This window comes from Melospiza georgiana, chromosome 11 (assembly GCF_028018845.1).
Source record: "Melospiza georgiana isolate bMelGeo1 chromosome 11, bMelGeo1.pri, whole genome shotgun sequence".
In the NCBI taxonomy this organism is placed as follows: domain Eukaryota; kingdom Metazoa; phylum Chordata; class Aves; order Passeriformes; family Passerellidae; genus Melospiza; species Melospiza georgiana.
Genome location: NC_080440.1, coordinates 2,165,128 through 2,453,485, shown reverse-complemented (window position 1 = coordinate 2,453,485; position 288,358 = coordinate 2,165,128). Strand labels below are relative to the sequence as shown.

At 42.5% G+C, this 288,358-nt stretch overlaps 1 protein-coding gene across 3 annotated transcripts; it reads left to right on the top strand.

Annotated features, from left to right (window-relative positions):
* Positions 1-62,800: 62,800 nt before the first annotated feature.
* Positions 62,801-191,053, top strand: CNTN6 (contactin 6). Of its 3 annotated transcripts, none has more exons than XM_058031963.1 (23): positions 62,801-63,289; positions 87,070-87,207; positions 108,200-108,326; positions 113,566-113,690; positions 130,526-130,621; positions 138,758-138,961; positions 141,033-141,135; positions 149,447-149,631; positions 152,239-152,375; positions 156,115-156,244; positions 157,203-157,353; positions 172,538-172,665; positions 174,703-174,878; positions 175,224-175,341; positions 176,149-176,307; positions 176,400-176,549; positions 180,547-180,617; positions 182,761-182,995; positions 183,497-183,612; positions 184,917-185,103; positions 188,828-188,940; positions 189,655-189,823; positions 190,501-191,053. In XM_058031963.1, exons 2-23 carry the CDS (start codon positions 87,153-87,155, stop codon positions 190,632-190,634), a joined length of 3,069 nt encoding a protein of 1,022 aa, XP_057887946.1. In that variant the 5' UTR covers positions 62,801-63,289; positions 87,070-87,152; the 3' UTR covers positions 190,635-191,053. The 3 variants fall into 3 exon arrangements, with proteins under 3 accessions (XP_057887946.1, XP_057887944.1, XP_057887945.1); XM_058031961.1 differs by having other exon boundaries at positions 62,802-63,289; positions 113,515-113,690; XM_058031962.1 differs by lacking the exon at positions 62,801-63,289 and adding an exon at positions 63,674-63,753 and having other exon boundaries at positions 113,515-113,690.
* The last annotated feature ends 97,305 nt before the right edge of the window (positions 191,054-288,358 follow it).

Here is a 288,358-nt window from a genome sequence, read left to right as displayed (position 1 = left end):
GCAGCAGGCTTGGGCTGTGATGCTGCTGAGGAGCAAGAGAGCTAAAAAAGGTTGTAATAGGAATTACTGGGATTTTTGATCAAGGTCTGCCAGGCCGGCTGGCTCTTGTGAAGCCTCACGTGGTGGCCCCACGCCAGGACACTAGAGCAGGGCAGGGACGGCAGCAGCTCAGAGAACAAAGCAGGTCAAGTGCTGTGCCTCCACTAAAACCAGCGCTTCAGAGAGACACGACCTCAGCAGGGCTTGTTCTCCTCATCTGACACTGCAAACAGCAGCCTGCAAAGGCTTTGAGAGCCACAGGGACAAAGCTGAAGGGTCATTTGGAGTCTTCTCTGTGGGAAGTGCCAAAGGGGTGATTGAACCCAGTAACTGGCTGAGCTCTGATGGAAAACAGAGCTTTTGATGAGGAGTGTTTGCTGTTGGTTCCCTGAAAAAAACCTGCACATCCCTCATTGTCCACTGAAAGTCACTGACAGGAAAATCCAGTTTTATGTTTCCTATATTCACAACCAAACCTTTTTATTTTTTTTTCCCATCACAATTTGATGAGAATTTTAAGGAATATTGCAACATAAAGAGCAACTTGGCTGGGTTTTCTTCCTCAACATTGACCACAAGTGATCCATTTCTTATTTTTTGGAGTAATCTACAAGTGAGTTAGAATCTACAAGGCTTCTTACAGCAAGAATCTGTTTGCAAAATGAATAATAGAGAATCTTTGCCTTCAGCTTCACCAGTTCACCACGTCACCAGGGTCCTACACCTCAGACCTGAGAGTTCAGAGGATACAGAGGTAAAAGCACTTTTCCCCTACAGCTGTGGATATACAGCTGGCCTGATGTATCCCAGAGAATTTTAAATCAGTGTCAAAACCAGGGAGTTGTGTTTAACCAAACCCAACCGTAGAAATGCACAAGCTTGGCTGTGAGGCCTAAGAAACATCCCAAAAGTGGGAGATTTTTGGAGGAGGAAGGTTGCCTCTGTGAGGGAGACAGCTGAAGGAGCTCAGATTAACTGTGTGATGACAAGTAAATCACTGGAACTAAGTTTTGAAAGATGGCTCTGAGTACGCACCCTGTATTTTACATGTTCCCAGCCTCACGTCTGAGGTCGTATTTCAGAAGAACAGAGCAGCTGAAGCACACTAAAATTATTCCCACAGCCCTGGGAAATGCTAAATACTCCAAGAACAATCATTCCACGGTGGCAGTTGGAATTAGAGCGTTTTTTTGGCATCAATGTCAAAATTCTGTGCCTCAGTTTCTGAGTCAGCACCCACTGCACCTTTCCCCAGCAAGGCTGGCATTTGTGCTGCCCCAAAACTGCTGCCCAGCAGTCAGAAAGGTGATGAAAAAGAAACCATTTCACACTTGGGTTTTGGTCACAACCTCCACTGGTCTGGAGGCAGAGATTAGAGTAGGGATGTGTTAATTTTATGGGCTCTGTCCCTCGGTGCAGTGAGGGGAGCAGGAGCCCAGGGTGAAATATGGCCCAGGCACAGGGTGCTGTGTGTGCAGTGCTGACAGTAATGCTGACAGAAACGAGTCCTGCAACTCTGCACGCTCCCAGGGCTTCTCTGAAGCAGTAAATTATTTTAATTTCAGTAATATATAATGTACCACCAGAAGTTTATCATCCTGAGAACTCCGGTGACTCCACGTTTTTGTTTCAGCAAGGATGGTGGTTTAAGTCAAACATAGCCAGTAATTTACTCAGTTTTTTTTTTTTTTATGTGAGAGAAGGTTGTTAAACCTTGCTTAATACTGACTGACTGAAAAGTATTAGCAGCTGACAGCTGAGGTGCAGGGCTATTAGAATTTGGGTATTTGTAGACTGCAACAGCTCAGGGGTTTATTATAAAACACTGAAAAAAGTTAGAAATTAAGTAGAAGATTGACAGGTTTATTTTTTCTTTATATAGATATATTTTTTTTTAACTGGGCACTGTATTAAGAAAATAATTTAAAAAAGAAAACCAAAGTTCTGGAAAGGTATGGCTTTCACCTGATTTATTCCTGAATTTACTGCAAGTTTTAGCCTGCTGATGGTATGTTTGTAAGTTAATTTTGCAGCTGTCAAACTGTGCTGAGCCCCTGGTGCTGGAGGCACTGGGCTGGGCAGTGTCACACCCCTGTGTCCCCTGTCCCAGCAGCTGCTGGCACAGAGTGACAAATCCCTGAATCACAGACTCTGTGTCACTAGAGGGTGTCACAGCCATGGGAAGCAGCACAAGGTTCTCACAAACCAGGCTCACACCAAGCTCAGTGAACAGCTGAAATGGTTTTTTCTTGCCAAGCACACACCCTTCAGACCCAGCCGTGGTGATTTTTCTCAACTGCACCTTTCCCTGTTCCACCAGGCACTGAAAGCTGCTCCTGATAATCCTATTAAGGGCTTCTGTGTTTATTACCTGTAATTAAGCGTTGCCATTTACAGTGCAAAGTATACAAGACAATAAAAGAGTTAGAAAGTGCTTAAATCCTCTCTTAAACCTCCAGCCTCTGACAAAAGAGAAAGCATTTGGGCTTTCCTCCCTTATATATTTCAGTCTGACGAACATAAGACTCTTAAATGGATTTAACAAAGCCTAACATAAAACCAGGTAGCAAAGCCCTGAGCTCCTGGCCAGACAGCGATTGAAGATGATTTTCTTTCTTGCTTCCTTTGACTTCACAGGGGACATCAAGATGGATCCAGACAACACAGGCAGACACCACATCTATCAGAGAGTTCTCAGTATTCATGAGCATTTGCCTCCCCCGTTCCAGTTTGTGGATTGCTTATTAGCTTTGCTGACATAAACACAGTGGTGGAGGGTGGAGGGGGGGTGTTTTTGCTGTTTGGTTAAGTGAATAGCCTGGGTGGAAAAACAACACTATAATTAAAACAAAACAGGACATGTATGTGTTGTAAACAAAAGGACTGGTGATCTTCTTCACACCAATCTTCACTGAGCTGCCATCTGTTCATTATAACGAGCTTATATTTCTCGAGTGCTCGCCGTCGTTTTAATTTCTGGTTGAGTCTGAACAAAGTGAAGGGAAACTAATTTCTGCTCACTCATGAAATTGTTTCCCCATGAGAGGGATATTCTTCTAACCCCATTCTGCCTGCCACAGCCACTCTGATGTTCATAAAACCACAGTAAGTTTGGGTTGGAGGGGCATTAAAGATCATCCAGTGCCATGGGCAGGGACAATTTCCACTGTCCCAGGTGCTCCCAGCCCTGTCCAGCCTGGCCTTGGGCACTGCCAGGGATCCAGGGGCAGCCACAGCTGCTCTGGGCACCTGTGCCAGGGCTGCCCACCCTCACAGGGAACAATTTTCTCCTAATATCCCTTCTAAACCTACACTTTTTCAATAGGCTTGTTCTGTTAGGAACAGTTACTGCCAAAGGTACCTTTAAAGTGATCTTCAAGGAATTCTCATTTTAATTATGCTGCTATTAGTAAATTCCTGATTTGCAGCCAAGCCTACTGTGCTCTGCTTGTAGAGATGAGTGGCAGGGCAGAGTGGGGAGGATGAGAAGTGTCTTGGTCTCTACTGTGGTGAAGGGCATGCCCTGGTTTCCCTGGAAAACACTGATTTTAAACCACCTGTACAGCTGGACCCACTGGAAATCCTGGAGTAAAATGAAATCCTGGAGTAAAGTGAAGGTGGTGTTGGTGCTCCTGCTTGAACCTCACCAAAAGGGTAATAGCCACGAAGAAAGAACACTGAATGTTGTACAGCAAAAGCATCGACAGCAAAAATCACTCTGCAAGTGCTGTTTGTCTCGTCACACCGAATTTAATTACAGTAAGAATTTAATTAGACTGTTTCTGTTATTCTACTATCTGTTTTTTCCACCTTTTTTTTTTCTCTTTTTCCACTTGACTGATCGTTTTTTTGTTTCGCTGCTGTTCTCTTTATACTCTGAACCTCAAACAGCTCCGTGCCCTGGGGATGACAAATACTTTTGGGCTTGATTACCTGTAATGATAGATGCCTGCATTGCAGGCAGGGATGGGCAGGGATCTCTGCCCTGCTCTGCCAGCCAGGTTTGCTGCCTGGCAGCCTCACCTGCCTGATCCTTGAGCACTGGGATGTGATTAATTAATGGCTTGTTTTCTGATGGTGACTTACACCATACATTTTGCACGCCACGGTGATCTGGCAGGAGAGGAATAACTATCATTTCAGGAGAGACCCGAGTGCCATCTGTTTTTCCTGGCACCGGCGTTCCTTGGGAAGTTACAAAAGGTGGAGGACCAAGTATTTTCTCCTCCACTTTTCTCTAAATCGTTGTCAAAGAAAAAATGATAAGTTTTGAAACACTCTGCCGCCTCCTTTCCCTCTGAGGTGACACACACAGAGGTTACACCTACTTTTCCACAACATGATCTTATGTATTTTTTTCCTGTTGTCTGACAAAATCCATATGTTCCCGGCTCAGACCATCTGTCACTCTCAATTCTTTTGCACAAAAGTTTTTGATGCAGTTCTCCCCCGATTGATTTCTTTCTATAATTGCAAGGGGGGGCATTTGACAGAAGGAATTTTCATCCCTCACCACCCCAAAGCAATCTTCAGGCACAGGTGTCCTCCGTGACCAAAGGCTCCAGGAGTAAAGAGCTTTCAGCTCCCAAGCAGAGCAGAGTTGAGTTTTTATAAGTTGGCTGGTTTTGTTTTTTTTTTTTTTATCTCCAAGAAATCAAAATACCCCTGGAAAACCAGCATAGCAGAGGAAGAGTTGTTTGCTCTTCCAGGAGCAGTTTCCTACAAAAGCCAAGTGCCCAAGAGTTCAGCAACTTCACTTATAACCACAACCATCAGGGTCTGAAAGCATCACATTCCTTAGTGAACTAATAATACTTATAAATTTTCATTATTTTCTCATTATTGCCTGTAGAAATGGAAGATCAGAATGTGCTTCAAACAGGAATTAAATCAGGTTTGTTTTGCTTTGTACTATGGCTGTTTGGAAATAACTTTTCCATATTCCCTGTGTTTTCTAGTTTTTCTTCGAAGCAGTTACTCATGTAATTGAAAAGAACTTTTTTTTCCCCCCAAACACTGTTTTTTCATTCATTACCTATAATCACATCATTGCTTTTTTAAAGACAAATTGTAACATAATTGTTCTTACTTTTGTTAACTTCAGTCCCTGTGAAACTAAGAGAAATTCTTGCCTTTGAAAGATGACCTCCAAAAAAGAATTCATTCTGTCCCTAAATCTTTGGGTTGGACCTTCTAGCTCTGATTTATGGCAATAAAGAGCCTGCAACACAAACAAGGCAGCCAAAAAAGAAACAACACGTGACTAATTAAGAACCACTGAAGATGATGTTAGCAACCTGTCAGAATTTACAGCCCATTAATTTCAGTTATACAGTAGAACTACGTATTGCCACACTAATAACGAATGAAATCCTCATAATTAACATGATTTCAATACAGGGGAACTTTAATATATCATACATGCTTCTGTGTCTGGTTAGTTCTGTGTGACATTAACAGTCCAGGGGATAATTTATGGTCTCCCCTACCAAAAGCAAAGCTGGGAATTGTTGAAAGTAAACTCATGACCTGAATTCGAAACAATCTGAATTATTTATTGGGAATAATGAAAGCAGGAATGAGAGGAGTTGATTGGTTCTTTACTATCAGGTGAATTTTCTTTAGTTTGTGTTCTCAAACTGAAGCTGACTCAGTCTCTGAATCTGTTTTACTCCTCTTGCTCCTGAATTACTCCAATTCCTGTTCATTTTCATGCAGGACAATGGTGAATCCTCTTAAATTTTTTAAAGGATGTTCTTGTACTGCTATAACCCACAATATTGGTATTTTTAAGAGATGCTTCACCTCTGTGAGAGCAGTGCTGTCCCTCTCCCCTTGGTTACTTCACATCCTCAGCTCTCTCACTCTCTAACACCAATTTCTGTTGAGGACAGACAAATAAAATCCTCATAATTAACACGATTTCCAGCTCTGCTTTATTTTCTTTTGTGTTCATGTGCATTAAAATGAGGGGAGAAAAGGAATTAACAATATCACCTTGGCTTTGGATGGGCCCTTTAGCCTTGCAGCTCTTGTTGGAGTTAATGGGATTTTAGTTCCTCTAAGGAGGGTCAAACAACAGCATCTACCCAGGCATTTTAAGCACATTAATTAGCAGAGTAAGAAGTATTGATTTTGGAAAGGTAAAGCTTTTTTCCTTTATCATTTGCCACATCTCAACATCTGCAGGTGTCCGCCAGCAGCGTGGAGGGAAGGTGGGAGGAGGAGGAGAATTAAGGGTTAAAGGGGTTTTGTTGGGGGCCCACAATCCTGACTGTCCTAAACCAGGCAAACCCCACCAGTCCTTTCCAAAGGGTAAAGCAGCTTTCAGCTGAAAGTTCTGAACTGCATCCATCAAAGCAGTGCTTGAGTTTCTGCCCCATTTGCATTCCCTTATCAGGAACAGGGCCCAAGAGATGACATTGATTTTGTTGTAGACAAAACGAGGAGTTTTGACTTGTTAGCAAACAGCAAATTCTGCTGTTTTGTTTCATTCTGCCCTGACACAAAGAGATAGAGACTTGATGGTTGTCCCAAAGATGGCAGTGATATCCTTGTTGCTGCATGAGAATGAAGATAATGAGATAAAGGGAGGCCAGTTTGTGTTTCAAACCCCACCCAGGACTCCCCAGAGGCTCCAGAAAGGTGACCTGCCCTGGGGCTGAGGGACAGAAACACCTGGGCTTGATCTTTGGGGAATTGCCAGTTGGGGAGAAAATTGTTTGAAAGGGGAGAATCGCCATGGTGGGAGACTGAAAGGAGAAGGACAGTGGCAGATTTTGCTCTCAGACGGTTCTGTTCTTGGCAATTACAGAATCATTGAGGGTGGAAAAGCCCCCTGAGATCCTCAAGTCCTGCTGTTCTCCCAGCTCTGCCAAACCCAACAATGACTCCAGTTCTCACCCAGGCTCAGAAAGGCAATGAACTCATCGTGCCCCTGGTGACTCTGATGCTGCCCAATATTAAGATAATGAAAATAAATAAATAAAACTCAGCACTGCAGCGCCATCACTGCCAATTAATGGCACAGCTACTCAATAATCAGGTCATGCCTTGGTTCAGTAGGGTTTGGGCACAAAGATCTTCCTGAAACAGGAAAAAGAAGACTAAGCTGAAGCACAGATTTTAATTATTTTAAACAAACATTTTAAGTCACATTTTAAGTACATTACTCAAACCAGAAGAAAATTAGGTTTTTCTGGCAGAATTTTCTAACACTTTAACAGAAGGATGGCCTGGAGCATCCCACAGATCCTGTCTGGGCAGAGGTAAGGCCCTGGAGTGAATTGTTAGAGCCAGGACGTTGTGTACTGTAATAGTCACACCAGTTCTTGCTAAATCCCTAAAGGAGGGGGAAACACTCTCCTGCTTTGTCCTACTGGGATTTGTTGGGCAGTTTTTGACATGAACCCTTGCCACAGCCTGAGCTTTTTTTAATATCTCTAGGAGCCCCTATGTAACAAAATCATGAGTCAGAAGCACCCTCAAAACCCTCTTAAACTCCCTAAAAAGACCTGACTGTAAAATTGCCTGGAAAACCTGAACAAAAAGAAGATCACATCTTTTAGACTCTGAATAAAAAGCAGCAGCAAAGTGAAGCAGATCTGGAGGCTGCTAATGAGAACTGAGAGACATCTTACAGACATGGAATGGAAATAAGGACCCCAGTCTGAGCCCCAGATTTCACCAAGCACAGAAACAGAAACAAGCACAGGAGAGCAGAGCATTAACCTGTTTTTCAGCAGTGAATTCTGTGGATTACAGCTGCTGCCCACCTCATTCTCATTGGACTTGTCCTTAGGCAGGGTGGAAGGAGGATCTGGTTTTTCCCTTTTAAAGAACAAAATGGAAAACTGCCCTCTCAGTTCTTTAAAGTCATTCTCTTTTGTTCAACCATGCCTTTACAGCCTTTTTATGTTGGGAATAACAATTATTGCTAAACTACACATTTAAAGAAACCCTTAGACTTCAGACAGACATGGTCATCAAAATTCAGAGTGAGCGGTCTTCTGAACTTCCAGCAAAAGTATTTTCTATTAAAGCAAATTGTGCTGTTGGTCCCTTTGAACTGCCATTTCTGTGTTCACCACATGCAGAGGCACTCGGGGCACATCAGAGGAAATGTGTGAAACTGCCCAAAGATGGTGTCTGATTTTCCCATTATTTTCACTCACTAACGTTTCTCTCATTGCTCCTGTGTGTTGCGGGCTGAGGGGTTTAAACACCTTGCAGAGGGTTTTATGGTGCTCAGTGAATGCAGCAGTTACTTATTTAAGCTCTTTTAATTCCCCTTTCTATAACTGGGACTGTGCAAATGAAAGGAGCTGCACTTCAGTGTAAATCCCTGAATATGCCTGGGATGCTGCTCCTTCCTTCCTTCCTTCCAGGCATTGATGCTCAGATTTCCCTCTGCTCCCATCAAGCTCCAGCCCAAACTCTAATCAAACCATCCAGTAGATATTAAATGAGATCATTCAGCTTTACAGCTTAGACCTAATTAGGCTGTTGGATCCTCAGAACATCCACATCGTGTTCTTTTCCTCCCTCAGAACTCCACAGAGGCTGAAGACCTGCAAGACTCCAAAGCTTTATTCACTTCCTATGAAAATTGCATGGAGAAACTGTACACTTGGTGGTTTTGCTCACTGCTGTCCTAAAGAAGAAGGTCACTCCTTATGAAGAAAATATATCAGAAATTGTTGTTAAGGACACCCTGAAATGTCCTCCCAAAGGAAGGGGATGGAAGGACAAGAAGAATTTTGCCACGAGATGACATTTTGGGAACATGGAGAATGATGGAATATAGCAAAAGCTTAAAAAAAAAAATCAATTTGTATACAGAGAGTCTGTGCTTCAAGTAACATTCCAGTAATAATCATTACATAATGGTTCAACCAGACCAGCAAAACATCTACAAGGTTTGAAACTGCAAGCTCAGGAGAAAAAGATTTTAACCTCAAAGCGTTCACATTTCTCCCTTTCCAAGTCAGCAGGAAGAACAAGAACTAATTTATGTTTACAATCACTCAGTTTGATTAGAAAGTCATACTTCAACAGCTCTGAAGATGCATTTTCTGAGCATCCTCTTTTCCATTCAATTAATTCCAAATGATATTTGCCCAGAAAATGTAGAGCATGTTTAACAGCAATGGAGATAATGCTAAAGCAAGCAATCCCTGCTTAAAACTCGGGCTCCCTCCTGTCAGCATCCTTGCAAGAACATTACACCTTGATTCCCTCATTAATATTGTTCTGCATTAGCCTAATGGAAGGCTCAGGGCTGTGTGAGGCAGCAGAACCCAGCACACAAACAGCATTTTCCATATGGCACATTTCCAGTGACCTTCTCCATTTTCCTCACCATAAAATCCCCGTTTTTCAGGGCTGCAGGTGAGCTTTTGCCATGTCCTTAAATGATGAGCATCCCTGTCCCCGAGTCTGAATCTTTTGGGGTAGGGACAGGGCTGGGATTTTGGGATTTAGGATGCTGATTCTATTTTTAGTTGTACCAAGTGGCTTTTTTTTGTGGGTAAATCACATCAAATGGGACGCGACTGACACAAATTGAGGAGTCACAGCTAATGCTGAGAGAACAGGTATAGATTCTGTTTGCATCTGCTTCCCAGGCTGCTAAAATAGAGCAAATTCCACTTTATTAGCTAAAAACAAAATACAGGAAAAAAAATGATGAAGTTCTAGATGGAGTTGCTGAGGCTTTGGCAATCACAGCAAGTACAGGAGTCAGCATCTGACTGTGTCAGATGGGTCACACACTAAAAATATTTATTCTCGGTCTCTCTGACACCGTGTCAAAAATTAATGAGGCTGGGAGGGACCTCACCAGGTGATTTTGGGGCCATTTTTTCATGTTTTCCTCTGGATATTTAGTTGATCACAAGCCAAAATCTTAGGGTTGTGCTGTTGAGAACGCTTGGGCTGGGCAGCATCTTCCAGGAGCACATCCCAGCTCAGCTTTCCCTGCTGGGGGGCCCTCAGGGACAGCCCTGCGAGAGGGAAAAGCTGAGAAAACCCTTCAGGAGGAGAACAGGGAGAGCAAGAGGCGCCCGAAGCTGCCGAGAACGGTTCTGGCAGCTCTCAGGACTCAGAAGCCAAGCAGACAGCTCAGCTCCTGGAGTGGCTCTTAACACCTCTTCATTCCAGTGCTTCCCCTCGGGAAGGATTCCTCTACGCCCTGCAGAGCTCTGCTGCCTTGCCAGCATCCCCAGAGTTTGGCTAAAAATAGAGCATTGTAAAAAAAAAAAAAAAAAAACAAACCCAAAACGCCGTGATTTTAACCAGAATATTCCCATTTTTCCCCGTTAAATGGGATTTACTGCCCACATGTGCAGCTTCCAAGTGTCCTGCAAGGCTGGGGTGAAAAAAAATCCCGGAATAATTAACCAGTGCAATTGAGCAGTGAACGCCACCCCCACAAAGTTTGCAAGCCATGAAAATTTATGGTTCCATCATGGAGCGTGGGTTTGGTTTAATGGGTAAAATGCAGCACTGCAAGGGAAGCAAGTGGAAATTTTCATGGCTAACAAACTTTGCAGGTGTGGTATTTCATGCTCAGCTGCCCCGTTTGATTATTTCTAGGTTGGTGGAGATCCCAGCAGAAGATGGTGAAAGCAACCATCTTTGAAAATTTGTTTATTTTGCTTTGAAATTGCAAATATGGCCAGCTGAAGTGGCCCTGTTGCAGGTAGGGTTGCGCTTCAGCTGTGTGAAAGAGAAATCCCAATAAATTAAAATATTTTGCTTTGAGGTTTTGGTGTGAATAGAAAATATGAATTTATGAGATTGAGAAAGAGGGGGAAAGGAAACTCAGATTTGATGTTCAGCCCATTTTATATGATTACAGAATATAAATCACTCTATCTACCTGCTTCATCTTGTTAAGCATTTCTGCCTCTTTAATGTTGGTGAAATCTCTCCTTTTGATGTAGATCATGGGGTTTTAGCTCTGGACAAACCTCAAACACAAACCCAATATGCCATAAAATGGGATATATGTGAAAAAAGTGATTGATTCAACAGCCACCAGAATTAACAGAAGCCTTTCCATTGCTCTGAATCCTTTTTTGGACCAGATCTTCTCATTTTTGGGAGCAGGACCTTTCATCCTCCTGCAGTGCAAGCGTTTATCAGAGCAATTTTTCATCTCTGTGCTCCAGCAGGGCCTGGTCTGGAGCCTGAACTTTGTCCCTGCTCTGCCAGCAGCACAAGCTGTGCCAACACCTTCAGTTTACAGATCCCTGTCAAGCTGTCAAACCAATCAGGAATTCAAAGCACCCCAGACCTTTTAAACGCTGCCAGGGTTCTGTCAGAAAATAAATTCAAATATGAGGGAGCTTTCGGAGTCAATGTCACATATTACAGTGGAAGGCCACGAGGAATTGTTAATTAGTGTATTCTATTATTTTTCATTTACTGAAATTATCAACCCAGCCATCTTTTAAATTGTGGATTCAGATTCCACTCAGACAGGAAGACTTTTATCAACGTGAGTTTCCAGATTTCAGATAACACTTGATAACAGGGCTGCTCCTTGTAGATTAAAAAGTTCACAAGCATTCTCCAGTGAGTCTTTAAATTAGAGGAGGGAATATTGGTATGTTACCAAAAATATATATATCTGAGGGTAAATGGGGTTGTGAGGAAATCCGTAAAGCTCAAGATCAAGGATCCTGCTAAAGCAACTTCTGAACTGGTGTAACCAGAGACTACCAAAGGCTCTCCAAGGGATTCAGAAACTTCTAAAAGTGGCCAAAAGCACCTGTTAACAGCAAAATTCCTTGTCCTTCTTCCTTCCTGAAGGACTGAAAGCTGTGCAGATGTGGCACTTGGGGATGTGGCTTGGCAGTGCTGGGGGAACAACTGAACTTATTCTTAGAGGGCTTTTCCAACCCAAACAATTCCATGGTTTCCTCTGTCACTGCCAGAGCCTCAGGAGTGTCTGTACCTCAATCCTACTGCAGCATTAAAAAATTAGCTTTAAAAAAATACAGGAAAAATTGTTAAGTTCTAGATGCAGTTGCTGAGGCTTTGGCAATCGTAGCAAATACAGGAGTCAGCATCTGACAGTGTCAGATGGGTCACACACTAAAAAAATATATTACAGACACTCAGGAGTGTCTGTAATGTATAATTAATTATATATATATTAATTAAATATATTTTACAGACACTCAGGAGTGTCTGTACTCAATCCTACTGCAGCATTTCCCCGTGTGGAATCCTCCAGCCCAGCAGAGCAGGGCTCAGGCACAGCCTTCCCAAATATTCCATTCCCTCCTGGAATGGCAGCTCCAGGGCAGACACCAGAGCCTCTCCCTGTTGTTCAAAGCTCACACAGAAACAAAACCACCAGAAAGAGCTTTCTAACAAAAAAGGACTGAAAAACTTTCTGGGATCTTGACAGAGAAGGGACCCACATTTGGGAGGAATTGGGGTTGGCCCTCACAGGACAATTTGAACACCTGATGGCGAGATACTTGTGCTCTTGTGCCCTATTTTATCCATCTGTGGTTCCCAGTACACCAATTTTTATAAAAATGAGATGAATGCTGAATTCTGGCACCAGTAAATAAGGACAACTTCTAGAACATAGTTCTAGGTGGGCAAGGAAGATTTGGATAATGTAAGCAAATTTTATTTAATACAAATATCTCGAGCCCAAAACTGAGGTCCTAACTTGAATTTTACTTTGAGCTGCTCTGCTCTTTCCCTGGTTAAAACCTTCTCTTACTTCCCTGGAGAACAATTCCACAGGGCCACGGTACAGGAAAGGAATTATTCTGTATTAGCATAAGGACAGACGTTGCTTTAAATCCATCAAAACACTCAATTCTCCACAACTGTGTGAGATAAAATAAAGCCTCCTATTTATTTTTATTCCTTGAATCACAGGCTGGAAGTTTTCTTTCAGTTAAAGAATCCATTACCTCCCCCCTGCCTGTTCCTCCTGCTGGGCTGTGTTGCTTCTCTCTTTCTGGGGGTTTTCTCCAGCATAAAAATAATGGCATTATTTACAAAAATGTAAACTTTTCCTGGGAAATGCATTATTTGTAAAGCAGATTTTGCCTCAGCCATCAAAGTAGCAGCAGGAGGAGTTCACTTGAGCTAGACACAATCATGTTTTCTTACTTGACAGAAACATTGTTTGAAAACGTGTTTGGGTTTTTTTGCTTGGTTTGGTGTTTATTTGTTTGCTTGGTTTTTTGCTACAGATTAGTGGGAGTACTTTTATTTAAATACTGAAGTCAATAAGGGGCAGCTCCTACTTTCTGGAAATATTTCTCTTTCCAAGTCTGCACTTCTCAGCTGTATTATTGCAATGAAAGGGTTGGGCACAATAATTTGAAAAAAGAAGCAGTAAACACTCAATGCAGTAATTAGAGAAGCAATTCTGTCCAAAATCTTTCCATTGGATTATTCCCTCTTTGTTGCTCAGCTTTATCCCATCCCTTCCTGCAAACACAGGCTACTCCTCTTCCTTTTAGACAGAACTTCAGAAAATTCAAGCTGCTCCGTTTTAATAAATGTTTAATAAATAAAGCAGCCCATCAGAGCTTTCCCAGGATCTCTTCCCAATGGGAATCAATCCTGGGCTCATCTGGGACTCCAGCCAGCCTGGGGAGTGTATCCTGAATAAAATGCCCTGTGGGATTCCCTATTCCCATTTTTGGGGGTGCCTTTTGTGCCCCTTATGGTCTGCAGACAAAAACCCAACCGAAACCAAATCCACTGGACTTGATTGGGCTCGAGATTAAAATGGCAAGTTGTGCTCCCTTTCTCATGTTTGCAAATATATTTCAGAGCAGCTGAGTAGAAGGATATGCAGGTGTGATATAATTTTAATTATTTCCTGTAATTATGGGGAGAGAGCACAAAAGAAGCTATTCAGCATCTTTTATTTAATGCCTTTGAAGACAAAGATTGTACTTCTGGTCCCTCTCTATTGCTACAGCATCTGTGCTTCAGAGGAGAAACCCTTAAAATAACTTATTGTCTAATGTTTTGTTTTTGTTTTTAATTTGGAGTGATCAAAGTCGTGATTTTTCTGTGTCCTTGATGCAAAACTATGTGTTTAAAGATATATTTATATATATATTCTTCAAATATGTACTCTATATATATTTATATACATATTCTATATATATATTCTATAATATATATATTTATATACGTGTGAATATATATATATATATATATATATATATATATATATATATATATATATATATATATATATATATATATATATATTCTATAAATCAACAGAACAGGAATGTCTCTGAGGTTGAGTCCCTTTGCCATCTCCACCAGCACAACATTTTGGGCTGCTGGAATGGGTTTTTCCTTGGCTGCTTTTCCAAATGAAGGAAGGAAATGCTGATTTAAATACTGCAACTTTCCCTCTGTTGTAAGATCTCATGTTATAAAATAATCACACAGTTGTCTGTAGTAAAACTTGTTCCATCTCAATGAGTTCCAGCCAAAACACTTGGTTGAAAAATACAAAAAATCCAAATTAAAAATTATTAATTTCCCCAACCTTCTCAACTTCTGCGAGGTTTTGGCAAGAGCATCTTTGCTTTAGGATTGCAGCAGTGACATCGGAGCTGGGGAGAAGGTGCAGATTCCCTTTTAGCGCGATTAAAACGAGGGTTATTTACTTTAGATTAGCGCTGTGACTCATTGTCCTTCTCAACGATTCAGGTTTGACTCTGCCGGGGTCACCCGAGGCGAATGAACCCCCCTGGTCCAGCCCCCCCCGCGTTATTTATGCAATAATTAATCTCACAGTGACAGCCCAGCCTAACAGGCTTATGCAGAGATGACGCTTTCATTTGCTAAAATATTTTTAAGCAGGATTTACGCAGGCAGCATTTCAATATTCAGCTAAAAATACCGAGAGAGAGGGGCTCAGGTGCCATCCCGGGTGGTGTGCAGCAGAATTTGGGATGTCAGAGAGGCCAGGGAAGCTCTGTCCCCATCCCTCCATTGCAGGTGAACCTTTCAGAGCCATTCACCCTAAAAGTGATGGGAACTTAAGCCTGAACTGAGAACTAAGTGCTGAATTAGGCGGGGTTTGCTGTCTCACCTGTACCTGTGCTGGAAATGGGATGGAATTTGGAGGGAAGGACATAATGTCGGGTTTGTCCCTGGTTCTGCCCCTCTCCAGGAGTGGTTTTAGGGACAACAACAACGATTTTCATCTATTAAAACCTTTTAGAGCATCCCTGTGGCAGCAAGCCCTGCACACACCGCGGTCATCACCAGCATCACGAAAATTATTCGGTCATCACAACACACCGAGAGCAACGTCAAAAATAAAGATAAAAAGGCACATGGTGCTATCTACTCTCATCTTTTCTAATTAAACCCCTCAGTTATCAGAACACTGAACTATTCTACAGATCACACTAAAACTCAGATTTTCCACCTCCTTTCCCCCAGCGTTTAACTCTGCTGTAATGCAGATTCTGCGTGGCTCTGGCTGTAAAACACCTTCCCCATCCCCAAAAGATTCGCACTTCATCAGCCACTTAAACACCCCCCCCATCGCAGGTGAAATGGAGCCAGAAAAGCAACCCAAAAACTCCCAGCCCGCTTCTCCAACGCATTTCCACACAAATAAACCCAGGGAGATCGGCACAAGCTCCTCCAGGTGATTTGGGAGCCTCGCCGCGTCTTTAAGTACATTTAAATACAAAATTCCTGCGAAACAAAACGCTGTTTGTTTTTAACCTCCGCAGCTGAATAGATTAGAGGGGGCAGATGCATTATTGATTTAATCACAGCCACGAGAATAAAAGCGCCTCGTATCTCGTTCCATTAGGGTTTTATATTGCAATATTCAGCTGCAGCTCCCCATCTCGGGATAAAAACGCGTTTGGCTCAAGCAAAGGTCACTTCCACCGAACCTGGCGGAGTAATTACAGCCTGCGGAATGCCAAATGCTCCTTGGGGACGCCTCACTTGAGGAAAAGCTGAATTAGCTGGGAAATCCCAGCAGCAAACCCGGGCTGACTCTTGGGGGCGATGCCCTTGAGCAGGGCGGGTCCAGGATGGGAAATGAGACAGCTCCAGCTGGAAACTTTGCTTTAAACCGAATTAAAAGTGCAGACCCAAATTCAATACATAGATGTATTTTTGAGCGGGTATTACCTTTTTTTCCACGCCCGGCTGCTCACGAGTTCCCACGCTGATCTTCTTTGTGTCATTTTTCTTTAAATAAAGTTCTCCAGCATAATTCCAGCGCTGCAACTTCCCGAGGAAAAGGAAATAGAAAAAACCCCAAAAAACCCCAAAGCCAAACCAAAACATAAACAAAAACCCCATAAAACAAGTAAACAAAGAAAAAAACTTGGAATATTTAAACTTCTCAATGGGAAAGGAACTGGAAGAGGAGCGCACCCATTATCGCATCATCAGGATGGGCTTTCCTAGGGGGAAATGAGGGAGGGGGAAAAAAAAAAAAAACCTCTTAAAGTTCCCTGGGCAGCTTTAGGCCAATCCTCTCACTTAATTATGGGAGTTTCAACCTAATGGCATTAATTAATGCTTGCCCCTTTTGTAATCGATATCTGAAATAAAACTGATAACGATGGCGAAAGTTTTCCGTGAGGGATTTTGTGATTTCTGATCATTGAAATCGGGGATGGGTTGGGGTTGTCAGCACTCCATGGGCATCCAGAACTCCTATAGCCGAGCCTTACATTGGGAATTTGGTTTTTCCGCACCGGGATGTGAGCAATTAATGAGAATTAAACTGTAATTGTGATTAGGGACAGAATTGCCCCGGAGTGAGGAGCTCAGCCCTGTCCTGCACAGGGAGCAGGCAGGGCCAGTGCCCACCCTGAGTGCAGGAGCAGCACGGGAGGGTGCTGGTCCCTCATTAAACCTTGCCGAGGATGGTTTGCAGGGAATGTTTGTTAAACAAACACCTCTCGAGTGCTGCCCTTCAGAGAGCCATCGCTGCAGGCTCTAATCCCTGCGCTGGGTGGGTGACACAGACACCGACCATGGAGCTGGCAGCAGAGATGGGCTTATCCAAGATCTCTGCAGGATTTGGTGCCCACAGTCAAACACTGAGCTGTCGGTATTTATTTTTTTATTATGAGTTATTATAATGGCCATTAATTCTATTAACAGATGAGCTTTTTTAATTCTCTGGGCCCCTAAAAAATAATTCAGTCGCTGAGTTTCAGTTATGATTCCTCCCAATGCTCAAACTGAATTTTTTATAGAATCGCAGAATGGTTTGGGTTGGGAGGGACCTTAAATCCCACCCAGAGCCACCCCTGCCATGGCAGGGACACCCACTGTCCCAGGTGCTCCAGCCCCAAAGTCCAACCTGGCCTTGGGCACTGCCAGGGATCCAGGGATCCACTGCCCACCCTCTGAGTAAAGATTTTCTGCCCAAAATATGATTTAAATCTTCCCTGTATCACTTTAAAACCGTTGCCCTTGTCCTTTCACTGTATTATTTTATAATATAATAAATATACCTATGTATAGGTATATGTATATTTATTATATTATTATTACCACATATGTAGTAGTAGTAGTCGTAGTAGTAATAATAATGATGATGATGATAATAATAATAATAAAGATCAATTTTAATTTATTCTATTAAAAATAGAATAATATCTCTCCTATATATGTAATGACAATTATAATAATATTTATGTGTCTGTATGTATGTGTGTAACAATAATATAACATTATTTTGTGTATATTTATTACATTATTATTATTATCTTTGTAATAATAATAATATAATAATATATAAACAAGACAGATCAAATTTTCATTTTATTAAATATAGAATAATATCTTTCCTATATATGTAATAGTAATTATAATAATATATGTATATGTATGTGATACTAATATAATACTATTATATATATTCATATATATATTATATATGTATTCATATATATATATTCATTTTAATATTCATTATATATATTCATTTTAATATTATATATGTAATAATAATAATAACAATTATGTAATATATGTGAAACAAGATAGATCAATTTTTAATTTAAAGAATTAGGACTCTGCAGCTGCTCATCCTCACGAAGTCTCCTGAGGCCAGATTGTCCCCTCCCAAATCCAAGTGGCTCTTTCACCTCTGCAGGCTCACCTGGAGGGCACAAATCCCGCCCGAGGGTGGTTTTATCTCCCTGGAGCAGGTGCTTCTCTTTATCTCTGTTTGTGCAGCATCCAGCAGCCAGGGACATTCCTGGGCAGGACCTTGAAATGCAGCAGAGATGTCCCAGCTGGAGGGCAGGGTGGGAAGAAGGAGAGCACACACTCCAACAGTGATTTTTTGGGGTTTTTAAGTGAAGGGATATGTGTGAAAAGCATTTGGTGTAAAGGAAAAGTGGAATTGTACAGCACAGAATTGTGCATTGCTTTGTATACATAAACATGTGCAATGGTACAAGTGCTTTGTATACATAAAAATAATGAACTCTAATAGCAAAAACTAGGAGTATAAAAATAATAAAAGTGTGAAACTCTGAAAATTTTGAGCTACGACTGTATAAAAACCTCATTTTTGTAGCACCAACGACATCAGGGCTCATTCCTACAAATTTTCAATTCCTACATTCATTCCTACAAATTATTTCCACAAGGGAAGGTTCAGTGATGCAGCCTCTCGCTGGCAGCCAGCAAACTGCAAAAGAAGCCTGACCTTGCTGCCACCAGCACCTCTGGAAAGGAGGAGCCTGACTTTCCTTCCAAAAGCTCCCTGCTCTCCACCTGATGCTCCATTAAGTGATCAGGCTCAGATAACATCCCAAAGTGCTTCATTTAGCAATCTCGTGGCATATTGATTAAGACTTGTGGTGAGTTTTTCCCCTTTGAAGAGCCTGAGTTGTGAGACAGATGAGTTAAATGTGTGAAACTCAAGTTTCCCTGAGCTTTTCCCTCCAGGCGTGCCCCCAAACCTTTGGTGAGAGCTTCTGCCCCTCTGATGGATCATCCTGGGGTGCCCAGGCTGCAGTGAGAGCTCCTGTGGGGTTCTGTGAGCCATGGGAATGCAGCTCCAGCTTTGGAAAGGGCTGCAGAGGAGTGGGGAGCCCGCTGCCCGTGGCAGGGCAATCACAGCCTTGGACAGAGCCAGAAATTCAGATTATCCAACTGCTCCCCAGCACTGGAGAGACACTGGGAATGGGCAGGAGGCTCTGAGCTGGCTCGGGAGCCAGCACCCAGATGGCTCCTGCTGCTCTGCTCAGCAAATCCCGGGTTTTTCTGCATTTCAGGGCTTGGCAAACCCAGCTCTGTGTGTATTCCACCCCCTGCACCACAGCACCAGGGGATGGGGGCTGGAAAGCACAACCAGCAGCATCACACAGCTCATTTTGGGGTTAATTTGGGTTTGGGGTTTGTTTGTTGTGGTTTTCTTTCTTGTCAAAGCTGGCTTGTCGAGCTGTACTACATGAATCATTTATGAGCACCACAAAGTAGGCAGGCAATGTGCAAATCTCTGAGTCTGCTGCAGATTTGGGCACCAGTGGAAGGCTGGGAATGGCTTGGCCAGGGCCTCTGGCTCTTGGAAACGCTCACAGCAACAGCTCAGTTTGGTTCTGAGAGTCCTCTCAATACTTCACTGGAGGAGGCAAAGCAGGGACGCGTAAAACAAATGGAGTCTTTACAAATTTGTTTCAGTTTGTGACTGAATTTTTGAGTTTCTCAGTCCCTGAGTGGTGAGTGAGAGAGGACAGGAGCAGCAAATCCTCCTGGATGTGCTCTGCTGTGTCTGGAGCTGCCGTTCCAGGAAGGGATGAGCAGATCAGGGAGCCCCAGATCTCAGTCAGAGTCTGCCTTGGCAGATCAGAAGTTGAAAACATCCCAAAGTGAGAATCTGCAGTTCAAGGAAAACATAAAAAATCCTGAATGAATGGGAACTCTGAACTCCATAGGTTAAAGGTGGTGGATTTGTGCGCAGGGAGTCAGAGCTCCAAGCCAAGCTGATACTTTGGAACAATTGCTAACAGAACCCTTGGTACAAAAGTCCCAGCTCCTCTGAGAGGAATCGTGCCAGCAAATTGTCCAAGGTACCGTTCCTATCCCAGGCACTGGGATTTTTGTACCAAGAACTCTGTTAGCAATGCTTCCAAGGTATCAGAGCTTACCCCTGCTCTGTTTGTACCTCTGTGTGCAAACCCTGCACCCATGGTGAGGGGATCCCAGGGTCCCATCCTGATTAATAACCTGATTAATTACCCCACACTGGAGAGGGCAGTGATGAGCTTTTGGGGAGCTGAGAGTTCATCCATTTCCTCGGTCCCAAGCACTTTTACCCAGCCTGGGACACGAGATTATTCTGCACAAACCATCCCCTCTTGTGGCCACAATTCCACCACCCTAAGGAAGAGAACGCTAATGGAAAGCTTTTAATCCTACAGCCTTTCCCCTCCTGAGGCCTCTCCCAGACAATTCCAGCCCTATTCTTATCAATCCTGATCCCTCTGCTGGGAAATGTCTTCATTTCCATATCAGCCCTGCCACAAGGAGTGATAGAATGTCAGGATTTTCCTCCTTCCCCTCCATGGGAGGAAGCTCTAAATAAGTGTGGCAAAGAATTCCCTTCTCTTGTTTTCTTCTTGTCCGCTTTATGGCCTCCATGAGAATTGCTGCCTGCCACATGGAAAAATGAAATAATTTACAAAAAAGAAAAAAAAAAGGCAGGATCCTCACTGTGTGTCTTTGTAGTTGTTCTTTGGAATGTGTTTCTCTGGAGTAAAATCAGGTTTTGAGCTCAGAGTAGTAGCAAGAGCATCTCTCTGTGGTGGACTGAGGTGCTGGATGCTGTTGTGACAAATAGGATCAGGTAAAATGAGACATTTGGGGTTACTTACAATCTCCCTTTTGGCCTCCAGAGCTGCAAATTAAAAATATTTTAATTTTGGAGTGGTGCAGTGAGTGCCCACACTCTGGGGATGTGGCTGAGCCTCTCCTGCCTCACAGTGACAGAATTAATTGAGTTCCCTAAATTGTCCCGATGGGTTCAGAGCAGAGCTGGGTTTGTCTCTGCCTTCTGCTCCCCAGCACTGCCTTTATGTCACCCACACTGTCCCCAGGGCAGATTTAGAGGGACACACACCCATTGCCAGCAGGGCTGAATACACTTGTCCCTGCAAGGTGATTTTAAATAAAACTGCTAAAAATACAGACTCATGGAATAAATAAATTAAAAAAAAAAAAGAAAAAAAAAAACCCCAGATTAATTCCTTAGCCAGGAATACTTAATGGGAAGGAAACAATAAGTCAAACAAATTATGTTTTTATGTAATTTTGAGGGAATTGGGGGATGTAAAAGGAAAGAAATACATAAAATTAATTGTAGACTCCTTGCAGAATATCCAGCAGCTCCTCTGTAGTGTCCCCTTGTTTTCACTGAAGGGTTAAAATGAAATGCAGTGTTTTTCTGATCCCTGGGTATGTGGTGATTGATCAGAACAATTCCTTGTGTATGAACAGAATCCTCTGGATAAACTCACTTCAGACACTGAGGGCTATGAATGTGCTACAGACCAAACATTCATGTTTCACTTGGATTATTCTAACTCATATTCACCAAGGTATAAAAGCACTCGTCTGAAAGCAAGGAAAGTGGTTAAAAATTAAATGCATTTCTGAGAGAGTCCTGTCTAGGTATGTTTTAGTGACAGGAGAACATTCCAATACACAATACATGAGAAATTGAGTAAAATAAGACAGGAAGAAAGTGATAAAGCACAAAAATGCCAGTGCACATCCATCCACAGGTGTGTTTGGATCCAAGGAATGTCTGGGCCATGCAGAAATCCAGGTGCTGCTCTGTGTTAATCGTGTTCTCTTCCCCAAAAGAGAGCAGTACTATGGAATTTCACCCATGGGCCATTCTCCCTCTGAGCATTTCAGGAGATCAGGCCGGGTCAGACCTGCCATCCCCAAATAATCATCATGTCACCAGTTGTACATGTATTTGTGTCTTCATTTAAAATGGATTCTCTGACCCTTCAGTGTTTTGCAGCTCTCAGCAGCTCTGGGCTGGGCAGGGCTGGAGTTCAGTCACAGCCAGGAGGATGGAGCTGAAACCTGCTCCAGGTGAGGAATTCTGCTCTCTTTAATCTGAATTGGCATCTGGACTCTCTTGAAATTGCCCAGCTCTTTATCCATATTGAAATTCACACTTATTGTATTTCATTATGATGATTTCCCTTTCTGAGGAGATTGGTCCAGCCTAGGGATGGAGAGAGTGGCAGGAGAGCTGTGTCAGCACAGGCAGAGGAGAAGCCATCTCAATTCCCAGCTGCTTTTAGCCAGAGGTTCCCCATCTTCCTTTCCTTCCCCAGATCCCCAATTAGCATATTCATTAATGTGAGGTGCTGACTGCAGTGCTCCCATGCTGGGCAAGAAATCAGGGAGCTGCAGCTCAGCTGAGCTTGGGTTAGACTGTAAATTAAAGCCTTGGGCCACTCTGGGAAAAATTCCTGGAGGTTCAGCTCTCTCTGAGCTGATTTGCTGCTATTTTGCGTTGTGGGTGTGCCTGAGATCCCATGGCCCAGGAGGTGATGTGCAGAACGTGAGATCTCTTTATTTCCAATAAACCTGCAGCCTGAACCCCAGCCTGGACATCCTGCTGGTCTCCTCAGGGGCAGAGCAGGGAGTGGAAGGTGATTTTGGGAGGATCAGGCTGGAAAATGGGATTCCCAAACCAGGGAGAGGCACAGCTGCTGGGCTCCAAGCAGAGCTCCTTCAGCTGGGCCTTCTGCTTTGCTTGCTCGTTTCTGGATGCATGAGGAGCTCTGTGTGATGGTGTTCACGGGGGTTTTCAGATGAGGGAAGAGACGGAGATCTGACTCCATGTTTCAGAAGGCTTGATTTATTATTTTATTATATATATTAAAACTATACTAAAGGAATAGAAGAAAAGGTTTCCTCAGAAGGCTGGCTAAGCTAAGAATAGAAAGGAAAGAATGCTAACAAAGGTTTGTGGCTCAGGCCCTGTGTCCAAGCCAGCTGACTGTGACTGGCCATTAATTACAAACATCCACATGAGACCAATTCCAGATGCACCTGTTGCATCCCACAGCAGCAGATAACCATTGTTTACATTTTGTTCCTGAGGCCTCTCAGCTTCTCAGGAGGAAAAATCCTAAGGAAAGAATTTTTCATGAAAAGATGTCTGCAACACTCCTGGAACTTTCGATCCTCATGGCACCAAAACACTGAAGAAGAGAACAGATTAATGGAGCAGAATAATCCCAGATCTCAGGGATCCCTCTGGCCTGGGATGGCATGAAGGGAATGGAATAATGTGACAGCCACTCTGAGCATGTCACCACTGGGATTATGCATTTCCTCTCAAAAATGGGAGAAGGGAGATGTGCTGGCTCAGAGCTGGGATAACTTTTCCCGGGGATATAAAATGAGGAGGATATAAAATCAGCAAAGCCCTCCCTGCTCCCTCCAGGCCGTTATCCCAACTGGAGACCAGCACAGCCCCCTGGAAGAGCTCCTAGATGAACCTTCATGCCAGCCTTGCCCTTGAGATGAGGGCTCAGCCTGCCTGCAGGACATGGCCTGGCAAAGTGAATGGAAGTGTTTGATGAGATGATTCATTTGCTGCTTTGTCGACAAACGAGCCCGGCCAAAGGCGGCGGCTTTGTGAGGAATCATAACCTAATTAATCCCATTTGAAAATAGCACAGAGCAATTTGAGAGCACACTCATTGCCTCTGTAAACACTGACCACAATTAACAGGGCATCCTTCACAGTTATGGATAAATGGGGAGACATCCAGGCAGTGGTGGTGCTCAGTAACTTCCATTTTCCAGTGATCCTGAATTAGTGCCCTTTGGAGAACCGCTGGAGAAATTCAAATTAGGAAATAATCAAGAGCCTCAGTAATGTGTACATATGGTAATATGGGATGTGTTACACAATTAAGTCAATGTTAGCTCAAGGAAAATCTTTGGAAATCATTCACTGCTCAGGCAGTGCCAGGCCGTGGGACCTCACAGCCCCACATCCAACCCTGGACCTCCATGGCACAACATTCATTTGGATTTACACAACTTCCTGCTGGATATGAAGGGGGAAACTTCATTTTTCTTCACCTAATTTTTAAAATATTTTTTTAACCCAAATCAGGTATAAATCCCATCTCTCAGCTGGATATCCACATAAAAGCTGGATACAGGTAGCACATGGAGGGGAAGCAGGACCCTGAGTGCAGCCCGTCAGTGTCCCTGGGTGGGGAGAGGTGGCAGAGGGACACCAGGGATGGGCTTTGCGTTTCTCAGGATTTCACCAGCCCTTCTGACAGCCTGGGAGTGGAAATTACAGATTTTGGGGCAGAAAAAGCCATTTTGCAGGAAGGATGACAACAAACTCCGAGTGAGACAGTGCCATACTGCAGTGATCTTCCCCTGGGCCACAGGCAAATGTTCTGTCTAATCTTCAAATTTTTCTGACTGATTTGAAAAATAAGTTTCATTCCAGAGCTGTGCTTTTTTTCTTTTTTTTTTTTTTCTTTTTTCCCCCTTCTCTTTCAGCTGCAGAGATTTTGTGATTTGTACTAACCTTGAAGATACAAAACAAAATATGTGCTAATGATATTCCTCTCTCCCAGCTGGTGCTGGCAACTCTTTTACTGCTCCACAGGACAAGTGCAAGTACAAATGCAAATACCAGAACCTTGTTGAGAGCAGAGTGTCCCACATTTCAGTGGGAACCATTGGAACTACAAGACATGTAATAAAACAGTTTCTGCTCTGAATGAATAATTGAGCTGCTTCTGTGGGGAGGCCTCTAAAGAGCCGTGTGGCAGGATGTTTTTTTGAGGCACTTATGAAAGCCATCCCACCTGGAAGCCATCCCACACACAGAGCCCACGTTGCTCTTCCTCTCAGCTTGCTTTAATTGCTCCTTCCATGGCTGCACCTCGGCTGAATGGGGAGCAAATTCAGCAGGAGACACCAAAAGCCGTAATTATTTTTAAGGTAGAGCAAGATTCCGAAATCAGAAAGCTCCATGGAAGTCGCTGGGCAGGATTTTTTGCGTTTGAGAATTCCATTCATAGAGCAAAATTCCTTCTGAGGAGATCAAAAAGAATCTCAGGACACTTTTATGCTTGGATGTGGAATTAAATGATGGAGCTCTTTAAAAGCTCACTGCCACACCCCTCACCTCACAGGTGCTGTGGGTGACACCCATCCCAAAATATTCCTCCTTAGGCAGGAAATATCCCTCAGCCATCTGCTCCAAGTCACAGAGACCAAAGAGATTTACATCCAGAAGACATTTTTAAATTAAAAAAAATAATAATTCAGTATTTCTCCTTGGGATGTAACAGAGAACAAACCCACCAGCAGCAAGCACAATTAATATTACGAATGCTAAATAATAATAATAATAATAATAATAATAATAATAATAATAATAATAATAATAATAATAATAATAATAATAATAATAATAATAATAATAATTTTTGAGAGTATTTATGACACATCTACACTTCCCAGTGTGAGAGGTTTGTCAAGAAAATCCAGCCAGCTGGAAGTTCAGCATCAGTCTCCTGGCAGGGGCTGAACACCTCTCAGAGGTGCAGCCTGACTAACGCAGGGTGTAATTCCCATTCCAGGGTGTAAACTGGGAGTAAGGACCAGCCTCCCTAACTCTGGGCATTATTTATGCCAAAGTTAGACTTAGAGGGAAGATATAAAAGCCTCCAAAGGTGTTCCTTCCTGAAATGCAGGCACTCAGGTGGGGAGGGATATTTCACTGTATCCTTGGAGGATCTCTTTGCTGCCAAAGGAAACCAGAGCAATGAAGGCAGGAGGACAAATCCCGCTATTTTTTCTGGATAATATTCCCTGGAATAAGTGCATGCAGTGCTACTTTTAATCCCAGCAAGGCAGAGGTTTGCTTTACCCGGGACAAAACGTTGTCAGTGCCAGATTCCTGTTCTCAGGGAGCTCCAGATGAGTGGACACCAAGTGCTTTGGATTCCCACATTTCCTCCAGTTCATTCCTTGCTTTATTACTCAATGCCTGATTAAAATCCTCATGCTTAATTGCCCTCTAGCTTGGATGACTTGTAAACTCTCTGGTTAACACCACATTTCCCTTCTCAGAGTAACACAAGGACATGATCTGACATCTGTGATTTACCTCATCATTATCTCTTTTTTGTTTGTGGAGAAAAGGCTGCAGAGACCAGACCTGAAATTTTCTTTTTTTCTTTTTACTAAGGCAAGCAGTGCAGAGCAGAGCATAAAGAAGAGGCAGGATATATAAAGAATCAGGATATAACATTGATGTGTTGCAGGGAATCTTCTTCTATTATGGCACACACAAAGTTTCAAGAGATTTCAGCACTGGAAACTGAAAAATATCAGTTTTAGGAAGTGAACAGTTGCATTCTGAGTGGCAAAAGTTTTGCAGCAGCTACTTGAAACAAAAAAAGGATTCTGTTAATGCACAGGAATTGAGCTTACCCATTAGAGATTTTCCTAAAGTTTACTGCTGATTTTTGGTGTTTTCTTTTTGGTTTGCTCTTTTGGAATGAGCAAAGCTTGAGGTCATTTGCAGCCAAGTGCACCTGGATTTTTTCCATCCGCCCAGACCTGTGTTACCCCTTTGGGTTTTCTGCAGCCTGTGCTGTGATTCCATTTATTGGGGAGCACCAGTTTCATTCCCAGCAGCAGAATTTGCAGGCAGATCCTCCAGTGAGGCCTCGTGCTGAGTGTGGTGCTGCTCAGTGTGAGCAGTGGCACCAGGATCTGGGCTGCCCTGGAACAGAAATCAGCCATTCTGCTCACCCTGGAGCAGCCTCATCATTCAATTACACCAGAGAAAAGCAGATGAGCAGCTGCAGAAACGTGTTCTGCAAAGTCTGCATTAAAAACAAACAACAAACAACTCAATAAAAATGGAAAAAACAACAACAAAAAAATAGAAACCGTTACACAGCAGCACAGGAGCAGCCTCTCCCTCTTAACAAGCATTTTGTGCAGGATACTTTCCTCCAGCACTGACACAAAAACAATAAAGATCTCATGGCTGGTTAATAGTTCTGCCTGCAGGGGAGTGCAAACAGAATCACCCAGACAAGAACAAACCTCATGGCAAATTCCTCTCAGGCTTATGGACTCCACAGACTGAAGTGGCTTTTGCCCTGAAATATTTCCTCAAGTATTTCCATAAAGGGTTGTCAGATCAGCCCTGTGCCCCATCTTTCAGAGGCAAACAGAGTCAACCAAACACTGCCCCAGCACCAAAGCTGTGCCCAGGATGCTCAGGGCCCTCTGCTCCTGCATCCTTCTTTATTTCCTCACATCCCCAGAAATTTGAGGGGCAAGTCTGCAGCACCTCTGTCCATGGATACTGCGCCTCTCTGTGTCTGAAGCTGGGGTCTGTGTTCTCATCAGAGCAGAATAAATATATTTAAAAATAGATTTATATATATATATATATATATATATATATATATATATATATATATATACATACATCCATATACATATATACTTTTATATACATATATATACATATACGTATATTTATATACATATATATACATATATATTTAATATATATACATATATATACACATATATACATACGCGCACACACACACACACACACACACACACATATATATATATATATATAAATTAAATATATTATTAAATAAATATCTCCCAAGCTGGCTGGAGAAAACCCAGCTTTTCCTGAGTGCCCACCTGATGATGCTCCCAGGTTTATCCTGCAAGCTGGATTTTGAGATCCCCCATTTCAGAGTTGCCAGCATGGATTCTTTTGGAGTTTAAGAGCCAAATCCACTCCCTTTTTATCTTCACAACCACTGGCTTAATGGAAGAACCCACATGTGAAACTTTGGATTTTATTTTGGAGAGAATTAAGGCCATGGAATTGTGGCAGTAAGGTAGAAAAATCACAAAGAAAGGCTTCATAAAATTGAGTCTTCTCTCCAGGAATCAGTGGCTGGCCTTGTCAAAGCCAGCACTTTGCAAGTTCCCATGTGAGCAATTCATTAGGATAACAATCTATTCCTGGGTGAAAAAACAAATTACACCTGTAAAAACTGGTTTTACATCGTTAGATAGAAAAATGAAAATTATCTCTCACAAACAACTGTCCCTGCACGTACATATAGAGAATTTGAGTGACCAATCAATACAGAATAACCAATAATGTAATTGGCAAAAAAAACCCTACTAACCAACTGGAGTCCCACATGAGGTTAAAATGGTACAAAAAGGAGTTATGTGAATAAAGAATGGCTTTTTCTCCATGAAGAAAATGAACTCCTGTGTGATTTATTCCCATATCAAGTCACTGAAGGGTTTGGGTGACTGACAAAGAGCCACAAGAGCAGGGCTGGAGTGAGGGAGAGCTTTGTGCAGCACTGGGTATTTATAACACCTGTGGAAATGATTCCTTTGTTTCTCTAATGTACAAATCTGTCACCAGGCCTGGCTGGAGAGGTTCTCCCAAAGCCTGCTGGCATCTCGGGGCAGCACAGCAAAGCTGCCCCCGCTATTTCCTCCCACAAAGAGCATCATAAAGATGCTGTCTGCTGAGGAGAAAGGTCAATTCCCACACCACATCCCCTGAGCACAGGACCGTGGGCATTAATGTGTGGTGTAAATGTGATTTATTCCCTGGCCACGTTGTCACCGGGGGCCTGCAAAGGCCTTTGGGAATTTACCTTTTCCCAGGTTTCCCTCTCGCTGACGTATTTCTGGGGAGCAATGTGATCAATTAATGGCAAAGCAAAATGCTTTGTTTTCATGTCATGAGGCACATAAAAAAAGAAGCCTTTGATCTTGCCCCTCTAGAGCAAATAAACTCCAAATTTGTGAAGCTCGCGGATAAAACTTGAAGTTTTCAGAGAAAACAGCAGAAATAGATGGCAGCATTTGTGCTTTTGCAGAAGCTGGTGTGATCTTGGGCAAAGGATGAAAGCACAGAGGAAAGTGGTTTTGGATGGTCGGGAAATGAGGAAAATGAAGGAGCAATTCCCTGCTCCGTGGGCTCCAGAGCCCCTGGGCAGACTTGTTTGTGCTGCTCTGTCCCCTGGTACATGCACAGTCCATAATATCCATTTAATGTGGTGCTGAGAAGGAAATGACAGATTTAGGAGGTGCTGAGATGTTTTGGTAACAGGACCACAGGAGCATCTATCTTACATAAAAGAGAAATACAACCTGTCCCTGCTGGCATTTTGCTTCTGCGTGGGTGGATATGAAGAGCAAAAACACATCCTGAAAAATACAAAAATACAAAAATCTCTGTCCTCACTGCTCGGAGCTGCTCCTTGGTCGTGCACGGCTCCTTGTTCTACCGAATGGTGGGGTGGGTCCAGCACCAGTCCCAAAATCTGCTGCCCCAAATCCTACAGGGAGGTCTCTCCCTCTCTGCAGCCCTAGATATCATTGTTGGAAAGTGTCCAAGTGTTTTCTAGAGCCTGGAGCCTGATTTCAGCAAGGAAATATTTTCCCCGTATGTTCAGCATTGGTGGGAAGAACTTTGGGTCTGTTACAGACACCCCTGAGGGTGAAATTCAAACTTCACCCCTGAAATCCCAGGTTGCAGGAGCCCTGGGAGCCCTGGGAATGGTTTCCCCTGTCCCAGGCTGCTCCAAACCCATCCAACCTGGCTTTGGGCACTGCCAGGGATCCAGGACAGCCACAGCTGCTCTGAGCAACCCAGCTCCTGCCTCGTGTGGCCAAACACTCATCCCTTATAGCTGATCTAAATCAACCCTTGTTTCGTTTAAAACCAGTGACCCTCAGCTTCCAGCCTTTAGGTTCTGCTAAAAAGTTTGTCCTCACGCCAACTGGTTCTTAAAGAAATCCCTGTTTCCAAAGAAATCCCCGTTTCCAAAGAAATCCCCATTTGGGATGGCAAAGACCTTTAAGGCCACCTTTAGGCACCTCTTTGCTGCAGCCCTGCAGGAGCTGTCTCAGAGCCTGGAGTTCAGGCTTTGCTGGTGCACTCAGATTTCTCAGTGCATCTGCTGAGCCCGGGTTTTTTTTGGGAGTTTTCCTGCTCTGCAGTCAGGTGCAGGATCATCCGAGCTGCACTTGTGTTATTCCTGCACTGAATCCCCAACCTTCAGGTGCTCTTTGCTTCTTGTACAGTAAGAATTCTGGGTTAATGACTGGACTTGATGATCTCACAGGGCTTTTCCAACCTTAAACATTCCATGATTCCAGGGAGAGCAGTGGTTCTGCTTCTTCTCCAGGGCAAAGAAGGGAGGAAAAAATCTGCCATTGAGCACCTGCATTTTGTACCTGTCTGGTCCTTTCTGTGTCCATTAGTCACCTGCCTCCCACCAAGTGTAACCAAAGTCCTTTTTCCTTTCCTTTCCTTTCCTTTCCTTTCCTTTCCTTTCCTTTCCTTTCCTTTCCTTTCCTTTCCTTTCCTTTCTTTCCTTTCCTTTCCTTTCCTTTCCTTTCCTTTCCTTTCCTTTCCTTTCCTTTCCTTTCCTTTCCTTTCCTTTCCTTTCCTTTCCTTTCCTTTCCTTTCCTTTCCTTTCCTTTCCTTTCCTTTCCTTTCCTTTCCTTTCCTTTCCTTTCCTTTCCTTTCCTTTCCTTTCCTTTCCTTTCCTTTCCTTTCCTTTCCTTTCCTTTCCTCTCCTTTCCTCTCCTTTCCTCTCCTTTCCTCTCCTTTCCTCTCCTTTCCTCCCCTTTCCTCCCCTTTCCCCTTTCCCTTTTCCTTTCCCCCACACTTCCGGCCTGTCTACTGCTAAAAAGGGTTTATTAAGAATCACTCATAAAAAAAAAATCTATATACAACCTACAAATAATTGCAATCCTATTTCCAACTTTCTGGATGGCATAAATGACCTGTCCTGCTCAGCAATCCCAACCACAGCCAGGAAAACTCCTGATCCTGATGGACAACAAGGAAGGGAGCACAAGTTCTTTTATATTTCCTTGGTCCAGTGGGAAATATCAGGAGATGACACCAGAAGCCTTTGCAGTATCAAATAAATGGGAATAAAGCATTGACAGATGGAAAAGTGGGAATGAAATTGAAATTGTTGGAAAGGAGACATTCTCTGGGATCTTGAGGTGTTCTCCAGTGAGATTTTTCTTTAAGAATCCAACCTAAGGCAGAAGTTTTAGAAGATTTAAAATATTTCTGTAGTTTCAGGTAAGGAGTTATCCATCTGAACTCTAACTGGGTCATAGTTCTTGCAAGGTAATGGAAGTTGCATCTTGGAAAATTATGTTTTCATTCCTTCTGGTTTTTTTTGTTCCATGAAGTGAATTGAGAATGAATTCTAAACCTGGATTTAAATGGTCCCTGAGATTGAGTACAATGTCTGTTTGCCAAGCCAGTGTGTCCCTGCTGAAAATCAGCCTTCCCAATTAATATGTATTTATTCATTGCCTTATTTATTTATTTATTGCAAGGACAACTTTCTGGAAGCTCCAGGAAAACGTTGCAGCAAACATTGCTTTACTCCTTACCTGGGCTGATGCAAAAAGAGAGACTGGAATGTAAATGCCATGCATTATTTATTATCCAAGGGTTAACTTAACAAAGAAAGAGATAAAGATATTTACATTTGCTAATTTGATACTGAAGCTGAGCTGATCACTGGGGTTCTAAAATTGCCCAAGCTCGTTTTTGTGTGTTTCCTTGGAGCTGTCAGTGACATTCCCTGATTTCCCTGCCCTCTGCAGAGATCTCTCAGGAAGATTTGTCAGGGCTGGATGAGATCCTGAGCAGGGAATTGTTCCAGCAGTGCCTGAAGGACAATTAGTGATTGTAGACACAAATTATTGGTACAGTTTGGGCTGGAGACCTTCCTTGTCCAGGATAAATTTGAGGGGTCTCTGTGGACCACCAAGGTCTCTTTGTGGGCTAAGAAGGGTGTGAAACCACTGGCCAGCATTATTCAGAATATTTAATGTTGTATAATAAAGCTTTTTGAAGATTTTTCTCCAGACTGAGGAAAGAATAGCACATCTTTTGTGCTGCCTGAACTATTTCGGTATAAATAAATTATCTGGAATATTGGGATGGTTTTTCCCTGTCCAGCACTCATTTATGCATCTACTGCTTTCTCTGAGCAGGGATTGCTTTTGCCTAAGTTCTCCATATTTCCACCTACAAATTGCTGTAGCTCAGATGAATTATGATGATTTGCTTTCTTAAGTGACATTTTCCATCCGACTCTCTCCAGAGCAGTTTCTGAAAATTTTAAACATTTCTACTCATGCAGAGCCTTGATCTGGCCCAAATTCTGATGTGGATTTCTCTAAATCATCTGCAATGATGACTTTAGGAAAGGGGAACACAGGAGACCTGGGTTGTCCCAGACAAAGGCACCCACCTGGGTGATGCTGCTCCAACCTTCATGAGATGTTCCACACTGTGGAGAGAGGAAAGGGTGCTGAGGAGGAGCCTCTGTTCTGCCACAAAAATCCCTCTGTTTTTACCTGAAAGATCTGGAAAACAGCTTTTCCCTGCCTTCTCCCAAACTGCAGGAAGTCCCCTGACCTGCAGAGTCTCTGAGTGTTAGATCTTTTGGGTATTTATTTAAGTTACTGCAGTAACTTTCGTCCTTTCTTGCTTGTCACAGTAAATCTAAGTTAAAAGAGGGAGATATTGCTATGGAAAAATGATAATCTTAAAAAATGATGTTTAATAATGTGCCCTGAATTGTGCTGATGGACCTGTTGGCTTTAGAACCAGGCAGTGAAAGGTGCCCTGGTCACCACCACGAGTGTGGGTGAAACCTCCACCCGCAGGGGATGTGCTGCACTCACCTTGAAATTCAAATCTGATGCATTTCTCAGATCACCTGGGAACCCTCTCAGACTCCCTGGCTACATCAAAGGCAAGGCAAACCTTTATCTTCAGTGCTGCTGAAAAAACCTCAGTGGGCAAACGTGCAAAATTATCCCTTTATGCTCTGGGCTTGTTTCAAAAGGGTTTAAATTTCTCCTTGCATCAGTGCATTTGTTTTCTGTTGTGGGTTAACTTTTCCCCAGTTAATTCACACGAATTGAAGTGGAAAGTGAAATCTCCCTGTCGCCTGATTTTGCAAACAGGTTCTGCTCAAACCAGTTCTCAGCCTGTGATCCCACACAAGGATGAAAAAGGGATGAGAATTAACTCTTCTCATACTGCACTTCATTTCCAACCACAAAGAAGAATTGGATGTACAGCCTGAGAAAAGGTGTTGTAGCTTATTTTCAATTTATTAAAAAAACACACCCCAAACTCCATCAACATGACATGAAAATTTGTCTGAGCTTTTGGCAGACTTAAAAATAATAATTAAGCTTTCTCTTGGAGTTGAACAGAATGTTCCTTTCAAATCCAAAATTAAACAACCTTTTCTACTTGAAAGCTTGCTTAAACATCTACAAATGAGAGGAAAATACATTTAGGAGGTAAACATTGCATTAAAAATTATGCTGATTTACATCAGGAAGTTTGGACATACCTGAGGTTTGGGGTTCACTCTTTGGGGGATATTTTTCCCCACAGTTTTTTTGACTGAATAAACCTGGCAAAAAATGAGCCATTCAATAAAAGTTTCAGATTCTAAGATTTTCTGCAATGGCCCACAAGAAAGGTTACGCTGGTCTTTGATGCGCAGGGTAGAGAAGTTAACACAAAATACTGATTTTTGAGAATGTTCTTAAAAATATAAACAGTCGGATAAAAAATTGTAGTTGTGGAATTGCACTGAGTTCTTCATCAGTGGCATCCCAAATTTCCAGTGAAATTGGGTCCTGTTCTACCTCTTGGGGCCAGAAATCCTAAACCCCCTGATCCCCACAAAATCCCCAGGAGCCTCTGGTCATTATCTGGTGGTGAAGTCACCAGAATTTCTGAGGCAGCAGCTGAACGTGGCCCAGGACTGGAAGGGAACATTGCAGCACTCGTGTTTTCATTGGAATTGAGGTGTTCAGAAGAGATCCTGGAGCCAGGGAAACCCCCAGGTGTGGGTGGCAGGTTTAGTGGCATTAGGAACAGGCAGTGCATCACGGTGGGATTACAAATGAAAGTGCAAACTGCACCAGCAAATCATTCTGAAATTTATAAAAAAAACCCCAAAAGAACTCAACCCGAACCTGTCCCTTCCCCAGGAGCTTGGAAAAGCCACTTTTGCCTGCAAGAAAATCCCTGCCAAGTGACAGCATTGATCGTGTGGATGCCGAGCTGCCTGATGCAGCTAAGCCCTGGGAATTTGAACAGTTAACAGCTGGACTAATTAGAGACCCCAGCATTATTGGGATAACTGATAACCAGGGCTAAGCAAGGTTATTTTGTGAGTAATAGATTTGACTTTGCAAAGAGCAGTGGATATTTGCAGAGCTAATGAAAACTGCGCTTCCCAAATTAAAGCTGGAGCAGGCAGGGAAGGAGCTGGAGTGCACCTAATTAAAAATGCATGCCAAGGCAGGGAGGCAGAGTCCAAGGGTAAACAAATGGCAGAAAGCAGATTTGTCTGCAATAAATGCAGAAGGAGGGATGAGGTGACTTGGGGTGCCCAGTCCCAGGATGGAACCCCCAATTGCCATTCCTGGTGATACCTCAGGATTTCAGCTTTTCTATTTTCAATCCATTTGTAACCCTGCAGTTCTTTAGTGTGTAACTCCAAACCCCACACTCAGTGTGTGCTGCTGCTTCCCCATTTGGGGCAGACACAACAATTCCTCTGCAGGCCTGGCAATCAAGGACACCTCACTGCCTCAGGCCCAGAGATGGGAACAAAAGGGAGTTGGGGGAGCAAACTTGGGGTCAATGACTTCATTACCTGGAGCTGGAATTGGCAGATTCACCCCAATGTGCAAATGGACCAAACTTATAAAAGTGTGCAAACCCATCATCCATTTTTGGGTGCAGCCCCTGGGGCTGCCCTAAATGTACCTGAAGGCCCCTCATTAAATAGAACAGCTTTTTATTCCTTAATTCTGTCTGGCCTCTGTTTTTAGGCAGCCCCAAAAGGCATCACTGGGAGCTCTCAAACCATGAGCAGATGTGGCCCTGCACAGCCTGGGGCAGTGGGAATGGGGGGATGTGGAGGAAAGTCAGGCTTGGTGATCTTGGAGGGCTTTTCCAACCTTGGTGGTTCCATGGTTTGGTGATTCCATGGTTTGGTGGTTCCATGATTTGGTGGTTCCATGATTTGGTGGTTCCATGGTTTGGTGGTTCCATGATTTGGCGGTTCCATGGTTTGGTGGTTCCGTGGTTTGGTGATTCCATGGTTTGGTGGTTCCATGATTCCATTTCTCCTCCCTGAGCAGAACCTTGGAGCTTCAGAGCTGGCTGACCCAGCACGGGGCATTGTACTCCTTACTGAGCTGCTCCCTAAAGACTCTGCCTTTTGACATGCAAATGAGCTTTGATTTAAACTCATTAGCATTTCCCTGTCTAAGCCCTAGGTTGAGTTATTCTTAGACTCCTTTCTCTTGGAGGAATTATGACGTATTTATCTGACAGAGTGACGACCATCTCCTGCCTCATCTTCGTCATCCAACACAACCTTCACAGTTCTCCTCAGCTTTTTAGGACAAGGAATGTGTCACATCACAGCTGTGTGGCATCTGCCTTTCCCAGCCTGGAGTCTGGATAAACTTCACTTTGCTTTGGTGCTCTGGGTTGGTGCAGCAGGATCCCAACTCTGGGAAAAACTCCCAAGGATTTGGCAGCTCCAGCTGCTCACACACAGGGTTGTGGTTGTGTTTCTGGTACTCTCTCATCAGAGTTCAAAGCAAAATTCTCCTTTAATCTGCCTGAGGTTTCATTATTATTATTATTAATTTTTATTGTCTTATCCCTCCCTGTCTTTCCAACAGGAAAAGGAAATCATATATGAGAAGGATATATAGGAAAAGGCGCTGCATGAATTTTCAATATGTCATAAGTTGGTCAGAAAACAAATCCAGCAACTGTGTGGAAAAAAGGTTTGCTGAGCACTTGCTGGTATTTCTGGTTTAGTTATGGAAACAACTTTGGCGTGATGATGGGAATTAGGAATTTGCAAAAGCAAAGCTGTTCACTTTGGATGCAGAAAAAGTAGGGGCATTATATCAAACAATGAATGGCTGAGAGAGGTTCTCAGCACCTCAGATCGTGCAAATGAGGGATCATTGAACATTATCCACTTTACCCCAAGTGGATAAAAAGGAGCTGTTTTCATGGAGTGCCTGATTAGTTAGAGAAGTTAATTGATGCAAAAAATGGAGATGGATTCTAAAAGCTGGTCATTGCTAGAAGCAGCCAGTCTCTAATGATACCATTTTATCTTTTTGTGCTTTAATATAAAGACATGCATCTATTTAGAGCATATTTAGCTCGAAATTTTAAAAGAGACATGAAGCTTCGTGCATCTGGGTTTAGAGGCACCTCACTAATGATTATGAATGAAGATGGAGTGCCTAACAGCCCAAATTGGCATGTTCCAGACATCTACTTCTTTCCAAAGCATCCTGTGCCAGCTCCTTGCCAAAGAGCAAACGTGGAAGTAAAAGCCTATGGATGTGAAGGGATTGAATTCCTGCATCTACACAGAGAGAAAGTTTGTCCCCAAATTCAGCAAATTCGTGGCCCATAACACAGGACATTTTTCAGGAGTGGAAAACACCAGCAGAAACTGCCTCTTAATATCTTGATATTATTGCACTGGCTCCTGGCGGTAAAAAGTTTCCACATTTCAAGGCAAACTCAGATCTGTTCTGTTCAAACCACAGGGGAAGCTGAGCTGAAGGTCAAGGGCTGTCCAGAGAGGCTCCAGCTCTGAGTTCCACCTTCCCATCCTCATCATCATCAGCTCCCATCCTGCTCCTTTCCTGACCAGGTCACTTTTTACTGAGTTTGGACCGAGACCCTTGATGCTGCTGCACTGAAACGGCTGTAAAATCATTGAGCATCTCTTGTTTTCCTTAACCTAAAGTCATTTAAATCACAAAGCTCCCAGAGAGTGTTGCTGGGACTGGAATTCCCAGATGTGATCGTGATTTAATGCAAGATGAAGTCTTATCATATTAAGCATAATTTTTATCGTATCAGTGACTTACTTAACAGATTAGTAAATGTTGTTTTTCTAAAATCACCAGACAGCTCCTGAGATGTAATTGGATTATGGCAGTTCATTTTCTCCATCAGCTTTGCAACACTGCAAAAAGGAAGGATTTGCCATTAGGGTATGGAAATCACTCAAATTTCTCTTGTAATTAGACTTAGCCTGTCTTTGCTGTTGGCACATAAATATTGGGTTGTGTCTTCGTGCAGAAATCCCTGTTCCCTTTTAGACATAGACAGAATAAAACCCATGTGAACTAAGGAAAGCTAAAAAGGGATGAATTTCTAAACTCTCTCACGGAAGAGTTCACAGTTCATTAAATATTTTCAGGAGCATTTCAAAATGGTTTCAGGGATTGTCTTTGTAGAGTGGAATTAGAAATGTTAAGATCTTTGGGATTGCTACTTCTTCAATTTTAATTGTTTTCCCCTTTCTTACTAAACTCAGTTAAATCTCACCAAGTTTCGATGTTTGGTGATTTCAGACCAATTTCTGCTGCTTTCCCTTTTCCAAGCCACTGGGCCATGAATTTGTTGGCCACTGGAAAGGTGACTGTGGTTCAGAGAGTGAAAATAAGGGCTGAAGATTATGTGCACTCTCAAGGTCAAGTCTGAAATAGTGTAAATCCACCTCTATAGAGCTGCTTTAAAGTTACATTAAAGTTGCAGCTGCTCCTCGTAGTGAAACTGCTTTTTCCATACCCTGATCTGGAGTTTTTAGGGTCATCCTTGCAAGGAGCTTTGCTGGTACTTAAAGACTGATCCAGTCCCATCAAATGAGGATGAAGACTTTTTCTCTCTCTCCCTACTCCAGCAGAACTCATAAAATTCACCCTTTATTGACCAAGTGGATGTTATGTGTCAGATCTGAGCACCTGGAATATGTGGGGTTTATTACTGCTCTGGTCTCAGCAAGAAGAATGTTATTCCTGCAAAATCTCCTGGATGGAATTACAGTTTATCCAGCAATATCCAGTATATGAATTCGTGTGCATGGAAATCTCTGAGAGCTACACTTGTACAGCACAAAATTTAGACATCTGAGCCACATTTTCATTTTCATATCATTTGCTCTCGCCTACTAATAGCAATATTTGGAATAATTAGTTACAATTCAGCCTGAAGGTCTCAATTTCCATTTAACTGGCAAACTTCTACAAGCAGCACACATTAGCAGTTTGAAATGTCACAGCAAAGTTTAATCAGGCAAGACAATGCATGAAAATGCTTTAAAAATATTTCTAATTGGCAATGCAATTATTTAACTTATTGTCTAAACTGTGGTGCCTTTGGACACTTTGTCCACAGCTTTCTATTGAGACTTTCCAAAATGAAAACTGGAAATCCAAGAAAACAGTAAATCCAAGAAAACGGAGTCCAAGAAAACTGTAAATCCAAAGCCAGGTTGAATGGGGTTTGGTGGGATGGTGGAAGATGGCCCTGTCTGAGGCTGGAATGAGAGGGTCTCTTAAAACTGAAAGTATTCTGGGATTCTGTAATCAGCCAGGCAACATCCTCAAGGCAACTCCTTCAGTATGGAGCAAATCCTTAAACCAGAACCAACCCCACTAGTGCAGATAATGAGGAGTGAAGGGCTGCACATGGGGGTGTTGCATCTTTTGGGATGAGTTTAAACTCAGGTTTAAATCTGCTTTGGCTAAGGGGAGCAGCTCCAAGTGCAGAACTCATCCCATTCCTTTGTGGATTGCTTGAGCCTTGGCAATTCCCACCTCAGCCAGACCACAGGACACCTTTCCCTAAGGCAACAGCCTTGGAGGAACAACCTCCCAAACCCATTTTCCCCAAATCTGTCCCCATTTCATGGGAGATGCCATCTCACTGCCTGCACTGGGACCATTCCCTGCCTCATGGGCAGCAGATCCTGCTGCAGATCTGCCTGCACCTCAGGAATTTCCTGTGCCATCTGGATGCAGAGCTAAATGAGGAAGCTGGGAATTCTCTCAGGTCCCCAGATGAGCTGTGTCTGCAGGTTTTTAAAGGCACCTCCCCAGGGAGCAGCAGCAGCTCTGTGTGTGTGTGTGTCCCTCTGCCTGCACTCGCCATCAGTGGAGGGAGCCAGGCCTCGCACTGAGGAGGATAATTAAGTGAAATAATCTTTCTTTACTGTGTCTTTCAATTCCCCACTCCCTGCTCTGGCTTTACTCTTCCCCAGAGAGCTGCTTTTTACTGCTAACACTACTTTGGCCAGAAGGCTCCATAAATCACCTGCTGAAGAACTCAGGGCTCACCTGTGGCTCTTCCAGTCATACCCTGTGCAACAGTTCCTTCACACATCCTTCCACAGGGATGGCTCAGGTACAAATTAGAGAGCTGGATTCAAACAATTAAAAGCAGTTTATAAGCTCATCCCATGGCCTGTTGAAAGCCAGGGTTAAAATTTAACCAGGGTTCAAGCAGAAGGGAAATATCTTTTCTGATGCTGCCTCTCTCAGGGAATATAAAGAACAGAAGAACAGCATGGCTGGTCAGGGTAAGGATGTATTTAGCAAGTGGCAGTGATGATTATGGAAGGATTTAATCACCTGACAGGTCTTGGAAATCATCCCTGGCAAATTTTGTCCATTTGGAGCTGTCATAAAGGAAGAATCCAGACTCTGACCCAGGAGAGTGGAGATGATTCGTGCTGCTCCCACCTTTTCCTCTGTTCTCCCTACACTCATTTCTGTGCCTCTGCCTGGAGAAGGGTGATAACAACACTTCCTATAACAACACTTCCTATATTCCATGTGGGTTTTTTTTACTTCCAAATCCTATTCTCAGCATACAGAACATGCACATGAACGGAGAGCACCTCACTCAGCTACCTGAGCATCATGGTGGGATGCTGTAGCAAACACGGTAAAATAACAGCAATAATAATAACAACAACAAAAAATTTAATAAGGATACCTCTTTAAAAAGAAAGAAAAAAAAAATCAATACAGATTTGAAAAACCTGCTTTTCCTCCCTTTTCATCACTATTCCCTCTCCCTTCCCCTGCTCCCTCATTCTTCTCCTCCCTGGCAGCCCTGCAGAACATGAAATGGATTTCCCCCCTCCAGCTGGGAGCCTCTGCCAGTGGATATTGCTGCTGTGGAATGCTCTTATTTCAAGGGGCTGGCAGGGACTGTAAGACAGAGTTGAGCGAGTGAGTGAATTCCAAACTCACAAAATTACATGCCTACAGCACATCATATGGTTAATAAAATGGAAAAATCGAAGCTGTGGTCCCACAAGTTCTCTCTTTTAAAGCTCAGACACCTTTAGTTTATGAATTAGTAAGCCTTTTTCATTTCATAGTCCAGAGGGGATTGCTGTTTGCTGCCCTGCTCCTCCCAGTCCTGCTGTGCTGTGCTCTCTTATAACTTCTATTTCAACCTTCTACTACTTTTAATTGCATTTGAGGAAGAATTCTGCCTGGGAAAATGCTCCCTTCCTCCCTGCCTGACAGCAGCTGGCTTTGGAATAGTCAGAAACATCATTAAAACTTGGAATGATTTTCAGTTCTCCCATTGATCATTTATAATGTTTCAACCTTACCTTGTGTAAATAGGGTGAAGGCAAATGCAGGGCTTCTCCTGCATTTCCATGGGAAATTCAGGAGGAAATTCTTCATGGAAAGGGGGAACTGGATTCTTCCAATTCTTCAGGAATTTGAGCTGCCCAGAGATGTTTGGTGTGCTCATCCCTGGAGGTGCCCAAGGAATTCCTGGAGGTGGCACTTGGTGCTCTGGGCTGGGGACAGCTTGGGCTTGATGGTCTTGGAGAACTTCTCCAACATCAATGAGCGTGGGACTCCTGAATGTCCCAAACGCAGCAGCCACACCTGGGGTTCCTCTGCATACACGAAACACATTTGGAATGTATTCATCAAAAAATGCTTGCAGACAAACCCTGTGGAACAGCAAATGCTTCCCTGAGAGCAGCACCAGTCCTGCTCCATCCCTCAATCCCATGGATAAGTTATGCCAGGAGAAGGAACATCTCTAATCGTTCTGATAAGAGGCTCTATCAATACTTCTGAAATGACTAATGGCATTTAACTCCCATATTCTATTTATTTATAAATGGACCCAACTTAACTCCTGGGATAGTTGAGTTTAGTAAGTGCTCGTGGAGCACAAACAGTTCTGAGCCTGGGATGAAATTGTTCTCCAAGGAATACTTAGGAATACTTGCAACAAGGAGTGCTTTGGCTAATGACAGCAAACATCCTTTTGTGAAGGCTTTATTTACACAGCCCTCTGATTTATTTTGGAGCTGGGAAAAGAGTTCTTCCCAAACAGACAAACCCTGGGGAATTGGGAATTGAACCTGCCTTTTTTGGGGCTGTTATTGAAGCACATTCCTGACTGGGAGTGTTTTGGAAACAAACCATACCCACAGCTCTTGGCTAAGCAAATGAGGCTTAATCTCTGTGCTCTGATCTGGCTGAGCCCAGGCAGGTAAAGGTGTTTAACATGTTCCCAGTGTCAGGGCTGGCTTCCCCTCCCTGCCTGACATTTGCTGCTTATCTCTGACAATTAGTTGTGCTGAAATCACCTTGTTTGCTCCATTATCAGGGAAGGAGGACAGCTCTGCACTCACTCACAGCTCTGCCTGCAATCTTGTTTTCTACAGCACCATGGAATTTATTAACCCTTCACTCCTGCAGGGCTTTTACTTTCAGAAATTTCTGCTCTTTAATGGAAAGGCAGGGATTTATTTTTTTCTAGGATGGCATCGGTGATACCCCAGGGATGTGTAATTTGTATACGATTCATTTCTGTATGCCTTGTAAAGTTGATGAATCTCCTGAGAATCTTTACAGAGACTACATAGATGGAAGATATATAATGTCTGTTATCACTACAGACTGGGGTATCCTGAAAATGGAGATTACTTAAGAGGGAATAAAAGGACCCACCTAAAAAGGTGCATAAAAATATAATATTTTGATCAAATTAGTGATAACAATTTCCCTAACAAACCCCGGTCATTTTTCATTTAGATTATAGTTTTTCTCTACCTTTCACACCTGCTTTTCATGATGAATTGTGGCTGTTGCTCTGCCTCCTCAAGCTCTGCTGGAGCCACGTGTATTTGGGATTTGCAGCGGTTCATTTTTAAAAGTGCGGTGTGAAAATGATCTTTATGTGTTTGGAGTCAAAATTAACCTTGAAAGAAAAGTCAAAACAACACAATGTACATTAACTCTGATAAGTCATAAATCATAGGAGCATAGAATGAGTTGGAAGGACCCTGAAGTTTATCCCATCCCACCCCATCCATGGCAGGGACACCTCCCACTGTCCCAGGTGTTCCCAGCCCCAATGTCCAACCTGGCCTTGGGCACTGCCAGGGATCCAGGGCAGCCACAGCTGCTCTGGAATTCCATTCCATTCCATTCCATTCCATTCCATTCCATTCCATCTCATTCCATTCCATCTCATTCCATTCCATTCCATTCCATCTCATTCCATTCCATCCCATTCCATTCCATTCCCTTCCATTCCATTCCATTCCATTCCATTCCATTCCATTCCATTCCATTCCATTCCATCCTGTTCCATTCCATTCCATTCCATTCCATTCCATTCCATTCCATTCCATTCCATTCCATCTCATCCCATCCCATCCCATTCCATTCCATTCCATTCCATTCCATTCCATTCCATTCCATCTCATCCCATCCCATCCCATCCCATTCCATTCCATTCCATTCCATTCCATTCCATTCCATTCCATTCCATTCCATTTCATCCCATCCCATTCCATTCCATTCCATCCCATTCCATTCCATTTCATCCCATTCCATTCCATTCCATTCCATTCCATTCCATTCCATTCCATTCCATTCCATCCCATTCCATTCCATCTCATCCCATCCCATCCCATTCCATTCCATTCCATTCCATTCCATTCCATTCCATTCCATTCCATTCCATTCCATTCCATTCCATTCCATTGTTCCCTCCCAGGGAACAATTCCCAATTCCCAATATCCCATCCATCCCCTGCCCTCTGGCAGTGTTAATCCATTCCCTCTGTCCTGTCCCTCCAGTCTCTCCCCATCTTCCCTGTTGGCTCCTTCAGATCCTCTTCTGCTTTCCCCTCACAAAAAGCCAATCCCTCAATTCATGAACAAATTCAGCACAATTATGACACCTTGATCCCTCCTGGTTTCTGCACTGTTTAAATCTGCCCACCTTTCTGTGCTGGGTTTATCCTTCCCCACACAGGCTGCAGTTCCACACACAGACAAAATTTTAGGTTTTTTACTCTGTTGAGGTGGGAAGATTTTATTTCTGCAGCAGCTCTTGAGAGAACAGATCAGGCTGGGGCTGTTGCTCATTAACACCTGCCCATTAAAGTGTAAATTTCAGACAGTAACACAGAGGCACCACAGAGCTCACTCTGAATGTCTTCTCTAAAACATTTTTTGGGGGTGAATTTCAAGGTTTGCTTACAGTCTTGTGCTTTCAGCTCCATTCTGCTGTCCTGTAATAAATGCAGCCCTGGAGGACTCCTCTGAAGAGAAACTTCATTCCTTCCCTCTTGACAAGAATATGATGAGTCCAGCACTGGGCCATAGTGATGCTACATGATTTTTAGCCATAATGTTATTTAAAAATATGTTTTCATTTACATTATCCAGAACTGCTAAACTTGATGGTCCTCATGCTGATGACCTTTACTTCTAATTTTGTAAAACTTGGCTGAAGGAGAGATGAAAATTCACCTGACACACTCAATGTATCACAGGCAGCAATGGTGGAAATCTGCTCTTCCTTCCACCCTTTCAGCTCCCATTGATTTTAAATGAGAATATTGTTAATATTGGTAGTAGAAAGGCTACAATAGCTTTCTTTTTGCTAATCAAACCCCTCCCAGTTAACATATCTCTCTTTAAGCCTCCTCTAGGGGGTAGGAGGGTTTCATGAGAAGAAGAAAACTGAGCAGAGGATGGAGGACAACTCACCCTGGCAGGTTGATGGGACAGGGAACAAGCACCAACATTTCCAGGAATGACTCTCACTCCTCTCCCTTCACATGGAGAGAAGCTCCTCTGAAACCAACAGACATTTTTTATTTTTCACCTGACACAATTTCTCCTAGTGCCTGACACCAGCTTTGGATCAGTGAAAAGGAGGAATCCAAAGGTAAATAATGCGTGCAAACAAATTCCTTGTGAGGTGACGTTAGATGAGAAGAGCCCAGAGACAGCAGCTCTGATCTGAGCCTTCCCAGAGCTCTTCAAACACAGCTCCTGCATCTCAGGGAACCTTCTGAGACAGCACCAGGCAGCAACAAAGTGATTGCCACAGCCCTGACATCGCTTTGAAAACGCTCAGCCCAATTCTCTCAAAATCTGACAATTAATTGAAATTTGGTTACTGGAATGAAAGCAAAAAGGGAAAAGTGTAACAAGGCAAAGCTGGTGATGAATTGCAAGTTTTAATTGCTCCAGAGCTGATGAGCTTTTGGTGGCACCTAGGAGTCAAATGTGCATGGAAATACAGAAATCCCCACCCCAAACCCCCAGGAATGGTGGTTCCAGCTGGCTGAGGCAGTAAGGGACCATCCCCAAAAGCTGAATAAAGATGGATAAAGGTGGATAAATCCCTCCCAACACCTCGTGCTGAATTTCCATGCCCTGATCACTGCAAAGGGAGGAAAATGTGATTTCCATAAAGGAGAGCCCGGATGGACGGATGGATGGATCCCAGGAGCAGGGAGAGGGATGGGGCTTTGCCGAGCACTGGTGCCACACCTGGGGGTGCAGAAGAGAGCTGGAGTTTTTGAAATGTAGAGAAGAAATAAATGTCTAGGAGATAAAAGTGTTTTAAATGACTTCTGAGGTTGAAGCTTTGCTCTCAGGGTCAAAAGGCCCCTGCACTTGCCTTGCAGAAGGATGGCAGAAATTTTAATTGCTGGCTAGGAAAATAAGACCTTGTGGGAAAAGAATTCCTTAGCTCTTTTAGATAAATCAGGGCAGATTCTGGAGAGCTGTGTGTGAATGCAGCCAGGGGAATTGAAATTAGAGACAATAAGGGAGGTTAAAGCTCCAAACCAAATCTCCAAATTGGAGGAGATGGTGGTGTCACTTGTCTGAGGCACACTGCAGTGCATGGGACAGCAGAGAATTTGAGCTTTGCCTCTCTGGGCTCAGCTTAGGAGCAGCCTACACACAGACCTGATGTGAAATCCTAGGGGAGCACCTGGCAATGGAATATCAGGTTAAAATCCTGCTGGCTGTGCCTTGTGCTGGGGGAGCTGGGGCAGCCCAGTTCAGGCTCCTCATCAGGCTCTAATGAGGGAAAGGCATTTGCAAAATTCCTGCTTTTTTCCTTAATAAATTGGACCATTAGCTGCTGAAATAAAACACAAGGCGTGGAAAAGAAAACATTACTCCCTGAACAAAGCAAACACGCTCTGATTAATTTACTTTCTTTCTGAGTTGACAGCAGAGGTCAGCAAGGAAGACAACAGAAAATCCCATTTTCTCAGCTTGGTTTCAGGTTGTTTAGGGAGGTCACTGTGAGCAATCACCCACCTGGGCACTGAAACGTTACCTCAAATTACCTGCAAGTCCTGGCCACTTTTTATCCAGCTGTTTGGTGTCACACCATGGAAACCATCAGCACGTTTTCACCTTTGGAAATCTTTCTCCTCAGACACTGGATTTCTTCTTTTTCTTTCTCCTCCACAAGTTTTCATTCTATTATAATTATAATAAATTATGTTGTGAAGCTGTGGTTTCCCCATTTCTGGAAGTGCCCAAGGCAAGCTGTCTTGCCCATGGAATAAGGTTGGAACAAGGTGAACTTTAAATCCCTTCCCACCCAAACCATTCGTTCTATGAAGTGGGAAAAAAACCAAAAAAATAAAATGCCATTTATTTTAAACAGCTTCTCTAATCCATTTGGTTTTCTTTGCACTCATTATTACATTTTTGTTTAAATATTGTTATCTTTTGAGGAACTCACCCCTACAACAACAATTAAAGTGAAACACTGGCTGACTCAGCATTATATTTGCTCTTCAGCCCTTATTTCTCACCTTTTCCTTCAAAGCTTCCTCTTCTCCACACTCCATAAACCCTGAACATTAGAAACAACATGCAGACCACAATTAGCTTTTCCCCGAAAAAATAACTTTAAGTGTAATATAAGGATGGGATCTTATCATTGTGGTTTTAATAGAGGCAATTTTGGTGGCACCTAGGAGTCAAATGTCCATGGAAACACAGAAATCCCCACCTCAAACCCCCAGGAATGGTGATTCCAGCTGGCTGAGGATCAAAAATATCTGAAAAAACACAATAAATTACCATTAATTTTATAATATCATTTGTGTCTGTATAGAAAGACTTATAAAGAATAAAGATGTTGCTGGTTAGATTTTCTCCAGAAAAGAGCTGCTTAATTTAGACATATTTAACATAACCTTTTTTTCTGATTTTTTTTGATAAGTCAATTAAAAAAAAAAAACAAGAAAAATATTTATTTCATCATTATAAACTATGGAACTGGGTGGATTATTTTTGTCACTTCTGCAGTGCAGCAGAGAGGTCTATTTGTAGAGAACCAGAGCCCTCCTTTGATGTGGGTGCTCTTAAACAGCCTAATTGCAAGGCAGATGGTAAGAAACAACATGAAAAAAACAAATCCACCCTGCTGAAACAAAACCCTGCATAAAGGTGGAAAATTGCTTGAGGAATGCTCTGGTCTCACAGGGAGAAATCTTTCTGTTTGTAGCTGCTAACTGCAAACTCCAAGGCTGTGATTAGGCTTTAATGCAGAAGAGGTAACACGATGTAGCTGATGAGAACATGCCAACACAGCGTGGGGGAAAGAACAAGGGGGCGACTTTTGCCTCAAAAAGAAAAAGTTTCAGATCTTCAAACACTCCCTGACTTCAGTAGCAACAATTGGGGGGAAGAAAAAGCTTCAGTACAAAACATCCAAAGCGTTCTATCAAATTTCTGCAGGCTTGTTAATGTTATGGGCTGCAGAAAACGTGGGATTTCTCCTCAGGTTCCCAGTTTTAGGTGCAATATGATGTCATGGGGGATTTGGCACAGAACCAAACACAACCTGAGCTCCAGGGGCATCTCTTCTGTGGAGAAAGGATGGGGAAAGTGGGGAAGGGAGGGTTCTGTGGAGACCTCATGGAAACCTGGCAGTGCCTGAAGGAAGCCAAAGAGGGACTCTGCACTGGAGAGGCACCATAAGGGGGAATGGGGTCAGACTGAACAAATGCAGGAAATTCTCCTCTGTGACAGTGATGAGGGGCTGGAATGGGATTCCCAAGGATGCTGGGGCTGCCCCTGGATCCCTGGAAATGCCCAAGGCCATGCTGGATGAGGCTTGGAGCAGCCTGGGACAGTGGGAGGTGTCCCTGCTATGGCTGGGGGTTGGATTAGATGATTTTTAATATCCTTTCCAACCCAATCTTTAATATCCTCTCTAACCCAATCTTTAATATCCTCTCCAACCCAAACTGGGATTCAGGATATTGGTGATGTTGTTGGTAGATCCCTCAAGGTGGAATATGTGGTGGCCTCATGGGGAACACTGAAAGTTGCCAAAAGAGCCTCAACTCCAGTTGTATTCTCTGCTTTAACCATATTAATTATAATTATATTACAGATATGGATATATTACTTTCCAATATCCTTTCCAAACCAAACTGGGATTCTGGGATATTGGTGATGGTGTTGGTGGATCCCTCAAGGTGGAATATTTGGTAGCCTCATGGAGAACACTAAAAATTGCCCAAAAGGGCCTCAACTCCAGCTGTATTCTCTGCTTTAACCATATTAATGATAATTATACTACAGATATGGATGCATTACTTCAAGCCAAATAATGCAATACAGAAGACACCAAAACTTGATGAGGAAAAGAAATGAGGAAAAGAAATATCATCCATTACAATTCCAAATCCAGGACTGAAATTCCAGCTGAAATAACAGCTCTCTACAGGCAACACAAACATTTAGAGAGGGAAAAATATAAATTATGCTCCATTGCAGTGGAGAACCACAGCCTTGATAGTCCCCAGGGGATTTCACCTCAGCCCAGGCAGGGCATTAGGAGTCAATTACCCATGGACTGAATTGGTAATCAATGGAAAAGACAAGGTATTTAGAGAATAGATTGTAATAATCATGGCAAGACAAGCAGCGGAGTTTTCTTGTTTCTGAGGAATGACTGTAAGAGTAAAAAAAAAGAAAAAATTTCTGGCCTAAAAGTGAAAATTCAAATGCAGGATCACAAATCCTTCTGGTGGCCTCAAAGTTTTAAAAATTTCTAAACTGTAGGTGTGAGGAAGGCAGATATCCTGTTTCTGAGGGGTCACAATTATCATTTAAGGACTGTTTTGTACCTTTGTTATTTCATAGACTCATGTGAAGGGTTGGAAGGAACTTGAAGCCCGTCTTATTCCAACTCCCTGCCATGGGCAGAGACAGTTTTCTCTCCACCACCAGACCATGGCTAAATCTAAGGGAAATTGTAAAAAAATAAAAATAAAAATAAAACAAATATAACTCTAGATAGGGGTTGTGTGATTAAAATGTTGTTGTTTCAGGAAAGGGAAATAATTTCACATTTTGGGGGTAAGGAATAAAGGCAAATATGGACTTGGATGCAAAACTGCTTAAATATCCTCAAATAAATACATTTACAGCATTATCAAGATTATCATGAGACAGATTTTGACCACTGGCAGTCGAATTAAGAGCCCTGTGTAGGGTTCTCCATCTGAATTTCACGACTGCCAGATCCCAATCTCGGGTCCGTGTCACGCCTTGTTTGCTCCACGCTGAGATGCTCCCATTAGCCACACTTCCCTCCCTCCTCCTCCTGAGATTCTCCCAGATATATTGCCCCTCTGAGATTAAAATCTGGACCTGAATCTCCAAAGCAATTACACAGACAAAAAGCAGCAATCTCCTCCTGCATGGGGAGCAGGGATGGTGGGGTGGGAAGGGATGGGGGATTCTCCACATCCTGCAGGGGGGATCAATACCTGCACAAATATCCCCACCTTGATCTCCCTGCCCGGGAAAGCTGCAGGAGTTTGTTGCAGGTTTTAATGGAAAGACAATTGGACAATATGGATTTTTCTTCCCCCTTGGGAAAGGGTGTGTTTAAAGAGCCAAAGCAAAACAAACGAGGGGTGGAAACAACAGCCTGCGTTTGTTTTCTGCCTTTGTTTGAAATAAAATGCTACTGATTTTTTTTGGTGTCTTTCAATACCTTTTTTTGGTGTCTTTGAATGCTTTTTCTGGTGTCTTTGTATGAATATTTTTTTTTTGTGTCTTTGAGTACTTTTTTCCAGTCTCTCTCAATACTTTCTTTTTGGCAGGTTTTCTGAATAAAAATGGATAAACAGAGAGAAAGAAGCTGCTTTTGAGGTCCTCAGGAATTGGATTTTTGGAGTGTATTTTGCCTGTTTATGTTCTAATGACTGAGAGTGACATAAAAATGAATTTATCTTTTTTTTTTTTTACAAATAAAGTTTTATAGTGAATCAATCCTAAATCACTTTATAGTGGCTTTGTTCCCACATGTACTTAAACAAGCTATGGTGCCTGGGATCACTACACTGGCATTTATTGCTTAATTTAAAAGGCAAGGTTTTTGAAACATTTCATGTCATTACCATCCCATAACCATTAATAAGTGAGGAGAGGTTTTTCCCCTCCACAAAAAGACAATTTCAAATTAAATATGCACAGCAAGAGATTTTGCCTACAGTGCACCAGAGCTGGGATTTCCCTGAGCACTGAATTTACCTCATTTTCCCAGGTGGGTGTTCAGGTGTCAGGGCAGAAATCAGCTTCTCCCAGGCCCAATTCATGCCTGAAGTTGTCCAATGAATTTGGGTATTTTTAAATCTTAGCTGCACATGGGAAGTGATGGGTGAGCTGTGGTCTACGCAAAGCCTTGCCTGAAATCCAACACAAACCAGGCTGGATCTTCACACATTCCAGTATTTCCAACATGAGTAGAATCAGAAACAGGAGTACCTGGGGGATTATGGATCAAAATCACTGTAATTTGCAGATTTTACTGCATTACAGAAGAAGAAATGGAGGAAACTTTTTTTTTGAGTGCAGTTACCAAAGATTACAGAAGACAAGAAGGTTGGAAAAGGATTAAAATAGAAGAATTTAGGAGTCTTATCATTAGCCATACTTCTTTTATGCTATTAAAAGCAAATCCACCGAGGTTAACACTAAAGAATGTTGTCTATGAAGTTTGCTTGATTTTAAATAGAAATAATTAAATACTGCTGTAGTTGTCTCAAGAAACAAATCCTTCTCAAGATCAAATATCTCCTTTAAGGTATAGAGGGGATTAAGTGCTATTGCAAGAATGTTCATGTAATTCTATTTCGAGCCATGAATTATGCAGGTGGGAAAAGACCTATAGCAGGAATAAAATAATAGTAAAAAAAGAAACAAATACAGGTGGCGTTTTTAATGTCAGATACAGGAGAATTCAGCCCTTGGTGCATCCCACAGATCTTGGTGACAAAGTTATATGATCCTGCAACACTAAAAAAGGAAATTTAGATTTGCAATAAAGGAATTGAAATGGGTTTTTGCCTACCAGGGCCCTCCAAACCAGCACTGTGCACCATTTGTATTAAGGAATGGTTATTCCATGAGGCAACAGATATTTGGATGTGCTGATTCCTTATTTGACATTATTGAGAGGGAAGTGATGCTTTGCTAGAGTAAAGACTGGATTTATCTAAATCAAATAATAGGATTTTGTTTACTGGTAATCTCCTTTAACTTCCACTGTGTGTTCTGGTCAATATTTTGGGGTATTTTAAGAATCTCCTGGTTTTTAGAGCAGGAGATAATCAGTGGGCTCAGAGCAGACACGTGAACTCCACGTTGTGATTGTGGCTCTGCCAAACCACCATGGGAAAACTTTCCATGAATGTTGGTGCTTCATTTGCCCAATTATTATTAATTGGTTTATTTGTTCCTTTGGGAAAAAATAAACCAACTCCAGATCCTGAGCCTTTCCCCTGGAAGGGCCAGGTTTTCCCTGTAAAATTGGAAGATTCCTGTTTCAAGGGTGTGTTGTGAAGATAAATAACACCTACAAGGTGTTTTGATGGATAAAGTCTGTGGATTGCTCTCAGTAATTTCATTGGGATTCAAACTGGAGCTTGATTTCCTTTCCTTAAATTTATATTTCTTGCAGTTCTTTTTAAGGCTTCCAGAGGGGAAAAAAGAATTGAAGACTGTAAACCAAGAAGAAAGAGTCCTAAATCCTTTGATTCTACTTTTGTTCTAATGGTGAGGACTATCACCTGAAAGGAAGGTTTTATGGCTAAAATATCATTAGCTGCTGTGACTGAGGTGCTTAGGACGTGCTATAAATTTCTCTTAACTGCTGCTGATCCTTAACTATAATCCACATCTAAACCTCACATCTAATCAGCCAACTAATCAACTTTTTAATCAACATTTCACAAGTAGTCCTGACCTCCCTAAGACCACAGCTTTATCCATGATCCCAAAAGGCACAGCTCTGAGACTGGGAAATCCTGGGCACTGCATGAGGCTCAGAGTTTGGATTTTTATTCAGTATTTTGACCTTGAAACCTCTGGATTCATCAGATTTGTCAGTGACAAAAGTGAGATCAAGCCCTGGGCGCAGGGGGATCCTGTGGCTGCCTTGTTAATCGTGGTGATAACAAGGGGCAGAGCTGGGAGATGATCCCAAGGGATGATCCCTGATAAACCAAGGGGTTTTCCAGGGCCGACAGCACCACCCAACACCCCTGGCAGGGCTGAGCCAGCTCTGTGAATCTGGCTCCACATCTGGATTACAGCACAGCTGCACCCAAAGGAAGCTGCTCCATTGTGGAGTGTTCTACCCTGGGGATGATGTGGAGAAAAGGGAAAAGCCATCCCTGTGAGTGCCCTGGCAGCCATCCCTCAGCTGCCTGAGCTGCAGCCAGACCAACTGGATGTCAAACAACAGCTTTGCATCGAGCACATTTGGGTTTTGTTCTTCTGTGGAACTGGGAGTGATAAAACCCATTCATGGCAAGCACTCGAGGGACAAAGTGGCTGCATGTGGGATTGGCCTCCTTGCGCAGCTGCAGCTGCAGGGCTGGCACACACAGCCCTCACAAAAGGCTCCATCTCCCATCCTTTGGGGGAGATTTCCTGGGATTTAGTCCTACCTGGTGCTGGTGGCTAACCTGGGCAGAGATCTGATGTTTAAACACATTTATTCCTCAGAAAGCAGTGGTGGATGATGAATTTAATTCCGTGAATACAGCAATGGCACAGCCACACATTTCCTCCCTCCTATCCCTTCATGTTCCAGGCTGGACTAATCTGGAATAATTCAAACTGGATTATTATATATATTATAAAATATAATATAATTGATATGATATGATATGATATTAATATATTGTATAAAATATATTCTATCATAATATATTATTTTATTATATTATATTATCTATTAATAGAATATATTATATAGATATATAATATATTATATTGTAAATAAACCGGATAACCCAAATTCTCCCATACCAGTATCACCAGTCCTAACTGCTCTCCAGCCCACCATTACTGTCAGCCAAACTGGGGTTTTAGCTTTGCCTTTATTCTACCCAACACAAAAAAGCAGAAACACCATTTCCCCCCCCCTCCAGCAGCACTGAGATCAACGGATTTAATTCCACTTTAAATATCTAATTCTAATTTTCTACAAGTGCAAGAGGAAGTTGGAGAAGCCAAGAGATGTTCTCCTTCCAGTGAATGAAAGGAATCTTTGGTCAAAGATTTTGATCAAAGGCTTTGGTCAAAATCTGGGGAAAATCTCTTGTATTTCTCAAGAAAATAGAGAGCCCAGTGATCAATATCAGCTAAAGGCTCCACACCAGGACAGCCACACTTTGTGGTGACAGTCATGACCTCCACAACAATGACCTTTTTCCAAACGAGGTTTCAACCACAGTCCAAATTACAGACATTTATTACAGGAGATAAAGGAGTAAATCCATTACTGGGGTAATATTGGACAGTTTATCTTTTATGCACATGAGATCTGTAAAGGAACCCAGAAAATCCTTCTCCAATGAATGCCAGGGGTGCTGGGGCAGGGCAGGACATGGGAAGCTGGATCAGGGAGTCACTGCTGGGTTCTGTGACCTCCAAGGGCTTTTCTTACCAAAACATTTGGAATTCTTTGGTTCTCCTCCCACTGCTGACCCTTCTTTGCCCTTCCCACACCACACCCCAAACCACACTGTTGGGCTCTGTGTTTAAAGAGTGTTTTGCTGCTGAAAGGTCTCAATAAAATCTCTCTTTCCCGAGATAATTCTACTCGTACGTTACTTGATTTCTCTCTAAGACATCACAAAGCGCAAATAAAGGGTTTAAGTAAGGGGTTGTACCCAATGAAAACCTGAGTGAGCATTCCCCCTGAGCTAATTACAGTCCTCTGGGGTGTTCTTAATGAGGGGTTTTGACACAGGGGATGGAAAGTGACTCCTCTCTTCTACCTCCACTTGGTGCCCCCATCCCTGGAAGTGTCCAAGGCCAGGCTGGACCTGGCTTGGAGCACCCTGGGACAGTGGAAGGTGTGGAACAAGATGGACTTCAAGGTCCTTTCCAACCCAAACCATTCCTGCAGTTCCAACGAGGGTGATATTAATAAATTAATAATTAGATGAATGCACAGGTCCTGAGGATTGAGCACCAGCTATTACCAGAGATACACAGAGGATAAAATATTCTGTTTACCAGCTGAAATAACAATCAGGCTGATTTAGGTTATCAGCTCCCTCATAGCACAAGACAGAATTAAAATGAGCTACTGTGGAGTTAATTTGAGATGTTTGTTTTTTCACCACACTTTATGCGCCAAGAGGAGAAAAATTGGTGGAACAATTTTCATGAGCAAGTTGAAATAACTGTTATCAATAGATAACAGGGAGATCTCTGTGTGGAAGAGGATCTGGTAAATCATTCCTGTCTTCTCTTGCAGAAGCAGGCTGAGGAGCTGGGAGATTTCATCCAGGATTAATGCACTGATAGAAGTTAAATCAATGTTTTTGGGATTTAAGTGTGGGTAATAATTCCTTGGTTTTTTAATGTAATAATTCCATTTCCCACTGATGAAATTTGGGTTGGAAGAGACCTTAAAGACTCCCCAGTTCCAACCCTCCCTGATGGGCAGGGATATCTTCCACTATCCCAGGGTGCTCCAAACCCCATCAAGGGCCTCTGCAACATTTCAGGTTGAAATTGCAAATTTTTTAATAGTCCAGGTGTAGGGCTGCCTTCACCAAAATGAAAAATTTCATTAAATCAGGCAGAAATGGGGGAACCAGCTTTTCACAACAGCAGTGGCAAAGGCTGAAGGCAGATTATTGGAGGACATGGATTCCTTTGGATTTCAGTGCTGGAAGCAAAAGGAAAGGTGTAGACTTGGTCTCAGGAATAAAAAATATCCTATAAAACATCTCTCATTTAATAGAACCATTAAGGTCTGAAAAGACCAAGATCATTAAGTCCAACCCCTCCTCGCACATTTTGCCCGAGAGCTGAAACTGCAAATTTATGGGAAAAGCCCCACAATTTCCAAGGGAATGTTTCACATAATTGTTTTATCCAGTACATTTCTGTACAGGAAAATGCACACCAGCCAAGCTTTTCTTTCATGCAGGAAACACAACCAAGCTCTGACCTCACTGACATTTAGGGGGTTTGATCACTGGCACTAAATGCTTAACAAGCAGAGATTTGATTGTGTGGAACAAAGCCTGCATAATTTATTTTTAATAGTCTGATAAAATCCCTTGCATGGGTGAAAGATGCACAAAGATTTGGATAGGGGAGAGGACTCTTCCTGGAAAGATTTATATGATGACTGTGTTATGGGAAGAGAGATGGGGTGTTAAACTGCTGGGAACTGTTGGAATAAGAGTGAAATAGAATGGGCTAAATACACTCATTTTAAGGAGGACATGAAAACCAGATTCTGAAATATTCTCTCTAAAAATCTAAAGCTGTGAAAAAGTACATTCTAAAAATAATCTTGTTGATATCGTTTAGTGGGGATGGTGCTGTTTGGTCAAAGGTTGGACTTGGTGATCTCAGAGATCTTTTCCAGCCTTAATGCTCCTGTGATTGTGTGAAAAAAATGAAAGTATCTGACTCCAGTAAAGCTGTTTTTGTCAGGTTTGTTATTTATCAATATCAGCCCCGTAAACATCTCCAAACAGGACAAGGAGGACCCAGAGCAAACCTCCTGTAGCTTTCCGCAACATTTTGGGAAGATTCTGAGCAAATAAAACCCTTCCTGAGCTGAGCTTTGCCTCTCACTGAGCCTCCCCCTTTGCAAGGTTTATCCTTGTAGGCTTTTATGCACCCCTGAAATATATTGGGTATTAAAAGACAAAGCCAGGCTCACTCTTGGGTAGATCCCCTCTTATTACAGTTCTACAAGACAACAGCAATACAAAATCATCCTGTGAGATGCACAAACTGACCTGCATTAGTTAATTTCCATTAGTTTTCATTCAACTTCATTAAAATCATAAGCAATGGTCTGTTTTAAGAGAGTGGAGTTTTAATTAAGCTGATCTTTGAGGAGGAAGTTGATGGGATTACATAAAGAGAGCTCTTTTTCAGCGTAATGAAAGTTGGTATAACTTTACCAAATTCAATTATTTCTTCCCAATGCAGCATGAAAAATATTTGGGAAACGACTGAAACAATTCTTAAAACAAATTATAGCCCTGTCAGAGAACAAGAAATCAGTGTGTCAAAACATGAGGATATTTCTGTGCAAAGCATCCAGCAAGTGACTTCATACAGACGATCCCTGTCTGCATATTATATTCCTCATTAAATCTATCTGCAGCTGCAAAGAGAAATATTTTCTGTTTGCCATTGGAAATTAAAAAAGAAAGTAATAATAACCTGAATGAAAAACGTCCTCAAACATAATCCAAAGAAGGATGCAGGAAAATGTTATGTTTTAATTCACCTAAGATCTCTTGGTGCTGTAAAATCCTAGGTGCAGCTTTACAGCTTTTGTGAGCCCCAGATAACTACATTTTCTGCAGTAAAACCAGATCTATAAAATTCCACTCACTCTTCCCAGGTATACATTTTTAATAAGTGGATTTTATATAGTGGTTCCCTAAAAGAAGGGCTGAAATTACAGCCACTGCTGGACCACAGTCACTGCTCTGTTCATGTTTTCAGTCAGGCCAGACTGTGATGAGGGCAGAGATGCTCCAAGATCACCCTGGTGAGCCCTGGGGAAAATGAGCTGGTGAAATTCCCTCTCCCACGGATCTGATCCCACTGACATCAACACCTGGTGAAGGGCTATTGTAGAATTTTCTAAAATCATTGTCACAAAATCCCAGCTAAGTGTGGGTTGGAAGGGACCTTAAATCCCATCCAGTGCCCATGGCAGGGACACCTCCCACTGTCCCAGGGTGTCCCAATGTCCAGCCTGGCCTTGGGCACTGCCAGGGATCCAACTTTTCTGGGAATTCCATTCCAGGGCCTCATCACCCTCATGGGGAACAATTCCTTCCCAATTTCCCATCTAAACCTACTCTCAGTTTGGAGCCATTCTCCTTGTCCTGTCCCTACAATTCCATATTTTCTTTTCCTTCTTTTAGATCAAGATGAATTTTTTTAAAGTTTACACCCAGCATTTTCTTGCAAGGCTGAAATGTACTGAGCAGTGAGACACAAGTCTTTAAGGGATGCAAAAACCATGGAGAAAATTGAACATATTTGCTGGTTTTAATCTACTTTTTATCCGTCTTGGTGAGAACTGTGCCTATGATGCAGCATTTATAGATTGCAATTCCTAATGCTTTATCATTAACTAGAATAGTTATTAATAGTACTATTTTTATTTTATATATTAATAGCTTATATATTGATATATTATATATAGTTTATATATTAATATATAGTCATATATTATTTGTATATTATATATTAATAGTATATTGATAGTACTATTAACAAGAATAGTAGACTTGGTCAAGTGTAGCTGCAGAATCCCAGGATTCTGAACTTGGAAAAGCCTTCCAGAATGGAATGATAACAAAAGATCATGAACTCTCAGAGAGTCAGAGCCAGCTGACTGTGATTGGCCATTAATTACAAACAACCACACGAGACCAATCCCAGATGCACCTGTTGCATCCCACAGCAGCAGATAATCAATGTTTACAATTAGTTCCTGAGGCCTCTCAGCTTCTCAGGAGGAAAAAATCCTAAGGAGAGAATTTTTCATGAAAAGATGTCCAGACAAGAGAAAGCCGCACTTGAAAGGGGTAACTTGGTTTGCAGCGACACCAATTTCTGTAAACAGAGAGGGTTTGTGCATTTTTCTGTTCCAGCCTGGCTTTCTGAGCCCTGCCTGTCACAGCTGAGTGGCTGCTGGCAGCTGACACCCATTAGGTGACATCTGGTGCCCTGGGCCTGCAGGCAGTGCTGCCTCTGTGCTCTCCTCCTCCGCAGGGCACAGATGGTGGACATTGATCCAGAGGCCATTCAGCGCAACTAGAGGGGGAGCAATGAAAGGACACTGCAATTCCCAGGCTCCCTGCTCCAAGTTTTCTCTCCCTTGAGGAAAATCAATGCAAAATGTGAGTCGCTTATCAGATATTTCACATCCAGGAAGGCACAAGCACGAACGCAGCCCTGGAAATGCACAGCTGGTGTTTTTCTCAGATGGATTTTTTTTTCTTTAAAAAATAAATTTTAAAAAACGGCAAAAGAAACACAGGTGAAAAAATAAAAGCAAAAAACCACGCCTCACACAAAACCCTGAAGAAACAAAGAGCTAAGCGTGCTCCTCACATTTTATGAGTAGAAGATCACGGCAGGATTAGCCACAAAGCCATTAGAAAGTCTCACTAAGGTCACAGTGATTGTCTGGAGAGCAAAGGTTGTTCAACAGTGATTGCACTTCAAAACACAAACCACGTCCAATAACACCACCAGCTGTAGCACAAATAACTCCAATAAAAGCCTCCATACTTCTTTTTGCTTATACTTTTAAAATTTCCTTGTCCAGTAATTTCCAGTTGGGGCTGTCCTGGTGTTAGAGGGATTCCAGTTCCATTACAGACAAACCCCCAGCTATTGATCAGAGCATTTCCTACCCCAGGAACCAGGACACAGAGCTGAAACCTGTTTTTCTGTGGCAGCAGAGGAGCTGCTCAGGCTCCTCTCAGAGCATCACTCCTGGCTCCAGAGGTCACCTTTGCTGGGGGGATCATTAATAAGCTGCACATTTTGCAAGGATTAACACCCACTAAACCTTGGCGTTTATTCCAGAGACGGAGATCAATGGGGCACTTTAGCGCAGGACTAACAACATCCCTGAGCTGCTTCTCTCCCTCTTTAATCATCTTTGGTGGGGCTACAGAGGCAGCAGTTCAGAGGGTTTGTTTTCTGGTTTATTCGTGGAGCTGGGAACTAATTAATCCCCTTGTTATCAAAGCAGAGCCTCTGATTGGGGTTGTCCATAACTCTAAAGTGGAGCCCTGAACAAACCACACGGAGAAAAAGTCTGAAGTTCAGGCAGAGGAAGGAGCTTTGTGGAATACAAACAAGGGATAAAGCAGCCTAATTCTGGTTCTTTGATGGATCTAGTGTGAAAAGGAAGACCAATACACTTTATACTTAGAATATTGTGTCTTTTTACACTCAGCAGAAAATCTGTTTGAACATTTATCTGCCAAACCTGCAGATCTCTTTTTTCAGTGTCATGTCCCATCGCGTGTGTGTGTCCCAAGTAAATAAAATCTACAAAATCTACAGAAGAAACAGCTATTGCATATGAAGGTGAATTTCCTATAATTGACATGATTTTTTCTGTATTAATATTCTTCAATATAATTCACAGTGCTAAAACACATGGAGAAGGCACTCAGTGCTCTCTGCAGTTGCAGGGAAAGAGCAAAATAAGGATTTAAAAATAATAATGATAAAAATTATTTACACAAAAAGGTAAAAATGGTGAACATTGATTCCATAGCAAATTCCTTTTCTTTTTTCTAGAAGGCTGCATTTTGGAAAAGGATCCAAAAGGAAGGAAGGATCCTTTCCCTGGAGCTTCATTGCTGGAGTGGTTGTGCCACCTCCCTCCCTCGTGGTGGTCACTTGCCCAGAAGTCTTCAAGAATTCAGGTTGGTATGGTTTAATTGGGTTTTCTGGTTTCTCTCCTCCAGCAGCAAACTTTCTGGGGAATTCAGAGTGCAAGAATCCATTTTTGTGGGATTTCAAGACCTCCTTTATGCAAGAGCAGACCATTCCCCGATGCCTGTGCTGTTCAACTACCCAGCCTGTCCAGCAGCTCAATTTACTTCCTAGTGCATTTTAATTCTTACAAATGCAAGCGAATTATGATGGATTTTTGCTCTCAGGTTTCCAATACCTGTCTCTGACAAGACCTCAAGGAATATTCACAAGACAAAGGTGGTGTAACTCCATGAATCTGAAATTACATCACCTCTGTATTGAAAAACAATTGCAAGGTTGAATTCATGAAAAAATTATGCTGGAATTTAGTTTAGAACGTGTCTAACAGGACTGAGGGGAAATGAAGCCAATATTTTGGGAAATTATTACTGATTGGCACTGTAAAATTAAGAAATTCAATCTTACTTGAGGTGTGCCATGGATTCATGAAGAGGAGCAATCTTGGGTGGGTGGAGGTGTCCCTGCCCATGGCAGGAGGTTGGAATGAGATGAACTTTTAGGTCCCTGCCAACCCAAACCATTCTGCAATTCTGTGATTTAGGATTTGAGGGTAACCAAAACATCTGCATGGGGTCAACACCAAGCAGCAATTCAGGTGGGTTCATGGGTGAATGTCAGAGCAAAGGGTGGCACTGACTGAGTAAAGCATCCCATGGGATGGGATCATATTCCTTTGTTTAAAAAACTCATCTCAGGCCTTAAATTTTGCCTTGTGGTCACAGGGATTTGCCCTTGAACAAGCTGCTGCTTGTGCACAGTGGAGAGTTTAGATCATGTTAGTCCTTGATCTAATTCAGTTAAAGAGTTGATAAAGACATCCTGGCTTTATCTGCTGCGTCTGAGGGAGAGACAGAAACGCTGACAGAGCCGCAGGGAGCTCCTGAAGGCGCGGTGACAAACCCCACGAGCATCATCCCAAGGCATCTCCAATTTCCAGCAGCAAACAGAGCACAAAGCGTCTCCCAGCCCGAGTTTGTGCAGGAGACGCCTTGGCTCAGCTCCTGATCCCTCCCTGTGCTCCTGATGCTCTCCTGTCTGCTTTACAGACCACATCCCATCGCCCAGGTATTTTTAGCCCGCACAAGGACATCCTGCACTTCATCCTGAGACAGGGAAATTTCTGTCACTCCAGAGGCACCTTCTGAGGTTGCCCCAGGAGTTCTCTGTGCTCTGACACTGTCAAAACTCCAAGAGGAGCAGCCCTTCCTTAAAGGTGGAAAAGTTTTATTTAAGGGGTTTCTGACAGCTGGAAACACCACAGAGTTTCAGTTGGTTTGATTTTTTTTTTTTTTGATCAACAATGTTTGTTTGGGTTTGTTTTTTAATTATTTTTTAAAATGTGATTGTCACAGACATATTTTCTGAAAAATCCTGTCGTTAGAATCTTTTCTCCTGAGAAACTGAGAAGCTTCAGCTTCTCCATGTTTTGCTGCTTTGGAATGTGATTTGGGGAATCGTTTACCCAGCATGTGAAATTGTTTTTACTTGATGACCAATGACAGCCACCTGTGTCAAGGCTCTGTCAAGGTCATTCACAAGATTTTATTATCATTCATTCCTTCTTTGTTAGCTTCCTGATGAAATAATTTTCTCTCTATTCTTTTAGTATAGTTTTAATATTCTTTTAATATAGTATACATAAAAAAATAATAAATCAGCCCTCTGAAACATGGACTCAAGATTCTCATCTCTTCCCTCATCTTGGGACCCTTGAAAACACCACCACACATTCTTTTCTTTTTTTCAGATAGAATACCACAATTCTTCAAAAGCAAAATCTTTGACAAAGAAATGCTGATCTCAATGAATTTTTGTTTTGACAGGGTACCAGGAAAAGCCAGAAAATTTGTGTAACGTGCAAATATTTTATCCTGACCTCTAGGAAAAGACTGGTTTGATACTCAAATTTATCACCACTTTCTCTGTCGTTTCTCAAATATATGGGCAGAATCTTTACTAGGGTACAAGATAGTTCAGAAAAATCTAAATCAGAACTTTACAAGTTCTAATAAAAAGAAAATTCAGCTGTTCAGAAGTTCAAAATTCAGCTGTAGAAGTGTTTCATCTTTGTTGAATGAAAAAACTGAGACCATGGAAAGGTTTGGGTTGGAAGGGACCTTTAATCTCACCCAGAGCCACCCCAGCCATGGCAGGGACCCCTTCCACTGTCTCAGGTGCTCCAATGTCCAACCTGGCCTTGGGCACTGCCAGGGATGCAGGGGCAGCCACAGCTGCTCTGGGAATTCTGGGAATAAGAAATGCATAAGGAAATTCTTTTCTTTTGACATAGAAGAGGCTAAATTTTTAATAAACTTTTAAAATTGGCTACAAGAAGCTTGGGCTAATCTGTTGCAAGCAACTTTTGGTCTATTTACTCTTGATACCACTTAGAAAAAGCCCCATAATTATTTAGAAGAAAATTTTAATGAGGAAATACCTAAAATTCCATTTTAAATTTTATTCGTAATTAAAAATGGAGCTGCTAATTATAATGCCTATCTCCTTTAGAAGGTGCTGCAAGGCTTAATTAATTGTCACTAAAGCTCATTTGAGAAGCTCACAGGAAGAAAAGTGCAAAATTGTTTATGTTAATCAGGGGGAGAGCTCTGAATGGGGCTGCTGGGCACCTGTGGGCACATTCCAGGGGCTCCACGTCCTGCTGTCCCCATTTCCTAGCCCAAGGGCAGAGCAGGACAGCTGAGGTGCTCCCAACGTCATCAGAGAAGGCTCCAGGAGAGCTGGAGAGGGGCTGGGGACAAGGGATGGAGGGGCAGGACACAGGGAATGGCTCCCAGTGCCAGAGGGCAGGGTTGGACGGGATATTGGGATGGAATTCCTGGCTGGGATGGAATTCCCAGAGCAGCTGGAAGTGCGTGGGATCTGGAATTCCAGAGCAGCTGTGGCTGCCTCTGGATCCCTGGCAGTGCCCCAGGCCAGGTTGGGCTTGGAGCACCCTGGGATGGAGGAAGGTGTCCCTGCCCATGCTCACTGGATGGGCTTTTATTTCCTTCCAACTCAAACCACTCTGGAACTCAGTGATACACTCAAGTAACTTTTCTCACTAAGGGAAGGACTCTCCCCTGCCTGGCTCTGCCTTTCCTCTGCTGAAGCAGTCCCAAGAGGAAAAATGGAAATCCAAGAAGGTTTGGAGTACAATCAGAATTTATGTCAGTGCTACTTTAGACAAGCAAGTCTCCCCTCCCTATTTAAATTTACATTTGTTCAATATGTGACATAGGAAGGGGCAGCTGAGTGTTTGCAGAGGTCACTCAGGGCTGGATGGGATTCAATGACAGCTCCCACCCCACAAACTGAGCCTGACAGGGCTGTGGGGACCAGGACCAAACAAAACTATTCCCACTCCTGCTCCAAACCGAAGCCCAGTGCAGTGACCCAGTTTTTGAGGAGAGAGGTTTGTGATTACCTGACAGGAGCTCATATTTGCACGAGAGGAACAGCAAGAGCACATTTAATCTTTCATGCTCCGCTCTGACAGCTGCGCTTTCGCTCGCTCAGCTTTCCTGAAGGATGAGCCAGGCAGAGCTGGTTTCTATACATCCCCAATTTCCAGACGGGGCTGTGCACAAACTGCAGGAGCTGTTTATCTGATTGAGGCACTAATTGTGCGGGTTCTGGCTGGAGCAGCGTGGGGAAGGCAGCGCGTTTCACGCTCAGCGCCGGCGAAGAGCCGCGCAACGCTCCGCGGATAAAGGGCTCGTGGTCCCAGCTGGGAAAACAGTTCCATTATCTCCCAGCTGCACAGACCTTCCACACGGCTCCGTTCTGCCTCGCTGGGAGCTCCCAACAGTCCTGCGGGAAATTGTGGAGACCCCAGACACGTCCCTGCTCTGTAAGTACAGACGCGTGCTGGCTGCTGCGTGAGGATGCTGCTGGGGAGCCGCGCTCGCTGGGCTGGCTTTTTATCCTTCCTCGCTGCTTTTCATTTGCATGAGGGGGAGAGAAGGGGGGAAAAGTGGCTGCTTTATTTCTCCTGCGTGCCTGGAAATGGCTGATGCTGCAAACGGGCGCGTTCTGGGCAGAAAAGGAGGTGTGGGATGGATTTGTATGCGAGTGAGGGCGAGGCAAGCAGAGGCCAGCCTGCGCTGGCCACAGGCACCACAGGTACATCACTGGGGCTATCTCAGCTCCCTGCTGCAGTGGAACGGGCACACAGAGCATGACAGTGCTAATTCTGGCACTTCCCAACGACTTTCTGCAGCGTGTGAAAAGCCGGAGTGGGTAATGAGAGCCTAACCTCATTTCTGCCAGCTGAAGGTGGAAAAGCAATAAATATAAATCTGCAGGGAAACGTAGGTAAGTCCTAAAAGGAAAGTTTTTCCCTGTTGCTCATTTGAATCATCAGAGGAAAATATAAAGCAGGTTCACAGCCTGTGCTGAACTTTGGGTCTGCGCCCAAGGACCTGCAGGAGTGTTAGTTTGGATATTGTTGTTTATTTACACTGCATGACACAGCTTTAAAGGATGGGATACTTTATCAAAAGTTTGGGAAGTCTGTGCTTCCAGAAGCAAGTGCCTGACTAGAACTTTCTGTTAAATCAGACGTTCCCATGGTGCTTTTGGGGTGAATCCTGGGATTCAGAGGGTTGTTGTATGTGGGAAGGGGCTCCTCCAGCAGGGTGCTCCAAGCTGACAATTTCCTGCAGCATTTATGGAGCTGAATGATCAAGCAAGATGCAAACACTCTGCAAGTAACAATTACTTGTCCTTTCATCAGCACTGCAACCCTTTGCAGATAAATATTGTGAGTTAAAATCCAAATATTTACTCCTTGAAGTAGCATTTCCACCTCCCTTTTTATTTTTCTTCCCCAAACAAAGGAGACTTGCGACTTCCACACAAAGTCCTGAAAGTTCAGAGAATTTTTCAGTGTGTGCCATTAAACCTTGCAGTGTTCGCAATTCCAGGCACCACAAATCCCCACAAATAACCCATCTCCATCGGCCAGCTTTGCCTGTGGTGCTCCAGAGGCACTGTGTCAGTGTTTCACATTCCACAAGTCTCTGCTTCGTGGGTTTTATGGCACTAAAAAGTCCCAAATCAGTACCTCCATGAAGTCAGCAACAACCATAGATCACACTTTATCGTGGAAAAAAAGGAAAATAAAACCCCCCAATGTTTGCAGCTGTGGGTTTCAGATGCTGGTGAGGTACTGCTGGCCATGGATTACAAGTTTTACCTTCCATGCTGAGGATAAAATTATAAATAATCCATAACAAACTAAGTGCTTTAAATCAAGCAGGAGCCATGTCTCTTTCCCTTTGCTTCCAGCTTTATGACCACTATTAAAAAGGTTTGTGGTGCATAATAAGCTACCCTAAAATGAATTTCTTGCCTTTGGAGCAAGTATTTCCCTCACAGAACAAGGTGCCGGTGTGCCCAAGGGGCCTTAAAACACAAAGCTGGGTGGCTCAAAGCACTGTTTGTGTTTGAGCTGAGAATTTTCATTAGAATATATGTTGTGAGTGTGTGGGGAGAGATCAGCTGTATGAAACAGCATCAAATTTGTATTTTCCTCCCCAAAACTGCATGTTGAAGTATTCCTTCTGTTAAAAACTGAGTTTATTGCAGAAGATTTGCCACAGATTGGCCTCTGCTCACCTTCCTCAGGGACAGAGAGACACAAAAACCATTTTAATGGTGCCCTGCTTGTCCCCAGCCTCTGTCTCTGGAGCAGGGGAGGCTCTTGCAGAGGAGGAAAACCAGCAAGTCTGGCCCAAAAAGTCATTTATTCCTTCTTCCCAAGGGCTGCATTCAGGCTGGCCATAACTCTGTGCTTGGGGAAATTTGTAACTTCGTCTGTCTCCAGGAGAAGTGGAGACACGAAGAAATCCAGGCTCAGTTTTACAGCTACAACTCCCTGCTTGGCAAAAACCATCCCTGGGACACACAAAAAGCCCCAGACACAGCAGAATTTAGGTGAGTGGGTGACCCTGTTTGCATCCAAAAACGATCAGGCTCCACAAGTCTCTTATTTACACAAAGGCGTTCCACAAGTGGAGAATATTCAAGGAAAAAAATAAACACATTAAAAAGAGAACAAAGCATATTCAAGTGCCCTAATCACAGCAAACAAGAACAACCCAAATTAAAATAGATCTGGGCACTGTACTTAACAATTCTTCATCTTTTGGAGTAAAAAACCACACACAAGTGTGAGACAGAGCATCAGAGCTATAGAAACCCTACCTGGAGCTAGGAAAGTGCTAAACACATCAGGTCAGCACAGAGCAACGAGCCAGCAAGGTATTTCTGCACTAAAATCCCTCATGGGGACTTGAACTGCTCAGTTTCAGAGGCTGGAGGAGAAGCAGTGAGGAAAAGCTGGAATTTCTCCATACCTTTGTGCTCTCAGCTCTGTCTCCTCTCCTCCAAGGAGCTCCTGGTGCAGAAGGTCCAGCTGGGGCTTTTCCTGCTGGATGAGGAAACTGCTCAGCACTTCCTGCTGCTTTTATTCTGGAGGGCAAAGGGGATTCTTCCCAAAATTTTTTGGGGAAAAATGATTGATCTGTCTTAATGCCCTTCCTGAAGGGGCTCCAGGAGAGCTGGAGAGGGACTGGGGACAAGGGATGGAGGGACAGGACACAGGGAATGGCTCCCACTGGGAAAAGAGTAGGTTTAGATGGGATATTGGGAATCAGGAATTGTTCCCTGTGAGGGTGGGAAGGGGCTGGGACGGAATTCCAGAGCAGCTGTGGCTGCCCCTGGATCCCTGGCAGTGCCTAAGGCCAGGCTGGACATTGGGGCTGATTTGGAGCAGCCTGGGACTGTGGGAGGTGTCCCTGCCTATGGGGGTGAGATGAGCTTTAAGGTCCCTTCCAACCCAAGAAATTTCATTATTTGATCTCATCTCTTTATTCATTTTTGGGGTTTTTGTGTTCTGGGTTTCCTCTAGGAGTTCCAACTCCAGAGCATGCAGTGCTGAGGGGAGCACTGAGAGAGGGATGGGAGGAAGGAGCTGGGGGGAAGAAGAATAATTTCCCTCACTTACACCCTCAGATGTATTTTTAGCCTGTGAAGACCAGAAGGAAAGGACCAAGTGAGTCAGAAAAGCAGTTTGTTTTATTAAAATTCCTGACAGCATCTGCTGTAATGCTCTTGTTAAAAGAGATGGAAAACATCAGAATGATGAGAGGAGCTGTGTTCTGTCCTTGCTCTTTGCACAACATAATAATATGGAAAGGAGTGGAATTGGTTTCCCAGGAACTGGTTTATTGGCTATATCCAAACATGAATGACCCAGGTACACAAAAACCCTCCTCAGGGTTCTGATCCAGCTCCCACTTGAGGCAGCTCAAACAAATAAAAACACTCTGCCTACTTTTCCTACTATAAATCCTTCCTTCTCTTCAGCACACCCTGATGTGATCACCAATAAGATCCATTTTTTAAATGAGATTCTTCAGAAAAAATACAAATGCTTTATATTTAGTAATGAATTCAGCTCTCCCATGGCTACAGTCAAAGCATGAGGATCCCATATCCCTCTTTGTGGGGACGGCTGCAAGGAATCTTGTATTAAAATTCTCTTATTAAACTTATCTCTTATTAAATGGGGCAAGACTGGCTGGAAAAATGAGGGTAAATACCAAGTGTGTACCTTTGAGCAGCACCTGATTTTAATTCCCATCCCTGTGATTCACACTGGGAATGTAGGACCTGGCTGGGATGAATTTTGTGTGATGGTGTTTACAGGGGTCTCAGGTTGAGGGAAGAGATGAGGATCTGACTCCATGTTTCAGAAGGCTGATTTAATATTTTATGATATATATTACATTAAAACTATACTAAAAGAATAGAGGAAAAGGTTTCATCAGAAGGCTGGCTAAGAATAGAAAAAGAAAGAATGAATAACAAAGGTTTTTGGCTCGGGCTCTGTGTCTGAGCCAGCTGACTGTGGTTGGCCATTAATTAGAAGCAACCACACGAGACCAATCCCAGATGCACCTGTTGCATTACACAGCAGCAGATAACCATTGTTTACATTTTGTTCCTGAGGCCTTTCAGCTTCTCAGGAGGAAAAATCCTAAGGAAAGGATTTTCCATAAAAGATGTCTGTGACAGTTCTGCACCAAGTTTCTCACTGAAATGAATGAGTTTTCAGACATTTAGTGATTATTTCTGCTTCAAACACACCTTTCCCACTGCCTGGTCTGTTGTGGGGTCAGGATATCAGGAATGGGCCTGTCTGGATCACAGAATGCTTGGCACTGTTCTGAAACCCTGGTGCTCTTCAGCCATTCAAATCCATTTCTCCCAGACGTTCCCTCAGCCAGTTTGGTGTGTGCAGAACACGAGCGGTGCCTTTGGTGAGAGAGATGGGGATTAAAAGCACAGAAGTTTCTGCAACTTCATCTCTTCCAGCAGTTTCTGATAATCCTACCATGAAATTACAAAAGCAGCGGGACCAGAGCAAACCTCCCTGGAAATTGTACTCCCTCCATTTGGAAAGGAAGCCAGATAAGGTGGAGATTCTTATCAGCTAAATGAGAGAGCTGTGTCACATGGCCTACCCAGAGTCCCACCCTCAGCTGAAAACCCTCAGTCAGGGCAGAATTTGGGCTGGTGAGCAGTGGATCTGTGAATCCCTGCCTTTCCCTGGGTGTTGCACCTTCCAAGGGATTTGTCCTGGAGCCAAGGAAAGGAAAACAAACCCAAAATTCTCCACAGAGTCTCGGGATATTTAGCTTATCAGAGAGACCATGAGAAAAGTTCAAAAGTCTCTTTTCCTTGCCCCATGGTTGAAGAAGGAGTCAGAGCTCTTCATTTCTCAGTCTCAAAGTTGTTTATTGTATCTTATCTATAAAATTCTTTCTCCTGTCCAGCCAAGGTCCATCCAGCAGGACAGTTCCAGGCACTCTCCCTGCCCCCAGGGTGGTGTTATCTTTTTATACTAAAAAATACCTGTACAATATTTACAATTACTTTCCAATACCTATCACCTATGTTAGACAGTGAGCTTCTACTCTAAACCAATCCAAAAGTGCCACCATCACAGCAGAAGATGGAGGTAGAGAAGAAGAAGGAGAAAGGCTGGACACGCCCAGTTCCCTCCATCTTGCTCCCTGAACCCCCATACCAAAAACCCCCAAATCTACTTTTCCACCCCATGATAACTTCACTAATATTCTATTTAAAATGTCATGGCTTGCTGATCTTCATCTAAGGGTAATTTATTCCATGGGTCATAATCAAACCCACAGGGGCATTCTGGGCTCTGTGCCAGGGTCTCTGAGCCCCCTGGCAGGGTCCTGGCACTCCAGGACAGCCAGAGGGATGTCCTGTGTTCCCACAACAGAGCCAGCACAGAGCCACACTGGGCACCCACAGCATGACCTTGTGCCTCAGTTTCCCTCCTCTGATCCATCAGCTGGTAGCCACTGTTCCACTGCTCCTGATGCTTTAGAAGGGTGTCACCCTGGTTTTTTAAGATTTTCTGAGCCTTCTGATGTTGACATTCTTGTAAGGAACTTTCTCACACACTTTCTGTAAATAACTCATTGTTTTGCATTCCTTTATGGAGGAGGAGAGAGTTGAGGGACTGTTGGGTTGACCAGTGCCATTGGAGAGGTGGCACTGTCACCCTCCAATCCACTGTCACTTTTGGAAAGCTATAAATGTTGCAGTCAGAAAATAAACTTCCCTTTTCCTTCACCTTGACAACAGTGGTTTTGCACTTGTGTTTTTTCACATCCTATAGTGACAGAGGGGGATAACCCTGGAGCTGTTTTACCCTGTTTTACCCATGGCACTGTCATTGTCCCTGACACTGCACCTCCAGACTCTCCTCACACTGATCCATTCCCGTCATTTCCCTTATTTCCCCACTGATGGGTTGGTTTTCCTTTGGATGGCAATAGCAGGGAAGCTCTGCAGGCCCCAGAGAGGGAATTTCTCTCCCAGAAATTGTTTTGGCTGCTGGTTTAGAGGGAGCACTTGGGCTGCTCAGCGGGTTAGAGGTTTTACCCCTGTTAAAGTCACTTAAACTGCCACCTTTCCCTCAGCACTGATATCATTAGTGGTGACACATTGCTGCAGCCTCTCCACAGAGGTCACCCAGCCCTTTCTGGAGCTATCACACAAAGCTAAAAGCCATAAATATTATCTTTAACCCTTTCCTCTCCTGTGTGACTGCACAGCCACTGGAGGTGCAGGTCTAATTTCTTTCCTGAACATGCTCAGGCTCCTCTATTCCACCAAATCCATCAGTTAGCTTTGTATTTTCAATTTTCCCACCCCAAAATCCAAATAGATACCAATATTTGGTATAAAACTCTAATGCCTGGGCAGCTGCATTCCCATCTGTCTGTGAGGGCAGAGCCACAGGGGAAAGGCTTGTCAGAGGGATCTTACAAGGAAAATCTGTATTTCCTGCATCATTGAAATAGGAACAGCTATTCATGAATTCCTTTGCAAAAACCTGGGCTAAAGGTGTCCCTGCCCATGGCAGGGAGTTGGGACAAGATTATTTTATGTTTTTTTTTTCCAATTCAAAGTGTTCTGTGATTCTCTGAAAAAATTTACATAAAAAGAAACAAACAGACTCCTTTTTTTTTAAAAAAAGGAGAGAATTCTTGTAGAGCTGAATGTGCTCCAAATATTTGTTGTTGCTGTTTAAGTACCAAGCGGATTTTGAGCAGGATGAAGTCAGGCTGAAGTCTGTGCAGAAATTGCCAGGAAAATCACCTGTGCCAGGCTGGAGGTGTGGTGAGGAAGGGTCAGGAGGTGGAACCCCCATCCCTGGAGGTGTTGCATGGAAGGGCTGCAGGTGACACTCAGAGCTCTGGGCTGGGGACAAGGTGGGCATTGGGCACAGGCTGGACTGGATGATCCTGGAGGGCTTTTCCAAGCTCAGAATCCCAGGATTCTGTGAAGTACCCCTTGCTCATGTGGGGCTCCCTGGAGCTCCTGCTCAGGTCTTACACAGCCCTTCCTGTTCCCTGTGTGCCAAACACAGAGCTGGGTGTTTAATGCTCCATTTGGCCACTTTTCCATCAATTTTTCCTGCCTGTTAATAGGATTATCCACCCCCTGAGCTGCTGCCATGCCCAGACATGGTGCCAGGGCTGCTCCATCCCCCTCTCCAGGTCTGACTCCATCACCTCAGCTCTCACTCAGCTGCCTGGAGCGAAGGAGAATCCTGGCTTATGAACCTGCCCACAGTTGCTGCAGTTCCAGCCAGGAATAAACTGTTCTTAACCTAAATACTCCTCTGAGGACACTGAGCTGGGGGGAAGGAGCATAACTGTGCTGAATCTGGTGCAGGCAGGGATGAGTGAGCCTGGACACGCTGGGTAAGTTGGGAAAGCAGCTGGAAAGAGAGGGGAGGGAAAGGGGAGCAGTGGTGAGCACAGCTGAACAATAATGACCACTTTAGGATGTAGTAAATGCAATGTTTCCAAATAAAACACAGCCTGTTGGAGCTACAAAGAATGGAAAGGCTGCCAAAGTGGGAGATTTGTCCAAAGGCAGCCCAAAAAATACATCAAGGGGAAGGGAAAGTCCAGGGTGTGAAAAACCCTTCCATGGTGAGAGTGAGGAGAGGCTGAGGTTGGGAGCAGCACCTATGGAATAATTGATATGGCAAACTAAAGAGTGATAAAAATGATAGAGCAAAGTGGGCAAAGCTCAGTGGAAGAAGAGTTGGTGTGGAACTGAATTTACAGGAAAAATATTTTTTTCACTTTAATGCAAAATGGCCACTAAGGTGAGCCAGGATCTACCACGAATCTCAGAGAAATGCTGATAACAAGAGACTTCAGAGGCATTTTGGGATGCTCTGAGGAAAGCTGTGGGGAGTGCTGTTTGGAATTCCTCTGTACTTGAGGTATTTCAGCATTAATTGCACAGCTTTACTCAGAGATTACTCATTTCAAGTTAGTCCTACTGAAGGTGTTGAATAATGGATGATATTAAACTTTGGGTTAGGGATTCAGGGGATTGATTTGGAAGACATAGGTGAGACAGCCCCAAAATCAAACTTCTGTCAAAAATTAGCAGAATGAAAGTTCCATTTGAACTGAAGAGCTGAGAAAGAAAAGCACCTTTCTCACTGATTCAGGCAAAACAAAAATGACTAAGCCTGTCACGATTTTACCTCTTTGTCTGGCTGACTTTCTCAGCAAGATTGATTCCAAATCCAGCTAAGCCCTGAAAGGAATTAGCAGGAAACTGCTTTGTTGGAGGATGCTGAGGGGGTGGGTTGAGCAGCCAGGGAAGCAGCAGCAGCAATACCCAAAAATAAAAGCCCAGCCCTGACTAACCAGGGGGCCCCGTTGGGCTCACTGGAGTGTGAGCAAACCATAAAACCTCTCACTGGAATCCACAGAGGCAAAAGCAACGCTTTGAGGGAACAAAAAGCAGGTGAGAAAGCGTTTGTGAGGATATTAAATGAGAGAGCACAGAGTGGGAGGGAATTAGGGACCATCCAGTGCCAGCCCTGCACAGCCAAAGGCGCAAGAGATGCTCCAGGAAGGTCTCACTGCATCAGTCAGCCCCAGAGCTTTGGGTTAAACTCCTGCTTTCCTCTAAAGCCCAGCCTAACTCTGCACTCCTGTCAGAGCCCAGGAATTTCCTCTGGCTGCCCCGGAGCACTCGAGACCCTGACAGGGGCACAGAGACCTTGGCACAGGGTTAAAAACACCTGTGCCTTCCATTTTAGCCCATGGAAAAAACAATTACCAACTTTATATTAGGACTCACAAGCCACAAAAGTTCAAGTAGAATGATAGTCAGTTTGTTATGAGATAGAAAAGTAGAATTTTGAGTTTTTAGAATGGGGGTTCAGAAGCCAAGATTGAGGGATTTGGGCATGCTTTGTCCTTCTTTCTTCTTCTTGGCCTCCATCTTCTGGGTGATGGTGGCACTTCTGGATTGGTTTGGAGTAGAAACTCATTGTCTAACATAGGCGATAGGTATTGGAAAATTATTGTAAATAATGTACACAATAAGTGATGGTGGCACTTTTGGATTGGTTTAGAGTAGAAATTCACTGTCTAACATAGGTGATAGGTATTGGAAAATTATTGAAAATAATGTACAGGTAGTTTTTAGTATAAAAAGATAACACCAGGCAGTCAGTGTGCCTGAACCCGACCTGCTGGAAAGACCTCGGTGAGTCAGAGAAAGAATTTTATAGAAAACAGCAAATAAACAACCCTGAAAAGCAGAACAGAGGAATCCTGACTCCTTCTTCAGCTGCCAGGCTGGGAAAAGAGACTCTGACACATCTTGGGGTCATCCTGACCACAGAGACTCCGAGACACCTCCAGCCCAGGCTGGGCTTGGAATGAGCAGGAAGAGCTGATCTCTTGTGAGCCACACTCAGGGCAGGAACAGGGCATCTCCAGGCTGTTCCCAGGAATTCACATTCCTCAGAGGTGTTTCACTGTTAAAAAAAAAAAAAACAAACCCTAATGGATGTTTCTGTTTTGCTGTTATTTCAGTGTTTTGGAGGAGCAGTAATGCTTTGGGTAAAATTCAAATCAATGCAAACCTCATAAGCCAATAAAATTTTATAGATGGTTATCCAATATGTAATTTGTTACACAATTTCTCTGTGGCTTCTGTTTATTGAGACATAAAGACTTTGCTTTTTTTAAGGGAGGTTTTATGTGAGGAGGGCATAAGAAGGAATAACCTTTCATACCTATTGTGCCATAAACTAAATTACTCTTAACCCAAACCATTAATCTTGTGGTGGCAGCCTAATGAGACCAAAGGAAACAGAAACAAACTGCCTGGAATCTTCTTGAAGGGGACAGCTTTTATTTCCATCAAGCCTGTGGCTGCCCAGCTTGGCCACATGGATGTCACAGTCGATAATATCAGAAAATATAATAAAAAGTAATCCAGGAAAATGATGAGGGCATAAAGCTTGGGACAGGGAATGAGTGTAGAAGAGATGTTCAGGTGTAGCTGCACACTCTGGTTATTTCCTGGCAGGAATTTCCTGCTGGATGTGAGTAATGGAGGGAAGGGAAGGAGCTCTGAGCAGCAGCCTGGGGGCTGCTCAAATAGAGATCAGCGTGGCTTTGGTGATTTGGATCAGGAGGGCTGGAAAATCTCTCAGAAAGAATGATCCCCACCCCAGTGAGGAAATGCACTGCAGTGCTGGTGCTTATGACTAAGATGTTCTTTCTCTAATACAACTTTTCTCTCTGCAATATCCTTTGGCCTGTACACAACATCATTTTTCCCGGTGTAATTTCAAAGCAAAGGAGCAAAACTCGGCAGCAAATGAGACCTTTCTTTTTATGTTTTATTTTTTGGAGCCAAGCACACAAACATAAAAGGAGCTTTTACTCAGTAGGTCCTGCTTGAAGTATGAGTGCACTGACCTGGAGATACACACAGAGTAAAAGCCAATTTGAGGCTGTCTCATAAGTTAAGTGAAGCTCCAATCTTGGGGAATCTGATCTAAATCTTGCTGAATTCAGTGGGATGTTTCCTTTCCCTGGGCTGGAGCAGCCCTTGCATGTTATTATCTCCATTAATTCCTGGGTGATTTCCCCACCACACAGAGCAGTTGTGGCTGTGGGATTTGCCTGGGCAAAGGAATTGAAGTACATGGTGGTGAACTTTTTTTGGTTTGTCTAAAAAAGAAAGAAAATCTAAAGACAGTGGTATTGTGATGAAGGGAGGAATGATGAATTTGACTCCATGTTCTCAGAAGGTTAGTTTATTACTTTATGATACTATATTATATTAAAAAATGCTATACTAAACTATACTAAAGAATACAGAAAGGATACTCACAGAAGGCTAAAAAGATAATAATGAAAACTTGTAACTCTCTCCAGAGTCCCAACACAGTTTGGCACCAATTGGCCAAAGAGTGAAAACAACTCACAGCAGAACCCAATGGAACAATCACCTGTGGGTAAACAATCCCCAAACACATTCCACATGAGCACAACACAGGAGAAGCAAATGAGACAATATTTGTTTTCATTTTTTCTCTGAGGCCTCTCAGCTTCCCCAGAGAAAAATCCTGGGTGAAGAGATTTTTCAGAAAATGCGAATGCCACAGAGTGGATCCCTTCAGACCCCAAGCTTGCTATTTCCCTTAAAGGATGACAGATTTTTGTGAGAGGAGCAGACCAAGAGAGGAATAGAAATAATCCCTGTGTTGCTCTCAGCACAGAACTGGTGAAAAAAATGGATTTGTGTCATTATGAGGCAACAACATTGTTTTATGTGTCAGGGGAAAAAGAGAAATAGTCCATTATTTAGATCAGCACCAGTAAATGGATGTTTTTAAGCCTGAAAAGCAGGGCCATCTCCTCCTTATCATCTCCATTCCATCTCCTAAACTCTTGCTGAACCTGTGAGAGAGCCTGGGCTGCGAGAGGGAGCGCGAGCCAAGGCTCAGAGTGACACGGAGTGACACCAGCAGGAGTTATTAGAGGAATTTATGAGCACAATCAGACATGAGCATGACAAGGAGTTGGGGAAGAGCTGCAGTATCCAGGAAACAATCTGCATTATTAAGAGCAGAACTCCAGGGAAGGTGTGATGAGCTTGACAAAGTGCAGACACTTCACTACGGGATCCTCCTCAAAGTCTCTCCCTCTAAACCAGAAGCACTTTAAAGCCCATTAGAGACCAAACTATTTTGGGGTTTTACCACTGCAGTTCCAAGGAAATGTGTAGAAACTCGATGATGGAGCAGCTTTGCAGGGATGTGAGCTGAAAATGAGGCTTTTACAGTGTTTTTTCTGCAGCTGTTGGGATGGGTTTGATAGTGCTGGGGGAGCAGCAGGTTGGGATTGGCCAAGGCTCCAAAGGTGGCTCTGAACTGGTGTCAGTGTTGGTGTGAAACTGGTCTGAACCTCCCTGAAATGGGGCATAACCAGCACAGCTTCCTGAGAGCTCAAAAAAAGATTTGGAAATGAAAGTTTATTGTTAAATATTTAGATCCTCGTCCCATGGAAAGAGTCCCCAGAGAGGAAGGAGAGTTGTAACCACGGCGTTTCACTGTTCAGGTTTACCAATCAAACTATAAATCAAAGGATTTATTTTTTCCTTTCAATATGTACCCAAATTCAACAAGACACCTAAATCCATCTTTTGCAGCTGATATGAGAGTGATCCTTCAGCAAAGAATGCACCTGAAAATTTGTTAATTAGCAATTTCTGCTATGGAACAGCCATTCCACAAAGCTGGCATTAGACAGACCCCGAAGCAGGGAGCTTAAATTCCAAAGACCCCTTAAATTCAGTGTTTTCCTTGAACAAATCCTTGCTTTTCTCTGGCATATTAGCAGTGTTAAATCACCAGCCTCCTGTTTTGAAGGCAATTTATCTTGGGCACTTTAAAAAAGGAAGGGGAAATTTGGGATGTTGAATTGTTTTGTTTTTATCCATGTGGAAAATGAAAGTGTGACTCCTTGATAATGCAGTCATGGATTTCTTGGGACAGAACATTGTTTTTATATGTTCTAAATGTGGTGGTTTTCTCTTAAAACAAAGGACAACCTTTGTAAGAAGTTTGGTGAAATCATGTGCTTTGGTAGAGCCTCCAAAAGGCAAAAAGTTGCTTTTGATAAGGGATGAAGGAATGATAAGAGAATGAGGAAAGATCCCCTTTGCTGTGGAAAGACAGATTTTGATATTCTTCAATTCTGCTGAATCAATAACTGTAAGAGTTTACAACAAACAGTTTGATGCAGGAATGAAACCAGAGAAATTTCACTACTTGTGCCACCAGAATGGCACAAAATGGATTAAGGGTGCAGGAACTGCTTGGGAAGCACACAGAAATAGGATGTAAAATTGGAAAGGAAAATACAGAGCAGGGGGGTGAAAAGGGAGGTAGAACCAGCTAAACATGGAATTTTCACAATATATGAAATATATTTCGCAATAACATCATTGAAACCCTCAGGATTTTTCCCTCTGGAGATTTCTCTGGTTAATTTTGAGTTTTCCCTGCACTTTTCCTGGGTGCTCAGGACCGTGGTGGTGAGGGAATAATTGGAATAATTCCCCAGCACCCTGTTGTAATTTGGGCACTTAAGCAGCAAAATCATTTGCATCAGGACTTTGCCAAGTGCTCCTCACGGCCTGGGGTGAGACAGCAGTGCTAAATTTACTTTTTCATTTCTGTGTTAAACCGGATCATTTGGCATTGTCTCCTCTCAATTATTCTCTGTGATTCCAACAACATATTTTGGTGCATAAAGAGAGTGGAAATGAAAGCACTGAATAGAAGGGGATAAAAGAGGCTCCTTGGAGAGCTGATGCTAAAAGGCAACAGGTGAAAATCCTGTTAGATTGCAGTGTCCGGTTTAATGGATGAGGAAACAAAGCAGAAATGAAAAGGAAGTTCTGCCTCTGGAAAAAAAAAATGCACTGCCAGGAGAAATAAATCTCTTGCTAAATATTTATATCCAGTCCTGGCCTTTCACAGCCCCTCACGTTTTTGAATTTTGGAATAGATTTATTTAAAATAACTGCATACATAAATAAGTGCATCCTAAATATACCTCTCTGTGTATTAGGAGACTCTAAGTAAAATTATTATTCTTATCATAAACCAGATAAATTTAAAGAGTTCTTCTGCCAAATAGATTTGGTCCTGGTTCCCAGCTGGTGCAAATTTGCATTTTTCCATGAAGGTCAAGGTTTTCCTGCTCTCACCCTGGAGTAGCCAACCCTGTTTACCTGCTAAAAACCCAGAACACCTCCAGAATAGCAAGTTCAAGTTCTTTAGTGTACCCAGGAATGGAAAACTTTCCTAAATCCTGATTACTATTCCAGCAAACATTTTGCTTTCCTAACCTGTTCTGGGTTTGTAGGAATTGTCTGCTGCATATCCAGCAGATGCAAATGCATCAATCCCTGCGTGTGTGACTTGTTTGGAGTGCAGGGCAATTATCCAGGAATAAAATCAATTTCTAACAAATCATCTGCCATGTGCAAAGCAGGCCTCTAATAGTAATTAAACTCATAAAATGGATTAATGTTTCTCTCTATCTCTTCCTTTTACCCACTGGTAAAAACAGCTCATACATGAGTTCTAGGAAAGAGCATGAACTGCAGAAGGAATTAATTAATAAGCAACAAATAATCACAAATAAATTCATTTTAGGCCCGGGATTACATCATGATTTTCAAGCAACCTGATACAGTTGATCATGTGAAATGACTTTGAAGTGACTTTGAGGGAATTTAAATGTTCATATGGAACTTGTAGCAAAAATAAAAACATATTTAATGCATAAAAAGGGAAAAAGAGATAATTTTGTTCTAAATGCGCCAAAACATTCTCTGTAATAAAATGAATCTGAAGTTGTACCTCTATTTAGCTCACATTGACATGTTCTTCTCCAATACACTCAAACACACAGCTCATAATCAAGCTTTCTTCTCAAACTGCCAATTTAAATACAAAAAAAAAGTCTATAAGTTATTCCCTGACTTGAAACACAGCCATCTTCTCAAAATCTAAACAGTGGTTAATGTTAAAGTTGTTAAAGAAGGACATGGCTATTTATATTTATTAAACCCTAATAACTCAATAATTTTAATGGAGAACAGTGGAATTAATAACTCAATAATTCTAATGGAGAACAGTGGAATTTCTGCTCACTCTGGGCAGAGAAGCTTTCCTGTTGGATTAAGCCTTTTTCTGACCCAGAGATGGGGCAACTGAGAGGTGTTTTAAAAACTTCTATTCCATTTTGAGTCTCATGAGAAGGGTGAGAAAATACAGATGTTAGAATTCATGCCATCAAAATAAGAAGCCAGCTATTTTTTAATTACAATACATTATAAGCATTTCTTGGCCTGTCAGCTTTAGCCACCCCACGCTGTAAATGCCTTAAAGCCAATCATCTAAAATCACCCCTTATGGTCTCATTCCAATGCATCTTTCACAGTTCTATTTCTCCAAAGTATCTAGAGTTATTTGCAAAGCTCTATGAATCCATTTCCAGCACATTCCCCATTTCCAGTCCTTGTCCTTCCTCCTGCCAGGCTTGGCTGGTGTGGAGCAGCCCCCTCAGGGCATCCCCTTCACCCACCCAGGGCTCAGGATCCCTCTTGGATCACCCAAACCCTTCTGGATTTTCCATGGGGGATCCTTTAGAAACTCCAGCTTGGTGTTGTTTAAAGGACTTCTTCGTCTTCCTCCTCTTCCTCCTCTCCTTTTGCATTCCACCAGCATCCAGCTCTGGAGCTCCAGCAGAAGACAGAAATCATTTGTATTCCTCATCCCATCTCCAGATCATCTTCAAACCTGTCTAGACATCAAAGCAATCTGTTTGCTGCTCTGATTATTCCACTTGGCTGTGTCCCCTATCTTAAAATACATAGATTATGCTAAATTAAGTCCAATTTCATCCAGAAACCAGCTGATTATTTTCTTCCTTTTCCTCATTATCCAAGAGATTCTAAATGATAGCAATAAACAGCAACGGCATCACAAGGAGGAAGGGGATGGGAAGGATCCTCATTTCACACTGAATCATTACTTGTTAAACAATAAGCCTTGAAATTAACTTTCCCTCCTGACACCCCTGCATGCACAAATGCAAATAAAATGATTACAGCCTTCATCTTGGGCAAAAATAATGGTCATGGATGGTTCAGCTAATCTTAAAGTCACCCTGGGATTGCAGCCCTGCTTGTTCCTATTTCTGTTGGTTAGAATTCCACCTAATCATGGTTTAAATCCATGGTCACCCAGGTCAGCCCAGATCTAGTCCTGGCCACTTTATTTATTGCTGCACTGCAGTATATGGCTATTAAAAAATCCAAATATTTCCTGACAGCTCTCGGGGGAAATCTACAGTTCATAATTTCCTTTCATGGTACTATTAATACTTCCTGACAGGCTGAAAGCCAGTTGTTAATAATCTGGAAGATTTCCAGGTTCTTGTCTAAAAGTAGCTTCAGTTTCACTTCTTTTTTTTTTTTTTTTTTTTTTTTTTTTTTTTTTTTTTTGGCAAATTTTAACCCTGATCCAGAAATTTCTGAGGCAGGAGTGGCAGGTGGATGCCCTGGTCCCTTCTGCAGGTGTTTGTCCTTGAACCTCCTGATTCAAAAGAACATTTCTCCAACTCCAGAACTCCAGGGATGTTTTGCTCAACTCCACATTCCCTTTGGGAAGAAAGTTTGGTGGATTGGAATGGAATTCTCTGTGTCCAGTGGGGAAAGAAATTGCCTTTATTTATTTTTTTTTTAAGGTGTTGTGAAGGCCACCAGCTGGAGGACCAGGTGTGTAAGAAGTGCAGCAGCAAAAATAATAAATACTAAAGATACTGTTTATTTGAAAGGAGAGCCCCATAAAGATATCACAATGCCTTTAATATGGATTTTAATAAAAAGATCTGGGATATTGAATGTGAAGAAGCAGAAGATTAAACTGCCAACACCTAATAAGAGACTTTAGGGTGGCACAAATGAAAGCGTTGCTGGGATATCAGGCTCAGAGAGAAACAACTGCTGCATGAGATCTTGAAAGAGATTAAGTCTTCAAAATATTATTGTAAAAGTTTATCAACAATTCCTTTATTAACCTCCATATCTTTGAAGAAACCTGCACACTGTCTTTTGATGATATTCTCATTTTGATCCTCTTTTTAGTGAAGAAATGGGAATTTTGCTGCTGACTTCAGTCAAAACAGAATCAATTTTTTTAATCATTATTACACTGATAATATTTGGAAGGAGGTTTTCTTAAGCTTTCACTCATAGATATGAAGTAGATATTAAACTTTTCACCTGGGAAGAACAATGTGTGCTCTTCATTCCAGTGCTTGGTGCCATCAAGATCTGCAGCTTTAGTGTTCGTGAAGAAGTTAAAAGAAAAGTAATAATTGGTTCAAAAGTGATATTATCAGATTTGGTAAATTTAACACTTTCAGATCTCTTCAAAAACTTTATTTCATAGTGTATTGCATTGAAAATTGATCCACACCTACATTTCAGCCAGGCGTTGGAAGCATTTTTATCAGACTTTTTCCATCTCAGTGTTTGCTCAGCAATTGCTGCAGTCTGTATTAAATGACTGTGAGAGAATCTTCTTGTTGTTGGAAATTATCTTGATGATGAAAACTTCCAAACTCTAATTCACATGGAAAATGTTCTCTCATTCTCTCCTGTAGTTCCCACAAATCTCTGAGGGCTGAACTGATGCTTTCATCCCACCAACACTTCCAGCACAGATTTCACACAGGTGTTGGAAGTTCATTCCCACTTATTTAGGGATTAAAATGAGAGCAGCATTGTTTTAACCAAAGAATGAGCAATCAGCCCTTTCAGGCTGATTACTGGCATTGCATAGTGTATAAACTTTAAAAAAGGGTGTCAAAATACAGCTTAAAATGGGGTTGTATGAGATAGCTACACCTGCATGAGGGCTAGGACTGGGTTATTCTCTGTAATATTCATTATCACTTAAGCACTTTGCTGTTGAAAGACATTTTAATGCTGATTTGTCAACAGCACAGCCCACTGGGGTTTCTACCTTTCAGCCTTTGTATTTGGGTTAAGTACAACAAACTCTCTCATTGGCTCTTGCCTGTGCAGCCAGGGTTATTTACAGCTGGGATGCCCACACAAGGTTTGGCACACAGCAAATAATCAAAATAATTTAAAAGATATTTAAATCCTTCCTTGTCTTGTACTTGGCTGTTAAAGAACGTGTGAATGCTGACAAGGATGTTTAGAATCATGGAATGGATTGAGTTGCAAGGGACCTTAAAGCCCATCCAGTGCCACGTGTGCCATGGGGAGGGACAGCTTCTGATGCCCTGAGCAGGCTGCCCTAGAGCAGAGGCTGGGCAGAGTCACAGAATAAAGCAGGGATTTATTCAAAGCATCTCCTCCATGGACCCACCTTGGGCAGCACCAGAGCCCAGCCAGGGCTGAACCCAAGATGAACCAAAATGGCCCCAAAATGCACGGCCGGGCACGGGCTCTGTCCCTGGGATCAGTTCTGCTCCATTTGCACCTTGCAGTTCATTGTCCCATTGCAGCTTTAGCCCAGGCAGTCCCACCCTGCTTGTTTTTCTCTCTCCAGCCCACGGGGTTTGTGCTCCTGGGCTGAGATTTGGGTCATTTGTCCTTGGTGCCCAGCTGGAGCAGGAATTGTTTTGTCTCCCTGCTCTGTGCACAGAGGTCACCATGCCCTGATGTGAAACTCAAAACTGCACAGCACTAAAGCAGCACAGAATCTGAAAAATATAAAAGTTAAACCTGAGGCATCATTTCCACCATCCCAGGCTGCTCCCAGCTCCATCCAACCTGGCCTTGGGCACTTCCAGGGTTGTGCATCCACAAATTCCCTGTGCCAGGACCATTTCAATGCTGGTGAGTCCGGGACAGTGAGTGAGGCCTCATCAGACGCCAGAGAAAGTCCATCCCATTCCTCCTCAAATGTCTTAATTTGGGGAGTTTAAGGCACCAAAAGCCACTGTAGTGTCCCACCATGTAGGTTCTCAATGTCACCTGCAACACAACGAGCTGTTTGCTCGGGGTTGGGAAAATGTTTTGAAAACACAAGATTTAAACCCTCCCCGAGGGCTCCATGCACTGAATCTGAATTGCAAACGAGCCACAATATTTCCAGTTTCCCTAGGAAAAGTAAGCAATAGCAGTCAGGAGTGAAAACCAAATGGAAATCCAAGTCCTTTTGTGAGAGAGGAAAAACAGGAATGATCAGTATCGGAAACCTTTGTTAAATAGCACGGGGTGCTTTTCTCCCTCAAAATATGGTTCAATAATTCTAAATAAGCACTGAGAACTCCAACAGCATACGTAAATCTTGCTGGAGCCTGGCAACCTGGTCGCTTCTGCTCCTGCCCTGGTAGCTGCGAGTGTTTGCTATTCACTCTGCTATGGATATCTGGAAAATATTTTGAGTGCAGAAAGCGCCTCAGGGATAAAAAGTTTGAAAAGAAAAATGTAGCTGTATATCATTGGCATTCATGAGAAAATTCACATTAGATGCCTTGGAATCAGGTGCTCAGGAGACAATAGAGAGATCAGGAGCAATGGTGTGCCAGGAATGCAAGCCTGGCTGGGACAGACTTATTTCCTGGCACATGAGGAATACAAAAGTGTGGAAGGCCAAACTCAGAAGATAATAGAGATGTGTGGAAGCTGGTGGGAGGGAAAGCTGAGGCTGCAGAATAAAAAGGCTGTGCATGCACTCTCTGGATTAAAGCCTTTCCCTCCACATTTCCATTTCTTTCTTCTGCCATACAGATCTCATTCCATAGATGGTCACACCAATAAACCAGGAGTGAAGCTCCCCCACCAGCACCACTGTGGAATTTGGCCCCAAATCCCTGTTGTTACACTTTTTAGGTTTTTTTTCTCCCACCAGGTCAAAAAGTTGCTCTTTCTGCAAGCACAGCTACATTTTGCCATGGGTAAAAATGTCAATTTGCTGGAATTTAGCTGAGAGCAAAATCTCATCATTCCCAGGGCCTGACAGGTTTTACCCCAGTTCAATGTCACATCACCACCTGAACCAACTTTTACTTGCAGAAAACTTTACAGAAAATTGTGGCAGAAGTGGGAAATGGGGCTTATTTTCATGAAAATTCAGATGACACCAGAAGAGCAGCTTTGTATTTTGTCATAGATTTGGTCCTGTAAATGTTTTGTTACTCAAAAAATAAATGGTTGAAGAAATTAAAGGTCTTGAAAACCAAAGCCTCGGCACCAGGTTGGGATAAGTGAAGAGCAAGACATTAGCAGTTAAATTAATATGTTAAATATATGTCAGATTATTTTAATTAATAAATGAATGCACAGCCTGTTCCCTTCTAAAGTCCAAGGAAAACAGCAGTACAACTGAAACCTTCAGCCCCACAACAAGAGAGCCTTTGCCTCCGTGTGCCAAGGGCCAAGTAAACACTCAAATCCTACTTTTAGACAGAATTTTTCAATATTCCAGATGTCCAGGAGGGAATGTTTGATGGCAGCAATAGTTTTGTGTCCTTTCTTTCCAATATTACCCAGAGTGTCTGCAAGGAGGAGCAGGTGCAGCTCAACTCATCCATTGCTGACCTGGGAATTTTTTCCACCTTTTTCCATATATTCACCTCCTATATATCCCACACATTTGGATGTCCCAAGAGAAAATATCTCTCCTTCCTCACAGATCAGAAGTGAAAATGACAGGTATAAATTATCTGAGGACTGAGTTCTTTCCTGTGGACTTGTTTTCTCTAATGGGAAAACAACAAAAAATGATGTTGCCTCCTTCTGTAACAAACATATTTGTGTAAATTACATCCTGCTGACAAATGGACACACAATCAGGATTTTTAGGGGGAAATGTAATGTTTCCCCCATGATCACATTTAACATATTTTGTTTTCCATCCATCTCTCTGCTCAAACCATGGCATAACAATTAGAATAAGTGATAGCAGCACATCCAGGAAACAAAGGGTATGATGGCAGAATTTATCTTGTTACATTTCTTGATTTAATGCCAGTCTGGGATTTCTGGTCTGAACCAGATTTTTCTTATGCTATAAATATTTCAGTTTTTTCATTTATTCTTGATTTAGTTTGACAGTAAATAATCCCATGGAAGCAGCTGTTGGAAAGATGTTGTAAAAAATATTAAGTGCCTGCTTGCCAGTTCAGTCCTTGTGTATGTCAAAGGGAAGGGAATAAAACAGTTGGGTAACTTAAAGGAAATATTTGTGTGTGTGTGTGTATATTTACAGTAATGCCCCATAATTTGCAGTCCTAGGAGCAGAAGAATTACAGTTCTGAGGATTGATCAATGCCTTCTATGAATACAAAGAGTTTGGGTTGTATATTCTCAATATTGGCAGCTGCAGGTTCTTGTTTCAGGGTTCCAAAAGACTCATCCATAACCCAACAAGAAGAGAATAGAAAGCAGGGAGGGTTTCAAAAGGATATTTCCTTGCAAAATAAAGGATATGTCCTCTTGGAAAAGGCAAGGTCTGGCCAGTTATTTGGCTTTTATTGGTTATTTTTTGTTAGGAATATCAGGCAGCATGTGAGTAAATCTGGTCAGTTATTTGGCTTTTATTGGTTATTTTTTGTTTGGAATATTTTTTGTTTGGAATACTTTTTGTTTGGAATATCAGGACGTATGTAACTCTGGATGGTCGAAGTCCATTCCCCAATTTTCTTTGGCAACTCTTGCGCCTTTAGATGGGATTTCTGCACTAAATAACTCACACACCCAATGTGGAAGGACCAGAAACTGAATATATTTGGGAGATCTTGAGGAAAAGGAGTTGAATGGGACCAGCACTGGGAGGTGCTCCCTGTCCAAGAAAACAAGCACAGAAAAATACCCAGCACAGGAGGGGAATCCAGATTGAAATGCCAAGGAAAATGTGCAAAATTCGTGGCAATAACTGCAGCAAAAGGGGATAAATTGCAGACAAATGCTGGTTGTTATCTGCTAACAGCCAACTTGGCACCCACCAGGATGATTTGTCAGCAAATGGGAAATTCGAGCCTCCTCACCCTGGGGTGCTGCACACAGGCCCTGGCTGCTTGGGGAATCTTCTCCCTCCTCCAGGGAAAAAAGATCTAAAACTGGGACAGGTAAAGTCACAAAATTATTACAGGAAGAATTAGATGACATCTAAGTAATTAATTAAAATCCTAACTTACAGTTTTTGATCTGAAGGGATACATTCTGTTCATGAAGGACGAGGGAAAACATATTTAAAGAGGGTATTTATTTTTTTTTTGTCTCAGATATCACAGATATGTACGGGAGCTTCAAGACAAATATTGACAAGCAGGAGAAAGGGTGTGAAATAAATATGATGTGATTCAATAAGAGAAAGCACCAGGTTTTCCACTGAAGCAGAAATAATCAATGCCTACCTTCAGTATCACCAGGTGGTTTAAAGGAGGGGTTGGAGTGGAACCTGGACTGAAGGCAAGTGCTCTAAAAAAGCACCCAAAAGTATTAAAAAAGAAAGGAAATATTGATTGAGGCTGTTTAGGTGCCACTTGGTGCAGGGTTGATATAAAAAGGTACAACCCAGCTCATCCTTCTCTGTTTCTACTTCGGCAGAATTATAATTCAATACTTTTTAATCCTTTTCCTTTCAAACACTTATAAATTTTGCAAATGTTCTTCAGTAGATCACAGCTGTGTGTGAAGTAGGACATCATGAAAAACTGAAAGAAACTCTGGGGTTTTTCCATCCTCTTTTTCCAAAATTTAGAAGCTTGTCAAGTTTTGATCGTTCCTCAGGATTTTAAGGGTCTCCCTTGAGACCACCTGCATATTTATAGTTGAAGTTTATAGAAAATGTTAACAAAATTAAGTCCCTTCCAGGAGATTTGGATTTCTTAATTTTCTAAAAAAACATCTCTCTCACCCTATGAGCAATAAGTTCCAGGGCAACCCTGGATGAGATCTTTTCACACTGCTGTGAAAAATGAGTCAATCGAGAAGAGAATATGTATCCATAAGTGTGCCTCATAATTGTAATTTCTCAGTGGAAAATTTTCAGCACTTAAAAGGTTTGGAATGATTTTACAATTTTGTAAACTCATTTTATTAAGTGATTTCTGGTTTCAGCTGCTTTATGAACTGATCCCCCACAGTAAATCACTCGTTTGCCCTTTGGGAGTATAGGCCAAACAGATACTTTTTCCTGCCTTAATTCATCATCTGTTGACTGAAATGTCAAAGGAAATTAGAGGAAATTGTTATGTAAATCCTTACTGGGGATGGTTCATTTCTGAAGGATCAAACCTCCCACAGAAAAGGTGTTTTTGTCTTTTTACATGGGGTGTGTGTGACACTGTGATCCCTTCTGCTCCCGTGGGAGATCAATGATTGATCACACATTCACCAAAGGATCCTGGCTGGGATCAGAACCAAACCACGATGGAATCTTGGAATCCCAGAATGGTTTGGGTTGGGAGGGACCTTAAATCCCACCCAGTGCCACCCCTGCCATGGCAGGGACACCTCCCACTGTCCCAGGTGCTCCAATGTCCAAGCTGGCCTTGGGCACTGCCAGGGGCACATTTTGGTAATTCCATCTCAAACCCTGCCAGGGATCAATTCCTTATTCCCAATATTCCATACAAACCTATTCTTTACCAGTGGGAGCCATTCCCTGTGTCCTGTCCCTCATCCCTTGTCCCCAGTCCCTCTCCAGCTCTCCTGGAGGCCCTTCAGGCCCTGCAAGGCCTCCGAGCTCTCCCTGGAGCCTTCTCCTCTCCAGTTCCCCCAGCCTGGATCCAGAGGGGCTCCCTTTGATGGAACAAGAAATATCTTAACATTTGATGAACATTTAGCAGTTGAAAAAAGCCCATTTTTTCCAAACACCTTTTCCTCCATCCCTGCACAGTCTGGCAGAGGGAGCACAGGCAGATTTTTCTTTCCTACTTGAAGAAACTCCCTCCCATCCAAGAGGTCTGTGTGCCGCATGGAGGGGATGGGAGGAACCCCAACATTACCTGTGATTTTCATTTTGGAATTCTTTTTGTGCCAGGATGATCCCATTCCATTGCATTTGCAGTGCCTGAGTCTCCAAAAGGTGCAGTACGAGGTGATTTTACCTGGGGAATTTTGGGGTATTGATTTGCGGTCTGTGCTTTAATTGCCCAATATCTCTTCCTGTTTTTGCAGAATATCCAGGTAGTCACAGGAAGACACACTTTACTTTCTTCCACTGATTGGATGGGAGGAATTTTTGACCTTGGAAAGTGGAGATGGTGTTGCTATGGAAACTAATAAGTCTGCTGCCATTCATGAGCTGCAGCACAGGTAAAATGTTCCACTATTAGTGTTTGTGATTGATAAATCTCTGTCAGTGTCATAGTTCTTGGAGAAAGAAGCAGCAATTACCAAAATTAACAGCCCTTTTTTGTATGAACAAGTGACTAAGGAGCTTTTCATTAGGACACACTTTAATTTTGAACAACTCCAGGTGCTGCCTTTAAACCAGAAAAGCACTTTTCAGGAGCATAAGAAAGCTGGAATCCAGGCAATAGCTTTAAAAAATAGTCTAAGCTGTAACAGTGAGAAATAAGAACAATTGTTACTTGGGGGACAACATCATGAAAACATTCCTTGGCCACAATATCAGCAAATTAGGCTGGATTGAAAACCAGACCAGTTTGGGAGCACTGAATTAATGGTTTGGATTCCACATTTCACATCACACCCTTCAAGTGCTTCCATGTAAGTGAAGCGTCTTTAAATCACAGTTAACTGAAAGGCAAATTAAATTATTTATTTATGAAGGGTGAGAATCATAAGGACTGTCAATATAAATGCATAAAAAGGCAAGAAAATCTTGCTTAAAGCCCAAAGCAAATGCAATGACAATGGAGTGGTGATGGACCCTCATCCTCCCACCCTGACACTGCTCAGGTTGGATCAGAGGGCAGAATGTGCTTGGAAGAAGGAGAAATGCCTCCCCCCATTCTCCTTCCTGAATATCCCCTGTGTTTATTTAAAATATCAACAGTTTGTAGCATATTGTGAGGTAAAATGTTCTTTTCTGCCTGGCTGGGCATTGCTCACAGTGAGGGTTTGGTGCTCTGAGTTCACTCCTGCTCTGAACCTTTCTTCTAATTAAAAGCATATAACTTGACAATGCTGCTTCATAGAGCCATAAAAATGGGATTAACTCCTGTGGCTCATTACAGCTCCTCTCCAAACAGGCACTGAGTGGGAGCTGAACTCTTTGAGGTTCTAATGAATTTGGGGATGGACTGACCCCTCACACGTGGCTGTGATAGAAACCATGACAACTGACTTTTGTCTCCAATTAATGCATTGAACTCTAAATAGCCAGGATATTACTCATGTACTTACAAGGAAATTGTATTAAAGTAACCTCAAATGGTACTTAAATTAATTATGTAGTGCATGAGTCAGCAGCTGTTTGAAGTGGAGAAACAGAGCAGAGGGCAGACTTCAGTACCATTTTAAAATACAATTTAAATGAACCTCGATGCTGTTTTATCTAAATGTGAAATGTAAACCTCAGGATGAAAAAAAAAAAAAAAAAAGCAAATCTCAGGATCAGACTTTCTGTTAAATCAATACAAAGTTGCTATTTCAGTAACAAACAGCCAGAACATTAAGGACTAAAAATCTTGGAGTATATAAAAATATTGTGATATATAAAATATTCCAAGTGAGCGGTTGCTCATTTAAGCCCAGCTTTGCTGAACTTATCTCAACAACCACGTGTTTAGGACCCAAATGTTCGCTTTAATTCCTCATTGTCCCACTCAGCCCTCTTGGGTTCCTCTCACAGACCCTTCCCTCCTTTACTACTCTGAGTAAAGCACTTGTAGCACTCTGTCAGAGCACAGGATTCCCCTGCAATTCCTCGATTTCTTGGGAAATATTGGGAAATGGATGGTGGTCCTGGAATCTGAATGGCTGGAGGAGCAGGAGAGATGCATGAGGGACAAGATATTCTCACACCCATGATTTGTATCTCCAAAAAGAACCTTTTCCTTCATTTTTTTCCTTTTTTTTCCCCCCAGGCTTTAATTTTTGTCATCTTCATCATTCTTGCCAGAGGATCCTCTTTAACAAGCCCAGTCCCAGGCTTTAAACCTGAGTTAAAAGGTACTGGGAGCTCACTTTTAGATGAACATGTTCAGCTTTTAAAGGCTTAAAAATAGCTAAAAATGCAAATGTTCCATATTCCCAGGCACCAAGAGCAGCTCACAACGGCCCTTTTGTCCTGCTCCTGCTCTCAATTAAAGGAACAGCAAAAGCTCCCACTGACTTCACTGGGATAAGTTAATTTATTCCTGGGTATAAATTAACTCCATTGATTTCAGCAGAGCTCCGCTGATTTTCGCTCCATGACATTCTGAAATATGCCTGATGGTAACAGTCAAACTGCACTTATGGCAAAACTTCTCTGATTTATCACATGGAAGGCTCACATCAATTTAGGAATAATAGAAAAGAGTGGGAAGGTGAGGAAGCAGCCCTGGTGCTGAGCAGAGCAGTTTTGTGGCTGGGGATGGAAGGGTAATTCAGGGTGTTGGATGGCATTGGTCACTCATTTCCTCCTTGTTTCTACCTCAATTCCACCTGACATGCGGAATGAAAATGATTCTGACCTATAAATTAATTTTAAATCTCAGGATTAAATGCGCTGTGCAGAAGAACTGGATATTATTAGCCCCCCAAAATGGCAATTCAATTACTCAAAAATCAAACTGCCCTCTATATTCTCTTTATAGGCAAAGAATCGTGGAAAGAATAATGTTCCCTCCAACTCTTATTTTCCAGCAAAGCTTTTTTATGTGTCTCAACGAGGGTCTTTAGGGTTTTCTTGCAGTGCCTTAGGGGACAAAATAAAATAAGGTAATGCATGCACAGTGACACAGCGAGGGAACAGATTAGATTTTTTTTTTTCATAACCCATTGCTATTTAAATGAGATAATCTGATCTAAGCAGAGCACCGGAGGCAAGAAGGGTGATGAAGATAAACTCAGAGATCATTACTTTAAATTCTGTGTACTTGCTATAGGGATGTACAACAACCATCTCCTGACATCATTGCAATTTAAACGTTATTTGATATGAATATGTTAGGAAAGAGCCTTCACTTTCTGGATTAAAGATGTAGACAGGATTTGGGGAAGTTGAAATGAACAGACCTGTCTAAAGCGCTCAATAAAATAAAATAATTGTCTCTTCACACCAAAATTCTCTCAGGTTTTGCTCCTATGGCTGCTCCTGGATTGTGCTGCTTCCTCTGGAGTTGTTGTGCAAGGCAGGTTGCCAAGAATATCTTGATAAGACAGAATTTTATTTTCATTTTTAATATCATATTTCTGTCCTAAGTGTCCATCAGATGCAGCTCAGGCTGTTCTTTGGGGGTGCCAGCTCAGGTTCTCCATCAGGATGGAGGAAATTCCCTCACCTGTCTCTCTCTGGTCCCTCCATTCTCTCCTGCACCAATAAGGAATTACCTCCTGATAATTCCAAGGGTCTGTCTTCCTCCTGGACAGCTGATCCAAATTTTCTGTGTCCCTCCTGTTCCTAAAGGGAAATGGCACCTCTTTGACCTGATTCCTGGTGGCCTCTTCCCTTCCAATAAATCCCTTTGCACACATGGAGAGGTGGCCCTGGTCACTGTCCTTTGTCACTGCCCTTTGCTCTGCTGATGGTCTTGGCCCCACCGTGCAAGCAAAGGGAATTCCAGGATTAAAGACAAGGAAAAAGCAGAATGGCCCTGAATTCTTTCAGGCTGTGGACAGCAGAAATATCCCAAGCCAGTCTGACCTGAATTTGGAAATGAGGCATCAGCTGCATTTTCACACAGCCCTTTGGCTCCTGGCCTCCAAATCAATCTGAGGTGCAACCCCAACCTCCCAGGCCGGGCTTTTGGCCCATCATTTTGGAAACTGTTAAATTAGAGAGAGACATTTCCTGATGCAGAGTGTCCTGATCCTCCTCTGGGTCACAGCAGGATGAATATTGAACACAGCACATCCCACACTCTGCCTGCAGTGTCTGGCAGATTTATTGTTGGCATAACAGCACCTTTAGGGATGGAACAGCACACCATATATTTTAAGACAAGTGACATCTTTGCTATTTCTAACAGCAAAATGTGGAGATGAACTAGTCCAGCCTGGAAATGTTGAGGCTTCCCTGAACAACCAGAAGCACCTGGAGAGCTGCTGATGAGTCAGACAATGATGATAATTAGGTGTCCCTCAGACAGCAAGGAGGTTACTGTGGTTTTGGGAAATAAAAAGCTGAATTTCTGTGAGGGACTCGCAAGGCTGGTACTGCAATGTCCCTCCCAGGAGAGGCAGCAGTGGCGTTTGGAGAACTTTTGTTTGGTGCTGTGGGGTGCCAGGAGGTTCAGTTCATTCCCCAACATCAGTGAACAACAACCACTCCTGGTGCAGCAGAGACAGAGCAAAGGGAACCTTGTGCCCTGTAAGTTACTTTTAGGGATGTGAGGGGGTCTGAGGCTTTCCACCAGGCTGACCTAAACCCACTCAGGGCAAAGTGACACCAGTGCCACTCACATTTCCCAAGGACTCTCTCACCCTGATTTTTTAAGGTTTTTTGAGCCTTCTGATGTTTACATTCTTGTAACGAACTTTCTCACACACTTTCTGTAAATAATTTATTGGTTTGCATTCTTTTATGGAGAAAGTTTGATGGACTGTTGGTTTGTGCAGTGTCATTGGAGAGGTGGCACTGTCACCCTCCAATCCACTGTCACTTTTGGACATCTATAAATGTTGGAGTCAGAAAATAAAATTCCCTTTTCCTTCACCTTGAGAACAATGGTGTGTGTTGTTCTGTGTCCTATAGTGACAGGACTCCACACCACCCCAAAGCTGGAGCCAGGAATTGTGTCCAACATTCCCTACCAGGAACTGGGCTCACCCTACAGAAGAGTCTCCCTTATTGTGCTTCATCTCCCATAAAATCCCTTTTTGGGATTCCCCTGAGTGCAGGGATGTGGTGGAAAGAGCTGAGAGCTCAGGTGCTGTTTTAAGGTTCTCCTTTAGATTAGAACCTGCATTCCCTGTCAGGGAAATGTTATTTATGGTTCCTAGAGTGAGGTGGAGATGCTGCAGCTCATGGGTGTGAATTCACCAGAGTTTTATGTTTTCCATATTTTTTTTTATGTTTTATGTTTTCTAGTGTCTAAATTCTTTAGTCTGAAAGGCCTTGTCTATTTTTATGTGGTTTAAATAATTATTGCTTCCCAATCTTTTCAATTAGTTGCTTTACATTATTTTTCCCCTTTTATTTAAATTTTACATGATTTCTTCCTGTTTCATATCACCCCATTTTATCTCCCAACACAAAAGGCTCATTAACTTTTTAAAATAACATCCTGGTACTTTAGAAGCCATTAATTTCTTTTTTTCACTTTTTTTTTTTGTTGCAACAGCTTCAAAGACAATTCAATTTTACCTTATTGTCGCTGCCAAGAAGTAGAAATTAGCAGGTGATTAAGCACTTCAAATATTTTGAGCATTTTCTATTGTCAACAATGGCAAATTTAAGTATAAAGAAATTAAACTTAAGAAAGCACAATAATATATTAGTGAAACAGTTTATTGAAGCATAACATTTTCAAGGAAAATTGCTGGGTTTAAGTAATTGGTTAAACAAAGTAATTGCTTAAACAAAGAGTAGGTTTAGATCAGATTTGAGAGATAAATTATTCCCTAAAATGGTTGAGGCCCTGGCACAGGTTGCCCAGAGAAGCTGAATTTTGAGAGTCCCCATTTTAGAGTCACCAACATGAATTTTTTTGAGTTTGAGAACCAAATCCACTCCTTTTAATCTCCACAACCAATGGCTTAATTGAAGAATGGACACTTGAAACCTCAGATTTTATTATGGAGAGAATGATGACCATGAAATCATGGAGTCACTGAAGGGTTTGGGTTGGAAGGGACCTCAAGGACTATCTGTGTCCTACATGAAATAGAGAGAAACCCAGCTGGAGTCTAATTTTCCCCTAGCAGAAATGGGAATTTCTTTTTTTATTTTTTTTTCCCAGAAATCAGACCTTGGGTATGCAAAACCCCCCCCCCCCCAAAAAAAAAAAAAAAACAAAAAACCACCAAAAAACCAAACCAAACCAAACCAAACCAAACCAATGAAATGCAAAAAACCCCAAACCCCAAAACAAACAAACAAACAAAAAAACTCCCCCCAAAAAACGCTCAAAACCCCAAAACTCCTAAAAAAACCCCTAAAAAACCAAACCAACCAAACAAAAAAACTCCCCAAAAAATTAACTTTATTTTGACATGCAAACCTGACACGGGTGAAGATCTTGCCCACAAACTTTGAAGTGCTGCAACAATATCTGCGACTTCCACGCAATCACAGACTGATCATCCCTCCCATTGTTTGCAGAAGCTGCAAAATAAAACGTCTGGGGTTATTGATTTGCTACTTCTTTTTCATTTAGCGCCTATTGATCGCTGTTTATGTGTGTGCTTTTTGTTGAGCAGGAATTAACATTGAAAACTTCTTGGAATTCACTGCGTTCACAGCTACTTGACATTCCTGGGGAAATCTTGCTGTCACAGTTCCACCCCAGCTGGGGGTTTCAAAAATCGGCGTTTTCTCCTTTGGCCTCTTGGCAGCAAAAAAGAAATAATTTTTTTTTTTAAATGTATTATTTAAAAACCCCCCTTTTTTAATGTATTAAAAAAGCACTTTAAAAAAGTATTATAACAATAATATATAATTATGTATTATATTAAATATATAAAGAAATATATAAAATTATTATAATATTATTATAACTATATTATTATTGTATTATATTATATTATATATATTAATATATTATATTAATGTATATTATTATATAAAATATTATTATTTCCAAGAGGAAATAATAATAAAAATAAAATTTATTATTAAACCAATAATATATAATTATATATTATATAAAAATTAATAATAATAGTAATAATAATAATTATTATTATTATTACTACTACTACTACTGCTATTGCTATTGCTATTGCTATTGCTATTGCTATTGCTATTGCTATTACTATTACTATTACTATTATTATTATTGGCACTTGCCTGGGTCAGAAAATGTGGTTGTCACAGAATTTGAGCTCCCAGAGTGGTTTCCAAGCCCTCAGGATGATTTAGGCTGTGGTTATGGTGCCTACATTACAAAATAAACCTCTTGGGTTCGGGAGGTGTTTTTTCATCCCAGTCTGCAAGAGGAAATCTGGGGATTGCCACAAAAAATTTCTTATGGAGTGTGGATGGGAAGCCCTGGGACTGTGGGAGGGAAATAAGGGTTATTCCAGATGGATGGATGGAAGTGTCTGGGGTAGCTTCTCTCTGAAGCTGCCACAGCTGGGCCGAGAGAAAAGCTCTTCTTTCATTGCTCTGTGATATTCAGGTCCCACAGTTTTCCCAGTTTTAGCTCCCAAAACAATGGAAATCACAGGCCAACCACACATTTCCCAGGAGACTGGATTATAGTCGTGAGCCAGCCTGAAATTATGTGAATGGATTATTTTTATTTACCTTACATTTGTTTTTCATCCTCCAGAACACCCCTTTTCTCTATTACTCCATTCATATTTAGGATTAAACTCTTAAAAAAAATTAAAAATTAAAAGCAGTGTTTAATTGTCATGGAATTACAGAGTTGCAGGAGCTGCAGGAGCAGCCCCACATGCGCCAAGTGAGGATTTATCTCAGCAATTGCTGTGGTTGCTGGCACAGTTATCACCATTACCATCCAAAGGCAGATAGAGCTCTCCAAGGCTGCTCCTGCAGGAGATGAGAGGGGAGCAGGAGGGCAAATTTGGGGTGTGGAGGCCGAGCTCAGGCACAGGGGGACGTGCAGCCCCCATTTCCATGGGTCTGCGCTTCCCCTTGTGTGCCAAGGCCACCCAGAGCCGCCAATCCTTGTCCTCTGGGTCAGACACTGCCTGAATTCCCTCCTGCTTTGCAGCATTATAAACTTTATTTGGATATATTTGATTTTTTAGACTCTTGTAGAGTTTTAGCAATAGCACTTTCCCCCTCCTGGTTATAGCATGGCCAGTATTTTGTCCTGCGTTCAATATTAATATCTGCTTTATTGTTCTATTCTAATTACAATCTCATTATGAAAGGGGCCCTATGTTTTCCTGTGACAGATATTGCATGTCATTGTTAGTGAATCTTGGTTATTCCATGCTTATTGTTATTAATAATTTGTAGCAATTGGATTGGAATTAGAATATTACTTTGCTAAATCACTTTTGCTGCTAATTAAGGCGCTGTGTGTGACATTGTTTCACTCCAAACATCATCGTCCTGCTTTTCAGCCTGCTCTAATTACCTGTAACTCACTCATTTCGGCTCAGAAATCAGGTCTTTTAATCAAACTCGGTGGGAGCTGCTCTTGGTGGCAATGAAAAGTTCTGGTGGACAAAGATATTTGTAATGACAAATGCACCTTTCACTGCAGCCCCGGAGCTCCTTAGGAACAGAATAATTGTCCTCAGTGCTTCCAAACACAACAGAGGGAGGAGGGTTCTGAGGGAAAAGTGAGAGGTGACTGAAAAATTCCAGCTCTTCAAGGTATCAGCAAGGAAATCGCTGTAGCTTTAAATTGTCTTCTCTGTGAGATCAGATCTGTCACACTGTTTGCTGGGGCAATATTTCCTCTGGAGCAGCAGCAGCTCTTCGTTATTTGCCTGGGAACTTTGCTCACTTTGGTGCCAAACAAACAGGAGACGCACAAAGGTCGTGCTTGAGTCACCAGTGAGAACTCACATTAATGGCCAGGGGGTTCCTGGTGTGTGCCTGGCATTAGCAGGGCTCTCTCCCAGTGACAGAACCTCTGACATGTCCTGAATATTGCAGCAGTTTGAGGAAAAGCAGAGAAAAACGGGTTTATTTCTGCACAGTTCTTTCTGCTGCCATTTTAGGGGAGTGTAAAAAAAGGGGTGGAAAAGGTGCAGATGTTTGTGCTGGAGCTGCTCTGCAAACAAACCTGGCCACACAGGCAGCAGCTTCACCTTTCTTCTGCCATGGAATCAGAGAGTGATGGAAAGGTTTGGGTTGGGAGGGGTCTAAAAGCTCATCCAGAGCCACCCCTGCCATGGTAGGGACACCTCCCACTGTCCCAGGTGCTCCAGCCCCAGTGTCCAACCTGGCCCTGGGCAGTGCCAGGGATGCAGGGGCAGCCACAGCTGCTCTGGGCACCTGTGCCAGTTTATATCTGTATTTATTTATATCGGCTCTCCCAAGGTTTTACACAGTGGCAGAGGTAGAAAAGGGATTCTTCCCACGAATATTGATTTGGTTTTAATTTATTGATCTTCAGAATTTAATGGTAAAGTTTACATATTCCAGTCATTTTAGTCTAAAGCTACTAAAATCACTGATGCAATTTAAATCAGAATATAATGTGATACCTCCAACTTCTGTTTCTATTTAGATTTATTTTGATTTACACTGAACATGGCAGAAATAAAAGACTTTTCTCTGTGTCTTCCTTGTACATTTGTGAGTTTGCAACACACAAATAGTTTGCTCTAGGCCAGAGAAAATGTAACAATTTATGCAACAGATATTGAATTCATATTTGCCTGACAAGTGACCTTATCAGCTATAACTTGTCATCTCCTAATTAGTCTACATTTATTTTATTCACTCAATTAACCCCCAGCCTCTCCAGGAGATAAGTTGGCGATACACGAAATTATGTGTGGTGCTTCAATTAAAATGGTGCTGCACATGTACTCCACAAATTTGCCTTAAAGAAAGGTAAACCTCATTAATATCCCACCAGTCTGGCTGCAAATTAAAATGGTTTTATTGCCAGTGATGCCACTGACTTTCAGTGCACACTGGCAGGGAACAACAATGTCTTTTCTTCAGAGAATCTGAGAATAATCACATAAAACTAAGAGTGCACAGTGAGATTTAAAGAGCAGAAATATCTACGTATTATTAAACCTCTCCTTCCTAGAGAAATATCCAAGTTCTTAATTTAAAATAAAATATTTACAGATTAAGAGTGACCTGAAAGGTGAGCACCTAGAATTTGTATGGAAAAGAACAAAATCCTGTGAACAGAATCCAGCCTGATTCATATTTGTGCCTTGAAATAACTTGGGTTAAGAGTTTTGGATAAAAATCTGAACCACAGGACCAACAGAAATTCATGCAAACTTTAAGGAAACCAAACCTGAATGGACATTTCTGTCCCAGTTTGATATGTGTAGAATGCTTGTGCATATGCACAACTAATTTATAGGAGGAATTGAGACAAGAAAATTGTTGTCAGCCCAAAGGTGGATGTCCAGTCAAATCAAAATACTCAAACAAACATTTATTGTGTTGCACTGACATTTTACCAGATGTCTACATAGTTTTCAAGATATTAGGGATGTGAAAACACAAACACACAGAAAATGAATGTGGTGAAATAGGACGTGTTGTAAATTCAGCAGGATGCAATTATTGAGGAGAGGGAACATGGAACACCCTCCTCTCTTTGCTTTGAAACTCTGCAGCCTAAATCTCCTGAAATTAGAGCTGAATCCATCATTGATTATGTCACTGCCCAGAAATATGGCCTTGGGCAGATTTGTCATAACTCTGCTGGTGATGCTGCGCCGTGGCCATCACTCAGGAGGACACAATTTCCCAAGCACCACAAGTCAAGCAAATGTGCTCTCAGCAGCCTTGTGGGACACGTTCTGCTGCAGATGGATGGCACCAGGCTGAGATGGATGGCAGGGACAGGGCAGCTCCTCACACACCTCTGGGCTGTGATCGGGGCTGGATCCTCGGGGAAGGACAGGAACTTCAACTCTGAATCCCATAGAAAACTGGGGAAAAGGGAAGGGCTGGCTGCCCATCCAGGGAGGTGCCCAAGGCCAGGTTGGGCTTGGAGCAGCCTGGGACAGTGGAAGGTGTCCCTGCCCATGGGAAGGGTGGCACTGGATGGGATTTAAGGTCCTTCCAACTCAAACCATTGTGTAGTTCAATGATCCAGCCTGAATTCAACACTTGTCCTTTTGCCTTCACATCCTGAAAATCTCCATAATCTCTATATTTATTGATTTATTTGTATTATTAAAAATAAATTATATATAATATATATATTAATATAATATACATTATATAATACATAGTATATAGTATATAATATATACTATATACTGTATACTATATACCATATACTATATCTATATACTAATATAGTATATAGTATATAGTATATAGTATATACTATATACTATATACTATATTATATATTATACATTATACATTATATATTATATATATTAAAATTAATATATTGTTGTATTTATTAACACCTCTTGATTTCTTCTTTTTTTTTATAATCTCACTGGTATATTATTTCCCCATTTTGGATTTCACCTTTCTGTTTAATTTCATTTTGTCTTTGCATTTATTACATTTCACTGCTCACATTGCCCTCACAATTTTAACACTCTGTCCCAGCTCAGGCAATGACAAGCAGCCCCTACATGGAGTGTCCTCCTTTCTTTGGCATCAAAACACTTTCCATAATTTTTTTTCCCCAATCTGCTGCAGTTTGAATTCCACCACTGGCAGAGATGAGATGACTAATCCAATTTCCCTCTATGCAAAGAGTCCTCTTGCATTTCTCTCTGCACTTCTACTTTTTCCCTGAATAGCCGTCATTTAATGCCCCGTTATCTTGGATGGCACTCATTTAGTGGTTTATTAAGCAGTAATTCAGCAGCCTGTTATCAGTTCCTCCTAGAGCTGGGGAAAATATGCCAGCCAAGTATGCGAGATTTCCGCAGAATTACAGCGGTTTTGTGATTTTTGGATTAGAGAAAAATTACCCCAAAGTAATAGATATGAAATGTTTTCCCTGCATTTCATTATTGGCCCGGTGCTAAAGCTCCCATCAGGCTATTCCTGCTGTAGATTGTCTGATTTTTATTTCTTTTTCCAACCCAAGCAGCGAAATTCTGTAAAAATCACAGAGAAACTCAATGGACTGAGAAGTCCTAAACCTGGACTCACTTTTTCTCCTGAACTTATGTCCTTTCTGAATGTTTCCAGGTGGGAAAAAGACATAAATTAATGTTTAAGAGCTTCCTAAAAACCAGGGAGTTGAAGTGAAATAATGGGAAAGGGTAGAACCCAAAGCGTAGAGGGATCAATGTAAATCCCAGCTGGAAAAAAATGGGTTTGTGAAATAATTTTGACGATAGAATAGGAGAAGGCTCGATTGGAAATTACAACTCATAAAAGTGGATGAAAATAGTATTTTTTAATAATAAATCATTCCTGTTTCCTAAAATGGCTGGATTTTAACAAATAATGAAAGCAGAGATTTTCAGCCTGCTGACATGGGCAGCAACATTTCCACCTCACGTGTCCCTGGCTCACAGCCCTTCCTGCTGACCCTTCGTTTTCCAGCTCTGCTCCAAGGCAGAATTTCAGAGCAGCCCTATCAGCCTGCATTTCCCCCCTCCTTTCAGCTGCCTTTTGTTTTGTTGTTTATGCCGTCGTTTCTTTTTTTGTTGTTTTTTGTAGAACACATCAGATAAAGGTCATTTTTCCTTGAATGGAAAAGCACAGTGATTTTGACAGTGAGACATTCCCAGCTTGCTCTACATCAGAAATGTTGATATTAGCTCCTCTGAAATAGGGAGTAGAGACTAAAATTGCCTGAGTACTCAGTGGCTGGCAGTCATTTCCCAAAAAAAGAGCATTTGCAAAGTTATGCTTGTGACTTCTGCTAAATTCCAGGGTTGCATTATTGGAAGGATTTTAACTTCATTTGCGTTTACTCAGGAAAAAAAAAAAAAATCATCATGAAGGTATTAAACAGCCACAAAAGATGATGGCTTCAAATAGTGTCTTTTGGCTGATCCATAATCATTTGCTTTGGCAATTTTATTGGGGAACATTAGGGCTGATCACTAACTCTGTGTTCCTAATTATTTCTGAAATATTGTGCTGTTTTCAGTGCTGAAATGCAGAACGAGCAGAGCAGTGGGCTGGTTGGGATTGCAATGTTCTAACTGGGTTTTAATCAATGAGTGATAATGAGAGCTTGTGTTTTGACTTTCCCTTCTTAATTGCCAGTAATAAAGCAGATCCTCATTGATGATATTTAGCAGAGTTCAGTTTCATTCATCTCTGTTTATTCTATTTATTTTGAAAGTGCCTGGGAGCTTTCAGCGGGCTAGACACAATAACAGAATATTCAATGCTAATTATATTTTCCTTGCCTGATATTTTCCACAACAGAGGAGGATCCTGCCTTTTCCTGGGGAGTGATTGCACCTCCCTGTTTTCTGGAATGCAGGAGGAGTCAAAGGATAAAATTATGTCCAGTGAAATCCCAAGCACATTTTGCTGTTTAAATCTCTATTTCCCTTTTGCTGCTCATGATAGTTGAGATGTTTTTTGGGGTTTTGTTTTGTTCTTTTTTTTTTTTTTTTTTTTTTTTTTTTTTTTTTTGCCAGGATGCCAAAATAAGAATTTAACATAAATATTCTCAAGATGAGGCAGATCTGCAAGTGCTGCTGGCCAGGAAAATTCATCTTACCCAAACAGGAACAAAAAAGCCACACAAGGTCTGATCTATCTCAGGTAGATCAGGTAGATCTTCACTGGCCAATTGTCAATTTTCCAACTTGATTTCTGGTTAAGAAGGACCGATTTTTTTCTAAAACTTTAAGTTCCAAATTTAGTTTTGATCCTTCAAATGGATGCCAGTACTGTGATGACAAATGCATGTGAATCAGTCAGTCAATACAATAAATATTTTGATAATATCCTGCCTGAATCATCTAATTTAAATCAGGACCTGCCTTAGGTTTAAAATGTTTTAAATATCCCTTGCATTCCTCTTCAATTATATGCAAGAAAATAAAGAGTTTTTTAATCTTGCCTGGATCATTGCTTGAGATGATTTATACCCCAAGATTTTCTTCCTGAGCTATCAATCATCTGAAAGCAAGAAGTAGGTGGCAGCCTGAAATTTCTATATCAGATCTTTCTGTGTCCTGAGGAATTTTTGCTGTGGCAGTAATTTGGGCTGCAAAAACAAATGGTCTCCCCATGTTTTTGTATTATCTTCATGATCTCAATTATTTCTAAGTGTTATCCCAGGATATAAACCTTGTTATCTACATATAAAATCATCACTGATGTCAGGGTCTTGCAGCCAGTTCCTGGCTGGTTTTATTCATGCCTCTTGCTTCAGCCCTAGTGAGAAAAACAAGCATCTGGGAAGGAGCCATTTTGTTCCAGCAATTCAAAATAAATAAACCAAATTTAAATAACTTGTACAAGGAGCTTAAACACCCACCTGCATTATAGTGCTGTAGAATGGAGATTGTATCTGGATTTCTACAAGGTCTGAGACTCTCAGTGCTGCAGAACCAAAATACAACTTCACATTACAACAATTTTGCTGTTGAGCATAAGTGGGAATTACCAAGTGTGGCCTCTGGAAGCAAAGATGAATCACTGCTTGCTTTAGTAAATTAAAATTATTTGCAAACAGGCCTCTTCCATGATTTCTCTCCATTCCAGTGTGGTTGGATCTTTGAGTGCAGCAATTCTCCTTTGTCCCCTCTGTCTCCACAGTCCCTGGGTGGGAAAGAGGAGTTGCAAAGACTCAAATGGGTCTGAAATTTCCCCAAATTCCTCTATTTTTTTCAATATTTTCTGTGTAAGCAGAACGGCAGTTTCTCATGTTGCTATGTGCTTATTCAAGTCAATGTTTCACTCTCACATTAGGAAGGCTTTGACAGAGCATCTATCAATGGAATTGGGGAGTCATCACCCAGAATTCCAATGACAAAAATCATCTGAGCTTAATTACTCCCCATCCTCTAAGAGAACAAAGCACAGCTACATTTTAAACAGAGAAAAGTTAGAGAGAAACAAAGTGCTGGCTTTCTTTAAGTGGCAGGATATTAAATGATAGAGCTGTTATCTTCTCCTGTAGCATAAATTATTGAATTAAGCCTTCAGTCAGTTTGGCAACAGTGCCAGATGAATATTACAGGAGCACAATGCAGCAAACAGAATCTGTCATTGGATCTGGGGCTCCCTCAGACCTGGAATTACAGTGAACAAAATGCTCGTGCTCTCCACTGGAAAAGGTTCATTATTATTTATTCATCTTGCCTAGTAACACAAAAAACTAATGAAGTTTCATTGAGCAGGGGGCACGTCAGGATTGGTATCCATCAGAAAGGCACATCCCTCCAACTTCATCAGGGATATTTGTCTCCATAATTAGGTGTCTGTTCCACCAGAGTTCTCCATCTGAAGGACATGCCCAAGTTCATGACATGAAACAAATCACCCACGCTAATGGAAAGGTGATTTTCACCTCTTATTTCACTTGTCTGCAGCTCACACAATAGCACAAAGTCTTTGGGAAATCTTTTCATAATGCCAAAAAAAAAAAGTGAGGCCCAGGTAGGAATTTCAGCCCTGTGGCTCACATGTTTGTTTATTTTTCAGTAAAATATTCCATTATTAATACAGGTGACACATTGTGTATTTATAGCCCCTCTCCTGGAGCACCTTTCCACACATCCCCACAATGAATTGTTCATAAATCTGTGCTCATCTCCAGCAGAAAGCTTAAATCAGTGCAGCTCCACTGATTCCCTCCACAACCCATCCATTAGGAGCAATTTTCCTTCTCTGCAACATGAACTCCTGGTCTGGAATCTTTGGGGAATATTTGGGGGTTTGTATGGAACATGGTGTCCTGTAAAGCTGAAGTTTGATTGCTGTACTCAGGGTGATAGCAGGAGAAAATGTCATATTTTGGCATTTAGGGATCCATCCTAAATTATTCTGGGATTAGAATGTGTGTATCTGCTAGATGAGTAATAAATTCACTGCTACCCAAATATATTCCTAGAAAGTGTTGAAGCAGTAATGGTTATTATAAAACTTTTAAAAAATGTTGGGAGTATCACATTATGACAAAACCTTTTGTCACTATATATATTTAATTGAAAAAGGCTCATAATTCTCATAACTATGACAGTTTTTGCATAATACTTCCATAATTATCACCTGTGATATATTACACCCTAATTTTCTATGCTAGATTCTGACAATAAGTTATATTAGGAATTAAATCTGTATTTTATAGCTTGATTGTTTGTTTTCACACCCGAGGAAAATGTGCAGTCAGTCCATAACCTGTGCATGTTGTTTGCTACATCAGCCTCAGCTCACCCTACCTGCCCCACCATAGACATCCTGTTTAAATAACAGGAAAAAATATTGGAATATTTGACTCATTTCTCAAGGAAAAAAATTGGCAGGATGCAGAATCAACTTATTGAAAATATTTCAAATTTTTGTGCCTTTTAGGGCTGGAGGAGCCCTGATTAAATAGAAGTTTTATCTCCAAACTCAAAGCAAGAGTGGGGTTCTCCAAGGGAGCCACAGGCACCTTCCGCCCATCACACATGGGATGAGGGGACAAAGGAAGAGGCACTTGCAATGCCAGCTCCTGGGAAATGCCAAATTTCAGCTGTGCCTCTTCCATCTGCTTGCCCTCGTTATTTTTCAAATCTCAAGGAAGGGGCACAATTTTCCCACTGCCTCCCTGATGGAACGGCCTCAAGTTGGGACAGGGGAGGTTTAGATTGGATATTGGAGGAAATTTCTTTATGGAAAGGGCTCTGAAGGATTGGAACAGCATCACCATCACTGGGAGTGTTCACAAAAAGTGTGGATGTGGCAGCTGAGAACGTGGTTGAGTGGGGATGGTGCTGGGATGGATGGATGGATGGATGATGGATGGATGGATGGATGGATGATGGATGGATGGATGGATGATGGATGGATGATGGATGGATGGATAGATGGATGGATAGATGGATGGATGGATGGATGGATGGATGGATGGATGGATGGATGGATGGATGATGGATGGATGATGGATGGATGGATAGATGGATGGATGGATGGATGGATGGATGGATGGATGGATGGATGGATGGATGATGGATGGATGGATGGATGGATGGATGGATGGATGGATGGATGATGGATGGATGGATGGATGGATGGATGGATGGATGGATGGATGATGGATGGATGGATGGATGATGAATGGATGGATGGATGGATGGATGGATGGATGGATGCATGATGGATGGATGGATGATGAATGGATGGATGGATGGATGGATGGATGGATGGATGATGGATGGATGGATGGATGGATGATGGATGGATGGATGGATGGATGGATGGATGGATGGATGGATGGATGGATTTGTTGCTTTGAAAGTTTTTCCAGCTGCAATGAATCCATGATTCTGTGCAAGGGATGCCTTGCACTCTTGCCTGTCATTTTAAAAACAGTTGCATTTATAAACCCTGGGCTTGAGTGCCAAATTCCCCATCATTACTGAGAGTTTTTCTGACTTCAGCAGTGCTTTCCCCTGTGTGCAAAAAATCATCCCTGCCTCCCCTTCTCCCAACATCACAGGGAACTAAATGCCTCCCTGGTTTGGTGTCTGCCAGCAGAGACACTCTGGAATTCCACCAGCACTCCCAGTTTGACTCTTTCAACAGAAGCTGAGACTTGAAAGGAGCCCTGTGCCTCTGGAGCTCTGTACATCAACATCTGAAGGGAGAAAACACATGAAAGTTGAAGGCCCTTTGGGAAAATCCTGCAGGTCTTAAGTTGCTTCTTGCTGCTCAAACCTACAAGATCCAATCTGCCTTTCTGTGTGTCCCTGTTCACTACAGAGAGCTGGGTGGCACTGAGGGAACCCTGCCTGTGCTCCTGACAAGCTGTTTTTCTTTCCACACAACATTTTCATGGCCATTTCTCTGCTTCATCTTTCCCCATCTTCTCTCCCAGGGTAAAAATCTGACTCCTTGAAGGGACGTGTGTTACTTCAGGTGGTGCCAAGCAGTGTCTCATCCATTGCCTCTCATTTTGCATCTGTCAAGCTCCTTTCAAAGTCCTTGAGCTCCCTGGTCCAGGCCTTTGAGGAAGGAAATAATAATTTCATTCTGCTTCTGACAAGATTCAATCAAAAACCCCAGGGAAACACTCCATGACATTTAAAAATCTGTGCACCCCATAAACTCCCTCTCTTCCCATTACAAATTACCCACATCTTCAGCTGAAAAATTAAACAGATTTTGAAGAAGTTGGATTTTTCATAGTTTTTCTGCTGCCATTAGAAGGGGGAAGGGTTTAATTCACCTGTCCCATCCCTTTTGCTGGAGCTGACAGGTGTTTTACTATCACACTGATTTAAAAGACGCCTCTTAATCAGGTGTCAGCTTTGGCCCATAAAGTCATATTAATGTTTTGGATCAGATATGAAGCTCTATCTAAGGCACATTAAGAAAGATTCATTAGAAACTCACTACCCCTGGAATTTACAGCCTTCCTGGAACTTAATAGCCTGGATAAATTCCTCCTTATCTGGTTTGCTTATGTGAATTATGGCAGTTTTGCATTTAGAAGCTTCTCCTCGTGATCTTCCGTAAGCTTTCTCTGATATGGTACATCCAGAATCATGGAAAGGTCTGGGTTGGAAGGGACATTAAAACTCATTCATTTTCACCCCACACCTTCCACTGTCCTAGGTTGTTCCAAATCTTGTTCATCCTGGCCTTGGACACTTCCATGGATGGGGCAGCCCCAGTTTCTTTGTTTTCCCAGCCCACCAGAATTCCCCATCCCTGGTCCCGGAGCAGTGAATCCTCTGGAATTTGGCTCCTTGGAGCTGATTCTCCCAGGAAAACCTAAAACCTCTGGCTGCAAATAGATCATGATTTTTCTGGCGCAATCTCAATTTCACCAAACTGATTTTATCTGCTATCACTGAGCAGCTTGGAGTGATGGCAATTCCAACTCCACTTTGCAAAAAAATCCTAATGGGAAGGAAGATCTGTGCAGCAAAGGGATAAAAGTCAGCTAATTTATAATATTGGCCTGCTGAGTTATCCATACTCCCTTTGCAGCCTGGGCCTGGGCCAGCCTAAACTGCTCTTGGAATGTTCCCCCTTGCATTTCCAGCTGGGCAGAGACCTCACAAGGAGCTGATTATGGACCCAGCCAGAGTCAGAAACAGGAAAGGACAGGGAGCAGGATTTGGCTGGAGATGGAGTTGTTTAAGTGTGAACTCCAGATTTGTTCTTCTTTCTCCATGTCTGGATGAGGAAGAGCGTAAATATCTAAATATTTATTGTGGCTGAGTGAAACCTCTTGAACTGAATTTGACAGGAGTATCAGAGTGTGACATATCCATCCACTGTCCATAAAGCAGTGACTGGGGAGCACTGGGACACCCCCTGCTTCTTCCATAATTGTAGAAAATCAGAGTTCCTCCTCTTCCTCTTTCTATGTTAATGCCTGGATTGGCTGAAGACAATACCATGTAATGAATGAAGGAATGATGATTCATTTTTCTGCTTTAGCTTTGAATTCAGGCTGGCATAATTATGGTCTTTAAGGAGATCAAACTGATTTGGCATCATAAAGAAATACATTTTAAGTTCTTATCAAACATTCCATAACAAGAGTTTATATTTACTTTCAAGTATTATACTGAGGATTCACACATGATTTTTATGTATAGAAACTATACATTTAAACAAATATTCATATTCTAATTGATTTTTTAAAAAATCTGAGCTATTTAAACCTTAACAAAACCAAACAGCCCTACAAAAATGTATTTGTCATGTGTATCTCTGGAGAAATCATAGTGGCTGTATTGAACCTGGAGGATGGAGAAGAAATATATGGCCATTCTCTATAGGAAACACAAAAGGATGCATCAGGAAATTAGAAATGACCAGCCTGACCTTTTCTATAAATAAGAGATGGACTCCTAGGACACCATTGGCTCTGAGAGTGCACATCATTTCTCACAAATTTGATGTTATTCTCTGCTGCAGATCAGCCAGCGAGGAAAGGATATTAAAGAGAGAACAAAACAACAGCAAGAAGCTGCCTGTACTAAAATTCATGGGCAGTATTTTTGTGACAGGGACTGTGGCACGTCCACTGGAAAGGAGCTGTAAAATATTTTGTCCTTATTCTACACAGTAAGGGCATGAGAAGGGGATATAAAATTAAGATATTCAATAGTCTGCAAATGACAAATGAGTCTAAATTCCATTTAGGAAAAAAAAATGGGAAATTAATCCCAGGTTTACCAAAATATTTACATTTTTATGAGGTGAAGTAGAGGTTTTTATGTACATCAGGTAGTTCACCACTGGCCCTGTTGGGTACAGGGATTTAAAATGCAGAACAATGATCCCTGGGTCATTTTGTGGCTTCAGAAAAACTTCTCCTGGCAGTTTCTTCTGGGAAGGTAACAAGGACTGAGGAAATGAACCCAGAAGGGAAGCAAATTCCTCCCTAAGAAAAGACAAGTCAAAGGGTCAATTGCAGCAATAGCGAAAAAAGAAGTCTTCAAATTTGTCAAGGCACTAAACCCAGAAGAGTGGCAGGACAAGAAACAAAGATTATTTAAGCATCCCAGAGAGCTGCTCTGCCTTGCCCTTGTGGTTTGCTGAACAAATTGTCTTCTCCCCTGCTCCCCAGAACAAGGAAGATCACCATGAAACAAAGAAATAGCTCTGGTTTGCCTTGCAATTTAATCTTAGATATGATATAAATGTTGATTATGTAATGCTACTCCTGTTTTAAAATGATTGAGAAAGAGGAGGGGAAAAACCCCCAAAACACCAATAAATAAGCAAACAAAACCCCCGTCAACAACCCTAAACCCAGTATAAAAAAATCATACATAAAATATACAAAAATAATATCTCAAGGGATGGGAAGGGTTAGAGGAGAAGGGGGTGAGTGATTCCCTGAGATTTTGTTGTGAGCAGGGAGCACCAAACCAGAACCACAATTCCACAATTCCACAATTCCTCAATTCCATCCTTCTGCTGCCACTCCTGATGCACAGCACCAGGAGGAGGTGGATGGGCACATTTGGGAGCTTCCATGGGAAACATGCAAAGAAGCTTCACTGTCACCTGCAAAATAAATCAGCAGCAGCTGAGCTCTGCGATTTTATTATCAATCAGCCTTGAAATATTTCCTCCTTAACAGTCCAGTGTCTGGAGGTGGATTCTCTGGTGGGTATAACAGCAGAGCTTACCTTGCAGCTGAAAGCAAAGGACTCAAAAGGACAATTTTATGTGGAAGGACATGCTAAAGACACCTAATCTGAAATTATTGTTTTTCTTTCACAGGGGAAGAAACCCTTCATGGGCCTATTTTTATCCAAGAGCCATATGATATCACTTATTCCATGGGCTCAGCAAATCCAGAGATCCTCCTGAACTGCACAGCTAAAGGATATCCACTGCCATACTACAGGTGAAATCAGCCTTGGGGAAATTCTGTCTCACTGGGACTCTTTGAATTGTGTAATTGTATTTTAGTCAGTGCACCACCAGAGATAAACACCCCAAAATCTGTTGAGTGCTCAGAGAAGGAATATACAAAGTTTACAGTAAATTTTGAGGAATGAAGGGAAAATATTTTTGCTGCTTTGCTGTAAAGAAAATTAACACAGGAAAACAAAATAATTGAAAATCATCCCCAAAGTATTTAAAAATATACAGAATTAATTCTGAATCCACAGAACAGCTGTGAAAAATGGGAGAATGGAAACACTGAGCATCTGTACTCGATAAAATTTTCCATACATTAATAAATGCTTGGAAAGCAGAAGAGCAACATCCTTCCCTTTTCTAATTCCAGCATTTCACGTTCATATTTATGGTGTTTGTTTAGAGAAACAGCTCCAATACCTATACAAGAGTCACTTAATAAAACCTTGGTACAGAGGATTTTTTGTTTATTTGGTAACTATGGATTCATCATTTACAATATAACTTGGTGCCCCAAGGATGTGGAAATCCAAGCTGGATAAGAGGAAAAGATGAGAATATAGGGGGAAAAAAGAAAAAAAGACATTGTGCTTTCTTCAGAAAATAATGGGGAAAGTAATGGTTGAGTTGAAGGAAAATTATATATAAAGAATAAATCATTCATGCAAGGCATGAAAGAAAATAATGTGCTATCAAATGCTTGGAGAATATTTATTGAAGAGATTTTAACTGCTCTCACCACAGCCTTCCCTGGAAAGGGCCACCACTGGTTATCAGCTTGGCTTGTAGACTTCATGGCTTGATTTTCCTCAGACATTGTGTTGGGAAAGAAACCCTTAATGTCTTTAATTTCCTTTATGAAAGGAACCCTTAATTTCCTTTTTACTTCTCCTCCAATGAGTAGAACCCCTCATGTATTTCCCAGCCCATTTGTTCTCCCTGTTCTCAACATGAACATCAACTGGTTCATGAATTTCAAGTCTTGCCAGGTCATCCACCCTTCTGTTTCATATTTAAGCAGCTTCCTAGGAAATTCCTGCACTCTTGTATCCCCCTTGGGTTCCTCACACCCACAAAGAGCAGAGACAGCAGCTCCCAGCAGGCAGGAGAGCTGGGAAACCTCCCCCATCCCATATTTGATATCCATATTTTACCTTTAATTTTTTCTACCCACCCATTAATTAAATCCCCTGTTTTTTTAATCACCATTCCCTTTTTTTTTTCTTTTTTTCTTTCTTTTTTTTTTTTTTTTTGCAAAGCCTCAGTGGCTCCAGGGATATGAGATCAACATCTGGGGATGGATCCTGGAGCCCTGAGGTCAATTAAAAGTTATCAGACAATCACTGCTGCAATTACACCACGATTTGGAGGGAACAGGGAGCTTTTCACTTGTCTTTGATTTCACCACAGCTAATGCTGCCTTTGTCAGATAAGGATTGAGCCCATATATTTAAAGTTCCAACAATTTTAGATAAATCAAGCCCAGTATGAAATTTTAATCATCTCCTTTGCTGAGTGATGGCAAAGAACAGCAAGGACTGCTGGAGGTTTCCCTTTGATTCAGAAATACAGAACCACTCCAACAGGAAGAAAGTTAGATTCCAGTTAATTTGCTATTTAGCAGTTTTTACATCAAGAAATATGCTGATAAATGCCTTTTCTTGAAATAAAAAATGCTTAGCGTTTCCTAAAAGTTTGATTTTACTAGGTACTCTTTTAGTCTTGTAGACTTGTCAAAAATAGTGAGAATTTTTTGCAACTCCTCCTCAAAATATTGTGTGTCTGAGAAGCACAGTGCAAGAATTGTGTAGAAATGTAGGTGGAAGGGCTGAGTAATAAAAATGAGGCATAGTTTTCCCTTTGGAAGTAACAGAGAACACAGATTACACTGCAAACAAAAATATGGATGGAAGCATCTCTGAAACCATTAAGAAATCTATATAAATGTTCTGATAAGTGTAATTTTATCTCTTATGTATTTTTTATAAAGTCAAAATTGTCTGTATTATCAGGTACATTACTCCAGATGTTTCCTGGTGTGATGTTGGTGGCAAATAAACACAGATTTTTAAGTTAGATTTATTATTTTTTGCACTTAAGCTTTTTTGGTTATAGTCAGCAGAGAAATTATCACCAAATAACTCAATTAATTTTACATATATATATATATATATATATATATTTTTTTTTTTTTTTTTTTTACTTCCAGCCTATTCATGAACACCCTGCAGTGTTTCCAGCAGTATTTTGACATTTTTTGTTTGATTTTTCCTGCACTTCCATTCAATATCCAGAGCAATCCCACAATCCTCTATTTTCATGCAAGTTGGAAATTGAGGGTGTTTTCCCCTCCATAATCTTCTCAGGGAGGAGTCAATGGAACCAATAAATAAATAAATCCAAGGGCAGCATAAGCAGCACTGGTTAGAAGAACATTTTAATATTTCAGCCCAACACAGAATTCTGCACTAAAAGGAGATAAAGAGATTCAAATCCAATCCAAATCCAACAGCACGAGGATAACTGGAGCACACAAATGAAAGGGAGGGGACAGAGCACAAAGTCTACAAGGCTTGCAAATGACATCAAATATGTTGATAATCATTGCATCAAGCTGGAGAAGCATTCCCAGTAATCCCAAAAATCCACCCTGGGCACAGAAATTGCAGCTCTGCTCTTGTGTCCTTTTCCTGGGATGCTCTGCCTTGGCTCAGTGCAGATTCTGCCTCAAAACTGGGGTGGGATTAAAATCTCCTTCACCCTCTGCTGCCTTGTTCACAGAAAAGAGATTTTACACTTCCCATTTTCTTCCTGACTGGAAGTGCTGTACATGAAGGGGGTTTTTACAAATCCTTTTCCCAATTACAACAAAGCCTCAGGTGGCTTGGCAGGACATTTCCATTTGAATGCAAATAATCTAAGAAATATAGAACACAATGAAGTCATAAAAATATTGATATTTTTATTATAGCAGCATGCTGAAAAGAGAATTTATTAAATCCTGTGAGCATATTCCCACTCACAGTCCTTGGGCTCCTAGGGAACTGATCAATTCAGCATCAGAATATAGGAAATTTTTTAAAGTTTAGGTTGTGAAACAATTGGTGTAAGAAAAACAATCCAGAATGTATTTCCCATAACTGAGGGAAAATATTTTCCAATGGTTGAATGAAAAAATGCACAAAAATACATGGATGATCTCTGCCTTAAGGGGCTCATGTTAAAAATTCCCTAAAATAATTATCCAGATTTCTGTGTATTAATACACTGCAGAACACATAAAGTCATTAAATCATTGTCTACCACATGAATTCATTAATTCGCTTCCTTCAGTGATGTAAACATATTAATTAGGGAAAAAGCCACACCAGGAGCTGAACCCCTGATCTATATGCAAAGTTTAATAATCATTGTACCATGGTGATTAGAATGATTATGGGGATACTGTGAAGAATTCATTTGCAGCAGCTAAGCCAACGTCTTCACATTTGTTTGGAAAAACAATTATAGATCTTAATTGGGAGCCATGCAATGATGACAGCAGTTATTTCAGTGATTGATTCTGAAATTAAAGAGAACTGGCAAATTAAATACCAGAATATCTTAGATTAGAAAATGGAAAGCTTTAGACAACTTGGAGCATATGTAAATCCTGAAATATGGCAAAATGCTAACGGTAATACCCTAAAATAACAGCAAAACTAAACCAACTAAAGCAAATATCAAAAAGGAATTGAGGAGAGGTACAGAAACACCAAAAATCAGCTGGAATTTGTAGGAAGAATTCCTGAGAGTTGCACCCAATTTTTTCAGTGTGGATTCATCCATGGAAGGGGAGACAGCAAACCAAAGAAATGATTTCACATTATTAGAATTTGCCCACAGAATTCCATTGATTTCGTATTTAATCAGTAATTATCTTTTGAAACAACAAGCGCTCACCTGGAGGTCAAGGCACTCCCTGTACTTGGAGCACAGAATTGCATTTCAGAGCCCAGTGTGGAAATGCTCCAGCACAAAAACAGCTCCTGAGCAGTGTGGGTGTGTGGAGAGAGGGTTGGGATGGGGATGACAAAATCCTGTGCTGTGTATCCAGCTCAGATTTCCAGGGATAAATGTGAGTTTACTTCAAATTTTTCCCTGGAGAAACTGCCCTCACTGCCAGGAGCTCTGCAAATGAGCAAAAATGGATCATTTTTATGCTGTGATCATTCAGGTAATTAACAAGGAGATGATTGCCCCTGGTTTGGGCACTGCCAAACCCAAAGTGTGCCATTGGCAATTTCTGTGTGAACCTTCCTCCCAATGGAGGGCTTGGAATCACACCCAGAGACCAACACAGGTTGAGGAGGTGGCTCTGATATAAAATCAGGAGAAGAGAATACTTGGTTGTGTCATTTTAGGATTGCTGACCACCTAAAAAGTGGCATTAACAACCCCAAAACTTGCAGCCCTCAGTGGCTGAGTCCTTTATCCCTCCTTTGGCCCCCACGTGAGCAAGGAAAATTCAACCCCAGCATGACTAATGGCAAAGGCACAAAAATTCCCTTCCTGAAACACGTAATATTTATTTTCTTTGAAAGAGAAATTGTATTTTGACATCTGTAAACAGCTGGGTAATGTTGCAGACACAATCCATTTTCTGCTTAGTGGACTAACGGGGACAAATGAAGATTTAAAATAGCAGCGTTCTCATCATTAAATGATCAGTCTCAGACTTGCTGCATAAAAACTTCCCTCTCAGCTCTTGTTCTGCCCTCTCAAGTGCAATCCTTCCTCATCTACATCTCCAAAGCATTTTGGTTGCCAAATTCATGATTAATCATTTTCAAGGACTGTAAAGCACATTCATATTATAAAAAATAATGCAGTTGTAGACAAGGTATCAACCCCCCTCCGGACTGAATGGATAACTTTGTTTGAATAAGTTATAATTACTTTTTGTGGACATTTGGGTGAACACTGGTGACTGAAGTAAAGATTTTCCAAAGAATGCCATTATTGCTATCATTATGATTGATGTAAGAAGCAGTGGTGTGTGAAAAATGATCTAATTTTGTGATATTTAACTACATTTTTATCATTACAGGTATTCTACAACACACTATTTAAGATAAATATGAATAGGCTCTGTAAATTATAAGCATAATTTGATTTTTTTCCCCTCAAAGGTGGAAGCAAAATGGCACAGATATTGATCTTACCATGAGTTATCACTACAGGTTGGTTGGAGGCAGCTTGGCAATCAATAACCCACATAAAAATCAGGATATTGGAACATACCAGTGTTTGGCCACAAATTCATTTGGAACAATTCTGAGCAGGAAGGCAAAGCTTCAATTTGCATGTAAGTTGGGAAGATCATATTTATTAGAGCATTATTTTCCTATTAATTCTGCACATGGACTGTAATTTATTGGGTAATTAAAGGATCATTGGGGATTCTGTCCAAAAGGTTTGACTTCCTTCTGCACTGCTTATTCCTAAAAAAAACCCCCAAAATGTTCCTAGTAAATATTAATAACAAAACCAGACATCTGATGGCTGCTGCCTTCGGGAGCCAGAATAAAAATCAGGAAATTGAAAGGTCAAGGAAGATGAGCACAATTATCTTCACTTAATAAAGGTGTTCTCACTTTTTAGGACAATGGTTTTGTTGTTATCCTGCAGGTAGCTACAGCTGGGGGGGGGGGATTGTTGTAAAAAGTTGAGCTTTGAGTTTTCTGTAGCTAATGAGGTCTAATTGAGACACGAAAACATTGTTCCCCTAATTGGCACACTGATTTTTTGTTTTTTTACATTACCAAAGAAACACTCCTCTTCCTTACACAATGTGTAAAAGTGTGAGCTGCTCTCTGAAATATTTCATATTTCAGCTCCCTCAGGTCGAGCACGTTGTCTGTCTTGAGATGATTTAAAGTTTATTTCATCTTTGCTCCCCGTTTCACTCCTTCACAACTTCACAACCTTTTTCACAAGGTTTGGATGCAGTGACCGAGTTCTGTGAATGCCCTGGGGAGGGGGGAAACAACAGTGACAACCAAAAAACTCCAGATATTCCCTCCAGCCCTTATTTTTTTTTCAGTCTAAAGCTCAGAGCAGTCTGTTGCTGGGAGAAAGCAATTGTTTTCAAAGCTCATTAATAAAACATGTGACTAAAGCCAACCTTGTGTCACTATTTCAGACACCAGCAAATGGATTAATTATTAATCTTGTTCCATTTCTCATAGCAAACCTCGTGTCACTGGGGTTACACAAAGGAGACATCAGAGGTCAGGCTGGTTCACAGAGTGTCTTTCAGCAGAGCTGATCAAAAGGTGTATCACTGGTACCTCATTTAATAATGTTTTACCCTGAATTTCTCAAACAGCTTTGATTCCCAAGGGCTGGTCAAATGTAAAAAAAAAAAAAAAGATTCATTATTTTACCATTTTTTCTGCTGAAACATTTTTTCAAGCCAGACTTCCTGTGTGAGAATATTTTTTGAGATTTGGAGGTGAAAGCTGGTTAGTGACAGAACAAATTCCATTTTAAAAAGGAGCAAGAATAGACAGCCACCTCAAAATTGTCCATGGAGTCTGTAATCCCCAAGGAGCCAAGGCAGGCCAGGCAGGGAGCTGGGAAAAGACCTAAGGAAAGTGAATATCCTTACATGTAGGCACAAACAAGGTGTAAAAAAAATGAAATTAAAAAAAAAGAAAGCAGGGGGGAGAAGGGAAAACCAGGAATATCTGTGAAAGAAAGAGGGCTCTGGTGATTATTCAGCATTTTATATCAAGCAGTTCCTTTATTTAAGCTTTACACCCCCACCCAAACACTTCCCAAAGTTCCTGCAGGGAGCAGATCCCAGAGCTGGACCTGCTTTGCCCCCAGCCCTCAGCCTGCTCCAGTCCTCCAGCTCTAACAACACCACAGAATCCTAAATTTATCCCATAATCAAGCACTGCACCACTTTTCCAGTAGTGGTGACAGATATTTACCTCCTTCCCCATGGAGAAGAGAGAGGACAGACAAATCAAAGGCTGTTATTTACACTGACAAGCACAAATTTACAGGAAAATGCTTCAATTTAGCAGCATCAGTGCAGAACTGGGAGTTTTAAGTTGTCTTACAATAGGAAAAAAACCCACAGTACATGGAAAACGTCATAATGACCTGATGAGAATAGTGGAACAAATTACCTTGAAACTCTTATTTCACAGTCAACATTTCCTTGTTTCTTATTTTCATGTTGCCATCCAATTTAATTCTTTGTTTCAACCAATACTTCAGGCTGTATCTTAAAATCCAGGCAGGCAGGCCCGTTGCTGTGATGACACTTTCATTCAACACCTCACAAAATGGGATTTTTCCCTGGACTGGAATGCCTGGCATATTTTTGCAATTTCTCTGATAAAGAATTGAATCAAACCTATTATCCAAGTACCAGGGTTTATGTGTATTTGTCTCTTTACTACAAGGTAACTAACTCTGAGTTGGAGCTTGAATTAATGATACCTCCAGAAACCTATTCAACATGTCAACTTAATATATAAAAAATACTTTTTTCCTCTGTTCAAGATAGGAAGTTCTCCGAGAAGCAAAATAAATGCGGGACGAGATTAAAAATATGTCTTCAGATTCAGCTGGAGTTTGGTGCTTATCCTCTATTAAAACCAGAGCTGTCAAAGAAAAGCTGCAGGAGGAATATTGTACAGAAGGCAGTGGCATAGATTATTAAAGCTACAAGCTGAAAATGAGAGGCAGTGGCAGGGAGAGCAAGCCCGTAAATGCATGAGGATGGCAGGCCCTTGGCATCCCCCTTCCTGCACGAGCCTTGTTTTGTCATAAATAAACTGCAAAGCTCCCTATAAATCCTGCACATCCCCTGCTCCCTGCCAGCAGTACATTTGGAGCAGCCCACGTGTGTTTTTGCAGTTGTTGGGGTGGAAGTTTGTAAAGCTTTGGTGTCGGGCCTCGGCTCGTGCAGCCGGCGCCAAGCACAGGAGGAGGGTCCTGGGCCTTGTCCTGGGCCTTGTCCTTGTCCAGGCTTGGGCCATGTTCTGCCACCCACAGGGCTTCTCCCCTCCCAGGCCAGTGGTGACACCCAGCACAAGGTCAGCTGGACAGGCAGCACAAGGTCAGCTGGAACTATTCAGCTCAGCCTAAAATGAAGTAAAATGTTTGGGAAGTTCATCTTGGAGCTAGGCCCGACTCAGCTTGAAGAGATGACATGAGAGCTTTTCCTTCAGCTTTTCCACAGCTCAGAATTGTAGAGTCCTGGTCCTCGTCCTTGTCCAGGCTGGGGGCATTTCTGCCACCCACAGGGCTTCTCCCCTTCCAGGCCAATGGTGACAGCCAGCACAGGTCACCTGGAACTCCAGCTCAGCCTAAAATGAAGTAAAACGTTTGGGAAGTTAATCTTGGAGCTAGGCCCGACTCAGCTTGAAGAGATGAGAGCTTTTCCTTCAGCTTTTCCACAGCTCAGAATTGTAGAGTCCTGGTCCTCGTCCTTGTCCAGGCTGGGGGCATTTCTGCCACCCACAGGGCTTCTCCCCTTCCAGGCCAATGGTGACAGCCAGCACAGGTCACCTGGAACTCCAGCTCAGCCTAAAATGAAGTAAAACGTTTGGGAAGTTAATCTTGGAGCTAGGCCCGACTCAGCTTGAAGAGATGAGAGCTTTTCCTTCAGCTTTTCCACAGCTCATAATTGTAGGGTGATAGAATATCAGAAAACAGTGTAGAAAGTAATCTCACCCCTAAGGAGTTGCAGCTGGGCCAATTATCAAAGATTAGGAGCAGGCCTGACTTTAACAGGCCACAGCTGTAAGCAATGAGAGGCAGATGCTATAAAAGATTGGGGTGGCCTTGAGAAGGGAACTGGAGTCAGTTGGGTGCTTTTTGAAGAAGAAAGAGTCAGTGCTCTGAGATGTCCATAAGAAACACCAAGAAGGTGTGAAACTCTTCTGATAAGGAGGCAACAGTATGGAACCCCTGCAATAAGATGACCTCACAGAATCAGTGGAGGACACAGTTTTAAGCAGCATTGGGGGAAGTTTAGGATAGATATTAGGAAAAAGTTCTTCACAGAAAGAGTTGGCTGGGCATTGGAATGGGCTGCCCAGGGAGGTGGTGGAGTCACTGTCCCTGGAGGGGTTTACAGAAGGCTGGGTGAGGCACTCAGTGCCATGGTGCAGCTCATAAGGTGATGTTAGGTCATAGGTTGGAGGTCTTTTCCATCTTTAATCACAGAATTAACAGGGTTGGAAAAGACCTTTGAGATCATCCAGTCCAGCCTTTGCCCAATCTGCCCCTGCTCATAAACCATGTCACAAAATTTCACATCTACTCATTTTTTTGAACACTTCCAAGGATGGGGACTCCATCATTTCCATGAGCAGCCAGTTCCAGAGCTTGGCCACTCTTTCAGTGGTGAAATTTTTCCTAAGGCATTTTTATTTAAGGCATTTCATGCCTTAAAAAAAAAGACAAACAAAAAACCTGTTGGGGAAAACTGCTTCAGTATGGCTTCAACCAGAACTTTCTCCCAAGGCACACAGGGGATTTGCTTTAATTATTTCCTCAGTTTTAAGCAAAAATAACTGTGTGCAAACAACTGGTCTTGAGGGAAATCCCTGTAACAGGCTGCATGAAACAGCCTGTCCAGGCCTGTTACTTGTTCTTTTAGCTCTCAAACACATCTATAGCAGAGGCATTAAGGGATATGTGGGAGAATTAAGAAGTGCAATTAAACAAACTAGAATAAAAAAGGACTCCACAATGGAAAAGAATCAAATGCAAACCTCATTCATAATTATTCAGGGCATAAACCCAGAAAATTTATTATTAATTGAAAGCATCTTGGTGCTTAGGGATCTTAAATTAGATTCTCAGTCAAATTATTCCACCCTTGATGATAAAAGTCATGATGTTTGCAGCTTTCTCATACCTGAAATTCTGAGAAACAAGGTCAACAATCTAATTTCATGCCTAGAATTGGTCACTTTGCCCTGAACCTCACAGAAGGGCACACAATGGAGCAATTAGTATTTTAAAGTTCCCCACAATGTTACAGACCAAAGAGGGATTTCTCCTTGGAGTTTTTGAGCTCCAACCAAATTCTCCTGGTTTTCAAAGTGGTACTTAAGGGCTTTGCTTGGTGCTTATTCTCAGCAGCATTTTCCTGACACTGCCACCCTCCCTGCTCTTGGCCAGGGATGATGTGCTTACAGCAGTGTGGCTGAGAGTGACAGTGCTGGAGCACTTGGAAGGAAATCTGCAGCTCCCAAGAGCTTCCACGTGCTTTTTGTCAGAGACAGAAGACACAGTTTTGCTGAAATAACAAATTAGAAGCAATAATTCCTCCTGGACTGAGGTTTTGCCATCCCGAAACACAAAAATAACAGCCCACCATTAGCATTTCACCATTTCAGGGAGGAATATGTTAAACCAAATCAAACCCATTTAGTGTTTGCTGGATGGTGACAGGCTGAGCTTTAGCAGAGCCCTGTTGGAGGGGCTGGCTGGGAGATGCTCAGCCAGCATAAAAGCCCACTTTTCATCTGATTACTTCATCGTGTTATTTACCTCTGAGTGCACACAAATTACAGAAACATCACAAAGCAATCCAGCAGCCTCAGGATGTCATAACCCTTTTCACTGGCAGTGTATGCTTTGAAACAGAAAATGGAAAAATCAATAGGCTTGGATCAGATAGGCTGAATTTGCAAAGTCTGGACATGCATGAATTTAAGGCTAAATGGCACCTACACTTCTGGCTGGGTTGTGTTGTGGTGCTGTGTGTGTCCAGAAATCCCTCTGTAACAATTGTATTTGATTAAAAGGTGTGCTAGCTGTTGTAACTACCACCTGGAGTAAAGCTCTCTGGGTCTTTAAGCTGATTGTTAATTCATCACAGCACACGAGGGCTGGAATGCTGATCAGGCTCCCTGGCAGATGATTGCAGGAATGAACTCCGGCAGTGCCTTTCTTTTTCAAAAGGAGGCATAAACTGCGCAGTTCAGCACTCAACAGGCACTCAGGGATGACCAGCTGATAACTGAGGAGCAGGAAGCAGGAAGAGCTTAGTTTGCCAGTGCCAGGAAAAGTTCATCATCAAAAATGCATCCCCAAAAGTTTGTCTTGGCTTTCTAAATTCCCTTTTCCCCTTTAGGGACATGTCAGGTAAAGCCATAGAATTGCCTCTATCTACAGGGAATCATGGAATGGCCTGGTTGGAAGAGACATTAATGATCATCCAGTTCCACCCTCTGCCACTTTTCACTACCCCAGATTGCTCAAAGCCCTCTCCAGCCTGGCCTTGGACACTTCCAGGGATGGGGCAGCCCCAGCTTGTCTGGGTACCCTGTGCCAGGGCCTCAGCACCCTCACAGGGAGGAATTTCTTCCCAATATCTCACCTAACCCTGCCCTCTGGCAGTTTGGAAGATATTTCCCCTTGTGTTGCCCTTCCAGGACCTTTCCAAAGTCTCTGTCCATCTGTCTTGTAGCTCCCTGCAGGCACTGGAAGGCCACCATGAGGTCACCCAGGCTGAACAATCCCAATTCTCTCCGTCTCCCATTCCAGCACAACTCTTCACCCTACACATGCTGAGTAATGACCCTACCTCTCTGTTTTAAAAGGGTATAATCCTAGAATGGTTTGGGAGGGACCTTAGAGTTCATCTCATTCCAACCCCACTTCCTCTGGTGCAGAAACACATCTGAACTGCAGACGTGGAGAATCACCCACAAAATTCTCCTTTGCACGCTCTGCACAGCCCTCCTGGTGATCCTGGTAACACCTCCCAGCCTTCCCTTCAGCAGGTGAGGAACAAATGCAACCTGCAGCGGGAACATTTGCTGTGGATCGATGCTGTGTGGAGGATGGAAGTGCTGCTGTCATCTCTTCCATATGTCACTAAAAAGCCTCGCAGCTCAAAATTGCCTTTTGGACTTTTAAGCACAGGTAGAATCCAATATCACTGCAGCAGCAGCAGCAGCCACCCTCCCTGGTGTGGGGAGCTGAGGGCCAGGTTCTGAGCAGAATGAGTTACAGAAAACAAACCCTGTATTTTATCAGAATTCTGCTTGGAGTGGAAAGAAAGAGAACTTTCATTTATCACTTGTGATTGTTATGGACACTCTGTGCCAATGCTCCGGCTCTCTCTGCAGCAGTTCCCGTGGCAGGAGACCACACCAAGGTCTTTGCTTAATGGATGCTCTCCATGGAACAGACCCAGCAGCCTCAGGCTTTTTTTCTTTTTTTGCCCCTTTACTTCACAGAGTTTCTTCAGAAAATCAGGAAAAACCTGGTGAGAACCACTCTTGTAAGGAATATGACATTTCCAGGAGTAACAGCCCCAGCTCTCCCAGCTCTCTTCACAGGAGAAGTGCTCCAGCCCTCTGATAAACCTGGTGGCCTCCTCTGGGCTGGTTCCAACAGGGAGAGCTCTCCAAGGGGTCACTGTCCTGCTCTACCCACCCCAAACTGGGGCACTGGGCATCCTTCAGGGCCTCTTTGAGCAGAACACATGCAGGGATCCCTCTGAAGTGAGGCAATTTAATCACCCCAAGACCAAAACCACTGCAAGACCTCACCATGCTCAGCTCATCTCCCCTCTGAGCTTCCCAGTGTTTATTTCTTTGCAGAATTCTGTGCACACAAACCCCCTCACAGCCTCCAGGAAAAGCAAGAACCACCACTCAGCAGAGATGAAGCAGGAAGCCTGCAAGGGTTTCACCTGCCTGCTGACAGGACAAGGCAGGGTGATAATAGAACTTCTATTTTAAAACCCTGGTATCGCAAGAATGGGAATATGCAAATCTCCTGACATTCCTGAAGACACAGAGAACAGCCTGGAATCTTAAAACCAGAAGATATGGGTGTGTCTCCATAAGGAAGGGGGTTTGCTTTCTCCATCATTCCCTCTTTTAGTCTCCTCTGCATTCCCAGAGCCCATGTGGTGTCCATTGACACCAAGCGTCCTGTTTATTTTAAGTTGTAACAGACCAGGCACACCAGAAATTCCACTTTTCTGCCCCTCCCATGGTTTAAACACCTCTCTCAGAGTACTTAACCACTGTGTTCAAGGCTCTGCTCTATCAGCACTTGGTTAAAGCTGCTTTATTCCAGGTTAGTTCCTTAGACTTTTATTATAAAAGGAGGTTTTTTATCTGTGCAACAGAGATCTACATTGCAGAGAGGTTGTAAGGAGCATTACAGGCAGTGAACCAGGCAGATAAAGTAGCAATAGGGAACATAGAAGTATTTGAAGATTATCTTTCAGTTCTATATTACTTACTCTTCTTTAGGTCCTTTAAAAGTGTTTATCCTAAATCAACCCATTGCCACTTGTATTGGAAAAGCAATACATGTGATTGAGATATGGTGGGGAACAAAGCATCCACAGGTCCCAGAGCTGATAGATTCTGATTGATAAAATTTAATACTGGGGAAGGATAAAACCTGTCTATGTTTGCAGTCTAGATCTGCTATTTTATCTGTTCTCCTTTCATTACAGACAAGATGATGTAGATTCCAATACATTATTGAGTGAAATATCCATGATGTTCACATCAGTTTGTTAATTTTTTTGGTGTGACAAAGGAAGTTATGGTGGAGGTTTGCAAGGGAAAAAAAACCAAACCTACATTATTTGGAATAAATAATTGGTTTTTTTTTGATAAAATAATGAAATTAATTGATCAATTCTATTTGCAGTGAAGGTTGGTCCTGTGTAAGGTTTTAAGGCAGCAGATAAATTGTCTATTCTGTAGCTGATACTGGGGAAGGAGAAACAGTGTGTAACATTTGGACTTTTCATGGAGTGAAGGAATGAGGTCAGAGGCATTGCTTTTCTCAACAGCAAAACCACATCTGGCACAGAGAGTGCACTGAGCTGTAAATATCCATTTCTAAATGCTACAGCAAGAACAAATATTGTAACCTACACCTGAAATCCCACTGACAGATTCACATCCAAAAATCCCCTACATCGATGGCTTGGGTAAATCTTGAAGTTCCCATTGGAAGGAATTCTTTGAGGGTTTGCAGCTGGAATGAGGGAGGTAATGAAGGGGCTGGGGTAACTCAGGGTAGTTCTACAAGAAGTAATTCTGTTCTGGATCAAGATCTCCAAAGGGCTGGGCAGGAATTTGGGAAGGGCTGAAACAGGCACAGACATTGTGCGAGCAGTGCGCGAGAGCTCTTTCTTCCTTGCCACTTTTCCTCTCTTCCTTGCCACATTTCCTCTTTCTTGCCACTTTTCCTCTCTTCCTTGCCATTTTTATTGCATGTACAAGCCTTGATTATTATTTTGTTGGTAGATGCATTATAGAATGAATTATTTGCCTTAAGAGGGACTGTATCCATCAGAACCCAGGGCAGGGATGCCGGAGGCGATTCCTGCAGAATCAGGGTACAGCTATGTGTCCCCAACAGCAAGGTCAAGGTCTGAGGGAAGGGAGAAGTTCCTAAACCATTTCCTCATAGTTAAAAGCAGGTTGCGGTGGGAGCAGTGGGAAATATGAGGGAGAGAGGGTTTGGATAAGAATGAACCCCCTGCCAAAAGGACATTTGCCGCTGCAGCCAGGGCTGTCTCCCCTGGAAGTCAGGAGAATCACTGTAGCTGTGGCAGGGAGAAATCCGACCCTTGAGGTTCAGCCCAGGGAGAGAAATCTGTCTTTAAGAGCTCTCCAATCTGGAGAAAACTCCTGCAGACGGCGAAGTGACTCTGGTGATGACAGGTGACAAATGAACTGTGCCGTGACAAGTGAGAAAACTGTTCAGGAATATGAAATATTGAAGAAATATTCCCTGTGTGCCCCTCCCTGGGAGAGGGGCAGCTCTTCAGCTGTGCCTCTGGCCTGCAGATGGGCTTTGGAGCAGGAGCCCCAAGGCTGTGTCAACACTTACTGCTCAGAGCAAGTCCTGTGCTCAGCTCAGAAGAGAAATTTAATATTTTATGCTGCTAACTCTGTAAAAGCAAGGGAAAAAAATAACAAAGGCCAGATGTAGACCTGCTCTACAGCTTCCCAGCATATGTTTCTGTGCTCTGGGTTTGTTGGTGCATGAACAAAATCAAGCCAGCTCAGGGTTTTTCCCCCCTCTCACCTCACCCTCCCTTTTAATTTAATTGTGACCTTCCACTTTTTTCCTCTAGAGAAGCTTGATATTACTTCGTAAAGGGCATTTTCACTCTTTAATTGAATCAGACAATCAGACTGTGGCAGAAATTATTGTTCCCCACCTTGAAAATGAGTGCCTGGATTGGCCGTTCAGATAATTTAAGCTGAATTGAGGACGCAGGGCCTGTGTTCATCCTGAAGTGTAAATTACAGATCCTTGCCCTTGGAAGCTCCAAAGTAATTTAACTAAATAAGGAAGCACTGATGAAGGTCTTTGGATGATTACACAGCTAAGGACAGGACCAGTGATTGTGGTTTTCCCTCATTTTTGACAAGCAGCTCCATCAGGGAGTTTTGGGGGACAGGACAGCTTTTCCTTTATCCACTGTGGGGTGCAGTGCTCCCCTAAGGTGGAAATGAGGACAAAATGGGAATTCCAGTGGATTTTTAACCTGTCCTGGGGAAAGGAGACACTCAGGCATTGCCTAGGCTGCTCCTGGCTGATTCAGCTCCAAATCTTCCAGACCTGAAGTGTTAAAGGCTCACGAGTGCTTCAGATGGAGCAGGGGAACTCAGCAGGTGTTGAGGAGAAAATCCAAGTATTTAAAAGGCAGGAAATGGGAAATACTAAGCAGCTTTCAGACACCTTAATTAGAGATAACACCACTCTTAATCTCAGAATTGAATTCATAGAAAATCAATTAGAACATTTAAAAAATTGAGATTAGATGCTAACGGGGAAAGATTAATGTATTGACAGTATTACCAAGACAAAGGAACTGTCAGAGGGTTTGTTCAGCAAGTTTAGTGCAGTTTGGAAAGCTGAAAAAGAGAGTTTACTTTGCAGTGGAAGTTGGAGGAAAGGAGATTAGCCATTCCTTTGGGAGATATTTGGAGAAAGAAGGAAATTTCCATAATTTCCATACTACACACCCTGTGGTATCCAGGCTGCAAGAGATTGGTGCTCATCTCCTACAAGGCAATTCAGTACAAAAATACTCAGGAGAAGCAAAGAACAGGGATTGGTGTCCAGGAGGGGTCTGGGATGGTCTGGATAGGCACAGCCTGTAGCTAAAAGAGCTTTAACCCCAAATTTTTTGGGACTTCCTTTATTTGAGAGAAGACATAGCAGACCCAAAATCTGGAAGCATGGGGCCTTCCAGAATTTGAGATAAAGATTCAATAGGCTTCATTTTTATTATCTATAGTTATAACAGACCTAAATTCTCAGATTCAGGCACCAAATTCAGCCCCAAATGGGACCCCTAATTCATTACAGCCAGAGCAAAAGAAGGTAACTAATGATCAGCTGATAACACAGGTGCTGGAAATACTGCCAGCAAATCATAACCAGGAGCTTCCTTGGAAAAGTGCTGAGCTTTGTGCCCCATTTCCCTGTGAGGAAACTCCTGTTGTGCTGCCTCACTGCAGGAACACCTCTCCTATTGCAATATATCACAGGCTAGAGGAGACATAGAAGGAAAAAAAGGGGAACAGAAGTGATCTATCACAATTTGACACAGGCACATGGAAGTGTGAGGAATTGTATTGATTTGTCCTCAGGAGCGTGGCTAATTTGTAAGGAGCTCTTACTCCTCATGCCTTAACATTCATTGCACATTTCAATACCAAGTAATTACAGCCATTATATTTGGGATTATGTAATGACAAAACATTTATGAGGGGAAAAAAATTATCAAAAGTTCAAGAAAGCATGAAATCACTTTAATTCAGATGAACTGTGGTAATTGTGCAAGGTGATAAATTGGAGTTTCTCTAATTGTCTGTAACAATTTCATATATTAAAACACCCAAATTTCCTTGGTTTCCTTGGAGAAGTTCTGTGCTCCTTCTTAGGATGGACTGGTTTGGAATGGATGGATTTGGGTGGACTGTCCCTGAGCAGGTTCAGGAATTTCAAACACAATTGGGAGGTTGAAATAAATGAGTTGCTGCTTGTGATTTGCTTTTTGTTCCTATCCAACATATGTAAGAAGCAGTTCCCTAATCCCAGGGAAACTGACCTTTCACTCTTGTGTGGTTAAATTTGCTATTCCAATACCTGAAAGGCAGTTTTAAATTAAAATAAAGCAAACAAAAAACCCAGATGTGTGGGTAATAGTGGGGAAATTAGAACAAATATATTAATGAGCAGTCAGCAACTGGATATTGCTTGGAGCACCCTGTTCTAGTGGAAGGTGTCCCTGCCCATGGCAAGGGGTGGAACAGGATGGGCTTTTAGTGCTTCCAACCCAAAGCACCCTTGGATTTATGATTATCTCTATTTTTAGGAGCTTTAAAACATTAAGGAAAAAATAATGTATGGCTGAACCTATTAATTAACCTATTAATTAATGAAATTGCTTCAGCAGGAAAGTTTTCTGTCCACCACTTCCATTTTGTTGCTGTCTCCAGAGACCAGTTTTTCAGGCAAACACCTCCCCCAGCTTGGGTTTGCTTCTCTCACTGGCAGATTTGTACAGCAAAGTGATGGTCACCTTCATCCAACACTGATATTCTTCTCAGCCTCTGGTTTTATTCTGTTTGAAATCTACCTAGAAGACTTTCAGGCCATAATCAGGATGAAGGCAGGTTGGAGCACCCTGGGATAGTGGAAGGTGTCTATGGCAGGGGTGGAATGGGATGGGCTTTAAGGTCCTTCCAACCCAAACCTTCTGTAATTCCATGATGACATCCTTGACCCCAGAGGGTAAAACTGGGTTACACCAGGTGAAAAATGCTCTGACCCATTTCTTCTCCCCACTCCTCCCCTCATTCCCAGCGTGTAGCTGACAGCCTCCTCCACCCCAAGAACTCCTGCTCCCATCAGAAAAGGCCCTTCCCTGGCCCCACCCCACAAAATGCCATATGTTCGGGGTGCCGAGAGCTCAGCCCTGCAGGAGACGAGGCCGTGCCACACGAAGCTGAGTCCCTACATCATTCCCACTCCTCCCTGGGAAGGATCACTTGTGCATCTGAGCATTTCGCTTGGCCCCCACGACCTCATTATCACATCCAACTGATTAATCCTGCTCCACCAAGAGCAGTCTGCCAACATGCACAGATCCAGGGGAAAAAAAAAGTGTTTTTTTTGTTAAAACTCGCGGCTGAGAGAGCAATGGAGTGTGAGGGAACTCGTTGTTCTTCAAGTGAGATAAATACAGACAAAGAATGAAAGGAATTATGTAGGAACTAGGTGATAATTTATTTATGGATCTCTGCAGAAACACTGAAGTTAGCAAATATACCATCTGTTAAATAGTCATCTTATTCCTAAGTGCATATTAGCAATCTAAATGTGTGCCAAACACCTGATCTTAGCCTTCTTAGTTGATACTCTTTTTGACAAGCAACATTCTGCTTTATTAGGTTATGTCATGTTACGTTATAGAGCTGTGCTAGGGAACAGGAGCTGGAAGAACACAGTGCTTGTGCTCTCCTGGTGTAAATGAACACCCAGGGCAAGGAGAAGGGCTTTTGACAGCAGCCAGAATTTCTGAACAACAAGAACAAAGTAGAATATCTGCATTTGTATCCTCAGGTAATTTTTTTTTTTTTTTGCTATATATATACACTTGTCACATTTCAAATTGCAATAAATCATCAAAAATTCAACCCCATAAGTTGGGAAATAGATGGAGAAATATCTGTGTCAAAGACAAACATTATTTGAGGGTCCACCTCTTCCTTCTCTCATCCACCTGGACTGCAAAGCAAAAGTGGATTATTTTATAGCTCATTATTGAACCCATTTGAATGAGGTGTCACAATATTCCACGGGACATGCTGCCTGCCTGCAGGAAGAGTCCAATAAAGATGAAAACAGAAGCAACACAGACCCTACTAATGAATTCTCTTCATCTATTTTGCCTTGGTTTGCTCTTTCAGAGGTTTGGGGTTCTTTTGTTCTTCAATGATTCTTTATTACAGAAAAAGGCACTGAATAAATTCACTTTGTACAATTATCTATCAAAATCAGTCAAAGCAAAAGATCGTTTCTGGTTTGGCCCGTGAAATTTTGGGGAGGTGAGGGTTTCTAAAGGATACAGAATGATGAAGATCTCAGAGTTAAGCAGTGCAATGAATTGTTTAAAGAAAATGTCTTTTCCTAAAGGCCTTTAAAAATTGGGTTAAATAAGGACATTGCATATTTGTCCCTGTCATGGGTGAGATGAAGAGATTAAATGATGATTTATGTGCCTCCACAGCTGCTTTTTTATACCTATGATTAATAAGCATAAAGGGATGGAAATCTCCTTTCCCTCACTGGAAAATCCGAGTTGCTTTGTGTATCAAAGCTACAAACAGGCCATGAAAGAGCCCAAACTCCTGCCCACGGATTTTGATCCTCAAGGTTGAAAAGTGGAGATTGAAAAGGCACAGCCAACTTCATCCCCACATGGTTTCAACTGAAAGGGAGAGAGCTATTGGGAAAAATAGGGAAAAAATTGGGAAAAAAGTGGGAAAATTGGGAAAATGGGATATTGGGAAAAAAATTGTTCCTTGGGAGGGTGGGCAGGCCCTGGCACTGGGTGCCCAGAGAAATTCTGGCTGCCCTGGATCCCTGGCAGTGCCCAAGGCCAGGTTGGAAGGGATTTGGAGCAGCCTGGGATGGTGGAAAGTGTCTCAGGTGTGGGGCTGGATGAGCTTCAAGGTCCCTCCCAACCCAAACCATTCCATGATTCCACAGTAAAATCAAAAATAGTCCTGCTCCCTGCAAAACAGCAGATCCCTCAGAGATCTCATCCTCCTGCTTTTAATTATTCCAGTCAGGGACACTCGTCACGGTTTTAATGGAGAGACACGGACAGGTGACACAGCACCTAAAATGAGAGTAAAACTGATAACATGACATATTGTGTCATTAAACTAAAAATTGCAACTAGCAGCTCATTACTTTCCAAAATCTATTCCCATTTCAGAGCGAGGTATTACACAGTTAATTCTCAATTGTCAGGAAAACCTTTTCCTGCTGCTGCACTGCGCTTCCTTTATTTTTTCTCCCTCCTTTCTGGGATGTCTCATAACAACTGAAATTTTGTTCTCAGCAAAAAAATAAAAAATAGGGCTGATTTCCCACAGTGAAAAGGTTGGGAAGAATTACTTAGAGTGCACAGATTTTCCATACTGCCCCAGAGTTTTTGGGAGGGGTTTAACTCTATTTTTAAGTAGAAATTGCAATTTGTTTTGTATTACCAGCTGAAGGAAAGAGATAGGAAATGGAACTGCAACCAATTTTGTTGTTGGTGCCTGAATCCTAAAAAAATCTGAATTTTTGCACCTTTCTAATATTTTTTTAAAAATTTAATATAATAAATATGGAAATTTGAGGATCTTTTCCTCCCTTATCCCAGGGCACAAAGCCTCAGACCGGGCACCCCAAGCAAATCTTGACAGGAATTCCAGGGACCACTTTTCCACACACATATTTGGTGCTGGCCTTTTTCTTCTCAGAAAACAATTGCCAGGAAAGAAAGAAAATGTGGTAAAATTTCTCAGATGGAATTTTCAAAATGAATAAATAAATCTACAAATTCAGAGACTGGACTCTAATGAAGCCACACTCTAATTAATCATATTACGCCCATCTACTATTTTGTTCTTTATTTAGAATTACAGGATGGAATACAACTAAATAAATTTTTTTTTTCTATTTTTCTTGGCCTTTCTTGTGTCTTTTTCCCCCTTGGACTACCCATAATCCAAAGCAGAGCTGTGGCCAGCAGGCAATTAAAAGAACATCAGAGTTTAAAACCCTTTCCCCGTGTATTGACAGGGCCCATCTATCGTGCTATGACAGCACGAGGAGGTGCTACAGGTGCTTAATTCAATCCAGCTCCCTCTGAGCAGACAATGTCTTCATAGGAGACCAATATCCAGGAGATGAAGAGGAGGAAAAGAAAAATTAACTGTGTAAAGTTCAGCTAAGGGGGAGAAAATTGATATATTGACATAAATAGCTGAGGCCGTACAGGTAGTAATCGTTATTGCTCTGACCAACGAGGGCTGTTTCTCTCTATTGAACTCTGGCTCAGGTTGGTGTTCAGCTGATGAAAAATGGAACAATTGTTTGAAACAAGAATCTGCAGCAAGGTAAATAAAATGAGCTTAGGGCAGGCAGTTTACAGCTCTGTGGTATAAAGAGGTTTAAGGGGAAGCTGATATTTATTGTATTAAAGCATATTTTGAATGAGTTTCGAGCAATCATTTCCCAAATGGTTCTAAGAAAATGGGAAGGGTTCTCATTAGGATGAGAACTGGATCAAAAAGTAAATAATCTTTTCTTTTAAAAGCACAGCTATTGTGTCATGTTTTGTAATTGAATTAACAGGAACCAAATTGATAATTCTTCAACATCTCAGTGAAACATGAGGAAGCAGCAGATTGAAAAATAGACATTTAGAGCCATAAAAATCACCTGTGGGAGATGGGCACGGACAGGAGATTTCCCATTGGAAGTCCTCTCTTCCTCCCCTCTAAAACCAGTGCTAAAGCTCAAGGCAATCAAAACATATCCAAGCACTGCAGCCAGTTTTGGCCAGCCCAGAATCTTAAAGAAAACAACATATTTTTATCATCATTTAAACCTACACTCTGTGGGAGTCCTGCTGATCTTTAATTATCACTTGTATATATAGAACACAGCTGTTCTCTATTTCTATGGAAAAGGAAACACAACAAAATGCATTTTTTTTCCAACTCATGTAGATTCAGTCTTGCAAGTTCCACAAAAATGATGCTGGAAAAGCAGTGGAATAATAGACTGGCTTTGCGAATAGAAATTGTAAACACAAATTCCCGAAGTTGCAGTAGAAATGCTGCAGGAATAAATATTTTGTGAATGCCAAAGGACTCAGTAATGGCTGGACTGCAGGAGCTGGGAGGTCTTTTCCAACCTTAATGATCCTGTAATTCACGATATCAGGTTGGACAAGCTATTCTTGCATACAATTTCTCCACGAAATTAAATTCTGCTGTCCAATATGTGACTGGTTTCGAGTTAATTAATTGGGAGGCAGTTGGGAATAGCTCTGATGGACGATAACCAGGCCTTGTTTTCTCCTTCTCCCTCAAGACCTGGAAAACTTCGAGACGAGGCCGAGAAGCCCGGTGTCAGTGAGAGAGGGACAAGGAGTGGTCCTGCTCTGTGGAACTCCCCCCCACCATGGAGGTACGATGGGCACAGCCTGGGCAGCCCCTGCTCTGCCTCAGAGGAGCCAATTCCCTGGGGGATCAGCACTGGAATTTGCTCCTGCATCAATTACCTGGGTTTACAACAAATCTGGATTTTGTTTCTTCAAAAGATGCTGGGTTCATGCTTTTTCAGGGCCCTCTTCTATTATTTTATTATTATTTCTATTATTATTTTGTATTATTTTAATTTTAATTTTATTATTTTATTGATATTAATTATTTCCTATTATTTCATTATTTCATTGTTTCATTATTATTCTATTCTATTTTTATTTTATTAATTTATTTATATTTAGTCTTCTGTATTATTTTTATTTATTTATTTATTTATTTTTATTATTTTATTGATATTTATTATTTCTTATTATTTTTATTTTATTTATATTATTTTAGGTTTATTATTTCATTATTATTTTTATTATTATTATATTTTTATTTTATTTATATTATTTAATTATTTTCATTATTTTATTATTATATCGTGGAGTAGTGATGCCTTAAGTAGCTGGAACAGAGGGTAAATGGAGTTAAGAGGAATAAAGTGGATATTTATTGAAGGCCACACCTTGGCAGTACCCGAGCCACAGTCGTGGCTCTGCCCAGATGGCTCCAAGATGGAAGCAAAAAAGGGATTGGTCACGAGATCTCACATTTTTATAAGTTTTAGTCCATTTGCATACAGAAGCCAACTGTCCAATTAATAGCTTCAAATGATGAAGTTTCAACTTCCACTTTTCACGTTGCTCATGCTTTGCGTCTGAAGTTTGAGAAGATTGTCCTTGAGTCTCCAGCTGGAATGGGATTGTTTTGTCTTCACCACCCTGTGGAAAGATCCCAGTAACACTTAATATAAAGCTAAAAGCTGCACACCAAAACAGAACAGAAAAACTTAAAACTCAAGGTATAAATGTGACCTGTCATTCCTTGGGCACAGCAGGGACAGCATGAAGACTCTGCTGACATTCCCGGTTATCCCAGGGCCTTGGTCCTCATGGAATGGCAGAAAATCAGCCCTCAGCAATTCCTCCTACACCAAAACCACTCCAGGTCTGCATGGAAAGGCTCCATTCCCCTTTAGTGCTTGCTGCACAGTGCCCTCCTTTGAATCCTGCATCAGACACATTGCATTTGTCATGAAGGTTTGGGTTCTGCTCTTGAATCCCTGATTTTATCCCTTCCTGATAACCAGAGAATGATCTAGATTGGAAGGGGCTTCTGGAGAGGTGAGCTGCCTGGTTAAAGAAGGGCCTAGATCAGGTCTCATAGGAGCTGTCAGTGCTTCAGATGGGGAATGAAAAGGAGTTTTCTGATGATTTATTTGGAGGTGCTCACCATAAGCACCTGGAGATCTTCCTTTCTGGGTGGGGTAAATCCAGGTGAAAATTTTACTCAAATAAAGCAAATATTTATTAATAGAGGGGAAATATCAATGACATAGTTACCAAATTGTCTTGTTCTGCCCTTAAAGAATGAGCAGCTCTAGGATGACTCCCCTCCTGCTTTTGGCAGCAGTGACCACGCATCACAGGAGCTGCAGTTTCCCATGTCCCGCTCCCAGCAACCCTCAATCCTTCTCAAAGAAACAGAGTTATGAGCCAAACTCCCAGGAGAAGGTGAATAGTGATGTGGAAAGAGGAGGCAGTATTTCAGAGAGGGAGAAAACCCCATCAATCACCAGCAGCCCCTCCAGTCCCGGGGAGAGGCAGTGTCAGCTCACTGGGTGTTTACAGCCATATGAAAGGAGGATATAATCAAGGAGATGAAGTGAAACAAGGTCCTTAAGGGCACAAGAGGCTTCAAAGAGTTCCTCAAATGCATCAGTGGGACAGGCAGAAAGACAACACATCCATCCTGCAGCCACTGAACTATCCATTTCCCTCCTGCTGCAGGGTAAAATTATGATTTGACAAATTGAAAGGAGGGGAGGAAAACATTCAGAACAAATAAATAGTTACCAGGTGAGCTCCCCCCAGATTAATTGAAGTGACAAAATGGTATCCACCAGCAAAGCCTTTCCCAGAGTGTTCCTGCAGCTGGGAGCTGCCGACCAGCCTGGAAAATCCATTCCCTGCAATAACAAGTCCCCAGAGAGCAGAGCCTGAGTCCTTTTGTCATCCCTAAACACTCTGCTCAGGATCCAGAATTATACACCATGGGGATGGAGTACGTGGTGTGAGCCACGACGAGTCAGAGACTATTTCAAGATGCTTGGGAAGTCATTTTTGTTGAAAAGGATTGTATATTTAGTTTTTTTTAATTGCAACCCTTGCCTCCACCTCACAATACCTACAGGAGGAAGGATTACAAACTGTGCTCCCAGCTCACATTACAAGAGCTGTGTGCAGCACTTTAAATGTGTCAGGAATTAGAGAGATGTCAAGGAATTTGGAAGATAAGCCCTAGCAGCAGGGAAAGAGTTGCCTTTCCTGTGATGTAATGACTTGAAGGAAGACAGGAACCCTCTGTACAGCAGTTGTTTGAAGCAGCTGCTATTAATATAGGAAATGTGAAATAGGAAGCACTGGGTAAAACCTCCTGCCAACCTCTAAAAGCCAGGATAACAATAGAAGAAGAGGAATAGAAATAATAGAATGGAAAACAAGGAGGGTTCATTAATTCAATTCCTCCCCTATAACATCAAGAAGATGGAATGAGAGCTGCAGAAGTGTTTCTACCACCCATGGTCTCTAGGGAAGCATCTCACTTCTCTTTCTCACATTGCCAAGTTTGTCTGGTCCTGCACCACAGCACTGGAGACAAACCTCCTGCTGACAGGAAAACTCTGCAGAGCTCATCAGGACACCCAGCTGCTTATCAGACACCTAAAGTGTTGGTCCAGGGTCAAAAATATTTAAAATATTTAAAGCTCAATTGGAATTTAACTTCATTTTCCAATAGAGGTGACAAGGAAAGATGTGCTGCTTCTTTTTTGTGTGCTGGTTTCTTATCTGAGAGCACTGCTAACCTATTTTTGTACAAGAAAAATGAGTGATTCGTTTAAATAGAGGACAAAAATATATTAGTCAGCTAGAAACCAAAACCAAACAAACAAACCTCACCAAGCAAACAAACAAATGTACAAAAAGGCTGCTCCAGCAGCTTTCACATCAGCTTTAAAGCATCTCAACACAACAAAAAGAGAATTCCATATTGCTGTGAACTAATATTAGGACTTTCAGGATTGATCAAACACAAGCATGAAGTAAAAAAATACCCACCCAAGTTTACACTTTAGATCAATTAGGACATTAAAAATTACAGTTAACAAAAAAAAAAAATCACAGCCTGTAATTAGTTTTTAAAGCAAGAGCAGGGCTGCCCCAGGTTACCTGACCCAGCCCAACCCCTTTATTCATTATTCCCTCAGCCTGCCCCTCCTCACTAATTTATGTCTCTGGTTATTTATGAGGCTCATTTCCTCACCTTGCACAGTTCAGCTCTGCCATCCCTCTGCTTGTTAGTGAGGCTCAGCAGGGCAGGGGGGACCAGGTGAGCTGGATTTCTCCCTCAACCTCATCCCAGCTCTGCTTTAAGTTCTTTAAGTTCTTTTCCCTCGTGTAATCAACATATAGCAATATTTTACTATATTGTAATATAGTAATATTTTACTATATTGTAATATAGTAATATTTTACTATATTGTAATATAGTAATATTTTACTGGTGAAAAAAAAAGTGGTTTCTAGAGATCTCTGAGATAGGGAAAGGCATGGAGGGAGGAAGCTGGAAGAAGCTTTAATTTCTGCAGCTACACACAAGCTTGACCTGCCTGTGCTTCAGAAGCTGCTGCCTAAATGGTAATACTTGACACACAAGGCTGTGGGGTGGACTGTTGTTCATTTATTTCCTCAGAAGTGAAGCGTGATCTAAAGGCTGTTTCCTCCCAGCTGGCTCCCTGCAGAGCTTTAAGGAAGTTGCTAATCTTGTTAGGAGCAGCAGGATCACTCTGCATTTGCATTTATTGGTGTGCAAGAGCTGCCAGGGCTGGGAGGGGGACGGAGGCTCTGGGCTTGCCTGAGTGCTGACATGGCTGTGGGGAGGATAAATAAACCCCATAACACTCCTAAGGATGCAGGAGCGCCCTGTGGACCTGCTTAGGGGGGATAAAAATCCCTAATTCTCAGCCTGCAGAAGGCTGGGGAAGGAGGTGAAACGTGAAACTGGGTGTGTGCAGAGGATGGGAGGAGATGAGCTGAGAAAGGGCCTTTGATTTCTGCATTTCCTATTAAATGCTGCTCTTGATAAAGTACAGGATCTGAACGGGAGGGTTTGAAGTGTCTCTCCCTCTGCAGAACCCATCCATGGGCTGGGAGTCCCTTTCTCTCTGCTCCTGTGAATCTTTAATCCCCCTCCCTGAGCCCAGCCTGGACCAGCAGCACTGATTTGGGTTTGCTTGGGCTGAGGGAAGCGCTGGAATGTTCAATCCCCTCAGATCTGTGTCTATCAGGAATGATCATCAGCTCATTCCCAGCCGAGCTCTGCAGGAACACTCTCAGGGCTGACAGAGGTGGGAGATGCTCTCCAGCCCGGCCGAGCTCAGGGATTGCCCACCTGGAGGAGAAGGTGGATTAACCAGCTTTTGGGGTCTCTGGGGTGAGAAGGGACACTGACACCACAAACTAAAAAAAACCCCAAACAAGCACACCCTAATATTGCAGCACTATAAAATAACTCCTGCTCTGCCGTAAAAGTGAGAGCAAAGCACCTTTTCTCCATTTTTTTTGGCTCACTCAGTGGATCTGCTCATCTAGTTTACTCCAAGTGACCCAAAATGAAAGATTTTATAACACAGCTCTGGATTTTTTTACTCTATTACCTGTTGCTGTAGTAACTTTCCAAGAAAAGATCCTGAGTAAGGGAGTAGGTTGTTGGTATTATGCCTTTAAAGCATGAAAAAAAAAAAAAAAAAGAGTTCAATCTCCAAAGTTTGGCTCCTTCCTCTTGAGATTTCATCCAACTCCCACTGAAGTCAATTAAAATTAGGGTTTCTACAGAGTTTAGTGGAGCTGAATTAGGCTCTAGGCAAGGATGGCCTGCAGATGGGTGAGGATGAACCTGCAGCTAGGAGAGGGGGAGTGTTTCTATCCCTCATACTGGGGGAAAAAGGATTTAAATATGACTAAGAGGGGCTTGTGCTTGTTCCCATTAATGGGAAAATTCATCAATAGCCCCTGAAGCAATGGTGGGGAGCAGGCAGGGAGAATCTTCAGAAAATTAAGTCAGCTGGAGCCCCCTGAGAACAGAAATCAGGACAGAAAAGGTCTGGTTCTCTTTTATTGATTAATTAATTCACAGATTGACCTCCTGAAGAATGTCTGTGTTGCACAAAGTTGGCATTAATAGAGTTTTATTTTATTCCATCTTGCACAGAGAATTCAGCTGCATCACCTGCTCCCATGGCTGGTTTTGGTTCCATGCCACAAAATATTTTAAAGCTCCTTCCTGAGAATAATTTGGAGTCTTGGCAGGTTCAGGGATGCCCTTAGAGGGGGTCAGGGCTTTCTTCACTCTGTAATTGCCACCACCAGAATTTGGCAGAGAAATTCCAAACTGCTTTTCCCTATTACTCATTCTTAAAATTATTCCCAGATTCTCTTATTTAAGCTATCCTGGCATGGAAATCTGGGCATCCAAAGGTCAGGTCCAAGCACCCAGAGTGGTTTTATTTTCCAGAGGTGCTTTAGTGCAGGTCTGAGTAAGGAGGAAGGCAAGAATTCCATTTGGCAGGAAAACACACTGGGGTACCAGCCCTCAGTGCTTTGGGAAATCTGGGGAGAGGGCAGATCCAAGGGATTTCTTCCACAGAAATGTGGACAACATTTAATTTAACACAGCTTAAAATATTTACCTGCAAATCTTCAGCGTTTTCTGTACAGTCCCCGTCTTGCAGCTTAGAGACCTTCAAAAAAAAAAAAAAAAGAGTTGAAATCAGAATTTTGCACACTTTGGTCTGCTTGCCCAGACAGTCTGCAGTCAGCAAAAACCTGTTCCTGAGACAGGGAAACAGTCTGTGTGTCTCTGCAAGACAGATCATGTCATGGCTGCATCCTCATTTCTGATCCTGCAGGAAACCCCCCCCCCATCTCCAGTTTTCCTTCAATAAATAGATGTTCTTAAGGCCCCTCAAAGTCCAAGGGCAGGTAAACATGCAAAAGTGGGGCTTTGATCTTGCGGGTGAGCACATGGACCTGCACACACTGAGGATGAATTGCTGCATCTCCCAGGTTTACTGCAGAGCACGGCAAAGTTTCGCATTATCTGCAGGAGAAGGGAGCCCGTTGCAGGATTTAGCCAAGTATAGAAAGTGTCATTGATTGCTCCCTGGAGATGCATCATTTCTAATGAGAGTCCTAAAATGCTGGAAGCTGATAACATAAAACTCCACAAAACTACTGGAGTTTGCAGACTTATTACCATACTGCTCCCAAGCTGGAGCTGAGGGGGGGAAAGCAACGTAAATAATCTTTTTGGAATGGGGTTGTTGATGGGGGAAATGTGTAAAAATGAAGCTGTTGGCAGAACACTGTTAGCTTATGAATTATGCATTTAATTAAGAGGAGCTAAACTGGTAGATTTGGAAAGTTGTGATTTACTGTGGCTTGTAAAAGGCAGGGTTTGAGTCCTGCTCCTGCTGTTGGGTGCAGAGCAGCTGCACAGAGGGGCTGGAAGGACACCCTGGGTCACCCCACACTGGGGGACCAGCTCTGAACCTGATCCTCAGTGCCCAAAAATCTTTCCCAAAACAGGGAATGGTAAACTCACAAGGATACCTGCTTCTCCAGGGTGGGCTAGTCAAACAAACCAGTTTTAAGTTTCCTGGTCTTATAGATGTACATTATAAAGATATGCATTGTGGAGCACCATGTGGGAAAAGGGGGCAGAAAAGGGGCAGGAAGTGAGAATGGGGCAAGAAGTATGGAAGATAAGGGGATGTTCATTATCAAATGTGCCATAGGATCAAATTTAAAGTTGTCTCCAAAATACTTTTGTGCAGCTCAGCTCATCCCTCCCACGAAAATCTAGTGTTCCAGCTCCTTGTAACCAGTTTAATTTTTCCTTATTGAGAGTGAAGAAAGGAGCTGTAGCACCAAGCAGCAATTTGCCCTCTGGATTTTCAGAGGGAAAGCGCCATAAACAGAAATTATTCACTAAAGCAGCTTTCCCACATCATTGCAGCACCACCATTCCTGCTTAGGAGCAGGCAAGGCAGGGAAATGAGAAGTAGCAGGGGACAGAAACTGCTGTGACCTCCTGAAGTGGCTTGAAATGAGCTGAAAACTCGAGCAATGCTTACCTGGCTATTGTAAAATTCAGGGTCACCAACAAAGGAAGTAATGATGAGGAGGACTCCATCTTATCAGAAGGCCGATTTATTATACTGTATTATTATTATTTATATACTATATATACATATACACAATAATATAATATAGTGTACTATATTATAATATAGTATATAAATAGATATACTTTAATATAGTATAATAGATATTATACTATATATTATACTATATATTATATAGTATAATATATAGTATATGAAGATATGCTTTTAGATTCTATATATTATTTATTTTTATTTTTATTATTAAGTTATTATTTATTATATATTTAAATACTATATATTATTTATTATATAAATAATAATAATAGTAGTAGTAGTACTATTTATTGTACTATATTATATTAAAGAATACTATACTAAAGAATACAGGAAGGATACTTATAGAAGGCTAAAAAGATAATAATGAAAACTTGTGACTCTTTCCACAGTCCTGACACAGTTTGGCCTTGATTGGCCATTGAGTCAAAACAACTCACAGCAGCATCCAATGGAACAATCACCTGTGGGTAAACAATCTCCAAACACATTGCACATGTGAGCACAACACAGGAGAAGAAAATGAGATAAGAATTGTTTTCCTTTTCTCTGAGGCCTCTCTCGCTGCCTTTCAGCTTCCCAGGAGAAAAACCCTGGGTGAAGGGATCACATTCAGGGATTGTGGATGCCACACCTGGCCTGTGCTAGTTTGTTCCTCCCCAGTGGTTTTCTCTCATTCTCCCCACCAGTTCTGCTGGGAGGGATGTGTGATGCATGTCTGGTGTTTTCCAGCCTTGTCCTACACGTGGATCTTCAACAACACCACCCTGGATCTTGGGGCAGACAGCCGGCGCTTCGTTTCCCAGGCCACAGGAAACCTGTACCTGGCCAAGGTGGAGCCCTGGGACGTTGGCAATTACACCTGTGCCGTGAGCAGTGCTGAGGCTCAGCGCCAGGTGTGGGGAACCCCCACTGCCCTCAGCCTCAGGGGCGATGGTGAGTGCACAGAGGGGCTGGGCTGCCTCAAAACCCCAAGTGATTCTGCCCCAGATGGGGGGAAATTCACCCACATGGAGGGAAAGCTGCCCCTGTGAAGGTTCTGCAGCAGGACATGGCCCCACGGTGATGATGCCTTTTTGGGATTACCTAAAACAGAGGCCAGACTGAATTAAGGCAATAAAAAGCTGTTCTATTTATTGAAACTGTTCTATTTATTGGAGGGCTTCAGGTACATTTAGGGCAGACAAAGCCCCCCAGGGGCTACACCCAAAAATGGACGATAGATCATTGGTTTTCACACTTTTATAAGTTGGCTCCATTTGCATATTGGGGGTGAATCTGCCAATTCCAGCTGCAGGTAATGAAGTCATTGACCCCAAGTTTGCTCCCCCAACTCCCTTTTGTTCCCATCTCTGGGCCTGAGGCAGTGAGGTGTCCTTGATTGCCAGGCCTGGAGAGGAATTGTTGTATCTGCCCCAAATGGGAAAGCAGCAGCTCACAGTGAGTTTGGGGTTTGGAGTTACACACTAAACTATTACAGAATTACAAATAGATGGAAAATAGAAAAGCTGAAATCCTGAGGCATCAGTGACATTTGAGCTATCAGGGATGAGGAGATGAACAAGCAAAGAAAGTTCTCAATGTCCCTGAAAAACAAGGGAATGTCACGTGGCACGTTTATATTTCCCACCTTGTGCCCGTGTTGAGGTTTAAATCCAACAAATCTTTCTAAATTTATCATCTAAGTATAGCTCAAATATCAAATCCAGACAGCTGCCTCGAGTTGCTGAGGTGAGAAACTCCCCTGCACACGTACCAACGCCTTCCTGGCAACATTTGTAATTAAATGTTCATGGGGAGAAATACAGACCTGGAAATCTGTACACAAAGTTTGTTTTGGGAGTTTGCCCACCTAAGTTTCAATATACTCGTGCTGTTTGCAAAGCAGTGGCGACAATCAGTGACAAAAGTCTGTGCAGAGTTGGATTTGGAGGATAAACAAAACTCAGCCGTGCATTATGGAATAATAAATAAATAAGTAAAGCATGGAATAATGCTGTCACTGCGAGGCTCTGCTGTTCAGTAACATCAGCAGATCACACAAAGCAAAGCTGCACTTCCTCAGCTCCAAAGTTAATAATTTGGCACAAACTCTGATTGCAGATGCTTAAGATCTTTTCTGATTCTTTTTTCCTTTTCATCACTATTCCTTTTCTCAGACTCCTTCTATCAGCCCCTTTCTCCTCTCCCATTCTCTCTGCTGGCCTCTGGATTGACTCCAATGCTGGCAGCCTCTGAGGCAGCAGTGGAAGTTGAATGTACAATATTATGCAGATGCCTGTTAAATATAAAACAAGAATTGGTTCATTTCCTGTGTGGGATCTGGGCAAAGACACTGCAGGAAAATACCTGATTTATGTTCATCCCTACAGCTGGAATGAGGTTCACTGTGAGACACATAAAAGATACTGCAGAAGTTCAGCTAAAAGTTTAGTTTCCTAAATCCATTCCAAACCTGCTGCAAAATTAAATGCCCTAAATTAATACTGGATTATCTGTGATTTATCAGATGTTCAGCCAGATTTTCAAATATGGTAATTCCATCTAATTACATCAGCTTTCCTGAAGTCTGCAACTCACATTTGGATGTTTTAAGATATTTTAAGAGTTTTGCAAGTTGTTTGCACATGGGATTTTCTAATTTTCTTGCACGTAGGATCACCGCAATGTCCTGAGCGTGACTAGCGGCAAAACTGTTGCTTGATAAGAGGTGTGAACCCAAAATTATCTCAAAAACCTTGATGCTCAGCAGACTTGGAATGTAAAACTTGCATAAAGCCACACTCCTCAACTCCTAAATGCAGGGAAGAGATTTCTCTCCTAAATGGAGAGATTTCACAGAGTTTTCAGCAGAGGGCTGAACCCCACCCAGGAGGTTAAACCTGCTCCATCACGGGGGGAACATGAGGCTCTGAAGGGATTCACGGCACCCTCCCTCTCACCCTAAAGCTGTGTTGCATGAGAAGGTCTGGGCTCAGCTGGAGTGAGCTGTTTTGATGTTCCACAGGTGTGATGGGGGAGTACGAGCCAAAGATTGAGGTGCGTTTTCCAGAAACGACCTACGCCGCCAAGGGCTCCTCTGCCAGGCTGGAGTGCTTTGCCCTGGGAAAGTAAGAGCTTTGTTTTTGTTCAGTCTGGGGTTTAATGCTGCTCCTGTCATGTTGGAATTATTCTGGTCAGAATGGGATTTGGGAATCTTGTGGGTTTTTAACCTTGCTTTGATTGTGCCGTGTGTTCCCAAGGAAATGAGAGAGAGCACTGTGCTATGACTGAGGCTCACGTGGGTACAGGGGGAGGGAAAGTGGGAAGAGGAGGGGAAAACTGGAACAAAGATTTTCTTTCCTGAGAGCAGTTTTGACTCAGAGGTGAGACCTGACTCCAGGTGACAGCACTCAGTGTACCCTGATAGATATCACAATAAGAATGGTTTTTGTGCTTGTGTGGCATCATGGAATCACAGACTGCTTTGGGTTGGAAGGGACCTTAAAGTTTATCCAATTCATCAAGTTTCTACCCCCTGCCCTCAGCAAGAACATCTTCCATTATCCCAGGTTGCTCCAAGCCCTGTCCAGCCTGGCCTTGGGCACTGCCAGGGATGCAGGGGCAGCCACAGCTGCTCTGGGCACCTGTGCCAGGGCCTGCCCACCCTCACAGCCAAGAATTCCTTCCCAATACCCCATATAAACCCACCCTTCTTCAATTTAAACCCATTCCCCCCTGTCCCACCACTCCATCCCCTGTCAATTGTCTCTCTCCAGCTTTCCTTCAGTCCCTTCAGGCCCTTCAAGGCCACCCTGAGCTCACCCAAAGCTTCTCCTGTGCGGGTGAGCAATGCCAGCTGTGCCAGCCTTTCCTGCCAGCAGAGCTGCTCCATCCCTGGCACCATCCTGGAGCCTCCTCTGGGCTCTCTCATTGCTAAAAATCAAACGTGGGGAATCAGGTTATATTTGAAGAGTATGAGGGACGGATCTCCTGACCCTCCTGTCTCCAAAGCAATGCTGAGGAGCCCTGGGAAGACCCAGCAGCAGCCCTTCCTTCCAAAAATCCATTTTCCTGCATTTTTATGTGTTTTCTTGCACTGCTGTGCCTGTTCCCAGCTGCTCTGGTGGCTCAGGCAGCTGCTCTGCATTCAGGGAGCAGCTGGGGGACTGAATCACTGTAACCAGCCCACAAACCCCAGTCTTTCCACTGAGCATCGTTGGAAAAGCCCAAATAACCCTGAGATTGTTGACCTCTATTTAGTTTAAGTTCACTTTGACAATCCATTTTAAGGCTGTAAGCTTTTAAAGTGTTTAGAGCTTTCCCAGAGGTTAAAAGCCTGACTTGCAGACAGCACAAATTAATCAAATGTTCCTCTGGAACCCAGGCTGGCAAGTAGAAAAATAAAGCAAATAAAAAGTTAATAAGATTGAAATGGCCTTGCCTTTCAGATGAGATTTCTACACAAACTAATACTAGAGATAATTTTTATTAAAGGTACATGCACTTTTTTTGGCTCAAAAGCAGTAGCAGACTTTAGCACACTTAGACTAAAGCTGATTTTCTTTCCCAAATTCTGTCAAGCCACTTCTCTTTAAATACCTCCTTAATTGTGTGTTAGTCCGTGCAGGCTCTACATTTCAAGTTGTCATTTCTTATTTCCATCTGTTGCATGGAAAGCATTGAACAATGCTGGAGAAAAAGCCAGGAAATGAGATGTACAAAGCACTGACATCTTAGTGAAGGGGTAAAGATGGGTCATGTTAATGTGATGAACAGATTTTGCCATTTTAAGAACATCTTAAGGAGAAAAAAGGGGACTAAGAGGACATATGGATAATGAGATCCCTCAGGGAGACCCTTCTATGCAGCGCTTAGGAATGCCTGAGAGGGTTAATACAGATTTAATGTAGATTTTCTTCTTCATGTGCAGCTGAAAGCAGTGCTGCCAGACCTCCCTGGAGTTATCCTGCCTAAGTGCCAGGGATCCATGGCCAAAATCCACTTTCCACAGTGTCACAGTGCTGATGTGCACCCTGTGTTGGAGATGCTGCCTGGGAGCAGAGGCTCCTGGGTGCTGATACTGGAAATTTCTCACTATTTCTCCTCTTAGATTTTATTTTTAGGAGTTCAATGTCTCGTACAGAACTGCACAGGTTTCACTCTGTGTGGTTTTTTCCTCCCTAAACAGAGCCTTCAACCACCTTTTCACCAACATGTCCACCAGTGCAAAAGCTTTATTTCAGAGCTGGCACTTAGATGTGAATAAAGGAAGCAAAACAGATTGCAGGTGAAACACTCTTAACTTACTAGATAAGGCCAGATTTCTAGAGGTATGCGGGTGATTAGTGGCATTGAGAAAAGCTGGAAGTTTCCTGCCTCCAACTGCTTACAATTGCAGGCAGAGCCATCCAAATGCAGCAGCACCTTCAGATTCCCAAATTCCACTAAAACCCTGGCCCCTGCTATTGTCTGTTTATGTTAAAATCAATTCAGCCCAGCATTTGTTGAGCTGCACCTCTGATCTGCCACGAGCACCGGTGGTTATTATCTCGCTCAGGTTTCAGAACTGCTTTCCTATTATCCATAATTTTCTATATTCACACTGTTAGGCCGCTGGCTCCGACAATGCCGCGGCTGCTGCTGCCTGGGCACTGTGAATAACAGAAATCTTTCATGCTGAAGGCAGATCACAGGCAACCCGCTGGGGTTTTGGGCTGCAGAAGTCTTAAATGAAAGTAGTTTTGTGGTATTTAGAGAAATAGCGTCTCTTTTTCTGCGTGGAACAGCAAATCACACCAACTGGGCCTGGCTCAAAAGGCACTTCCACAGTTCAGGTGCAGCTAGGAGAGGCCAGGCTCTTGGCTGAGTTTAAAACTTGGTTTAAAACATCTCAAAAATGCCTTTTTTTAACATGGGGGAGCTCAAAGTCACCCAAATGTGCTCCTGTGGGGCACTCTGGGGTAGGTGCATTCCACACAGATCTGTTGCAAAGCTCTTTTTGCACTTCACATTAAAATATCACTAAGGATTTTTACAAATCATCTACCAGCCCCAGAAATTCTTCTCGTTTTGAGGAAAAGAACTGGTTAAATAAGAATTTCTCTGTGCAGAGGGCTTGGAAGGATGGACCCAATTAGACAAAGGATCTCAGGCCAGTCCTTGACTTTGAACCCTATTTTATAGAGCAGACACCACAAATAGAAGATTTGGAAAAGCAAATTAGTGCTCGCTCTGATGGGATTATAAAATAAAGTGCAGCTCTCTGATGAATCTAAACAGGCAAAAAACTGCACCTTACACTTAATCCTTTGGAAGAGGGAAAATTGAAATATGAAATAGTGGCTCCACTATTTCAAATCCTGCAGCTTGTCGCAGTTTAATAGAAGAGATGAGACTTTGTGTTCTGCACCAATATTCATTACAATGACATTGTTTAATATTATGCCAGGATTAAAAGTCCTGGTTTGGATCAAGCTCTATTAATCATGCCATATATCCAAATTATTGCTCCCTGTCTTTCAGGGGATTGAGCACCATGGAAAGAATTATGTTCAGTTGAGTTACACTGTGCTGCTTTCTGTAGATTTCTCTCAAAATAACTTTTTTTTTCTTGTTGGACAAATAAGAATAGTCCCTGGAATGAAAAAAGGCAAAGTAGTTTCCATGTCTGGTGCACATATTTATTAAACTCTGTGGTTTATATTTTTCTTCATTCCCTTCTCAAAGAAAAGGAAATAATCAGTTCACAATCCCTGCAGATGGGCTGTTGCCAGCTGAGGTTGTAAAAAGCATATGTGAATAACATAAAACAAGATTTCTTTCAACCCCAGAATATTCATTTTTCATGGGAAGTTCCCACCTATTCCTCTAAATGTATTCACAGAAGGGTTTTTTTCTAGCAGCTCTTGGAATAAGTAGATAATCACACAGCTCCAAGGGGGTTCCAAATAACCATTTTTACTAAATTTACATAAAAATCCCAGGCTTCACCTCTGGTATATTCTCAAGCTGTTGATGTAGGAGGCTTTAAAAGGGCCAGTTATGGGAAATCCCAGACATGGGGATGACTTTGGGCACCCCAAGTGAAGATTCCAGTTTCTTTTTTCCATCCCTGACCAAAGCAAGGTTTGTCCTTCCAGGGATGAGCAGAGCCCCGTCACACAGCTCAGGCTGTGCCTCCAGAAAACTGCTGTTTCCAGGTAATCCATCAGGAGGATCCAAAATTAAATGCTTTAATTATGGCGCTCCTCAGATCCTAATTCTCCCTGGTGTCAGCAGTGATGCGCCTTTCAAAGCCCAGCTCGGGCTCATTTGTCTAACGAACCACGGGCTTCATTATCCCAAATGCAGATTGAATTTCCCTTTGAAGGGCCCCCAGATGCACAGGACAAAAGATGAGGCACGGTCCCAATGCATCATCTCTGCTGAAAAAGGTGAAACCTCCCTCATGGTGTGGGTTCTAATTCTGCAGACAAATTAATTTTGCGTTCGCTGTGACAAGAACTTGTCACCGACCACAAAATATTTTCCATCTCCTTTTCTTTCCCAGTTAGTAACTTATGGTTTTGTGATTCTGCTGCCTGTATGGTGGAATATAAATTAAATTAGTGATCCTGGATGCTCTGAAGGTTTCAAATAAACTGCAGATTTATGTACTAAGACACTCTCATATTTATGCACTGTTTTCTTATTTACTCAGGAGAAAGCCAGACTTTGTGTATGAAGTGTAATAAATTTGGGAAGTGCACTCATTGTTTCTTCATGTACTCCAAAACTTTTTAGGCCCAAGCAGTTAATATTTTTAATCTGGTTATTGGAAGGACAGAAGGACAATGAGGGGCAGGGCCAGCCCAAAGCTGCAAGGGGTGCAGTGATGACAGGTCCTGGCCTTCCAAGGAATATGAACATGCAAAACAATCCCACAAAAACTCACAAGGCTGAATTAGGTTTTATACACAATTACCTCCTTCTAAATGAATGTTTTACTCCTTAAAGCATCAATGTCTAAATAGATTATTTAGAAAACCAAAACCAAATTTAATCAAACTGGTTTTATTTTTTTTAACCTTGAAAGGTTTCACATTGCCTAAGTAAGAGTTGCTATCAAGAGATTTGGTTATAAAGGTGGAAACTAGCTGCAGAAAAAAAAAAAAAGCCAAAAAAAACCTTATTTTCTGAAAAATGCAGTGATTGAAGATGCTGGGAATTCTGTAGCAATAAGGTACCCATAAAGAAATGCAGATATTCTCTAGGAAGGTCCATCCCATGCGTTGGCTGAGTTATGGACCCTGCCAGACTCTGCTCCTTTACCTGTAGCTCAGGTGGAGCTGCTGTCCTGACCCAGGAATTTCCCCTCCTGATAAATCCAGGCTCCCTGGCAGGAGAACCAAGTGCAGTTAACTATTTATTGTCTTTAAACACAGCAAAGCTGATGAGCTCTGAGGTTTCTCTGTCCTCCTGCTCAGCTGACATCAGGAGTGAGTGCCAAACCCCCTCATGTTTGGCCAAAAATGAGCTGAGCCCGCCTTGAGACATCCCCAAGGACGTGATCAAAAGTCTGTGGAGTGGAGAAGGAGATCAGGGGAGCATCTTCTGCTCAAACCTTGGCCAAGCTGACAGAAGGAGCCTTTTCCCACCCAGCACTGCCTCTGGCCTTGGTGCCAGCACAGAATTCCCTTGCTCACGAACAACCAGAGCTGAGAGAAAAGAAACGGCTGAGAGAATGGGAAATATGGAGATGAAGCTCTTTCAGGTGGCAGAACGCATCTAATTATTGGGTTTTTTTCCTCCCATATGGCTGCTGGTTCCCTTTAATCTCTTTGTTATTAAAAAAAAAAAAAAAATTAAATCCAGAAGAGACGCCTTTAAAGCAAGCAGTTAAACGCTCCTGGCATTCTGCAGGCTGCTGCTGCTGCACAGTTGCTGCTCCCCAAGTGTTGAATATGCAGGAGGATTTGGAGAGGCAGCCGTGCTCTCCTTGCTGTGGATCAGTCCCAGCCAGGCTGGGAAGCTCCCCTGGCTGTTTTCCTGCCTGGAGCAGGCAGACATGAGCACCAGAGCTGTGCTCCTTTTAAACAGCCAAAAGTACCTTGCTTTATAACAACTGAATAAATAACTGACTAAATAACTGAGTAAATAACTGAATAAATAACTGAAACTAACTTGCTGTAGAGAAATCCTGCAGGAGGAAAGAAGGCTCGAGGGAAACCTTGCTGTTCTCTAAAAACACCTGAAGGGAGCCTGAGCCAGGTGGGGATGGGCTCTTCTGGCATGACAACAGCCTCCAGCTGCACCAGGAGTGGTTTGGGGTGCATTTTTAGAGAAATTGGTTCATTGGAAAAGCAACATTGAAGTTCTGGAGTCACCAGCCATGGAAGGCTTCAAACCATGAGTAGATGTGGCACCTCCTGATTAGAGAGTGGGTGGAAGGTTGGACTTGATCTTGGAGGTCTGTGGTGCTGTGAGGTCCCCAGGATGAGAGATGAGAATTTGACTCCATGTTCTCAGAAGGCTGATATATGATATTATTATATATTATATTATATTATATTATATTATATTATATTATATTATATTATATTATATTATATTATATGCTAAAACTATACCAAACTATAGAGAAAGGCTACATCAGAAGGCTAAACAAGCATTATAATGTGATAATGAAAGTTTGACTGACTCATTCTGACACAGCTGATGGTGATTGGTCATTAATTAAAAACAATTCACAGGGAACCAATCAAAGATGCGCCTGTTGGTAAACGATCTCCAGACCACATTCCAAACAATCAGATAATTATTGTTTACATTTCTTTTCTGAGGCTTCTCAGGAGAAAAACCCTGGTGAAGGGATTTTTCAGAAAATATCCCGGTGACAGGGGTCTTTTCCAGCCTGAATGAACTTTTGGTTCTGTGCTGAGGTTTCTGGAGGAGACAGCACCTTTTAGCAATTCCCCAAAGAACAACAAACCCTTAGAAATTCCCTAGGAAGGAATGGTATTGAATATCTGAAATAGCTTTTGGTCTTGTTGGAAAGGACAGCTAATAAACATGGTGGTGGCAGTGGATGTTGTCCAGAAAGATCTGGAATTTTTTAGAATTTGACCAAAATGGGGAAAAGTAGAATAAAATCTCAGATTTGCTTTGCAGCCCTTTGACTGGTTAACAACATCTGCCATATCCCAGTCACTCCTGTTTGTAGGAAATTGTTCAGAGAACTCACATTTCTCCCAACTCTGGTCCTTCTTGCTCAAAGGAAGTTGTGAACATCACAGACACACAGAGTCAAAATGCAGAAATCAGGCCCAAACTTCCTGAATTATTAAGAAATTAATCCATTCTGTATTTGTGACTTGATTTCTTTGTTCAATAAACAAGGATTTCAATTTGAATAATTTAAGGTGCGAGCAGGAATTAAAAAGGAATAAAAGGAATTTATTATTATTAAAAAGGAATAAATCCTTTGTAAGTCAGCACTGCAGGCAGAGACCTTGGAGACTGGAAACAAGGACTTGTAACTTCCATGAAAGTTGTGTTTTCAGTTGCTCTGGATGTTACTTCCAGCAGAAAAGACGTCAGCATTCAGTCAAAGCCCCTGTAAAAATCTCAAAATTGAATTTGTTGGAAAAGGAAACTTAGTTCAGTTTGCAGAAACAGCAAACAACTGTGAAATCCATGACTATTAATATTTCAAAGTGTTTTGGTGACATAATAGATCATGAAAGTGGGGCTCCTATGGTTTGTGATATTACCAGAAATCCAAGATGTATTTATAGCTGCCTTCACACTTCATGTTTTGTGCTGTATGGGATACATTGATCCAAATACAAATGAAAATGATAAAAAGCTTCAAAAACATGAAAAAAGAAATATTCCTTTTCTGTCTCTATCTCTTTCCAGCCTCAATGTTTCGTTCTTTCCTCTCCTCACTCAATTCTCTGTCTGCTCTCTTCTACCTTGGCTCCCGTTTTTTATATTTAGATTTATTGGTATTTTTAGATCTTTTGAAATCTTGGCCAATATTTCCTATTTTGGGGTATGAAAATGCCTTTAGTGCTGCAGGGAATTTGTTTGCTGGGAGAACCAGTCAATAATTCAGAACTTCTCTGGTGTTTATTCGGACTTGCAAAGTCATTGCCTCAGTGTCACAGGGCTTAAAAACAGGTTTGAGCCCCAGGTAAGAGTTACTAAGGGGAAAACACAAATTGGCCTAAGGAAAAACCACAGAACTGACTGAGGATTTCATCCCACTTTGGACCTGTGCTCCTAAATAAATTGGACATGCTATAAAATCTCAGTCTTATATGAACCTCTGTATGTCATGCTTAGGAATTATTTCTTTTTAAAAAATATTGCTACTCTCAAGAAAGGACTTTACATTCTTTTTCCTCTGCTGTAACCAATGCTGTCTCTTTTTCTCCAATAAATACAATTCTTTAGTCCTGTCCCAAGCATTAGCTGGAGGAGGTCTGATGGAAAATCCTTGGCAAAGAAAATCCAACACAACAGGACTGGGAGAGTTCTTGAAATCCCCAACGTTGAGCAGGAGGATGAAGGTTCCTACGAGTGCATCGCAGCAAACACCCGAGGAATAAACATTGCAAGAGGTCAATTATTTGTCTATGGTAAGCAGATTAAGTGAATTTTGGTTTTTAATGAAGAGCAGGATGGAGTTGTGCTGCATTGTGCAGATGGAGTCTCCCAGCCCCTTCCTGGAGGTAGAAAGTGCATGTCAGGTTAAGCTGATTAAAAACTGATTGGGGGCTCTCAGTGACCTTCACTGAGTTACAGGCTCAGCAAATAAATAGAGATGTTCTACATCAAAGCTGGGATTGGAAGTGTTGGAAGTCGGGAATGTTAATAAAAGGCAGAGGGGAATGCCTGTGCAGGTGTGTGAGACAGGAAAGGCAGGCAGGGATCTGTTGGGGTGTTGGGAGGGTCCCCAGGATGAGGTAAGAGATGAGAATTTCAGTCCATGTTCTCAGAAGGCTGATTTATTATTCTATTCTATTCTATTCTATTCTATTCTATTCTATTCTATTCTATTCTATTCTATTCTATTCTATTCTATTCTATTCTATGATATACTAAAACTACACTAAAGAAAGAGAAAGGAGACATCAGAAGGCTGAAACAAGAATGAATAATAAAAAACCCGTGACTGACCAGAGTCCTGACACAGCTGGACTGGGATTGGCTATTAAATTAAAACAATTCACGTGCTGGGTAAACAATTCTCCAAATCACGTCCCAAAGCAGCAAAACATGGAGAAGCTGAAGCTTCCCAGCTTCCCAGGAGAAGAAATCCTGGCAAAGGGATTTTTCATAAAATATCATGGTGACAGGGGTCAGTGTCCAGCAGAGATGCGGGGAAGGTGGCAGTGAAGGTGATTTCACCTCCTGCTGTCCCATAAACACACAAGGACAAAGCAGAGGGAACTCATCCCGTTCCTCCCTCTCCTTCCAGCTTGGCTAAAAGTGGAGAATGACCTGGGAATGTTCTCCCTTTCCCTGTCCCTTGCTGTGGGCATGGCTTCCCTGCAGTCCCAGCCCCACGGGATGGTCCCTCGTGGCCAGGGTGAATGATGGCACTTAAGTGGAACTCTTCACACCCAGGGAAAGCAGCACACTTGGACAGGAATCAGAGGAGAGATCTTTTCTTTACCTCATAAATCTTTCAAAGGAGAAAGCAAAAAAACCCAAAAAACCCAGAAAATGAAACATAACAGCAAGGAGGAAAAAAAAAAAATCACAGCAAGCAAGACTGAGCCTCCAGTTAACATCTGTTGAGAAGACTCTGGCAAGCATTTTCCCTTTTTTTTTTAAGTAAATCTCTTCTAATGAAGAGATGCAGGCTTTGCTGATAAGCTCCCAGGCTCCTGCAGCCATGGCTAATATCAAGATATATGCCAGGAATAGAACAGTCTGCTGCTGGTTTAAATATTTCATTATTTCCTCGCTTTCAGGGGGTAGATTTTGCTCTTGTTGCTCACTAATTTTTTTCCCCACGTCAATCAAGCAGTTCTATTAAATTTAAGTTCAGTAGATTACCTGGTCGTGATTGATAACAGCACAGGCAATTATAAAATTATGATCAGTTAATTCAATCTAAAACAATGTGCTTATTAACTGTGCTTTGTACATTAATTAATAGCTGTTCATAGAGCAATGTATAAACAGCACTCATGAAGCCTTGGCATGAGGATTTTTTGTCATATTAGGAGTGTGCTAGTGAATTATCTCTGTAATTGATTTCCTCTTGCTCCTTCTCTGTTCTCTGGGGGTTTTCCTCTGGAGGAAGGAAGGCTGTGTCCAAAAAACAGAGATTCTTTCCTGGACACTGCTTTTTATGTGATCCCTCCTGAGAGCAGTACAAATTAAATGTAATTACAATGCTTTTAAGCAGGGGGAACTCTGTTCTTAAAGGATCTTTGGGCACCTAAAGGAGCTCCAGGATTGACTTTGGACAAGGGATGGAGGGACAGGACACAGGGAATGGCTCCCTCTGCCAGAGGGCAGGGATGGATGGGATTTTGGGGGAGATCATTCCCTGTGAAGGTGAGGAGGGCCTGGAATGGAATTCCAGAGCAGCTGTGGTTGCCCCTGGATCCCTGGAAATGTTCAGGGCCAGGCTGGACATTGGGGCTTGGAGCAGCCTGGGACAGTGGGAGGTGTCCCTGCCCATGGAATGAGGTGTTATTTGGCGTTATTTGGCGTTATTTGGTGTTATTTGGTGTGATTTGGTGTGATTTGGTGTGATTTGGTGTTATTCATTCTCCCCAGGTCTCACCTCTAACCTGCTCTGAATGTCAGAGCCTTCCCAAGGGAGCTCCTGCCCTGCTCAGCCCTTGAGGCTCAGCTGTTTACAAAGCTCATGGGTGATCCCTGCAAATTCTGCTTTTACACCTCAGTGAATTCCTTTAGAGGAAAACTTTGCAGAAATGACATGTCTTGGTGCTTTCCTGATTTCAGGCATCTGAAATCACCATTTCTGCACATTTTGGCCACAAAAATGGATAAAATCTCAACCAAACTCCTCACCCATGAACCATTGATTTCTAAAATTTTCCCAAGCTTGCCCCAATGTTTAATGCCTGGGAGTTGTTGTACAGAATTCACTTGCAGTATAATAAAAATGTGTTGAACAGATATTAATTAGCCCTGCTCAGTTCATTAATTAATGGCAGCATACTTTTTCTCCTGCTTAAAATGCTTTGCATATTCTTTTTCAGCACCCCCTGAATGGGATAAAAAAATCCAAAATGCCTTTCTGTCTCTCTATGACAGTTTATTTTGGGAATGTAAGGCTAGAGGAAAACCAAGCCCTTCCTACAGCTGGCTAAAAAATGGCCAGCCCCTCATGGCAGAGGTAAGATTCCTGTCTCCTTTGATTTCTTCCTCATCTTTTCATTTGTTTGTTTGTTTGTTTCAATATTTAGTAATTATATTAATTTCACAATATATTAATTAATTCTCAAAAATAGGTAAATATTAATATATCAAAGTAAATAAATTAGCACAAACTCTTTGCAACACAGAGCCTCAATTCTTGGACTTCATCCTTATTGGAAATGTATGAAATTGCAGTTTAGAGAGAGAGAAACACCAATTTCTTAATGCAAATTACTTAATTGCTGCAATATATGGCTGTAGGTATAGAAAGGCTTAAAAATATGAATTATAATAGGTGAAAGAATCACTAAATACATTTGTAGACATAATCTGCAGTTTGGGGGACTGGTAAGATGCCAGAGGACTGGAAGAGGATTCCAGAGCTGGAATTGCAAATTGCTCAGTGTTGAATTGCACTTTTCTTCTGTTTCTGTTCCAAATCAGTAGCTGGGTGGACCTTTGGTCTCGTGCAGAGTGCTGCTCTCCTGCTGAGTTGATTCTTTACCTTAATTAATCACTCAGCTCTGACAATCAGCTCCTTTTGAGGGTAACATTTTCTGTGCTTTGTAGCAGGGTAACCCAAAGAAAGCCAGGTCAAGGTAAAAGGAGGAGCTGGATAAGTGCAAAATGTCGCTTAAAAGGACCAAGTGGGAAGGGAGGTGGGAGATCATGAGGAGAGGGGAAGTTTGGAGCTCAAACACTTGGGAACCACCTTGAGATCCTTCATCAGCCAGGTCTTTGAGAGCTTCCAGGCACAATCCTGGGGATGCCAGGCTCCATCCATCCTCCAGCCTCATGGAGGAGAACTTCTGTGATAAGAAGCTTTTTGCATTCTGCTGAGGCCAAGTTTCCTTATTTTTGTTTTTTGTTTTTTTTTTTTTTTTTTTTTTTTTTTTAATTTTATGGAGCACCCACCCAGCATCTCTGGAGCACACAATGGCTCATCTGCGAGGCATTTCCACTTGGATGGAAAAAAAAACTTTCTGTGATTAATTCCTGCCTAGCAAGAGCACATACAGGAGAATTTCCAGAACATATGGGCTAAATTAGCACCTGCTGGGCTGCAGAACCAGCATTTATTTGATTTAGTTGTACTTATTTTAAGTCGTTGGAATGGGGTCCAATCTTCCATATAATTTTCTGCTGGATCAGTCCTAAACAGACCCAACCTGCATCTGGGGAAAATAGCCAGAATTTACCTGGACTGCAATTTTTCTGAACCTGCTCATTGTAGTCATTGTCACCTTTTTCTGAGCGAGATTATCTTGTTTCTCTCTCTTTGAAGGCAGCAATATTTAGAGTCTGTCACTCTTCAATTGCAGCGTTTCAATAAAGAGGAATGAAACGCTCACAGACACATTTTCAAGCAGCATTTTCACAGTACTTACAGTGTGCTGTAAATGCAATTCTTCAGGCAACAAAGTGCTGGATGTTATTGCTCAATGGACAGAATGGACACTTTGGAGGGGAAAGTACAAGGGAAATGTAATAAAATATTCAGTTTGTCGCAGCACCCCGCGTGTCGGAATTCTCCCAGGAAGAATAACATCCCGATGCTTTTCACCCTGGGGCTGATTCTGATTGTCTCCTCTTTGTCAAAGCTCTCTGCCTGACCACCTGGCTGCTCACCCCAGCACCCTCCCTGTGCTCCTGTACACCGTGTGCTTTATTCTTCCCTTTGTCTGCACGGCTCAAAAGGGAACGGTGGGGAGTTTGGGATGGGGATGGAACACGAGCCTTGCTTCAGAGAGGGGGTTTTGTATTCAAAGGGCGTTTGTAAAAATAGAATGCATTGAGAGCATAGCAAACAGCCTGGAGGTAAAACTAAGTATGCAAAAGATATCTGTAGCGAGAGCCTCGGAAAAAATTATCAGAGGCTAAGTAATGTAATGTTGTTAATTAGCTTGCCACACACCAGTCTTGCAGCCCCAGGCTGTGCTCTCATCACATTTCCAAGCTAAACAAGCTTGGGCTGGGTCAGTTCGGGGTTGGGAGACCTCCAAGGAAAAGCTGGGGTGTTGGAAAACATCTTCTGGATGTGTGTGCTGACCCCAGAACCCCAGAGCTGGAAAGGGGGGGATCCTGCCCCTGTGCCCTGGTGAGACCCCACCTGCAGAGCTGCCCCAGCCCTGGAGCTGCTGCAGAGCCCAGAGGAGGCTCCAGGATGGTGCCAGGGATGGAGCAGCTCTGCTGGGAGGAAAGGCTGGCACAGCTGGCATTGCTCACCTGCACAGGACAAGCTTTGGCTGAGCTCAGGGTGGCCTTGCAGGGCCTGAAAGAAAGACGGAGAGAGAGAATTTACAAGGGATGGAGTGACAGGACACAGGGAATGGCTTCAAACTGCCAGAGAATGGTTTAGATGGGATATTGGGAAGAAATTCTTGGCTGTGAGGGTGGGCAGGCCCTGGCACAGGTGCCTAGAGCAGCTGAGACTGCCCCTGGATCCCTGGCAGTGCCCAAGGCCAGGCTGGATGGGACTTGGATCAACCTGGGACAGTGGGAGATGTTTCTGCCATGGCAGGGAGAGGAAGCTTTAAGATTCCTCCAACCCAGCCCATTCTAGGATTCTGTGAAAGGTGTTCAACACTTCACAAATCCATTTGAGGTGCTTGTGGCTGTTCATCAAACACTGGAGTGCATCCCCAAGCTGTGCACTCCAAACTCCTCCATTCCTGCTCCAGAGGCAGGAGAGCCAGGCTGAGTGAGAAGCAGCACCCTCCCCGTGATATCTGCTGTTCCAGCTTGCACTTGGTGATGGGATTTGTATTCCCCCTGGGTATCTTCCAAGCTCATCTGTTTGGGGGAATGTTGTTTTTTTTTCTCCTCCTCAGTGCTCCACTTTGCAGTACAGCTATTATTGTCTCCAGAGGGTAGTAATTGTAAAATCACAAGATATTTAGCTTTAAGTTATGATTGCAGCATGAAACAGGCTTTTTTTTTTCTGTTTTCCAAAGCAGAGCAAGTAAAACTTCTTTTAATACACCAAATTCCAAGCTCTGGTCCAAATATACCCACTGTGCAGCTGCCTCTATTTCAGCAGAATTGCTGAAGAGAGTTGATGTGTGTAGAAATGCAGGCCTGGAGGAGGCACATGCTCTCCCTGTGCTCTCAGCAGCTGCCTGGGGCTTTCCAAGTGGAATTGAAGTGTTGGCTTTCAGTGGAGCTTTTCCAGTGGCTCATTTCTCTGTGACTCAGGGTGTGATGATGTTGGAAGTGTTCCTGTTATTGGAGCACCTCTCCTGTGGAGCCTTTTTGATCACCTATGGTTATCCTCATCTCATTTAGCTGATGGGATGATGGAATGATGTCCCACCAGCCAGGGATGAGGTGCTGCCTCTCAGGATCCTGAAGATGCTCCAGCCTCCCAGTGTGGAGCATCCCTACAGGGAACTCCTTCTGTGCCACCTTCACGGAGAAGGAAAATTACATTCCCAGCTCAGCAGTGCAGGGAAACACATGGGAAACCTGGAAAAACTGCTGCAACATGTGCCTGGATTTCCTGAGCAGCTGGGAGAGCTCAGAGGGCTGGAAATACAACCACCACCACACAGAGAGGTGCACATGCCATTTCTGATGTGCCCATCCTCATTGCTCCCAAGAAAACAACATTTCTGCTTCTGAATCCTGATCAGGTGCATCAGTGAGACACTAAAAAACCTTTTATTTGTTCACTCATCGGCTTTGTCTGTGTTTTTTCCTTGTTTTTCTCTTATCAGGAAAGAATTCAAATAGAAAATGGGACTCTCCTCATCCCCATGCTGAATCTGTCAGACTCAGGCCTCTATCAGTGCGTGGCAGAAAATAAATATGACACCATTTATGCCAATGCTGAGCTGAGGGTGATTGGTGAGTAAACGTCATTGAAATGTGCAGGTACCAGTAAAAAGGACACTTGTTGAAAAATGTTTGAATTTAACAAAAGAGGAGATGAAACCTGGCAGTTCAAACCTGATATTTCTTTGCTTTTCACCCATATGGAAATGTGTTTTTTTTAGTTTTATTTCATGCTTTGTTTGGGGAAAGACTCTAATCCATGTATGATCTTTTTTATTATCACATATACACCAGTTTAATGAATGCTGTTTCTCGCTTAGTTTGAGTTATTAATGGTTATTTTGCAGGTTTTTAAAGTTATTTCAGAAAGCAGGGGAAATAGTTTTAGCTATAAACAAAGAGCATATGGCAAATATGGACATAAACAAGAAACATGGAACAAGGAATCTCATTAATGACAACTGGAGATGAACATGAATGGAACTTGCTCATATATTGTAAAAGTATTCTGTTCTAGACTTCAAAATGTAAAGGTTGCTCAACAGACAAATACCAGAGCTGGTAAAACACACACTTCAGGAGCACCCAATGTCTTGTGTTTCCTCCTCCTTCAAGAGTGAATTTTCACATAAGCTGCTGGAAAAATAAACAGACTTTCAGAAAACAGAGTAGGTCTCTGAAAACAAAGCCAGAGTAGAACTGTGCTTGTGACAGAATCCTCTCTGCAGATGAGTAAATGTGGATAAATCAGGAGTGTGAAGTTTATCCTGCTCAGATAATCTTGTTTACCATCATGGATAGATCAGTTCTCCCAGTCTCCAGATTTCCACAGGAAAGTTTGTCAGAGCAAATGGCTTTAGAAACAGAATTAGAATTCTTTGGTACTTAGACACATTTTTAATGTTAGATTTAGATTTACTTTTGCAGAAATCTAAAAACCAAAACAATCATTGACTGTTCTGGCTGAACTCAAAGAGAAGAATTTGGCAAGTTCATTTAGTAACACCTCTTCTTCCTTCTCTCTCTTTAGCTGCAGCCCCAGATTTTTCCAGAAACCCCGTGAAGAAGCTGTCTGTTGTGCAGGTTGGAGGGGAAGTTGCAATCAGTTGTAAGCCCAGTGCTTCTCCCAGAGCTGCTGTTTCCTGGAGAAAGGGCGCGGAGGTTCTGCGCCACAACAAAAGGTACGAGCAGCGACCGGGCCACTGCATTTCCTCTGCTTTGACATCATTTAGAGCTGATTGAAGCCCAGCTGGCTCAGGACTGCTTTTGGCAGCTCGTTGAGGGCAATGCCAGAGGCCTCTTGTGTTTAGGGTGGCTCTGGAGCTCTGTGGTGCAAGGCAGGGTGAGCTGTGGGTGATGATCGTGTGATCCATCCGTCTGCGCTCAGCATCCCTTAATCCATGGCCAGCACGGGCTGGAGGGAATCATCTTCACCAGGAGACAGCCAGGGAGGTGGGATGTGCCCCCAGGCTGGGGCAGCATTGCTGTGCAGCTGTACAGGCTGTACAATAACCCCTGGCCCCCTGGCCCATCGCTCCTGTACAGGCAGGATTGAGCTGCTGGCCCAGTGACCCACCCTTGCCAACTGCCTTGGGTCAGGTGGGCTTTGGTAAGAGCCAATTCCGAATTGCTGAGCTGCCAGCAAGCATCTCCATTATTACATTTCAATGTCCTCAGGCACAGGGTGGAAACCCAGGGCACAGGGAATATTTCTGTGTCTGATCTGGGGTGCCCTGACCCCCAGGGCAGCACTGACTCTGACCCTCACTCATGGAGAAAGTTTCCCAGGCTTCAAGGCAGACTGGAACCCACAAAAGTGTGAAATAGATTATAGAGAACAGTGCAGGGGTGTCACTGGCTGAGAAATTGAGGGTTTGGGGTTTTTAGTGTGTTGTGGATGGCAGCAAGATGGAGGGCACAGGGTGTTGTCCTGGGTTTCTCCTTCATGCTTCTTCTTCCTCCTTCTCCATGGGTTTGGGTGGCATTTTGTAATTGGGCAGAAAAGTCTGCGTTGCAGCTCTTTGGGATCAGTTATTGGGTTAAAAGGGAAAATAATCCAGGTGTCAGTTCTTAATTGGATAGTTTAGTTTTAGGAGACATTGTAACAAGAGATTGTTGGCCATTTTGTGCCTTCTAATGAAAAGCTGCCAAACTCATGGTTGTTCTTCTGTGTTACTGATAAAACTGATAAAACTTCTGTTTTACTGATAAGAAATAATAAACACCTGAGTCCAAATATGAGCTACCCTCTCTAGTGCCGTCAGTCCAGAGCCAAAGAAACTGATAGCACATGGTGGGGTTGTTGGGGTGGGCAATCCCCATGGATTTGGGCTCCATGATCCCTCTGAGCCCTTCCAGCTCAGGCTTCTCCATAATTCTATAATTCCACACTAATGGCAGTTAAATGGGGGAATATTAAAATCAAAGGGTCTTGCATAAAATATCCCTCATTTCTGTCAGTAACATACAGGCCTGAGGATATTTCCATACACAAATGGAGACAGATGGATGAAATGGGCAGCAGTGTCTTCAGAAGTGCTGAGAATGTCTGAGAGTCCTCCTCAGCATCTCTTTCAGCTCACAAATATAACAGCAACCCTCTCTTGTCACCTTCTGTTGTCAGCCTTTGAAATCTATAATCAGTAATTCATGAAGCTCTGGCAGCTGAGCACAGATTTTCACACAGGACCACTTGCTCAACGAGGTTACTTTGGGTCACATCAGACTTAGAATGATGATAATTCTCTAAAACATTATCCCAAACTGTGGCACACAGGATTGTTTCCCTATGCCACGCTGCAGGAATGTACAATAGAGATAAATCACAGGAGTATTTACGAAAGAAGGAGCAAATCTGAGAATTTTACATAGGTGCTGCCAATGGAACAGAGAAATTTGGGTGAGCAATCCATCCCATGGCCACAGAGAACTTTCCAATGGCTTTTCCCCCTTGAAGTAGTGGCTATTTTATTTTCATTTTAACCACTCTCAATGAGAAACACTTTTCTAACCAGTGTTTAAACAAATCTTTATTTGTCTTCTGATTGTATTTTGATTGTGTTGCCTATTCCAGAGGCTGAACTAAGCCTGGATCTTAAGGTTCCACTACTCTGATATTCCCAACCTGATTTACTGATAAAAGAAATATTTACACACTCCGTACAGTATTTACTTGTGCTCCTGTATTAATTTACTAACAATAATTCTGAGCACACTGTAATTTCTGAGTATCCCAGAAGGCTCCTGCTGCTGGGCAGGAGCAAATAACAGGAGCAGGATTTACAAAGGAGGCAGAGTTTAAACTCTCTACATGCATATTATTGCCAGTGTGGCCACTGGTGCAAAGTGGAATTTATGAGGCTGTTTGATTATTAAATGACAAACTGGCTAATGCCGTGGTTTAAAAAGCATGGGAGATAAATCAGCAGCACAGTGTCAGTCCAGAGATCTCCCTGACAGAAAACAAAATGAAATAAGGGTTTGTGTGGCTGTAAAGTACATGGCTAATTAAAGTGCTGGAATTACACATAAAAAGAGAGGGAACATGGTCTGCCTTTCTCCACAGATATGATTAAACCCTGACAAAGCCTATTTCTGCTCCCATTTTATCGTGCTGCAATTATAACCTTTATGGGCTCTTTTATTGGCCTTTTTTAAAATATTTGGTAGGGTTATAGTTGCTAAAAAAGGGAAAACCTATCCCTTCCAGTTCTGTGATGGGCTCATTCTTAAATCAATCTGATAATGCAGCTGCTTTTAAATTATTTAGACAAATTTAATCTTTTGTTAAAGAAATCATGAAAACAGACCTATTCCACCCAAAGGGGAAAGAACATTCCTTCATTTTCATCTTTTTCCTTTCACTCCTGATAATAGTTTATTCCTGATAATCCTGAATATGTGGTAACCACTCTCCCTGATCAGCTGAACTCTTGATATCACAGGAGATTACATTAAATTCAGTTTGTAAGTGTGTAAAGAGAAGTGTGCTAAATAGAAGCACTAATTATTAGATTTTCCATATTAATAGATCCACAATTAAATATTTTTAATTAGATTTCTTCTGAGTTCTTGAGGTCAATTTTAAGTTTCCAAAGCTGCAGTATTTGGGCCCTTGCTCTCTGAAAAATATCTTAAAAATTTTTGAAGGGTAATTTTCTGCATTTCTGGCTGGTGTTCAGCAGTGAAGGTCCTCAGCCCTCAATCCCCTCTTCAGAGCAGAGATTTCTCCAGCCCCATTTGTCTTTCCCATCCTTTTTGTGGCTCCATTGCTCAGCTCTTCAGCAGCTTGTCTGCTCTCATTTCTGTAAAAAACTTCATTGCACTTGAAGCACACATGTAAATCCTGCAGAAAATGCCAAAATAATATTTTTTTAATGTTAGATGGTGAAATAAAACCTGAACATACCAGTACCAGATCTGCTTATCGTTCCCAGCCCTCTTCATTGAGTTTCCCTTCCAAATTTTCAGCAATAACTCCATTCCACTGTTATTGGCAGGCTCAGGCCCTGAGTAATGGGATTTATCCTTGGTCCATGGTGCTGGCACCTGGCAGAGGGAATTCCAAGTTATCAGCTGCAGGAATCCAATGGAAATCCCACAGTGGCTCCTCCTGGCTGGTTTTCCCTGCTCCCTCCTCCTGTGATATCCACCAGTTCAGCTTCAGGTGCTCTCTTGGGCAATTATCCTCCTTCTTTGGGTCAAAATCAGCAGAAATGGGGTTTGGGGAGCAATGCCATTTCTGCAAGGGACAGCTGGAATAAAGCACTTTTCCTGGCGTGTGCTGGGGGTTTGAGCTCAGTGTAGCAAGGAAACACAACAAAAGCCAAGCTTTGTGCTCCAAACTCCCTTCCCATGGAGTCTGACACAGATCTCAGCTATTTTCATGTGTGTCACATCCTCAGTGCATGCAACAGGAGCTTTCTTCATCTCTCTCCTCGCTTCTATCCCCTCGTATCCAACTGAGGGAACAGAAGAGAAGAAAGGGACAATTCATATATTAAATAAAACAAATTTTCAAGTCTAGACACCGATCTCATCACAAACGTCTTTGTGCCTTCAGTGAATTCAGATTTGGGACTCTCATGGAAAACTTCTTTTATAAAAATTCCTTTTGATGGGAGAATTTTAATGGAAGGGAATTGGGGCTGGTTTTGCTTTGCCAGAGAGAGGTGCTATTCCCCCAGCCTGGGCTGAGCGTCCCCAAGCCCTGCAGTGAATGCATGGAAACATATGGGATTCGCTTCACTCGGAATTTCAATGAGGAGAGCTGAGGGAAAACTGAGAAATGAGGTAGGCTGGAAGAATGCATTAGTCATATACAGCACTTTCCATGCATTAATAATCAGTAATAAGCAAATATTCATAATTTAAATTGTTTTTGGGGGCCCGGGCAAGAAGTGCATTTAGAGATCATAAAATACGCTCAATACTTGCTGGCTTCGAGTCTTGCTGGTAGGACACAGCTCAGTCCCAGCTCTGTGAGGGATGGGAATGGATGCTCTGCCATAAATACAGCTGGTGAATTCTGTGTCCTGTGGCACTCTTGGTTCTGGTGTTTTACACCCAGGTTATTGCCATTAATCTGAGGAAACATGGGAAAACAATGAGGTGGGAAGCTGTGTTTCATAAATTCCATGGAAAGTGAGTGGAGCAGATGTTGTGATGGGTGAGGGAATTATCTGGGAATTGCTGAGTTCCTGGAGGATCTGGGAATTGCTGAGTTCCTGGAGCTGCCCCTTGGAGCCCAGGCTCAGGGGTTCTCCTGCTGCCAGGGAAGCAGCCAGGACCCAGCAGGTTTCCTTAGGATCTGTTTCCTTAGGATCTGTTCCTTACTATCTGTTTCCTTAGGATCTGTTCTCCCACCCCACACTGGACCACCCCCTGCTTGTGCTTTCCTTCTGCTCCTCCACTGCTCACAGCCAGATTCCAAACCCAGCAGCCTTTTAACACATTTGAACTTTTTTTTTTTTTTTTTTTTTTTTTTTTTTTTTGTTATTTGAGAAAAGGATTGTTTTGTGTCTGTGGAGTCAGACAAATTAGAATTAAACAAATTAGAATTAGACAAACAGGGAGTTAAAAAGTCTGCAGCTCCTCTGAGATGTGGCTCCAATCTCTGTTCCCTGGGACATGGAATGGGTGGAACCATGTCAGGAGAGGTTTAGGTTGGATTTTTGGGAAAGGTTCTTACCCTAGAAGGTGCTGGCACTGCTCAGGGAATGGGCACAGCCCCAGAGCTCCAGGAGAATTTGGAAAACCCTCCCAGGGATGCCCAGGGTGGGATTTGGGGTTGGATCCTGATCCTTGTGGGTCCCTCCCAGCTCTTCTTGTGCTGTGATTATTGGTAAACAGGAGAAGTCCTCACTCAATGGCCTGATCAAACACAAAATGCATTGTCTGTGAAACAGCATCTCAGCTCCAGCCAATTTGAGCAGAAATGTGTCAGGACAGTTCAGCAAACTTCAGGGAAGCATTTCAATTACCAGAATGTCAATGCTGTTGGTTTAGCTTCAGAATATCCGTTATCCTTAAAAATAAATAAGAAAAATCTGCTTGGGGAGGAATCAAGACCAAATGGATAGAAAATTCTAAAATTTGCACTAGTCTGCTAACAAAGGAGGAGATTGATGGCACTTGACTATTCTTTAGCTGAAGTCAATATGCAGCCTAAGGGAGTTATTTACTTGTTCTTGGCAGGTGCCTCCCTCTCAAATGAGACACCAAACTTAGATGAGCAAAGCTGAGGGAATGAAATCCATCCACAGTGTCTGAAAAAACCCACAACTGCCTTAAGTCTAAGTAGATGAGTGGCACAGGCAAAGAGGAGCCAGGCTGCTTAGTCCCACAAACCACCCTGCTTTCCTCACCCCCTGCTTGCACATAAAATACCCCAGATATTTGCATGCAGATACCAAGTTCCATATAAAATCTATTTTTCTTATGATATTCCAGAACTTACTGTTCTATTCCCAGCTTTCTACAGCAATGCAGCTGGGCGACTAGCACCGGGCTATTAATTTTACTATTATTTTATTTTTTAAGTCTGGTTTTTGAAGCCTGGATTAAGCGTGTCTCTGCTTTTATCCTCCTTGCTTTTCCTCCACGAGGAGTTTTGCATAGCTTTGATGAGATGCCTTAACCCTTCTATCTTATCAGTGTCTGTGTGCTTGTAAAGAAGTTCATTTCCTATTTTAGTATTTAAATAGAGCACTTGAAGTGTGGGCACCAGCAATCAGAGCAATTCCAGCTATCTCAGACACTACTGCTGAAAGTCAACACGAATACAAATTAAGCTTATCTGTTGATGAAATCCCACTTTTGCCTGGAGAACCAATGGGATTGATTCCACCTCTGCTAAATTTGATTAATCACTTCAGCTCCATTCCTTGCTTACAAACAGACTGACAGGAATTAAAAGCACAGATTTACCTGCCTGCTTCCAGTGTTTGGTCTGAAGTTACTCTTTAAAACATGAAAACTCCTACAAAACCTGGGGTTGCTGTTTAGAGGTGTTTTTTTATCTCTGAAACCCCAGTGTCACAGCACATTTGGTGCTAACCAGACAAACCCCACCATCACACCATTCCCCAGGGAATGCTGAGAGCTGCAGGAAGGATTTTCTAGCTAAAAATATCCAGTGGTTCTGGTTTCAGACAGAAAACAGAAGGGAATTGCACAGAACTGGGAGAGGCAGTTCCAATGCATTTACTGAGGATTGATTTGCTCTCAGCAGGGAAGTTTGTCTGGTTTTGGTGTTGGTTGTGAGCATTTTCCAGTGCCACTGGATCTGGGAGGAGCATCACACCTGGCAGCAGCCACAGGAATCACCAGAACTGCTGATTTTGGCACAAGTTTTACAACCAAAGGCTTGTCGGAAAACACCCCAAACTCTCCTGAAGTGCCTTCAGTCTTTCCTTCTTCTCCATCTTTCTGGTTATTTTATTCTTGTTCCCCACACTGAGAGTGAAGGCAGGGGAATGGAAACTTTGACTGAAAGATGAGGAGGGAGATAAGGAGAAGGAAGAACGAGCGCAGATGATGGGAAGAAAAAAAGAAATACTTTATTTTTTCCTTCTTTATCTTATTTTCCTTTGTTTCTCCACTTTCTTCTCCCTCTGTTCTGTTTCCATTTGAAGTCAAGGCACTGCAGAGTAATGAGGAGGCAGGAGGGGACCCCCATTGCTACCTGACCCAGGCAGCAGCCAGAGGATATTGGGGCAGGGGAAGACAGCAGAAAAGGGTTTTTCCTCTCTTCTCTCTCTTCTTGGAGAGTTTCACAACAGAACAAGCCAACAAACATAATTTCACCCTGCACTGCTGAGTGCTCAGTGCCAGTGTTTAGCACACCAGATAATGGGAGCATGGAGGAAGCAAATGAAGCAGATGTTCTCACGTGAAAAAGAGGATTTATTCCAACTCCCCTCTGCAGGACACCTCTCTAATGCAATTTGAAATTGTTCCCACTCAACTTCTGACAGCATTGTTAAGGGAAGCCTTTCCAAGGGGCTGTCCTGCTTGCTGAGATGTCCCAGGAAATCTGCCACTCTTCCCTTCAAAAGGAATTGCAATAATCCAACCCCCAGTGAGTGTCAGTGCTGTGTCCTCTCCCCCTTCCAGTGTCCTGTCCCTGCTCCATGCATATTTTCTGGATGTTCAGGATTCCATCCAAAGCCAGACAATCTCATTGGATTTTTTTCCACTCAGCAGGCTGGGAATCAAGGTTCCTAATTAGGAGTTTGCAGGAAAACAAAGTAATGAGAGAATTCTACCTTCTGTGCCTCTCTTCCAGTCCAAGTTGTGCTGCCATGCACATCGTTGCTGCTGATGGTGTTGCTGCAGCATCCAAAAATGCCAGTGTGGGATGGAAAACATGCACCAAACTTGGAAAACATGCTCCAAATTTGGAAAACATGCTCCAAATTTGGAAAAAATGCACAAATTTCTTGTTCCTGTTGTTTGGGCTCCCCCTGGACCTGCAGGAAACCTGGCTGGATGGGGTTTGGAGCACCCTGGGGTAGGGGAATTTGTCCCTGCCCGTGGCATGGGTGGAATGGGATGAGTTTTAAGGTCCCTTCCACTCCAAACCATCCTGGCATTCTCTGATTCTGTTTTGGGCATTTTTGGTCTCTGATTCTATTCCAGGGTTTCTGAAATCCAAGCAGGGCCATGCTGGTGTCAGCTGCTTGTTGTGTGGACAGAATTCTGTAAGGTTACCAGCAGGTTTTATTGTTTTGTGCTCCTGAAATGTGTTCTGACAAGGAGAGAGGGAAGCAGCTTCCTGCAAGTGAATGAAACTCCCACACAGAGGGCAATTCAGGGCCTTCTGTACTGGTTAAATTCTACTAAAATCCCATATTAAGGGCTTTGTTTTACATCTGGAGTGAATTTTGTTGTGTGAAGGGCTGAGTCAGAGCTCCTGATAGTGCCTGGATCATAAAAATGATGATTGATGGTGGGATTAGGATAGTGGCAGTGAGGACATCCCATTCTGCACTGGAACAGCTTTTGTCTGATGTAGTGGAGTTACAAAGATTTCATAAAACCAGCAGAACTTGGAAGATAAAGAAATTGGCAGCTGTTTTATTTGGCAGTTCTGCTCCTTTTCTGCTTTTCTTTCCCATACACACAGAGGTGCTGTTGCCCAGTATTCCCTGGCTGCCAGTTCTGGGACGTGTCACTACAAGACATTTGGGCACATTTGGGTGCTTTTGTCACTTTTTTCCCTTGGCCATCGCAGAGGAACATCTGCCTCACATTTAATCCTTGAGTGTGTTACAGACAGGGCAAAACAATTTTTGTTATTTTATGTTCAAGGCAGCAGCAGCTCCTGAAAATCCTGTGTTTTCTCTGGAATCTGTGTGATGGAGTACAGCTCAGTTCAGATGGCTGTATATATTTACATAAATAAATATTTGTGGTCCCAATTGCAGGGATTTGATGCAAAAATAATTCTATTTTTAGGAAGAGGGGAGAATTTTAAGAAATAGGATGGAAGACTTCTAGCATCACATTAAATAGTTTCTAATAATATTATTTTCTACAATATTTTAATAAGACCATTCAGCTGGATTGTGTTTTGATCCAAATAGTTAAAAGATTATAATGACATTTATTTGATTCCCAGTTAATTGTCAGTCAACCCTGAAGCTCATTTATATCAGCATGCAGATAAGGAAAATCTTTTTAAGCGCAGTTTATTAAATGGCAACACTATTAGCATACAAATTATGCTCAGAATAGAATAAACAGGTACAAAGATCATTAACATATGATACAGACAGTCAGATCTCAGATGGGATTCAGTGGGACCTTTTCAAAAATACCAGGGCTGTCAGCAGCAGGGACAAGTCATTCACTCAGCCAAACTTTGCTCACATTTCCATCTGCATAAATCACTGCTAATTCCAACTCGTTTGGGAGTTGTGCTCATCTTTCTGCCCCTCACTCACTTCCCTTTGTAGTTTTTAATGCAGCCTCTCCTGCTCCTCAATCTTGGTAAAATTAGAGGAGTCAGATATTGTCTCAGTGTCTGGCAGCATGTCTGGAGAAATTTATAAACAATATATCTCTTTGCACAGCCTGGAAATAAAGAGGGGGTTTGCTCCTGAGCAGCTAAGGGAGGCTGAGCAGACATGGTTTCAAATAGGATTTCTCAGATAATAAAAATTACTTTGCCTCTGATTTCATCAGATCCAGATTCCTCTCTTTTTATCAGCACAGCGCCGTGATGAGGCTTCAATAAGGCTGGGAGGTGTCAGATGTGAGAGCAGACAGGAGACAAGGAGAGGGAATCTGTACAAAGTACCAGGGTTACTTTATTTGGAAAAGAATTACACCCTCGAAGGGAGAGCTGCCCTTCTGGCAGTGCTGAAAGCTGCAGAATCCACCCAGTTTTACACAGATCCAGCTCAAGATTTTGATGGGGATTTCAAAGCCCTTTGCTGTTTGAATCCATGCATTTCATATCCATGAATTAACATCCCCCTCTCCCAAAAACACATTGGCTGAACAATGCAGCCGTGCACAAAGCTACCCCTGCTGCACTTTTAAATCTAATGACTTGACACCTCTTTCTTTTCTCAGATTTTATTTCTTCCATCAGCCTTGTTAAATACATATTGTTCTTTCATGCTCTTAAGATCAAAGCAAATAGCCATCAACAATCTTTTGTTCACACAAGACAACACACTCGGAGATGGTTTGTTTGGCCTGGTTAATTAAAAGCTGCACCTATCATCCCTGCTTGATTTCTCAAGTTCTTTACTTAAAAAAGTATGTGTGACAATTTTAATGAGCTCTCACCTCTTCCCCACAGCCTCTGGCTTCTGCACAAACTTTGCAAACTCTTCTTTTTGAACATCACACGGAGCTCTGGCTCCAGCAGATCCCAGGGAAGCTGTTTGTTTTCCTGACTGCACACGGAGCTCGTCTCCTGATGGAGGCACTCAGAGGGGAATTTCAATATTTATATCCTGTGGGTTTAAAGTGAAAGAGAGTCAGGTCAGATTAGGAATGAGGAAGAAATATTTTACATTGCTGGTGACAAAATGCAGGCACAGGCTGCCCCTGGATGCCTGGCAGTGCCAAGGCCAGGCTGGATGGGGCTTGGAACAATCTGGGACAGTGGAAGATGACCCTGCCCATGGAACTGGATGATCTTTGGGTCCCTTCCAACCCAAACCATTCCACAATTCCACACGGGATAATATTTCTGTGTATTCCCAACTCGCCCTCTGTGCAGGAACTTTGCACGAATAGTCAGAACTGGATTTTCATCTCTTCTTTTGCTCACAGCAGCTTTGTTTAATTAAGCTGCTCACCCAGAGGTAGAACCAGGCAGGAGGACAGGAGAAAGCAGGACTCTGATCAGGAGTTAAGCATTTTGTAAATCAGAAATGCCAACCTAGAGTTAGGCTCGGCTTAAGCAATCCCTTGGTGCCTCAGAGCTTTATGAACTCAGCTGGGCCCCGAGTCCTTCCTTCTCCTCCGTCTTTCACAGCTCTGCATTTATCAGATCTGCTTCACATCTTGTGCTTTTGGGCCCTTGACAGGCACTTATTTACTTATTGAGAGAAGTCCAGTTTTCCTGGCAGGCAGAATATTCTCCTTGCATTGTGTTGGACAAGTTAAACTTTTCTGTCTCGTCACAGCACTTGGAATTACCTTGTCTTGTGATGCAGCTGCTAAGAATTATTATCTATAGCCTTCACACAGCCTCAAATGTTGTGAAAAGGAATGGTTTCCAGCAGGTGAGACGTGCCTTTCACAGCTTCTTTTTAAACCATTTGTCAGAGCTTGATCCAAAGCCCATTAAAGACAATATTCCCATGGCCTTGTGCATCACAGCTCCCTGATTTAGGAGAGAAATGGGAGAGGACAAAGTGCAGCCCCCTGAACCCACCCAGGGCACACAGTCCTGGCTCTGAGGGAGTTTAGGGCAACTTTGCTGTTCTTGGCACCTGGGGCAGCATTTCACATTTGTTGGGTTTTTTTTCTTGCATTTGAAATGCATCATCTTGGTTTTCTGCTGTGCTCTGTCTTCCCATCTCTCTCCTATCCCAGACCTCAGGACAGCTGGAAATTTCTCACTTTTTAAAAGCATTTTTTTCATTTCTTTCCCCACTAAACTAATTACAGTGGAGTTCTTTGTGCTGTTACACATATTCTGCCTGAGTGTCTTATTTACTGCTCGCTCTAATTGTTGTTAGGTAGCGTGACCTGTTTCAAACAACTCAGGAGCTTTTATTTAGCAGATTTTCTCTCTGCTAAGCTCCTTTTTGATCCATTAAAAGAGCCATTCCATCCTCAGCCTGCCCAGCCATTGAAATATTGTTTCAGAGCAGCATTTCTTCAGATCAAACGTGACACTGCCAGCTCCTGAGTGGGTACAAACCCCTCTTAGTGGCTAAATGAGAGAGATGGGAATTATCAAGGTCTCAATTCATCATGAAGAATACAGGGATGAAAAATCTGAGGCATGACCAAACTTCAGTGGAAAAGCTGTAATCAGAATCCACAGGGGCTAAGATGGAGCTTTCAAAGCTTCTCCCCTTTGCTATTCTGTATTTTACTGACTGTTTTTTCCTGTGTATTTACCTACACTGAAGCTTTTGGGGTTGGAGATTGTCTTTTTTTATTTTTTTTGCTTTATGCCACTTCTGGATTTTAATTTGCACCTAAGAGCTTTTAGGTGCAACTGCAGTAAAAGTAACAGGTCATCAATATTTGATGGAGAGAAAGACACTGAGGTGGCTTGTTATGAATTATTATTCAGGTGCCCAATTTATGAACATTTGCTGATTCACACTGGAATCTCTTTGGATACTGTTTGATGAACACCATATGTTACCCAGCCACCCAATTGCATCCCCTGTTTTATCACCAGCAGTTTTTCTGGTGGTTGGTGCAAGCTGATGGGGAGAAAAGCATCATTAATGCAAAAAATATTGCAGAGGCAAAAGGAGAATACTTGGAAATGTTTTTTCATGCTCAAAGCTGCCTTTGGAACAGCCAGAGGTGGGTGAGGGAGAGGACCCAGGGCTGCTGTTGTTGCACATCTGTGACACTGTGACCGTGTTCACAGGGGTCTTATGTTGAGGGAAGAGATGAGGATCTGACTCCATGTTCCAGAAGGCTGATTTATTATTTTATGATATATATTACATTAAAACTATAGTAAAAGAATAGAAGAAAAGGCTTCATCAGAAGGCTGGCTAAGAATAGAAAGGAAGTAATGCTAACAAAGGTTTGTGGCTTGGCTCTCTGTCCAAGCCAGCTGACTGTGGTTGGCCATTAATTACAAACAACCCCATGAGACCAATCCCAGATGCACCTGTTGCATCCCACAGCAGCAGATAACCATTGTTTGCATTTTGTTCCTGAGGCCTCTCAGCTTCTCAGAAGGAGAAATCCTAAAAAAAGTATTTTTCATAAAAAGATGTCTGTGACATGACACCAGCTCAGTTCATGGGATCACAGAATCATGGAATATCCTCAGCTGGAAGGGACCCACAAGGATCAGAAACTGCCCCAGGTGCCAAGATCCAGCTCCTGGCTCTGCACAGACACCCCAAATCCCCCCTGGGCACCCTGGGAGGGTTTTCCAGAGGCTCCTGGAGCTTTGGCAGCCTCTGTGCCCATTCCCTCGGCAGCCTGGGCAGTGCCAGAACCCTCTGGGAATGAACCTTTCCCAAAAATCCAACCTGACCCTCCCCTGGCACAACTTCATTCCCCCTTCCTTATCCAAACAATACCTTCAGCTGACACATCTCTGTATTGAGGAGGGAGATTTGCCTCCTCCTATTTTGCTCAGTTCCTGTTCAAAATGATGGATTATTAAACCTGAACTTATTCCCTCACTGTACCACAAGTGGCAAACCCAGAGCTGCTGCAGCACCTGGTGATTATTGCCAAGGAAACAAAGATTTTTCACTGAACCCTAAATCCCTTCCCCTCCCAGCTGCACAGGGACATCTCTGCTTGTCCTGGTCCCAAATCCACCCTGCCCTGCTCAGCAGCAGATCTTTGTTAAGATCTGCTTAATTTTAATTTTAATTTTAATTTTCCCTCTAATTTTATGAATTCCCACAGGGAAAGGTCAGATGATGGTGGGACATGTGAAATTAGGGGGATATAAGCCAGAAGATCAGCAGAAACCCAAGTTTAGTGCTTCTCCTTCCCAGCTGAGCTGTTGGGAGGTGTGACAGGAGCAGGACAAGGGCTGATGTGTGTTCCACTTGCAGTTACAAATGTATAAATGCCAGAATGGGAAACAGAAACACACTGTGATGGGGTTTTTTTTGTGTGTTTAATGGTTCTGATGCTGCTGCCAGCCCCGACTTCTGCTCTTGTGATTGTTCATTTCCTTTAATAATTCAGTACATCACCCAATCTTATGTTGTTAGTAATAAATATTAAATACCCAAGCTGTGATGCATGAATTAGATATTTTCTATTTTATGAAAGGAGCCTTGTATTAGAGTTAAATGTCAATTAAATGAGGGATATAAAAAATGATGCAGTGCTGCTGTGAGTGAATGGAGCCTGGTTTCCTGTGGAGTTGTGGCTTACAGTGAATTTTTTTGAGTGTAAGGAAATGTGGCATTGGGTGCAGATTCTCTGATGCCTCTTGAGGACTGAGCTCAGTGGCAAGAGGAGGTGGACACAGGGACCCTGACCCCATTTTTATGAAACTTCCAGGACCTTCATGTCCTAAATTTCTTCTAAATTCAGAAAAAAATTTGTTCAAGTTCCACATTTACCATGTGGATGTTGAAGAACTGGGGGAAAAAAAACCAAATTATGACAGAAAAATATTTTCTGTGCTAAATTTCATTACTAATTCAGCTGTGATTTGAAAATCCTCTACTTTTGGATGTGTGTTCTGTGTGATTCTGTAGAAAATCCCCAAATCCTGAAGTTCTGCCCTTGTATGTGACAGCAGAAGGGTGCCAGGCACAGTGACAGCTTATCCCAGGAAATCACACCCAATCCTTGTCCTGACTTACATCCCAAAGCATCTCAATAACATGAAAAAATAAAATAGGAGCAAGCTCAAAAATTAATTTTGTCCATAAAAGCCAGGAGTAATCCTGAAATTACCATTAAATGCAATTTTCCCAATTCTCTGCATACTGATATAAACAACTCAGAGACTCCAGGGTGGTTTGGGGGCCCCATGAGACAGTGAGGGGTTTGATTTGGCTCCTTGGCTTGTGAGGTGGCATTTGAGCACCTCAGCCAGTCTGATAATATCTTTTAATAATCGTGACAGAACTCCACGGGCAGCTGGGCTCACACACAACCTTAGCTTGGCTTAGGAGCACTGGGATCTGTAAAAAAACCCCAAAAAACTACAAAACCATGGTAAAATAGAACACAAGTAACTAGCAAGTTGAGTCTTTTGACTTTTTCTTGAGATTTCAGATTTTGCTGTAAGAAAGTCACCCGGAGAAGTGAATGACCAACCCCAGTTTGCCAATAAAACATTTCTAATATAGAAATTAATAAGTAGAAGAGGCAAAAATCGGTTAACACAGATTCAGCTTGCTGTAGAAGAGAAAAATCATAATGGAAATATTAAAATAATAAATATTTAAATATTAAAAGTAGCATTGCATTTCTGTTACTATTCCTCTGCCAGAAGTCTTTTTTATTTCTATTTTCCTATTGCGGCCCAGGAAATTGTGGATTTTCCATCCCTGGAAGTTCCAAGGCCAGGTTGGACAGGGCTTGGGGCCACCTGGGCTGGTGCAAGGTGTCCCTGTCCCTGTCCTGTCCATGGCAGGGGTGGGATGAGCTTTAAGATCCCATCAAACCCAAGCCACTCTGGGATTCCGTGGTTCCATTTTGTCTGTTTTTCCCCAGGGTGATGCTCCTGGAGGATGGCAGCCTCAGGATCTCCAACATCTCCAAGGTGGACGCTGGGCTTTACACTTGTGTGGCCACAAACCAGTTTGGAACTGCCAGAAACTCAGGGAACCTCATTGTTAAAGGTATTTCAGCATTTCCTTCTTTTGCGGACTGAATGAGCTTCAGAAACCCTTCCAACCCAAGATTCTCTGATTTTGTAACTATTTTGTTTTGATATCCTTCTCTTCAGCAGTATCAGAAGGGTGCTGCATCCTACAGTGTGAGCTCCTCCTTAAATTTGCATCTGGCAAAAATATTTTAAATATTCACCTTCTGACAGAGCAATTAGCACTGATCCAGCTCAGAGTGTGACCTGGGATGGGGCTGCAGCACAGCCAGCAATGAAAGCACCAAGAACTTCAGGGTTTCTGCAGCTCTGACCTCATTAAAGTTCTCCCCCTTTCACATGCCCCATACATTATGGCAATATGGGAAAATCCCATTAAAACATGAAAAAAAAAAAAAAAAAAGAACTCTATTTTGTTTGGCATTTATGAAGTTTATTAAAACACCAAGTAACAACATGGTATAAAAATGATCTTGTTTGCAGGGAACATTTGTTTTTGTTTCCCCTCTGGAGAAGTTTGGGCTGTTCAATTATAGGCCTCATTGCTTCAGCATTATTTTCAACTGAAATGTCAGAACTTGGGAAAGCATAGCTAATGTGCAAATTAAGTTTATTGCTGCTCATTGAGTTGTTTATTCTTTGTGGGAGAAGTCTTTATTACACCTCCAGCACTCACATCTCCCCTCTTTTCTCCTCTGGAATGGGATTTGCCATATAATGCATATTTGCTGTTGCTAAGCAAGATAGATGGATAAGGCAGAACCAAGAGCTTTTAAGAAGCTTTTAAAAGTATTTGAGATAAAAGTTTTGAAGACAAGCCCATAAAAGAAATAAAAAATATCACCCAGGTGAACATTCTGCATTAGTGGGCATGAGGAGGATACAACAAGAGGTGCAAGAAGATGGGAATACCATAATAAATTAATTTAGGTTTTGTTATCACTACTAAAAAACACACCTCATGCCCAAAAGCCAGTGTAAGTCCCAAAAGGACCATTTTCAAGATTTATTTGGTGGAAGTAAACAGCTTCAGGCCAATAATAAAGGAGATTTGTTATGATAACAGCAGTGTCCAAGGCCAGGTTGGACGGGACTTGGAGCACCCTGGGGCAGTGGGAGGTGTCCCTGCCATGGCAGGGGTGGCACTGAATTGGATTTTAGGTCCTTTCCAACCCAAACCTTCCCAAAATTCTGTGATTTAAGAATCACCTAAATTCTGGAGTTAAGCATTGAACTAACCCACCTCATGTACATTTCCTTCTCCTCCTCTCACATTATTTTCAGATCATATTAATATTGTTGAAGTGATTCTGCTCTCATTTTCTACATGTGTCTAAATTCTCATCACTTTACAACACTTGCATGCACAAAAGCTTTATTCAAGGGAATTGCTTACAACAAAGTGGTTGTTATCTCTAATCTGTCTGCCAGTCATATCAACAAAAGTGCAGCCATATAAACCCATTTCTTTCCCCTTCAGTGAGCTGATACTTCCCTTCAGAAGAGCTGCAAGTTTGGGTCTCGATGTAATGGGTTAAAAATGATCAAATAAATAATTTTCCTGCCTGGGAACGTCTTTGAAGCTGTAACTTGAGCAGTCCTGTGGAGTAAAGTGCCACTGACATTAATACAGATTAAGGATGTCAATTCTAAAGTAAGTGGAGATGAGCAGCAGTTTTGCTTTTGCTGCAGTTTTTGGCCAGGAGGATTCTTCAAGTTTGGAGAACCATGGGCACGTTTTTAAGAGAAGTCTGAAGTTTTTGACTGAAATAATAACTATTGATTATGGGCTTTATGATGTAGTATAATTTAGAGTGTTCCTAATATAAATATAAACTAATTTAGGGTCCTCACTCAGGCACACAATGTGGCCATGGTACTGCCATAGGAGTGGTCTAAAATAATCTCTATATTACAGAGAATTAATTCCCTTTATTAAAGAACATTTGGGCCAGTTTGAAATCATTTCCCAAATGGCACAAACCTCCTTCAATAGCTGCTATTTTTATAAGTATTTTAATTAAAAATATATACATTTTTTTTGTCTCCTCAGACAGGACTGTGATCACGATTCCCCCCTCTGACACAGACGCAACGGTTGGAGAGAGCATTGTCCTGCCATGCCAGGTGTCCCACGACCCCTCCCTGGACGTGGCCTTCTCGTGGTCATTCAATGGCCAGAGGATTGATTTGAGCAGGGGAATCCATCACTTTGAAAGGATTGGAAGGGTGAGTTTCCCAAACTCACTTCAGGAAACTCTTCGCTACAGTCTTTACACGACACGAGTGTTTATCATAATTCCTCCCTGGCTGTTTATGTGCCTGGCAAATCACTGTTTCTTTACAACGGCTGCAAACATTTATTTTTCTTCCCTAAATTTCATAAAGGCGCTTGAGTTATTTGTGAAGCCATAATAAAAATGTCCCCATGAAAGAAACTGATGATAGCTATGAATATTTTAATTTAAAAGCTGAATTTTGTATTAATATTGAGCAATTTATAAAAATGCCCAGTATGGAAAGCATGTTGTGAGTGATTAGTTTATCTTTTTTTTTTTTTTTAAATCTCTCCAGGAATCTTCTGGGGATTTGATGATAAGAAATATTCAACTGCATCATTCTGGGAAATATGTGTGCATGGTGCAAACTTCTTTAGACAGTCAATCTGCAACAGCAGAGATAATTGTGAGAGGTATGTCTGTAAGGGAGACACACTTATCTTCTAGAGGAATTAGAAATTCTTAACATCAGCTGTTGTTTAAATGATTCCTAGGATGTCAATTCCAAATCTCATTAGTGAAATGCTCTCTTTCTTTTACTCTTGGCCCCAAATTTGTGGCCAGCATGGTCCTGGTGTTCAGCCAACCCAGGGGAACCTCTGCAGTTCTGCCCTGGTCTCTTTGGCAAAAATTTTGTGCTACACAGATGGGAGGGAAATCCTTTAATTTCAGCAGTGTTTTTGTTTCCTTCAGGCATCTCTGGGTCACTGTGCAGGCTGGGAAAAACAAAATACCTCATTCCTTTCCCCTATTTGGAGATAATATGAAATAATATTTTCTAACTCAGCTTTTTACTGCCAGCAGTGAGGAAATGCTGTCATGGGAGCCGGTCTGTAAACCCTAGGAGAAATCAGAAACTTGTGTAGTGCACCATCCTGCATTCCTTCTGAACCTCAGTTTTGATTGAATTCAGTAGGAATTCTCAGACTGTTCAATGGTTCAACAAAAGACAACACTGGGTGGCTTTCTTTGTCAGACACAAAGAAGAAATCATTCCTTTGTTTGTAGTTTTCATGTTAGCGACATCCAGACATTAATTTTCCTGACTCATAAAAATGTAATCCAGGCATGGAGCCATCATTTAGGGATTGTGCAGCTTTTATGACACTGCAGCTTCATGAATAATTCCTCTGAGTTGAGAAAGTAAGAGTTGCCCAACCCATTCCAGCGGTGAATCTTCTCTTCCCAATACCTTCCTCTTAAAATGCTGATCGTGTCAGGCCCTCCAGGTCCACCAGAAGATGTTAAAGTTGAACATGTTTCTAGCACAACTGCTGGGTTATCCTGGAAGCCTGGAGCAGATAACAACAGCCCAGTGCAGATCTACAGTGTGCAGACCAGGACTCCCTTCTCGGTGGGATGGCAGGCGGTCGCCACAGGTGAGCAATCCAGGACTTGCCTTGGAATTTTTATTTAGTGTGCACCATTAATTACCTCAAAAACCCATTGATGGTGTCATGTTTGCCTTCAGATCCTGAGGTCATTAATGGCAGGACTCACAAAGCTACCGTGGTGGATTTAAGCCCGTGGGTTGAGTACGAGTTCCGCGTGGTCGCCAGCAACAGCGTTGGGATTGGGGAGCCCAGCAGGCCTTCAGCTCTCCTGAAAACCAAAGCAGCAGGTGAGGCCCTGCTTCCTGCCACGCTTCTCCAGCTCTCAGCTGGGGGAATTTCACTGCAGCAGAGCCACTCATTCCTACAGGGTTATTTACCCAATTCCACAGGCAGGGATCCAATGTGTTCCATGAGAACGCGTTACTGGATGGGACTTGGGGCAACCTGGGATTGATGCCTCAGGTTTAGCTTTTGTATTTTTCAGATTCTGAGCTGCTTTAGTGTGTGGGTCTGGGCTTCATATCAGGGCATGGTGAGCTCTCTTCACAGAGTAGGGAGACAAAACAATTCCTTCTCTAGCTTGGGACAAAAGGCAAATGATCCAAATCTCAGCCCAAGAGCACAAACACCTTGGGCTGGAGAGAGAAAAACAAGCAGGGTGGGACTGCCTGGGCTAAAGCTGGAATGGGACAATGAACTGCAAGGTGCAAATGGAGCAAAACTTATAAAAGTGAGACTGGTTTGTGACTGGTTGTCCATTTTGGGACCATTTTGGTTCATCTTGGGTGCAGCCCTGGTTGGGCTCTTGTGCTGTCCAAAGTGGGTCCATTGAGGAGATCCTTTGAGTAAATCCTCTTTATTTTGTAACTCCATCCAGCCTCTGCTCTAGGGCAGCCTGCACAAGGCATCAGGACAGTGGACAGTGTCCCTGCCCATGGCAGGGGTGGGACTGCATGAGCTTTAAGGTCCCTTCCAACCCAAACCATTCTGGCATTCCATGATAAAAGCTGGAGTTATCCTATGTTCTTCCCTTTGACCAACCTTTCACTCAAGCAATTGGGGAGAACAATTTTTGTTCTCCCAATTAAATCCAGGTTTTTACCCTGCTGAGGGACTTGCACATAAAGTGATAACTCTGCTCTCTGAGTGTCCCTTGGCTGCAGAGGTATTTGATATCTGAGCATCAGGAGGAGCAGGATAATTTTAACTCTGGATATTGGATGAAATAAATGACAGCATCCAAAGCCCAGTGAAACCAACAGCTTCTACTGACTCCAGAGTGGAATATTTTCTGTCTGTCTGTCTGACCTTTACTCATTTATCTTCTGGGACTTGGCACCTCAGGGGAAGCTGCCTCATTCTTGGGTGACCAACACTGTCAGTCCTCTGACCTGCTCAGTTTGGTACAATTTATTTGCAGCACAAACCTTTGGTTTGTTTTATGTTCCTCTCAGCCCCCTGCTTATCAACTGTCTCCCACCTATAAAATCAGTGTTTATGGGATGGAAAGCAGTAAAATGGAAGCAGCTTTTACAATCCACTTTCTCTTCTCTGTTTATCTCATTTGCCAAGCTCTGAAGTTTGGCAAGCTGCATTTCAGGACAGAACTCAAAATACATTATTGTACATTATACAGAAGAAAACACATTTCTTTTAGAATGTGGAATCCATTTGTTTCTGGGGAATAGAATCCCAGAATGGTTTGGATTGGTAGGGACCTTAAAGACCATCTAGATCCAACACCAGCACCTTCCAGAGGAGGTCAGAATTTTTAAATTTCCCAGCAGAGTATCTCAAATGAATATTCTCCATTACATGATTGATCAGAAAGACCAAATTAATCTTGAGAATGTTTTTGTGGCTGTTACCACCGTGGGGCTTTGTAAAGTGGGATATTCAAAACTAGACAGGCAATGAAAGCTTTCATCTTTTAAAGCTTTTATTTATTTATTTCTTAGAGGGTTTCACAAGACTGGGGCAACGAGGAGAAAGAAACAATAAAATTATTGTTATTTATCATGGCAATAACACAAGGAAGATTATTTCTGTGCACTGTAGCTTTGTCTGAAGTTTAACAAAAGAGACAGAAAGATTCACTTCAGGTTTTAGCTGCTTAACTCCTTCACTGCTGCAAACCCCTGTCTCCAAATGTTGCAGTGCAGTGGGACAATATGAGCTTTTATTAATTTTTTAGTCAGAATAGGAACCTGAAATCAGCAGGGCAGTGTGGACAGCAAATACCTGGCCAGGAAAGGGTGAATTTGAGCTGTTGTAATAACTATTTTGGCAGCTAAAATCTGAGCATTAGTAGATTTGTGAATGCAAATGAGCCACTGTTCATTTCATTAAAATGGAGCTGAGAATTAATTGAGCCTCTGTTGGTGCACTCAGCTGTAAATTTTCATCTGTTTCTCAACTCTGACCCAGTTGAGGCTCTGCTGAGCCGCAGCACAAAATTCTCCCCTTGCAAATGTACAAGTACCAAACACATTTAACACATGAGCTAATTGAGCATCACTTGGTTCATGAAACAGTGAAACACCAGGCTTGAGAGTTTGTTTTGCTGTTTCCATGCAGTTCTTGTCAGTCTGAGATTGTTTGCCTCTGATGTGCCCAAAGACATTGATTGTGAGTGACAAAAATGAACAGCCCTGTGAAACCCTCCAGGAGAGCCCAGGCTGTTTGCTCTCAGACTCACTCTTATGGCTGCACAGCAAAATTATTCTGAAATTCCTCCCATTTCTAGAGGATATTTATTTATACATGGACTAGAATCTGGAAATTCTATGTAATTCATATCTTTAATTATATATAATATAAAATATATTATGGGCTGGCATCAGTTTCTGTGAACTTTAAGCATGGTTGCTTTTATTGCCACCCTTGGAGCTGGATTAATGCATTTGTCAATGGGAAGGACGAGCAGATTTGGCAAAACTTGCCCAAAATCTCTGAAAAAGAGAGATGTAAACATCTCTTCTGAGATGCAAACATCCCTCCTATTCCTCACCCTACACATCATCTTTTCAGACACTGAGAGCTGAATGAAGACAATGACAAAACAATCTTGAAATTTCTGAAAATAGGGTTTGGAGATGGTACCAACAAATGTCCTGTAGAGGGTTCCTGACTCTGCCTGTTCCAGGGATGTCCTCTTCTCTTACACTTCTCCAGCAGCTGAAAAAGAACATGATATCATGGAACCATAGAATGGGCTGGGTTGGAAGGGACCTTAAAGAAGAAATATAAAGCAAGAGGCAGGACAATGCTGATATTGTCTTTGCCTCTCCACCATGAACCCCTTCAACCTCAACAAAGTTCCCTGATCTCAGTCCTCTACCTCTCACACACCTGTGGAAGGCAGGAGAAATCCAACACTCATCAACCAACTTTTGGGTACTTACAGTCTTGGGAGAAGGAGAAAAGCAATTTGTGAGTTTTGAATTCACTAAGATAAGCATACAACCAATTAAAAAAATTAATATATTGCTCCAACAACATGTTTACTGAACAAATGCATAATTAGTAAATCAGTAGTGTTGCAGCTACAGTCTGAATGGAACATCATTTTGCCAATTAGTTGATGAGGCATAATAATGTCAGATACTTGATGCTCCCCGTTCTTTAATTAATTTTTTGAACCAGGGTACTCATGTATCAAATTCATCTATGGCTTCAGCCTCAGAAAACATGTAAACATCATTTCATTTCATTTCAAATGGGCTGCTGTGCAATGTAATCCCTGTTCCACTGTTGAGAGGCTGCAGGTGAGGTAGGAAATGCTTGGACCACCTCCTTGGAAAGACCTCCAGGATCACTGAGTCCAACATTTGGCTGACCAGAGCTGGAAGCAGCACTCAAGGTGTGGCCTTAGCAGAGGGACAATCACTGCCCTGCTCCTGTGGCCACACCGTTGCTGATCCAGGCTGGGTGACCTCGGCCTTCCTCCCCACCTGGGCACACCTGGCCTCATCTTAAGCACCCCCCAGGTCCTGTTTTGCTGGGCCACTTTCCAACCACTCTTCCCTCACCTTGAAGTCCTCGATGAGGCTGTTGTCAATGATTTATGTGGTTTATGGTTTATGACCCGAGAACAGGACCCTGCACTTCACCTTGTTGAGCCTCACACCGCTGGATCCAGCCTGCCCAGATCCACACTCCCACCCAAATTAGTGCCAGCTGTGAACTTCTGAGGCCCAGATCAGCCATAAAGACACTAAACAGGGCTGGCCCCAAAGCTGAGCCTTGGGGAAGCTGCAAACTCCAACCTCTTTTCTCCTCCAGTTCCTGTGGTGGCACCCACGAACATCGGCGGAGGAGGAGGGAGCCGCTCCGAGCTGGTCATCACGTGGGAGGTAATTCTGAGCTCAGTGAACCTCAGGTGTCCAACAGGGATAAATCTGTGGGTGAAACCACAGCCCTGCTGAAATCCAAAGGCTTTTGGTCACCGGCTTTGGTCGAGCCTGGATTTCACCCTGGATGTGGAGAGCAAACAGCCTGTAAGATATACAGCAAGTTTTCTGTGTTATAGGGAACAATTTGTGAAAATAAACAGTTTAAGAGGCATGTTGTAAAGATGTTTAGAAGTCTGCATAACCCTCTTATCTCCATTGTACAGGAGGTGCTTAACACACTAATCTGCTTGGCCATTTTCTGCATTTACATTTTTCCTACTTTTGTTTACATGTTTTCCATTCTGGAACACTGTGCTGACAAGACATATCCTATTATGCGTTAAAGGAGATGAGCCCTTTAATTCTGCAGCACTCCAGCGAGAGCAGAGAATACACATTTCCAGAGCAGTTAATGCCAGACAAGTTGCAAAGGGTGAGTGCAGGTCATTTCAAAGAGTAGAAAGTGAGTGCTGTGGGAAGGAGCCTCCTTTTCCAGCCTCCCAGCAGCTTCCCACAGGCACTGGGATGAAGGCAGGCAGCCTCTGGCAAAGCCTGGGAAGTGATGGGGTAGCTGCTTGGTCAAAAAAGTGAAAAATCAGATCAAAAGAAATTTTTAAAAATCCCCACTAGATAAATAACATTGCTTGATGTTTTCCCCTCCCTGTGCTGCAAACAGAGTGAAATTCCACTTTCCCTGAACTAAGTTTTCCTCCATCTGCACCTTTCACTCTTTTGTTTCATTTTCTCCTCTTTGGGAGCAGAAGAACATGAAAATAGAAAACAACCTGAGAGGTCTCAATCAAATTATTCTGTTGGACTTCGTAGTATGTCCCGAAAAACAATCAGAAGAAATCCTAATTATGGCCAGCAAACAACACTGAACACGACTCTGCGGCTTTCTGTGATGAACTCACTAAATGTCTTGATTAAATCTGAGGTCACAGAAGCCTCAAAAACAAATTAAATGCTCTAGAAAGTAGTTTTGACTCCTATAAATCCCCAGTGAGGCATCATCCCTCACATTTAACTCTCTCAGGGCTGGAAAAAAGATGGAAAGGGGAATAGCGGGTGTTTGTAAAACACTGAAGGAAAGACACATGTTATAAATGTAGGGCAGGCTTATTATCAGTATTTTTATTATTAGAATTAGAAGGAATTTATGATAAAAATAACATTAGTGCCCTGAAGTGTTCTGAAGTGCTTCCAGATTTCCCCCATCATCTCACACTCCCAAGAGTTTGTGCTCCCAAGAGTTTGCAGAAGAGGTTGGGGCCAGGACTTAGGTCCTGACCCTTTTTCTGTCTTTTTGCACCATTTTCCATGCCTGCTTTTCCATGCCCCTTCCTTTGATGCAAGCCTCTGAAATAAATGCACTTTTACTGAGAAACACTTCCTTTCTCCATTTAATCCTGATTTTGTTTCATAAATGTCCTCTTGCTTGGAGAACGTGGAAGTATTTTTATCCATGAAAAACCAAACTTCATGCTGGACACGGTGTTGCTGTAATTGCCTTTTCAGTTTGAGCCTTTCATACGTATCTTGACATGAGATTTTATTAATAGAAACATTAATTTTGCCATGTTTACTTGCAGGAACATTTCTGTTCTGAGAACTTAAATAAGAATATGTTCATGCACTTGAGGCTTTTTCCTGGCTGAAAAAAAATACATCAGTACTGTACTCAGAGGCAGGCAATTATACAACTGACACACATTTCTTTGTATACATTTGTTCCTTCCCAGCTCTTTTTTTCCTTTAAAATCATTTATTTAAAATTAGCATTCCTATGCCCCTTTGGGGAAAGGAAAAAATCTACAAGCTACAACTTGTACTGAGTGAAATGCTTTTAATTTTGCAAACTTCATGCCTGAAAGAGACAACTTTAATGGAGCTGATCAGATCTTTTGTTTCTAAATTGATTGCCCCGATAGATTTATTATTTTGATTTTTATTTCAATATTACATTGACGGATGGGACAAACATTATTATCTTCTCCAAGGCACAGCCAACTAAATCAATAGCACTAAAATATAGTCAGGGACTGAAGATTCAATTAAAACTGTGGATACATGCAAACCTTTATTGACTGCCTTGTCACCACAGCCGGTGTCAGAAGAGCTCCAGAACGGGGAAGGTTTTGGCTACGTCGTCATGTTCCGTCCCCTTGGCTCCACAACCTGGACCAAAGCTGTGGTGGCCTCGGTGGAATCCAGCAAATACATTTATAGGAACGAGAGCATCACACCCCTGTCTCCTTTCGAGGTCAAAGTTGGTGTCTACAACAACGAGGGAGAAGGGACCCTGAGCTCCATTTCCATCATCTACTCAGGAGAGGATGGTAACACGAGTTACTCTTGGTGGGAATGGGCGTGTAGCAGCAATAGGTGACAGATATGGTCAGGCAGATCTCACAGGGTTTTTAAGGACCCTGCTCAAACTTGTTCATTGGATATTTACAATAGACATGAGGCAAGAGATGGGAATCTGAAGTAAAAATAGCAAGGGGCAAATTTTCAGAATGATTTTCAGTAGAGGGCTTGTTTTGACTAATTTGTCCCCAAGGTTCTCCTGCTGAGTGTATTGGGAAAACTGGGAGACACTCAAAGGTGTTGCTCTCAGAGGGTTTGGTTCCTCAGACTACTCAATGTGGCTGATCTCTGAAAGTCTGCTCCATCAGATGTAGAACGGACAATTCTGAGAGCAGGTTTTGCTGACATCCCACCATAAGTGGAGCACAAACCTCATGATTACACCAGGGGCTCTTCCTGCTGTTTCCCCTCCCCTTGCACTGTCCCTGTGGTCACAGCATGTCCCAGCAGCTCTGTTCTCCCCATCCCAGAGCCACAGATGGCCCCGGCGGGCACCTCGGCGCTGAGCGTGTCGGCGGCGGCGGTGGAGGTGTCCTGGCTGCCCATCCCCTGGAACCGGCACACGGGCAGAGTGCTGGGCTACGAGGTGAGGGGCTGGGATATGAGGTGAGGGGCTGGGCCGTGGGCAGGGTGCTCGGCTACGAGGTGAGGGGCTGGGCCACAAGGTGAGGGACTGGGCCGTGAGGTGAGGGGCTGGGCCGTGGGCAGGGTGCTGGGCCACGAGGTGAGGTGCTGGGCCATGGGCTGACAGGCTCTGACGCCTTGAAGTTGTCCCTTTCCTGTCCAGAATCCTCTTGGCCTTCTGGTTCCTCCTCCCAGTTAACAAACTGCTGCTTCCAAGAGCGTGGAGCTCTTTCCCTGGCTCTCATGAGCAGCAAGCCACCTGAGGTAATCAGGAGGATTTGCAGCCCAGAACTGCAGCTCTGTCACAGATTTTCTGTGCTCAGATCTGGGGACAGGCACACGAGGCACTGCTGACAGAGCAGGGCAGGATAAATGTACTCCAGAACCACCCAGAGCTTGTGCTGTGGTGCACTGAAAGGCTTTTAACTTCTCCCTCCTCTTAATAAAATCATTTAGGCTGAAAAAGACCTTTAAAGACCATCAGGTCCAACCATTAACTCAAACATTTGGAGAGGGCAGTGGAGGAGTCCCTATCCCTATAGGAATTTTAAAGCCCTGTGGATGTGGGACTTGGGGATGTGGTTTAGTGCTGGTTGAGTTAATGGTTGGAGTTAAAGATATTTTCCAACCTAAATGATTCCATGATTTTAGAATTAAGTAGTGTCAGATATCATTCCTGGTCATTCTTTTTTTTTTTTTGTTCTTTTTTTTTTTTTTTTTTTTTTAATTTGAAGATAAGAGGAAAACAAGTCAAAAACACTTTAAATTCTGTGCTATCACTGCAAGCTATAAAGGAAGGTAGTAAGAGTCATGTACAGTCCAAAAACCTTCCTAAATCAATTACCCAATGAAAAAAATAGCAAGTCTAAGTAGGTGTCACTGAATCAAAACTAGAGCCAGAATACAAAATAATTAAAAACCTTTTAGATGACTGAGATAAATGCTCTTTTGTATCTCTTAAGGTTTTTTTTCATTGTGTTCAACCAAAAAACCAACAAAGCTTTTATCATTCCTTACCTTATCAAAGGTTTCCTTCTGGACATCTGTAAATTTAAGGATTTCATTTAGTTCTTAATTGGGATTCAGTCTCTGAAATGTTATTGCTTCTCTATAAATATTCATGCCTGGGTTTACATCCTGCTAGATTGGAGTACAAAAAAAATCCTGTATTCCTCAAAATCGTCCTTGTCAGCATGTCTGCTTCCCAGCCAAGCCTCTAATTGCTGGAACACAATGAATTGCCTGTTCTTTGTTCTCGCTTTTTAGGTTTTATATTGGATAGATGATCCCAAGGAAAGCACAGCTGGGAAGGTCAGAGTCAGTGGGAATGTGACAGCCAAAAACATCACGGGCCTGAGAGCTAACACGGTGTATTTTGCAGCAGTCCGAGCCTACAACACTGCGGGGACGGGGCCCTCCAGCACCCCCGTGAATGTCACCACCAAAAAATCCCGTGAGTATTGGATTTGGCACAACAAGGGTGTCACTCTTGTGCTGGGAATGACACAGGAACAGATGAGAGGCAGGATTGTAGGAAGAGCAAAGAAGGTTTTATTCAAGAGAACCGTGCGGTTTTATAGAGTGATACAATAGATTCTATTTGATTGGTTAGTTAACAAAAACACCTTTTTCATACAATCCCAGGGAATTGTATGAATTGAGAAGAACAGAAAGACAAAGTAGAAAAATACCACCTTTAGATAGTGTCTACTTAACAAGTTTCACATCTTTACATATCCTTGAAAGTTCTCACAAGCCGCTGTTAGAGACGCTTGCCATTTCTCTCTTGCCCCATGGCATCCACAAATTCCCAGCTGGGACAGGCACATCCCAGCTCCCCGTCACCCGTCCCTGCCAAAGGCTTCAACAGCAAGGAAAACTGAATCCCAAATTTCTTCATGAGTCAGACAACAAAATCTGTGACTGAGAAACTTCCTCTGGTCCTAAATCTGTCCCCACGAGGGAGGATTTCTGTTTGCCCTGGAAGAGCAGCCCCCTTGCTTCCAGGGGATTCCAGAGATGCAGAGGCAATAAAGGAGGGATGTCCCACAGGTCAGACAAGAGATTCTGGGGTGGGGCTGTGTTGGTTTGGGGGTTTTAAAGGAAGATGTTGAAAACACAAAATACAGAGGATTTTTGAGACCTCGGAACTTTGCACTGCAGAGCTCAGCATAAGGGATACATTGATATAAACACAATTTAGTAATTTTTTTAAATTTAATGCTAAAAGTAAATCCCTCTGCTGTTTTGTTTTCCTTAGAATCTATTTCCCCAGTAAATTATTGATCAGCCCTTCCTTTAGCATAAAAGGGAAATATTTCTCCTGAGTTTCACCAATTTTCCTCTTTTCTATATGCTGTTCCATGCCATTGCTCCAAGTGCAAGATAGGAACAACTTGCAGAATGAGTTAATTGATTTTTTTAATTGCCACAAAACCAATATTTATTGTAAATAAGACAATCAAAAATAAAGCAAGAGAAGATATTTCTGAAGGACTCAAACAGGACCCATCCCTGGAATTGTCCAAGGCCAGACTTGGACGAGACTTGGAAACACCTTGGATGGTGGAAGGTGTCTTTGACCATGGCAGGGGATTGAATGAAATGAAATTTAAGTGCTATTCCAACCAAACCATTCTGTGATTCCATTACTTTCATCGCAGTCCATTTTTCAACAGAAAATAGATTCATCTCTGGGAATTCTTCCCTCTATTCCTATGTGCATCTGAATGAAAGACAAGTTAAAGACATGGCAGTCAAATGACAAAACACAGAAGGAATAAATTTGCTTTTGTTTTACATCTACTTTATCTTCTGTCAAATTCAGGATTGTGCTAATGGTTCATTTAAAAATTAAAGTCAAAATAACCTTTTTAATATTTAAATATATAGATTAAAATTTCAAGCTCTGTCTGTGGAAGATGCAAGCACTTGCAATAAGAGGAGAGATAATATGTCAAGAGAATATAAACAATGTGCATCTGGAGCAGGAGATGGAGCTCCAAAGTAATAGCTCTGTCTTCCTGCTCAGCATCCAGCATTCCTGCATTCTGCTCATCCCATTATTGCAGGGACTCAGCAGAGCTGAAATGATCCTTCTGCCAAAGAGGTGCAATTCTGATTGAAGTGTTCTTCTCTAAGATCGATGTAAGGTCTAAGGTGACATCCTGGGTTCAGTTAAAAGTACTTAGGGAGGTGGAATTGAGGTCCTCAAACCATGGACATGGCTCCATAAAGAGCTGTTCTCTTCTGGTCCTTTAGTTATATGGCATGGATCGCAGAAATTCCTCTTCTTCTTTCCTCTTCCCCCTCCTTTTCCTTCTCCTTTCCTTTTCTATTCAACTTCCATTTCCTCCTCCTCTTCTTTCTCCTTCTCCTTCTCCTTCTCCTTCTCCTTCTCCTTCTCCTTCTCCTTCTCCTTCTCCTTCTCCTTCTCCTTCTCCTTCTCCTTCTCCTTCTCCTTCTCCTTCTCCTTCTCCTTCTCCTCTTCCCTTTATTTTTTCATCTTCCTCTTCTTTTCCCCTTACAAATAGATACATATACACCCAAAATATATCAATATTACATATAGATACTGGAAATACTTGCATATTTTGAGGATAAACCTCAGCACATTACAGCAACAAAGCCAAGTGTTACCTAAACCATGGCAATAACACCAACACCTCAATAAACTTAAGCAGATATTTGGGATTTCTGTTGTTCTTGACAGCATTGATTACAAGAAATTAATTGAGGAAATAACCTGCCAATCTCAGATCTGGAACTGCTTGGTTTTGCTAGCAGATATTCCTGTGGATTTGAGAAAGAGCTCTTACCACTTATTCTGGGTTCTGGCTGGAAAAAAACCCAGATAATTTTTTTTTGCAAATCCTCCTGTGGTGGTTTTTCAGCCCCAAGATCATGAATTAAGATAGCTTTGAGTTTCTATGTCAAAAAGCTTTGGTCAAAGCTATAATTCACCCATTTTTGAGTGATTTCAAACCTCTTCAGAGTGCACAGCCAATGAAGTATTTGACATCCTTTGCCTCTTGTGACCATTTTGTTATCCAATTCCATATATAAAATGTTTCCTGAAAGCAACAAAGAGCTTTCAAGCCATATTTAAATAAATTTGCAGTTTGATGTATGTGAGAGTAGATAAATGTCTTCAGAAAGAAATGAATCTTTCCCAACACTGACAGTGTGGCTGATGGAAGGACACCCCTGGATATTCACCTGGGAGCTCCACCAACACCTCATTCCCTACCAGAGGGATGGATTAAACTTCTCCAAAGCCACGAGGCAGATGGATATGAAACAGCAGCACCCATCCACTTGTTTTATCTCTGTGGGAAATGATAGAAATTATCACCAAATCAACTGTTCCTTCCATCACTCACCAACACACAGCGGGGAAGAGAAGGATCCCAGAGTTAAATAAGCTAGAATCAGGGCTGGAATGTGTTTCTCCAGCTCTCTCCCCATCTTTCCCTCTGTTTGAATCCTCCTTTCCTGTGCCACCAGGCAGCAGGGCCTGGGAGGATGTGCCATGGAGCAGGAGAGAACGTGTTGGCCTAAATCCGAGCTCTGTTCAAAGGCTCAGCTCCACCCTCACATGTTCACACAGGATTCAATTCCAGCCACTTGTAGGCAAATTTTCAAAGTCCTCGCACTTAGGCATAAAAAGCCTTTGAAAAAGCTGCTCTCAGGCTATTGTGCTGAGAATTTCTAAAATCCTACAATGTTTCATGGTGGATCACATGGAGACTTTCATGTGCAGCTCTTTGTAACCTGTCCTGGCTGATGGAAACCTTGGCTTCTGTAGTGTGCTCTCAGTTTTAGCTTTTTCGGAGATCCAGACAGCAAAACAACCTCTAGGACATGGAAATACAGAGAGGAACAACATTTTCCTTCCACGAAATCTCTAAATGTAATTTGAACTGTCAGACACTGTCAGGCTGTGCCTAATTTTGCAAATGAAGCCTCATAGTAAGAGGTTCTGTGCTATGAATAGATCTTTATTCTGACTAATACCAGAGCAATGATGGACTGGAAAATGGTTTTTTGCTCTTTTAGGTTGGAATCACCCAAGCATTTGCTACTCCCATAACAGCAGCTCATTCAGCTACACTATGAAAATTAATACTCAGTTTATCTCGTTATTATCATAATCCTTGTTATTTCTTTTTTTAAAGCACCAAGTCAACCTCCAGCGAACATAGCCTGGAAGCTGACAAATTCCAAAATCTGCCTCAACTGGGAGCATGTGAAAACAATGGAGAATGAGTCTGAGGTGTTGGGCTACAAAGTAAGTGATTTCTTTATCTCATCAATCAGAAATTTTGGTTACAATACAGGTACAGGGGTTTGGTGGAAAGTGAGTGTTCATTACCTGGAACACTGATTTTTCTGGATTTATTGGGATGGTTGGCTGATGTTTACACAAATATTCATTCAGAGTAGGACTTTATCCCAACAGAAGGATTTTCTGTCCCCAAACCTGTATTTCCCTTGTCCCCTTGTGATCTTACTTATCTAAAGTTTCTTGCTTTCATATCTCCAGGGAAGGAGTTGCACAAATGTATAAGGAATAGAGAACAGTCTTTGAAGCATTAAAGGCAGTCATAAACTACATTTAAACATTCTCACTCTCTGGCAGTTCATAAATGTACCTTTAAAAAACAGACTGAAAGATACTCACACAAAGATCTATGTATGAACCAAAAAGCCTTCCCATAAATCTTCTTTTAAAGGAAATACAAATTTATTTTAAAGTTTGGATTCAGTGCAGAATTCTTTGATTATCCTCAGGTTCTAGGAAACCACCTGCTGTGATACCCACCCCAAAATCCTGAAGAATTTATTCCCCTATTTAAATTGCTTTTAAAACCCTGCAGGATGCTGAAAGTGCTCAGAAAACTTTGGGACATTACAGAAGAATCATTCAGTCCCCCCCAAAAAACCCATTAAAACTTAAACCAAAATGAAATAACTCTTGTTTTCCAATCCCTTTTCTGCTTAGATTCTGTACAGACAGAACAGGCAGAGCAAAGCCCATATCCTGGAGACAAACAACACTTCAGCTGAACTTCTGGTCCCGTTTGAAGAAGATTATCTCATCGAGATAAGAACCGTCAGCGATGGTGGCGATGGCAGCAGCAGTGAGGAAATTAGGATTCCAAAAATATCCAGTAAGTGAGAGAATTTTTTTTTTTTTCCCCTCTGAATGCTGTTGCATAAGAAGAAATCTGTGCCTCTAAGCACAACAAATTCCCAGATTGTCCCTTGCCATAGGTGTCTTCCCTCCTGGTGCTTTTTGGTGCTGGCTCCTATAAATTTGTCTCTGATACTCTGACATTCATTAGAGGAGAAAGTGTTTTACTCCACACCTTATTTTTAGCGCAGGTATCCAGTGCCCTGGCATGCAGAGCTCAGGGAAGGACACAGGAATAAGATTTCTTGGAAAAGTCAAAGTTCTCACACATAATGTGGCTCTAAATCTGCCCTGGACAGAGATCTCAGCCCTGTCCCATGGCTGGGCTGGGGTGGGCCAGGGTGCAGCCTCTGCTCTCATAGATAACCTATTATTCATGGAAAAGAGAGCATTTTTATATTTATATTCATAGTTTGTTTTGCAATAAAATAGTCAAAACCCTCTTGAATAAGACACCCATGGAAAAGGTGAGATTTTGATCCAAAACCCTACTCCACTAAATGGCCACTACAGTTTAATAAACAAATAAATAGAAATTACATTTGTGGATAATGTTTCATTTTGAAAAGAGAACAGCGATTGCTGTTGAGCTAAAATGCAAAGAAAAACTAATTTCTGACACAGATTTACCTCTGTCTGTTTATATTTTAACAGGTTTAAGCTCTGGAGCAATGAAGTTATCCCAAAGGATAAACCATACATTGGCATCTGGGATCCTGCTGTTGGGTTCTGTTCTTCTAAACCCTTTTCCTTGCTGGTTCCAGCAATGCTCTGCCATGGACTTCTAAAAATAAAAGTGTAGATTTTATCTTAATTCTTCACCATAACCAACATTCCTGAGAAAAATCAGCACTGGGGAGGGGGAGGGAGGAGGAAGTGGTCTGTCATTAAGAAAATATTAGGCATCAAAATTCCATGAATTTTTAAAAATAGGCTTGGAAATGAAGGGGTAAATCAACATGCATTAATTAAACGGAGTGATGCCAAACCTAATTTGGGATTGACACGTGGGTGGTCTCAAATTTTCTCCAAGTAGTTGTTATTGGAACAGCATTTTAATGGAATGTCAACCTGTGCAAGCTGATGCCACGCAGGGGAGCAGGGATTTAAAACTCTTGTGATGTGGATATTATTTATCTCATGTTCTTCGCTGTATCCTGTTAAAAAAATCCACTTTCAATTAAATAAAAGCTATTTGTTTACATTTTGCACTTGTCTGTATTAGAGGAGGTGTCACAAAACACATTATTTGAAGTACCCTGTGCTATTTTCTGCAGAAAAGGGGAATTTTATTATAAAACTTATAAATAAAATGAGTCTCCTATGGACCAACCCAAAGCCCAGTGAATTCCACGGAAAAACTTTCAGTGGTTTCAGCAGGCCTAGAAGCAGAGCTGAAATAGCAGCACCTTTTATACCATCAGACACTTCACATATTCTCAAATCCATTTGAAAGGACTTTTCCATGCACAGACTGTTCTGATCAGCAGAACTTCCAGAGACACTGAATATTTTCTGAGGAAGAACTGAAGTCTAGCTGTCATTAAGCAGCATCAGATGCTCTCTCCTGATTTTGTTATTCTTTGCTGTGGCTTGAAAGCGTAGATTCATCTTTGAGTTGAGTGTGAAGGTAAATGAGAAGAACATTGATTTTCATAATCTTGAAATATAAATAAAAGCAGCTAATTAAGCCCTTCAATCTCCTGAGTCCCCAGAATGACAAATTAAACACCAGAGCTTGGCTTTCAACTCAGGAGATGCAGCTCAACACTTGAAGCCACGCTCCTGCCAGCTTGAACTACATCTGATAAAAGGTGTTCTTTGCCTGATATCATTACTGGGAAATCTTTTCTTCCTTCTCACTTTGCTCTGAAGTTTATTTTCTTTTCCCCACTGTCAGATCAATGTTGTGTCATCTTTGTAAACATTTATAACTACAAGATAACCAAATACCCCAAATATTTTTTAAAAGGGGACTGTTGGAATGGGGGCGAAGATGTGTCAGCACATGAATGAGTAAAAGAAGTTCAGCTGAGCATGGAAATCCTTCAAAGAACACATTAAAATATGTTGGTTATCCATGGGCATGGCAATGGGAATTCACAGAGGAATTGGTACCTCCTCAAGTTGCCTGCCAAGCCAAACCTTTCTCTGATTCTCTGATTCCTCACAGGGCCCATGGGCTAGTCTGAGAGAAAATAAACTCAAAAATGATAAAATCATTGCAGAACCACATGGTAGAGATTGATGTCCAAGCAAGTAACTCTTCACAGGATCATGGAATGGTTTGCGTTGAAAGGGACATTAAAGATCTCTTCCAGCTGGTGATATTTAATAACCCCCAGACTGCATTCAATAAAATATCTTCTAGAGGTCACTCCTATTTGGTTTTGGGAGAGCTTTTTGCATCATTCCTTCCCAGCAGGTGTCCAGCAGGACCTCTGCTCACTCCCAGACCTTCTGTGCCCATTAAACAACAGGTTCCTTTTATTTCCCTTCATTAAACTGAATCTGAAATTCTTATACTTCATAACATAAATGTAATTCTCTGCTAACTTTACCCAAAACATCCTTTTATTCAAGTGAAAAGAGATTTTCTGCAGAGCAGCTACAGCTCAATAGAATGCCTGAGCGATGCTTAATTACAGGGAGGCTCTGGAAATAAAATGTCACTTTTAGAAGTCTGTCCTCTGGGATTTCTACAAAGTTCCTAATCACAGGAGTTATTAGGAAGAGGTTTAACAGAGCTTTCAAAAGAGGAGAATGGTTTAGATAGAAATGAATGTGCTATAGAAAATCCTGATAATACCTTAATGAAGTAAAAACATTTTTCCTTGCGGTGGAAGTAAACAATGAAACACTTCTTCAGATTTCTTCTCCCTTTTGTGCACCAATGATGTTCTTTTCTGGCTGTAGAAGATCCAAATCAGACTCTTAAGCCTCAGCATTTCTCCATTTTGCCACTCCCATGGGAGCAGCCCTTTATAAAAATGGACAATTGCAGAATCCCAGGAATATGAATGAATGTTCCCTTGCTGAATTCCCTTGGACCTGCAGTTGCAGGGTGAATATTCTGCCTCAGGAGCAGAGCTCAGCAGTCTTAAGGAGGAAAAAAACTTTAAATCCAGCTCCTCCCACCCTCCCTAAATCACTGCAGAACTTGTGCAGGTTCATTTTCTCCTCTGCAGCTCCCCACTCCTTTTGTTGGTGTTTCACCAGGACAAATGGAGCCCGAGCTGCCCAAAGCACTGAAAGTCCAGCTCTTTTTATGTGCAAGTGTTATTAAAGCAGCTGATGCTGAAATGGAAAGGGCTCACATGGCTGGCAGCTTTCATTAAAAAGAAAAGAGAAAGGGTCAAAAAGAATTTTGTCACTTAGAGTTGCAGGGAAAAACTTTGGAAATAGGAGCAGCAAAAATCCCCTAAAACCAGAAGGTGAAAACAACAGAAAAACTCTGCAGTGGTTCTGATTTTTAACAGCCTGAATTAAAAACCCCATTTAAAGGGGCCCAGTAAAGGGAATTTTGGGCCCAGACTTAGCAGATTTTAGAGAAAAATCACAGAGCAGCCAAAGTTTTCAGACAGCTGGAAAAATAATACCTATTTTCTTTTGATAACCTAAGCAAAGTACCAAAACATGAAAGAGACTCACAGTCAGAGATTTTCATTTTGAATTTAACACATCAACAAAATATTTCTCCATGAAAAAAGCAATTTTGAGCCTCTCCAAATGTTTCCATTCACTCCGAGCACAATGTTTCTTTGTGATTTACGAGCATTTAAACTTTATTTAACACCTTCTCCCTTCTTTATAGGGCAATTTTTGAATAGGAATGCCAAGAAACGAAATAAAACAGCCCATGTGTGTTATTGCACCAGCCCCTAAATCAACATTATCCCAGAGTGCAGAAACTCCCTGTTTCCTGTGGGCTGTTGGAATTCAGCCCTGGTGATGCCTTGATGCCGAGATTTAAATCGCACCCATGAAAAAATGTGTTGTAAATGTGCAAAAAAGGTTTTATTAATATCAGCCTGTCCCTCAGTGGTGGAGAATTCCCTGCAGGGATTTGCAGGGACCAGGGAGGAGGGGATTCATCTGCTCATGGGGGTTTGGGGGCTCTCTGGGGGTGCCAGGGGATCCTGGCTCCCTCTGCGCTCCCCTCTGGGGATTTTTGTCTGCTCAGGCAGCACAAAAAATGTGAGAACTTGAATAAACCAATGGTTTTGGTTTCCCTGCTCGAAAGACGTCAGAGTTTGAGTAAACCAATGTGGTTTATTGCGAGGGTAGAGGTGGAAAACTTCTCTTATCAGAGCCTTGCATTCTTCTGTCCATCTCTGCAAGCCGTTGTGAGCACAGCAAGGTACACTTTGTGGTGTTGTGAGGTCCCCAGGATGTGAGAGGTGAGAATTTGACTCCATGTTCTCAGAAGGCAGATTATTATATTATATTATATTATATTATATTATATTATATTATATTATATTATATTATATTATATTATACTACATCATATCATATATATCATATATATCATATATATCATATATCATATTTTGTAATGATTATATTATATTTACTATATCATATTTATTATATACTAAAACTATACTAAAAAAATAGAAAGGATCCATCAGAAGGCTAGAAAAGAAATTACAATAAAAGCTTGTGACTGATCAGAGTCCCGACACATCTGGACTGGGATTGGTCATTCAGTCAACACAATTCACATGGAGCCAGTCAAAGATGCACCTGTTGGTCAGCAACCTCCAGACCACATTCCAAAGCAATCAGACAATTATTGTTTACATTTCTTTTCTTAGGCTTTTCTGAGGCTTCTCAGGAGAAAATTCCTGGGCAAAGAAGATTTTTCAGAAAATATCATGGTGACAAGAGTTAAACAAGTTAAACCAGCGCACTTCATCTAAATCCAGGATTAATTTCTACTCTAAGGTAATTTCTATCCTCTCATGTGTGATTTCTTCCCCTCCAGCACTGATATTTCCAAGACACCATCCCCACAATTGCCCTGAACGTGCCCAAGGGTTGCTGCATCTCAGTGCTCCCAAAATGAGGTTTCAGGTGCCTCTGTGGGTGCAGCCACAATGCCATGGAAGCACAGAATTCCAGAATGGTTTCGGTTGGGAGGGACCTTAATCCCCATCCAGTGCCAGTCCTGCCATGGCAGGGACACCTCCCACTGTCCCAGGGTGTCCCAAGCCCTGTTCAGCCTGGCCTTGGGCACTGCCAGGGATGTGCTGGCTTTGGCAAGGAGTGGATTGGGGTCTGGGGGCAGGCACAGAGTCATGGCCACAGGGATGCTGAGCTCCCCCAGGTACAGCCACAGCAGGACTCCCCCAGCCCATCATTCCTGCCAAGGAGTGCCCCAGCCTCCCTCCACTGAGCTGAGCTATTTTCCATAGGCTCCCTCTGCCCCTGACTGAATTTATGGGAGGGACAACACCTCCAGGACTGCTCTGAACTGAAAATATAAAATAATGGCAAACGATGCATTCAGAAATATCCACCTAAAAATTTAAATAAGGTTCCACAGACTTCACACAGAATGCCCCTGGCCAAATCCGGAGTCTGGGTAAGGATGTGACATTTCTCTCACTCTGACCATTATCTAATCTAAAAACTGAAGGAGAGGGTGGGCAATCTGCACTATTAAAATAGCCTGTATGAAATCTTCCCTGGAAAAATTTACCATCAGGAAAAGGTCAGTTGGACATTTTGACAGCACAGTACAATGAGGGCCTCTAAATAGCTTCAATCATTCAGGCTTTTTTATTAGGAACTTCTTTTGTCAGTTCTTAGCACTAAATACTTGAAAATAGGCCTGACGTAGCAATTAAAATGTCATATTAATCATACTGCTGTGCATTGTTTCTTTGCTTAACCTATTTTAAAGACACCAATATATTTCAGTGCTGAGAAGCAGCTACAAATGTTTGTCATCTTTATGGAATGAACTGGAATAATTCTGAAATGCTGAGGGATCCCAGAAGAGCAGAAGTTTTTTTGTGAGGTGCTGTACTGGGTTGGCTATATGATGCTTGTATCCCAAATAATTATATATATATAAAATTTTGGAATCTTAATATTCCAATAAGATAAATGGAATTGTTGCACTTGAGTCATCAAGTCCTTACAGTTGTTTTTTTCCAGATTGCCTTCAGTGACATGTCCACCACAAACTTTCCTCATTAATGTCCTTGTTTCTCCTTGTTTTGGTTTTCCAGCCACATTCCCAGTCACATCCCTCTGCTCCAACCACTCTGCTGCATCTCCTCAGGTAAAATCCAATTTTTCTCTTAGAAACCATGCATGGGCTCTGCCAGTAGCCTTGCATTGGGTCACTGTTGTGGTAAGAAGTAAAATAAAAATGAAGGTGTTCAAATGCAGGGTTTCATGTAAAATGGAGGTGTCTGGAGAGGCCAAACTTCCTACAGCTCTTGGGGCTGTCAAATATCCAGGTGGAGCAGCACCTTCCCTTCTCTGTGCACCTCTGGCTGTTCTTAGAGTCACAGAAACAGGAATAATGGAAATCATGGAATGGCTGGGTGGAAAGGGACCTTAAATCCCACCCAGTGCCACCCCTGCCATGGCAGAGACACCTCCCACTGTCCCAGCCTGGCCTTGGGCACTGCCAGGGATCCAGAGGCAGCCACAGCTGCTCTGGGCACCCTATTCCCCCTGAAATCCCCTTTTCCTGGCACATTTGAGCTCAGGGATCTTTTCTGGAGCTCTCACTGCAGTGGTCTGTGGGAGCGCTGCTGCCATGATTTAATTACATTATTCTGCAGCCCTGCTGTCCCAGAGATTTTAAAGAGAAACAGCACAAATCTTCCCTGGGTCCCAGTGCCCTCAGCAGATTCAAAGCCTGTGCAGTTTGAGTGGGTTTGGAATTTATTTGAAAGCCTTCTTACATCAGTACAATTTATCCACAGAGATCAGCAGTTTACATCCTATTGATTAATGCAGTTATTGATTTATTCTGCAATTGTACTGGCCAGGTTTATACAGCGCTGGAAAGTGCTATTTTCCAGGAGTGATTGACTTCTTTCTTTATTGACTAAAATGAGCTGATAAAAATCATCCACTGGCTGAGCCAGAAGTACTTTTTTTTTTGTATTCCTGCTTCCAGCAGAGAAAAGTAGGAGACAAACAGTGCTGCAGAGCAGAGGGAAGAAGTTCCAAGCTTAACCCCTCTGTTATTGCCGTGCCTGGGCTAAGCCCAGCCCCAGCCTTAGCAGGGTGAGAAGCTGGAGGGCTGGGATGGGAAAAAAGCAGGCAGGAATTTGGATTTGAGGGAGGAGGATTAATCTGCTCCTCCTCATCCTCACCTAATGCCTGAACGTGGTTTTTGGAGCTTTCTGCTGCTCCTAAATGTCACTGTCCCCTTGCCGAGGTGTGGGAGCCTCAGGTGGGCTCATGGGAAGGGCTCAAGGATGGAATTGGGCTTTTTCTGCTGGTTTAGGGAAGGTGCTCCCTGCACTTGGAGCTTTTTGTATCACCTCGAGGCTTTTTTTTGTCTAATTACATAATATAATAATTTATATATTAATATAATAGTAAATAGATAATATATTATATTTTGGTATATAATGTATTATCTAATTCTAATATTAGATAATATATTACATAATAGACATAATATATAAAATATAGTATATAATATATTATATACTATATATTATATATTATGTAATATATATTATGTAATATATATTATGTATTACGTATTATATATTATATAGATATAATATATAATATATAATATATAATATATAATATATAATATATAATATATAATATATAATATATAATATATAATATATAATATATAATATATTATATATTATATATTATATATTATATATTATATATTATATTACATACTACATATTACATACTACATATTACATATTACATATTATATATCATATATCATATAGTATATAGTATATACTATATAGTATATAGTATATAGTATATATTACATATTTATTGTATATTGTATATTATATATGTAATATATTATATCTTGTACATTATACAATATTAAAGATACAATAATTTGTCTGTTAATAATTGATCTAATTAATCTCTGGCACCACATTGCTCAGCAGCAGCAGCTCCCAATCATTGCTCTGCATTAGGAGATGTGTGTTCCTCCCTCCAGGCACTGCAAGGTTTCCTCCATAAACCAATCCTGCTATAAATACAGCCCTGGCTCCCTCACTTGCTGGTTGTTGGAGGAAATAAAATAACAACAAGCCTTGCACTTTAAAACCTTGTTTATAAAACATCTTCATAAACCCACTCAAAGAAACATCTGAAATAAAATCATGGCTGTTGCTCCCCATCATGCCAGCCCTACAAATTGATTATTTTCTTTAATTTAAAGCCATCAACTACACCAGGGCTGCTTTGTGGCACTTGACAACTTTCAGTAAAATAAGGCTGCCAGCATTTATTGATCCATGGGCACTCTGGGCTGTGCTGGGCCTGTCCTGGGCCTTTCAGAAAATGCAAGAGCCCAGCCCAGATGATGCCTGTGGGTTTTGATGCCTGTGATACCCACTGGCTGCCGAGGCTTCCAGCACCACTCAGGGTGGCAGGATGCTGACTCTGTATCCATTGATATCCTTTGGCTGGATGCTAAAACATTAAGGGTTTTTTCTCCAGCAAAACCACATTTTTTTTCTCTTTTTCCCCTGTAATACATCTACTTTTGCAGAGAACAGGGGCTGCCAGATTCTTCTAACCAGATTTCCCCAGATCTGTGTTTTGCAGAGCTGTGTAAGCCAAAAGGGGCACGAAAATGCCCTTGGTTGTGCTTTGTCCCTCAGGAATTTTGGGCTCTTTTTGGGAATTGTCCCCTCAGGATGGGAAGGATCCAGGAATAACCTTCTCCAAAACACCCCCTGTTCTGGGAGCTAAAATCCAAAATTTGGCTTATTGCCCTGAGCTGTTGTTTCCTCCCTCTACACGACAACTTTTGAGTGGAAAAAATTTGAAATTAGAGAATGAAATGAGTTCACAAAATACCCACAAATATCTGCTACATAATTTTTTAATTCTTTAAAGATTAATGGATGAGAAGAAGTGATTAATTCAAGCTTTGCTTTGCAGATGATCTCTCAGGCCTCACAGCGTACGTGCACAGTCAATATTTTGCAAATGTTTTGATTAATAAATCTTTATATAGCCCACTGCAACTTTGTAGATTTAAATTGATGCTTGCACTCTGCATACTGATTTTCCCCACATGGTTTCCTGACTCAGGCTCGTTAGTCCAAAGGAAAGAAAACAAAATAAACGCTGCTGAGCCCAAAATATTCCACTTTCACCACATAAGGTACAGAACCCTTTGGAAGCCACTGTGTGTGGTGGTGTTCACAGAGGTCTGGGGATGAGGGAAGAGATGAGGATCTGACTCCATTTTTCAGAAGGTTGATTTATTATTTTATGATATATATTATATTAAAACTATACTAAAAGAATAGAAGAAAGGATTTCATTAGAAAGCTAGCTAAGAATAGAAAAAGAAGGAATGATAACAAAAGCTTTGGTCTCGGACAGAGAGTCCAAGCCAGCTGACTGTGACTGGCCATTAATTACAAACAACCACATGAGACCAATCCCAGATGCACCTGTTGCATTCCACAGCAGCAGATAACCATTGTTTGCATTTTGTTCCTGAGGCCTCTCAGCTTCTCAGGAGGAAAAATCCTAAGGAAAGGCTTTTTCATAAAATGTGTCTGTCACAACTGTGTTCTAGGCAGAAGTTCTAGGCACCACTGCACCAGGCTGTCCCCACCTCCAACCCCGTCTCCCCAGCGCCATCCCTGGATTCTTTTCTGGGCTGTCAGCTGCTCCCACAGCAAGAAAAAAATGAAAGAAGATGGGGATCAAGAAACAGAACAAGAGGAAATGGCCTCAGGCTGCACCCAGCGAGGCTCAGGTTGGACACCAGTAGGAATTTCCCCATGGAAAGAGGGGTCAGGGGCTGCCAGGGAGGATTGGAGCACCCATCCCTGCAGGTGTCCCAGGAATGGCTCAAGGATTGGGCACAGGTTGGACTCGGTGATGCCGGAGGGCTTTTCCAGCCTTACTGATGCTGGGATTCTCTGCACTCTCAGGTTAAGGCAGCTCACCCTCAGTGCTGCAGCAGAGCTTTGTTCCTGCTCTGCTCTTTGCTCTGAGTTTGTTTAATAACACAAGCACTGCGTTATTCACAGCCTGCCTGGAGCACACAGGGCCTGGGGAAGGGCTGAGCCCACCCTGGGGGGATCTGGGCTCCTGAGCCCACCCCCAACACCAGCTCTGCACAGGTCCAACCCTGGCACAACAGGACACGAAATAAAACAACGCGGACACTGGAACCCCAAGGGAGGAGGGAGAAACATCAAGAAAGGAGAAGAAGAAAGAAGAAGAAGAAGAAAGAAGAAGAAAGAAGAAGAACAAGAAAGAAGAAGAAGAAGAAGAAGAAGAAGAAGATGAAAGAAGAAGAAGAAGAAGAAGAAGAAAGGAGAAAGAAGAAAGAAGATGAAAGAAGAAGAAGAAGAAGAAGAAGAAGAAGAAGAAGAAGAAGAAGAAGAAGAAGAAAGGAGAAAGAAGAAAGAAGATGAAAGACGAAGACGAAGAAGAAGAAGAAGAAGAAGAAGAAGAAGAAGAAGAAGAAGAAGAAGAAGAAGAAGAAGAAGAAGAAGAAGAAAAACCCTCAGTCCATAATCCAAGGAACTGGTGGGACAGGGAAGGTGGATGCTGTCACTGCATGGGGGCTTTGCTGTGGATCCCTTTTCTTTCCAATTTTTCTGAGTAAAAGAAGTGTTTACCAACTCCTTTTCTTCCTCCAGACTGACCTTTGGAGCCATATCCAGTGACTTTTCCAAAGTTTTAGCTTGTCCAGACATTGGATTATGGAAATACATCAGGCACCTTAATTCTACATTCAAAACATCCCCAAAAAGATTAAAGCATACTCAAGCTATGCTCATCTTGCAAAAAGAACCATTTCTTATAGAGAAACCCCCATAAAAGCACTCAAGTGCCAGAGAGGATGCTCAATATCATTTTTTTAATAGTAATGGAGAAGATTAATGAGAACAAATTTGGACCCCAGCATTATAACTCTTGCAGCAGATATTATCATTACGTGCATTTCACATTATCACTAATTTTGTATTCAGCATGCCAGGACCATTAATTCAAACCCAGTCTGCAGCTGAATGAGGCAGATTGCTTAAGAAAATAAACGTCTCGATTACTTTTTATAGTGTTGAAATTAATTTACAGTTCTAGTTTGCGAGAACTAAAATTGAGAATTAAAACTATATTTGGTACCTGAGATTTCTCAGAGATTAGCATTCACGAGGCAGTAAAAATATTAACTACTTTAAATAATGCTTGCAATATTTCCAGGGTTATGAAGCATGTTCTCTTAGCTCATTTTAATTTATTTAGCATCCATCTCTCTAAGCGTATTCACACCACTGGAAGATTAGAACAAGATCATTGCATTAAGAGAAATACTATTTACAATGATCTGTAGTATCTATTTCCAGGGGCTTTGGAAGGCATGAAAATAAAGATTTTGATGATGTCTTTAAGGGCTCTCCTGCTGCCTTTGTGCTGCAAGAAAAGTCAAAGTTGAGGAGAATTTCTGAGGCAAAGTGGCATCGAGTCAGGAGCGGAGTAAATAAAACCTTTATGGGAAAAGGGGAACTGATAAAACACACAAAGAGATGTTAGTTCTGGGTTTGTCTCTGAAAATCCAAAGCATAGAAGGGATAAGTGGGGGAACCAGAGTCTGGTGGCATCGTTTGGGTTGCAAAGGGACCTTAAATCCCCTCCAGTGCCACCCCTGCCATGGCAGGGACAGCTCCCACTGTCCCAGGCTGCTCCAAACCCCATCCAGCCTGGCCTTGGGCACTGCCAGGGATGCAGGGGCAGCCACAGCTGCTCTGGGCACCTGTGCCAGGGCTGCCCACCCTGACAGCCAAGAATTCCTTCCTAATATGCCATCTAAATCCACCCTCTGGCAGTGGAAGTCATTCCTCCTTGTCCCATCACTGCATCCCCTGTCAATTGTCTCTCTCCATATTTCTTCTGGCTCCTTCAGGCCCTTTCCTGCCAGCAGAGCTTCTCCATCATGATTTCTGGTTATTTTTTCAGTCTCCTCCAAGAATTAACTCCCATCTTTGCTGTCAGGGCTGTGCTGCTCCTCCTCAGCCCCATCCAGCACTGTCACTGAGCACACCCCTTTAGTTCTGGGTGAAAGCATTAAAAAATCACAATTATTACCCAAAACAGGCAATAATTTTGATGTTTGGACGTGTGGGGCTTTTTAAACCTTCAGCGTGAGCCCCAGCCCTCAATCCTGCCTGTCAGAAATCTCCTTGAAATGGATGAAAGGCTGAGCTCCTTAAACAAGTGGTTGATACAAGCAGCTGAAGCTTGAAGAAAACCATCAAATTTCATAAGAAAATGGGATGAGTTGGCCACAGTGTCATTGTGGGATTAGGATCTCAGTCAATAACATCTGTTCTAATATGCCCCTTGCAGAAGGAAGAAAATAGGATTTAAATTTAAATCCATAGATTGAACAAGAGGCAGGGTGGCAGATGCAGAGCTGTCAAGGTGCAATACTTGCTGTGAGGCTTTGGTAAATTCTGGTTTGATTTGGATATTTAATGATAAAATGAAATCTCAGCTGGATTGGATCTGTCTGCAGAAAGCTCTGAGCAGCTTTTCCAACCTTTCCCTGGATCCTTAAACTTTGAGTTTGACCTGAGAGGCACAGTTGGAATAACTGGAAGGATATTTTGGGGAGGGAGCTGCTACAAAAACCTCCAAGCACTGTTAGGACCACATGTGATGGGAAATTGTCTTGCAGATCTCCTGCAGTCCTGCAATTTAAAAAAAGAAAATCATTGCTTGACCATTCTTCCATATAAACATCATTTCCTTTAGGTACCATTGCAGAAGAGATGATGTTCCCAAAGACTTTTTCTGTTGCTTACATTGATAGTAATTTTTATTACTTCAAATTGTGGAGTTTTTTTCAATTGGAGGGATTTTAGGATGAAAGCACCTCAAGCTGTGAGATTTTAACAGCTCAGTTCAGACTCTGAAGCACAGAAATGGCACTGCCTCAAATTTTCATTAAAATAAAAGAAAAAAGAAAAGAAAATATACTATTCTTAATTCTGAAGGCTAAGCCCCAAATGCCTGAGTGTCATTTTATGAAAATCTCCCTTCCATGAGCAGTGAGTCTCCAGTGTTCCACGGCAGTGCCTTTGCAATAATGGTTTCAAATGGAAACATTTATTTTTCCCTGGTTTTTAGTAGCTACGGGAGAAGCAGGGGGCTAATTACCAATGCTGAGCTGCAAGGGTCAGATGGAGAGGAAAAAATAAAACTAAATGTTTCTGAAAATAGGTGAAGGATCCTGCTGTGGCAAATTTGAATGATGTAGGCTGGTGCTGGGGGGTTTTTACCCTGTAGTCTCTAAGTTAGAGCAGACTTGGTGTTTTTTGAGTTGGAACTGCTTGTAAAGAGACACAATGAGAGCTGGGAAAAACAAGTTATTAAAACACTGAAGGGTGATTTTCCCAATAAAGACAACGCATATTTAAGTTTAAATATACATAATATCAGCAGCTGGAGTGCAGAGGTTTCTTCACCACAGAAATCAGCAATATTCAGCAGCAGTGAGACACCTCCAATGCTCTCCTTGCAGGAGGAGTATCCAAAATAGGTCATGGAGAGAAGAAAAGACTGAGTTTAAAACTATTTTCTTACTCAGTTCTGCTTCCATGTCATCCTAAGATCCTGGCAGGGGAAGCTTTGTGGGACTTCTCCTGTCTTTTGGAGGTGGCCTTGTTGTCACATCATTGTCATGCACAAAGGGCAAAAAAGGAAAAGAAGAAAGCTGCAACTCATGGCTGCCTCAGAGTGAGCCCTTGGCCCTGCAAACCAGAGGTAGAACATTGTTGGGAAGGAATGTGGTATGCTGGAGGTGATTTACAACCCCAAGCCTGGCCTGGTTTGCCTCCTTGAGAGCACTGGCACTGCTGCAGAGGGAGATCTGACAGAAAACCCAAACCTGCCTGGCCAGGTGGGCTCTGAGAGAGCCCAGAGCAGCAGCAGGGACAGCACAGGCCCTGCAGGACACCCCAAAGCCAGGTGGGGTCTGGGAGAGCCCAGAGCAGCATCAGGGACAGCACAGCCCCTGCAGGACATCCCAAAGCCAGGTGGGCTCTGAGAGAGCCCAGAGCAGCAGCAGGGACAGCACAGCTCCTGCAGGACATCCCAAAGCCAGGTGGGGTCTGGGAGAGCCCAGAGCAGCATCAGAACCCAGCACAGGGACATCCCAAAGCCAGGTGGGCTCTGAGAGAGCCCAGAGCAGCATCAGAGCCCAGCACAGCCCTTTCAGGACATGCCAGAGCCAGGTGATCCCTTCCTGGTCCCTTCAGGAGGCTTTGGCTCCTTTGCCCTGTGAGCCCTTCCCATGCCAGGCAGAGCTGCCAGCACTGGCGCACAAACCTGCCAGCCATTTGTGCATATTTCACTTCATCATCATGCAGAAAGCCTTAGGAGCCTTCCAGACTCCCCAAATGAAAAAGTTCAGCCCCTGCAGGAGCACCCTGTGTGCTCCCAAGCAGAGATCTGCTCTTTTCCATGGGCGTCACAGCAAGATCCATCTCCTCAGACACCAGAGAGCCACGGGCAATTACTGAGCAGAGCACTGGTGGCATAAATGAGATTAAACACCCACCCACATGCACCAGGCTGAAGCAAATGGGAAAGTGGAGGAAATCAGTCCTCAGGGCACTCTGGAATACAGATTATTTTTTTGTTCTTCCTTTCAGGAAAGCACTGAGTAAAAGGTCTCCTTGGTTCTGATCAGTTCAGATGGAGCATCTCGCTGCAGCCAGAGAAAGGCAGGCACTAAGAAGTTCTCAGAAGAAATAAAGAAGTTGAGAAAATCATTTTATTGCCTGACAGAAGGAGAGGCTGCCTTAATTTTGTTGTCACTGGGAGTCTAAATGTATAAGGACAGCTGCTGTGCTCAAGCAACAATGCAATCAGTTAATGCTTTCAGCAGGGAGACATTAGCTGCTTCTGCCTCCTGCCAGGCAGGGAGAAACAAAGTTTACCAAAAAAAGGGAAAAAAGGGAAACTTTTAGACATTTTTTCCTATTTTTCCTCTGCTTTTTGGGCAAAGGAAGGGCAAGGCCCACAGCAGAGTAGGGAGTGCTTTGCAGGAGGTTCCCCCTGCCCCATTTTGGGGGTTGGAGCTCTGAATGTGCCTTGTCCATCAGATTTTCTGCAGCAAAGCCACACAATTACAAATATTAAACAGTACATGATAAGGAACTGAGAGAGGATCACAACAGCTACTCTTGTCACTGACCAAAAAAAGATCAAACAGCAGAATGTTGGCTGAGATTTCAAATGAAGCCACAAAACCAGGAAGAATTTGCCCTACATAGAGCAGAAATTGGCACGAACAAAATGAAGACATTTGCTGTTTTTACATCCCCAAATGGAAGTGAAGGTAAAGGAGGAACTAAAACTCTCTGTAAACTCAAGGATGTGTTTCTGCCCCGGGGCTGGAATGAGGAAGGATCCTGCTGGAGCAACAATCCACACAACTCAGCTGTAAAAAGTTCTGAGGCGATAAAAAGGAGAATCAAAGGAGTTTTATATTGGAATAATGATCTGTTCAGGCAGTTCATGAGGAACAGGGAAAAGGGGAAAAAAAGGAAGGAAGGAAGGAAGGAAGGAAGGAAGGAAGGAAGGAAGGAAGGAAGGAAGGAAGGAAGGAAGGAAGGAAGGAAGGAAGGAAGGAAGGAAGGAAGGAAGGAAGGAAGGAAGGAAGGAAGGAAGGAAGGAAGGAAGGAAGGAAGGAAGGAAGGAAGGAAGGAAGGAAGGAAGGAAGGAAGGAAGGAAGGAAGGAAGGAAGGAAGGAAGGAAGGAAGGAAGGAAGGGATGCACTGGGATTTTGAGCACCTCAGTTCCCTTTTCTGTGACAGAATTTTCTGTGCCCTTTCACAATCCAGTTAGAACTTGACTCAGAAACCCAAAGACCTCAGGTCAACCCTAAACTCAGAAAAGTCAGAAAAATAAATTTAAAGAATCAGGTTTTATAGGCAAGTGGAATTTGGCTCTTTCAGTCAGCAAGTCTGAAACATAATGACCATAAAGAAACAACACTGAAATAAGAGAGGCCGAGACAATATTGCCTTAAAGGAAATAGGAGAATGTGGATTTTGTAACTTGGATGCTCTCAGGCCATCACTGCTGAAATGAAAGAATTTACCTTAGGTAGCTCTAAGATCCAATCTTGATCTTATTCGTAATTATTACACATTGAAAGTTTAAATATTTCATATAGAAGAGATTAAAAGATTGCAAAAGAAACTGAATAATCTCCAAAGACTTCAGAAAGTGTAAAGGCCAAACTTAACCTGAAAGGAAAAGAACACTAAACCTCCATTGTTAATTAAATCCCTTATTTATCACATTTGTCTTAATTTCAAATATTTATTGATAAGGGATTTAAATCAGAAATGACAGATTAATCCTTTCTTTGGGAGCAGTGATTATTTGAAAGCAGCAGAGAGAATGCCAGGCAGGCTGGACAGAAAGCACAGCTCAGTGTAGATATTAATCTGCAAAAGTGGATTATAAAAGTCAGGTTGGACATTTTCACCAGGGTTTTATTCAGTCTGGGGAACAGCCTGGACAAAGGATCCACTGATGTTGAATAGCTGAGAAATCACCAGGGAAGGAGATGGAAAACAAACCTCAAATAATTTGAAAAGATTAAACAGCGCCATAAAGTCATTTAATTAGTTGTACTTTTTGTTGTTTTGGGGACATCTTCAGAGCTGTTTTATCCTTGCCTTGCTTTGCTCCCTGGCCCCCATGGAAAGGGCTCGGAGATGTGGCTGTGGGAGCCCCAGGAAAGGCACCACCACATCAAACAAAGCCACACACAGACTCATCTCTAAACTCTCTTGTTAATTAGAAGACAAACATCAGAGCCTGGCCATGTTTCCAGGCAGAAAAAAAAAGAAATAAAAAAGAGAAAGTTTTGCTGTGGTTTCAATGACAACCAGATCAAGTTTCTCACAATATTGATCAAATCAAATCTCAAGTGCGAGAGGCTGAGATGGCTGAAGAAAGCAATGGGTGAGGACTCTAAGCAAAACCACTCCTTGGGCATTGTTCTGAGGATAAAATTCAGTAAAATGATCTTTGAAAAATGGAATTCTTAAATTGCAATTATCATCATCATCATAAATTACACAAATTTTTGTCAAAGGTGCTTCATGCCCTCGGTGTCTTTAATAACTCAATCCAAAGAGGGTCTGGCTTGATCCAGGCTGCTGGACAAGAGGAACCTGATGTGCAGGCTGGAGAAGATTGGCTTAGAGAGGTCTGAAATGAGCTGTCAAAGCCCTGCCTTGAGTGTTCTGGAAAGGATCCTGAAGTCACTGAGCCCTAAATATGTTGGGGAGAAACGTGGAGCTAAATGAAGACACAAATAAATGAAATTGAGAGACTTAGCTTTATAGGTAATAGAATAACAAAGATATTTCTATGGCAATCAAGAAAACATGGCCAAGGCTGATTAAAAAATTAACTATGATCAAGCAGAAAATACAAATATGCTTAGTGTGAGCAGCAGATATTAGATCTGATGGAAAAATGATCTCTAGAATTGTTCTTTCTCAGGAATGAAGCTAACACACCATTTTGGCTGATAATTCACCTTCCCATGATGCCACAGTGAGATAAAATCATCACTTCCCCCCCCTTTGAAATTATTGTGTCATGTTGTGAGCAGTTCAGGAGGTGCCAACGATGAGGGAACTGTAAACACACCCGTGGTAAATGAAAGGCAATCAATTTATTTTAATTAACTTCAGCTTTTTCTTATTTTTTGTGAGTATAATGTGATATACCAATTTAAGATGATGTTCTAAGCAGGGATTATCAGCAAGGCTGTTTGCAACGTCTCTTGCTGTCACTGCAGGTGATTTAAACAAACATTTTTCAGGAACTTTTGTGCAGTGTTTGTTTCTAAACAGAGCCCTGAAGAGAAGCAACCTCTCCGACAGGGTCTGCTCCAAAGGTCAAGTGATTCCTGGGGAAAGGGACTGCAGGATGGCACGATGCTCTTTCCCACTTCTTCTGTTCCACAAGTGTTACCTGGATGCTAGAAAAGCAAATTACCAGCAGAAATTATCATCCAGTTCTAGAAAATCTCCCAGATGTTAGCAGGCGTTCCTATCACCTTAAAAAAAAAAAAAAAAAAAAAAAAAAAAAAAAAAAAAAAAAAAAAAAGAGGAAATAATAAGAAGAGTGTTTTGAACATAGATGGGGATGCACAGAAAATTACATATTTGAACATAGATGGGGATGCTGAGAAAATTAAAAATATATCACTTTCCCACTGTTTTCCGTAAACATTTCAGCCTTGTTTGATGCTTCCCCAAGAGATTTTATTCCAGTGCCTCTCCTTGAATTGCATCTTTAATAGAGATGATGAGGCTGCAGAGGTTCAGCCATTGCATTCTTCCTTTAACCTCTGTTACAATTCCATTTGGGTGGGATCTACATCCAGATGATAGGGGAAAAAAAAATCTTCTTTTCTTCTCAGATGATTTATTTTGTTGGCAATTTCAGTTCTTCTGTCTCTACAAACAAGGAGACTTTTCCTTCCTTCAAATCAGAACTAAGGAATACACAAATGAGAAGATATGCCAGCTTCAGCTTCTCTCCTCTGAGCTCCTTTGAAATCATTTCCCTTGAACTTCCATCTTTAAAAACAGCAGATGACTTTAAACAACCCTCAGAACTCTCCTGATGCATCTGTAAAATGTTTTCCCCCAGGAAATCAAAGGCAGGAGACCTTTGTTTCTCGAATCCTATGATAAATAAGGAACTCTGACTTTAAATATATATATATTTAAATATAGGAATCATGTTTAAACCTTGTCACACCGCAGAAAGTCGTACTTGACTCGCAGTTTGGAGAGGATTTCAGGGTGTGCTTCAAAGCCTGTTCATTTTCCCAGACCTGCCAGAAAAAAGGCTCTGAGGGGAGGTTTTGTGTTCGGGAGAGCAGCATCTCCCAGGGTGGTTTGAGTGGGGATGCTGAGATGTTGGTCTGACCCCCTGTCCCTGGTGACTGCTCTGGGATAATCATCCCCAGTAAGGAAATAATGGATCTTCCACTGGGAGTTCAGTGCCACAGTGAAAGCAAAGCTGAATCTTGGCTTGGGTTGAAAATATTTGGGGAATTCTCACCCTCAGTCAGAGCTCGCTGGTGGTGCTGAAGAGCTGATCTCAAAATAAATAAAAATAAAAAAAATTACAAATAAAAAAATGAAAATAGAAATAGAAATAAAAATAAAATAAAATAAAATAAAATAAAATAAAATAAAATAAAATAAAATAAAATAAAATAAAATAAAATAAAAAATTAAAAATAAAAATAAAATTAAAATAATTAAAATTAAAATTATGGTTTAGCAAAGAATTTGTGTGGGAATGAACCCCAGCACATTTGGGAAAAATGATAGAGAAAGAACAAGAAATTCAAGATTCTCAAAAGAGCATCAGCCCGACCATAAAGAGAACACTCAGCACTGTGCTCCACCTTCACAGATAAATTCAAATTACTCACAAAGTTTATGCTGGTTTGTTTCTGCCTCACCCTTGGTAAGAATCCTTGTCCTGCATGAAAAACTAAATGAATGCTGCTTAAAGTTTTGCCTTCTTGATTTGCATTTTCCATGAGACAGTAAATTAAATTTATGCTAATCTGATACATATATTCTTCCCTGAACCATTAAAGGGGAGGTGGGGCTACACAGTGCAATAGTTTAAATAATTATGGCTGTCACTCACAATTATTCAATCTGTTGTATATTAAAAACCAAGTTGCAACTAGAAATTATCCTTCAGTTCCAGAAAATCTCACAGATGTTGTTGTGCTGATCAAAGTTCTGAAAATGTTGGATATAAGATGCAAGTTCCCAAGGAATGGAATATTAGAAGAAGCTAAAAGTGGAATCTTTAAGTTTTAAATGGTTGGGTTTTTTTCATACTTTCCCAATAAGGTTCAGCATGGGGCTAGAAATGACAGAGTATTGTTGGGAGTTATTTAATGCTTCTATAAATAAGATTTCATAGAATTCTACATTAACATCCAGGAAATCTTTGGGAACTAATGACACCCAGGTGACAAAGCTGCTCTGCCACTTCCAGGCTTGGCTGTACACATTTTATAGAGATTTTTTTAATATATTTATATATTAAATGAAGTGACCTCCAACTGACATATTCTACAGTATATCACTGGACTGGAGAGCATCTTGTTCACCTCTATTTTCACTCCAATTCAGTTTAAAAAATCAATAACTTTTGGTGTGAATAGAATCCTGTCTCTGGTATAGGTGGCATTATCACTAAAAACATGTGGCTCTTTGAGTGCTGTGACAGATCCTTTGAAATGCAAAGGTAAAACCAAGTTATTAAAGCTCATTTTTTTTCTCCTCAAGTATTTTTAAGCTGAGCTTGCCTTTGATTTCCAGCACTGAAGTAACAATATGAGCATCACAATAGGGGTCACGGGCAAGAGCAGACAAAAATCAGGTGCGAAAGTGAACCCAGGCAGATCCTCTGGATCCAAATCCATCAGTCCCAAAACTCTGGAGAGTGCCAGGCAGAGATCTCTGCAGATCCTCTGGTTCCCAATCCATCAATTCCCATGACCTCTGAGAGGGCAGGGAAGGCCCTCTGGTTCCCAATCCCTGCATCTCCTTCTCTGCAGGGAGGATGGCTCACTCTGGTGACAATTCCTTGTGTGAATAAGGCTCAGCTCAGCTGACAGCCTCAAATTCTGGCGTGCTGAAGGCAAGTCAGAGGATGGATTTTTGCAGTGCTTCGCAGCATTATGGTGATGCGTGAATTTCAAAAACTAGCAGGGGATGGGGAATGGAGATGGGGCTGATGCCAGCACAGAATTCCCAGGTCTGAGGTGCTTCCAGCCTCTGCTCAAGCTGCTCTAATGCTGCTCTGGGTAGCCAAAAGCAGCTTGGAGCCAAACTTTTATTCTGAATCCACTGGGAGGAATGGGCTAATGGGGAAGGAGACAATATCCTGAAATGGATGAGAGTGGATGCACTTCCAAGACTGAACAGAAGCTGCAGAACTCCACTGAGCCCTGCCCTGGGTGATGCTGAGCTGCAAAGAGCTCTCAGCCCTTCAAAGATGGATTGAAGCTTTGCAGGGGAATGAGGGAGCAATGAGGTATCTGGGTGTAATATTGCAGATTTTGTTGGGATTTAAACAAGCCCCTGCACTCCACAGTGGGCACGTTTTGCATGTCAGCTCTCAAAACTTGCTGCTAAATCTCTGTTCTGTGACATTTAGCATCACTCTGCTTCAGCAAAGGTTGTTGCTTTTTTTTCCAGTGCCTTCCTGACCTGTCTTGAAAGTCAGCAGCGCCATCAGTCTGGGCTGACACACAGAAAATAGTGACATATCGACTTTTACAAGGGGTGCCACAACATGAATAGATGAGAACTCAGTGCTTGGATTTTCCATATGAAAGGAAGTGTCAACAAAACAGAGGAAAGTCCCCACACTTCACCCAGTTAATGAATCCCCCCTGTCCATGGGCATGCATAATTCAGTGCTGGAATGCATCTCCTGAGAGAAAAGAGGTGAACTAAATTAAAACTTTTAACCCAAAATTTCTTTTTTTTTTTTTTTTTTTTTTTTTTTTTTTTTTTTAACAGGAAAGCTCATTTCTTAAAATTCTGAAAGAACAAAGTTAATTGGTTTGAGCTGTGTGCTGCTCTGGAATGGGAGGCTGGAGATGAATCACAACAATTTGCATTTTCTTGAAGAGTCAACACAACGTTACTTCTCAGAGCTTTTTAGAGTTTTAAAAATCATGAATTGTCCTTCTTTTGCCACTTTCTTGGGAGAATAAATGAGACTGGATGAAGCTTCAGGAGGTCTCAAATGCAACCTTGAGCTAGAAGAAGCTCAGCCAAGAGTTCTGCTTTATCCTGCACTTGTCTGCACAGCATTTTTTTCTTACAAAAATGAGAAGTTTCTTGCCCTTATTACACATTATCCATAATTTTGGAGTCCCTTCATGCTCCCCACTGAACAAAAACAATCCTGGGTTCAACTGCTGGCCACACAAAAATCCTGTTGAGGCAAAGGGGCGGCACTGGGATGACCCCACCCTCACCTGCTGGGCAATCCCTCACCCAGGGGATTCCTCTGGGAGAAAATCTCCAGGTGGCCATTCCTAGGACAAACAATTTATTTAGAATTAGCCAATTTATGTAGAATTAGCCAATTTATTTAGAATTCTCATTCTGGTCCTGCTGGCCAGAAGCTTTAGAATTCTAAATAAAATGGCTCATTGGGATTGGCTCAAACTTAAAACTTTTTTAAAACTTCAGCCAAAATTTCCACAGAAGTGTCCTGGGTTTGTCATGCAGAACCAAGGAATTTCTAGAAAAAACCTCCTTCCCTTTTCTCAGCTGTTTTTTTAGTCCCACAGAGCCACTCAGAGCTGTCATACCCTGAACAAATCCAGAGTGAGAGCGCTAATTGACTTTGGCTGATTAACAACTGACAAGTGCTCAGTGGTGCACTGAGCAGAGCTCGGAATTGCAAATGCTCAAATCCAGCAGAGCTGTCACCAGCTGGAGTTTCTCCCTGGCAGTCCCAATGCAGAGGTCAAAGATGGGGGCGGCAAGGAGCTGCTCAGTCCTGCTGCACAGCTGCTTTCACATTTCCTGCAGTGCCACATTTCCCCACCAGCACATCCCACCACAGCTGATCCCAGCCACGCCACGGGCAGGTTGGTTTCCTTTCAAGAGTTATCATGCATGGAATTATTTATTGCTGTATGGAAGTGTTCTAATGGAATAATGGTTGTCTCGGTGCCCCGAAGCTGTGGGGTCATTGAAATGCAACTGGCAGATGAAAAGAAAAGCCACAGGGCTGCTTGTAAAACTGCAGGACTTGTTGGATTAACATTTCAGCCCTCTAAAGTAAGTAGATTTGAGTAGGAATGAATCCAATATAGAAAATTGGATGTTGAGCACAGCATAGTTGGGTATTTATGAAATGTCACTTCCCCCTCAGAAATGCAGACGAGTGGAGCTGAATATTTGTGTTCTTCTCCCATTTCTGAGGATGGGTTTGACACCAAGAGGAGCAGAACTGCTACAGCTCAGTGGGAAAATAAAGCTGGGGGGCATTTCTGTGCTGTGCCAGCACTGCAGCTACAGAATCACAGAATCACAGGACCATCAGGGTTGGGTAGGACCCCATCATCACGAAATCCAAGATTTGGCCAATACCCCATTGGGTATATTTTGAAGTGCCATGATTTTTGAACACCCCCAGGGATGGTGACTCTGGCATGACCTGGGGCCATTTCTTCCCATCCCATCCTTGTTCCTGGGAGCAGATCCTGACCCCATCCTGTCAGGAGTGGTTTAGGGCCCCCCCTGCGCCTCCTTTTCTCCCCTTCCCATCTCCCTCAGCCTCTCCTGGTTCTCCAGAACCTTCCCCAGCTCCACTGCTCTTCTCTGGACATCCAATAGGCCACTGAAGATCCATCCGTTTTATTTTGGGAAGAAAAAAAATTGTTCCTAGGTGTAAGAAGTTGGAAAAATGCTGACAGAGGTAGAAAAAGGAGTTTCTAACAAGTAGCTCCTAAATCAGGAGCAGTGCTGCAGGTGGATAAAGGTGGAGGCACTAAACATAGTCCAAAACCCTGGAAATATTACCATGTCCACAGTTTTATTTTCTCTGATAACCTCAAGCAGTGACTGCTAGGAACAAGCCATGATTTAGCCTGCCATTAAAAAAAAATTTTAAAAATATTATTTATATATATATATATATGTAGAGAGAGAGAGAGAGAGAGAGAGAGAGAGAGAGAGAATATATATAATATATAGATATATTTTATATAAGAAAAGATATATAGATATGTAATATCTATAATATATAAGAGAAATATATAGATATATAATGTATTTTTGGGGGGGTTTTTTCTGGGTTTTTTGGAGTTTTTTATTTGAGGTTTTTTTTTTTTTTTTTGGGGGTTTTTTTGGGTGGGGTGGTTTGTTTCCATTGCATGAGCACAAATCCACCTGAAAATTCCTGGTGATCCCTCAGCATCCCAGCTCCAGGGGAACCTGACTGGTAACTACTTGCAAGCTTCATTTCCATACAAAAGCAAACTGGGAGCAGCAGTCAGTGGTTTCCTGTTAATAAACAAACACACAAGACAAGATCAATTAGTCAAAATGATGTGACTCATTTGTCATTTACAGACGAGCTCTGCCACAGAGGATTGTGCTTGTCATCCAAGGATTTGGCCTTGTTCTGCTCACAGCTCTTGAAAAAAGACGTTTAAAATCAAAAACTCAATGATCTGTGCACCCACAGAGCCCTGATAGAAAGAATCAAGGGTTTGGCTGCTGGCTGGCTATGGGATGTATTTTCCTTCATCAGAAATAGCTGCATTACTCATCCCCACATTGTCCACGTCCCTGAGAGAAATTCCAAATCATCCCTCAGCAATTCTCCTCTCTCTGATCTCTGTGGCACCTCTAGAAAGGGAAAAGCAATAAAATGAAAACCTGGAAGTGGTGGGTGAAGCACTAAAGTGCATCCTCACCTTCAGGACCCATCACAGGTTGGTCTGATTAAACCATGGCAATCAGCAAAATCTCCCTTTGGGTTGTTTTCCTGATACCTGCAAATCTGGGATTCCAGGTGCTTCAGCCAGCAGCATTCAAGCAGGTTTTGCCAAAAAATAAGGTTTAAACTTACATTAATGAGTCAGGAAAAGAGCAGAATCGGGAGCCTGGTCAGGTGGGTGACCAAACTGAAATGAAAAAAATTCATTTGTTGGGATGTGGGGCAGCACAGGCACAGATTTGACCTTACAATGTCAAGGACATTCCTTGATGTCCTCCACACCCATGGAATAGAAACTACAGGGTCACACTCACAGTATTTATATTGGCTTGAATATTATTAGTAGTATTTGTACTAGTACTAGTATTAGTATTAGTATTAGAATCAGTACTAGTATTAGTATTAGTATTAGTACTAGTATTAGTATTAGTATTGGAATCAGTACCAGTATTAGTATTAGTATTAGTCCTGAGGAAATAACCCCTTTTGTTTTCAATCCTGCCAAGACATAGATCCCAAACACACCCATTCTCACTTTCTCCCCAGAGGAACGAAACAGCACAGAAATTTCATTTCCCAAAAGCCAGAATTTTACATGCTGGAAAACCTGACACATTTTTCAGGGAATCTTGGTGAATGCTAAATCCTAAACCTTTAGAAAACATGAAATGCACAGAATCCTCCTGTAGGAGCTTTCTGCTGCCCGGGGCTGTGGGATGCCATTAAAGCAGGGAATCCCAGGACAGCTTGCTCAGGAGCCTCAGAGTCTGGCACAGAATTCCCTCTGAGCTGAAAGCTCCCTGCTAATGGAGAGAGAGGAATTGCAAATGCAGGGAGGGTCAAGGGAAGGTTTGGAGCCTCCTTGGGTTCCTCCTCAGGTTCCTCCGAAGTTCTCAGAGCAGCCAGAAGACCAAGGCACCAATTGCAAGGTCAAGCTTTTTGCATCCTGTGTGTTCCCCAATAAATTGCAGCCCAGAAGGGCTGGGCAGGGCTGTAGGAAGGTGTTTGGAGAGGTGGCATCACCTCTGTTCCCCATTCCTGAACCACCTGTAGGTGTGGTCTGGGATTCCTGAAGAATTCCTAAAGAATTCCAAGAGCCATGGACAGTGCCATCCTGAGCAGGAGCATTTGATCTTCCCAGCTTGATCCCCCTTGGAAATCAAATTAAAGTCCTGCTAATGTGGAGGAGTTCAGAGAAAATCTCCTGTTGGTGTTTACAGACTAAAGAGCAGAACTTAATTATAGACGACAGCCTGACTAAGGGCATTATATAATGAGGGAGAGACATTTATAGAGCCCATCTCAGAACTCCAACAGTAAGAACTTGGTGATAGAGAAAATTTAAAAGGCCAGAAAATGTTTTAGGAAGATGGGAAAAACAAGTGAAAAATCAATACACTGAGATGTCCTCTGTTCCACTTCCTTCGTGCTCCCAAACAACAGGAACAAAGTTCTCTCACTGTCAGGGTGAGAGAAACAAGGCAGAAATTTCTAGAGCAGGGTGACAGCAAACAAGGCAGAAATTTCACTTCACGACCCACCTTGAACTGTACAACTATTAAAAAATATCATTTTATCTCCTTAGCAACGCTTGCCAACCACATTGAGCCATTAATGGCATAATTGTTCAACCACCACAACACACTTTGTTGGCTTTGAGATATCAAAGGAAGAACAGGAACCCCTGCTAACAGCATCATCTAGCAGTGGATTAATTAAACAGAAATGCACAGAGAAAAACCCAGCTGAAACCACAGAGAAAAGAGCTGGGATATGGCATTTATTGTGATAATTCCCATTTCCCTTTTATTGGGGATTCCAGGTGCAAATACCTGTCAGAGAAATCCCTGACCTTATCCAACCACATCTTCACCCCTTCCCTGAAAACACAGAGCTCTTTCCTGTGGCCAAATTGTGAATTAAAGGAAAGTGATCAAAGAGCAATTAGGCAGGAATATTCATTCTGGCAGTGGGTGACATGAAAATGTAAAAGAAACCCCCAAACGAGCTGTGGTATAATGAAGACAATCGGGATATTATCCATGGTATTCATATCTTTGCATCCCATAAATACAATGAAATGGTTGGATTTAGGTTTGGGAGAGCTCTGCTGGCTGCAGGAAGTGTTGGCTTTGTGATTAAGTCAACAGATGTAGAAAGAAGTTCAATTCTTGGTCTTGTTCAAGGATTCATTTGTGAGCCTGAGCTGATCTCTGCAGGGTGGACCCTGTCGGCAGCTCCTGCCTCCCTCCTGCCACCAGGAGAATTAACCAAAATAGCCTAATTTATAATTGTCTTTTGGGACAACCCAGTGTGGAGATAAACCCCTTGGATTTGCCCAAAAATCTGGGAGCTCCTGCTGTCATTGGGGTTTTCCTGTAGGATCTCTGTTCTTTCTTGTGGTGCTTTATCCCACTTCAGCTTCTCACCTCTCTTGGATATTTGGTCTTTCAGGGAGGTGAGTTTTTCCAGGCCAGGCTGTGTTTCCATCTCTCTGTTTCCACCTCTCCTCACTGGAGCTCCATCCTCATTCGTGCCGTTTTCCCAGCCCCTCCATGGCTGTAGTAACAGTGCTGGGAATGCAGGGACCATCTGTCCAAGTGTAACTCATTCCCTGCCCACTCAGCTCCACAGTCTGTCAAAAACACCCAGCTTGGGGAAAAAAAAACCCACCAGAAACCTCCACTATTAAAATGCCTGAATTAGCTGGATCTCCTTGACAGAATTGGGTTGAGGAATGGCTGCACTGGGAAGGTCTGGAGGGGCAGAAATTCCTGCTGTGGCAGCAGGGATGGACATTTGGGATGCTCTGGGGACAGGGAAGGCTCTTCCCTGCTTTTGGAGCACCACCCCAACATTCCTGGGATCTGGGATGAGAGCATTCCCTTGGTTAAGGTCTACGATGGTGAAAACTCTCTTTGCCCAATCCTTCCATTTTCATGTTTCTCCATAGCATAAAAAAAGAAAAATTTGGGCTGCTGGATGCAGATGGAAAATTGTCCAAGCATTCTTGCTTTGAGGCTTCAAGTCAAAAAAAGATAAAACATTAAAAAGTTCCCTCCCCACAATATTTGAAGGGATAATAACTGTTAAGAGGAAAACAAAGCAAGGAAACAGGCAGATCCATCAACAGGGAGCCCAGATCAGAGCTTTGAGCCAGCTCATTTTTCTATTTTTGAGAACAAATATTCAGGACTTTCAATACTTTCTGTTATAATGGGTATTCTCTTCATGTGGTTTTTTTTTTTTGGTTTTTTTTTTTTGTTTTTTTTTTTTTTTTTTTTTTTGCCTTACTAGGGACATACAGCTTTCTTTCAGCTTTCATTTCCAATTTTATTAAAAAATAATTTATTTTTCCATTTTCTGTTCAACAATGTCAATCAGGTTTTGCTGTTCTGCTCCCTTGCTCTCATAATACACCCAGCAGCAGGAATTCCAGAAGTGCCCAAGCCCCACTGGCAGCTCCCAGTGGTAATGTTTGATCTGTTTCAGGTGGACTGAAAACTCATTTATAATCAAAAATCCAAGAGACACCTGGAATGGAAACTTATTCATTCGGAGCTCTTTGAAACAATCCTCCAGTGGGTTTGAATAGACTGGAAGCAGAGGATTCTGACAGCCAAAGCTGTTTTCCATTTCCTGAGAGCCACATGACAGGATTACCCTGGAATTTGTCCTTTTTCCTAGGACAAATTCTGTGCTCATTGCCCACAGCTCCTTCACTGCTGCAGCAGTGGCAAAGCTCCCCCACCTCACTCATCCCTTGCTCCCCCAAATTCCCAATGGTTTCTGCTCACACAGGGGTGGAATTTTGACCCCAAAAATCATTGCCTGTGGCTGTGCTGGAAGGTTCAGCTGAAAACAAAAACCCCACATTGCATTTAGGAATTGCAGAAAGGTTTGGCTCGGAAAGGAACTTAAAATTCATTTATTTCCAACCCCCTACCATGGACAATTTCCACTATCCAATTGCTGAGATTTTGAAGAGAAAGATTCAGAGTGGACATTGAGAAGTTTTGATGTTTGATTTTATCTAAACTCATCCACAGGAAAAAAAAAAACAAAAAACCAAAAAACCAGAAATCTTACATCCTTAATATCTATGTCCTATCTATGTCCTATTGCCTGAGTTTCAGATGGGGTTTGGGTGGAATCTCAGTGGGCACTCACAGAGATGTGGGTAGCAGGGCATTTTCTCAGGCTGAAGCATCAGAATTAATTCCTGCTCCTTCCTCCTCCCCCTCTCTTGGTTCCTCACTCTCACTGTAACTCCAGGGCTGCGCCGTAAATTGGATCAGCGAATGATCCCAGTTTAAAAAAACAGAACCTGAAGGTTTGTTGTGCTCTGAGTTCCTTAATCCGGATAATTCCATCTGTCCTGCTCTCAGCAAAGCCCCAGACACTGGGATCTGCCCCTGGGGGCTGCAGCAGGAGCCCGGGGGAAGGCTCGGGGCAGCTCTGCTGATGGCAGAAATGTTTGTGCAGCCTCCCCCTGCATCTTGCAGAGCCATCAAAGCCCCCTGATCAATGCAATCCTTAATTATCTGCACTTCAGTGCTTTATGCAGATAAACTCATCTGCTCTTGAGATGCTCCTGTCATCTGCTCACTTGGAAACTGGGGATTTGTGACACTGGAGCTGGCTCACACTGAACCCAGTGACTTGTGAGCAAGATGGAGTTTCCTCCTGAGGAAATGGCTTTGGGTGTTCCTGCAAGTTGGTTTTTGGCTGCTTACAGGGGTCAGTTTGGGTACCCATGGGGAGCTTTGCTTTATTTCATCCCTGGAAGTGCCCAAAGCCAGGTTGGAAAGGGCTTGGAGCAGCCTGGGACAAAGGAAGGTGTCCCTGTGTGACCTTGGTCACAGGGGTTTTCAGGTGAGGGAAGAGACCAGAATGTTGACTCCATGTTCAGAAAGCTTGATTTATTATTTTATTATATTCATTACATTAAAACAATACTAAAAAGAATAGAAGGGAAAGTTTCATCTCAGAAGGCTGGCTGAGCTAAGAATGGAAAGGAATGAATAATAAAGGGTTGTGTCTCAGACAGAAAGTCCAAGCTAACTGGGCTGGGATTGGCCATTAATGCTAAACATCCAAGATGGGCCAATCACAGATGCACCTGTTGCATTCCACAGCAGCAGATAATAAATGTTTTCATTTTATTCCTGAAGCCTCTCAGCTTCTCAGGAAGAAAAATCCTAAGAAAGGCTCTAAGAAAGGATTTTTAATGAAAAGATGTCTGCGACACCCCTGCCATGGGATCACCAGTTGATCTTTAAGGTCCTTCTCCACCCAACCCATCCTGAGATTCTCTGAATGCATGCAGGAATGAAAAATAGCATTCCTTAGCAGTCCATGCTGTTTCATCAGTAAAATAAACTCTGATTAAGGCTTCTGGAAAAGGCAAAAAGTCTCCCACAATGCTGCAGCCCAGTTTTCATCCATACATAAGGATATCAACAGAAGTCATCCTTCCCCACAGAAGTTTATCACACAAAAACAGAGGTAATTGAATTATTCCTGTCATCCTGCTCTACACTGAGGAATCTCAGGTCACAGATGGCCTTTTCCCTTTTTCCTCTTTAAATCAGCCCAAAATCATCTCTGCTCTGAGCCTTTGGCCACTGCTGGGAATTCCCACGTGGCAGCGGAGGGATGGACCTGCTGAGGAAGCAGGGTAAAAAATTCACAGGGTAAAAAATTCACAGGGTAAAAACAGCTCCAAACCACATGAAAATGGATTTTTAGGGCTCATGCTGATAGGAGGGCCTGAAATCTTGCAAGAATTCTGCCTCCCCTGTAGGTTAAATCTGAGACCATCAAGATCACTTTTCATGCCAATCCAGCCAAATAAAAGCTCTCCTGTTATCACAGGAAGAGCCTGTTCAGGAATCATCACTGGAATTTTCTTTTCCACCTAACTGTTTATCTTCAGGGTGATCCTCCACTATTGACCTGTTGTAATGCACCCTTGCTTTGTGTCAGGACAATTATTTGCAATTACAAATGAAAGAAAAATATTTAAAAAAAATAAAAAGGCGAGACCCATCCTGTTCCGTGCTTGCCTCTCTCATTTAACTTGTAATTGCTTTTATTGACAATTTCTTCTGCCTTCCCTGGAGTCGTGAGGTCATTAAGCAAATCTGCCTTTTTTCTGTACAAAATGATAATTTAACTGATTAAACCACTTGCACTGTCAATACAGTTCCATGAGATTCCCATCCCACACACCACCCTGGGATTTTGCTTTCATCTGAAGACATTTCAGAGTGTTTAATGACAAATGGGACACTATTGGCTTTCTCCCTGGCTCAGGTTTTGTTTCCATCTCTTTAGGAAATTACACTTCTTGTTGTTAAAAATGCAACACAGATCTGTCAGTCACTTTTCTGAGCAGGTTTTTATCAGTTTTACACTGCCACTTGCACATGGCACAAACACTGGCATGGGGAGGGAGTTCTGCCAGGGAAGGTTTACATTAGATGTCAGGGAAAATTCTTCATGGAAAAGCACTGAAATATTTAATTTCATTGTCTTAGAAATGTTTTCTACCCTGAAATGGGACAGAGACAGCTGCAGGTGCTTGGTGCAGGTAGAAAACTCAGTTTCCTCCCCATTTTCTGCTTTCCAGCAGGCAGGAAAGGAGCAGCAAGCCTCTGATGGTGTTTTAGCATGGGCTGGAAAAAGAGAGAGCTTCCAAGCAATGCTGTTGTCACCTTGCCACAGCAAGCCCAGAATATTCTGGGGATGCCTAAGAGGAGATGCCTCACACAGTTTTATCCTTTCATTCATCCTGCGCTGTGCTCACAACTGAGGAATGAGCTGAGACAGAAGGAGTTTGGGGTGAATTGGGGAAAATCCCATGATATTTCATGATATTCCATGATATTCCATGATATTCCATGATATTCCATGATATTCCATGATATTCCATGATATCCCAGAGCCGCAGCCACCACAGACCCACCCTTCACCGTGTCCCAGCACACCCTTCATTACCCTTCATTACCCTTTATTACCCTTTATTGCCCTTTATTGCCCTTTATTGCCCTTTATTTCCTTTTATTTTTATGTCCCATTCCATTTGACCTTCATCACCTGAGGCCTGGAAGGGACATTTTGGAAACATCTGCTCAGAAACCTCTTTTATTCCTGCAGCTGGGAAGTTCTCCTCAACTCTGCTACCTTTTTTCTTAACCCCAAACCTTTATTTCTGTAAAGAATACATTGCATGACTCAAGTTTCCTTTCCTTTTTATTATTTTTTTCACTTCTATTTATATTCTTTTTTAAAAACTAGAAATTACTCTTCCCTTTTCACACAAAGTGTTTAATGGAAGAGTGAAGTGAGCTCCTGTTCAGCTACTCCAGGAGTTCTGGCAAAGCTCTCAAACAAGAGGGAGGCTTATTAGATGCTAAATGAGTTTCATTTCAAATTGAAAACATTTTCTGTCTTGTTGTTTTAATTCAAGTCATTAACTGTACCTGAGTCTAAATTAGCTACATTTTCATGAAGTTCTGAGTATTTTTAAACTCTCTTTCAAATTCCTTGATCTGAGTGTATCTCGTGTCCCATTTGTAATGGTCTGCTGTATTCATTACATACTGGGAACCATCTGCTAGAAATTTGCCCAGAATAAATCCAGTTTGTGCAAGATAAGGAGGCATAACTCTGACTTTCTCTGAGCTAATAGCTCAGATTTTGGTGAAAGGCTTGGAATCAGCTGCACTTGAGATTTTCACCCTGTTTTGAGAAGACAGCAATGGTGGTTAATTAAAATAAGAAGACATTTCTTTAGTCTCCAAAGAATATTTGTAAATCACAGATGAAATTGGAAGTAATTTATCACTGATGCTCTATGAAATTCAGCTGTAGATCCATCTGGCCATGGTGCTTTAGGAGGCAATATTGCTTGCAGGGCACTTTTTATTGCTTACCTCTCCTGGGGGTTATCTAAGTATTGCCTTGATAATGCTGGCAGCTCTATTTCAGCCACAAAATAATAAATGGCTCCTATTTCTACTGTATGCCATTCAGAATGAGGGAAAAAATCTTTATTAATTTGTCTCCTTTAACTTTTTGCATATAACCTCTTCCAAACTGGGTTTGTTATCCTTTAGGAGGCCATGGGGGATGTGGGCTCTGGGACATCCACCTGCCTTTTGTGCAGAGCACAGATTAAATAACAGCAGAGTGGAGCTCATTTAAGGAATGAACCAGACAAATTTTTGGTCTGATACAACCTTGAGCTGCATTTCTTGAGTTTGTAGTTGAATGGAAGGATTGATTGTGGATATATTGATTTTAGCACATTGAAATACATTCAGGAATAGAGGTCATGCTTAATGCTGTCAATAAACACAAGTAAATGACCCAGAAACATTTAGGTTTGTGTTTTTTGAGCAGAGAGAAGTGTAATCAGATGAGTTTGAAGTCCAATTAGAGGTTGCACAAAGGTGGGAGCTTGGAAAAATACAAGTTTTCAAATTAGACATTGCTTAGAGGCCAAACAAGTCTGGATCACAGTATTGCAGGATGGGTTGGGTTGAAAAGTACTTTAAAGCCCATCCAGTGCCACCCTATCCATGGCAGGGACGCCTCCCACTGTCCCAAGTGCTCCAGCCCCAATGTCCAGCCTGGCCTTGGGCACTGCCAGGGATGCAGGGGCAGCCACAGCTGCTCTGGGCACCTGTGCCAGGGCTGCCCACCCTGCCAGGGAACAATTTCTGCCCAAAATCCCATCTAAAGTGACATTCTTCCTGTTCAAAGCCATTCCCTGCTGTCCTAATTCCCTTGAAAGGTCCCTCCCCAGCTCTCCTGTGCCCAAACCTGTGAAGACCTGACCAGGATGGCTCTGCCAGGACCCAGTTTTACCCAATATCCTCTCCCTGCCCTTTGCTCCTGTTCTGCCCTGACAAGCACTGCAGGAAATGTAAAAAAGGGAGAGTTTCATAGTAAAAGGAGCATTTTGATATAAGACACCAAGTTTTAATAGCAGAGGAACACTGCTGAGATGAGTGCTCAGGTAGATTTAAGCCAGGCTTATCTCACAGCCCAGTGAGAGCCCCCATGACCCTGTGCTGGCCCCTGGCTCCAGGTGCCCTCTGCTCTGGGCTCAGCTATTCCAGGATGGGGTCCTGGCGTTCACCTGGACCTGGTTTCCATAGGAAACCTGCTCTGCAATGCAGCTCAGGTGAAGATCTCCCCCCTGCCTGCAGTTCAGGGGCAGGAATTGTTCCCAGAGGTCCTGAGGGCTGTTTACTGTTTTTCCTGCTTTCCATTAGCTGGATCTGACAGCTCCTGTTGCCAGGGTTTCATCCCACTCGGAACCAGACACCAGGGTTACTCACTGGGGTATAAAACACATTTTCAGGGCCAGCCTCTGACCCACTGCTGTCAATGAGATCTTCAAATAAAACCCTCAGAAAAATCCAAGCCCTCAATTTCAAGGGCAGTTACTTGATTTTTAATTTCTAGCCCTTTTCAGACATTACTAAAACAATCACTCACCTGCTTCCCCAGCCCTCCCCAACAAACCCCAGCCAAATCTGTTTTTTTCAAGTATTAATGCAGTGTAACTGTGTTGAAATCCCAGAGCAAGCCCAGGAGGGAATATCAGGAGTCCTGAGGTCAGATTTGCTCCTTCCCAGGCTGTTCACTTCAGATGAAAAATAGAGGTGTGCTCTGTGTGCTCAGCTCCAAATAAATACAGGGATGAGCTGGAATATGAAACTCCAGAGGCTGGGGCAGGGGCAGTGAGAGGGATCCAGAGCAGAGCATCTCAGGAATGGGATTTGGGGGCAGTGGGGAAGCTCTGGGGCTGCTGGTGGGAGTTCCCCCTCTCATCCTGGTGTGCTGCCTGCTGATAAAGTGCCATTCCCTAGGAAAAGTCACGGAACAGCAAATCTCAGAATGAGAGGAACTCACTCGGGACTCAAGCTCTCCTCTGGATGCACATGAGCTCACATATGCGGTAACTAATTTTACAAGGGGTGTTACACACTGGAGAAGCCTCAAGTAGCTCTTGGATTGCTGCAAAGCAATTCTGAATATGCTCCTTTGAATTCCAGAGACCAATTTGGGTTTGGTTCTATTCCAGTCCTTTAATCTTTCAATATGCATTATTATTTTCATGAATGATTTTTTGTACATCACTGAGATGTGGGTGCTCTTCCTTCATCTGTCTTGACTTCCATGCAAGCAAAGATATTTCCTATATTTTAGTTATTTTCTATATTGCCTGTCATGAAACAAAAACAACCCATGTCACTCAGATGACCAATTCCTCACTGCAAATAGAAAATATTCAGTAATTTAATGAGACTGCCACAAACAGCTGTGTGCAGGGAGAGGTCCTGCTTGGTAATTAACATCTTATTAACAACTATTAATAATAAATACACCTGCAGCAATCCTGAGAAGATCACAGAAATCAGAAGCAGAAAAATCACTCAGTTGCTTCAATAATTTATTTCCAAAGATTCAATCCATGAGTTCAGCTCACTGTTTATTATTTAGATAAGAGGAGGGGGGGGGGGAAAGATATTTGGGGTTCAAATGGATCTCGCAAATGGGTTGAAGCACCATTTTATTAAAAGATTTCTGTGAATGTGAAAATACTTTAATGCTACCATAGCTTTAATGCTTTCAAGTGATTTTGCCTTTGCAGTTGGAATCACTGATTTTTAACATTAAGTCTCAGTTTTGAACTAAAGAAAAACAACTGTTTACCTATCCCCCGATACAGAAAAGAAAAATTGCTGTGTAAAGCAGGAGAAATCGAATCTGGAAAAGCAGAAAGCAAATCAAAATAATCACAAATGTATTCTTTCTCAAAAATGAGATTTATTAGCCAATCTCTTGGTGTTATTAAGCTGGATGGAGAGCAGCAGCATTAGTATTTTTTTGCAGTAGTGTTCAGGAGAGCTGGAAATCTACAGCTATGCAGAAATGGAAAGGCATAGGGTGGAATCACCACCTGAAATAATTCAGTGGGGTGGGGAAGGGCTGGGCTGCTCTTAGGTCTGAGGCAGTGAGGTGTCCTTGATTGCCAGGCCTGCAGAGGAATTGTGGTGTCTGCGCAAAATGGGAAAGCAGCAGCTCGCACTGTACTAGAGTTTTACACTGAAGAATTGCAGGATTACAAATAGATGAAAAAATATAAAAAGCAGAACCCTGAGGCGTGAGGGATGACCTGGACAATGGCACCGAGCTGCCCCTGTCCCTGCAGGCCTCAGGGGTGACAGCAGTGCCGGGCAAGGCCGCGGTTCCAAGGAGGTGCAGGGGAAGCTCTGCAGGACGTACTGGGGGCTCATCTTCCAATTACAGCTCCTGCTAATGAAGTCATTCACCCCAGATTTGCTGCCCCCAACTCACTGTTGTTCCCATCTCTGGGCCTGAGGCAGTGAGGTGTCCTTGATTGCCAGGCCGGCAGAGGAATTGTTGTGTCCGCCCCAAATGGGGAAGCAGCAGCTCACACTGAGTGTGAGGTTTGGAGTTACACACCAAAGAACTGCAAGGTTACAGATAGATGGAAAATAGAAAAGCTGAAATCCTGAGGATTTTTGTTGTGGGAAGTGTTGGTGTTCCTGCACAGGGAGCTGGGAAAGGCTTGGGCTGGATGTTTGTTGAGATTTCCAGATGTCCCTCCATGAATGAATGTCCTGGGTGGTTTGGGTGGAAGCAGAGACACCAAAGTGTCCCTGGGTTCCAGGGTGAGCTGATGGACTCTGCTCCTCTGGTGGAGCCTGTGGAATTCCACCTGCTGCAGCAGCAGTGTCAGATAACAGGGCTGTAATGAAGATTCAGCAAGAAATATTGGAGGGGGAAAATTTCTCCTCCAAACATTTGGCATGGAGAAGTGCTCAGATGTGTTATTGTGAAAATCCCATTAAATTTATCAATGTAGTCTTGCTATGATGGGAGAAAATAAAAAAAACAATCAACTTCTATTAAGTTCTTCTCTAAAAAATTAAAATCCAGCTAGATAAGACTTGGTCTAGTTAGTACAGGCTTTAAAAAAGGAACAGGCACCAGGACAAGAGGAAACAGCCTCAAGAAGCACCAAGGGAAGTTGAGGTTGGATATCAGGAAAAATTTTTTCACCAAAAGTGTTGGAAAAGGTTTTCCAAGGAAGCGCTGGAGACACCAGCCCTGCAGGTGTTGAAATGATTAAAGGACTTAATGATCTTAAAGGTCTTTTCCAAGCTGAGGGATTCCTGCTAATGTCAGTGCTAATGACCTGTCCCTCTCTAACTTCTGGGGCTTTTGTACTTCCCCCAAAACAATCCCCAGAGGCTGGGTTTGAATGTTTTAGGGATGGATTTCCCTGCCTGTAACAATGTTGAAGGTAAAATTGTCTGTCTCAGAGAAAGAGGTGACAGACCTCCGGGAGACAGATCCCATCCCATTGTCCCCATGACAATCAATGCCAGATCAATGTTTGATCTCCTTGAGGGGAGTTGGGCAGCTGGAAGGGGCCACCAAACCCAACTGCACTGGGGATGCCCCTGGGAGTGGCCAAAAAGCCACTGATTGGGATTTGTAGGGTGATGTGTAGGACTCCAAGTCCTCGGGCAGGTTTCTGAACGTGGAGATGTGGGATTGCTCCAACACAAAACCCATGGAGACCAGAGAAATCAGCAGGGCTCTGGGCAGAGGCACAGATGGATTAAAACTGGAATATTTCCATGATCAGAGAACTCCAAAAGGCACCCAGGAGAGAAGTGCTGCCCAGCTGAACACGGGGGATGTGAAGGCGCCGATGGATGGATGGTGGGAGGTGTTGGCCAGGGCAGCAGAGCTGCCAAAGGCAGCTTTCCCTCAGCTCAGCCCTCATTCCCCAAGGTGCAGCACAAAATGGATGGATGTAGGGATTTCTTGACAAAAACTCATCCAGAAATGCCAGCTATTGGAGCCTGGAATTAAAAAAATAATAGGGAAAATAACTGCGCTTGGGGCTCCTTGCCATTCTCACCTCCTCAGAGAACAGTGAGAATTTCCTTGCTGTCTGGAGAAGGGTGGAATGGGGAGAAAGAATCCACCTCCAATTCCAATTTTCTCCGTGGACTAAATCATTCAGGCCTTGGAGGGAGGCAGAAATCCCAGAAGAGCTCCAAGCAGGATTTTGGGAAGTAGTTTTCCTCCAGCCCTTGCCACGTGTGGCCCTTTCCCGCATCCAAGGCCCCAGAGTTGTGATTTGCACATCTTTCACAGACATCTCTCATCCCATCCCAATGAGATGCAAAACCAGAGCCCTAAACTGCAAATGGGAGATTTAATTAAAGTGTTCCCCTTTCTAAGATCAATAATCGAGGCAAAATAGTTTCACTTCCCATTGATATATCTGCTTTTCCCCTCATTTGAAACAAACTGTGAATTACACTTTCTAACATATTGCTTGCAAAAATGCTCCAAAAGCAAATTAAACCTTCTGGAAGGCTTTGATTCATTTTATATATTACATAGAATAACTTAACAGACATATTAGAATACAGCACAAAATAACATAATTAGGCACAGTTTCATGCCTAGAGTTTGAAGAGTGTGGAAGAAACTTTTTAAGTGTTTAACTCATTTAGTAAAACTCAAGTGATACAGAGTAAATTGTGAGTATTTTGATCTATATGGAGTTTGATTCCAAACTCTCAGCTCTCAGTAGAGCTCACTGTATAAAGTGACTTCTAATTTATATTCTGTGTTAATGTCAAGAAACTAAATCTGAAATCTAGAAGCAATTATGCATAATAAGGTGGAAACAATGGAATAAAGTCTGTCAGGTAATTTCAATCAAAATCCATAACACTGGTGCTATCTGAGCACTGTTCTCTCTGCACAGAGAACTTACAGCAGTCTTGCATTTTATTTATTTAAATTTTTATAATACCAGATCTCATGAGAGTTTTTTAAACCTCAGAACTAGTACAACACCTTTAATTTAATTTTGTGGTTGTGGGTCTTAACTGGGAATGTTTTAATTTCTGTGGGATCGTGCAAGTCCAGAGGTGGACTAGAACCCCTCTGCCATTTAATTCCCATAAATAAGATCCTGGCTTTAGGAAAGTTCATAATGAAAATTCGTCAATTTACCTATACATAAAGATTCAATCTACAGGAATTCTACTGAGAATTTTTCAATATTTGGGGCATTTCATTATGAAAAATAAGTCTTGCATGCTTAATGCATGAGAGTATTTCTCATACTGAGAACAGAGAAAAGAGCTGGGAATAATGTTTATCCTACAGGACTGTCTCACGATTCCCACAGTGATTCCTGTCTGTATTTGCCTTTGAGAAGAGTGAAGGGAGGGTTTGGGTGTCCCCAGGGTAGGACAAAGTTTTTATTCTCCTCTGAATTGTGAATGCACCACAATCAAGGAGTGTTTGGGCTTCACTGTGCTTGAATTGGAGGGACGGGACCCAGAGAATGGCTCCCACTGCCAGAGGGCAGCAGGAGATGGGATCTGGGAGGGAATTCCTCCCTGTGAGGGTGGGCAGCCCTGGCACAGGTGCCCAGAGCAGCTGGGGCTGCCCCTGGATCCCTGGCAGTGCCCAAGGCCAGGCTGGACACTGGGGCTGGAGCACTCTGGGACAGTGGGAGGTGTCCCTGCCATGGGGATGGATAATTTTTAGGTTTCCTTCCACGCCAAACCTTTTTGTGTCCTATGATTCCATTCATTCAAACTTGCAGCTCAGTTTTACCCTCTGCCACAGATATCTGTTCAGTTTACACCTTGGGGCTCATCATTTTTCCTCTGCTTTGCAGACCTGTGCTCTTCTCCCAAGTCCTGCACCAACCAAATCACATTTTTTCCAAAGGCCAGAGCCATCCTGAGGTGCTGAAGGGATCCAAAAGTCTTTACAAAAATCTGTAATCACGTTTCCCTTCACTACAGAGTGGATGCAGTTTGCCTCATTTTCTGAAACCATGATGCATGAAAATAAAAAAAAAAATAAAAAAAAGAAAAGCAAGGTGAAGAGCACAACAATCAACCATGGCAAGTCTCCACGTTGTTACTTCAATGATGCACAATCTGTTTGCTATCTGAGCACTGTAAACAGACTAATATTTCCCAAAGTATGGGATAAATCAGCCATTTAGAAGCAGTGAAGAGAAAATGATGAAGCTGCAAGTGAGTTGTGAAGCAGTGAATAAGGATGTATTACACCACGGGAAACCATCAATATTTGTTTATTGTGTCAGTGTGAGGAATAAATCTGTGGGCTAATTTGTATTCTCTTCAGTTAATTCCACTGTTCCTGATGCCTTTTGGGGCTACCTAAAAACAGAGGCCAGACAGAATTAAGAGAATAAAAAGCTGTTCTATTTATTGAGGGGCTTCAGGGGCATTTAGGGCAGACAAAGCCCCCCAGGGGCAACACTCAAAAATGGATGATGGGTCAGGGTTTGCACACTTTTATAAATTTGGTCCATTTGCACATTGGGGGTGAATCTGCCAATTCCAGCTTCAAGTAATGAAGTCATTGACCCCAAGTTTGCTCCCCCAAGTCCCTTTTGTTCCCATCTCTGGGCCTGAGGCAGTGAGGTGTCCTTGATTGCCAGGCCTGCAGAGGAATTGTTGTGTCTGCCCCAAATGGGAAAGCAGCAGCTCCCACTGAGTGTGGGGTTTGGAGTTACACACTAAGGAACTGCAGGGTTACAAATCAATGGAAATAGAAAAGCTGAAATCTGAAAGTGTCATGGGGACCCAGGCACCACCAAAGGGCCCTTCTGGAGCTGTCACTGCCACACTCAGCACCTCTTTGTCTCCCTGAGCAGGGATTTATCTGATAACATTGAGATAACATCGAGATTCTGGGCCTTATCATTCCCAAAATGGGCTGGGTTAGGTTGGGTTGAGTTGGGTTGGGTTGGAAGGGGCCTTGAGGATTATCTCCTTCCAACTCCTGCCATGGACCAACTTCCTCCCAAAACTAGCAAAGTTGCCATTAACAAATTGGCTGAGTGTCTAATTGCCCTCGCTGAGCTGCTCCTTTCCCTGAGCTGCAGTTTTGACTCCTGATGGAAGTTTTTAAAGCTTGGTCAGATGATGATGAGCTGATCTCCAGAAGGACCAAATCCCACCCATCCTCCACAGAGATTTTGGAGGTTCAGCACCACTAAAACCAAGCTTTGCAGGGCAATCACTCTGCCACTGAGTTCTTGTTGCTCTTTGGTCCTTTTATTTTTCCCTTGGTATTACTTTTTCCCTCCTTGGTGAGATTTTCCAGTTTTATTTTTGAGCTACAGAGCTGATCTGCATAAAAGCTGTTGGCTCACATTCTAATGGCTATTGGAAGTCAAAATCTGGATGGCTGAGGGGTTGTAAAGAGAAAAGGTAGAATGTTGGAATTCAGAAGATTTGCAGCTCTAATGAGCTGAAAAGGAAAAGATCTTGCAGGTTTTAATGCAATCAACACGAGAACAGAATTAATTTTTCTTTGGTTGTTTGAGTGAATTGACCATTTTATGAAAGCTGGGTGAGGGATCAGAGATAACCCATTCAGTTTTCTGCTTCTCTCAAATTCTTCTGCCAACAAATATTATCTGAATTGTTTGGTCATGAAAGGTTTTTATCAAGGTCTTTTTAAAAAACTCATTTCAATATCCCATTGTAAAGGGCTGCAAAGGTTAGGAGGGTTTGCTTTGAATCCCACTATTATTTCTTCATTAATCATCCAATTTTTGGCATTTAATAAATGTCTGTTTGAAGGAAAAAAATAAAAAGTTGGACCAGTTCTAATCAAATTGGGCTAAAGGTATTTCAGAAAAGCAAGGAAAACAAACACTGGTGTGGCTTGAAATAAACATGGAAGCAAGATTTATCTATATCAAATGTGTTATATGAATCTTTGGAATAAATGGGGAAAAAAATAAAATGTTTTCACTGTATTAGTCTTTTATTAAATTGCAAATTTCTTGGTTAGTGACATTCAGCTGTGGCTGAAGGCTTTTAATTCATATCCAAAATCCTTTGAGCTCCAAACTGCAAAATATTCTTCTTTCAATGCACGTGCAGGTAATTAAGTAAAGTGTGGAAAAGTGGAGAACTATGAGTTAATTTAATTAATTAATGGATAGGTGGTTTTACACTTTAAGGAGATAATTCAGAATGAAGCCACTGCCTCCAAACAAACATTGATGGACACTGAACTTTGGTTTTTAACCATAAATGATGCTCATTTCTGAGAAGGCAGCAAACAAGAAATGCTTCAAGATGGAGCTGCCTCCAAGGAAACCTTTGAATATGAAAATCTAACCCCAAAGAACAATTAGCAATAAATAATGTGTTATTTAGTACTGCTTTTCTTTATGACCCATGTGTCAAAGAAGTGGGTTTTTCAATTGTTTCATTAATTGCAACATTTTAATTAATGTATCTTACCAAAAAAATAACACCTACATAGTCTGTGCCTTGTAAATTATTCATTACAGATATTTTTTTACCTCATTTTCACAATTCACCACTTGAACTTACTGATAATACTGTCTTAATTTCATCGTTTTTGTCTCCCTTGAAGAAGGATGTTTTAAAGCATTGAAATTTTGTTTCTCAGTGAAAAGGGCTGAGACATTTGTTTTTCATTACTACTTGCACATGGTAAAATCAAACCCATTAGGAGCTCAATACTGTAAAGTCTAAATTCACCTTCTAAAGAATTCCTGGTGTCTTTGAAATATCTTCCAACAAGGTCTGTGTTTTACAAGAATTTTGTTTTGGTGGCAAATGCCAAATTATGCTAAATTCACATCTTCCACTGTCCCAGGCTGCTCCAAGCCCCAGTGTCCAACCTGGCCTTGGCCATTTCCAGGGATCCAGGGGCATTCCCAGCTGCTCTGGGCACCTGTACCAGGGCCTGCCCACCCTCACGGGGAGGAATTTTTTCTCTAAATCTCTCCTGTTTTAGTTAAAAACACTTTCCTCTTCTCCTATCACCATCTGCCTCAGTAATAAGTTGCTTTTCTTCTTTTTGAGGGCCTGAAGTCAAGTTTCAGAGCCTGTTTCGTTGAGTGTTTCCCAAAACCGCAAACAATATCCCCAGCTTTTGGTTCCCTTGTTGCTGTTGCACAGAGATTTGAAATAAGCCAAAAATTTCTTTCTGAACCATTTGGAAATCCTTAATTTCAGAAAAGTTGAGTAAAATACAGCACCTGGGAGCATCCATCTTTATCCAGTGATCCCTGCCCTGCCCAGCAAGGTGTGGGGCATCCAGGCTTGGCACAGGAGCTGCCAGCAGCTCCTCTCACCCTCTGCCCTTCCACCTCCAGGCACAGCCAAGGATGCTTCCCTCAAAATTGCCTGGAGACCCTGAGGAGCAGAGCAAGAAGTTTCCCAGGGTTTCTTGGCCAGCAGTTTTTGATTTCCAGCTCAGCAGGGAGGAGCAGCGCTGTCACAAGGATTGCTCACCCTTCACAGAGGGTTGGATCTGCTGAACTGAGCTCCTTCACACCCTGGACAAAGAACAGGAGCAGGCTCCTGCACTCCGCTCATTTCCATATTGCACCGAGGCAATGCAGCACTTAAAATAACAAAGACCTCTTTTTTTTAATTGAATTTCCCCGTGAAAGTGGAAAAAAAAAAAACAAAAAACCCCTCTCATATTCAGCCCTTCAGGTCTCAGAATATCCTTGACCTCTAGATACCTTTCCAAATAAAATCATTTCAAATTTCCTTGCTTGTTTTCAGATGATCAAGTGTATGATGTGTTCATTGGTTCATTCAAACCTCTGCACAGTGCACGGAGTCATTTTAATGCCAGCTGGTTTAGCAGCAGTTAAATGTCACATAAAGGGAGGGAGACAAGGACAGCTCTGTTTGCTCTACCTGCGCAATAAACGTACAGAACCTATGGAGGAGTTTAACAATAACTCAGAATTGCATCTAAACAGACAAAAGAAAATTCTCAAGGTCTTATCCTCTACTTGAGGAAATCTCTAAAGGGCTTGCTAAGAAATATAAACCAGAAGATAACAAGGAGTAAACAATGAAACACAAGGCAAATAATGAAGTGGGAAGAGGGAGCTGCCAGCATAGCACAGCCTGGGAAGAGGGATTAGAGCATGGACAAGACAGTGGGAGATTTTTATCAAATAGCTTTCAGTGATAGACACATCTGTTTGGTACAAAACCTTGTGTAGAGTGGGAGAAAATAAATCACTCCCAAATTCAACTGGTTTGAAGAAAAATATTCAAATGATGCTGTCTCATCATCTATTAATCAGGTGCCATTGTTAACAAGGGGTGAGGAAAAGTGGCTACAAATACTCTTTATCCTCTCTTTCCTTTGGAACATATTAGTAATCCTTTCAGGGTGGATGGAATACAAAGAAATAAAAGTGCTCCCTCTTCCCCAGGTGCAGGGAAGTCCATGGTAATGGATCAGAGAGTTACTCTTTATGGACAGCAGATGGACCAGGATATTCCCAACTGAACTTGAAATGGAATTTAACAGAGATCTCCAGACCCCTCAAGCCCCTCAGAGAAGCATTTGGTACATTGATTGGAGACACTGATTGGAGACTTGTCTGTAAACTTCTGTTTGGGAAAATAAAAACTCCATTAAAAGTAATCAGTTATCTGGGGCTTTTCTCAACACACAGCTTCAGGAAAACTTCACCAGCAATGTTTTGGAGGAAAATCAACATTGTTTGCAAAAGAAACTTGTATGAAACTTTGGTGAAGCAGTATTTCCCCTTTATCTAATTGATGTCATCAAGACATAGACTCCATATTTTGAGACTTTTTGGGAAGATCAATGTGATTTGGCACCCACTACAATAAAATATAGATTTCCCTTTATATTTGTGATGGACAAACAGTCCTGAGGAGTCTCATTCAAGCACTTATTCATGGGAGTACAGGTCCAGGTTCACACCCAAGCTGGAAAAGGAGGTCACTGGGTTTGTAGCCTCTGGAGCAGAGCCCTGCAGAGCCAAAGCTGTTCTGGACCTGAGGAGCTGCTCCATGGATTCACACCCCGAGCCTGATCTGACTCCTGCCTGCGAGTAAACCTTGAGTAAAGAGAGATCTGGGAGGAAGGGGAGGAAATATCAAAGAACTGTTTGCAGCAGTTCCAGAATCCTTCAATATTCATTTTTGAGGGACACATGAGACACAGGAGAAGGCTCCCGGGTAAAATTCAGTCTAAAGGACATTTGAAAAGACCCTATTGATGAGTTAATTAGGCCATGCTCTTGCATCTGCTACAGAAGGTGTGTGCCTGCAATCTTCCTCACCAGGCAGATAATGATTTTTACCTTTAGTCCACTTTAATTACACCAGCAAATCATTCCTTCCTTTTCTGAGTGGGCATGGAAGCTCGTCCTGAGTGAGATAATCAAGCAAACTGGGAACAAAGCACTGGAGTTTGATGGGCAGTGAGGGGAGAGTTTACAAGCATTAAAAGCGATATATTTCTAAGGGAATCACCAGTGAAAGAACTGGGTTCTTGGTTTCTCTTTAAGCAGGGACAATATTTATTTAAAAAATTGGAAACCCAAACATTTTTTTCCACACACTGCAACACCATGCATATCCAAAGCTTTATTGGTAGTGAGCAGCTTTTATCTGATCCCACATGAAAATCATCCTTGAGGAGCAGTGAGCACCAGTATTTCATCAAGAATCCCTGCACCTAAAACTCTGCAAAGCTCTTGTGTGCTCCTATCTATTTTTATGTATTTTATTAAATGTGTCTTTGAGTACTGCTCAGTAACCACTGGGCCCTCACACTGAGATGTCTTTTTAGCAGCAACAGCAGAGAAAAACTAATGTGGGCACGTCATATTTGCCTGAATAAATATAATTATGTTTCCTTGCAGTTGCTTGATGTGGTGACTTACAATTTACCACTTAGCTGGAGAGCTTGCTTTAAAACCCAAGAATAAAGGCTTGTCTGCCTCAAACTGATGCTCAGCTCTGTCTGAATGCATCCATTCTCTTCCCATCTTTGTGCCACCAATGCTTTCCTCCTCTCCCTAATGACAGCCACAGTGATGTGGATTTTAGTCTCGTGATGAACTTGTGCAGAGGTGATAGCAGCTGCACTGAGGGAGTGGAGCAGCTTTTTCTGGCACTGGAAGTGTTTTCTCCTGGGGAGGTTTCTCTCATGGGGTTGGTGGTTGGAGTTGGTGGCAACAGATCCCTCGGTGTTCACTTTCACACAATGAAGTATTTCTTATCTATGCACAGTTAACCATTTTCCTAAACATTACCTGCATCTCCAATCTCTCTGAAGGTCAAATTTTTATGCCATTGTGTTGGGGGAATTGAGTTTTATTTTGTTTTATACAATTCAGACGGACAGGAAGATGAGAAAATGGACAGAATAATCTTTGGGGCTCCAACTGCAAACGCTTTCTTATTGATGTTTATATTGAAAGCAACTGAAAAATACATTTTGTTTTTAATCAATTTTCATCCATCTTATTTCAACCTCACTGAGTCCTGAAGCTGTCTCACTTTTTTTTTACTTTCTGTCCTTTGTTCACAGCAGAAACATTGTGAAATCTCACTCGGGGTAGGTCATGTTGCACAGAGACAAATATCTTGTCTTCCCTGTAGTGAAGCTGAGAATATCTTAAGCTTTTTATTTTTTATGAAACAGAAGTTCACAAGTTCATCTTGCATAGGCTTCAGTCCTGGTGAGGAAGAAAGGGAAAAGTCCTCAAGAGATAAGTGGTGTAACAATAAGAAATTCAGTCAGCCTTGTCTAGGGGATGGTTCCTTTTAATTGAGCCATAATTGAAGCTTTGCTTCTCACTCTCTTTGGAGGTGTGGTTGTTCCAGCTTTTAGAGTAATCTTTAAAAAATGGCAGTGGAGAGGATCTGACAACAGCTAATGACTAATTTCTTTCTTATTTTCTCCTCAAGAACATCAGAATTCCTTTCTTCCCTGAAACCCCACAATTTTCACAGAAGCAGATCAGTAATCAGAAGGGATTGTGAATCCAGTCTCAGTCCTGGACCACTCAGTTCCAGTTTTGGAGTCTTCTGTAATTACAGTAATTAGCTTTCCTCATTTTCCTCTCAGCAGATATCATTGCTTGGCATTTCTTGTCCTTCATGTGTCTCCTGTTGTTCATTACTTTTGTCCAAAGCAAGTTGTGCCCAATTTCATCCTCAGTCACATCCTTCTGGTTTTATTCCATCATGGCTTAAATTGAGTGGTGCTACTATGGAGGAAAATAACCCAGTCCCAAATTATGGGTCTTTTCCTGGCCAAATATGACAATATGTAAATATCTGAGGGCAATGGAGCAAGTGAGGAGAAAGAAAATTGTAAAAACTAGTGGATTTAGGAGAGAAATGGAAATCTGTGCAGGAAATAGGGGGAGGAAAGAAAGATCTGTTTTGTAGGGAAAGAGGATTTGTTTTTCTTCTCTTGACCTAACTTAAAGGAATCTTTTGTAGACATTGTTTGTGCTGTAGATCTTTCTTATCTCACTCTACTCGGTTTTGTTTGTCTAATATCTGCTCAGCAAGTGCCTGACTTTATTTGTCTTCATTCCCCTCTATAGTCTCTGCAATAATCCTCTGCTATTATATATCTTTGTTTGACTTACATTTCCTTAGGAGTTTTCCTGTGACATTGTTCATCTTCATTCCCTGAATATCCCCTAAGCAGCAGCTGCCTGACATTGCTCAGCCTGGATCTCCTCCCTCAGAATCAGCGGCATTCCCTGCACTTGTCCTTCTTCATTTGCCACCTCCAAGAGCCACCTGCACTTATGTCCATTAGAAACCATCACCCAACAGAGCTCAATTCCTTTGCACTTCCCAGGACACCCAGCAGTCAGCACCACTGGCTCCAGGCTTCAGGATTGTTTGTTTTTATCCTGGACCATTCCATAGATGTTCATGCATGGCTGTCCCACCACACTGGGGAAATTCCTGCTGGGCAATCCCAGCTCTCCTGAATTTTCTGTTGTGAAACCTGCAGGCCTAAATCTGTTAGAGGGGGGAATTGTTCCCGTTAAAAAACCCTACATGAGGAATAAGGAATCAGACTGCTACAAAATGAAATTAATTCAACTGGTAACCATCATTCTCCAACAGCTCTGTGGAATAGCTGAGAAAAGTCTTGAGGAGACTTTGGGTCTTTGTTGTGTTTCTCACACAGCTTGAACAGAAGAGAAAGGAAATGGGTGTAAACCTTCCCAAACTCAAAAGAGTAATTTCAAATTCTTCTGTATGTGTTTCATAATGGGTTTTATGTCCACAGTTTTATGAAATAATATAAGAAAAGTAGCCTTTTAACTAGGTAGCTCATAATTATAAGCAGGAAAAATTTCTTTCCAACATACCATGAGAAATCAGAAATATTTAATCTGCAGAAAGGATTTTTTAAGATAAGAAACCAAATTGAAAGCATTTCTGAATTCTCAGATTTAAACCTCAGGAATGAACAGTTATTTTCAAATCAAACTTTTCATTTAACCAAAGTGTTTTGGAGAGGTATTATAAACAGATGTGTGGTTAACAAGATCCAGAATAATCAGTTTTAAATATTCAGTCTGTTGTTTTTTACAAATTTTCATTGCTCTCTTGAACTCAGACTAAGAAAATACATTAGATTAAAAATCTGAATTGCTCTTGAAGTGTAACTGAGCTCTATAATTTCAGCAGTCATATGTTCATTAGGACAAAGAAACAGCATTTTGGAATTCATGGCACTAAAAATGAAATAATATTTTAATGGGGAAAAAGAGCCCTTCTGAAAAACAGCTGTTATCTTTTTGTTTCATCCAGCCAGGAGCAATATTTCCTGTCCGAGCCTCTGGTGGCTCTGTTTGGATGAACATGACTAAAATGCATCTTTTTGAAAATTTTAAATGTTATATCCTATTGTAGCCCAGAGCCCAATTTCACACATTGAACTTGTCTAAGTCAAAACCCGCCTTCCTTTTTATTTCTTCCTCTGCTTTCAGCCCAACACATTGTTTCTAAATTAAACACAAGCTGGGGGAAAAGAGCTTTATTGAGAGCTCACAAAAGGTGACCGTGAGCTGGAGAAAGTCTGAGGTTTTCTGGGAAATTCCTGATATTGTGGAGGTGACAAACTGCCCAGGGTCACCCTCGAGGAGGAGAGGAGCAGAGTTCATGGATCTGTGCCCAGGTTATTCCCAGCTCGAGGACATTCAGCTCCCCACATTCAGCTCTGCGTGGATCAGGGACAGGAAAGGAGAATTGTCTTTATTAAATCATTGGGAATGTGCTGCACTGAAAGGCTGCAAATGTCCACGTTCATGGCAGGAGGGATCATGAGAAATTGGCTTTTTTTCCCTTTTAATACATTTTTTATTCTTCTCTTTTATTCATTTTTTAATGAGAACTGTGATAACAATCAACACAATCTAAGCTACACTCAATCTTAAAGACAATTGAATCAGTGAGATGACAACCAGGCTTCAAATTATTTTGATATTTGGAGATGGAAATACCAAAAACAAACAAAGAAACAAACAAACAACCTAATATTAATATCTCTACCTGGAAATTGATCCTGAACTGAAAATCTCTAAGAAAATTGGGGTTGGAGGAGGATGTTTAAGCTCAAATCAAACTTTGGATCCAGGGTTTGTAAATATTCTGTTTATTAGATGGTAAAAGTGTATTGGGTTTTATATGTTTAGTGCCTACCCGACTGCATTTCCCCCAGTTCCAAGGTCCTGAATTGTAGATAATTTTAGAATTAGGCATCACTGGGTTTGCTCCTGAAGCAATGCCACTTCCAGGGATGTTTTATTCTCTATTTTATTTTCTGTTACATTCTCTATTCTCATGGTCTTTATTTCCATTTGAAAAAATAACCTTATTTGTGTTTATTGTTATTTGTCCTTAATAAGGGTCAGCCTTTAGCCTGCAGAAACCACAAGAAATATATTAGAGGTTTTTTCCAATTAAGTTTATAAATACATAAATAAATAATAAAGAAGTAAATAAACAATAATTTTGTGTGTGTTTGCAATGCTTTTGTCACTGAAATCTGCTGAAATGAATGCACTCCCACCAGCACAAATAAATGTTTCACTGGGTTACAATGGCAAAATAAAACAGCATTTGAGCACTGATTTGGTGAATGCAGGATCTCTGTCCCACTGTGCTATTATCAATTTGTACTTGATATTTGTAAATATCAAACTAGAAATCCATATGTACATATTGGCTGAACTCTTTGTTTTAGGGTTCTCCAGCACAGTAGGGCTGCATTTATGGCAGCCAAAATAAAAGAGGCCTTTCTGCAGGAATCCCCCCTGGAGAAGATTTGGGGTTTTATTGTCTTCCACTACACCAAACCATGTGTATTTAAATATATTTTATAAAAACTAGTGAGAATTCCTGTAAGTTTTATGTTCTGCATAAATCCAGCATGAGCAGCATCTCCAGTCCATAACCTGGTTTTGTGTGAGCAGGAAAACTAGCAGGGAAGGTGAGGGAAGTGCCACCATCACATTTTCTGAAAAATCTCTTTGCCCAGGATTCTTCTCCTGGGAAGCTGAGAAGCCTCAGAGAAAAATGAAAACAATAATAATCTGGTTTGCTTCTCCTGTGTTTTGCTGCTTTGGAATGTGGTTGGACATTGTTACCAATTGGTCAGTGTTTCATTGGTTTCGTGTCAGTTGTTTTGACTTAATGGCCAATTAGGACCAAGTTGTGTTGGGACTCTGAGGAGAGAGTTACAAGTTTTCATTAATATCTTTTTAGCCTTCTGTAAGTGTCCTTTCTGTATTCTTTAGTATAGTTTAGTATTCTTTAATATATTCTAGTATCATAAAATAATAAATTAGCCTTCTGCTCAGGAAGAAATGGAGTCAGATTCATCATCCCTCCCAATGACAGGGGTCCCAGAAAATACAACAAGCAAGAACCAGGAGACTTCCAGCCCTGCCAAGGAGCTGAGGAGCTAAAAGTAGCTGGTGGCAGATGGAGAATGAGGGCGAGTCCGTGCCCTGCTCCATCTGCTTCCAGTCATCCCTGGGACAACGCGGTGACACCGCCGGCTGCTGGCAGCACAGGAGAGGAGGGATGGGGAAAGGAACCTTGTGGAGCTGCTCTGGAGAGCAAAACTCAGGGTCTGCAGGAAGGATGGAGGCAGAACTGTGTGGAATTTATTGGGTTTGGCTGTGTCCAGCTGGGAATGAAGTCCCAGGTGGAGCCGTACCTTGGTGGCGTCCTAGAAATGCGTGTGCCATATCAAGAGATAACGAACAGCTGCTCACAGCTGTCCTGCCAAGGTCACAGCCCTCAGGGATGGGGTTGGAATTCTCCTGGACAAGGAAGGATCTGCAGGGGTCAGGGTTGTGTCACTCATGGAGCTCTCCAGAATTTGTGAATCCCTCAGGGATGGGGTTGGAATCCTCCTGGGCAAGGAAGGATCCAAAGGGGTCAGGGCTGTGTCTCTCACTGAGTCCTCCAGCCCAGCCAGAGGAGATGTTTGGCTTCACTCCCAGCAGATTTTACACAAAAGCAGCTTTCAGCCACAAATGAAAGAGCTCCGAGGACCAGGGCCAGAACAAGAGGAAAACAAAAGGATCTGGATGGAGCCCTAAAGGCCTGGATGGGAAGAGCTGCTCTGGGGCCAATGTCTCCATGAAATCCTGCCCTGGCTGTGCTCTGGGATAAACTCACCATGAAATCCTGCCCTGGCTGTGCTCTGGGATGAGCTTGGGCAGTCTGGGATACACTCAGCATGAAATTCTGCCCTGGCTGTGCTCTGGGATAAACTCACCATGAAATCCTGCCCTGGCTGTGCTCTGGGATGAGCTTGGGCAGTCTGGGATACACTCAGCATGAAATTCTGCCCTGGTTGTGCTCTGGGATGAGTGTGGGCAGTCTGGGATAAACTCACCATGAAGTCCTGCCCTGGCTGTGCTCTTGGATGATCTTGGGCAGTCTGGGATACACTCAGCATGAAATCCTGCCCTGGTTGTGTTTTGGGATGAGCTTGGGCAGTCTGGGATTCACTCACCATGAAATCCTGCCCTGGCTGTGCTCTGGGATGAGCCTGGGATAAGCTGCCAGAGCTGTTTGGCCATGCAGGTTGTTCAGTAGCTCAGACCAAGGGCTGTGGGCTCATTCCTCCTCTTCCCATTCCTCCTCCTCCCATTCCTGAGGTTGCCTCCCATGCTGGCCACGTGTCCATGCCATGGGTGAAGCCGAGGAGCAGAGCATCCAGCAGAAAAATCTGCCTCTGTCCATCCAGCGATTCTCGTTTTCCCTGCAAGTACACAGGACATGATCACTCATTTACTTCAATCTAAATCCCAAAATAAATTCCCCTTTATTTTCTGGTGTTTGTGCATCCATCAAAGAGGGGAAGGCACAGAGTCTGAGCTGGGCAGAGCAGGCACAAAGGAGCTCAGGTCAAGAAGGAGGCAGCAATCTTCTTGGAATGCTCCATTTCATTCATCCACATGCATTTCCTCCCAGTTCCTGCTTCCCAAGGACTCTTCTGGCAAGTTTTATTTTGCAAGCTTGGCTTTATTTTATTTCTCTTAAGAAAAAGCCAGGCTAAGAGGTCACCCACTAGGATCTTTTGAACTGCTGCTTCCCCAGCTGTGAGTGCCTTGAAAATGATTCTCCAAATATTTTCTGCAGTTCTTTATACCAAGAAAAAATATTAACGCTAGAAATATTTGAAACATAAATAAGAATTTTTTTTTAGATACAGACAAATTTCTGCTTTTTTCAGGGATCTGCTGTATTATGATAAATATTCTTTAGTCCTTGTTCAAGGAGTACATCATCATCTGAAGTTTTCTCTGTCCCCATCTGTGAATTCCAGCATTTCAAGGCACTTTTTAGCATGCAGAAGGCACGTTGCTAGTCCTTGCATTCTGTTGACCTCCTCTGGGTGGTGATTTAATGGCTGGAACTCCATTTCCCTCTGGCTATCCTCCCCTTTCCCGCCTGCCTTGTGGCCCAGCTGAGCCACATCCGTGCTGCTCCATGGAATCCTTGAATCCCAGGAAGCTTTGGGAGGTTTAAAGCCCATCTCACCCCCAACTTTTGCTATGGGCAGGGACATTTCCACCAAAACTGCTTCAATCCCTGGCCTTTAGGAGTCCTTATCCCACTGCTCTCCAGCAGTGCCATGAGAAATTATGGAAATAATCTTTCCCTGAATTCCCCGTTTCCACCCAGCATTCACCTCCCTGCTTTGTGCTGTGTTTATTGCTGAGAAAATCTTCTCCGCCCCATCAAATATTTCCCCCATATGTCTGGAAATCTCTGCTGAAGGCTGGGATCTAATAAAGGATCCCTGACTGCCAGCCACAGTGTGAGGCTCTCGGGAATTTTGGTGTGGAACAGATTGAGAACTCGCCAACACTGTTTAAAAAAAAAATAAAATAGAAGTGCCAATTCATCAAAAAAAATCTCTGTAGGACACAAAAAAAACAACCAGAGAAAATCTCCCTGTTCCTGAAAAAAAATGGGTTTGAATTTGTTACTTCATCCCACTTCACACTCTGAGTAAAATGTTTCATTTTTTAAAATTTAATTTGAATTTTAAATTGGCTTTTCTGTTGAAATTTGAGAAGACTAGATGAGTAAAGAAAATTTCAAATTAAAGACTGTCACATGCTTGACATGATCCAATTTTATTCCAGGTCATTATTTAATTAAAATCTGGTTTTTTCCACAATACATTAAAACATAATAAAATTGCTGTGTTTCCATGTAGCTTTGAGGATGTGTAGGACAAATCCTGATCACAGCGCTGATTCCAACAAAATCCAATAAATTTGGAATTTACTATCCAAAAAAATAAAAAAAAAATGGAATTTGGTACTCCAAATTTATGGCAAATCCTACAAATGCAATTAAAGAGGAAATTCATTGATGTTTTTAGAAGTTTTTGGCTGTATTTTGGTTTTTAGAGGATTCGTCTCTCCCTCTCCACATCCCTGGTCCGAAGGCAGCCGCTGAGCTCTGGAAAATGGCAGCTGCTCCAAATGTTCCTGACTTTGCTTTCACACGTGCCCAAGCTCCCAGGATAAGCCTTTCCTAATGTCTTTATGAAAACCTGAACATTTGGTCCTTGCAACCCCCAGGGCAATTCATGCTTTTGAAGAATTTGCAAAACCTACTGAAGCCTGACCTTTCTTTTCTGAAATCTTGTTGACTGTATTTAATTCTGTAGACTTTCCCTTGCTTTTTTTTTTTTTCCTTCCCTGTGTGATCTTCAAATAACTTTTGGTGACTTTCTCTCTAAAATGATGCAAAGTTTTTTTGATCTTTTTTTAGCACACACCTAAGATGGATTTTTATTTATTTTTTTTTTTTAAATAATGGGGTCAGGCAGCTCCTTTCCAGTCTGCAGGGAGTTATTTATTTTGTGAATTTATATATTTGTCAACCTACATTTTGTTATTATTTAGTGGGTTTTTTTAGTTTTCCCTTTTAGGTTATTTGTTTTTACAGAGGTTTCTGGCCAGAACCTGAGCTTTGAGCGTTTCCCCATCCCTGGAGGTGTCCAAGGAAGGACTGAACGTGGCACTCAGGAGTGAGGATTGGCACAGCTTGGAATTGATGACCTTGGAAGGCTTTCCCAACCTCAATAATTTTGGGATTCTGTGATTCCATGGCATTAAACACCCTTATGAGAAGTATCTCACTGTTCTCTGCTTGTGGTTTTGTATCATTTTATGAAAACAAAACAAAAAAAAAAGACCCCCAAAAAATCCCCACCAAACTAAAAAGCCAAACCACAATGGGAAACAAATTTTTTAAACTCTGATAAATTAGTGCCAATAGTGTGAATCTTCCAGGACTAGGGGAAAAGATATTAAAATATATTTAAAAGATATTTCATTATATTCCATTTCAAATCACAGAAATCTCCCCATCCACCTGTTCTTTTGCTCCTCAACACTTCATGGCTGGTACAGGAATAATCCAGCCCTTCATTCAGATGGTCTGGGAACTGAGCCTTGGTTCTTTTCAGCATTTTAAAACCCCACCTGTTTCTGTCTTTTTAGACATTTTGAGTACTGAAATTTTTCCCAGGAACAAACACCTTTTCTGAAATCATTCCATTATATTTTGCAAGTGTCAAAATCATTGAAATCCTCCCCAGCATTTCAGATTTTTTTCCAATGCTGCATCTGCTTCCTCAGCTTGTCCCAAAGGTCTGTCAGAGCTCCCACTCCAAAACCAGGAGTTTACACTGATTTGTTTCCCACCTTTCCTTCTTTTGCCACCATATCCTGAATATAAAATTGCTTTGCTTCCTTTTAACTCTGTCTAGACTATTTTACTGGGTTGGGGGACATTGATATGATGGGCTCTTCATTGCTTCTGAGAAGATATTTTTATTAAGTTCTCATCTCTTCTGCCTCTTGCACATCCTTCTAAATTTGCATTTTGTGTTTGACAAGAGCAGAAATACATCAGAAACTGTGCTGCTGGGCACAGGCATGCCAATAGCATATATTTTACTTTTTATTATTTTTCTGCCTCTATACTTCTACCTTTCCACAGAGTTTCTGGAATGGAGAGAACGAATGCTCAAAGGTGCTGATTAACTTCTGCCTAGGGAGGAAAGAGAAAGAGGAGGGAAATTGGAAAGAATAATTGAAAAGTGAATGAAAAATCACAGTGCCTTGCTTCCACTCGCTGAGTTTTCCCCCTGTCCTTCCTTTTGACTCTCCCAGTTTACACCTGAACCTGCCCAGGCAGGACCTGCTGCTGATTTAGGGTGGAGAAAACTGATTTAGATGAGACTCCACAGCACCTATGAAATCCAAGTTAACTCTAATAATGATGTATTTAATGTGATCAGACAACTTCCATGCGTCCAGAGGTGTTTGTCAGCCTCCCTCAAACATATTCGCACCACAAATGGCCTCATCTGGAATGAGATTAAACATGGTAAGAGAGGATGGGCTGCTGAGGGAGAAGGTGACCTTTGCACCTGTATTTCATAGGTTTCTCTGTCAGGCTGCTCTGAGAGTGGCACATTCCCAGTTCTCCCAGGCACAGGAACAAGTAAGGAAGGAGAGGAGCAGGACAGGAACAAATAATAGAGGAGAAGAGCAGGACAGGAACAAATAATGGAGGAGAAGAGCAGGCTCAGAGGATGCTCAGTGGGAGGAGAGGAGCAGGACAGAGTGCTCAGAGGATGCTCATGGGAGGAGAGGAGCAGGAAAGAGTGCTCAGAGGATGCTCATGGGAGGAGAGGAGCAGGACAGAGTGCTCAGAGGATGCTCACTGTGGAGAGAGGAGCAGGACAGAGTGCTCAGAGGATGCTCATGGGAGGAGAGGAGCAGGAGTGGGAGCTGACACAGCAGAAGGTGGGGAGGAGATGAGCCAGTCCAGCCCCTGGATGGGGGCTGTCCCAGCACCCTCAGCAGCGTGGGAGCACTGGATGTTCAGCAATAAACTGGGATTCCAGCAGGGGAGGGTGCTGTGATGCAGCAGCTCCCACAGGATCAGTCCCACCCCACTGAGCAGCCCCTCCTTAAGGGAGTGTGGGAAGGCCCTGGAAATGCTCTGCATTTGTGGTTTGAATATTTTTTCCCCTGAATCAGGGTATTTTTAGTTTGCTCCTTCAAGCACTGTGCATTGTCGTGAACAAAGCAGAGCTGGCACAGGGTATGGCTGCACAAAACAGGAGGGCAAGAGAGCTCTGCCAGTGGGGACTGTGCCCTTGGACACATTCAATTCACCTGCTCCTGAAGCTTCATCCCTCCCTCTTCCACATGACTGGAATAATGACACAAAACTGTGCTGTGAAACCTGATATTTTCATTTTACAGATATTTATATCCAGCTTTTCACAAGGCAATACCCACCTTAGAACAGCCCCACACTGTGCTGACCACATCAGACAGCTCAAAGTTGCCCCATCCCTTCCCATGTGGATTTGGCAAACACGAAGATTTTGCATCATTCTTTCAGAGGGATAAATAATTTTGCTGCCATGAGTGATGAGCATTTTCCTTTTTCCCTTTCCCACCTGGCTGCTGTTGGGTGGTGCTGTGGGGAGCTCCCCACCTGGACGTGGTGGGGAGCTGGAACTTCAGAGTCCCCCATGGCAGCCTTGGCCATCAGAGGTGAAGGACACGGTGGCCACCATGCAGGGGATGGCAGCAGCCACAGCTGCCACCCCAGGCCCTGGGGAGCAGCTCCTGCTCAGCAGCTGCTCCACAGGAGGGAGCAGTTCCCATGGATTTCTCCACAATTTCCATGAATCTCAAAAGCATTGAATCCTTTCAGCCCGGAGCAGCAGCTGTCTGGGTTTGAATGCAGGAAGGGAGAGTCAGGAATTCAAAAGCGTTTCATGGAGATTGAATTTGGGGCTGATTTCTTTTTGTCTGCGCTCACTAATATATTTGGGTAGTTGGGGAGAAGCCTAAAAGGTTCATAAACAGAAAAGATGCAAATATTCCTTTTCTCAGTGCTCCAAAAACTTCTCTGTTTTGTCTGATCTCAGAGTTAAAGAGGATGTCTTCCTCAGAAAACCAGAACCCACCAGTTTCCTTTTCAGGTTTATTTTCCCTTTCTTTCTGAGCATCTCTCCAGGCTCCCTGAATTTAAGGCAGGACAGTAATCACTGATATCTTTGCATGGCTATGGTGAAATTCAGCTCTCAGACCCCTGCAGAGGGCTCAGACAAAAGCAGCAATATCCACAATTCCCTTACACTTTTGTTGTCCCCAAATTAAGTCTATTCTCCCCAAAACTTGAGTTATTCCCAGGTAGACACGTGGGTGCTGTCTCAGCTGGACTCCAAAGCCAGCGTGAGGTTGGGCATGTAAATATTCAGGTCATTGTAGCCTCGACTTCAAAAATCAATCTGGAATTGCTCAGTGATGCATGGCCTGATTTCCCAAATTGTCCTGTCATGCTGGAGCTCAAGTAGGATTTATTGGCTTGATGGAAAAATTGCTGGTGCAGTTCTGCAACTTGTGCTTCCCACAAAGCCCAACCAGGTAAGCAAACCAGCCCAAAATCCATCAGAGGGGAATCCTGCAGGGTTTGAGATGTCCTGATCCCGAACTTCTCAAGATCATCACTATTCCTCACCCTCCTCCTTTTTGCTGGAAGGATGAAAATTCCAATGCCAACAGAGAAGCCAGAACATCCCTGGATTTCAGCAGGGAGAGCTGTGGTTTATGTGGCACCTCAGCAGCTCTGGCAGGTCCTGTGTCACCCGCAGGACATGGTCACAGCCCACACCTGACAAAACCAGGGCTCCTGCCTCAATTCTTATCATCACTGCGTGTTTTCCTCATTGATCATCATCTCCCACTCCCTGTGCCTTTTCCATCTGCTTGGGTGCCAGGTGTGGGACCCAACAGCTCCAGAACCTTCTTTTCCAACTGGTGGCTACCAGTGGCTGGTAGGTTCCTTGGTGAGTCGTTATTAGCTGTGTTAATTGTTTGACAGATTGCTATTGATTGCCATCCCATTGCCAATAAAAGGCAAACTGTGGCTCGCGGTCTTTTTGTGCCATCTTGATGGCTCTTAGATTTTAAAGGGGGGAAAAAAAAAGTATTTTCATTGTATTTGTGATCAGTCAGGAGCAAACGAGACAAATGATTGAATTCTAGTTTTGGTTTTAATTGAATTTTCTAGTAGAAGGTAGCACTGCCCACGGCAGGGAACTGGAACTAAATGATCTTTGAAGTCCCTTCCAACCCAAAGCATTCCATGATTCTATGAATTGTGCAGGAAGATGGGAGCTGTGGCTATAGGTCTGAATCCTTCAGACATCTGTAGATCTTTTTTTCCTGTGAAAAAACTATCAAGGGATATAAAAAAATGAGGACCAATCCATACTCTGAGGAATGTATCATAAGTGTTTTATTTTTGGGGGTTTTTTTTGGCTGAGCAGAACTTTTTTCAATGTGAAATGTGGTTTCTGTGAGAATTTGATTTTCCATGGAGATGTTTGGGATGCCAGCACTCATCCTGCAGCTGCTGAAACCAAACCAGAACATTGCTTTGTGTGATCCCAAGCCAGACCACCCTTGTCCCCAGGTGAGGTGGGTGAAGCTCTTCTCCTCCTTCCTTTGGGAAGATCCATGATGACACTGACCTTAAACCAACCGAGATTTTCCGTTCCTGCCTCACCTGCGCTCCAGAGGTGCCACCAGGGCTGGTTTTATTCAATTTGCTGAAGCACCTGGAGTGCCACTTCACACCCCCACCGTCCCCCCCGGTTTTTGTCATGGTTTTGCTTCTCAGCAGTGAGATTATGACTAAGCCTGATAAATGTGTGGAAACTTCGTAATTCTCCACCCACTTCCTCCAACTCTCCTGCTCTGAGTCATTCTCTGCTGAGCTTTTGACATTTATTTTGAGTTTCTTCATTGTCGTGTGGCTCCCATAACACCACACAGTGCTGAGGCACCAGAATCACCCAGGTACCACACAGGGGTTGGAACTGGAGGAGTTTTAAGGTTTCTTCCAACCAAAACCATTTTATGAAGTGGAGAAAGGGCATCCCTTGGGAGAGGGGAGGCAGGTTTACATTTCAGCCTGAAAAGTTAAAATTTCTCTGCATTGCTGTGTCTGTACATTCCTTTTAAGGACCAAATGGGCCTGAGAGGTGATTTTGGTACAGGAACTTTGACAGCTTCTGGGAGTGAGATTGTCACTTAAAGAATGTCCACAGAGGTGACCAGGAGCTGGCCAAAAAGACAGATTTATTCTCCAAATTTACCTGGAAACATATTGGGCAGAAAGAAGAAAATGAGGGCTATAGAATCATGGAATATCCTGAGCTGAAAGGGATCCCTGAGGATCACCAAGTCCAAATCATGGCCCTATGCAGACATCCCAACATTCCCACCCTGTGCCACCAGGAATAGGATTTGCTGTGTGTAAACCAGGAGAAAACCTCTGCCATGACCTTTGTCAGGGTGATGAGGCATTGGGTGTCCTAAAAATGGGAAATTTCCCTCTGCTCCCTTGCCGAGCACGGTGCCAAAAAAAGGATTTGTGGCTGTGAGGATCCAGGACTGGATAAGCAGTGGGAAATCAGGTACATTCCCAATGCACCTTGGCTTTGAGAGATTATGGAATATTCTGGGAGGAGACCTGCGCACATGGAAACCAAGGGCAGCAGCCACTTGATCCATGGAATGGCTCCCAGGTGTTACAAGCAGCCAAGATAACCCGTGCTGCAGGGATAACATCACCTGGAGAGCATGGAGTGGGGAAAATGCTGAAACATCCCCAAAAATGGCTCTGCAGCAGGCCCAGGAAGGCAGAGATCCTGCTGCTCCGTGGCTCTGCTCATTGTCCATCAGGCTCAGAACACCCTTGAGGTTGTGTTTGCTCCTCTCAGCTCACACCAGCTCCTGAATCCCGCGCGCTGTGTCAATGGCACCTTCCATTCTGGGTGTTCTGTGGCAATTGCCTTAGATGCATTTTCCTTCATTCAGAGCATTTCCCATCATGAATCCAGTTATTTGACAGTGTTTTTCCATGGACCTGGTGCCCTGTATCACAGGATTATGTGCTCTGACTCAGGTTTTTTGCTATTGCTATTTTGATTTCTTTTCACCTTCAAAAATGCAAGTACTTAACTCTGCTGTACAAAGACCACTGAAGAGTGAGGGCAATTGTTGAGAATGCAAAAGAAGACAACTTAAAATAGCAGCAGTGCTGTGGGGAACTTTACCCACCTTTTTTCTTTTTTTCCCCTGAGATTTAAAATTCAAAGAAAGATGATGGTATTAACATATACTGAACTGCTGAGGAGGGAGGCTGCTGTAAGGAGGCTGCTGTAGCACAAATGCATCACATGGAACACTTTTATTCCTACATTTTACAGAGATTTTCATGACTGGCAAGGCATTGTTTAAAATGCAGTTTGATTAAATTCAGTCAGAGGAGAAGCACTATATTAAATCTTTCAGAAAGCACTTTGTATCACACTGAGTTGCATCAGTAACATTTCCCTATGACTGCAACAAAAGCCAAGATTCAAATTGTTTAATTTTAGATGGTATATGTTTACAGTCTATAATAAGATATCAAATGTTCTCTCTCCAAACAGTTGTCTTTATCACAAAAAAAAAAAAAAAAAGTCCTTTCAGACAGCACATGAATCTCTGTGCTTTTCCTTTTCCACCTCAGATCTTGAAAACACAAGGAGTGCACTTAGTCATTAATCAGTGACAGGGACGATTCGACCAGTGCAATTAACTGCACTTGTTCTATTAATAATCAAGCACAGCACAAATGCTGCTGCACTCAGGTGTTAATCAGGACAGCGTGTAGCTGTGTGTTACCTCCCTCCAAGTGCGAGAGGAAATGCAGATTAATGGAAAATCAATGTGAGATATGGAAGTGTGACACGCACTTGTCAGTAAAATTCTGCTTTCTGGAAAAGACATGAAGATAATGCAGCTGTACAAAAGGCAACTCAATTTATCAGACACTGTTACAGACCTGACTGGTTAATGAACCCAGAAATCCTTTAATATCAGGAACTGGAGAAATAATCGTGGCTGCTGCCTTGTGTTTCACAGTTATGTGCAGAAATGCATCTGGGTGATGAAGTAGCATCCAACTCCTCCAACATCTCACTTTTAATTCTCTCAGTGCTCAGTGCTGGCAAGGCTCAGAGGCAGGCTCGGTGTGTGCTGTGGTGTCCCTGGTGTCCAGGGCTGTCCCACCATCCATCCCCTCCCTCCCATGCCATGCCCAGCTAGGGAAGGATGGGAGCAGGGCACAAAGGGCTCTGCAGCAAATTAAGCCTCCCATGCACTAACGAGCCCGTGCCTGCTCCACTGAACAGGTTCTCCTGATTTGCCATGATGAAATGGCAGCATTTTAATATCTGCTGAGGAGCCAGGCCTTTGGATCCTCTCACGGCAGACTCATTGGAAGTGAATTTCCCAGTTTCATACCAACTTTTTTTCTGTTTTCAGCAAAACAACCCATCCAAACTCTCCCAGAGCTCTGTTGAAGTGGCAGATGTGTGACAGCAGTGAGGAAGCTGAGCCTTGGAGCTCTGTGCTCCTGCACAATGAACAGTGTCATTCCCACCATGAAGGGGACAGAAGGGGACAAGGATTTGGCCTGGTGTCTGCCAGCTTGATTTTGGCTTCTCTCAAAAGGAAGAGGGACCTTCAATCATTCATCATCAGGCCTGATTTACTGGGTCATTTCAGGGTTTCATGGAAGCGAGTGCCTAGCAAAGTCCGTACCTCAGTGCTATCAATCCATTAATTGGAACCCTCCTCTTCTCCCTCCCCAAATTAACCCACTAATTTCAGTGTTAATTAAACTATCAGTCAAAGCAGATAACAACTGTCTTCCACAGAGATAGCTCAACGTCTACCTCCCTATTTATTTATTTATCTTGCTGCAGGAAACGTGCTGGGACAGCTCTGGCAATTCTGGCTGCAGCCCCTGGGGTCTTGGGGAGCCTCAGGGATCTGAGTCCTTAGCAGGATCAAGGAGTTTAATTTCTGGGGATGTTCATCCCCCTGTTCCTGTGTGCTGTCATATTGATGAGAATGATTCATGTTGGTAGGTTCATGATACACAACAGGGTTTGTTCAGGTGGCAGAGGGCAGGGTTAGATTAAATCTGGGGCAGGAATTGTTCCCTGGCAGGGTGGGCAGCCCTGGCACCCCGAGCAGCTGTGGCTGCCCCTGGATCCCTGGCAGTGCCCAAGGCCAGGTTGGACAACGGGGCTGGAGCAGCCTGGGGCAGTGGAAGGTGTCCCTGCCATGGCAGGGGTGGCCCTGGGTGAGCTTTGAGGTCCCTTCCACCCCTGCCAATCTGTCATTCTGTGTTCCTATAAAAAACCCCAATTCCAAGGCATTGTTTAAAGTCAATCACTCCCAGGACACAGGAAACTTCTCTCCAGGCAGCTTCAGGGCTGTGACCCAGCAGCAGAGAGGAGCTGCAGCACAGTGTGACATGGGAGAAGCAGCATTCAATTTAAAGTTGCACAAGGGTCTTGGCCCCTGCTGAATGACACAGATTTGGCACTGGGGGCTCACCCAGCCCATGGGCCTGTGGGGGTTATTCACAGCTGAGCAAGAAGGTCACAAGGTAGGACCTGACCTTTACAAAACCACCTCATTCTGCATTGCACTTGTCCTGAGCTGAGATCATGGAGTGCCAATTTGTACCACAGCATCATTCATTCATTCCTGCCCCTGATGGACTTTGTTCCATTTTCTATATTTTCTCCATTTTCCCCTAACACTTTTACTATCTTGGAACTATTTATCCAGAGAGAAAAAGATTAATTTGGCCTTTTAGATCAAATTTAACTAACTTTTATTTTGGTAATCTATTTTAGATGTTTGCATTAAAAAAAAAACCCAAACCAATCCAAAAAAAACAAAGCACATTTCCTCCTTTATAGCCCATTATAGTCTAATGATTTCAGGGAAATACCAAATTAAAAAGCTGACAAAAACATATATAGAACCTGGCAATCCCCTCTGGAGTTTTAAAGCTTATGATCACACGGAGCTTGCCAGAGAAGTTTTTATCTCCCCCAAATCACTGAGCCATTACAAAGCATCCTGTGATTATGTAATTAGGTGATACATCATCTGTATTAAAAATGCTTCTGAAAATTTGTGTTACCTGTGAGCTGCATATGAACAGGGCCTGTTCTCAGCTGTGACATTGAGGCTGCTTTAGTGAGCAATGTAATTTCTTTTACTCATGTATACATATTTATTTCTCTCTTCATTCTCTCACTCTCACTGTCCATGGTCATAAACACAGAGGGAAAAAAATATGATCTATGTAATAAAATGTAAATTTGCTCTGAGGCCAAACAATGGAGAAATGTTTCACAGTCCTTGAATCTTGAATCAAATAAAATAAAAGGATAGAAGGAAATTGATATTGGGTTTCTCGGTTTCCAGCACATTTCATTCCCCCTGGGAAATCTGCAGGGAGACAAACCATGACCATGAACTTTGGCAGGTGGGTGGCCCAGAATGGCAACCAGGAAACCTAAAACCAGTTCACAACATCCAGTTACCCCAAAACTGGGGACAAGGGGGCTAAAGGGGAAAGGGATGACAGAGGGAGGGATTGAGGGATGTGGGGAACCTTTTATCCCTAATAACCACCCACCCTGCCAGTCCTGTTGGGTGTGATGGAGGAATTCCATGCATGGGACAGTGGGGTCTCCTCCATGGTCACTCCTTCCCTGCTCCACCTCCTCCTCCTGATCCAACAAACCATTTCCTACCTGCTCTTTGAGCCAAATCAGCCCAGATTGGCCAAAATTCATTTTGGAGAGCGCATGGAAGGATTTTGGCCAGGACATGAAGAAACAAAGCCCTCTGGCCAAAATACTCCCGTGCATGCTGGAGCTCAGCCTCCATCCTGGAGGAGTTTTGCCAAACAAGCAGCAATTTCAGGCAAAAAAGAAGCAAGACAGACGTAGCTATAAATGCTGTTTTGTTTCCTTGGAGGCAACCTTTGGACTGCATTGATTTTCCTCTCATTTAATACTCAGGCAGCTTCCTACTTTTCTGCACAGCAGTATTCCCTGGTTATTCCAGTGCCCCTTCCCCACAGAGGCACAAGCTGGAGATGTGGCACACACACACCTGCACTTGAGGCCTAACAGCAAGCCCACTAATTCTGCACATTTTGCTTCCTTCCATTTTTCACTTGCTCCATAGAAAAGCGGCAAGATTGCTGGATTTATAATATACTGTCATCCAGAATCAGAGAAAAAAAAATAATGTAAAGAAAAAAACCACTCTGCTGGGCAATCTCGCCCTGAAATAAGGGTGGGGAGAAAGGAAAGAGACAATTAAAAGCAAGTGTCCTCCTTTTATCTGATCCCTGCTGTTCTTTTTAGAGCCAAGCAGCCAGCAAAGCTACCTCTGATGCTTTTAAAGAAGCCAGGAAAAGTAAAGTTGGCTCTTAAGGAAATCCAGTTTTTCCTTTGAGTCCTCTTTGTTCCCTGCTCAAAACAAGGCAGGGAAGGGGGCAGAAGTTCCTGGTGGGGTCAGGGGAAGGTGATCCCACAGCAAGTTGTGCTGGCCCTTCAATTCTGTGGCATCAGGATTTGTATCCTAAACACCAGGGGATTTATTGTCTTGTAGGATGCCCTCGTGCAGGGGTATCCATAAAAAATGGGGTTTTTTTTTGCCCCAAAATAGCTTTGGGTTCACACTCAGAGCAGAATATTGTGAAGTGTACCAGCCTGAGAGCTCCTGCTGACCCCTCGCAGCCACGGCTCAAACTGGGGATGTTTGTCCTGCCTGGCCTCAAGGAAAGAGTGGTCTGTGGCTTCTTGAAGCCTCCGTTTGACCCTGGTGTCAAATCAACCCCTTGCACTATTGAATGTGAATAATAAATGCTCAAAGGAATCCTCACAGTGGAGAGGAAAAAACAATACCCAAGCTGAAGCTGGCTTGAATGAAATATTCATTGAAGGACAATGAGTAGCAAGCAGATTAATAAACCAAGCCAAAGAGAATTTTAAAAAATGAATTTGTTTTATTTTTGGACACTTTTCAGGCAATTAAAAGGGAAAAAATTTATGAAGGAAAGTGGCTTTCTCAGGCTCTCCAGGCAAAGCAGGGAGGTCCTGCAGTAATGTTTTTATATTCCTTTTCAAGAAACTTTACAACACTTGTGTGCTCCTATTGCTGCAGCTCACCAGCTACTCTCAAGGAGCAAAGAGTGAGATCTTCTCACTGTTATTGAGCAATGATTCCTCACAGCTGGTGGAAAACAGCTCCTGGCTGTGTATGGTGTAGCTTACACCCTTCTGCCATTAAAATCTATTTAGTGCAATAACTTAAATTAACAGGAAAACATCACCAGGTTGGATAACTCAGCTTCACCTTTTTACCCCTGTGAGCAGGAGCTGGTAAAACAAAATCACAGCCTTTCTCTTCAGAGTTGCAGATGATTTTTTTGTTGGTTGGCACCTTCACAAATGACTCAAAGAAAGTTTGTGGCTCACTTTGCATCTGGCAATTTCCTGCCTGGCACATGTGGGAGGTAAAACCATGTGAGCATCACATCACAGAGAAAGAGAAGGTGAATCTGGCTTTGTAAAGGTGCTATTCCACACCTCCACAGTCATCTGTCACGCATTTTATTTAATTTTCTGTTATTTTTGCCTGCCCACCCAGACCCAGGACCCTGAACTTGTGGAAGTGTATTGATGGGAAACAGAAGACCTCTATTTCACATCCAAAGCGAGTTTCCCGTGGGAAATAAAGATCTTGTCTGTTTTTCTTTCAGCTACATCAGCTGATCTAATAAAACGTAGTGTCTTTGCTGAACTTGCTGTGCTTCTGTCCTCAGAGCATTCCAGCTGCTGATAGCACAGTGATTGCCCCAATAAAACATGACACTGATGATGAAGCAGCCAGGCTAACCCACTCTGCAGCTGCACACTGTGCAGGGCCTCGTGTGGGCCTCACATCAGTGGGGTCAGGGCTGAGACCCAGGCACATCCCCTGGCCATTCCTGACCACAGGATCACAGAATCACTGAGCTTGGAAAGGACTTGCAGGGTCAAGTCCAAGCTGTGCCCAATGCCCACTTTGCGCCCAGCCCGGAGCACTGAGTGCCACCTCCAGGAATTCCTTGGGCACTTCAGGGATGGGCACTGCAAACCTCCCTGGGCAGTTCCAAGGCCTGAGCACCCTTTCCATGGGGTGCCCACCCTGAGCTGCCCTGGCCCAGCCTGAGGCCGTTCCCTCTGCTCCTGTCCCTGTTCCCGGCTGTCCCCTCCTGTCAGGAGCTGTGCAGAGACACAATGTCACCCCTGAGCCTCCTTTTCTCCAGGCTGAGCTCCTTCCCAGTCTCCTCATTGCTCATCCCCAGCTCCAGCCATGGCTATCCATGAGGAATGACCCCTGTGGGCAGTGCTGGATGGGACAATGCCACCAGGAGCCGATGACAGCCATTCCCACCACACAGGAGCCTTCAGCCTGTGGGGGCCAAACCAGAGAAGGCACAAACCCAAACCTGCAAGGCTTGTTCAGGGCAGACATCAGGCTCTCCCCTTCACATTTCACAGTGGCACAGGCAGGTGAGAGCTCTGGTGTTCCAGTCCAAACCAGTCCAGCAGCAGTGCCTCGTGGTTTGTGCACTTAAAGCAAGGCCAAGGCCCACAGCTCCATTCATTAACTGACTTCATATCTCGCTGTGACACCTTGTCTGGAGTGCCTCAGGAGAGCTCTCCAGGCCCAGGTGAGCTCCCAGAGCCACACCAGCAGCACCACGCCATGACGGGCTCCCAGCCGGCACAGGCGTTCCTGGGTCACAGAGAAGTGGAGGCAAAGAAAAAGCAATCCCTGAGGAGGATGATGAGTCTCCTGCCCTTGAGGAGAATTGTTTTACTCGAGACTTTATGTTTCAGCAGAGCTCTTTTTGTTCTGGTTTTAAAGTTATAGATTAATCTCTCTGATTTAGGCAGAAAATAAGCCATTAGTTTAGCCAGCTTTAACAAACGTCTCTAATGGAAGCATTTTCAAATATACTCTCATTTCCCACATTTTTCCACTTATCAGGGCTATAAAAGTTAGTTTGTGTATGGCATTGCTGAAGCACATTTAGACAAAAAACATAAAGACGGATTTTATTTTCAGCATAAAGGATTTAGCTATGGTTCAGTTGTCAAAATTGCTTGGCTGAAACAAATTTAAAAAGGGAAACTGTATTTTTGATTAATCAGAGATTTCCACAAAGAACATCTGCTTTCTGTAAGAAATGTTAACATGGCAAAGAAAAAAAAAATTCCAGGAGCACAGTCCAGCCCAAACATAAACATATTTTAAGCTCCTGAATTTCAGAATCTTTCAGTTTTGCATTTGTAGTTGGAATTAAATTCTCAAAACAATTCTGCCTCTGTTCAAGTTCATTAAAGGGAATTAGGAGTTACCTGAGCAGCGCTGAGTGTCCTGAAAGAAACTTGTGGAGTTCCTCTTGCAGGATCCTGTTGGTCCCTCCCCAGCTCCCTGCAGTGGGCAGGGAAGGAGAAGGAGAAGGAGAAGGAGAAGGAGAAGGAGAAGGAGAAGGAGAAGGAGAAGGAGAAGGAGAAGGAGAAGGAGAAGGAGAAGGAGAAGGAGAAGGAGAAGGAGAAGGAGAAGGAGAAGGAGGCTGCTCCAATCTGCAGTTTTCCAGACACATATAAAAGAAGGTGGAGCTGCTTGTAGGAGCTGGATCAATAATCTGATTTATTGTTCCCTAGATCTGAGGAGTCCTCACAGAAGTGGTGAAATGTAAACCTCACCCTGGGGAAATAATCAGGTGTTCTTCTGCTTTTGTGCCTGAGACTCTGTTTGCAGTTAAAAAAGGAAAATAACACTAATAAGGAATTTTTTTTGCCCACTTTATCTGATACAAACTGTCCATAAAAGATGGTAGGAGTAACACCACATTCTTTTGTAAGCCACGTGTTAGAGATTCACCATCTGAGCACTCCTTCTGCTTCTATTCTCATTTATTTTGTTCCAAGCTTCCAGTGAACCATGTGGGCTGAGACATTATGGCTTTTCAATAGCTCACAAAATATATTTAGAATGCTTAATTGAAGCTTAACCTTTACTTTGTTCAATAAATGTATTCTCCATCTAACAGCTCCAAACAAGAAAATAACTTTGTTGAGGTTTCACATTTTGTCAGCATTGTTTCCCTCTAAAGATAGAGAAAATGAAGCCTCTACAATAAATTGATGGAACAGGGAACCAACAGAAGAAAAAATAATTTTGATGATTTCTTCTTTGCACTGCAATTATATCCAGTACACTTGACAATGCAATAAACAAATAGTACAAATGAAGCCATTAATTTCCTTTCTATCCACACAATTTTAATTAGAATCATTTAATTAGTCTTGGCTACAGTTTCTCAAGAAGATTGCACAACACACATTTAAGCTACTCTCCTGCACAAAGATATATTTATCATTGTTTATTAAGTACAACAAACAGATACAACAGTTCTAGGTAGGCCATGATAAATGCTGTTGTCAAAAACAATTCTTTATCACCAAATTTATTTGAAAGCAAAGTTCTCTCAATGTTCATTAGTTATTAAGCTTTTGCTATTTTAATTGTTATAATAAATATAATGACATATTTAATATATTAACTAACTTTTTATGACGTGCCATTTTTTGTAGCTGGCAATAAATGTCCCTGAGCCTTGAAATAATTTTTCCTTGTTTGGTTTGCCAGGGCTTTTGTTCTAGAAAAACAACCTGAATATGAAATCACAGACAATTGTCTGAAGGGACTTTGGGTTCATCTTCAGAGGTCCCCTGATTTATCCCTTCTCCTTCCTTCCCACTGCTGATGTGTTTGGTATAGAATTGGTTCTAAGATCCTCCAGCTCCCAAGGTTTCAATGGGTTCCTCCATTGGTTCAATCATTTCACACTGAGAAAAACTTCCCTTGTCTTACCCAAATATTCCTTCCAGATGAAGTTATTGATTCCATGTGTCAGATCTGGAGGAGACATCCATCCTTCCCTAACACCAACCCTGTTTCTGTGTCTCCTTTTGGTCCTCTCCAAACTCTACTGACTCTTCCATTTTTCAGCTCTTCCTCTCAAGGTGAGATGTGTCGGGTTTTGCAACTTCTTCAAAATGCGATATTTTTCAAGTGGAAATATCATTAGCACAGGAAATCATAACTCTGGCAGGAATAATAAACCACAAAATTATTTCAACATATCAGCAGTGTTGGGTTAATGCTTGATCATCTCAGAGTGCTTTTCCAACCTTAACGATTTTGTGATTTTATAACAGAGCCATTGTCACAGCTTAGAAAATGCAGACGGAATCAATTTTTTTTTCCCGTTGTCAGTTACAAGGAGAACTGGAAGAACAGTCACAACAAGGATTTTGTCAGCTGAAATCTTGTCTTTCATTCTCCTCATGAACTGCCCAAAAACGTGATGGTTTTCACGGCTGGGTTTTCTACTTAATGTTATTGACTGAAAACTTTTAGTTAATATCTCCTGGCTTCTACCTCACTTCCAGGCACTGTTCCCAAGTCCTCATTAGTCAGGTTTCTAACACCCTCACTGGGTATCTGAGCCAAAGGAAGCCAGATCCTACAAATAAGCTGGTGAAGGTGTGAGCATCACCGTAACCCACGGAGAGCCACACAGCCCTGAGAAGATGAGACCAGAGCTGCACTCAGGGCTTGGAAGTTTACAAGAATATTTAACTGATTAATTGCATCCAAAATTTGGGTCCTTAAAGCAATATTTTACTACAATTATGGAGCGGCTTGGGTTGGAAGGGACCTTCAAGATCATCCCTACCATGGCAGGGACACCTTCCACTGTCCCAGGCTGCTCCAAGCCCTGATGACCTTGGCATTGCCAGTGATCCAGGGACAGCCACAACTGCTCTGGGCACCTGTCCCAGGGCCTCACAGGGAGGAATTTTTACCCAATATCTAAAGTAATAAAGAATTCTTCTTTTTGAACACATTCTTTGATATTTTCTTTTTCTGCCCTATAGGTTTAATGCCATTATTGTAGGATAATCCTGATGGTGTACAGTGCACGATGATCATATCAGATGGTCTAAATGGTTTTTTGAGTGAATCAACACTTGATGATCATAGGTCCCAGAGAGACACAAAAATTTGCACAGGGATGTGGGAAGAGAAAAATTACAGATTGCCTAGTGAAAAATTGAAGTGAGAAGTAGCATTTTTGAAGAAGTTGCTAAGCTGATTTGTTAAACAGGGGCAAAACGTGCCTTCTGTGGAAGGTATAAAATGAAATCAGATACTAAATGTGAAAAAAACCCCTAGTATATAAACACGAATAAGTGGAAGGACTTTAGAAGTACAGTAAGCTGAAAAGAAAGCTTAATTCTCAGGAAAAGTCCACTCAAAACTGTTGAGGAAAATCAGACACAATTATAAGGGGTTTTTGTACAAAAGCAATCCCAGCAGAGCTCTGGGTTTATCACTTCACAATCGTGGTGATAAGGTTGTTATAACAATGCAGGGAAAGGAGAACTGCTCCTTAAATATTCACATCTCCTACTTTCCAAAGAAATACGAGGATGGAATATTTAGGAGTCAGCTATTAACTACTGAGGATGTTAAAAAATGCATATAAATACAAACATTTTAAAACTGACAGCCATGATATCATCTACAGAGGGTGATCCTTGTAGCCAGGTGAGGTTATCCTAGGAGAATGTTGGTTTTTAATCCATGATTGATCCTAGAGAAATTCCAACAGATTGTTGGAGCATTAATGCTGTGGCAGTGTTCCAGATGCACAGCCAGAACAACCTTGGCACCTCTACATGACTTCCCCTGACCTCAGTCCTGGGCAAATAATGGGATTAAAGCTGATACAAGATTCAAGAGGAGGAAGTGAAGATGGGAATGTGATTGTCATTCCACATGATCCCACAGAAGGGTCCTGTCAAACAAACAACCCCAATTTTATTTCACTGATAACATCACCAGCATGGCTTCTGTGCCACTCTGACTTTTGTAGGGGATCTGACTCAGCCTTGGGAATATTCTGATTAAAACTGAGAATTACTCAATAGCAATAAAACAGAGGTTAAATCTATTAAAAATGGGCAAGCTAATGGATCTGAAACGGAGTCATCAGAGGGGAATCATAATTAAGTGCAGAGCTGGAATTCTGCTGGTATCTGCTTACGGCTATTAATCATTTTCAGTAATGATTGGCTGGTAAAAGTTTCAGATGACACAAAGATTGATGTGCAGGTAAATAATCATGAGAGCAGAGAAATAATAAAGAGTATTCTGGATCCCACACTCACCTCTTCCTCAGAAGGAGAATGTTTAATATGCTCAAGTTCAAAGATGTATTGAGAAGACAAGAATGAGGCCATATCTGCTAAATTTATGTTGGTACCTGGCAAGTTATCCCAAGGAAACTGATTTGGCTTTCCACACAGCAAAGGGACAACAGCACTGAGGGGATGCACCAGCAGAAAGGGTCCATGTTCCTGACAGCAGAGGGGAGGTAAATCCATGCTGGTTTCTCTGGAGATATTCTAGTGCTGGTGGAAAATTTGGGGAAAAAACCAACAAATTATTCCAGGGAGGAAAATGATTCCCAGTGAGAAATCAAGGGTTTGGTTTGGTTCCTATTAAAAGGGGGCTCCATTAAAAGGGCATTGAACCCACCAGGAGCTGCTCCCCATTTTCAGGGCAGGCTCCTGCACCAGGCCACCTCACAGGGGAGAATTCTGGATTCTGGGAAGATCCTGAATGGAAAAGGCATCAAAGTGGAAGTTGAACCAAGATATGTTCAAAAAGTGACAAGATAAATATTTTTAAGAATGGAAGTTATTTCTTTTATAGGAAAATCTGGAAAGCTTGTCCTTCACCATCTGCTGAGGCTTTCAGAGGCCTTTTGGAAATGACTCTTTAACCAGCAAGATGAACCACAAGGATTATTTCAGGGGAACTATATTAATATCTAGAAAGATGCCAAAGCTTTCTGACATAAATCTTTATGACTCCACATTAATTACTCCAGTTGTGGTATCACTGTAAACAGTTGCAGCCAACAATTCCAATGATATTTAAAGGCTTATTGTGTTGACACACATGCAAATAGATATGGAAAACTGGGACAATGATCCAAAAGCAATGGAGTTTGGGTTTAAAAGTCTCAAAAGGTGCAGCCCTACCAATTGCTCCCAGTGTGAGGAAGTTTTCCCATGGCTTTTTTCTAATTTTCTGCTTCTTATTATTCAATTTATGACTCAAATGATGATGCCTCCTTTCTGTTCCCTATTCTGTAACTATCCACATGTTTGTCTGCATTTCTCTATCTGCAATTCCACTTTTCTCCTGAATCAGTGCATTTTAATGAATGAGTCTATATTATATATATATATATATACGTAATACTTACAAACCATGCCAGAAAGAAATTCTTCCTATAACTTCCGTGATGTTTCTCTATTTTCAGCCTTACATTCTACAGCCATTTTTTACTCCAAAAGCACATTTCTGCATTCCCATGTAATTGATTCTGGAGGTTTTTTAGGTTGAAAATATCAGGTAATAAAATCAGATTCAATGAGTTGCTGGTGAAACTCATAAAACTCTTTGAAACTTAATAATTTTTTTTTCATCATTGCATGTAATCAATCACCTTTTAGTCCGCGGCAGAGGAGATAATATTTCTATCCAAAACAAGTGGAGTGAATGCCCAAAATACGATTTTTCATGGTAAAAATCAAGTGTTTTTCTAATACCAAAATGTGTCTTTCACACACTTATCTTTTATCTGACATGCAGGTAAATATGAATACTAATAAAAAAATTCAAGCTCATCTGACAAGCATCTGTATTCATCTGTCTCCTTCTCATTGTTCAGGTATTGATAATTAATTAGCTACAGCCTCATCTCATGTTCATGCAGACTTTTAAGAACACTTGACATGAACTTACAACAGCAGAGCAGCCTTGAATTCATTTGTGGCTTTAAGAACAATGATAACAGAGCACGAGATCTCAGTCTCCACTCTCATTAATATGAGGAGTAGCTTTTCCTCACCAAATCCAGCTGAAAAGCTTTGCTGGAACTCCTCACACGAGTGAAAATACACTTGAACAAGAGCCTGCAGCAGCTGCTTGAACTACTTAAATAAAAACAGCTTTTGTGGAGAGCAGGAGCGATTCAGTGTGAATTATGAATGACAGTGGACTTCAGAATCTGTTCTCTGCCTGAAAATACAAATATCACTTGTAGGACACACATTTTTTCCCCCTTAGCTACTGTAGCATCAAATAAGTGCTGCTATATGTCTTGATTTACCAACTAAAGTTAAGTGTCAGATTTTAGGCAAATAAAAATGATTAAAATATGACAGCTGGCAAATTATGCTAACACCTGGTAACAAATCATTCCTGACAGTTCAATACTGAACTTCTTAAAGCACAGCTATTAATATTATAAACAGTACAATGCAAAAAATTGTAGGACTTGACTAACACGCTCAGTTTATCTTAATGTGGAAAAATGTCATGCCTTGTTCCTTGGGATTGAAGAAAATTGGAGCTGAATAATTGCAAACATGCAAATACTTCTAAGTAACATCAGTGCAGTTGTTCTAAACCAGCTGAATACAGAATTTTCAATGTAGGATGGCGTTCAGACAATTCCTGGTGCCATTAATTAAGTTAATATTTTGTTTATGGGGGGAGATTTTCAAGTGCGTAAATATTTACGTGGTCTTTGATATTGATGTCATCAGATTCTTTGTGATCTGGTATAAATCAGAATCATTTAGGTTGGGAATAACTCTGAGATCATGGGGTCCAACCTTTAAATGATCATCACCTTGCCAGCACCAAGTCTGGACAACTTGGATTATTTGGAATAAGAGTGACCCATCCCACCACACGAGGTTTTGGAAGATCACACTCCTCACTCACATCCCAAGGGAGCCATTCCAGATGGGTCCATAATTTTTAATAAAATTAATTACTTTTAAACCCATTAATTGTCTCATCTGTTTGTATGATAACGGCACTGCACTGGACTGTTTAAATGGACCTTCAAAGGATTTCAAACCATGGATTTCATTATTTTTGGATAATTATTAACGAGGCAATCTAAAGACAGGGGAAATATGTCTGCAGACATCCAGGTCCTTCTTGCAGCTCACAAAGGCCTGGAGAAGAGAGAGAGAAACCAACTCTGCTTTCTGCTCATCCACCTTTCTCTCTAACCCATTTCCTGGACTCTTAAACTGAACTTCAGCTCAGCATAAAATTCAGCAGAATCAACTCTGTCCCCAGTGTTATGAAGGATAGATGAGGTACCCTCCATGCATCCGTCCCATCCCTTGACATATGAGGAGAATCTTCAGCTGAGTATTAAAATGTGAAAATATGTGAGCTAGAACACATAATCTCTCTGCATGACAGAGGAGACTGATTAATGTAACATTAATGTGCTTTCAAAGACGTCATCAGGCAGAAATCTCAAAATTTCACAAATTAATTTCATATTATTTTTTTACTTTTCATGGTTCCCTTCTGGTTTTATTTCACCAAGTTGCAGTGGCATAATTATTGCTGTATTATACATGTGGCTGTGCACAGTTTGAGGAACTAAAAATAAACGATGGCTTTACTGATACATTCTTTGACTGATACATTTTTTGACTTTGTCATAGATAATTTATGGAATAATTTTACACTTCTGCAACACCCAGCTCACAATTCACATTCCAATCCATGAGGTGTCATTTGCAATTTGCGATGGATTCTTAATGAAATTCTTTGGATCTTACCTTCTAAATGTTTCATTTTATGCTTGGGCAGAAGAGAGAAAGTGTGTTCATATACATTTATACATTGTAAATGGAAATAAAGCTATGATCTGGCTCATCTTTCTAATCTATTTATCCTCCCAACTCCCCCAGTGCTACGAGGAATATTATCCTGTGCAAGGCACGGGGAGGGAAGGGGGAAACAAGGAGCTGAAGGGACTTGTTCAAGGTCACAACTTGGGAAGCAGGGAGCTGAATCCATATGGAATCTTGGGATATCTTGAACTGGAAAAGCCCCACAAGGATCATCCCAACCCCTGGCCCTGCACAGACACCCCAACAATCCCTGAAGGGTTTTCCAAAGGCTCCTGGAGCCCTCCCATTCCCTGGGGAGCCTGGGCAGTGCCCAGTATCCTCTGGGAGAAGAATCTTTCCAAAGCTCCAGCCTAAACTGCCCTCCAGACCATTCATCCCCATCATTCTGGGGGCTGCAAGGACAGATACAGCACCATCACCCCCATCACCCCATCCCTGCTCCAGGAATTTCCCAGGTTTGAGCCTCACACCCTCTCGGCTGTGCTGGTTCTTCATTTGCTCATCCTCCTTCTTCACTTGCTCATCCTCCTTCTCCCTCCAGTTTAAATGAACTCATTAACTCACAGCACTTAAATTAATGCTGAAGCTCAGTTAAATTCAGTATAAGTCACCTGGAGGAGCAGTCACCAAAAAAAAAAAACAACCAAAAAACCCTGTTGTGATCACAAGAGATAAGGGCTGAACACGTGGTGCCTTGGAGACACCACAGGCAGAGCAGATTCTGGGTTCCTCAGATAAAGCAAAAGGAGGAATTTTAATTACTGGCAGGCTATTCTGCTATTTCAGTGCTCTGTCCCTCTGTGTTGGCTACTGCCCAAGGAAGATGCTGATAAATTGGAATGGGATCAGATATGTACCAGTGAACGATGAAAGGATTGGAAACATGCCCTCGAGGGCAGAGACAGGGAGCTAATTGAGCTGTTGTGTTTTTTTTCTTGGTAAAGCAAAGATCAAGGGCTAAACTCAGTCTGGAGAAGGGAAATTCTAAATAACACACTGCCAGTCTAGCCTAGAGTGCAACCAGGCAAAATAGCTGGAAGTTCAAGCTAAATATTCAGGATTTACAATTAATTTTTATGACAATTTTCAAGGGACTGTAGTAGGTTCTCCATCCCTAGAAGTTTAGATATGTCAGATCTCAGTAATAACGCCTGACAAAGAGTTTTTCCCTCCAAAAGTCTTCATTTTGGAATGTGTTGTGTACAGAAGGCAACAAAGAAAATAAATTACAGAATTTGCCGTGTGTCAAAATTATGAATGCAAATTAATGGATTGGAATTTGTTCAATGCAATTACAGAACAATTTAATTTTTTTTTTAACCCCACCTGGGGATGCAAAAACAACAATTAATATGGAAGTGAACATATTTTGCAGGTTTCCTGCCATCTGCATTACAGGTGTCTTCTCCAGCACACATCCAGCTCAAACAGCTGCTCCAGCAAACCCAGTGGGATGTTTTCCAGGCTTCTCCAGGGATTTACCTGTGCTCAGAGCACGGGGAGCTGTGGGGAGGGCTGGCAGGGAAGGGAACATTTTCACTTGTTATTGATTTGCAGCTCTCATTTGATCCTCACAGATCCTCTCTCCTTGCAGAGTTGGCTTGGTTTGGAATGATTTGATGGCTTTAAACTCAAATAAACAAGGTTAGGTGGGGTGTAGGGAAGGAATTCCCGTGTGAGGGTGGGCAGCCCTGGCACAGGTGCCCAGAGCAGCTGGGGCTGCCCCTGGATCCCTGGCAGTGCCCAAGGCCAGGCTGGACATTGGGGCTGGAGCACCTGGGACAGTGGGAGGTGTCCCTGCCATGCCTGGGTGGCACTGGGTGGGTAATTTTGATGATTCTGTGATGATTCTGTGATGATTCTCTGTTTGGGTTTGGGTGATTTAGGCCCCTCTCTCCCCACATGCAATGCCTTTCCCCAGCACACAGATCTGAGCAGCACATTATTGAATAAAGCAGCTTTTACCATGAAATCTGTCCCCATGTTGGGCTGATTAAACTTACATTTGTTGACCTGAGTGTTGACCTTGGTTCAAAGCTCAAGCAGATTCTAGCTCCCAGTTAGAGAGTCCTTCATTGTAAAGAGCTGTTGAAAGTCCAAGACTCCTCTGGGGGCTGATTTCTGTCAATTAGTTCTGTGAAATATGATGATTTATGAATCCCTCATATTGTGTTGCTGGATGGGGATGTTTAGCAAACTGCGAGTGAAAACAGTAGGAGCAAATAGATGGAGAAAATAATGCTCCTCTCAAAACTATCAAAATGGCAGAGAAAATTATCCCTGCTTCTAGATCTGTGTTGTGCATATACAGAAATATATATCTATATCTCACAGTGCACATTCTGCCTCCCCAAAAGCTAGGGAGAAGATTAAATATGGATTTTTAATGGGTGCATATTTACAGTCAAAGCCATTTCTCCCCATCAAAAGCATCAATGTGCAAATATAATCAAAGCAAGTTGTAGAACTCTATATTTGAGCAGACTTTCATAATATTTTGCAGTCCTCAACTTCATGTGTTTTTACTGTAATTCATTTTCTCCCTCAGTTCTGAACATTCAAGCATTCTGCAGTGCTTTGGTTTTCAAGTTTATAGTGACAACTTCCAGTAAATTGTCTGAAGAAGACAATAAAATTGGGCCTTTTGGATTGCTGTGTGAGTGGATCAATGTTCTATTTTCCAGAGTTATGATAATGAGTTAATTTTAAAGATGTATTGAGTGGTTTGGCGTTAATTCTGCCATTAAAATTTACCTCATGCCCGGACAACAGTGCACTTTGCTACAGTGCTTGAGATAAAAAGTACAGGATTGTAAATGGCATTTCTGGAGTGGAGTTTAGCCTCAAAATTGGGAATTCCGAGCTGCTGACTCAGCTCTAATCAGCTGAAAGCAGCTGGTGCTGGCAGGACTGGTGTCCCCTGAGATGGGGGGACACAGGGACAGGGAGGGAGCACACAGGGAGCATCACTCCAAAACCTGTAGCGGACACCTTTTCATTAAAAATCCTTTCTTAGGATTTTTCCTTCTGAGAAGCTGAGAGGCCTCAGGAACAAAATGCAAACAATGGTTATCTGCTGCTGTGGAATGCAACAGGTGCATCTGGGATTGGTCTCGTGTGGGCGTTTGGAATTAGTGACCAGTCATGGCAGAGCTGGCTCTCACAGACCTTTGTTTTCATTCCTTTCTATTCTTAGCTCAGCCAGCCTTCTGAGATGAAACTTTCCCTTCTATTCTTTTTAGTATAGTCTTAATGTAATATAATCATAAAATAATAAATCAAGCCTTCTGAGCATGGAGTCAACATTCTCGTCTCTTCCCTCACCTGAAAACCCCTGTGACCACCCGTCCCAAAACCACCTCTGCTCTGTTCGGCTGGCAGCTCCTCTGCTCAAGATCTGTCGAAGGAAAGAGAAATTACACGTCTAGGCGATGTCAGAAAAGGAAATATGGGCTGGGACAACGAGGAAATGCTGCTGGAGGACAGTGAGGGGCAGCTGCACCTCCCTCCTGCTGTCCCAGCCGGCTGGGGACAGGGTGGCACTGATCTCACCTGGGCTGTGGGTGCCACCTCTGCTTCTCCTCGGGTCTGCACCCCACAGAGGCTCCTCAGAAAAGAGAAAGTCAAAGCATCTCACTTCAGAGCCCTTCCTGTGCGCATTTAAACAGGGCCTGTGTCCTCAAGCAACAGCAAGGATGATTAAAGCAATCGCAGGGATACCGAAGCTGAATTTACCAGCGGTGGTTTCTGTGTTTCAGAGGATTTTTCCAGGCACAGGAACTGAGTAAGGCACAGTGATTTTCAGCAGGTAGAAGGTGAGTGAGCTCTAATTGTTGGCACTGCTGTCACACCACAGTCAGGGAGAGGAACTGGGGGAACAGTTTGTCATGAGCTTTCTCACCCCGGCTCCTGCTAATTCCTTTCACACCATTTTGATGTCTTTAAATTGTCTCTTTTCACAGCATTTCAAGGTGCCTTTTCCTTTTCCTCTCCTCTTTTTGCAAGAACACTTTGCAATACACCTCCATCCAGAACTGCTGCAGACAAAGCAATTACCTGTGTTGCATATTCAGGAACGGTACATGGTACATGAGTATAGATATCAGGATATTGTGAAAGGCCATGGATACACATGCTATGTAAATGCTGGTGATGGCAAGGAATCAAAAGGAGGCATCAGCCAGCTCCATCAATCTTCTCCCAAGTGAAAAAATTGGCTGCTTTCACACAGCAGAGGCCAACAGGAAAAAAAAATTAAAGCCATCCCTAAAAAGCTTTGAGTTGTGCACAGTCCTTTCCTTCCACTAGGCAACCCCAGAGATTTGGAGCTATGGGGTGGCATGGGGTGGCATCAGGCCCTTGTCACCATTGTCATCATGTTTTCCCCTCCCTGCCCTCCATACAAAGAGCTGCATGGAATCCCCAATCAATTCTGTGTCACCCTGATTTTTTAAGTTTTTTGAGCCTTCTGATGTTGACATTCTTGTAGTGAACTTTCTCACACACTTTCTGTAAATAACTCATTGTTTTGCATTCCTTTATGGAAGAGGACAGAGTTGATGGACTGTTGGTTTGACCAGTGTCAGTGGAGAGGTGGCACTGTCACCCTCCAATCCACTGTCACTCTTGGAAAATTATAAATGTTGGAGTCAGAAAATAAACTTCCCTTTTTTCCTTCACCTTGAGAACAGTGGTGTGCTTGTGTTTTCTTGTGTCCTATAGTGGCAATTCTGGGCACCTGTGGCACTGAGAAAACATTTAAGTGTAAGGGTGTTTTAAAGCAAACAGCCAAGAGTTTGTCCAAGCGCTGCCAGCTCCTTTCCCTGCATATGCTGGAATGAGAGGTCACACAATAAAAAGCTTTAGGTTTCCAAACAAGCACAGCCAAAGCAGGAAATCAGGTGAATTACATCCTGACATATCTACCTGACCCCTCCATCACTCATTTTTCCCTTATTGCCCATGTTGAAAGTGAATGAAAGCACGGATTGCTGTTTGCACGGAGTGTCTGTCCTGCCTTGAATGGCAGGCACGGATAATTCCCTCCTCCAGGAGAGGAAGGAGGACCAGGGGATGGCAGAGACTGGTGTGGAGAACACTGACACTGATAAGCAGATGAGATAATGCACTGTAAACATTCCCAGTGCTCCTCTCCATGAACCAGAACCCAGCACAGAGCCTGCACTGGCTCATTGCCCCTCTGGGTTTCCCCATGGCCTTGGATCCCAGTGCCTAAGGTGATATCTGCAGGAATATTTCCTTTCTTCCTTTCTCTTTCTATTTTCCCCCCTGTTTTTCTGAGATCCTTTTAAAATAGAGGATTATGTTTGACAGTATGTTTAAATCCCCTTCCTCAGTAAGGGTCAACAGAGGCAACAATTATACCTGAGGATCTGTTCTAAGTTTTGGACAAGCTGTTTTAATGATTATATTGCCATGTTAATACCCAGCTCTCTCAAGGTGTGGAGAAAACGATCATTGGATTCTGTGAAATAGCAGACATTAGGAAAAGAGTGGTTTGATATAATTGGGTAATATTAAGGTGGTTTATGATTTATGCTGACTTTTCCATGCCACTGTGGCACACTCTGGTGTGGGGATTATGGACACTGGAGAGATTTTAGTGCTCTGAGATTGTGCAGGATAATTTTACCCCCATTTCCATTGGAACTATTTAAAAGCCAAGGTACTGAAATGCCTAATTGGATGCTCTGATTAGCCCGGGATGGAGTTTGATTTCCTGTTGATATAAATCTGAGGAAGCCCTCCTGGTGTCCTCAGGAATAAACCACAGAAGAACAAAGAGAGAGCAGAACGAGCTCCTTTTTATCCTTACCTGGTGAAACCCAAGCAAACCAGGAGCACATTGGCTTTGCTCTGGCTCCAAGGGCACTCGGATTCCAGCAGGAAAGGTAATTCATGGAAAGGTATCACTGTGATTCATCCCCTGCTCCTCTGCCCAAGCTCCACATGGCAGCTCCGTGCCCCTGGCTCCTGCCAGCCTCTCCCACCTGAGTCACTCCTCGGGGCTGCTTCCAGCTCACACACGAGGATTTTGTCCTCGGATTAATTCTGCAACTGGTCTCCAATACTAATTGCAAAATGTATTCATTATTAACTAGGTACGAATTTTAAATAACTCTGTTGAACATCCCAATGCAAAAACCTGTATTTTTTTTCTATTCCTGTAGCCAGCCTGGCTGTTTATATCAATTTATTCAGCATTTTTTGTGTGCTTTTCACCCACAAGAGAAGAGGATAGGATCACATCCCACTTTACATATTTGGATGTATATGCATGGATAATTAAAAAGTAAAAACCTACTCAGTGTATTACTTATTGAATTATTTATTATGATTATTGTGATGATATTTTACCGTAACTATTAAACGCCAAAATGTTCTCTTTAGAAAACCATAGGGTCTGGACTTGCTGGAGTAGAAGGAAAACTTTTAATTCCATGTATAATTCAGACTTATCTCTGCCCTTGCTATCAGCATTGCTCTGGAGAGTATATGGGAATTTGGTGCCAGTTTTAGGGATTTGTGGTTGTTTAACCCCAGCAATTCCCCAGCTCCTCACTCATTCATTCCCCACCAGTGGGATCAGGGAGAAAAGGGAAGGATAAAAGCTGGAAAACTCATGGATTGAGGTGAAGAGAGTTTAACAGGGAAAGCAAAAGCTGAGCACACGAGCAAAGCAAAGCCAGGAATTAATTCCCTGCTTCCCGTGGGCAGGTGTTCAGCGCCTCCAGGAGAGCAGGGCCTCATCCCATGGAATGGAGGGAAGGGAAGAACCATCCCTCCAAATGTCCTCCTTCCTCCTTCCCACCAGTTTCCATCCTGAGCATGATGTCACAGGTATAAATATCCCTTGGGTCACCTGGGGTCACTGTCCTGGCCGTGTGTCCTCCCAAACCCAGGCATTCCCAGCTGCCTCCCCAGCACGAGGAGCAGAAACAGCCCTGGCTCTGTGCGAGCCCAGCACTGACAGAACATCTCTGCATCGCCCACCCTGTGCCCAGCACAAAGCCAAGCACCCTTCCCAGCCCCTGGCAGCAGAATTCACTCCCTCCCAGTGACACCCAGCCCAGTGCCCAACCTCAGGTGTGTCCTGGCACTTTGCAGACAGCTGCCAGCTCGCCCTGGGGGTGCCTGGAGACGGCCAAAACCCACAAATCCACATTTTGGCTGCCATGGGGAGCCCCTGTGGGAACAGCTCCACGGGCAGATGGCTCTGGTGACACCAGCACGGGCACAGCCAGCAGCCCTGGCAGGCTCCGTGTCCCCAGCACCCCTGCCAGGGAGGTGGCACTGCTCGAGGACCCTGCTCTGCTGGGTGACACCCCCTGCCAGCAGGGAGTGACCAGCCTGGGCTGGGAACGAGGATGGGCAGGGCAGAAACGCCTGCTCTGAGCTCTTGGCTGCTCACAGGTGGCACTGCCAGCAGTGCTGGAGCCCGTGGAACCTGTGAGCTGAGCAAAACACTGCCTGGGGTGGCTGTGGAAATGGGAAAGCTTCCAGGCTTCAAGTATGACACCACACTGAGGATTCTTTTTTCTTTATTTTATTTTGTTTTATTTTATTTTTTTTAAATTTAATTTAATTTTTTGGTTTTTGGGGTTTTTTTGTTTTTGTTTTTGGTTTTTTTTTTTTTTTTTTTGCTTTTGTTTTGTTTGTTGTGGGGTTTTTTTTCGATTTTTGGTTTTTTGTGGGTTTTTTGTTTGTTGTTTTTTTTTTTTGTTTGTTTGCTTGTTTTGTTTTTTTTTTTTTACTCTTCTCCCTCGCCAAATAAGCAGAAAATATTTAAACATATCTCAGTGTCTTTTGTGGAGAAGCTGCTTGCTAAAGGTCTCTGTGGAAAGTCCTTATTCAGATCACAGAATCCCAGAACATCCTGAGCTGGAAGAGATCCACAAGGATCAGCCAGCTCAGCTCTTGTCTCTGCACAGACACCCCAAATCCCACCCTGGGCATCCCTGGGAGGGTTTTCCAAAGGCTCCTGGAGCTCTGGGGCTGTGCCCATTCCCTGGGCAGTGCCAGCACCCTCTGGGGATGAACCTTTCCCAAAAATCCAACCCAAACCCCCTGGCGCAGATAGACAAGCCGATGGAGTAAATTCTGTGACTGTAACCAGCAGCACAACAAAACAGCCACAGGTGGAGGGCAGAAGCTGGAGCACCATTTTGATAAATGAGATTAAATGAGATTATCGAAAAAGATCCAAATAATCATGAAAGGAGCAGCAGAGCAGCAGCCACTGTGCCCATCTTTACCCACAGGGCAGAACCTGGGGCAGTGACAGCCAAGCACCTCCAGCAGGACTCAGCTCTGCCTCTGGCCATGGCAAAAAGGACAAAAAAAGGATTGTTATTGTGTTCTGACCCCCAGAGGGTAATCAGAGATCCCTGCAGGGAATCAGAGCTGCTCTGGTGCAGGGCAGATCTCTCCAGCCACAACTCAGGGCAGGATTTAAGAGTCAGGAACTCCACGAGATGCAGTCCGTGAGGAAATCTGGGTAAGTCATGACTAACATCCCTCAAAGTGCTGAAATGGCTTCTTTGGGTGTTTTTTATAATGCTTTTTGGCAGAACTCACAGCAATTAATAATAGTAAAAGCCCACAGCCCACCTCACTCCCTCCCAGGCAGCAGATGCAATGTGGCCAATGAGCTAATTAAGCAAATAACAGCAAAAAAAAAAAAAAGAAACCTCAACAAAACCCCAACATTCCTTAATAGTTTCAGATCAAGTATTAATCACTGTGTTGTCTTAAAACGAGAGGTCATGGAGAATTCCAGGACTCATCCTTCCTGTGCAGGTTTTTAAAGGCTGTTCATGGACTTATGGAATCATTTAGGCTGGAAAAGCCTTCTGAGATCATCAAATTCCATAATTAACCCAGGTCCAACAATAATCCATGGCCCCAAACCATTGGGGCTGGAGAAACCCTCTCATATCATTGAGTCCAAGTGTGAACCCGGCTCCAACATTAACCCATGGCCCCAAACATCGCATCTTAATTATGAGCATTTCCAGAAATGGTGATCCCATCACTTCCCAAGGAGTCTCTTCCAATTTCTTCACATTTCCACTGAAGAAATTGGTGCTACTCTTCAACCAAAACTGCCCCTGCTGCAATTTGAGGCTGTTTCCTCTTGTCCCATTCCTTATTACCAGGGAGAAGGCTCCCACTTCACCTGGCCCCAAGCTCCTATCAGGGAGTTGAAGAAAATTCTGCTATTTCTCAGATATTAATCTGGCAATAAAGTCATTTTAAATGTAGCTTTTACAAAAGGTTTGGAGTGCAGCTTAATTTGGAATTGACATTTACTGAGTGCTTTCTTTTTATTTATCAGCAAAACGGGAATGAGCGCCTGTGAGCCCAGAGTCCAGCTGAGTTCAGGTCCTATCTGCAGAGCTGCAGAAAGCAGAGCCTGGGCACAGACACTGAGCAATCACAAATGAGATCATTTCAAACAGATTTTCATATGGAGGCATTCTGCTTTGTTTTGCACTCTCAAAAGTCCTAAAGGTTTGTGATTGCAGGTGGTAATTGCCTTTGGAAACTTTCTGCTGCAGAGCTGCCCCACTTACCTCTGTGTTATTTTAATTTTTGCAGTGGAATGGATGGAGTTGTAGAGCATGGAATCATCACAGAATCACACAATGGTTTGGGTGGGAAGATGAAAAATCATCTCATCCTACCCCTGCCATGGCAGGGGCACCTTCCACTACCCCAGGGTGCTCCAAGCTCCATCCAACGTGGCCTTGGGCACTGCCAGGGATCCAGGGGCAGCCACAGCTGCCAGGACCTCACACCTTCCCAGGGAACAATTCCTTCCCAATATCCCATCTAAACCTACTTTCATTCACTTTGAAGCCATTTTCTCTTGTCCTATCACCTTTCTCCCCAGGCTCCCCTCAAACCCTGCCCTTTGCCAGCCCAAAGCCATTCCCTGCTCTCCCATCTCCACACACCCTTGTCAAATGTCCCTCTCCAACACTGGGGTGCTTTGAAACCACAAAGTTCATTTTGCCCAGGCATGTCCCTGCTCCAGGGGGGTCCCAGCAGTGCCAGGTCCCTGTGCTGGCTCCCACAGATCCAGGGAAAGCCCAGGGGATGGAAATAATGGAGCAAGGTGTGCTGCAAGACTGGATCAGGGCTCCTGAATTTCCCAGGAGCACCTGGTACCAGTCTCCTCCTGTGAAATGCCATTTTATTTCTCAGTTTGGATCCCCCTGCCTCGCTCAGCAGCAGCACTTCCTTTAGTGCCAGTCGTTCCTACATGTGTAGTACCTAATTAGTGCACGTAAATACCTGGAATTATTACCTCATCTCAGGATGCTTTTGTTTGATCTTTAATGTTTTATTTCTTTTCTCCCTGTGCACACTCTGACAAGTTCTTCTCGTTAGCCCAGGAGAGTTTCCCCAGCACACTCATGCTTTTTTATGCTTTCATCTTTTCTGTTAATCTGGTTTATCTGTATTCCTCTTCCTTTAGCCTTGTTATTTATGTTTCACAGGCTGGATATTTACTTCAGGGATAAGTCATCCCTGTTTTGTTTTTTTTTCCAGAAAACATACTTCTCTTTTATTAAAAAACCCATCCTGTCAAAGGTTGCAATACCATAACTCAGAGAAACCAAATTCCTTCCATTTCCTATAAAGCCTACATTTTAATTAGATGATGTTTTCTTTTTATATTGTCAGAGAATAAAGTTTAAGACAATATTCTTCAATACTTTATGCTTTCAATAAATAATTTATACCGAGGTATATCCTAAGCTACACTGGCTGCTTACTTTTCAAGGGCAAGGACTCTGCAAAAGGAGAACAGTATCCATAAATATTCTAAAAAAGAGATATTTAAAGGAAACAAATGCAAAGGAAGCTGCTACAAGCAGAACTTTGGAAACCAGATTGCAAAAACTGTATGATAATTTTGATCACTATCAGACTTGAAGTGGATATCTGGGTCATGTTTACAACAGCATTTTCTCTCTGTAGACTTGAGAGTTTTAGGAAAGAAATATGTTTAAAAAATGGATTAAAATACCAAGAAAAAAAAAAGCTGAGGAGTATAAATTTCCTTTGCAAGTTTTCCTTGGAGCTGCAAAGTGCATGGGGTGGCCTTGGTTAAAGAAATAGAGAACCCCAAACTCACCTGCAGTGCTTTGAATATTCAAATTTCCAAATGCTTTGAAAAGGCTTTGCCAAACATAATCAGATATCCTGAACTTCCCAGCCTGAACTGAAAGAGCAAAACCCTTTAAACCCAAAGTTAAGCTTAGGACCAGTGGAAACAATGATAAAACAATTAGGAAAAAATAATCAGCTGCAACAGAGTGATCTTCTGTGTCCATGGATTAACAATTCCCCTTCCTATTTAGAGATGCAATGTATTTAAACAAACATTTTGACCCAGTTTTTGCACTCTGCTTATGCAACCTCTGCTGTTGAATTAAAATCCCCATGTTTGATGTTTAGTGAATGAGGTAGCACATCCTCTCCTTTACTAAGTGCATTTAATTGGAGGAAAATTCCCCTTATTTTCCACGCTGCTGTAAAAATCCAATAAGTAATTACATAGCAGAGCCATTCTTAATGCCACCTTGTATTTGCATTAATAAGTGATGTATTTTTATAAATTAATGCCTGGTTCCAGTATCTGTAACCCACAACCTTCCTAGAACACCTTCAACCTGTAATGTGCAACTCTCTCTTCTTCTATTTTAATTTTTTTTCTTTTTTGTCTCCAAGACATTTCTTTCAAGATCATGTGGATTTCCTGACTTTCCACGTTGGGTTTGGAGTGTGCTGGTCCCTGGTTTCAATTTCAGATGCAGCAGTTTGTCATAACCAGCTGCAATTAGAATAAATCCTTCAGCCTGGGGAAGGTGACAGAGTTAAGGAGCTGATTGCAGAGGATGGGTGACATTTGCCTCTGGTTTGTACTACAAATTAAAGGGTGACGTTAATAATCAGTCATTCAAGAAACAGCATTAAAATGAGAATTTATCCCAGTCTTTTGCCATCCTGCATCATTAGGAATCTGCATAGTAAAATGATTAGCTCAAGTTGCATACTGATTTTCATCCAGTCAGGAAATCACAGATAAATATAACTGTGTGATTTTTGCAAGGTAACGTTCCTTTTTATGGTAAAATATTGCTTTTATTGATGAATATTTGCTCCCTGATTTCTCTGGGCACAGGTTTGAGGCATCACCTTCTAATAATGACAAAAATTAGGTGCTTTGGAAATGCTGCATTAGCTTTGATTCCTTGGGTCAGCCGGTGAGTGTGAACCTCACACCTCCAGGAAGGACCCAGAGGAAATTTGAAATTTGTCCTCCCAGGGAGCAGAATCATTCTGTCTGCACTTAGACATCACTTCCCTAGGCATGCATGAGGTGATGAATGGGAATTTTCTTAGCTAAAACCAAATCTTCTCCAGTGAGGGGATGGTTTGAATACTGAAACTGTGATATACACACACTCAGACATCCCGTGAGTCTGCAATCCCATCTCCAGTTAAAATCACTCCCATCTAAAGCTCTGCGAGACCAATTCCAGCCTGAGCAAAATTTACACTGCCCTGATTTTTTGACTCATTAAAAAGTAAGCCCAACACAACTTTACATACAGAGGAGTTAGCAGAAATAAATCTCTGAAGTTTTGCCCACTGCTAAAAACCATGGCTCCATTTCACCAGCTCAATCACATGTTGAAATGGGATTTCACTGCAGTTTGTAGCATGATGTACAAAGTGATGAAGCCCCATAAAGCAGATGCTTGAGACTCAGGACACAAATATTAGAGGGAAGATGTTCCATTTTTATTTAAGTGCAGCTATGTATGGCTAACAGGGGGAAGGCACTGAGTGCAATGTAATGAATGATATGGCAAATGCACTGCAGTGCAAATAAACCATTAGGAGTTACACTTCATTTTCATCAGGCACTCAGCTCATATTCCCCTGCACTTTGGAGAGGCCCAACAAATAAAAGCATGGCAGAGTGCTTTGCATGCAGTTCAGGCAGTGCTCAGCACACAGCTCAGCCCCCGTGGATTTTTATGGGAAGTGAATAAGCAGCCTGAAAACCACAGGATATTTATATTGATTGTCACTTGGAAGGGAGAATTTAAAAGTTGTTGCTCGCTAGGAAGAGCTGTGGCAATGGGGGTGATGGCTGGGAGCTCACACAAGGGAAGGAACCCCTGGATCTGTACCCTCACACACCATGGGTTTTTGGGGGGATATCAGAATAAATCACTTGAAACTCCATTTTCTTCATGGTGAAAAAGCCCATTCTTTATTCTTTATTCACATAACTCCTTTTTATACAGTTTTTCAGACCTCATGTGGGACTCCAATTGGTTAGCAGCTTTCTTGCCAATTACTTTATTGGTTAGTAAAAGGTATTTCACTTGTCCATCAAATCTCTCTACTCTTCAATTGTTAACATATTTTCTTCACTGGTTCTCATGAGATAGATTTAATGTTTATATAGGTGCAAGTTGTTTTTCTCTCAGGAATAGATTGTTATGTTAATGAACTCTTCATACCAGGATTGCTTTCACATAGGAACTTGCAAAGTGCTACCCTGACAAGGCCAGCCGCTGATTTAGGAGAGCAGGTTTGATTTTCTGAGGCCTTTTATAATAATTTTTCTACCTTACTGCCCTTTTGGACGCTGTCCTACCCCACAGCCCTCAAGGCCTGTCCTGTCCTTCCTGGCCCAAAGGGCTCTGTCACTGCAGACTCTCTGAAAAGTGAATTTATGCTGCTTTTCCAGACACCTTCTCCTTGGAAATGTACCTGTCCATGGCAGGAGGCTGGAACTGGACAATCTTAATTTAATCCAGCCCAAACCATCCCATCGTTGTGATTCTTTGGTGTACCACCACATCTCACACTCACTGAGGTGGCTTTAAAAGCTTCATGTGCAGTCAAAACCAGCTTTGGCAGGGGACAAAAGGAAAATCCTTAGGGACAATTACACAGGAGGTAAACAAAAGTTTTGTTTTGGGTACAAAACTTTATTTTGAGCAAGAAAGTTCTGCTTTAAGCAGCTGTGTCCCAGTAATTCCCTCTAGTGACACCAGTCTGGGGTCTGGTGTACATCCTCAAGGAATCCCAGGTAGCAGCGCTGCATGTTCCATTTGTGGCTGTGGGACTCATTCCACACATTTATTAATTGTACCTTCAGCAGCCACAGCTTTTGGGCTGACCTGGGCTGGAATGAGAGACTGAGAGAGCAGGAGATGCAAAACAGGCCCCATGCACCATGAGCAGACAATGCATTCCCAGCCAGGTTCATGCAGCTGTAATATGATATTTACATTTAACACTCAGGGATTTTAAATATCCATTGTTAACACATTGCTTGGGAGCCTCAGAGTCAGTGCTGAGCCTAATGTTGGCCCTTGGTGCAGTGGGTGGGAGGTGTTTGTAAACCATGAGTTAATCAAGAGATCACAGGGAACAACTGCTCATTTTGCCTCCATTGGGAGGCTGGGCTGTTGGAAAGAGATCAGATAAATACATTTTCCTGTCATTTTTACATATCTGTGTGTACTGCAAACATATGATGCCATATACACCCGTTGTATAGCTATATAGATAAATATACAGATAATTATATCTGCATCTATTTTATTTCCATCCCTCCAGGCAACAGCTGCCCCTGCCCCTCACTGTGGCTGGGATTATCTCAATTAGCACATGATGCCCTTTGCTTTGGGAGGGATCCAGAGTGAGCACAGGTGATTTGGAGCCCCCTTAATGCTGGCACACCTCACTGACCCTGTGGGCTGGAACCTCGTGGATTTATTTAAGGCAAGTGCAGGTGGCGTTGGCTACCTAAGGAAGAGCACCACTGGGCTGTGTCTGAGCTGGGGAGCACTTGGATGCAAGGTAGGCAGGAGTTTTATGAATCTTTTATGTGCTATAATTATTAGAGACTGGGAAATAGAGTCTGTGGCAGATCCAGCCTTGTTGGAGAGTGAAGATTTGGGAATAATGTTTAAAATCCAAATATCATGTGGAAGAGGCAAGAAGTAGTGGAGGTTATGTTGTGCTTTGCTGATTTTCTGCTATGACTGTGAAAGGCTGATGGAAAAGGCTTGACCAGAGAGCTCCACACATTTCCTCTCTTCTTTCTAAACCCAAACCTACCAAGGGATAAACTCTGATTGAGTATTTCACCTTTCACTGTGGCCCACAGTTTTAAGCTTAAGTTACAGGAGCAGGGAAGATGTGCAGAAATTAGATGTCCAAGGAGAAGTCAAGAATGATTTCTTCTCCCAGGGCAGTGAAAAGAACTAATCAGTTGATCAAAGCAAAGGGCCTCCAGTAAATCAAAGACCCAAGAACTGGAACCAGTGAATTTCTATCAACTCTCAATGGAAAAACAAAGCTGCTCTCTCCTTGGTCAATCGGGTGTCCAGAGCTCAAACTACTTAACTCTCTTGATCTAAAATGCTTTCTGTCTTACTTCACTGTCCTCTTAAAATCTTCTGCTTTCTCTACTTGTGATCCCACCAATTTTCCATAATTTACTTACAAAAATCTGATTTTTCCAGACCTGGGGGTCAATAGCACCCTCCAGCAGTGAAGGAGTGCTGCTGTTTTAACCAGCGTTGAGGGTTGCCTGCCAATATTGCTGCGGGGATGGGAGTGGCTTCAGACTCCTTAGCCTGTTAATAAAACTTGATAAGGAATAAATCAGAGAAACAAATTTGGTCTTGTAGCAGCTTTATGGACATTTGTGTTTTGTGCTGTTTAACACTTGCAAAAAGCTCCTTTTGTAATTTAGTCCACGCTGTTGTTTTCAGCTGATAAAACCACAACAGAGCCCTTTTATCACAGTAGGAGACTTCCCTTTCCCCTCAGATTTGGAACAATAACAATTCTGGGGGTAATAATTATTCCAGATGCACTGTACCATGTAAATGAATCCGTGGCTTTGCTGGTGCTGATGGAGTATGCTCAGAATGAGCAAATTAATTAGGCAAACTGCGAAATCAAATAAATCTCACAGCAGTGACCTCTGTGTCACCGAACAAAGGAAGACATTAGGTTGACGTGTAGCTGCTTTTGTGGAAGTAAAACCAGAACTTAAGAGCTAAATGTTCTCGTTACTCTGCCTTCCAAGAGCCATCGAGGCTGGCAGGGAGGGGTATTTGGTGTCCGTTTAACTTTTTGGCTGGGTTTGTGCAAACAGCAAGTTTCCCACCCCAGGATGTTTCCCTGGGAAGCTGCACCGGGTATAAAAATCAAACCTTGCAGATATCATCAGCACTGGGCAATATCTGTGCCCCACACGAGCTCACAGCATCCTGCAGCTCCTTCGGCTTTGGGAGCACTTGGATTCTCAGCTGCTGACTTGGAAATACCCTTGAGGCTTTATCTCACCCTCTGCAGGATGTGAGGGTTTCCAGGAGCTCCGAGGAGCATTCATGACATGGAATAACAGCAGTACCCTCTTCTCCTCCCTCCTTCCATAACCTGAAAAAACAAAAGCTGATATTTGCAGCTCCTTTCAGGGCACAGAAAGGAAATTGGGGTGGAGTATCAGGCTGGTACAGCAACACAAGCTCTGCAGGGCTGTAGATGTTATCAGCCTCGGTGTTATCAATACATGCTGATGGGACGGGAATTTAGTGATGTTTTGCAAGGAAATGATTGCAGATAACTCAGTCCTGTGAGGGTTTATGCTGTCATCTATCACGGAGGTACTGCAAGGTGAAGAAGTGTTTTTCACCCAAGGGAAAAAAAGAATGCAGTTTTTACTGTGTTTATTTGGAAAAGGTCAGAGTGATGTGGAGGAAAGTTCACAAGGATGTTCAGAATGTGACGTTTAGCAGTCAGCAGGTGTGTGTGATTTACTGCTGGGGTGTATGGGAGAGGTTAAGGGGTGCACTGGGAGGAGAAGAGCCACTCAGTGGGAAATTTGTCTTGGGGAAGGAGCTTTTATGGGATTCAGTGCCACTGATCACCCAGCCAGCAATGCCCATTGGAGCCAATTGCCTTGTAATGCTTCAGTCTGCAAAGTCCATGAGTTACTGGAAGTTTTTCCCTTTCTTGTGGAAACTTTCCATGTCCTAATGGTGACCCAATGTGACTGTGTTCACAGGGGTCTGAGGACGAGGGAAGAGATGAAGATCTGACTCCATGTTTCAGAAGGCTTGATTTATTATTTTATTATATATATTACATTAAAACTATGCTAAAAAAATAGAAGAAAAGGTTTCATCAAAATGCCAGCTAAGAATAGAAAAAGAAAGAATCATAACAAAACCTTCTGTCTTGGACAGAGAATCTGAGCCAGCTGACTGTGATTGGCCATTAATTACAAACATCCCCATGAGACCAATCACAGATGTGCCTGTTGCATTCCACAACAGCAGATAATGGATGTTTACATTTTGTTCCTGAGGCCTCTCAGCTTCTCAGGAGGAAAAATCCTAAAAAAGGATTTTTCATAAAAGATGTCTGTGACAACCCAAATCATTGGTGTTGGGAGGTTCCTGCCCTACAGATTGGGGAGCTGCAAATTCTCCATCCACTGATCCTTGGCTGGGCTGCAGCAATGATCCCTGATCCCCCAAAACCACTTTAACATGTCTGACCGCCACCAGCTTCAATGGAGAACAGGATCACGGGTAGGAATTCATGCCCTAAAACTTGGGACAATCAAAACTGTCTCAGCAATGTTTCATTCAGCTCCGGGTGTGCTGGTTCTGGGGGGTGGCACCATCAGGAGTCACTGCAGTGACACCGAGGCACAATACCTGACAGGTACAAGATTCACCTGCGCTGGGTGGGAACTGCAGGAGCCCTGTCCAGAGCACTCAGGGATAATTCCTTTGATCAGGAACTATCACAAGCTCAGATCCCCCCCGGGCTGGTATCTGCACTATTGATGGTGAATGTATCTGTCAGTTAATTCTGTCTGCAAAATACAGGGATTTTTCTGAGGTGAGGTGTGAAATCTCTGCATCTGTGTATCCCAAAGCCAGCAGGAAAGTATTTCCTAAAGGTAGTCAGTAATAGTCTGATATTGTCATATATTCACATATTAATTCATATGTATTCATGTATCAGTTCTTTTTTTTTTTTTTTTTTTTTTGTCATTAGGAGGGAATGTTTTTTGGATTTTTTTTTTTTTTTACAGCACACAATTAACATTGGAAATGCCCAAGGCCAGGTTGGACACTGGGGCTGGAGCATTTGGGACAGTGGGAGGTGCCCCTGCCATGGCAGGGGTGGCACTGGGTGGGATTTAATGTCCCAAACCATTCTGGAATTAGGAGTAGGATCTTAAATATTGTAATATTTGGGGCGCTTTCCACAGTGAAGCCCAGTACCAGGGCTGTTGTGTCCCACACAGGTACCAGGGTGGGACAGGCACAGGATCCAGGGCAGGATTTGGATTTGGATGAATAAAGGCCAAAAGCGAGGCCAGCAGGAGGGCAGTGCCTCGTTCCGTGTCCCATTAGGTTTGGAAGATGGAAACTTTTAGCTCTGTCTGTTCTGCCATTAAAGGAACAATATTCCTTTCTAAGGAACCTGTTGGTGATGATGTTCCACCAGAGATTTCATTTGCACCATGTTTCCCTAAAAAACAGCAAACCAAGGTTATTATGCAGCTTTGTTTAATCCTCCTGCAGAAGAACCTTTGCTGTGACTGCAGGGTGGGTCAGTTATGCTGAGAATGGGACAAATATTCAATATATGTTTGATAAAGCCAATTTGTAGTTGTTTCCTACAGCTTTTCACTTTCATCCTTTAATTCCTGTTCCAAAGCACTTCCCTGATTTTTGGTTTCAAATCTACCCACAAGACTCTTCACAAGAAAACAGCCTTGGGATTTTTCCTTCAGATAAATCTTGTGAGAGGACTTTATTGCAGATAACAAATTATATTTCAGTGAGGTAGATTTGATCCAAGACTTTTAATCATGCTGATGTAACTTCATGGAACAATTCCTGACGTATCAGCATCACTGAAATGAAAGCCAGGCTGGAAGGGTTCATCTGAAATGTATCTGATGGGAGCAGAGTGGAATAAAGTGGTTGGAAACTTGCACAGACAATTGATGTGGAAAATATGTGGGGAAATCCCTCAAAAAGAATTCAGCCAATTATTTTATTTCAGTTATACTGAAACTGGAATTATTTTGAGTGTTATTTTGATCAATCTTAGGCTTTCTGGGTTTGATATATATTTGACATACTAATAAATTATATATATTATATTCTAATTATATATATATAAATACACATATATTTCAATATAAATTAATTACACTAAATCACAGCAAAAAAACTTGTGCTAAGGATATATTTTGACAATGCTAAACCACATCAAGAAATTGTGCAATTCTTACTTGAAAACCTGTACAACTCTCTTCTGCCACTGCTGCTAAGCTGAGTTTCAACTAAAACCTGTGAACCAATTGCAATTTTACTATTTTCTATTCAGAATGAAAATATTTGAGTACCAGTCTCAGATTAGATAAATATACTATTGTTTACAGTTATGATAACCTTAAGATCCTGAAACGCCTTTATAAAAGCTAATTACATGCTTTTATTTGCTGCTAGTAAAAACAGGAGAATAACAGCCCAGCTCATTTAATCCCTACTGTGATTTCCTCTGGGCTAATTAAAGTCTACTCAACTGGTGTCTCAATGCACAGCTCCAGGCAAGCAAAATGCTTAAAGGGACCAGGGCTGCCCTGCTCCACAGGGCTGCGGTGAAATGGTGGGCTTTAGGTGACAAATGTCCCAAGGATTTGTCCTGGAGAGGCTGTGCTGGGCCATCCTGTCCGTGCTCATGTTGGAGATTCTCAATCTGGGATGGATGGACTGGGATAGAGGAGCTGGGGCTGCCCCTGGATATCTGGAAGTGTCCAGGGACAGGTTGGATGGGACTTGGAGCGGCCTGGGACAGTGGGAGGTGACCCTGCCATGGATGGGTGTGGGACTGGATTGATGCCTCAGGTTTGGCTTTTCTGTTTTTCACATTCTGTGCTGCTTTACTGTACAAGTCTGAGCTCCATATCAGGGCATGGTGAGCTCTGTGCACAGAGCAGGGAGACAAAACAATTCCTGCTCCAGCTGGGCACCAAGCACAAATGACCCAAATCTCAGCCCAGGAGCACAAACCCCGTGGGCTGGAGAGAGGAAAACAAGCAGGGTGGGACTGCAGGGGCTAAAGCTGGAATGGGACAATGAACTGCAAGGTGCAAATGGAGCAGAACTGATCCCAGGGACAGAGCCCGTGCCCGGCCGTGCATTTTGGGGCCATTTTGGTTCATCTTGGGTGCAGCCCTGGCTGGGCTCTGGTGCTGCCCAAGGTGGGTCCATGGAGGAGATGCTTTGAATAAATCCCTGCTTTATTCTGTGACTCTGCCCAGCCTCTGCTCTAGGGCAGCCTGCACAAGGCATCAGATGAGCTTTAAGGCTTCTTCCACCCCAAACCATTCTTGTCATGACTCTTGGCTACCCAACTTTCCCTGAGAGAACAGGTCCTGTGCTGTCCCTAAAAGAGCCTTAAAAACACCTGTATTCCAAGGTCAAAGTAGGCTTTACACACAAATACCTTTTGGGGGAAATGGAGGTGCCACTGAGGTCAAAAATCACTCTTTTATTCAAAACTTCCCAGTCTGTGCCTGGGTGTAGACGCATTTTCATGGCCATATGAAGGCTGTGGAATGCGTGGCTAATGCTCTGTGTGCTGATGAAAGGATGAGCTCTTAAGAAAAGCTTTTTCTTTCCCAGCAGCTGCCTTGACTTTTCCGGCGCTGACATTTGCATTCCTAAGTGGCTCCAACGTCCCATCCTTCACCTTTAAATGCCCACTCCTGGCTGCCCCTCTCCTGCCTGCTCCAGCTCGCTGATGAGCCTTTAATGCCACCATTCCACCTGTATTAATTTTTACAGCTGTTAGAGAGATGCCAGAAAGGGAAATACCGAGCGTTCAGCCCTTCCCTATCAGATTAGACCACGGAGCTCCGAGGCAATAAATAACAGTGATTCATCCAGGCGAGCTAAACCTCTCCATTAAAACGCTCAGTAGGGTAAGGGGACCATCACTGCTCTCCTGTGGTTTTTGTTTTCTTGAAATGTTAATATTTAGCTCAGCCTGTTTTCCATCCACCCCAAGCAGCTGTGTTCTCTCCTGAGGTGGGAATGGGGATGTCTGGCTTTTTTTTTTTGGGCATTCAGCCCACGGGGGATGCCTGGAGCCGTTAGCAGGAATGGGTTTGTTTGCTTTTATGGCAGGAATACTAATTGTGGCCTCACTTCTGATGTGGCTTTTTCTTTTTCTTTAGAATTGAATCTTTCTCCTTCAGTGTGCATTTGTTTCTGCTGTTTTTCCTCAAGATTTTTGTCCCTTCCACTAATGTTGCAGCATAGAATATGAATTCCCAAGAGAGCTTTATTTGTCTCTTCCAGTTCCTTGTAATCCTATGGATTAGCTATTTTTCCTTCTATATCTTTAAAATACATTCCATTATTCTTGTTAGGTCAAACAGGAATTGGAAAGACTTCTTAAAACTCTCCTTGTTTTGTTTCAGGCTATGACCTGAAATTGCTGGGGAAAGCAAATGGTCCCATTTTCTGAGTGAAGCTTTCTGTACTAATGAGATTTAAATAGTGTATACACAAGATGTGATCCAACGTTTAAGTGCTTAACCTGAAACAGTTCCATTTCACCATCACCCAAAGCGTGTACAACAGCTTTATTCATGCATCTGGTGAAAATAATTCCTTTTGTTTTCACCAGAAACCCCACTCAGAGCTCAGAATATCAGTCAAGGTGACCAAGAGCAGAGTGAGGAGTCCCAGGGCTGTGAGGTGAAGTGAAATCCCTCCTGCAAGGGCACTTTTCCCTTTAAAACTCTAATTGTGGAAGGTTTTAGCTGTTATTTCTTACACTGAATATAAGAATTCATATTCTCTGAAGCTTACAGAACTTCATTAAACATCAAGGGTTGTGTCAGAATTGGCCTCAGAGCCGACCTGGTTTGTGTTTTACGAGTTTGTACTTGAACAGCTCAGAATTTCTGCACTTGTTTGTCCCATCCTTGAACTCTCCACGTTTAGGCAGAGAGGGAGAAATGCTGTTAATAGGGGAAACGATCATCCCCAGTCCCTTTTTGTGTGACATGAGTGTCCAAGGTAACCTGCCATTCCCGAGGTGTTCAACCATGAGATCCATGACAAAAAAGGGCTGGGAAGGGAAAAAATACCTAAAAACCCTGTCCTTGGCACAAGTGCTGTGTGTGCTGTGCTCTCTCCAGCTAGCTGAGTGCTGAGCTGGAGGATGCCTTCTCAAGGACAAGTGCAATGTTCTTAGAATAGCAGCCACAGGGCTGACCCAGAAAGAGAATTGAGGATTTAAAAATCCTAGAATGTAAAATTTGCCAGCAGACTGGGCAAAATAAGTAGTGACAATGCTGATAAGGGATTATACAGGATGAAAAAATGATCATGTTTTGGCAGAGCAGAGTAATTTTGATATAAATGTCAGGGCAGCCAAGGTACAAGTGACTTTTGTTTTCTGGTGTTTCACTTTGGATAAAAATGTTTCACCCAAAATACTCCAGATAAACCCACAGAAACACCTTTATGATCAATCTCTATGATTAAATACATTTGGAGAAAGTCACTTTTTAAGGTTAACCAGGCATTCAGAGAGACACAAGGTGAGATCCATGCCCTCCTTACTCTGGTGAAGGTTTCCTTGACACAGAAAGGACAAATCTTCTCAGCATCCTCCTGAACCTGATCTGCAATTGTGCTCAACATATTTATGAGCAATTCAGCTCCTCATTTATAAAGCTAAAAGCATATTCATGCATGCAACACTGAGTTTTCATAGCACAACTTGTATTTTCAAAGCCAATATTAAAACTCTGTTCATATTCTCCAGGCTGAGTGGAAAACACAGAAATAAAAGAATAGGAGAACCATTCCCTTAGGTCCATATCAGCCAACTTGGTAAGGATATTTTAGCTATAAACAAGTCACAATAACAGAAATCTCTGCAGAAATGTTGTTTGGTTTTTTTATGCCAGGGAGTTTGGGTTTTTTATATCAGAATTGTCGTTTTTTAATCGCTGTGCAAGTGTTGGATGGGTCAGTGGATGGGTGTGAGCTGAGCTCCTGGGTTCTTTGAGAAGGCAAACAAAGAATGATGGAGCTGTCAGCAAACCCATGTTAAATTCTGGGAGTTAATGGAGCTGCACTGGTTTTTACTGGGCTGTGGAAGAGCTCGCAAACCCCTGCAGCTCCTGGGGTGATCAAGGGCTGGGTTTGCATTTCAGCACCTGCTGCAAAGCCAAGGGTGCAGGCACAGATTTCCACATTTTAGTGACTCAGCCTTGCTG

Excerpts from the sequence above, each read along its gene's own strand:
- CNTN6 (XM_058031961.1), top strand. The coding sequence starts at position 87,153 with ATGGTGTTGCTATGGAAACTAATAAGTCTGCTGCCATTCATGAGCTGC. Across the intron at positions 141,136-149,446 it reads GAGTGCTTTGCCCTGGGAAA|TCCTGTCCCAAGCATTAGCT; the intron begins GTAAGAGCTTTG and ends ACAATTCTTTAG. Across the intron at positions 174,879-175,223 it reads ACTTTGAAAGGATTGGAAGG|GAATCTTCTGGGGATTTGAT; the intron begins GTGAGTTTCCCA and ends AAATCTCTCCAG.